General features: G+C 44.7%; 3 protein-coding genes across 23 annotated transcripts; 2 read left to right on the top strand and 1 right to left on the bottom strand.

Moving 5' to 3' along the window:
- The first annotated feature begins 34157 nt into the window (after window positions 1–34157).
- Window positions 34158–161307, top strand: GRAMD1B (GRAM domain containing 1B). Of its 19 annotated transcripts, none has more exons than XM_069876497.1 (23): window positions 34158–34295; window positions 64512–64589; window positions 121720–121930; window positions 123568–123588; window positions 126534–126557; window positions 129200–129220; window positions 130274–130297; window positions 137749–137851; window positions 138700–138803; window positions 138959–139054; window positions 139493–139573; window positions 141405–141520; window positions 141934–142147; window positions 143106–143295; window positions 143674–143817; window positions 144470–144588; window positions 145942–146084; window positions 147126–147229; window positions 147386–147589; window positions 147801–147891; window positions 150844–150951; window positions 153238–153355; window positions 154121–161307. In XM_069876497.1, exons 3-23 carry the CDS (start codon window positions 121817–121819, stop codon window positions 154208–154210), a joined length of 2229 nt encoding a protein of 742 aa, XP_069732598.1. In that variant the 5' UTR covers window positions 34158–34295; window positions 64512–64589; window positions 121720–121816; the 3' UTR covers window positions 154211–161307. The 19 variants fall into 19 exon arrangements, with proteins under 19 accessions (XP_069732598.1, XP_069732582.1, XP_069732581.1 ...); XM_069876481.1 differs by lacking the exon at window positions 34158–34295 and adding an exon at window positions 53105–54059 and having other exon boundaries at window positions 137767–137851; XM_069876480.1 differs by lacking the exon at window positions 34158–34295 and adding an exon at window positions 53105–54059.
- A 1992-nt stretch (window positions 161308–163299) lies between these two features.
- Window positions 163300–223211, bottom strand: SCN3B (sodium voltage-gated channel beta subunit 3). Of its 3 annotated transcripts, XM_069876557.1 has the most exons (7): window positions 223151–223211; window positions 177013–177173; window positions 167246–167409; window positions 166021–166246; window positions 164862–165000; window positions 164188–164280; window positions 163300–163687 (listed from the first exon to the last, which is right to left on the bottom strand). In XM_069876557.1, exons 3-6 carry the CDS (start codon window positions 167342–167344, stop codon window positions 164217–164219), a joined length of 528 nt encoding a protein of 175 aa, XP_069732658.1. In that variant the 5' UTR covers window positions 167345–167409; window positions 177013–177173; window positions 223151–223211; the 3' UTR covers window positions 163300–163687; window positions 164188–164216. The 3 variants fall into 3 exon arrangements, with proteins under 3 accessions (XP_069732658.1, XP_069732657.1, XP_069732659.1); XM_069876556.1 differs by lacking the exons at window positions 177013–177173; window positions 223151–223211 and adding an exon at window positions 176742–176778; XM_069876558.1 differs by lacking the exons at window positions 177013–177173; window positions 223151–223211 and adding an exon at window positions 168949–169261.
- Window positions 196140–218382, top strand: ATP12A (ATPase H+/K+ transporting non-gastric alpha2 subunit). Its single transcript, XM_069876469.1, has 24 exons — window positions 196140–196220; window positions 196298–196358; window positions 198336–198479; window positions 199934–199993; window positions 200877–201080; window positions 202145–202258; window positions 202415–202549; window positions 203082–203199; window positions 203798–204066; window positions 204896–205094; window positions 205554–205663; window positions 206362–206496; window positions 206976–207168; window positions 207645–207820; window positions 208796–208932; window positions 209633–209783; window positions 211740–211908; window positions 212600–212754; window positions 213349–213472; window positions 214059–214204; window positions 214856–214989; window positions 216911–217012; window positions 217661–217752; window positions 217878–218382. The coding sequence occupies exons 2-24, from the start codon at window positions 196350–196352 to the stop codon at window positions 217904–217906; spliced, it is 3105 nt and encodes a 1034-aa protein (XP_069732570.1). The 5' UTR covers window positions 196140–196220; window positions 196298–196349; the 3' UTR covers window positions 217907–218382.
- Window positions 223212–234701: the final 11490 nt, after the last annotated feature.

The raw sequence follows: 234701 nt of genomic DNA, 5'->3' as shown, positions 1-234701 counted from the left end.
CAACACCAAACTGGGTGGAAGTGGTGGTCTGTTTGAGAGAAAGAAGGTGCTACAGAGGGATCCGGACAAGCTGAGTCAACGGGCAGAGGCCAACTGTGTGGGGTTCAACAGTGCCAAGTGCTGCACTAGGGCCACCACAGCCTTGTGCAATGCTCCAGGCTTGGGGATGAACAGCTGGGAAGCTGCCCAGTGGGAAAGGACCTGGTGGTGCTGGTTAACAGCAGCTGAACATGAGCCAGCAGTGGCCCAGGGCGGCAAGGCGGCCAACAGCATCATGACTTGGATCAGTCGTGGTGTGGCCAGCAGGAGCAGGGAAGGGATCAACATTTCAGTGGGCACCGAGAGGACTGCAGCAAACCAGATGGTATAGAAAACAGATGGCTGCTTCAGCTGTTCAGATGTCACAGCAGTGTCTTAGCAGTGTTCTTTGTAAATACCTGTGTATGCTTTTATCTGTTACTGGATGTTAACAAAATCCCCTAAAGGCAAAATGAGGAGCCAGGGCTAGTGCAGTTAACAAGATTTCATGCAATAATTTGCTCTTTAGGTGAAAGTCTTTTGCGTAGGACTGGCTGGGAAAGCTTCTACTTAGCATTAGAGGAAAGCAAATTCAAGCTGGAAGGCGCTTATTAGGCGATGCTAATTGAGAGCTAGTCTGGATGTGTTGCTGGTGGGGAATGGACATCTTGCTATGGAAAGGTATTTCATGCAAGTGAATGTATGCAAATATGTCTCCCGCGTTGCTTAATATAAGAAAGATTGCAGAAGCACCTATTTTGAATGGTTGGACTCGATGATCCAGTGGGTCTCTTCCAACCTGGTTATTCTATGATTCTGTGATTTTGTCGTCTCGACCACAGGATGAGGTGGAAAAGGGCACATAAGGACTGAATCCCCCCATATGACAGAAGCACAGTTGAGAACTTAATTGGAGCAGGGATGTCTATAACGAGGGATGTGCTAGAGTCCACTGACAGTACAGGGCATTGGGGGAAGAGCGAGACAGTGCTAAAAAAGCTTTGGCAGGGGTTTTGTATGGAATAGTTCCGTCAGAATTCTCTAATCTGTCCTTGCCACCATAAGTGCAAGGATGTCACCTTCATAGTAGTGGTAGTAGAAGGCTTTACGTCACAAACAGAAGCCCTGTCTGATGGTTGCTATCATTACAATTGTCCATTTGACCTCAAGGAAGGTTTTTCAAGGGTAAATGGTTGAAAAAGGTGCTGACTGTTCAGCTGAAAGACCTCAGCTCTAACTCTCATGAGGTTCTGTGTTAATCCCCCAGGTCCGGTGTTTCAACAGTAGCATACACAAATCTGTTCCTGGTATCATTTAGCATGCAGGATCTTAAGCATGGTCAAGGCATCAGTTTTGCCAGGTGTTGCATAAACAATGAAAGTAGTTCCTGCCCTACAGACTATACTGCATGCAAATTAAGTCAATTACAGAAAGCTTAAAATAACTCCCTCAATTGCTGGCAAACAGCAGCAGAGAGTCTGGACCCTACCACATCCTGTTCACTGCAGTTTTGTGGTTGACATCTGAGGAGTTTATACAGGCTGAAAGACTCTGAAGGCTGAGGAAAAATGCTGGAGTTCATCTTTTTGAGGATAATGATTTATTTTTTTTTTCCCTCAAAGGGGGACGTTTCTGCTCTTTTACAATGGAGTAGAATCATGCTTTGCCCATAGAGCTTTTAAATCTTCCTTAAGGACCTGAGTGAAGGGTGGTCAACCTACTTCAAAACCAAGGTGTGCTGGAGTACTCCTTATCAAAGAGACTTTGCTTTCAGTGCTGGTCTTTTCTCCTCTAGGGATGGAAGCAGTGGCACGAAAGATAATGCTTTGTAAACTAAGCTGAAAGAGGGGAGATTTAGGTGAGTTCTTAAGAAGAAATGATTTTTTGTGAGGGTGGTGAGGCACTGGCACAGGTTATCCAGAGAAGTAAGCTAAGACATTGAGTAAATATTTCATGCAGAAATGTATATATGCCTGCACAATGGCGTGAGTTTGTATTTATAGCATCAGGCTCTTGTGTGAAGCGTTATGCTGCCTCTGTTCTTTAATATTCCCTTTAGCTGTTCTGCTAACTTCTGGTATTCAGTCCTGAAATCTGTCAGTGGTGTCCTGCTGGCATCCCTAGAGAGCAGATGATTTATAGCAATTGGTGCTCTCACTAGCAATTAGGCTGCCTTCAAAGTGGTTAGGAATTCAAGCTGCACTTAGAAAATGTTGATTGTACATGGAAAGCAGCATATATTCTTGATGTAAATAAGGCAGTCAAAGGCTTGCTCTGAAATTAGGTGGTTTGTATGGCTATTTTTTGTATGAAAAAGCATATGTATTTTCGCAGCCCGGGATGCGTAAGGAACCACCCTTCAGGCTGCAGAACCATAGAGTTAAGCACAAGTGATAAAGTCCAGGCACCCCTTAGAATGTGGAGTGAGGTTTGAGCTGAAGGTTTAGACTTTACAGGGAAGCTTTCTTTGACCAAATTGGAGGTCGCAGTGGAGGGATTTGTAGGTGAAGTGATGATAAACTTGGCTTTATGCTGACCTTGTCACCCGAGTGCAATCCCAAAATACTTCGTAGCACAATCTTGAAGCTTAAGCACAATGACAACCTCCTCTGGGTGGCAGCTTCTGAACGCAGCGTGGCTATGCAATCTGACAGATCATGATGGCAAAACCTTTGTGTCTTCTTGAGAAATAACACAAATGGCCTCATGTATGGTGAATCTCTATCTTCGTGGAGGTCTGCAGCTTAGTTGTAGGTTTTATGTTATCTTGGTGTGTTAAGGACCAAGGCATCCTAAACACTCTTTCATATGAAATGTCTCTCTTGCCTCCCAATTTTGCATGGTGCAATGTTGTGGCTTATATAGCAAAGCTCATGCCTTTTCTAATCCATATAAATCAAGTTAGAACAGGGATGGATTCACTAACAGAAGGGCTGAAGCCTGTGATGGAAAACTGTCCATGTAACGCACATTCTCACTTCATGTGATGTGAAAGTTCTTCCTCCACTCAGACTGGGGAATGCATCTGCCACTGCCTTATATAAAACGGGAAATTTAGCCTCTGGGAATGCCCTGGATGTGTTTGTAATGAAGACGGCAGCAGGAACGTGAGTCTGGATACCAGCAAAAAGAATTTACCCTTCTATAATGAATTTGATACAAACCCTGTAGCTATGAAAAAGATGAGTTGGCATGAAATCTCTATATGAAAATCCATAATTTGCCAGAGTACTGGAAATAATCTGGATTGTTCCAGGCTGGCAGACCTGCTGCTGCCATAACCTCTCAGCAGTCAAAATAAAGGAATACGCTGCTGGCTTTGCCTGCCATGTGTTCCGACCCTCGAGGCTCACAGTCTCCTAGTTTCCCTTCTATTTACTGGAGACCAGTTGAAGACAGTCAATTCTGAGACATTTTTAGACTTCTTGCTGTCTGACTTGTTGTCGGCCACAAAGTTATGTGTCTCTCAAAGCACAAATCCTGAAGGAAGGACGTGCTAAAAAAGTGACTCACTACAAGAAGTCTTAGGAGGATGACTCTGTCTTTCTCTCTTTCTCTAGACAGCCAATACTTGTGGCGTTTAGAGCATTTCACCTTAGGAAATGGTCTTGGTAAAAGATTAATGTGACCTAAGTGTGCTCACAAGTAGTGTTAATGGAGCCTAAAAATATGATTGAGCTATGGGGTAAGCAATAAGTTGCTTGCTTATCTTGTGCCTGTTTCTTTTTGGTTTAGGTTTTGTTTCTGCTGAATGGATTTGTTGCAGTGAAGAAGATTGGTAAATCTCTCTTTTTCATTCCTTCCCTAGGCTGTCTGCTGATGGAGAGACAGGAACTTTTACTCAACAATTCTCATTTACTGTGTTCTCCTTGTAATCCAAGGGCTGTTTTACAAACTGTATTTCTAGGGACATTCATAACTGAGGCCCCAAGGATCTGCAGTAAAATACTACTTGTTTTACCCCAGCAAGGACCCCTTACTGGAGAAGAAAGGAAGAGCAAAGCCATAAGGAAATGAGGGTCAGAAAATCCATCCTGTGTTTCAGCTTGCCTAAATTTAGCTGATAGTACCAAGAAACCAATGGGACTGGCTTGGGTTTTTATAGAGGTAACCTGAATCTGCATCTACCTGTGAAATAAGAAAGTGTCCTTGCCTAATGGAAATGGGATGTATTTTCTTCTTAATTAGAGTCTACTAGAATAATTACAAAGCTCATACTGTCACCACAACAATGTGGGGTGACAGAAGAGGTATACAGGGGAGTCTCCTGCCAGGGTAAAAAGCAGATATGCTGCATGTGGTTCTAGCTGAGTTCATTTGCAGAGCAGATACATGAGAATTTATTGCCTGTGCATTGAAATACTTGATAAGTGCCAAGTGCTTGATAAGGGCTTGGGTTCCATGACTAGAATTGCCTCTGTCTGTGCAGCCTTCTTGTTTATTCTCAATTCTTCCTGCACCAATGGAAGGAAGTCAGAGGAAGAACTTTGTCATTTTTAAGTAGGGATTTTTTCCCACCCTTATTTCAAAGGGAAAGAGAGGAACAGTGATGTATTAGCCCTGCTCTAGTCCCTGGCTGGGCACAGTTCTATTACTATTTAGATGAAATGCAAGAAGTTAAAACCTTGGAGCAACTTAATCAAGCAGTGAAAGGAAGGTATTAGGAATGCAGCTGAACTCTATTTCTGTCTCTGACAAGGCTCCCCAGGTGGAACACAGCAAGTCACTTAACTTTCATCTAACTTACAGAAACCTTTCCCTAAAAATCATTCCTCCCTCGACCCTTTCCAGGGGCAGTAGCAGCTCTGACTTAAATAAGAAATGAGTCGGTATGGATATTTTTGTTTGCTAAACTTGTAAGGCTACCAGTCTCCTCTGCAAGTGGCGCTGAGGGCGCTGGAAAGACCTTGTGGAATCTCAGGCTTGGAGGGAAATTGTTATAAAAAAAGCCTTTTCCATAGAACAGTTTGGGTTGGAAGGGACCTCAAAGCCCATCCAGCCCCACCCCTGCCATGGGACCCCTCCCCACCCTCATAGGAAAAAGTTTCTTTCTACCCTCACTCTATTTTGGGTAGGCTGGTTTGGTACTTGCTATAAGTAGTATATTTAAGGATGTGATGTGGCAGCAAAGGCAAAAAAGAGAGCTAGGAAAGGTTATTAATTTCATACATATTCATCTGCTGCAATGGGGAATTCATACAAAAGGAACCTTTCTGCTGAAAAATATCTGTGTCTGAGCAAAGGCATTGGCAGTTGCAATCAATGCACCTGGTGGAAACCCCTCCTCAGATGCTCCCCACCTGTGTCAGCAGGTTTTCCAATCAATAAGCAGAGCTGTGAGGCTGAGCCGAGGTGTGGTGAGAGCTCTGGGGTCTTGCATCCCCTCTCTTCTTGAGGAAGAAGCTGTTTGGCAGTGCCTCTTTGGCAACCAGGTAACTTCATATTGTTTTATAGGAGAAAGGCGTGGAGGGACAAGGTGAGCAGCCCTGGGGTGGGGCAGCGGGAGGCTCTGCTTGTGCAAGGTGATGACCCTCAGGGGCACCTCTTCCAAGGGCTAGGAATGATTTTCTCTGAGTTCAAGAGTAGGTAGGCAGAATGCAATACTTTTTTTTTTTTTTTTTAATCTGAGACCATGCTTGTGGTACTTAAACAGGGGCTCCAGGAAAGATGGGGAGAGGCTCTTTATCATGGAGAACAGGACAAGGGGAAATGGTTTTAAGCTGGAAGGGAGGGAGATTGAGGTGAGATGAGGCTTTCAGCACCCTGATCCTGTGGGAGGTGTCCCTGCCCATGGCAGTGGGGTTGGAACTGGATGGGCATTAAGGTCCCTTCCAACCCAAACCATTCTATGATTCTAGTGACCTCCTCATTGTCTCTTCTGCTGTAAATAGTATTTGTTACTGGTGGCTGGCTTTTTCCTGTCAACAAAAAGCAGGAGTTTGAAGTTAACCTGTAGAGGGAGATCCTTGAAAAATGAGAATTGATAAATGAGTGCCTGAGGGATCTGATATTCTGTCTCTGTTCTCTTCAGGCTTGGTAGTGAATAATTGAGAGTTTCTACACAGGGAGGAGAGACTGTAAGACAGGACTTGATTATGTGTTATGGTTAAGGATTGGTCTTGAATAAGGATAATTTTGGCCTCAACCCTGTTGTCATGTTTCAGCCAGGCTCCTCTTTTTGCCTAGGTTCCTGGGAACAGTTGAGTTGCTGAAACAAGACCTAGAGCAGATGCTGCGACTCTGGGTTTAGGTGTTCTGGTTATAAATGTTATAATCTTAGAGCCATATGCTTCATTCCAGGTTTTGAATTGTTTCAATTTGTTACAAGGCTTTTCACCTTTAAGTTCGTGGCTATTAATGCATTTAATAGTAACTTGGCTTCTTAATGTCTGGAACTTGAATTTGCTTTACAGCTGCAGGGATCCTTCTGGGCAGATAAAGGCAAGTACTTGCAGAGTGAGACTTAAACAGGTCCTCACGGAGGAAGAATGGATTAGCCTTGTAAGAAAGGGTTTTTTTTATCACATACTCTGTATGTATCTGCATGTTTAAGAAGTTATTTACAGAAACAATATGGTAGAGGGACATGGAAGTGATGAACTGTTGTTATAACATTGCAAATCCCCAAATGTTACTGGTGCTAAAGTAATCAGTCTTCTGGTGACTCCGACAGAATCTGTTATAATACCTTAGTGTGTGTTTGGTTTATAATTTGGGCAATAAAAATAGGGGTCCAAGTAAACAAAGAGCCCTTTGCTCCGTAGCTATTTTAAGGTGCAGAAATTCAAGTTACCTTTGAATCCCTATCTGGAGTAGGCGTGCTTCAATAAGCCCTGTGGCAGAGCCACAGGAGTTAGAAAATATTATAATTGGCTGTTTCTGTGACTTGATTGGGGAGGTAGGAGCAGCTGCGGCTTTATTGCTGCATTATTTCAACATCATTGTGTGAACTGGAAGTTTAGTGTCTTCTGTGCAGGGTTCAACTGCCTTGGTTTGCACAGGTATCAAAAACCCAGTTTCTAGAGCTACAGCGCTGGAGCTGCAGGCATCTGGTAGCTCTTGTTGCTGAAGCACATCTTGGAGTTTAATGTGTGATTGGTGTGATGGCTTGAGGTTTGGCAGTTCTACAGAAACCACTGACAGTCAATACTTTTCCGAGCTCCCTAGGTCAGGCTGGGGGATGTTTATTGTCGGTAGCTGCATTCCAGAAAGACTAGGAAGGTTTGAGCTTTGAAGGCAGATGCTCTCCCCATATGCTCGATGTGATTTGTTTTCCAGTATCACATTGAAAGCTTTCTCATTAGATTGTTTTGAAGAGGAACTGTTTTACTGTTTAGCAGGAATGATGCCCCTGATATAGTGGTGATTTTTCATTGGCTTTGTTGTTCTTTTTACTGCTTAAAGATCTTCCCGAAAAATCTTTTATGTGTGGAAATGTTAGAAAGAAGGGGAAATTCAAGAGCTAAAATTGAACAATGCATCTGTTTGTGTGGAGTGTTTTTGGTGTGGAGCAAACATTGTGAATATGCTAAATGACTCTAATAAACCAGGCTCTAGCCCTGTCTTCCCCTGAAGGCTGCCTTAGTGGTTGAGAGCTGTATTAATCTTCCATTTATTATTAAACATCCTGTCCTTGAAAGAAGCCTTGAGGCCACGGGTTTGCTCATGAACTTTGTCTCTGGTATTTATTGTCCTCTGCTGCCTGTCTGTCTCTAATGTAATCCATCAGCTTTATTCTTGTCTTGGCCTTGGTGGTAACAGCCGCTGGGATGGGAGGGGAAAGGATTGTAGTGAAGACGTCAACTCTCTTCTGTGCCTGCCTCCTGGCCTTTAAGAGAAAAGCCTCTAATTGTGGCCATTACTCTAGCAAGTGACTTATAATTTAGCCCCAGAGGACACAGCTCCTAACTCTGCCCTAAGGTTAGTGGCTGGAATTTATACGCTCCCTCTAATGCACAAGGAGTTCCTAAGTAGACCAAACTTTTTGCTCAGTGTTGGAGCACTAAGTTTATATCTGCACTTGCAAAAGGCTTTTATGTGTACAGAACTTGATTAGGATTTGCTTTTTTCTACAAAAAGTAAAATTCTAAGTTGCAAAGTTGGAATTGCAGCTCTTAACCTGCTGAAGGTCTGATGAGGGTTTGGGAGTGATCTTGCTAGAGGATAGGCTGTTGTCATCCACTTGGATAGCTCCAGATAGCCTAATTTTCTGGGAGAGGAGGCATTTGTCCCTGAGGTGGATTGTTCACCACTCTTTATTGCTGTGGGTGTTGCTAGGCTCTGGTTGCACTGCACGGTGTGCTTGACCTTCCAGTCCAGCATAGCCCAGTATCTCAGGAAATGGGAGAGTGAAAGGTTCCTCAAGAGTGTATGAGGTAATGCATAAACGAACTTAATCTCAGTGATAGCATTAATGTAACTGGAAAAAAAAACCACCCCCAAATCTCTTTTCAGAGTCATGTTTATGTTGATTAAAGGTATCTGGGTTGACGACTCAATGAGCTGGGACTACTCACAGGCGTATCTAAATCCATGGAATCACTGTCTCTAAATCAAACTATAAGATGCAATTCCAGGCTTCTCACAGCTCACCAATGGTATCGAAGGCTGAAAGTGGGTGAGTTGGTGACCTAATCATTTCAAAAAGGGCCATGTCAGACAGCCCATCAGGGATCTGATTGTCTTATCAGTGTTATGGATTGCAAGGGGAACAGTCTAAGTCTCCCTGTTGTGCAGTTCTGCTAAAAGTCTGCCAAATGTGAGATACAGAGTCACTTTACAGCATGTGAGACGTAGATAATACGCTTATTTCCTGAGAAAAAGAAGCTCAAAGCTATCGCATCCTTGGCTGCCAGGTCTGCTTTGCCCACCCCTGTTGTTAGGGGACTACGGTGTTTGAGACTGTACCTTTTTTCTTCCTTTTTTTTTTTTTTTTTGTGCATCCAATTACCCATCTGTGCTTTTTTATTATTTAAGTGGGAATTCTGAAGGAAACACAAATTAAGAGAAGGATGAAACGGTTCACCGAAGAAATTGAGCACCTACAGTTGAAGGTTTCTGCCAAGAGCATTGAATTGGAGAAAAGATAACTATTTTTTCAAGTGTTCTTCAAGTCTGGCCTGAGCTCTATAACTTGAGCAATGTCCAGTTCTTCTGGTGTAAATTCCTTGTAGACCAAGAAGCTTCAGGAAGTGATTCAGAGTAATGAATATTTCTACATTCAAGTTCTTCACTGCCTACATGTGCTTTGATTTCTCCTCCTCAGCTCTTAGTGGTATGAAGATAGTTTTTACCTTCTGAATTACCTGATGCCTTTAGTTGAAACTAAATTGGGTTATGTAGAGAAAAACATGGAAGGAAATTAGGTCAAACCCTAGGACCTGTTTCTACGATAGGAGCATTGTATCTCAGAAAAAGAAGTTTCCTTTTAAGTTTGCATAGTATTTATTAGCTGACAAATTGTAAATTTAACCTTGTGATCAGCTGTTGGGCATATTTTCTGGTAAGGGGATTAGAATACTTTAAGCTTTTGTAATATGGGCTAGCGAATGGTAGGGGTTTTGCTGAAACATTTTCTGAGAGAGGTGTCTGAGTGCACTTTTGTTTCCCAAGAGAGAAGATGAATCCATCGTTGGTTGTGTCATTTCACATTAGCCTCTCCTGAACGCTGGATTACGTGTTCTATCAGTCTCCAGTGGGGAGCAATCCTGCAGAACACCCCAGGGGACTGAATAGAAGTCTAGTTACCTCTTAAATCATATGATGTCACTCAAATCCCATACTCCAGCTGCCTTATGCAACACCAGAAGCTGCTCAATTTCTTCTTGAATTTCCTGTCATTAAGTAGCCTGCTTTCCTTTCTCCCTGCGCCAGTAACTGGTTTGCATTTAAATTTATGGTGCTGGGAGGGGAGAAAAAATTCCACTGCTCTATTTTCTGTTGGAATGGAAGGGCCAAACCTCACTTTCCTTCAGGTCTCCCCAGAGGACCTGCAAATGAAGGATGAAGCCTTTTTTTTTTACTTCTCTTTCTAATTGGCACCTGAAAAAGTAAAAGCTAGTCACAGCAGTTCCTACCAGGATGGAGCTGATTGGAGCTGGGAATGATTTAGGAGCTGTATTTCCAGTGCTGAGCTTCCAACTGCTCTCTGCTTGGTTCAGGACAGAAACAAGCATGTGATCCTAAACTAATGATGTCTGCAAAAAGCAAAGCAATAGGACATCTAGTAGTCCTCTAGTGTGGATGAGGGTTTGGTCCTAAATTCTAATCCCACCCCTGCCACCCTTTTTAATTTCTTTTTCTTTATGGTATCATGCACATGTGCCTTGATTTTGAAAACGGGTAAGACTACTTAAGTGTTAAGTCTAGTTCTGTGGTTTATTTCTCTAGGAAAGAGAGATGTTGTCTGCATGCTCAGAGAAAAAATGCTGTAAGTTTGTAGTAATAAAGCAGCACGTGACTGATTTTTGTGTCAGAAATGGAATGTTCGGCAAAAGCTAAATGCTGGCTTTAACTTTGAGTCAAATCTTAAGAGAAAACTTCTTATTTGGTGGGGGATAAATAGGAACCTGTTGTGCAATCAGACTTAATCCCATGTCTAGGTAGGTGATTTTAAATGTTTTAGTTCTTATTCGTAAAACTGCTTTTCTTTTGCAGCTTATCAATGTCCACGTAAACCTTTGAGGTCACATTCCATTCTCAGAAGTGGTGGATTAGCTTTGTGCTGACTCCCTGCTTGCAGAAGGGAGATTAGAACCTGTGGGAGGTAAAACAGTAGAGTTGGCTTTAGGGGCATGAGTTTTTTTTTTTCTCTTTCCAAGGGAGCAGATTTAGATCTGGAAATAGGCTGGTGGAGATGTGATGTCCGCTTCTGTAGTTACTGTAAGCACAGGAAGCACGATTTTTGGTAATATTGCCAACTTTTTTTACCAATAAAAGTCACCATCTTGGCTCCTCAGGAAGTCCCTGTGTAACTTTGTCATCCTGAGAATATTTTAAGCTGTGCACTGACAGCTCTGTCTTCAAAGATGCTTTTCTCAGCCGTCAGGTGATGCATGAAGGAGTCGGCTTCTGGAAAGGGTCGGCTCTGCTTTTTATAGATAAGTACTCAAAAACAAGAGAGGTGAAGATAACCTTAACATAACAAACTCATTTGAGTAAGGGCTATATTGGGAAAATAGCTGCATCCCTGATAAATTTTGGCTTCCAAGCACAGAATATTTTAGCTTTGAGACTGGCTAGACTAACCCAAGACACTGATAACAAACTGGAGTTTTCAGTATGTCTGGACAGACTAGTGCTCATCTTGTGCTGTCAGCTCACAGCAGACAATGAACAAGTGCTTTACTTGGGTATGTCCAGTTATCTCAAGTGGCTTTGGCTCTGGGCTTGCCTACAGGAAAGCTGGGTAAGGGCTCTTGATCAGGGAGGGCAGGGACAGGATGAGGGGGAAGGATTTTAAGCTGAAAGAGGGGAGATGGCGATGAGATCTTAGGAAGAAATGTTTTGTTGTGAGGGTGGGGAGGCCCTGGCCCAGGTTGCCCAGAGCAGTGGTGGCTGCCCCATCCCTGGAGGGGTTCAAGGCCAGGTTGGATGGGGCTTGGAGCCCCTGATCCAGTGGGAGGTGTCCCTGCCCATGGCAGGGGGTGAAACTGGATGGACTTAGAGGACCCTTTCAACCCAAGCGTTTCCATGATTCTATACTTGTATTTAGCTGGGAGTGTTGGAAAACAACTTCCTCAGTGAAAGGTCAAAGGATATATTGTGGACTGGCTGTACTTTATGGTGTGATGAGCTTAAGTGCTGCCTGTGCTCCCAAGCAGAGAAGGCAAACTTGCAGGTAAAAGGTCTCGGAGCAAATTTTCTTGCTTAACGCCTAGAGAAAAGCAGTTAATGGAAGCTGTTGGGAGGTGGCTGTGTTGCTTGTTAACTGCTACCTTGTACAGAAAACTTGCTGCAGCCCAGTGGTAATCACAGCAGTGATACATCTTGGCATGTATAGTGCTGCTGTTCTATAGTTCATAGAATCATAGAATAAACAGGTTGGAAGAGACCCACCGGACCTTCGAGTCCAACCATTCCATAAGTTGTACCCTCTGTGAAGGGGAACATTTATCCTGGGAATTAGGGGGAGACTGTATTTTCAGCTTGAAGGAGCTGGGAGACGTCAGGTTATGCTTTGATTTGCTCTAGACGTGCTATTAAACACAAGCCAAGCAGTGTGGCTTGCAGAGTGCGGGTTGCATTGAGTAGTCTACTGCACCCTGCTGCTCTGTCTCTGTTCAGATTCTCTGCTGTCCAGGATAACCTGGTATCTCTCCTGCAAGACATTTAGTCCCTGACTACAGCTCTGCCTGGTCGCTCCGGTGCTCTTTAATGCTCGGTAAATTTGCTCCCTGGAAGAAAGGTCACAATCTGTTCCCATCCTTGCAAAATGGGATTGCACCCAGTCACCTGCCCTCACAGGTATTAAAGCACAAACACTGGAGTTTGCCAACGTCTGTCTTAAACCTCAGCCTTCCGAACTTTGCTTTGAGAACAAATAGTGTAGAAGGAGCACTGAGCTAGAATGACTTAGAGGTGGGAAGCAAGGGTCTTGGATCGTTGCGTTTTGTTTTGTGGATGTTTTTGATAATGTGCTGTTCACACCCGAAGGTACATCTCATTTCTCTGACCATGTTCTGTTTGTGGGAGGTGTTTGGTTCTGAGTAAATGTCTTTGAGGAAATATGCTGCTGCTTTATTTTAATTTTTAATGTGATTAGGGCGAAGCGTGTCAAACCGCTGAAAAAGTCACCTGCTTTCTCTGACGTGCATTGTCCTAGTTGGTGTGTCACTTAAGATTTGTCAACCACAGGATGGGACTTAGTGTTTCTGTCAAAACTGGAACTCTTAAGTGCTGTGCTGAACTGTGATAAAAGAATAGGCCCAGATATCGGAGCTTCAGGCTGCACAATGGATGTTGATTTAATTATTGTTAAAGAGAACTTGGTGTCCAAATCCCTAGGGCATGTTTTTAAGGAAGGAAAATTAGGTCTGTGATCGCTGAATTAAGACAAAGTACAAAAGCAAGTCGTCACTATCAGGAAAGTCATGCTCACATCAAAGCTGTCAGCTTGTTTTGGCAGAGAGGAGCAGCGTGCTCTGCTGGGAAGTGATTTAATGCTAGAACAATCCTGATTGCCCGTTAACCTGGTCTAACTCAGTATCTGTCTTCTGTATGTCACTTTTGTCGGGTGTATATGATTCTAGTGCCATAACCTCTCTGGTTCTGGGAACAAATAAACCCTCAAACAACTGTGTTTAAGCTGCACAAAAACTCTGACTGTCTCCAAATCCTCTAAGTGGGGGATGTATAAATACTCAGGCTGCCCCACTGTAAGACTCGAGACGCTTTCTTTTCGCCTCCCTGTGTATGGTAACAATGTGGGTTTCCTTTAGTCCAGCCATCCTCATTCTACAGCAGATGCTTGTTCTGCTGATAATAGATTTTGCTTCTACCTTCCACATCTGCAGCTCTTTTTTGCGGAAGGTTTTGTTGGTTTGGCAGCCTCTTGTCATTCCTTTAAATCTCTCTCTTCTAGATCACGTTGCAAACCCCCACCTGATGTGGAAGAGAGGTTTCTCCGAGAGCAGCTCCATGAGGATGGATTGGAAATCACAGGGAGAAGAAGAACCGTTAAGACAAGAGCTGCTGCTTCCTACCCCGCAGCCAGAAGAGGGTTAAGCAGGCGCACAGCTCCTGTGCAGGCAGTGTGTGTGCACTTGGCAGCGAGAGATGCGCTACAGTGTGCGAGGAGGAGTGGAGCAGCTCTGTTCTATTCACCGCCTGTCAGCCTGACCCTGCATCTCCAGAGCTGCTGTCCCTCTTGCCTCCCAACCCTGCATCCCTCCTCTCAGGAATGGGATCTTCCCATCTTCCCCGGGGCTGGCTGATGAATGAGTGCCCCTTCTAGCAGAGCCAGGTAAGACAGCTTTACTCTTGCTCCCATTCCAGCCGGGAATTGCTGGCGGTGCTGCAGGTGCTGGGTTTGGATGGTCTGTGGGTTGGTGGGCAGGTCTGTGAGGGTGCTGGTCTCTTAGCATGGAACAAAAAGTCTTTATGGACACTGATATTGTCTCCTTTGGAAGTGCCTGGCATTGCCTTATCAGCTCTGCTCCCTGTTTTGGAGCATTAAAGTTACTGCAAGTCAATAGTAAAGCTATTAACATGGACTGTTGAAAAGGCTGTGATGATGGGAAAGATCAGCTTGTGTTTCTCGAGGGATAAGAAACTCGATTACTTCTCACTTGTTTTGTTTCACAAGATTTAAATGCTTTTCAGACAGGTCCTTGAGAGTCATCATATATATCATACCTCATGTCAGAATAGAAGGCGTATGTCTTTTCACACAGGAAGGGTGGCATTTTCAAACAAGTATATACTTAATAATGTAATATTTTATGGACGTCCTCAATATTGCTAAAAACTTGTACAGATATTGCTTCAGTTTTAAAGAGAAGCTTTATGCTCTGTTTGTCTATCTCTTAATTCTGTGGGTGTTTTTTCCTAATTTCACTTTTTTTTTTTTCCTGAAAAGAGACTTTTAGCACTATCAGCACCTTCCTAGCTTGCACATTGAAGTGATTGCCTTGCAAACAGCATGCTAAATGTGAGCTAGCAAGCTATGGAATGCAGCAGGTTAGTGTAGCCTTTTTGTTTGAGTTATCAGATAATCAACCAGTATCAGTCTGACCATACTTTTCACTGCTAGTTCCCTCTGGGTTAGAATGAACTTAAACAAGGCTTCTGAATATCTTATATAATTGATACATATACACCTATGGCAGGAGGCGTCACTCATCACAATAAGTGAAAAGAGTTGCCAGAAGTCCTTGGCTGGAGCGTGGACTGAGCTAGGCAAGGGGTTTGACCATGTTGATTATTCTGTGAATACACTTGGCTCATAGTAAGATTAGGCGTGTGCATGTTTTAAGTGATGCTTCTCAGAACCAGGCTTTAACTAAAAGATGAGACTGTTCTTCTCTGTTAGCTGGTTACGATTTTCTGAATGTTTGATGAAGGCAGAACGCTTGTAAGATATCAGCCTTGTACGTCTGCCTATATAGAGTGAATGCAGAAACTGCAAACTTCATAAATCACTGGAATTCTGATAGAAATGTCAAACTCTGAAAGAAAAATACCAGATAAAAGCCTCACTTGAGGTCTAGGAAGCATTCTCTGTTTTTTTGAGCCTATCTTACAGCTACTTAATGGCCTGTTGCTTATAGCAATTGCAAGCATGTAAAGCGGAATGGAAGAATATTGTGGTGTGTGACCAGACCTAATCTGCTTGCGTTTCATTTATCTACTAACAAAATGCTGCATTGTGTGATACGTAACCCATCGTGCCTGTGTGCATATTGCATAAAAATGTGCTGAAGCATGAACAAATTGAAGGTCAATGTGGAGCGATCAAGTGCTGTTAACATCCTCTGCTTTTGGCCTTTCCCGTAAGAAGTCTGAAACAAGTGGATAATTTTTTTAAAGAACAGATTTGTTATAGAATTATATGATTATTTTATGAATTAAATCATAGAGTACCAGGTTGGAGAGGACCTCAAGGATCATCTGGTCCAGCCGTTCCTGGTAAAAGTACAGTCTAGAGATGATGGTCCAGCACCCTGTCCAGCCAAATCTTAAGTGTCCAGTGTTGATGAATCCACCCCTTCCCTGGGGAGATGATTCCAAGGCTGAAGGTTCTCATTGTGAAACCTTTTCCTCATGTCCAATTGGAACCTTCTCAGGCATAAGCTGTACCCATTATCCCTGTTTTGCATGCAACTTGTAAAAAGGAGTCTCGATCTTTTTTTATAGCCACTCTTTAAACACTGGAACGTGGTGAAAAGGTCTCCCCTGAGCCTTCTTTTCTCAAAGGTGGACAAACCCATTGACCTAAGAGGAAATTGGAGGACTGCAAAGGCGTAAATATGTATTTGTGTGGCAGCAGTGGGGAGAAAAACCTTTGAGAGTGTGAAAGCACTAAATTTTTTGGGAATGTATGGACTTTAAGTGACTCTGCCTTCCACCCCCTTCCAAGATGTTGGCTTAAAGTGCCTTTTTTTTTTTTTTTTTCGTTTAAATTTCACAAAGGAAAAAATGTTCTGCTTACTCAGTTGAGAAGCAGGAGTGTATTTTGACCTCAGTGATGAGTGCAAGCTGGAATATGTACCGTGTATAACAAGCGATTTTTAGAATGAGGAGATATTTATGGAAAGGATGTGCATGCTGCCAAAGGGCGTAATAGGCAGGATTCTGATTACCTTGCATGCTGAAAATATACTGAGTGGAGGAGACTGTCATCTCCAGGAAGAAAATGGAGCAAGTGAAGTGCAACACCTGACAGAGAACAGTCTTACTGTATGCTTGGATGAAGTCTCTGTGAAGGTTCCATTCGTAAAAGACAAAGAAGTCGTAGTTGACTGTTGCCTGGGAAATGCTGTGCTCGTAGATAGGCTGTAGTGTGCCTGTATCAGAGGTGGATTTAAGCAGTGGCTTCAAGAACTTAGAGCCATGGAATCATTAAGGTCAGAAAAGACCTCTAAGCTCATCCAGTCCAATTATTAGCCCAACACCACCATGTCCCAAAGTGCCATGCGCTTTTTGAACCTCTCCAGGGATGGAGACTCCACCACTGCCCTGGGCAGCCTCTGCCAGGGCTTCACCACTCTGTCAGTAAAGGAATTGTTCTTAACATCCATGCTAAACCTCCCCTGGCACAACCTGAGGGCATTTCCTCTCATCCTATTGCTTGTTACTTGCGAGAAGATTTAAGCAATTCTACATAGAGCTACTGTTTAGTTTCTAAACTATATGTTGCTTTTAAAGTATATGAATGACTTAGACATGTCCATTTAACATAACTGTGACTATTAATACTGTATTGGGCTATTTTTTCCTAACAGAGTTCTAAAGCCAAGCTTTTCTCTTGAACCAAGTTTGATTTTATCCGTAAAGGATGAGGGGCTGGATTTCTGGGTTCCTGGTTAAGGAAGAATCTTAAATACATTTGGGGATGAGCAGTAGCAATAGCAAAAGATGCTGTGGGAGAAGAGGAAGGACAAAGCATAACTTTACCTGACCTAGGGGATACAATCATATTTTCATGACCTTTCATTGTGTGCTTAATTTTTTGGATCCAAACCAATAAAACTGCTGGTTATAGCATCATATCTTTGGCAACGTGTGTTTGTGTGGCGTGCCTGTGGTTAGCGTGTTCTTTTAAGAGTATCGTGCTTAATAAATGCTTCTATACGTATTGCTTTTAATGAATGCTTCTATATGTATTGCTTGTGTGTTGCAGAGCAAGGTGCCACCCCACTTTTAGCTTTGTCATGCTGCAGTCACATGAACCTCATGACCCGTGTGTGTATTTTCCTGACAACGTACCTTGATGCTCACTTGCCTCATGCACTTCATGTCTACCCCAAGCTGTTTAATGCAAAGGGTTGTGCTACACGAGTTTGTTAGTAATCTACTCTAGAAACTCAGATCTCCAGTCTCAGAAGAGTTGTATACAGCAATAAGTTTCTATGGTAATGAAATGCAAATCAGTAACTCCCCTGTGCTTCTGTGCTCTGTCAAGTCTTTACTGGGGAGGCAGGTGCAGGGTGAAGTTAGACAGACGCTGCTTCAGTCCCGTAGTATCTGAAATAAATTACTTTTATCTCCTATGAAGTCAAACAATATGCAAGCTCAACTGGATCAGGTGTGCAGTCAGCAACTTAGTGGGTACAGATGGGGAGTCTCATTGCATTTCATATGCACAAATTAGCAACTGTGAAACTAATTACTGTCCTTGAAGGCCTTGGGTTTGCCTACAGGCTAGCTATTCATGAAAGGCAGGATCCAGCCTGCTGTTCTTGGATGGCAGATGAACTGTATGAGCTATATTTTGAACTTCTATTTAAAAATATAATGACAGGTTGGTTGGAGAGCTAGTATAGGACACTTGGAGGCTTGAGTTTTGTCCTTGCTCCCTTGTAGGCTTCTGGAGGGACAGTTAGTCATTCATGGTCAGCCTTTTAGCAGGTTTGTGGTTGTTGATTTTGATGGTTTCTGAGTGTCTAAGTACTGTTGAATAAATGTGAGCTGTGCTGGCCCTCCTTGTCTGGCAAGGAGGGTACTAGCATCCTCCTAGAAGGTGTTATAATGATAAACACAGGACAAACACAAGTGTCCTGTAATTGTGATGGGAACCAGATGATCTTAACTGATAGACTTATTACTTCTAGACTAGCAATGTAGTTTTCCCCTTTCTTCTGCTCTTATCCAGGATCCTTAGATTTGCTTTTTTTCAGGGACAATCTCTTCTCTAGCTTGTGGCAGCTGTATCGATGATGTCCTACAAGTTCTCATGTGTCCTGGACCCTTTTACTTAGCTTTGAATACTCTGAGACTGCTTGCTATGCTACTTCTACTTCTGGTTATGGTGTTTGGCTTGAGAGCTTGCTGTGAAACAAAACAATAGCCCTGTTGCCTGTGGTGGAATGGTGCCTGCTGATGCGTTGTTCTATTTCAGAGAGTTATTCTGTTCTTGTTTGTTGCTTTTCAGCCTGGGATAGCGATGCAAGACTTGTAATATTTCTCTGCTTCTGTGGAATCCTACCCTAATGTTGCTGTGGGGTCCCTTGAGCCACTGAATCTACATGCCCTATAATCAAAATGTGATGTTCTACCACTACAAGAATGGGTGTTGTGCTTTTCAGCTGTACTGTTCTGCAGCCTATCGAGTTCCTGTTGGTCCTCAGTTTTATTTCTTTTATCAGCTTTATGCTATTTCCAGCACTTCTCACACACCCACATCTTTCTGCATCATTTTTCCACCCTCCTCTCCTCCTTTGGTTGTTTGGCAAGATGGACACAAAAGCACTGGGCTTTTGTAAGGGTGATGATGCTTTGCTTTCTAAAATAGTTTAAAATGAAGTGGATTTTGTAAGAGGCAGAAAACGTCATGCTTCTGGTGATGTGTCTGTTAATGACAAGGAAAAATGGGGGGGTGGAGGTGTTTTGGAACTGGCTGTAGAATGTCTTGCCCTCTTTGCAGATGAGGCAAGGGATAATGAGAGTGACCAAGCTGTGTTCTAGTCTTGTAGCTGCCACATTTTGTGCTGTGGTTTGTTAGGCTTTTCTGACACACACCTAAGTTCTGAATGGTTGACTTGTATTTCTTCCACCCCCTTTGCTTTGTGACGAAAGGATCACAAAGTGCTGCTTGTGTACTATGCGTACTACACTGCAAGGAAGAGGGATTGGAAATGCTTTTTGGAGATAATTATGATAATCTTCAGCCCTTCTATCTTCTAAAAGAAGCTAATGTAAAAGAACAAGCTGTTTTCTCCCCCTGTGGTGTGACACTCATCATTGTGACATATGACGCGGGAGAAAGGGCAGAGACCCGCAAGCTGCTGCCCTCCTGCCCCCTTGAGCAAGGAGGGAACCCATCCAAAAAGGAACAGTTTACCTCATCTGACAGTCTTGGTTTTCAAGTTAATTGTATAGAACGTGGCATAGAGCATCCGTAGGGAAGGAAGATGCGTCTTCCCCCATGTCTTTCTTGCCTCATGCCAAACTAACCAGGTGGTGGCTCAGAATGCGAAACGGCTTGTGCCATTGGGAGGGATCTTTGCTTTTGGTAGAACAGAGCACAGCTGGGTAGGGGAATGAAGCTAAAAGCTCAGTGTGCTGGTGTAGGCTGTAGTGCTGATTGAGTGTGAGATTTCTGCAGTGTTCTCACACATTTCCATTTCTAACTAGGTCATTTACAGTAACCATGCCTAGCTGGCAGGCCTGATAACTGCAGTAGAACCACATGTTTTCTCTATTCCAGTTCTTAATTAATGAATAAAGTATTCATTTTAAGTAGCTCTCATGTGAAAATCTGCAGTGGGGCATCAGGAAGAACAGAATCAGCACACTTGGAAGTCCCAAAGTGTGTATTAAGTTATTTGATGATAACACCGGAAAACCTCACTCCTGGAACTGTTACTCATGTTAATTTTTAATTAACTCTACGGCAGAGAAGGAGGACAAATAACCTCAAATGTTAACAGATAATCTGTGTTTAAATAAAAGATTAATCAAGGAGCAGCTCTGGTGCGCTGCGACATTGAGGTGAAACTGCAGAGTCCAGCTAATGAGTTACTGGTTGGCTGAGACCTGAGTCCCAGGAGAGACCATGGTTGAGTTAATATTCTTTTTTTTTTTTTTATCCAAATGATTCATTTTTCAGCTTGCAGTATTTGCTAGTGGAGTATTTCTAAGTACTAGAAAGGAAGGTAGATGGGCAAAGTATACTTGTTTTATCTTTAAGTTCCTTGGAGCAGTAATTTTTATATGGACAATTATAGAATCATAGCATCATTAAGGTTGGAAAAGACTTTTAAGATTGTCCAGTTCACCTGTCAGCCCAAAACCACTGTGCCTGCTAAACCATGTCCCAAATTGTTACGTCTACATGGTTTTCAAGGACTTCCAGGGATGGAAACTCCACCACTTCACTGGGCAGCCTCTTTCAATGTTTGACAGCCCTTTTGGTAAAGAATTTTTTTCCTAATATCCAATCTAATCCTCCCCTGGTGCCACTTGAGGCCAGTTTCTCTCATCCTATCAGTTCTTACCTGGGAGACGAGACCAGTACCCACCTCACTCCAACCTCCTTTCAGATCCTGCGCGGCACCCGATTGCAGCCTTGGGTTGTACTTTCTAGAAGCTATGACAGTGCTGCTAAAAATTGCAAGGGAGAGTGCAATTTCAAATAAATTACCTTGCAGAAAGGTGGATTCTTCTAGACTGTGAATGAAACGCTCCACTAACAGCATGGAGCATGACAAAGGCCTAGGAAGCCAACCTTTAAAGCATCATGAGGTGCATCAAGAGGTGGTTGAGTCACCTTCCCTGGAGGTGTTTAAGGGACATGTGGATGAGGCACTGAGGGACATGGTTTAGTGTTTGATAGGAATGCTTGGACTTGATGATCCAGTGGGTCTTTTCCAACCTGGTGATTCTATAATTCTATGATTCTATGATCATGTGCTAATAAGGGTGTGTTTGTCAGAAGTGGCTTAAAGTATAGGGTGATGTATTGTGTTCTGAAAACGGTTCCTGTTTGAAACATCTGCTAACTACTGTTACATTTATTGTAGACAGGTTAGTAGGTTGAGTGTTTTCAAGCTGTAAAAGAGGATTTGCATTTCAAGGTGTACAAATGGAATACTGCTCCTATGGCATCTGTGGATGCACCACCCAGTAAACTATCTGGCTCTGAAAAGAGCTTGATCACGTCGGGAATCCTCGCATACTCATCAAAGAGGCCAATCCACTTTTTCACCTGCAGTGATACCAGTAAGGATGTTCTTCAGTGCATTCTTTGGTACTAGTGCCTTGCACCCCAACTTTGTATGGTGCAAGTCTGGGGAAGCTGCACAGAGATATAGCAGTAGAACGTGTAGTATTTGGACTATAAGTAATGATGATGGGCTTCAAGAATTGTGCCATTAGAACAGCAATGGGGAGGCTTAAAAGCTTATTGGTGTGCTTTTGATAGAGCCTAAGCAGGCAAAGGTCTGGAGCGGTGTGATAAGATGCAAGGGGAATCTGATGCGAAAAATAGGAGTTCTGTGCCCAGTAAATACTGCAAGCAGAGAAACAATCAGGTTTGAGTCCAACCTTGCTCTGAAAACTTTGAACGTCAGTCTAAAAGGATATGAAATACTGACACATTCATCCAAGGAAGACAGGCCTTGTGCAGGTTTCCTTCTCTTGTGCTGAGAGACTGAAGTAATGTATTTATGACAAACCCAATGAGAAACTAGCCAAAGCTATTTTTATCACCCAGCCCCTGTCTGTTCCCAGCCTGTTCCCTTCCTTTGCTCAATTCTAGCTTTTGTCTCTTCTGCTGTCCTTTCTTTGAAGCCAAGCACACCTTTTCTCACATTTTAAATGGATTGATCTGCATTTGCTTGCTAGATGCAAACCCATTTTGTGTTTTAGTCTTGCAAACCTTAATTCCAGAGAGAGAAATGAAAGGTGTTAGGCTTGGTCTGGATTAGCTGTTGCCTTACCGCGATGATGATTTGCCCTAGCACTTCTTCTGTCTTACGGCCTTAATGTTTTTGTGCTTTCCCTCTACTACAGGTGAGGAAACTGGTGGAGAGGGAGTGAGCGTATCATTTGTGTAACATTTAAAGGTCAAGTTATGAAAACAACTTGGGGATTCTCCTCTAGTTGATAGGGCTTTGTAGCCACTGCTTGTAAATGATTTGTACTCGTTGTAGCTTCACGTTAAGGTGTCCAGAGCTAAGCTGTTCTTGCAGTTTGTGCACCTTTGTGGACTCTTTTGCATCACTTCCCTTGTAGTGTTCTTAAGATGCATTTAAAACCCAAAAACCACCCATAGGCATTTTCAGTAGCCTTGCTGTGACATCTTCCCAAACAGTTTAGTAATTCTTACTTGTTGTCTTGTGAATTCTGAAATATTGGTGGAGTGGGAACGGGACTTGAACTTGCTGTAACCCCATCCTGAGTCTTCAGAGCTCAGGTGCTGGAAGGACCCAACCACTTGACTAAAGAGCAAGAGGTTAACTGGATCACTAGAGATCAGAATGCATAGCTTGGTGACAGTAGCTTACTCAAAACCCCAAGCCAACCTTGGCAGGTTTACCAGTAATCTTGCTGTAGAGGTTTAAGGCTCCCTGACAATGCCAGGTGAGTGATCCTGCTTAGGATCTAAAGACCGTGTACTAGAAAATGCTCTTGGAACAGGACACCTGGAGAAATCATTAGCGGGATGGAGAAAATGGACAGCTTGTTTGTTATGCCTACGTGATTGTTTGCTGTGATGTTTTCCATGGCTGTGACTACTTAAGCCCTAATGAAAGGCTTGGGAAAAACATTTTTTTTTTCCACAATCAGTTCCACCCTTTGTGCTGGGAAATGGTTACAGGATAATCTGTTTCTGATCACCAGGCTGGAAATTGCAAACTGTATCTGGTTGAGTTTTACAGAACAGTTTTAGTCCTTATTTGTGCCTCAACCCATACCCCTTGCGCACCTTCTCACCCTCAAGTTCAGCTGTGTTATGACTGAAACATCCACATAATTATCTTAGCTCATTTTTATCCTATTATTCCTTACCTTCACACTCTGGAGACCTCTTTAAATAACTCTGTTGGCAGTGTGATGTTTTATCGTATGAGTCACTGCCGCTGTTATCCAGCCAAGATGTACACATACAAAACTTATAGTTTAGCCTAATCTATAATTTTCTCCTCTCCTCTTCCCAATCTATCCTTCTACCAGTTTGCTTTTCCCTTCTAATATTTAGGTTTTCCTGGCTCTGTGTTACCAAATAATTAACCAGTATTTAACACTTTGTTTTTTAAGTGTTTATGAGTGGTTGGCGAGACAAAACGAGTAGACTGGAAACAAAGTTCCTTCGGGCCAAGTAATTTAACCAAATTACTTGATTCTGCCACATTTTCCATTTGGTGGCTAAATTGTTTGTTTTTAAACTGCAGAATGGGATATCAAATCTGTGAGATCTTTTTCCTTGGCTTTCATTTTAATCTCCATTCTTTCTTTTACAGGGTAGGAAAACCAATATGTAACATTTGTCTTTAATCTCATCTGAACTGAACATCTGCTCTTCTTTGCCTTTGCCAGAGAAAGCTTTGGGGATCTAGGCTGGATAGAGGGGGTGGGGAAAATCTAATTATTTAGTATTAGAGCAGTCTAACCGTCGAATGACTGTCTTCCTCCTTGTGTCACAGGGGAGAGGAAAGGAAAAAATCTGACTAGCGGGTACAAAGGTTTTGGCCAGACTTGGCAGTCTGGGAGAAGCTAATCATTTTAATGAGACCTTGGGGTACGAAGACAACTGTATGTAATCTGTCACTTGGCAAAGCTGGCAGAGAGCAAAATGGGGCAGTGTCCCTAAAGCTTTTATTGTTTGACTTCTGCGAGACAGTCTGCTCTTCTGGAGTGGGAATGTTTTAGCATCTGCCCTCCTAGGACACCATTTGGTAGTCGTGGTTTTTAGCTACTTTTGAGCTGCAATGATATCTGGGTGTTTCAGACCTGGAAATCTCCTCCATCTGCACCAGGTGCTGCCCCTAAGCTAACAAGCCTTTAGCCAAACTCAGATCTTTGTGCTTCTTTTCCAAGTCCTTGCAATCTTAAAGCTGGAGTAAGCAGATCAGGCCAGCTCTATGTTTACTATTTGTGTACATAACCCTTTTATCTCTTAGGCTCTTCCTCAAAGATACGTTATTTTTCATGGTTAGTTAAAATTTGAAGACATGGTCCCCTACAGTCTACAGGAGCTCCTTGGCTGTGCAAATAATAGTATAGGTCTTATGTAGATATTATCCCTCTAAATGTGATGGGGAGATGAACATGAGGAATTTTCAGGGAAACAGGAAATTTAAGTAGAGTAGGACATAAAACCAAGCTTTTTAAATCTCAAAAGTGGTTTATATGCTAAACTGTTGTCATCTTCCAGTGGAGTATAGTTGGTGCCAGAGCAGAGGTGATGTGGATTGCAGCTGGGGGACACAAAGCTGAACTCCCCAGTGCTCAACAGGAGCTGATGCAACTATTTAATTCGATGAAGCTGCTCCACTTTATACCAGCTAGGAACTTTTGCCATGAGTGATTTGCTTTTGAATGAGCTCCTGCAGGGCTGTCCATGTTACTGCAAGTCTGTGCTTTTATGTGGCCACATCCGCTCATTCATTTTCTCCTTTGGTACCTGCAGAAACTGAGACTGACCAGAGCAGGCTGTTGGCATTACTGACAGTATTTCATTGGGTGTGAAGGATAAAATGTCTGCAAGAGCCTTCCAGAGGAGGAGGTGCTTTCATTTTGTACTCTGCAGGCGTTGTTGTTGAAGGCAAAATTCATTTTTAAACAGGCCTAGTGCTGTTCCCTAGTTGGCTATCTCCTTTGATTCGATTTGTTGAAATGTCAATTAAGACCAAACAAAGCTGCTTACAATTAGATGTGAGAAGGGAGATGGCTCGATCTCTCTATTTAAACACTGTGGTGTAAAAGGATTGATCGTGGCTGTGGATCTCTGCACTACATGGGCAATAAAAGAAAGCTTTTAATGGGTTTTAAACCTTTTAAAAGACTTTTAAGATCGTAGAGTCCAACCATAAATCTAATACTGCCAAGTTCACCACTAAACTATGTCCCTAGGTGCCACCAGGGCTGGTGACTCTACCATGACCCTGGGCATCCTCTTCCAGTGCTTGACAAGCCTTTTGGTGAAGGTATTTTTCCTAACACCTAGTCTAGATCTCCCCTGGTGCAACTTAGGGCCATCTCCTCTTGTTCTATTGCTTGTTAATTGGGAGAAGAGACCAGCATCTGCCTCACTACTCCTTTCTGGTAGTTGTAGAGGTTGATTGTGTTTAAAACATTTTGTGAACACCCTTTTGCTAAAGCTGATGTCATTAAGCACCATGGCTCAAATTCCAGGCCCTTGAAAACCAGTTCTGAAACAAACAGGGCTCAGTGACTGCTGCTCTGTTGATTTCTAAATAAAGCTTAGTTTTCACACATTTATTATGGGATCCCGCAGTGCCCGCTGTACTCTTCTGATTTTAAGAGGCAATTGAGTTTGGCAAGCTCGGGGTTTAGGGTTTAGATGAGATTTTAGTGAGAAATGTTTCCCTGTGAGGGTGGGGAGGCCCTGGCCCAGGTTGCCCAGAGCAGTGGTGGCTGCCCCATCCTGGAGGGGTTCAAGGCCAGGTTGGATGGGGCTTGGAGCCCCTGATCCAGTGGGAGGTGTCCCTTCATAGGGAGATAGAACTGGATGGGCTTTAAGGTCCCTTGCAACCCAAACAATTTCACGATTCTATGCTTCTTCCCATTTGTGAGGTCTTTCATAAAGCACAGGAATCTAAAGAGAGTTTAATGTTGCTCTCGTGTCAGCCTGTCCTTCTTCTGTGATGCTTCTTGATGTGTTTTTTTTCTCCTGCTAATCGTTGAGATTATTCTGGGCTATAATTTAAACGTCAACTGTAGTTATTGCTTACATGATTTGCTCCCTAGTGTCCTTCGCTCTGGAGACATCCCTTCATCCTTGAAGGGTGGACAGAGATTGAGAGGAGATCGCTTGAAGCCGAAACCTGTAAACCTTGTCTGCAAGAGCATTTTGGCTTGTTAACTCTGTGATGTGAGAAAACTTTATACAAGGGTATTTAATTTATGATTAAAAGGACTACTAGAAGTATAGAAATTACTGAATCTCTCCAATTGTTGGCATAACCTGGAAAGAGCTGAGGAAAGAGCAGTGTAGTCTCATGTTTATAGCAGCAATCTGGGAGTCAGCATCATCTGGGTTGTGCCCTTCTCAGTCTGGGCATTGGTGACTGACTGGAGGACTCTGCACAATTCCATGCTATTGGTATAGAGCAGATGATTCTGGTGTTTTTTGCTACACATGGTTGCTTGAGAAAATTCACAAACTCGTATGTCTGTGTCCTATCCCTTTCTGCTGTGGCAGCTGCGACTACCAGCTCTGTTTCCTCAGTTTTAGTAACCTGTGAAATGGCTTTTGCTTAATGTGTATTTTAGTAACCTGTGTGCAGTTCTCATGAATGTTGCGGTGTATTAGTGTGATGGAGCAGGACTCTGAAATAGTTTAGCTGACAGCAAAACCACCAGAGAGGATTTGAATCCATTTTAAAAATGGGAATTTTTCATCTTCATTCGCTGCGTAGGTTTGGAAGTACTAGAGTGGCAAAGAGCATCTCATCTCTAGCCTCTGTGGTGGAGAGAGAAAGTACAAGACTCTTGGACTTGTTTCTGTAAGAATTTTGACAAGCTGGCAGAGGCATATGAAGGTCACTTCAATGACCACTTCCATGAGCTGGGAGTGAGAATAACTTCTGCAGGAGTTGGTTCCTCTATGTATCCTTTTCATGGGTTTACATATTGCTTTTCTTTTTCCATTGGCTTCTGGCTCCCTCCAGACTCAAGAGGGAGAAGAAAACTGATCACAGCAACATAGCAAATCCATGTTAATAGTTTTACTATGAGCATACTGCAAGTTATGTGCTGCATGTGTTTAAAGATGAAAATAAATGGGGTAGAGATCTGTTGATGGCAAGTAAGCTGCTCTGAGTAACAGCTTGGCGTATTCCAATCCAAATGTGCTGCTTCCAAAATGTCATAAAATGTATGTGTAGCATTTGACTGTCTGTGTGCCATCTGTGTGTTTTCTAGTAAAGCTCTGAATAACTTGCTAATCGTTACTGTATGTTGTTCCGTTCTTTAGCAGCCTTGGATAGTACACAGAATTCCTGAGATAATCTCTCTTTTTCTTAGGGGTTTAATTCAGCTGATTATTCTGCTTTACTGGAACTCTTATCTGAGAAGGAAATGAAGTCAGGAACTCCTACACCTACTTGAGTGCTTTGGATTAAGGCGTGATCACATTATAAAAAGCAGAAAGCCCCCACTAAAAGAGGAAGAGCTCAGCTTCTCTGTGCTAAGCAAGCAGCGATGCAAACTGAGGCATCAGCATTAGACAGAAATGGAAGTAACAAAGTGTGATTTGAGGGGAAAATACAGCGTAGGCAGTCTGGAGAAGATTGCTTAGGAGTAGAGCAAATAAACACTGGGGTAGTCTGTAAGGTAGTTCCGTTCAGTGGTAGCAGTAAATCTGTTAGAAATGCACCCCTGAAGAGTAGCTGCTTTTTTTTTTGCTTTGAATTTTGATTAAGTTACTTCAAACGTGCGGACAAAGTCCCACTGCTTGTAGTTCTGAACTGCCCCCTTCGTGGTGATAATAGCACATAATTCTGCAATCAGGATGTTGGAAGCAGGTGCTAAAGTCAGGTTCTCCCACGATAGGAATACTCGAATTGCAATGCTAGCAAGGGAGGTGGGTAGCAAAATTATGAGCTTGGAAGGAAATAGGGAATTTGCTATCAGGTGCTTGGGTGGGTCTCAGCTGTCATTATTGCCTGGGAGGTGCAATTAAGGGATACAAATTCTGTGCTCTTGAGACTGAGGGGAAAGGGAATTTTGTGTATGTGTTTCTTTCCAGAGAAAATGTTGGTAGGTGTTATCTGAAGGCAGCATCTTGCCTGAGGCGCCCTCCAGCTCAGCCCCTGAGTGTTGCTATACACTAAATTTTGCATTTGTAAAGGTTTACATTTACATAGAGAAGATAAGCACTTCCTTTAATATTTTAGACTGGTTAAGGGATAAGTACTTGGGAGTGGAATAATCTAAGCAGAGGTTGGGGGCAGAGTAGGCAGAACTTTAGCTGTTGTCTCTAAATTCTTGGCTGTTTAAAGCCACTTAATGGCTTCAGTTTTGCAAGTTCTGGGAAAAATGGAAAGGAGGCGGTGATTAGAGTTCAGACAAGCTGTAGAACATTCCATCAGGGAGCTCTGCAGTGTGAATTACCCCTTGTCCTAAACAAACAGGGTTGCGTGTGGTGTTCTCAGGCATAACTGAAGCTGTGACATGTTACAAAAGAACAAACTCACCTTATTCCCTCCTTGTGAGTGAAAACAGTGCATTAACTTTATGACACTGGCTGGACAGTTGCATCCGAGGTCTTCAATATAAACTAGACTTGAAAGACAACAAAATGAAACACTCTGAGCTCTTTCTGATATTTTTAGTGATTGTTGTAATACTTAGTATTTGTCTGCATGTTCTCGGTGTAGGTGGCTTGCTTCTGAATTAATACAACCCATGGGCAGATAGCCCGATCTACTCATTGTTGGATCCCTGAGCTCCAGTAAATGAAGGCTTTTTTATGAGCATTCTAGAGAAAGACATTTAAAATTGTAGATTCCAACTGTAAAGCCATCACTTCAAAGTCCACCACCAAGCCACGTTCCTAAGCACCACAGCTACATGTTTTGGGACCTTTCCAAGAATGGTGACTCCGCTGCTTCCCTGGGCACCCTCTGCCAGTGCTTGACAACCCTTTTGGTGAAGTAGTATTTCCTAATATTCAACCTAAACCTCCCCTGGCACAACTTGAGGATATTTCCTCTTGTCCTGTTACTTGTAACTCGGGAGAAGAGACTGACCCTAACCTTCCTCCAGCCTCCCTTCCAGGAGCTGCTGGGAGTGTTGAGGACTCACCTCAACTTCCTCTTCTTCAGGCTAAACAGCTACAGGTCCCTCAGCTGCTCCTTATTTATTTTATGTTAGTAGGGATCTGAAATACTCCTCTGAATCAAAGCTTTGAGTCTGACTCAGTGTGCATCACAGAACATGCTATTTACATAGACTGAATTGCTTTCACAGGAAGCTAAATGACAAGATGTACTTCTTGCCACTGAAATGCATTCAATCCACAAGACCAGGTTAAAAAAAAAAGGCATCTGTAATGTTCTTGTGTCCTCAGTACCAACTGGTTTTAAAGCTCTTTTCACCTCTGCTCCTCGATGGTGTGGATGCAGCCAGAGAAATAACTTGTGCAATGTAATCCAAGATTTTTCTGTAGGTCTGTATCTCTTGCAGCTGTCTCACTGATTATTTAAATGTAATTTTTTTTTTACTGGTAAGTGAAACATTTTCATAGGAAACAATTTAATGTGTGATCTAAAGAGAACTTGAAGTCTTGCATAAAGCTTCCTTGGACCTGAGACAGCTTTCATTCCACGTATTACTGCAAACGTGTATTAAAACTATAAACTAACACATGTGTGCCTGTGTTCCCTGATAAAGGAATTAAAATGCTGCTGTAAAGCCAAAACTCAAAATTCTAGTGATGATAAACACTTGAAAGAATCACCTGTGAAGACTTTACCATTGCTGCAGCCTCAATGGTAGCATTTGCCTGTTCAATGCTTTCTAACCCTATAAATCCCATTCCAACCCTTTAACTTGGCTAGAACCTCATGTTCCTACTTTGTCTTTGCAAAACCAGACAAAGTTACCTTCTCTCTCCTGTTCTGCTGAGATCCTGTGATACACTCAGATTTCAGGCAGCCTGTTTATACCATACCTCACTTTCTTCTGGCTTCTCTGCTGTTCTACTTCCCCACCAGGAATATCTGTGCAAGGCAGAAGCTCTTGTTTTCCACCCCTATCTGCTTATTTTCAGATATGTGACTCTCCTGTGTTCCAGGCAGCATAACTTAAGTGCATACCCTTATAAACCAATCTGTCTTTGAAGTGCTTTCCAGCTGGTGTGGTAGCCAGTACAGTTCCCATCAGTCCCCCTTCGTTTTGTCATCTCACAGGGTGACTGTCAGCAGATTGCAGATGAGCATCTCCTCAACAGATTGAGTTGGTTCAAAGCAGGACTCCACAAACGTATTTGCATGGCACATCTTGGTAGTGATGCTGGGTGAAAATGGTGACTTCAAATACTGGTCAACCTCAGTTTCCCTGACTGTGGGTATGCGGTTGGACTAGGTGTAAGACATTTAATTTTGATTTTTTTGATGCACTTCAGTGTCTTGCTGGAAAGAAAATGGTTGGATAAACAAACTAACAAATGGCATCTGGTTTTATAGAGTTTCTGATTTTGACTTTGTAGAAGAATCACTTGATGCTGTTTCTCATCCTGGGAAAAAACAGCTCTGAGATGAATTTGGAAATTGCTCAGAACTCCTAAGTTGTAGAAAATGTTTCTTTAACTTCTGTTAATTGTGGCAAGCAGAGAAGCACAATAGCCCAAGAACTGAGACTGTTTTTCAGCTTCCATCTGAACAACAGTGATAGCTCTTACGCCTATTTATGTAAACCATGTACCTCTATGATTGGCAGCCCAAGATAAGCAGGACTTGTTTGTGCTTTTGAGATGTGGAAGAGTGGTTATTAGAGGAGTACAGGTATCTATTGAAGCTGTACACACTGGTTTTACTTGGGAGGTGTTTACTTAAAATTGATTTTCTTGCTTTCTGTATTTGTTCCTGTTCATTTCACTAACTCCTTATTAAAATTGCTTGTTTAAATGAAACTAAAAGCTGCAGAAATTAGTGACTTCAAATTGTAAACTTGTTTTGAGCCTAGTTCTTGCTGTAGTAGTGCTAACCTTTCGTCTAGAGCTCAGATTTGATTCTCTTCATAAGCACATGGTAGAAACCAGTTCTGAGCCCCAAAGCAATTCAGTTCACATAATGCTTGAGTGTTGATGGCTCTGCTCCAGTGAATTGGAATTTATCTTTAGACTTTGTAATGCCTTTTTTTTTCCCCGACAGGTTTGATTTAAAGTTCTACAGTAAAGAAAGTGGAACTTTCCAGTTGTAAATAGCAGGCCCATTCTGAGAGCCAGAGAGATAGTTCAGAAAACTGGATTTCCTGCTAGGTAGACAAGTAAGGCTATTCACAGAATCGTAGAATAGTTTGGGTTGGATGGGACCTTAAAGATCATCCAGTCCCACCCCTGCCATGGGCAGGGATACTTCCCACTGGATCAGGGTCTCCAAGCCCCATCCAACCTGGCCTTGAACCCCTCCAGGGATGGGGCAGCCACAGCTTCCCTGGGCAACCTGGGCCAGGGTCTCACCACCCACATCGTGAAGAAATTCTTCCTTATGTCTAGTCTAAATCCGCCCCTCTCCAGTTTATACCCATTGCCCCTAGTTCTGTCCCTACAAGCCTTTGTAAACATCACTCCCCAGCTTTATTGTAGCCCCTTCAGGTCTCCCTGGAGCCTTCTCCAGGTTGAACAACCCCAACTCTCTCAGCCTGTCCTTGTACAGGAGGTGCTCCAGCCCTCAGATCATCTTTATAGCCTTCTCTGAACCTGTTCCAACAGCTCTGTATCCTTCTTATGTTGAGGATTCCAGAACTATTCCTGAGCCTTGAAGCGAGGGGAATTTATAAAGGAAGTGTTATGTGAGTTAGGTTTTGGCAAGCAAGGGGGGCAGAATGTGAAAGCAAGCAGGGCAGCAGGAAGAAGTCTGAGAGTTGTAGTGTACGGTTGCAAAAACATTAAATAGCTGGGTTTGCCCTGGGGGAAGGGCAGGATATTGTGTGTCTTGGAGTTCTGGTCCTACTAGAGAAAAGTCCTGCCTCGCACTGATTTAATGAGAAATAGGAATAGATTCAGAGTGCTGTGTGTGTAGCCTGTCTAACTTTGAGCTGTGATTGTGTATGGTTTCACAGTATTTCACAAGTTGAGGGTTGTGAACCACAGCTGGGTGGGTTAATGTGAGTTTCCAAAAGAGTATTTTCATACAAAGTTCTTTTCAGGTAAATATAACCTGAGAGAATGGAGAAGGGAAAAGAATAGAATGGAAAACACTGAGAAAAAGGCTGAGACTGTAACTGTGTATCTCTGACTCTGTGCCTTTTGTAACCCTGCACAAAAGATTTCCTCTCAAACCAGTGACAAAGCAGACGGATGCTGGAAAGGATCTGTTTGCTTTTTATTTTTCTTGGAAGAATTTGTGATGCTACTGTGTGTTTGAATGATTTCTGTACCTTGTTTAACCTCATTAGTGCTTGGTGAATGAATGGGGTATCAGCTGAGATAATGTTCCTGTTTTGTAGCTGGGGAATGGAAGTGCAGATAACCAGCTGCTCAGATAGCTTCAAATAAACAGCATTAACTAATTTAAGGTTAGTGGACTAGCATGTGCTGACTGAAGATCAGATCTGACTCATTAGCTGTGGGCTTCTTATCTGTTTAAATGCTTATTTTGCCATGAGATAAGACAATATTTTACCTCTGAGTGCTACAGAGGTAGCTCAGGGTAACTGCATCAGACCTAGGTGTTTAGGGTGGCTGACTCCTGGCCTCAGTGACCAGAGCACAATCCAACAATAATACACATTGCTATGATTTAGTCTTCTGTCTTGTGAAGAAAATTGGATGTTCTTGAGGCTTTTATGCAGTTTCTCACATTAAATAGTGCATGTTCCAGAGTCTGCACTTCCAACACCACCTCAAAGAATAAATACCATCTCTTTCAAAAGGGGCTCATCTGGTGATGGTTGTAGACAAGTGGGGTGGAAATCTGAAATCTCTCCGTGTTTTTCTTTCAGAGCAGGGCTGCAGGTCTGTAGGGTTGAGAAGTTGTGTATGTGTGAGTTTACAGACCTTCCCTGACTTTGCTTAGTTTGGATCATATGTGGTTATGCCAGGTTGCACTGGACTGGCTCCTAGGTTTAGTAGCTGCGTGGTGTATTATAACCATATAGACTGATGATTGTTCACTCCTAGTGCCCATGGGCACTGGAATCACTGGCCAACACCTGATCTCCCAAGTATTCCAGGAGTTCTTAGACCATTAGGTCATTAGTCATGAAACAGGAAGATACTTGAATGACAGCTTGCCTGGTTTGCATGGCTCTTGTTTCCCATATTTAGATGATCACCTTGGTGTCTTCCAACACAGCCCCCCTCCCTTCATCTCCTCCGACAGTCGGGGCTCGTTTCCATGGAGCTATTTCATCCATACCTTAGGAAACCTTATTTCTGTTCCCCTATAGACATAATATGCGGTTTCTATAGCAACACTGGAGAAGGGAAGGCCCATGATATCTTTAGCAAGTAAGAACTGATTCTTGGTAAGCCCCGCGTGCGATCGTATGCTCATAACACACATGACAGCGGTGTTCACTGGCCTATTAGTTATTCTAGCTTGTGTCAAACATGGTGGAAAAAAGCCTGAGGGACTGCCTGACTTAATAAAGCTCAAGCTCTGGAAGCTGCGGTTGAAAAAAAGGAATTTCAAGTAGTTCAATGTGTTGTGCTGTATACATCTGTAAAGGCATCTGAGATGAAAAATGAATGGTGTAATGTAACTTTGCCCTATATCAGTGACTGATAGGATAGTAATAAGTCCTTTAAAAGCATAAGCCTTTGTTTTTAATATTTAAAGAAGTTGTAGAACAACAAGTGAATAATTTAAAAATAATTAAACTGATTTTATATCTAGAGAGTAAATGGTTTTTCTTTTGAACTCCAATATTTACTCGAGGGAGGAAGGAAGTAAAATATTCACTGTAAATTACGCAAGGGCCAACACCAACAGCATTATGTAATTTCAGGAGAGTTGGGAAGTGGAGTTCATTTGTGTTGGAAGCGGAGCAGGGATCAGGAAATGACTGTAGCTGCAAAAGCGGAGTGGTCTGAGGCTCTGTGTGTGCTGAGGTTGATGGAAAAACGTCCAGACTCCAGACATTCTGGGGGAAAACATGAAGGCAGGTCTTAAGCTACATGAAACAGAGTTTTGTCATGTGCTCTCCTACAACATCCCTGCTCCCCAGCCAGCTCTTTGAACTTCAATTTGAACTGATTTAAGGTAAGAAGAATACATTATGTTTAACAATAACTTACTTGCGTCACTTAAATACTCAAGAATAGGCATGTCTGTCTTATACCTGCGCTTCTAGAGGTATTTTACTAGGTCTGATAGAGTTGAGAGGTTTTATTGCCTGTAGCAACATCTGGATCACATCCACTGGCTTTAAACTTGAAAGATGCTTTGAAGAATCCTACAGAGGGGAAAAAATGGCAAAAATTCTCTTAAGAAACGTAGCCCTGGGTCTGTATGTCAGTTCAGTGACTTGGAGGTTTTTTTCGGGGGTATCAGCTGGGAGGAGGATGGGGAGGTGCTGCTAGTGACTCATAGAGGGGAGGCTGGGGAGAGTTTTGTGAGCTGGGCTCAAGTGCTATGAGTGGAGGTGGATTATTAACTATTGCAGAGAGGAGATGCCTGAAGAAATGATGTGAACCTTGGAAAATGTGGGCCTAGAGTCTTTTGTTAGAAAACTATAGCTCTTTGTGTTCTTGTCGCTCGCCTTCTCTTGAGTTGGAAGTGACTAACAGAGTGTGTCCTGGTAAGGGATCAGTTTGACGCTCACGTGCGTCTTTGCAGCTTGGATGGCTGACAGCTGCTGTTTCATTTTGTGGGCTTCTGCTTACTTTTTGCTCCTGGGTTGTGTTTTTCTATAAGCAGAACCTGAGGGTGAGGAAAGTCAGTGGCTTGTAAACCCAATTTCTGCTGCAGTCCAACTGGTGATTCTTGGGAAGAAGAAGCCCTTTCAGGCATATCCCAGTTTTACGCATCCAGTCAAACTGCTGACCCTTTCTAGAGTGAAAAAGGTTGTGTGAAATTGTTTCTGAGACGTTATCTCTTACAGTCTCTCTGTAAAACCATCTCCTTTCACATCTCTTGCTGCCGTCTGTCCTGACAACAGATGCTGCAGAAAAGTTGCTTCCTAGAGGAAGCAGCATGTGTGGAACAATCTCTCCATCTGTGCGTGCCCACAGGTCCAGCTGCTGGGTTTCCTGGTCCCTGGGGCAGCTGCTGCAGTAGCAGTTGCTGCTCGCAGTTGCTTTCTGCGCTTGCTGAGATGCCGGAGCGAGCTGTTAATTTGCTGCGGTTTCAGACAGATTAGGGACAGTGTTATAAAGGTGAACTTTTAGTTGAAGTCCTCTTTGCCTCCGGCTTTGGAACAGCTCTTAGGGCAGTGGTGGGAAGGGAGGGGAGGAGACCCACGGAAGATCCTGTTGGATTCTCATACTTCTATTCAGCAGGATTTCCTATGATCCGGTGATCCTCCCTACTTTGCTTCCCTTGCCTCTTCGCTGTCCACACACAGTGTGCCTTCCCTCCAGCACCACTGCAGCTTTCAGAGGCGAGGAAATGAATCCAGTGCTGTGTTTTAGAAGTTTCCCTGATGAAGACAGCCACAGAAGACTGCCTATGCTCTCTGCTGTTTATTTAACCCCGTAAGTCCTGCGCTACCGTATACATTTCGTACCAGCGATTTGAAATGTGTATTCTACTGAGCATTTAGCTATTTACTTAATTTTAGTTCAAAAAAGTATAAACTACCAAAAAGCGTGAGCTGGATGTGCAACAGTGGGTGTTACACAGGCTTGTTGATTGTAGTTTAGAGCTTCTTTCGTGTGAGGCTGTACAGAACAATAGCAGCTTCCTTGATGTGTTTGTGAAGGAAGCTGCAGTAAATGTGGAGGAGTTTGCTAGTGGAACTGGAGGCTCACAGTCCTGTTATACAGAAAAAGTATCGCACTATTATGTAGGTCAGTTGTGTAAAGCTGTGATTCTTGACCAATGATGTACAGGCAAAATGACTTAAATACCATTGTGCTTTACTATAAATATTAGTCTGTAGTAGAACTGCATTTATATGAGTGTTAGATGTTCCATTATCCTAAAAAATAAGGCAAGTGGTGAGCACTTTTTGAAACAGATGGAATTCGTCAGAGAGGTGTGAAGACATCTCAATAATATGAGTTCACACAGGCATTTCATTGTTACTTTAATTGATATTCCTGTTTTTCAGCTCATGAGTGGCCTATTTGGGTGAAATAATGCATCTTAGTCTCCTTTCTAGTATGTCTACCTTTGGTTTGGTTTTGTTCTAGATCCTTAAACTTATTTACCTGGGGAGTAACTGTCATTTTTATGTTGTGTAGAGACCTATGGCAAAGGTTTGACCAAGAATATACTGTAAGCAGAGACAGAGCTCTACATGAAATCTAATAATCAGATTGATATATGCATCCTCTTACAATCATCAAATATCAGACGTGGTGGTCAGATTTTCCTTATTGAACAGATCAGCCTTGCTGGAATCTGCCAGGTATGCAAAGGACAAACACTACTGAATGTTTCCTTGTATTTGTCAAACTGCAGTGTAAATGGGAGAGTTGTCTGCTAGTCAAGTTGGAATGTCAAGGTGCTACACAGAATAACTGGTATCAAGTTAATCTAGAGATCCATTCTGCCTTCAGCTTTTGGCACCTACCCTTATGCAAGCAGAATTATAGAATTATAGAACCATAGAATAACCAGGTTGGAAGAGACCCACCGGATCATGAGTCCAACCATTCCTATCAATCACTAAACCATTCCCCTTAGCACCTCGTCCACCCGTGCCTTAAACACCTCCAGGGAAGGTGACTCAACCACCTCCCTGAACTGGGCTTCTCTGCTTAGTATCTGAATCTAAGCTGTATTGGCTGGAACTGCTTAAATTGAAGGGTTGAAAAGACTCATTGCAAGTGTGTGGCCCAAATACTAAGTTTAGAATAAGTTTTATACGAAAACTCCTTGATGTTTTCATAGAAGATGATGATAATGAGAAGATTTATATTTGGGAGCAACTTCAAAACAAAGGGTCAATTTGATAGTGGCTACGTATTTTGTTTAGTACTACTCATTGGAAAGCTTCACTGGGCAAATATTGGATGATGGGGTAATTAGAAAGGGAGAAACTTGAGGGCAGGAATATCCTGTTATTAAAATATGAGCTGTGTTAGAATACAGTACAACAGAATCAAAAAATTTTTTTGTGGAAGAGTAGAGTAAGGTACAGCATATCTAGGTGAGCAGAAGGTAATGACTATGCTGACGTGTTTACTGCTACCAAGAAGTGTGAAAAGCCCAAACCATGAATCGCCAAGCACAAGCTTAGTCTTGCATCTCCTACTTTTAGCTTGAGCAAGAAAAACGATGAAGCATTTGCTGCTCCAGCTGTGCTAAAGCCAAATGGAGCCTTGCTTTAAGGTTTGAGATGAGGTGTGAAATAGTGCTTTGAACACAAACATCTGCAGGCAGCACAGAGCCTTAAGCACATGTTGCAAGGCTTGTGCTTAGTGACTCAGAAGGAAGAAGGCCACGTACTGAGTCCTCATTGTCATTTCTTGCAGAGGCATGGTTTTTCTTTGGCTCTGATAATTTTTTGGATTAAAAAACCCACCCCCAATCCAGCTTCTTTACGAAGCTGAGACTATAGGAGAGGCATTGAAGTAGAAATGAAATCTTTAAGAACAGCAGCTCGCAGATTTCAAGGTATTGTATGGGTGTTAATCTGGCACCAAAGAAGTAGCTGCTGTGGTGTAAATGAAAGATGAAGTAACTGCTGAAGAAAGAAAATGCTGGTGTGTTTTATAAAATCTAACCCTGGACAAAGTTTTCGGGTAATATGCTACTAATAATTCTTAACAGTTTAGGATGCTGTGTCAAAATACTTGCATGCAACTTTGAGAGGAAATAATCAAATCCTTCCTGGAGTGCAGGAAAAGACACTCAAGACACTTTTTGCTCAGAGGTTTTACTGCTGATCCCTCTGCTGCAGACAGTGCTGAACCTCCACAGCCTTCCTGCAATTTGTATTGGCAGCCCTGAGCGTCACACTTAAATAACAAAGTCAAATTTGTGGCATCCAAATTCTGCGCAGTAAATGAGACAGATTAGTGTCACATCCACTGCTGTCACAGTTAAGAACAACTCTGTCTGAAATGGAGCCTGTGCTGATTCCAGGCCCCTTGACAACCCTGAGGTCAGCTGTGGCAGTGGGAAGGAGACTGAGATATATGGAGTCAGCTTGTGTCAACCCATAAAGAGCTGCAGTGCTTTGTTCCTGGCTGAAAGGGAACACTGCAACATTATGTTGTAATTTTACATCTTCATTTGCTTCATCTTTCTTTTGATCCTCTGCCTAGAAGAGTGGTTGTTTGGTTTGATTGTTAGTTTTTAAATCATAGAATAGTTTGGTTTGGAAGGGAACTTAAAGATCATCCAGTTCCACCCCTGCCATGGGCAGGGACACCTCCCACTGGATCAGGGGCTCCAAGCCCCATCCAACCTGCTCCTGAACACCTCCAGGGATGGGGCAGCCACAGCTTCCCTGGGCAACCTGTTTCAGCGTCTCACCACCCTCGTTGTGAAGAAATTCTTATGTCTAGTCTAAATCTGCCCCTCTCCAGTCTATAGCCATTGCACCTAGTCTTATCACTATCATTAGTCCACTGAGAAGTAATTTGTGGTTTTCCTTTGGCTTATTCTTAATTTTTTGGATTAAGTTCATTTGAGAAGATGGCTTGTGTAAGTAGCTGCTGAGAAAGTGTGTTCCTACCATGTGCATTTCAATAAAAATCTAATTCCTTTAGTTCCCTTAAAGTTTTACATGAGAAACACCAGGCGGCAGTGACATGAGATGTAGGTTGCCTACTCCCTGGGTGGTGCTCACTTGTATGTTCCCGAGTTTGGTGCCCGTCCTCTAGAGAAGGACTGGTATTCCTGGTGCTGAGATTCTCAATTTTGGATGCACGTGAGGTTGCTGAAGTGATTTGAGACTTGACAGATGATTTTTGTTATTTGTGTGACAGACACCTTCTGGATGTCTTGAGCAGGTTCTGTTGAATCCTTGCTTCTTGTGGGGGAGAGACTCAGCCTGCTCATCCATCTGTCTGGGCTTCTGCCTCCTTATTAAGCTCGCTGTATTTTACACTAAGTGGACAGATAGTTTTTATCTGAGCTGTGTTTTCATGTGTCAGGCATACAGCTCTTTACATCCTATATATACCTGACTTGTCTGTCCATCTAAATTTGGAAAAATGCAATAATAACTTTTGCACAGCCCTTCATCCCACTATGCGCAAGTACCTCGTAAAAGGTGCATTAGTAATTATTCTTAACCCAAAAACCTTCTAGGTGGGTGCAGGAGTACAAATTTTGCTGAAAAATGGTGAAAGCTGGTTCTGTAACATTGAAGGATTATCTGAAAAGCACGTTGAACCGTGACTGTGGAGAAACGGAGTAGATGAGTACAGACAAATCGCTTTCCCCATGTGCCTTAGTTTTTTTTTTAGGTAAAAGCTGATAGAAATATTAATAATCTGTGTTGTTAAAGATGAAAGCTTAATTCACAAACTTCCATGGGGATTCTGATGGTAATCCTTTATTTTGAGCAAATACTTGAGGCTCACAAGCTGCTTCCCAACCTGCTTAAACCACGGGGTAATTTAAAAACACACTCAAGTGACTTCAGAGACAATATCGCATCTTTCATCTATACTTAAAGTTGCAGCAGGTTGAACCTCTTCGATCCAGGGTGAAAATATGAATGCCCTGAGAAGGGGTGGCTGCCTCCTCCCTGGAGGTGTTCGAAGCCAGGTTGGATGGGGCTTGGAGCTCCTGATCCAGTGGGAGGTGTCCCTGCCCATGGCAGGGGGTGGAACTAGATGATCCTTAAGGTCCCTTCCAACCCAAACCATCCTATCATTCTGTAAAACCTAGGATCATTCTCTTTGGAGGCAGACTGAGTTGTAGTGGAAGAGAAGGATGATCAACAGGTCCCCAGCCTCTCTCCCAAAAGATGGAAAGAAGTTTGCTTCTTTTTAGTATTTAATTAACTATTTAATTTAAATTAACTTAGTTTAATTAAGAAATTAGTTTAACTTAGTATTTAATTAAAAAACTTTACTCTGAGAACTCCTTAGGAATTGCTTGGGCAGTTGGCAATCATCCTACTGCTATTGGTCCCTTTTAAACTATGTCTAATTGTAAAGCCCATTGGTTATTTTAGATCCAAATCAACCACTTAAATAAGCTTTGTGCTTTACATTTAATTACTAATGTTATTCACATCAGGGACACTGATTCATCCAAAGTAGGTAATTGCTAGATTCCAGTGTATTAAAGACATTCATATATCTCATGCCTCACTGAGCTTCCGCTTACCAGGGCTTTTTCTTTTCTGTTTAAGCTGAGCTTTTTTTATTATAACTTTATAAAGGTGTCATTGTGCAGTTTAGCCCTGGGCAAACTGATGAGAGGCTCAGGAATATAATTTAAGAAGTAAAAAAAAAAAATCAATTAAGTGTTATTGCTTGTGTCTAATAGTAGTTGGCTGGGAAGAAGTGGGAGTAAAATAGCAAGAATGAATGGCAGATATGGTTATAACTAATGAAAAGATTCTATGAGGAACCAAGTATTAATTCCTCCATAGGTTATTGACTCAGATGCTGAGTCTGGGCTGAATAATCTTGTAACTAAGAGTCAGAACTTTGGGAGCTGAAGTCACGATTCAAAGATTTTTGTCTCTGCCTGCTTTCAATTATCTTCCAAATGTAGTGACGTAGTTTGCTGCAACTGGCTTTCCCTCCCACCTCTCACTACAGCTGGAATTCAGCCCTAAGAAGATGTTGATGTTCTGCTTGTAAATTATTAGTTCATTCTTTAAAATGTGCTCATAACCTCAGGGAGAAATTATAATAACACCCACCAAACCAAAACCAAACAAAAAGCTCGTAATTTGAACTAGTTGTGCTTAAAAATGTCTCTGAATAACACTATTTCCATGGGTACATCCACATCATGATCTTTGAGGTCCTTTCCAACCCGAACTATTCTGTGATTCTATGATTAGCAGTGGTTAATATTGTAAGATAGACGGGAACAGCCTGGTCTGAGAAAGGAGCCCTTGGATTATAAATTCAATAGACTGAGCAAATGGGAGATGTAGACACTGAATGCTCTGATTCAGTTGCAGTGATTAACCAGAGATTATTTAGCTACCCTGTAGCAGACACTGAAGTTAAAGGTGTATTCCTATGTTGTAGTCATTGTTTTCACATTTTGCAACATACTTATCTTCTCCTATTTGCTCAGCAGAGCCATGAATAGAAGGGACAACTTCACCTCTGAAATTTTTTTGACCTCCCCCCTTTTTGGGTTAAATATGATATATTTTTTGTTTTTTTCTTTTTTTTGAAATGACGAGAGGGGGAAGCATAATCAAGCCTACCGTGCAACCTCTGTAGAACTTGATTTTTAGGGGAAAAAGAAGAAACAGTTTTTACTCTGTAAAAGAGAAGAGGGTAAAACATGGAACTGAATCTTTCTCTGACTTCCTTGAGTTACACCAAGTTTAATTTGTTTCTCAGCAAGCGCTGTGTTCTGTCTTGCACACCTGGGTAGCAAAACCCTTCATCTGGGTCCTTCAGCTGTTGAGAATTTCTGCTGAGGAAAAGGCTTTTTTTCTACATATTTTCTCAGAATAACCGTCTGAACCAGAAAGAAAATAAAAGGTCACAGCTTGAGCTGGGGTGCCTGGCTGATGGTATCTCCTCTTCCCATGTGAGTTAGGACCTTGATCTACTGGGACCACCTTTTTTTTTCTGTTGTAAGTACATCTGACATCACTCAAGAACATCTTGTGCTCTGAAGAGACAACCACGTGAAAACCTTGAGTTTTGTATGAGCCTTGAGACCACTGATGGGCAAGAACATAAGATGAGCAACTGGAATGTTGGAAGGAAAACTTTTTAGCTTACGAAGAAACTTCAGTGCTGAGGAGCACAAATGCAGTTCTCCAAGTGGGGTGAATAGTGTTAATAGGTCATCAGAGTTCCAAGCTCTTGGAGAAACAGATTTCCTGTGGCTTATGAGTTGCGTGTCCGACTTTCTGCTCTTGTCCAGTGAGCTGGTTGACCAGATTTCTTGGGGTTAAAGAAAAGTTATTTCTGGATTGCTTATGAATGTATGGGCTCTTCACCGAATAACAGCGCTACTGGGTGTCAAAGTGTCTGGCAATGATTAGTGGCAGCTAATGATTTCAAACACTTACAATGTTGTGTTGAAAGTAATTCCTGTGTATCTGTATTTAATAGCATCTTACAGGCAAGGAACAGCTTTAAAAGCAAACTGAGGCCGACTGGGTAGTATGAACTGGGCTGTGGGGTGCCTGCAGCTTCTCAGCCACTGGAGAGCAGTAGGGTCCTATTGGTAAAGGGTCCCTGGCAGCTGTTCTGTTCTTGCTGTGGTTGGACTGCAGAGAATCTGTGGGGCTGTGGGCTTCGGCATGCATGAATAAAAACCCAGACCAAATGTAAAATGCGTCTCATTGTAGGGATTCATGACATGTTCAACCCAAAGTTTCTTGGACAAGCGATCCCTTGTGGATATTCTACTTAAATCACAGTTCAGGTGGGTGTAGACTTGTAATGTGAATTTAAGGTCCTATTAAAATGTAATTAGGTGACAAATAAAATCCCCGTGTGGTCAGATGGAGAAGAAAATAGGCTTGTATACATAGTAGCTTGTATGTCTTGGTCCTGTTATGGGTTTGATTAACTTTTCATGGGTTTCTTTGCTTCATGTGGACAATATTGACACAGCAGTAACCCTTTGCAGTCATCTCAGCCCTTGGTTTAAAAAGGACTTTGAACACAAATTTGTGTCGTTGTATTTTGAACCTCACCCAGAGAGGATAGTAAGTGTGGTTATGAAACTTGGTGGGAGCTGTAAACAATAAGTCAAGACAAACAGCAGAGGGTGCATTATTGAAGTAATGAGCATTAAGTTTGAATTGAGACTATTTTCCTGTTATTAACAACTTTTGAGTTATAGCTCAGACATGATAGGAGAGAAATCAGCATCTTGCTTAACACAGCTGGAGTTGCTGACTGAGAATTAAAGCTCGGCAAACAGGAGTGGCAGCCCCCCTGCCCAAATTTAATAAAGAAAAAGTAATTTGACAGTAAGATGGTCGTACTTATGAATTATTAATTTTCAGCAAAACAGATCTTCTAGTTCAAAAGCAGTTGGAATCCAGTGTATGCCTTAGCTCCGATCAGAAAGGAGAAATAACTACTTATTTTCCTATTCACCATCTTGCAATGGATGCTTGGTTTGTATTGCAGTTCTTGTTGCTGACAGGACATGGTATTTTCAGCTCAGATTAACTCTTCCAGTCTCCTGGACTGTAGACTTTAGCTGTCTTTTCAAGGCTGCCATGTGACTTATGTACTCCTTTAAACTCAACTTGCATCATTTTACCACATCAGGTAGGTATCCATCCCAATGTTATCTGCAACTAAATGGTTATAAAACTTGAAATGACTTTCTCTGGAGGAAAGAAGTGAAGTATGCTTATATTCCAGAAACCCTCACATCTAGTCTCAGCAACAATCTAACTAGCTCATGCTTCATCTTGGCTTTAAGCAAAAATAAAGTCTTATCAGGCAGTTCTACTTACTTGTTGCACTGGCTGCAGTCCTCCGAGAATTGCTGAGAGACTATTCCGTGGGTGGAAAAGGTGAGGTGTGGTGCAAACCCTTCCCTCTGTGATCAGATAAAACCCCTCAGTGCCACTGAAACCTAACATGCTTGCTGGGTGAAAATCTCTGTATATAAAGATAGGAATTATGCTTTTTCAACACTACTTAAAAAAACAAACAGCTGAAGAACTGCCACCCGTTTGCTTCTGTTGCTATTTTTATATTAAAAAGCAAACAAAGGAAAGAACATCTTATGTCATGGGCATTGCTGGTGTTTGTATCTCTGGGGAGAGATGAAATGGAGCACAGTCTGGGCTTTGTTGGTGTAAGCTTACCCCAAAGCACTTGGCTCTGACTGTCTCTGCAGTGTCTGACCTTGCTTTCCTCAAATTCTCACAAGAGCTTAATAATAATTCAGAGGGGAAGCCGAGTGCTGACAATTGTGATGTAGCATGACAGCTCTGAGCTGTTTCAGTAAGAGATGACCATTAGACTGATGATCCTCAGCAACAGTTTGGAACCAGGTCAGTGGGGGACTCTGTGGCACTCAGAATTTGTGTATATTCAGCTTATTTACAGCCTTCGTTATCAGTGCCCTCTACTCTGTTACAGCAGAGGCATCACTAACCTTAAATGACAAAGTAGGAACAGGTTGCTGCTGGGAAGATGTAGCTGGGAGGGTGGTGTCTGTCATGTTTGGGCAGTAAAGACTGTTTAAGATATACAGGATCTGCTACATTCCTTAGTGCATTGCACTTTAACAGTTGTTTCACACCTACACATGCATACTAGGGTGAAACATCTGCCTGAGGGGCATACTCAATGCGTTCTGCTTACCCACGATAAACGAGGCATCCACTTTGTGACCTTGCATGTGGCAGCGCTTTGTGGTCTCCAGATCTTCACCCTCATTCAGCCTTTATGACTGGCTGGGTGAGTAAGGGGAGAGCCATTGAGTTGTCTCACTTGACTTCATCAAAGCTTTCGACATCTCCCACAACGTCCTTTTAGGTAACCTTAGGAAGTGTGGGTTAGATGAGTGGACAGTGAGGTGGATTGAGAACTGGATGGATGGCAGAGCCCAGAAGGTTTTCATTGGTGGTGCAGAACCTCGCTGGAAGCCTGTGGCCAGCGATGTTCCTCAGGGGTGGGTAGTCAGACCAGTCTTGTTCAACATACTCATCAATGATCTGGATGTGGGAACAGAGTGCACCCTCAGCAAGTTTGCTGATGGTGCAAACTTGCGGAGAAGCCGCTCTTATGCCAGAAGGCTGTGCTGCCATTTAGCAAGACCTGGATGGGCTGGAGAGTTTGGTGGTGAGGAAGAACCTAATGAACTCTGACAAAGACAAGTGTAGGGCTCTCCACCTGGGGAGGAACAACCCCCCTGCACCAGTACAGCTCTGCAGAGAAGGAGCTGGGAGTCCTGGTGAATAAGTTAATGATGAGCCAGCAATGGAGGCCATGGAGTCTGATGCTATGCTGGGGTATTTGGAGGAGAGTATGGCCAGCAGGGTGAGGAAGGTTCTCCTCTCCCTCTGCCATGTCTATGTGTGGCTGCCAATGGAGTCCTTGGTCCTGTTCTGGGCTCTCCATCTCAAAAAGAGAAGAAACAAATGGAGAGAGTCCAGTAGAGGCCATGAATATGAAGGGACTGGAGCATCTCTCTCTTAGGAGGAGAGGCTGAGTGAGCTCAGTCTGTTTAGTCTGGAAAAGGGAAGGCTGAGAGGGGACCTTATGAATATTTAAAGGTAGGGGTCAAGAAGATGGAGCCAGACTCTTCTCAGCGGTGCCCAGTGACAGGACAAGGGGAAATGGGCACAAACTGGATCACAGGAAATTCCACCTCAACATGAGTAAAAACCTCTTTACTATGTGGGTGATGAAGCACTGGAAGCAGCTGCCTGGGGAGGGAATGGAATCTCCTGTGGAGATACTCACACCTGCCTGGGCGTGTTCTTGTGCAACCTGATGGAGGTGACCCTGATTTAGCTGGGGAGTTGGACTAGATGAGCTCCAGAGGTCTCCTCCAACCCAGACCATTCTGTGATTTACTGTAATCCTAACCTACTGATGCTGCAGATCCAGCAGGTGCGTTGTCTTATACATGCTCTGTTTTGCAAACAAGAAATATAGGGATGAATTTTGTGCCTACTTCGTGCATCAAGTATGTTTATGGCATGTAACAAACATCAATGGAGATACTTGTGTCTATCATATGATGTGTGTACGCTGAAAATGTGCTGAGGGTGGGGTAGGAGGAAGAAATGCATTTGGCTGGTTTTGTTTTCAGAATGGCAAGTGTGGGATTGTAAGCGTAAATGGCAAAGCCAGCTGGAGGAGATGCTTTTCAGCTGTTTACGAAGTATTGTGCAAATAGCCCTCTTTTGGAGATCAGGATGAAAAATGGCATTTGTCCTCAGGCATTTGCTAATTGAAGGAATGAGCTCTATCAGTTACGTTGCTGCTGGTGGTGTAGTTACTTGAGGTGGTGGACAATAAGACTATTTATAAAGCAATTACTACGTGCTTATTAAAAAATGAATTTACCCACCATAGGCAAGAATCTCTTTTGTCCTGTCATTTTAGTAGCTTCCAGGAGTTCAGAGTTAGTTTTGGTGGTTTTCATTTGGCCTTGTGCAGAATAAAAGTCGAAAAATCATTTTCTGGCAGGCATTTCTTCTCTCAGTGTTTTTTGTAGGACAGAGAAATGTTCTGTCTCTTGCTATTCTGTAAAGAAAAGAAGAGGGAGATGACAGTTCTTTCAGGATTTGTTTTAGTTGTCCTAAATATGTAACAGAAAGCAGAAATACTTAAGACTATTCCACTTCCAGCCATGCTGCTGGTACAAAATAACGAGCTATGGGTAACATAATTTATTCTCTTTAGGCACAGGAAATATAGGAGCTCAAAATTGAATCCGTCCCAAAGAGCAGGCAAGTCATGAGCTGGGAACCACTGCTTTTAGCCAGACGAATTTTAATTGGAGTCAGGCCATCCTAGAAAGGACAATACAGCACTTGCTAAAGCATTTGAACAAAGGCCCAGGTGGGAAGCCAATCCACATAACCCATGCTCACAGAAAGGGCACTGCACGTATTTTAGGAGTTTGAGACTCAAGCCTGAGCGCTTCTGATTAGGTAAAGCTGTCCTTTCCCAGACTGACTCCTTTTTTGTGCAGTAATTTGCTGCATCCTCCTTGAATGAAATGAAAAATGACTACTATTGAGAGTCTCAATGACTGGACTGTAGGGTTTCCTGTAACAAAATGTGGTTCCTTCTGTTAATTTTGTTTGCAATTCTTTATTTTGTCTGGGTGCAGAATGGAAGCAAATACCAACACCTTGATGTTCGCGTACTTCAACTTGTCCTGTTCCTTGTGAATGTGGATTTTTTTTTTTTCCTTTCAACTATTAACACCTTGTGCTTCGAGGACTATGCTTGCTCAATGAGAAAAGCTTTTTGTTTGTGGAAGTTCCTTCATATTTTCATGGAGATACAGGTCTGTTCTTCAGAACTGTCCGCTGAGACCTGATTTTCAGTGCTGGAGGAAAGGGGCTCTTTCAGTCATTTGTACAAATCTAAAAATTCCAAGAGCATTGTGCAGGACTGCATGCTGCAAGGCATGATTACTGCTGTGCTTATCACTTGTCAAGGGGTGATCTGGAATCCAGCTCTTTGGTGCTATTTGCATGTGGTTTAGCAGCGGGAAGCAAGGATTTGTTGTAATCTTAATTTTTTTGCTCTTGGGTCAAATAAAAGTTAGGCATAATCAGATTTTCTATGAGAACCATGAGAGGTTGTTACACTTGTGTAGGCGGTGGGTTTTCTCTTCCCAAAGAGTGAAGTTTTCTCTTCACTTGAGTGAAATTTTGCACCGTGGTTGGATTCCTTGAGCTGGTGTGCAGGCTTCTGTGTGCAGATCTGCTTAAACACAGCAAGCTTGACTGACCCGAGCTACTGAGGCAGAGATTGCAGCTGGCTGGGGAAGAATGTGCTGTTCAGAGACCTTTTGTACTTTGACTTGTTCTCCTGTGGTTAATGGTGTGTGCTGTGAGCTGTGACCCATTAGGTGAGTGCTGTACAGGTAGAGAAATTCCAAGGGATTTGGCCAGAATCCCTTAGCTCCCTTCACACACAATGTATTTAGTGCAAACCCAATATCAAACTCCTATGGAAATTCATTCTAATGGGCTGCTCTATGTTTTGTGAGGACTGAATTTAATTATCTGTCTTAGATGCCCTCCTTTTGATTGAGGAAAAAAGGAGCTTCCTTTTCAGACGCTCAAGCGGAGAGGTCTTGAACAGTGTAAATAAGCAGAGCAAATAATTCACTCAGTTCTAAACTCCAGCTGAGGAAAAAGGTCCTGAACTTCTGCCTTTTTGCCATTTTCTGATGAATTATTTATTATTGCGGAGCCCTGATGCTGATTTCATTTGTTTTGCTCACTGTCTTTTGGTTCAACTGTCCTCTTTAGTTTGGAGGAAGAGCAACACCTGAAGAAGTTAACTGTGAAAGTATTGTCCTAATGCTGAAAAAATACTTAATGTGCTGCGCTATTTGAATAATGTCTGACAATAACTGGAATTCTGGATAGTTTCTGGAGAATCTGTGTTTTGCTTCTGTGTACGAGGCCAAAACTTAAATGCCCAGTTACGTGTGTTACTCTGTTAGTGAGAATTCGCAGGTAGAAGCCTTTCATGGTTATTGCTAACATAAAAATTATTTCTTTTAGAAAGAAAGGCACAGACAGAGATAGGTTAACATCTAAGCAGAAAGCCCTGTCAGAATCAACCTTCTTTTCAGCCTCTTTAAATGACTGGCAACTGGGGTGTAACGTAATGTATTTTACATGTTGTGCTCAGCTCTGGTACAAGAGGCTGGTTACAACATGGCTAAAACCTATTGTAACTTCATTCTGTCCCTTGTTGTTACCCACGTTGATGACAATGATGTGATTCCAGTAGGAGCTGAGAGTCCCTCCTCTGAGTATTTGGATCAAGTCACCTTCTGTAACGCACTTAGCCTGTGTAGTGCTTTGCGGTGTAAGTACATTTACACCTAAATCTTAATTTAGAGGATGATTATCTCTGACTAAAATGACAGACGTGTTAGTCTTATCCCAGAGGCTGGTCCAGTTCATGTAAGTTAATCAAAAGTTAATTTCTTGGTGACTTGACGCTTGAAATAAAGCACTTGTGTTATTTTTGGTCAGATTATAATGAAAACTGTTCTGTTCAATGGTCAGGTGGCGTGGAAATGACATGCTGAGCCCTCTGGGGTAAAAACGCATTGATGTTCCTTTGCAGCATGTCTTTTGGGAGATGGGGGAAGAGGTACTGAGACAGTCATCAGGATCTGTGGTCATTAAATGATGTGCCCAACTGCTTTCTGAATTGGGCTGCCACAAGAGATTGTGGCAAGTCCCGCATAAACGTACTGAGCAGGGAAGAACTGGGGAAAGCACGGGCTATCGGAGCGTCTCCGTCTTGCTTTGTAATATATAAGGTATCAGCCTGTTGCTGGTATTTCTCACCCCACAGCCTGTGAGATTCTTGTCTGTCTTGTAACATAGTCCTTGGGTTTCGGAGAACAACACATGCAGGTCGGATCATGTATCCAAAATAAAAATTGTGTATGTTCAGATGTTAGCAACTGCTGCTTGGTAGTGAACGACTTAAAGGGGCAGAGCTGTAGGTCAGTAAAGTAAGGATGATGAGACAGTAGATGTTCCTTGCGTGTATCCACTAGTCATCAAACATCAAATTGTAATAGACCTTATTTGAATTTAATATGCAAAGACCAAAGGTGGCTAAAGTCCTAGTGTAAGGAAGTGTTGCAATTTCAAAGATAACACTGCTGCTCTCACAGAAAACCATTGGAAAACCATGGAGAAATATATTTGTTTTTAAATTAAATTCTCTAAATCATTCTAGAGCTTTCACAGAACCCCCCCATACCAGTTCTGGAATTTGAAAATTGCAGTTTTGACCCAGCAGGGGCTGTGCTGCTGTGGGCACGGCAGGTTTCTCACACAGAAGCTGCAACTTTCAGCTGTGTGCACGGAGAAGAAAGCAAGTTAAACCTGCTGTTGAGCTGGTGGAAAAGGGGATTTTGGATGGGAAGATACGGCTTGAATTTTTCCAAATCTGTAGGCACAGTAGTCTCCCTGCCTGATCTGGCAGAGCTTCTGCAGCGAGATACTGTGCATCTGAATGACTTCGTTAGCATTCTGAAGAAGCCATATACATTTCCTGTGTTTAAAAAGTATTAGTTTTAATTAAGACACTGTTTTCTTACAGTGTGCTCTCTGTACCTTCTCCTACTTGGTTTCCTTTTACCAGGGATGACATTTAGCTGTCCCTTAAACATAGGGGAGTACCATTATGGTGATGACTGGCAAAGAATCTGGGCTGGCATTTGTTTACATTTTTCATTCAGCGAAGGGATTTCTATTTTTTCAGAGGATTTTTCTTTCTTTTTTGCTTAATTCATAAATCCTCTTCTGAGGATACTGGGAAACCTGGAATGCAGGAGCAGGAGGAAAGTAGAGACTGTTGATCAACCTGAAGTATTGACAACTATTTGCTGCTTTAATGAATCTGTCATTAGATGGATCATTGAGCTATAGGAGCAGTCATTGAAGAAGGATCTGGGCTCTCAAGGAAGCAATCAAATTGTGCTGTGTGTACAGAAATAGTGCTCTATCAGGGTTGGTATTTTCACCTTCTGGATCAGGTGTTTGAGGAGTTTCTCTTATTACATAGCTTCTCTTCTTTCTAAGAGCATCAGACAGGTGGCCAGCATCCTTTCTCTAAACTAAAAATGCACTAAAGAATGCTGGAGTGCAAATAAGTGTTGCTTACTAATCACAAAAGTACTTGGAATTAAAGTGATAGTCCCTGTGCATGTGAACCCGCTTCTAAGTGGAAAGATTCTCATGGCACAGCCTTGGAGAATTATTTTCCATTTCATGTGGAGTGGGAAAAGATCCTCTGTCTTACTAAAATGAATTCCACTAGTGTTCCATGAATCTGAGGGTGAAGAAATTGTACTGGCATGGCCATGGCAACAAAAAGCAAAATGGTGAAAGGGCCAGTTTTTCTTTGTCAAAGAAAGAGATTACTAAAAGCTACTATTGCCCAAAGCAACGTACTACAAGTCTCTTGTTGATTAATTAGACAACATCTGTGGGGCTTTTGAGGGTTTGCAGTGTCCACGGTGCTATTTATTACAAAAGAAAGCATGCAAAAAGTGCCAACTTTCACCCTTCTTATTTGCATTTATTTTTGTCATTAAATGAGAATCTTGTGTAGTTGATAAAAGATTCCACAGGACATCAAGCTCATTAATATATGGAGCAAAACTTCTTTATGATAGCCTTCAAAGAGCTACTAATCCTTTCCACCACAGATGCACATACTCATGCTTGGTTAAAATGTAGGATTGATATTGTGGGGTTTTGGTTGCCACATGCCACGAGAAGATGGTGGAAGTTCAATTTTCTGCATTAATAGGTAGCCAGTGAGGTTATGTACAGGTGGCTCCTGAATGTGTGGTGACACAATAGGCTCTTGATCAGGGACTGCAGGGAGAGGATGAGGGGGGGCGGTTTAGAGCTGAAAGAGGGGAAATTCAGATGAGATCTTAGGAAGAAATGTTTTGCTGAGAGGATGAGGAGGCCCTGGCCCAGGTTGCCCAGAGCACTGGTGGCTGCCCCATCCCTGGAGGGGTTCAAGGCCAGGCTGGATGGGGCTTGGAGCCCCTGATCCAGTGGGAGGTGTTCCTGCCCATGGCAGGGGGTGGGACTGGATGGGCTTTGAGGTCCCTTCCAATCCAAACCATTCCATGATTCTATGAAATCACGGCAACAATGGCTGAAACATTCGTGTTCAGGTTTCTCTGTATCGCAGAGGAGGAAGAAAAGGTATCAGCCATTGAGAGGCAGAGAAGATGCACAGCTGCTCAAGCAAGCCTTCAAATATGGAATATAAAACATTTGTATTATGTTTAATCTGGTGATTTCTGTTTCTTAGACTTGAAGAAACTGCTTTATTTACTTTTCAGTGGTGTTTGCAGTAGGCATTCTGATTGTCTGTGTGCACCTGATGCATTGATACCGAGGCGAGAGGAGCTCCAGATATTGATTTGAAGATTTGCTGAAGCTGTTAACTCACAGGATGAGTGGAGTAGAAAGGACAGCACAAAGCTGTAGAATATGGCAGTTGTGTTTTGTTTTGTTTTAAATGCTCACATTATTGAAACGTTTCCTTCCCCCTTGTTTCTGCTGTCAAAGCTTCCCTTGCGACGTGTTTAGTTATCTGTGGTGTTGATGGCAGTTTTTGATATTCTAAGTTCTTGTGAAGCTTATTTTCAAACAAAACTGAGGAAGTCAAGGCAAGAATAATTATTTTGATGTGGATTGACAAATGAGTATTTTCTAACCTGAAACTAATATTTGTAAGGGTTCAGGCTCTCGAATAATGAAAACAAAAGCTGTGTCAGGTTGATTTAGAGATGTGTGGGGTTTTTTTCTGCACTCTTAAAATTCACATAACTTAATTCTGGTCATTCCCTTAGAGAATTAAGTTCTCTGTCACCTTTCCACCTGAAAATACAGCTTCAGTCAGGAGCATTTAATTAAGCTCGGGGGATCTTGATGGAGATTCTGTCATGCTGTTTTCTCAGATTTGGTTTTATTACCAGAATTTTGCAAACCTTTTCCTGTTGCTGCTCTTCCTCCCAGTGCTTGGCCCTTGGTAGAGCTTCTGTATTAAATGCCTGGGAATCTTCCATGTGTCTTTCACCTGGTCTGAAATTTGTTTTGCATGTCTAATTGTCTTTATGTGGTGTCTTTGTTTCTGGACCTGAGACCATCCATCACCTACTGTCATTTTGGAAGCAGCGTTGCCCTCCAAGAATTATTTTATCGGCTTTCACTCACCTGAATCTGAGCTAAGAAAACCAACCAGCCTCGCAGTTCTGCTGCCACTTGTTGCTGCTGCCTTTTTAGCTATCCCACAGCCCCTCTTCTTCTCTGAGAGCAGTCGATGGGGCCATAAAAAACCGAGTTGTGAAAGAAGGCTGAAGTCCAAGTTTGCTCGCTCGCTCCCTGCACGGGGTGGGCTGTCCGAGCAGGAAGGTGGGATGAGGAGATAGCCTATCCTATTGGCTTCAACCGAAGGCTGTTTTGCCTCTGACCCTTTTTCATGCCATTGATTTGTGGCAGCAGCATATTTGGTAATATAAACCCTGTCTCGTGGGATTAAGAGTGCAGCTACCCTTGCAACAGCTGCCTGCGTATGTCTTGCCCGCTACAGAAAAAGAACATGCTGCTCCTCCTACTCTTTCTCCTGATATTATCTAGTATTGTTCCTTCCCTCCCTCTCTTTGTTTCTCTTTCTGACCTCCTCACAGCTCCACGCCGCTCCACACTCCATGCTTGCTTCGTCTCTTGAGAAGACCACAGCTGAGTTTCCTAGCGCAGCCCCAGGAGATTTTCTTTCCCGAGCAAAGAGGACAGAAGGCAAAGAGGGGGGGAAGCTGAAAGCGAGCCAAGTGGTTGCTGGCAGCCCTGGTCTTGCTGCTAAACCTACTGCTTTCAGAGAGACAAGGCAGGGGAAGGACCTTGATAGAGACGAGAAGGAGAAAAGAAACTTGAAACTGGCTTCCCTTGTGGCATGTTTGTGTCCTGAGCATCCCCTCCCCACCCTGCTGTTGGTTAAATGAGAGCACGTGAAGACCATGAGGTTTCCTGCTTGAGAAGGAGGGCAGGACTGGGCTGGGTGAGGGAGGAGGAAGGCAAGTTGTGGTTTTGTGGTGTGGTTTACACTGAGATCAGGGCTAGTTTGCCTGGGGGTGGGAGCAGAAAGAGAAAGGGCATCTGATGCCAGCTGCCAATATGACCGAAACCCTGCAGCTCCCAGCACTGCAAGTCCCCGAGCAGCAGGTGGTGGAGGGTGGCTGTGCCTGGTCCAGTTCGTCCACCCCAACCCTGCGCAGGAAGCGCTTCAAGATGAGGCGGATGAAGAATGTGCAGGAGCAGAGCCTGGAGGCCAGCAGGTATCAGGATTCTCCTTCCTCCAGCAAGGAATACCTGCAGCTCCCATCCATTGAAATCACCCCCTCCAGTGATGAGGACACTCCCTGGTCCAACTGCTCCACACCCAGTGCCTCCCCGCGGCGCAAGCGCTTCCTTCTTCGGAAGTGGCTGCGTGTGAGAGAGAAGAAGGAATACAGTGAGAGCAGGTATGTTTTTGGCCACTTTTCCTTCCGTGCTTCCAAGAAGAGCCTTCCCACCATAGGTAGGTAGGGTCTATGGTTCCCCTAGAAATCCTGGCGTGACTCCACTGGGACGTTGTCCTCACCAGTTGGCTGGAATGGGTAATGTACTTGGTTGGACTTAATGCCAGACCAAATGGCCTAATCCTAATGTGCCAACAGTATGTGTGTTGGATCCTAGCACTGATGCTTCTGGACTTGTTCATGGGCCTCTGCCTACCTTCTGTAGGTAATACGGAGCCCGTGAAAAGAACTCGGTTCTGAATGAGGGAGACTGTCCTGAGAGAATGGGTGATAAAGTGTGATTTGGTTAAGGTCTCCTGAAGAGACCCTTGAAGGAGAGAGGAGGTGACCTCCCTGCTGGGATAACCAGGGCAGGGAGTGATGATGCCAAACCTATGTCAGTGTTGGTTTTGGTGATGCTTGTTCTTACTGCTCAGACCTCTAAAATCCTTCCTTCAGATGGGAGAATGTGAGGATGAGAGAGAAATCAAGTAGCCTTGTGGCTAGCAGGGAGGTCTACGTGTCGAGATGTCTGGATTCAGTTCTTGGATGTTTTCCAGACTTGAAAGTTACCTGGTAATTTGGCTCATGGAACCCTCCAAGAGCTTGTCATCGCAGGACAATTACTGCTCAGGGAGTTACCGTGTGGCCACATGAAGAAAAAAGCTGCACTTTGTGTAACCCTCTGAGGGTGCAGTCAGGGTCTACAGCATGCAGCGTAGTTTACCTTTAGTGGCAGAGTGGAATAATTGACTTTTCTGAAGGCCCCAAACCCACAAAACACTTCTAAAGGTTTCTCTGAGAAATGAGTGCATTATAAATGGTTGTACCAGCTTGGCGTAGACCAGTTTTTCTTTTATTGCTTTGCAGCTACCATAAAGCCTATTTATGCTTGAAAATACGTCCTGTACTGTGATAAAAAAGCAACTTCATTATTATCCTTTCTGCACCCAACAGACTGGGGTGACTCCCTTACTGCTGTGTTGATGTAGTCTTTATAGGACAAAGGTTTTTTTTCTTTTACTAATGCCCAGTCTAATTATGCGGAAAGTCTTCATGCTTGAGATCCTTTTAGCAAAGTCAAGCTGTCATTTTATTAAGCTTTGGGGAAGCTTTGTCAATAAATGCATGTCATCAAGGATTTGGTAATGCCTCTTTTGGAAAGTTAACATCGCACACTATAGCTTGATTAAATATTACTGATTTTCACTGAGCTGTGGTGGTGTAAGTGGTGGTTCAGTTGTAGCATAGAAAGCAGAGTAAGGGTAACGCAAAGGGCGTTTTCTGTAGGGTCAGAATCCCAATGTTCAGATCTGAGGTACAATAGAGGGGATGACTTTACAGCTGAAGGGTTTAATTTGGACTTAGTGGTGGTGAATGTGTTTTGAGACAGAGGCCAAGACACGTTTCTTTCAGTGTGAATACATAAGAACACTTAGTTCATTTGTGTGCACGTGATATCTCCACGGCTATGCTGACAGCTTTCTGCTTATTCATCATTAAGACATTTCTGCTTTAATCCTGGTTATGTTTTTGAAGCAGTGACTGGAAAAAGGCTGAAGTGGTTGATAGATTAGGTGGCATTAGCATACCAAAGCCAGCATGGCACCTTCTTCATCTGTAGCAGGCTACCGAATCCATCCTTTTTGCAATGGGAAACATGACTTTTTCATGTGGAACTTTTTCCTTTTTTAGTCCAGAAGGGAAAAAAAAGACCCACAAAGTTTGCTGGTTGCTTTGTGCTGAGCCTCTGGCTTTGCAGAATGCAAAGATCGTCATTGAGCTTTCAAAACTCAGCAGGCACGGAAACAACACAGAGAAAGCAGAATCTGTGGGGAATTAGTCACAGAGCGATGAACCCTAAAGGATTTTGTGGCATTAATTTGAAAGAGACTCACAGCTAAAGCTGTGTGGCAAACCTTACCGTGCCCTGGCACTGTTGCATGTGAGCCCCCTGCTCTAGCAGGGAGGAGGCTGGTGTAGGGGAAGGCAGACAGGCTGTGCCTGCTTCAGACATCATCTGGAGCACTGGCTCTTTCTTGCTGCTCTTCTATGTCCTTGCTGTTTGTGACAGATGCTAGTAATGTCATTAACTGTACTATTAACTCGTTTAAGGACAACAGGGACTACTCTATGGCAGTGGAGGCTGAGGCGGTTAAATCGTAGCATAGAATCACAGAGTAGTTAGGGTTGGAAGGGACCTTGAAGATCATCTAGTTCCAAGCCCTCTGTGATGGGCAGGGACACGCCCCACTGGATCAGGCTGCATCATTAAGGTTGGAAAAAACCTCTAAGATCATCTAGTCTAACTATCAACCCAACACCCCTGTGCCTGCTGAACCGTGTCCCAAATTGCCACATCTACATACCAGCCAGGTTTTTCTCCAAGAATTCATCTCAGGGCTGAGCTACACCAATTCTGTTTGAACTGTCCAGCTGGATAATTGCAAGATGATTGTGTCTAGTATTGCCGAGGTGGTCGATGTGCCACATATCTGGGAGCACAGGCACGCAATTAAGTGCTAAGGTTCCCAGATTTTACCTGGAAAAGGGTCAGCCATCAGTGTGCTGTTACTGCCAGAGAAATGAACACAGTCACCCTCTCTTTTGAGTTAAAGTGTTAAGCAGTTCTAAAGTTTTTTTGGAGTCAGGTAACCTTTAGCCCCATTACACAGCCAGCCATCTGCCTGTTTTTGTGGCAGAGCTTTCCCAGGAAAGCTGGTAGTTGGGAATAAACTGCACCAGCTGACTTGTTCCAGTGATGCATGTGTTGCTTACATGCCCCTGAGCAAGAGCAATAGCTCTGTGACCATTAGCATACAGTAAGCATCCAAGTGAATAAATAAATGCTTTTAGGACTTGAAAGGCTGTCTGTAATGCTCCAGGTCTAATGAAGGCTGGCTGCTTTGTTTCATCCGGAACCTCCAGCCTACAAAATGTGCTATATAGCTAGTTAGCTTTTAACAGCCTGGATTATTTTAAGTTTTATTTACCTGCTGGTTCTCTAAAAGCTATTAGGTGGTTAATAGTGAGAGCAGAAGAGAGGCTGTTTGTTTATTTTTGTTAAACAGCAGGATGGCATGCAAGTGCCTTGGTTGCCTATGACACAGTTGTTCAAGGTGAGAGAGCAGTTATGAAGCTATTTCTCAGGGGTAGGAGTTTCCCTGTAACTTGTTCTTGTATAAGACTATCATAGAGCCACAGAATGTCCTGAGTTGGAAGGGACCCACAAGGACCATCGAGTCCAGCCCCGTCCCTGTCCAGGACACCCCAACATTCACACTGTGGGGCTGAGGGTGTTGGCCAAATGCTTCTGGAATATTGTCAGGCTCGGTGCTGCGACTGCTTCTCTAGAAGCTGTTCCAGTGCTCCACCACCCTCTGGGGGAAGAACCTTCTCTTAATGTCCAACCTAACCCGCCTCCCCTACCATTCCCTTGGGTCCTATTATTGGTGACCAGAGAGAAGAGCTCAGCAGCTGCTTCTCCTCCTCCTCCCCTTGTGAGGAAGCTGCAGACTGTGATGAGGTCTCCCCTCTCCTCTTCTCCAGGCTGAACAGACCAAGTGACTTTACCTGCTATGATGATCTATGAACTGTGATGATGCAAACTACAAATTTGGTGCTCTGGGAGGACTCTACAGATGATAAACAGGATTATTTACATAAGGGATGCAGGCAGCTTCTTGCCTATATTCCTCATCCATAATTTGCTGCCCAGGTAATGATAGGAGTTATCTACCTGCGTGCAGCTTTATAAAGTATGAATTCTGCACGCAAGTGCACAATTATTTTAAGGCATGATGGTGTTTCTTTCCTCCGAGGCTGGTAGATGCAATCTGTTAGCATTTTGCTATGCGTGCAGTGAACATGCATTATTGATGTGGGGAGTATCTGCTTGAATTTATTTACTTTTTAAAGCCACCCTTTCTAGTACTGTCTGGAACTGGTCATGACTCTTTAGATCACCTTTGCCTGAAGGACTGTCTGCTAAGATCAGTATTGGAATGAGATCCTGTGCTTCCATCCTTCCTTGCAGAAGCTGAGAGTAAATGAGTGGGCCTTGCACTATCATTGGGCTCCTATGTGGATGTTCAACAACTGTATATATATAGACAGTAGCTGAAATATGGTAAATCCTTCATTCTTGAACAGTTCTGCTTGAGGCATTTATGCTGGGCAAAGGTTGTGTGAGTGTTAATCTGAACATGCTCCCCTACTGGGGGATGAAACAAGCCAGAATGCCAAGGATTGGTGAATAGTTTGAATCATTTTTGTTATTCCTTGCTGAGTTTGTTCTTGCAGGAGGTCCTCTAAGCTGTTGTGTCTACATGCCCACAGTCCTTTCCCAGAACTTCCTTTCCCAGGAGCTTTCCAAGATCACCTGCTTTGTCTTTTATTAGTGCTTGTCCAAAACATAAATCTGTGTGGTCAATCACAGCATCCAGACCAGTTTAGTTAATAATGAAACAGAATGTTGGTGATGTAAGGAGTGTAAAACTTCAGTGGATTTTGCGGATCAGTGGAGAACAGGTTGCACTGTAGCTTTTTGCCGTTCCTAAAGATGAATGTACTTAGTTTGGCCTTCTGCTGGATTCAGGAATGCATGAATCTGGGATCAGGGGCAAAAAGACGAGGTCCTCGCTGGACCCTTTCTCGTCCTTTTGACTTATGTGGCTCTTATCTCGAGAACGGCCTTGGTTTCTATCAGAATAAGTATGAGCAATTGCCTTTCTGCATACCAATGCCCTGTGTTATCACTTCTAGAGAAAAACACTGAAAAACTTGCAGTTACCTTTCAGAAAATGAAGTTACTTAGACAGGACTTGGCTGAAGTCAGAAAACTGATTCTATCTGAGCTCAAACCAGAACAGTCTATCGAAGGACAGCACTTCTTGATGAAGGAGGCTGTTATCCCTTGAAACTTAGGTCAGTGACTCCCAATTCATGTCCCTTATCCTCCTTTCTCCTTCCCCTCCACCTGAGAGTCCCTTGACATTTGTACAGCCACAGCCATTTACGTACCCATGCAACCGTAGTAACATGGTGCTTTTTATGTCAGGAATTTAATTTCCCAAGAACGATGTGGTGCTGCTAGACAGCTGGGATTGGGATGTCTCTTTTTGCTCTTTCGTGAGAAATATGAGGGATGCCATGCTCTGGGCAGAACAAAGAGGGCAGGAGGGGGTAATTGAAACGTGAAGTTGTTGGTTTGTCTTCAACAAGTTCCTAAAGCCCATTATGGGAAAACAGACCTTTTCTTCTGACACACCTGAGGCTTGAAGTTCAATCTAGTTTTATTATCCTGTGTTCATGTTACCAAGGGATTATGGGCAAGAACACGTATTGGGAAGTCTGTTTGCACATCATGGAATTCAGTGTTTAAACTATTCCATTATCGTTATGAATCTTTTAGACTTAATTAAAAGAGTTTTGGCTTAAAATAATACATATTTTGACAATTGAAAAGTACCATTTGAAAGTGATTATGTATTAAATATCTTAACTCACACCAGTAATTGGTACAGCTGTACTTTTTCTGGTGGTAGGTCCTCAGGCAACCTAATTATCTTGTCATATATTTTAAGGCACATAGGTTCAAGTCTTTGTTCTTGCAGCTGTGAGGATGAAAAGAAACCTTTAGTTGTTCAAATGGCCAAAAAGCTTTGTAAATTTTAACAAAAACTGTAATGCAAGTTCACTGTTCTATTGAGTATAACCTGTGTTGATGAAAATACTCACGCATCATGAGATTTCACTAATAGCAGCTTTGAGTTCCAAAACCTGTAGCTGAAGCAGTTGTAGCCTTATATGTGCCTGATTGTCAGTTGTCTCTTATTCTTCTTTAGAGATGCTTAATGTTGAACTCAAAGTCTTCTGAATGCTAGGGTTAATTAGCAAAATGAATACAAAATATTCATCTGGCTTCAGACCTGCAAAATTTCCTAATAGATGTGGGTAACAACGGCCTTCTGAAAGCCACAGACTTTTATGAATAGTTCTGCAAACTCATTAACTGATTAGATCTTCCATGATGAAACCACTTCTTTCCCATTTCTTTGCTCGCCCCATTCATCCATCGCTGTTGAAAAACTTTCCTCCAAATAAAAATCTGCCAAACACACCTGCAGATATAAAAGTATGATGGGCATCACCCACATCTGGAGGGGATAGAAGTCCCAAAAGGCTCCTAGTGTGCAAACATAGATCTGAGAACTTTGTGAAAATTGGACAACTATCTTGTACTAGGTGACCTGCTTAACATTAAAAGCCTATTCATGCATAAAATGATAAGAGATCTTGGCTCTACCTTATCCAGACACTGAAATCTCAGAATAAAATGAGACATAAAAAAAAAGGCAGGAGGACAAGAATAGTACAAAATCTAGCTCGTAACTTTTCCAAGACCAAGAGAAATCATTAAGTATTTAAGATGCAAAAGCAAGTTTTGGAATATTTTTATTTTTGCTGTCTGTTCATGTTCACTTCTGGCAAGATTTGGAAAAGAGGATTCTTTTATGTAGCTGTCTTGTGAGAGTTCATCTATGTATATGTGTATATGGATTATGAAGATAGTAAAAACTGTTTAAAACTTGTAGCAAATTAGAGATGGTAGAAAAACAAGGTAACGAGCATTCTTAGGAATGTGTTTCTTCTGTAGAACAGTAGAGGTTGGGTCATCTGTGGTGGAAATATAGAGCAGATTATTATTCTTCTATTAGAAAGAAATGTTTTGCTGTGAGGGTGGGGAGGCCCTGGCCCAGGTTGCCCAGAGCAGTGGTGGCTGCCCCATCCCTGGAGGGGTTCAAGGCCAGGTTGGATGGGGCTTGGAGCCCCTGATGCAGTGGGAGGTGTCCCTGCCCATGGCTCTACATTTCAACCACTTTGTATGTTGTAGGGAATTAAACATCCACACTGCCTAGTTTTCTGAAGGCTGGAATGGTTTTTCGTTTGTGTGAAAAGCTCACAAACCTTTTCAGAGCTTCCATGCAAAACACTTATAGTGAAACATAGCTCGTGTTGGACACCATCAGTTCAACAAGTGGGTAAAAACTAATTTCTTTTTCCAAGTCTGAGCATGTCTCACTGCTTGTAATTTTGTGTTCACTAGTGTCAAGGGGGTGAGGTGGTGTATTGCCCTGTGTTGCAATATCTTTATTCCGCTAAATTTTAAACCTTGATCGGGAGGGCTTTCTGAATGAGAAATTTAATGATGGGTGGAAGAGCATGAGAAGGTCTAAGGTTCATCTTGTATAGCTCTCCAAAAGTGAACTTTTGCATGGGATTACTGGCATTGTGGGTGCTGCTGCTGGGCTGTGCTATATCCCGAATTCTCCTTTGGTAAGTTTTGTATCTACTTCATCTGTATTGAAGCAGCCAAGTTTGATAGGAGGGATTTTTATGAAGAAACACGCAGCTATAGAATATCTCCTGCAGTGCTTTCTTTTATCCCAAGGGTGATAATTCCTTTGAATAAGGAGGGAAAGCGTGGTTCCTGTTGTGTTTTTTCCGAGTAAGTTCGCTGGGTCATAATTAAGCTCAGAGGCAGAGGAAAGATATTTTTTTGCCTTTTGGGGGCATATTGTTCCAGCTGTTGATTTATAGCTTGAAGCCAATATAGAGTTCCTTTTCTCTGATTATCCTTTCTACAGTGCGACACTTCAGAAAAAAATGACAAAGTATGTGGGTATGGGAGCAGAAAATTAAATCTGTCCCCTCGCTGAGATGTTTACCTGCCTTGGCTCTGATGCTAAAGCTGTGGACTGTGCAGTGGGGGAAGAGTGGTGTGTGCTCTGTGGGACTGTGCATATGTGCCCACACAAGATGCATACCTGTGACTTTTATGCAGTGCAAAGGCTTGAAATCTCTAGCTGCAAGTCCTAAAAATTGCATGGGTTTTGTGGTTTTGTATGTCCAACCTCAAAGGCTAATTTCTGTCTTGTTTGGGGGTTTTATAAATAATAATCTTTAATTACTTTTGAATGCTTCAGCCTGCTCTCCTTTCAATCTTAGCAGCAAGGAACAGTTTTCTGGCTCGTATTCCCAACAGGGAACAAAAATAGTGCCAGTTGTGTTAGGTCTGAAATGCTAAGGGGTCCCCCAAGACAGGTGTTGTGGTGTTCAGAAAGATCATGTGATGTGATGGAGTCCTTGATCTCGGAGAAGCAGCTGGTCGAAATCAGAGTGTTTGAAACTAATAAATGAAAATAAGAATTATTGGCTATTTTCTTTTCAGATGAAACTGCAAACTTCTTCGGCAAAAACTCTGATCTTGAGGGGGAAGAGAGAAGCTCTTGCCTTCTATCCCTTTTTATTTAGAATGAAAGAGAAAAATGGTCTTGTTAAAGGATTGATGTTCTCACCTTATCAACAGTCTTCCAAGTAAACAAACTAAATGGAAGAATGCTTTGTGGGGGGGATGACAGGAATTTTAGGGGTTCAGGTCCCTTAAAAGAGAATATGGGGGTTTCTTACAGCCATTTATTTATACAGAATTGCATAAGAAATGCTGTTTAGTACTAGAATGTGTGGTTCTCATCTGTCAATGAGGTACTTGCTGGTTCTGGTTCCTTCCCTGCTTGGTTGGAGTACAACTAGAGAAGAAAAAAAACTTCCTGTTAATACTTCTTTGAGAAACTAATTTAAACAGAGGGTATTCTTGAAATGGATAAGAGAAGTTAGAGAATGCTTCTTGTGCAACATAAGCAAGTATGTTTTTCCAAGAGATGCGATCCTCCTTGTAGTGGTTAGAACGGTGAAGACCACGTGAAAAAATCAAACCAAACAAGTAGACTTCATTGAAAAATTCTACTGCAGTCCTTTGGTATTATATTTCCCCACAAAAATACAGGTTACTGATTGAGAATTGTTGCTTTTTAGAATGAAAAGTTGTGATTTGGTTCTTTTTGATCCTGTATTCATACTTCTGTGCTTCTGGGATGTGTGATGTGTGGATCTGCATGCGATGCAGTGGAAGCTGTGAATGCAAGCATGCATATATGTAGAATCATAGAATCATAAAATAGTTTGGATTGGAAGGGACCTTAAAGCCAGTTCCAACCCCCTGCCATGGGCAGGGACACCTCCCACTGGCTCAGGGGCTCCAAGCCCCATCCAACCTGGCCTGGATCTCCTCCAGGGATGGGGCAGCCACCCCTGCTCTGGGCAACCTGGGCCAGGGCCTCCCCACTGTCATCGTGGAAGAATTCTTCCTTATGTCTAGTCTAAATCTGCCCCTCTGCAGTTTGTACCCATTGCCCCTAGTCCTGTCACTACAAGCCCTTGTAGACAGCCCATCCCCAGCTTTCTTGTAGCCCCTCCAGGTACTGGAAGGTCTCCCAGGAGCCTTCTCTTCTCCCTGCTGAAGAACCCCAACTGTCTCAGCCTGTCCTCATATGGGAGGTGCTCCAGCCACAACTATATAGCAGAACTAGGTTTATTTGAACAGTTTAGGTCCTACCAACAGTGAAGGCACAGTGTTTTTAGCACAGCCTGTGTGCTCAGTCCCCAGTTTCCCTGGTGGCACCATGCAGCCTGTGCTGGAGCTGGGTTGCCATGGCTCCATAGCCAGTGCTACCCAGGCAAAGTGGATTAAAAATACCCCAGGAACATCTGCTCTGTGCTCTGCGGTGTCTTACCTGAAGGCAGTATCAGATCTGCCACCCAGAAGGAAAGCTCTTGCAAAGAAACGAAGCTGTAGAAATGAGAAGCAAAGAACCCTGATGAGTCCCTGGAGCAGGTGGAGGCTGCTAGAAGGGAAGGAGGCTAACTTTGTAAAATAGATGTGCAGAAAAATCGCCCCTCCTCACCCCTAACAGACATTTGAAGGAGGAGAGTGACATCGTGTGGGCTCAGCATGCAACTCTCCACCAGAAAGTTAGAAGGCTGCTTCTTCCTTAGTGAAAGTTCATTTTACCTGCTGTTGTGTCCTGCTGCCTAGAAGTGGGGGTATATAAACATGCAGCAGTTTGGTGTTTGAATGTTCTTACTTGTAAGATACTGTTCTTGGGTGGCACAATGGAACACTATAAACACTGAGCAAGGGCACTTTGGTGTTTCTGAAAGTGTCACTAAGTGAGGTTAAGAGGCTTCAAACCAGTCATGCTTGTTATAGATCAAGTATGAGCTCATTGTCTTCTATTGCTTTCTCTTTGCACCCTGAAATATGAAGTATGAACCTTGTGTTTTTCTTGTTCTGGCTTTAAATGAGAGCATTTCATAGGGACTTAGGCAAATAGGTGACTTGAGTCACCTTCCCTGGAGGGGTTTAAGGGACGGGTGGACGAGGTGCTAAGGGACATGGTTTAGTGTTTGATAGGAATGGTTGGACTCGATGATCCGGTGGGTCTCTTCCAACCTGGTTATTCTATGATTCTATGAAATATGTCTCATTGTTCTGTTTTCTCTCTTGCATTGCAGCAGTCAGCAGAGCAGTCAGCAAAGCAGCCACGACGATGACTCGTCCCGATTCCTGAGCCCTCATACGCGTGAGGACAGGTAAGTCTGTTCACGGCCACATTACAGGAATGCCTGGAACCACTCAGTGAAATCACATGGGTTGGGCTGCTTGAGGTCCTCATTTTCCCTATATTTTTTCAGTTGTTTGTCAACAAATGTGGTTTACGTTGGTCTTATTAATGTCTAAATGGATGCATTTTTCATCTACTTAAAAGTAGACGTTCTGGGACAAATGCATCCAAATCATGAAGCAGCTTGCATTTTCTTATGGACTCATTCTCCAAAGCTGTAGCTGATGTAGACAGCTTCATCAGACTCTCTGTGTATTGATGATTAGCTGCTCTGATCCTTAAAAATACCCAAGTGAAGATTCAGATGTGGTTCTTGTCCTCAGTCAAGACAATATTGTGCTTGGCCGTTGTATTTCACTTACGATGTGTTGTGACAGTCTTGAGGTATCTACAGCTCATGTGTAACAGCTAAGGGAGAACTGCTGTGAAGTTCTGGGAGGAACTTAAATTCCTTGCACTTTGGGTTGATTAATGACCATTTCAAATTGCAGCATTGGCACAAAAGCCGTTGAAAAACGAATGCTTATTTTAGTGCATGATTTATTATTGTTGCTTTGATCAGAACCATATGATTAAAAATTTTGCTGTATCTTGTAGTTCGTCTTTTCAGCCTGAATCTGCTTTGTTTTCTTTGCTGTGCGTGAACGATGAGCCCTGAGCTACTACCAACGTTCCATCCCTGGCTGGGTTCCACAGGCCTGTTTACTTACTAACATCCTTGGGTCCAGCATTACATCTGGACTTGGGTTTCTGAAGTTCCCATTATTTTGTTACTGCATTGCATGGTGGAGTTCTGTTGTGTTTTACTTAAGTGAACTTGTGACTTGGGGTTATGGTTGAGCCCTTAGAAGGGCATATGCTGAGATTTGGCAACTATTTCCTTTGTGCTGCTGGGTGGTGGATTTAAAAAAACAACTGAATGTGGTGTCATAAAAATCATTAAAGCTGGCAAAGACCTCTAAGCTCATCCAGTCCAACCATCAGGTCATCACCATCATGCCTACTAAACCATGTCCCAAAGTGCTACATCTCCATGCTTTTTTTTAACCCCTCCAGGGCTGGAGTCTCCACCACTGCCCTGGGCAGCCTCTTCCAATGCTTCACCAGTCTTGCAGTAAAGAAATATTTCCTAATATCCAGTCTAAACCTCCCTGGCAAACTTGAGGTCATTTTATCTTGTCCTATACATTCCTACTTGGGAGAAGAGACCAGCTGACCAGCTTGCATGCTTGTATCTGGGCATAGAAGAGTGTTGTTTCAGGTCTGTTAGTCAGTTATTCCACATAACCTCTCTCTGAGGTCAGAGGTCTTTCCCTCTAACTGCATAGTGGGGCACATGTTTACTGAACTTGGATTCCCCTCCTCGATGTCAAAGGCTTGGGGAAGAATTGAGCAGCAGCTGAGGAGGCACCTGAGGAACCGGCTCACTTGAGAGAACTGCCTGACCCTGAAGAGCTAATTAATATCCCAGGAGTTTGGCTCAGAATTAGGACTTCCTAGTTGTAGCTAATGTTTTCCTCCATATGTTTCACTCCAATTATCAGTCTCTCTGGTGCTGCAGAGCGTGGTGTAATTGGCCAGTGAGGAGCAGTGTTTGCGACTGGGAAATAAAGAATCTGACAGCAAAGCAGATGGGTGCTTAGGTCATACCAGGGCTTCATCTGTGTAATGCCTAATGCCTGTTATACCATTGAATCGGAGACTTCATAGGTTTAACACATTTAGGCTGCATTAATACTCAGATGGGGGAGATTTCTGGACAGAGCAAGAAGGGAATCATTTGGAAGCGCTGCCTATTTCAGATATAAGCTAAGCTGGAGCCTTCAGACTGCTCAGAATATCTTCTTGGCCTGAAGGGGCATGTTTTAGGTGCAGCACAATTGGATCTCAGGCTTGTTTTGGCAGAGCCAGGGTGATGTTAAGCCTGCTGAGCTCTCTTAATGGGGACCTGCAACATTCCTGCTGCCTGGATTTAATGCGAAGTAAGTTTTGTTTTCACTGATCCTAAAATGCCCTGTTCTGAGGGCTGCTAAATTTCCTTTGCCACTTTGTTTTTTAACTCCTTTACTAATATAATTGTCTCAGGCTCCCCTGGTGTAGCATCCCTTTAAGCACCAGTGACCTCTGCTCACCAAACTTAATCAAAACATAATTCCAACACATTTTGACTTTCATACAAGACGGGAAGCTGGATGTGAATTAGTGAGAACGTTAACATAGCCTTGGAGAGCTTGCTAGTTCTTATTCCTGCCAGCAAATTTCAAGGTTGTTTCTGAGACACCTTGAACACGCTAATCTTGAAAACTGAATGTGGACAACGTCTCTTGCTGCTCTTGTGGTATTTCATAGAATCATAGAATAACCAGGTTGGAAGAGACTCACCAGATCATTGAGTCCAATCATTCCTGTCGAGCACTAAACCATGTCCCTTAGCACCTCGTCCACCTGTGCCTTAAACACCTCCAGGGAAGGTGCCTTAAACACCTCCAGGGAAGGTGACTCAACCACCTCCCTGGGCAGCCTGTTCCAGTGTCCAACTATTTCTTGAACCACCAACAAAAGGTCCTCCACCCACTGGTTTGGAGCTCTCTGCTTCTGTTGCAGGCAGTTCTGGTCACTTGATCAACTGACTGTTGTACCGACGCTCTTAAAAACCCCCAAATCCAAACAAAACCACAACCACCCAGGATTTCAGCAATTGCGAAAGTTGTGATAAGCTGAACAAAGGAGAGCAGAGGAAGGGAGAGCAAGAAACCATGCGGTATGAATGGAGAGGTGCACCTTCTCTTGGCGTGCTGCCTCTGATAGCACAGGCAGAAGGAGCCTGTGCTGCACTTGAAAGGATTTGAGCAGGGAGCAAGGATCTGCACCAACCTTAGAACATCTGGGAAAGTGCTGAAAGAAGCTATCCCAGCCAAAAGTAAAGGGATGCTGAGTTGCGAAGTTGTCTTTGGGGAAAAAAAAAAAATGGAGAGGAATATGAAACCTAGACTAGGCAGAGGCAAGGTCTCAGCTGCCTGCCTGCTCTTACTGTAAAAGATGGCTCTGGTCGTGCTGCTAGTGGAGTTAACTTCTCAGTGATGGATTTTCGAGGACCAAGCTCCAACTCTCAGGCCTCTTCAATTAAGACTGAGGATTTTGTCCTGCTGCTGGTAGATGCATTCAGTGCTCTCTAGCAATTCTTTTTCTGGAGGTGTGAGTGCTGCTGTTGGCTTGTGTGTTGTGAAGTCCTGCCATGGTCCAGAACCCACACCTTGAAAAGGTGTCCTGCAGCGCAGCAGTGAAACAGGTCTGCCATCTCTGTGTATCTTCTCTGAGGAAAAAGCTTTCCTTCCGTAAAGTCATGTAAGTTGTGTCTATCATGCCTGGTTCCTTATGCTGAGAGGGCGCTTCTACAGGTTTTATTTTGTCTTGAGGTAACTGTGTGCTTTGTGGGTATTTTTAAAGTCACAGAGGGGCAAGTGAGTGGGACAGGCTGGAAAGAGTCAGGTTTTGTATGAACTTTGGTGATTAAGTAGAAGCCGGCTCTCTTTCCAGCACTCTAGTTGCCTGAGTGAGTTTGGGTGAGTTGTTTTGTGTTGCTATTTATGAAATAAGGAGATTCCATTTTTGACCTCACAGGAAAATAGAGGTGGTGAATTAAGTCTGAGTGGCTCAGGTGCTGGAACACCCCAACTGTGTAAGTACAAAGGCACAGCTGAGTTACGTAGTGTCCGAAGAATTGCGTTCGTAATAGAAGCTTGACTTAAAGTCATTCCAGGAGTGGGTAAGGTTGGGGTGGAGATAGCCAGAGATTTAGGTGAGATGCATGCATACAACAGACTCTAATCACTGTAACGAGACAAGAGTTAATTACCTTGAGCTTTCATCTATAATAAGTCCAAGATCATGCGCCTGTTTCTACTTGGTCCTAGGACTTCTTTGTCACGACACTGAAGCACCCATCAGGTTTAGGATGCCAAGTATCTTTTAATCAAGAGTAAAAGTTAAGCTACTGAACTGGAGGAAAAATCCGTAGACTAGTGTTCAGTTTGAGGAGGAGATGGACTAGTGAAGAGAAGTGCATGGAAAGCACAAGGATGGAAAGCAAGAGGCTGGAGGGAAATGGAGGGGAGAGAAGTGGCTGGCAGTTTACAAGAGATCATATCACAATGATTTATATTAGAGATAATATTGAAATGGTGAAGAGCACTTAGGTTTAAAATATCAGAGTTTGATATGTAGTACTTCTTGCCTGCAGCTCAATTAGCCTCTTAATCTGATAGTTCCAGGGCTGCAAGGCTTGTTTTTCCTTTGCGTAAGCTAATAAGCATTTCTCAAATAATGGATCAACATTCACGAAAGAGCTTGCAAGGAGATTGGGGAGCAGCTTAAGGCATAGGCAAGTTTAAGAAATTCTGGCCACTGCTTGGATTCTTAGGAAGTTGTATAAAGAACAGAAAGGATGTCAAGCTCTGAAAATGTGCCCGAATGACATCCTTGGGGTGTGTGTAAGAGGTCAGGATAAATTCCTTATTTTATTTATGTACCCAGGGCTTGCTTATGCTGCATCTTCCTAGGCGGTGTCCCTTTCCCCTTGATAGAAAGAAGCTGGCACTAAAGTACTGTGCCCCTGTTTGCCTGCAAGTGGAGGCACAGCAAAGATTGCAATCTCTGCAGCTTCGGGGAAAGCGGAAGGTTTTTTTCCATTGCTTGGGGCAGCTGAAAAACGGACAGGTGAGAACTGAGAGCAAAATATGGTCACGTGTGCTGGATCTGTTTTTGAAAGGGGGAGGGTTGGGGCTAAGAGAGCCCAGGGACCTTTGTTTGTGTGTCTGGATGTGATGATTTTGCAAGGAGCAGAGTGCAGTAGCTGTCACCTGAGCTATGCCAAGCCATGGTGCAGGCCTCCTGCATTATTAAGGAGAAAAGCTTACTGGAGTAAAAGGGAATAGATGCTCTTTTAGAGGTGATGATTAAGTAGAATCCAGCTGCTGCTTTGTAGTATGAGCGTAAAATTTGGGGAGACCAGCTCACTGCTCTTTGTGTGGTGTAAGAGCAGTGCTAGGTGTAAAGAATTCCTGAATTCAGAGTCCTTGGTAGGAAGTGTCCTAACATTTGTCAAGTCCCTGAGTAGCTCTTATCCATCATATATGAATGTCTGATGCATCATTTTTATGCAGGTTTTCAAAAGTAACGCTAAATACTTCGTTGTAGAGAAGATTTGGAGGCTAATGAGCTCTCCGAGTGTCCCAGATAACAACACTGATGTTCTCACTATAGATTTAGGATGAGTTTGGGTTTGGATCCAGCTCTGAATTGGTCAGACTTCATGTTAAATAGAAAATCTACCCGGAGTGGCATATCTCTCCTTTCTCACATAGGAGAGATGGTTAATATTTAGGTTCAGAGCTAGTATTATTTTTTTTTTTCTGTCTCACCACCTGGTTGCTGCTGCTGCCTGAGCCCTAGCATTGATTCTCTGCTGTATGAGACAAGAACATCTTAAGATCAGCTCTCTTCCACCTGGATTGCCGGATTGGCTACTGTCAACATAGTTAATGTGAATGGAAATATTGCTTACTCTCCATTCCTCATACGCCAACATTGCTTTTTTTTCTTTTTGAAGATGAGCTGTTGTTAATGGCAGAGCATGCCTGTGTCCTGCTGTCAGTGGAGGTAAGGCTGCTCTTTCTGTACAAATTCAGTATTGGATTTCATTTGTCAAATTGTACCCCACTTGCAACCTCTTCCATTCTTGTTCCCCTTCAATCGTAAGGAAGACTGAATTGAGAGCACTTGATTTGAAGCAAGGCAGATAGTTCATGTTATTCCCTCCTTTTTGAGGGTTATGGAAGGACAGACACCTCTCCCGTTTGCCATGCTGGGACCAGAGACAAGGAGGAGACCTTGCAGGATTAACTGATTTCCTTGTGCCTTTTCCTGTACTTTGTGGTGATGGTTGCTCAGTGCATGGGAGTCTGGAGCTTTGAAGAGTTCGGAGTGAACTTGAGAGCAGGATAATGCCAGCTAATGCAGTCAAATATCATACCCCTGGGCATTAGCTGGTTACAACTTCATCACTGTCGTGGACAGGTTTTGTGCAGACATGAAGTAAAACAGATTAGTGATGGTGGGTACTGAGACAAAAAGAAGTAATACTTAGAATTTTCCCCTCTGTTCCAAGCTGACATGGTAAAATACCTGTCCGCTTCCTTTCGAAGAAGCTAGCTGTGAGACAGAGCTTGTAGAGCGAGAACTTCCATGCAGATCAGTAATATAAATACAAAAGAGAAGTCTTGCACTAGCTGTGACAGCAGGACAAACCAGGATTTGGATCTTGTTTCTCCATTTCCTGATCAATTCTGCCTTGACTGGAGTAGTGTTAATTAAGATTCGATATACCCTAATGTGCCTTGCATATCACTGAATGCAGAGGAGGTCTGACAGACCTCACATGGCTGTGTCAGTAGCTCGTGATGCTCGGGAACATGAGGAGGTGGTGAAGAGGCGTTTTAATGTCCCTTTTTCTTTATCTGAGACACTGGGCAGACTCCGCACTCTTCCTTCCTGTTCCTAAGAGCAGAAGTTTCAGTTGTGTAACTTCACTTCACTTGCAGAGCTTAATAATGGTCACCCCATCAGCTCTGTATCCTATGGAGCACTGATTCCCAAAATATTATGGCAGCTGTCTCGAAGCATGTGGAAAAGTGGCAGAGAAGGGTGTAGGAGGCTGGGATGCATTATAATCAACCATCTCCTTTCATAGGTCTCCAGTTCTCTCTGCAATCCTCCTTGGCCCTTACCAGCAGTCTTTTTTGTGCAGTACGTTGTCACCTGCTGAGAAGTCTGCATGTTTTCACCTTGCAACAAAGCATTGTCTGTGCCTTGAAGCCTTCCCTGGGTTGATAAAAGCAGGTCTGAGCGTGAGGCTGTCACTGGATGCTGAGGAGCCTGTTGGTACCTATAAGCTTCATGTGAGCTAACTGGAGATCATAGAATCGTAGAATGGTTTGGGTCAGAAAGGACCTTAAAGCCCATTCAGTTCTGACCTCCCTGCCATGGGCAGGGACACCTTCTACTGGGGCTGAAAACCCCATCCTACCTGGCCTTGAACCCCTCCAGGGATGGGGCAGCCACATTTTTTTCTGGGCAACCTGGGCCAGGGCCTCCCAAACCTCACAGGAAAACATTTCTTCCTAAGATCTCATCTGAATTTCCCCTCTTTCAGTTTAAACCCATTCCTCTTCATTCTATTCCTGCACCTTCTGAGACAAAGATCCCTTCCCCAGCATTCCTGTAGACATATTTTCCTGTGCTCCTCGGGCAGGGTTTCCTGCTGTAAGCAACCTGCTGAGAAGCACCCAGGTTTGTTAACTCACCTCTACCAACGAGCACTGCAGGCGAGGAGTGGCTTTCGTGCAGAATATATGGTGCTTCCAGCTTCTCGCTCACATGTTTTACCCAAGACTGTTTTCAAGCAGTCGTTGCAAGATGCCAACTGGCTGTGGAGAGCGAGGCTGGGTGTTCAGAAGACTTAATTTAGATTGGTTCTGCCTGCACCTCCTTCTGTTTCATGCTAATTGAGGACATTCTGCGATGAAAAATGTTGGTATTAAACCTGTTTTAGGCCCTCTTGAGATTGTCTGAAAATGATCCAATTGTTGACTAAACAAAGGGCAAGGTCAACAAAGATGGACAAGGGCATTGTGGGCTTCTGTTGCAGCACTAAACCTTCAATCCTGCTATAAAATTAGTCATTAGAGAGTTTCCGAGAACTTAACTGATTACAGCTTCTCACAGTCAGAGCCAGGGGGTTTCAAAGATGCAGAGAAGTGAGAGTTATCCCATGGATTGTGATGCTGAATTCCATAAGTGTGTGACCAACTTTATGCAGCAATGCGGTAAAAGAGGGCTAAAGAACCTGTATTGCAAATTTGTACTTAAAATCCCTTGGCCAGAGTTTCCCAAGGTGTCGAACATTTTCTTTTTGATGGGAATTCCTTTTTAAGCTGGGATGTTGCCTGGCACACAGGACAACCGCCCTTCCAATTTAATTGCACGTGCCCATAACTTTGAAGGGTCTGATAACTTTAATTGTACGAGCGATCTTTCCTTGATAACACAGGAGCAAACCGATGCTAGAAATTAGTGCAGCAATTTCTCAAAAAGAGCAGTGTGTAGGCAATGCCTCTTTGTCTCCCTGTCAGAGAAGCCCACCTTTCCTCATACTGGGAACATTTTAACTGAGATGTCATCAGAAACTGAGATGTACTTATGAGTCATGTTGCGAATGCGCCTGGCAGAGCTGCTGTAAAGAAGAGCTCTGAAAGCACATTGTTTCTCGCTTCCCTCTTATGTGCTGTTACTGATGAACACAGTGCAGTAAAACACAGGTAGTGCTAAAATAAAATGGGATGGTGTACAGCTCTTTCAGGTCCTCTTTCTAATCTTTTCCTCGTGAAGGGAAGGGAGTTTTTTCAGGAAACACCAAGAAAGTACATGCTAAAAAAAAATCTTTTTGGAGTTTTGTGGTAGTTTTTCAGTCTTTAACCAAGTCTTCCTCTTTTTCCCCACCAGATATAATAGCTGCAAATCTAGTTTGTCATACATTACTCAATGATAAAAGATTGAAATGTGAAATGAAACAGATAGCACAGCCGAAGAGGGGACTATGCGGTGCCTCAGCTAGTCCTGCTGTTGGCGACTCAAGTTATCAGATTGAGTTCTGTGCCATGCTCTGGCTTCCTTCAGAGCTAAACCCCCATACTCTTCACCAAGAAGAAAACTGGTAGTGATATTGATGCTCAAACCATTTTTCCTCAACCAGTTTTAGGAGACTTTGGAAAAACTGTTAGCTTCCACCTGGTAATGGACAGTCTAATTGAAGAGAAATGGTAGTTGGTTAATTCTGGCCTTGAGAATTTAATCCTGGTAATTCTTAACCTCAAATTCTTGTTGTTTCAATTGAGAATTCATAATTCTCCCAGGGTTTTGCATTGCAGCAGCATATCTGGCAGAGACTTAAAGGCAGCTGTGCCTTTAAAATTGAATTGCCTGTGATGGAAGAAATCTGAGAGCAGAGGAAGGAGACCAGTGCCTCTTGTGCAGCTCAGGCTCTTTGGCGATCTCTCCATAGCTCTGCCTTCTCATCAGCCTAGTCACTGCTCCTTCCCTTTGGGACCAGACTGCAGTGACTACAATAGCAGTAAAAGCTGTCCAGAACTCCCTTAGTGGTGGCATCACATTTTTCTCAACTGGATTCTGAGGTCACCGCTCTGTGCTGCTTTTCCCCTGAAAACTACTGCGCGTGTATAAACAAGCTGGGATTCCATCCTCTTCCAAGTCAAGTGTTTTGCTCCCATGCTGCTGAAGTGACGCGTCCTCAGATTGCTGGGGAGCACATTGGCACTTGGACAGACATCCCCATTTCTGCAGATGACTGTAACCGTGTGAGTGCTCACTGACCTCTGCGTTTCTTCTTTCTTTTCCTCTTTCCTCCTTTTTCCCTCCATCCATTTCTTTCTTGGCCTTTGCAGGGTATTTGCTGTGCATTTGTGTGGTGGCAGCATGTATTTTCCCACTGCACGACGCACCGTAACAAGGTCAGGCATTGTGATGGTACAAGCCAAGGTCTGTCCTTGAGCCCTTCTGCTTGTTTCCCTGTTCTCCTGCAAGTTTGACCTAATATTTTTCCTTAAGCTGCTTGTTTTCTCTTGCTGAAGTACCCTGTCCCGAATTTTGGGTCTCAGTATGCTCTGCTGTCTCTCCCCAACCCCTTACCCTTGTTTCAATGGCAGGGCCATATACCATATGGGTCTGCTTGAGGGATATGGGTCTAATGAAGCTTCTCATACCTTATGATTGTTATTTCTCTGCTCTTTGCTTTGGGCTTAGGCGCTTAAGTGCTCAGACTTCTTTATGTGAGCTTGAACAGGCTGCTGCTTTGTGCAGCACCTTCTGTGCATCAATCCCCTCAGAAATTAGGTTCCACAAGCAAGTGCAGCTTTGTGGTATGTGATGAGGTGGGAAAACGGGCACGGCCCGTACTGTATCCCTATTTGCAGCCTGCCAGCCTTTGTTCTGCCCTGTTGAAGATGTCGCTGCTATTGGAAGAGCTCTCAGACATGCGAGGTGTAGTGAGTGACTTGGGCTTTGGGAGACTTTCACGGCGGATCTGAAAAGCCTCCCTTTCTGCCAACTGGGAACTTGTGTTCAAGACCTGGCTCTCAAGCCCCTGCTTTAGCTACTTCTTTCTGTCTCAGGCTTCAGAAATGAAGAATCCAGGACCTTTTCCTTCCTTTCAGGAATTTGTAGTTGTTCTTCAAGGTTTTTTATTCTTAAAGCAAAAATATTGTGGTGTTTGTTCTTGCTACAAGGTTTTTACCCATTTATCTGACATGTACAAGGTTAGTTTATGCCTGGGATAGGGTATGGTACTAGACACCCCACAGATAAGTACAAGGCTTTGTTTCTCTCGTGTGCTACGGATGTGTGTCTGCAGACTACTTTTTAAGCAGAGCCAGCCCAAAAACTGAAGGTTGCTCTACTCAATGTAAAGATTTAGCTTAACGTAGTTGAAAGACTTAAGTTACAAAGGATCCCAAGCATCTCAGCTTTTAGGCTCATTTAGGTGCTCTGATTTTGAGAGACCAGCTCTTTGGCGTTACCATGGGGGAAAATATTGTTCAGTTAAGGTATTGGGCTGTGGTGGAGTGTGACTTATTTCATGCCATGAGTCATTTCAGAATATCTTGACCTACATGACGAGGGGGATGATCAGGCCATGATGTTTCTGAATGAAGTTGTGCTGCTTCTTCACTGGTGGCTGCAAGTTATTTGTAAAGGAAGGTAAAAATTAGAAGGTGGCTTTTCATTTCCTGATTAATTCAGATTGAGGAGGATTTTTCTCTATGAAACACCCCATGAGAGATGAAGTTTTCTGCTGTTAGCCTGCCTCTTTGCACAGCAAATGAGTCTTTTCCAGGGTGGGAGAGGTTATTGCACCACCTCAAGCAAATGGAAGGTTAAGAGTTAAAATACGAAAGACAAAGAGGGGGAAAGGCCAAGAGACTCTGTGTGAAGGCAGCAGCTCTCTTTTGTCATACTATTGCTCAAGAAAGAAGCAGGAGCAATCTGAATCATCCCAATTTTTCCACCCTCTTGATAATGACGCTCTTTCTCCTTATGCAATGCTACTCTTCCTCCTCCAAAGTCTCTCTAGAGAATTGTTGGATGGAGGGGGAGCTTCTTTGTATCCTCTTCCCCCAGGATAGTTGGAGGTACCACTTTGCTGCTGTTCTACCTTCCTTTTCCTTCCAAGACCCTAAGTTCTGACTTGCGTTCCATGACACACCCTGCATTCACTTACAGGCTCTGTGCACGGTGTGACTACAGCTCCCATGATGCCAAGAGTGTGAAATGCTTATTTTCTTTCTGGAAATGAGCTCTCGCGTGAGTTCCCAGCTGCTGCAGCAGAGTCACTTCTGAGATTGATTTTTATTTTTATTTTTTTTTCCCCCCTGGGAAATGGAGGTGTGCCCTCGCTCACAGATGCTGCGGTTGCGTGGCGTTTCCTCTGACACCAGAGGCTGCAGAGCTGCAGGACACTGCTGACTTCAGCCAGGATTCAGGAGTTTATCCATCTGGCACATTTTCCCGAGGATCAGTACACCTGAGGTGCATAACAGTTAAACCCCCTTACATTCTGGCAGTTCTCTCTGCTATAACAGCTCCTAATTTGCTTTCTCTCTCCTCCCAGTAGGTCTGTTACTAATGGGTTTTGTTTCGCATGTGTTTCACAGAGGTGCTGGGGTTTTCTGCTGCTCACCCAACGCGTGCAGACTTTCCTTTCTTCCCATATGGGAGGATTGAGCTGTGGCTGAAGTGGTGCCTCGCAGGCAGCACGTTGCTTTTTGTGCCTGCAAGTCACACCTTTTCTGGTGAACTTACCTGCCCAGGCTTTCTAAACCCCTTGTTTCCACTGCGTGGGGACTTGAATAAGTAAACTTTTCAGTTACTATGACCCTTTCAGAGGCCAGCCAGCTCTGGTCAGAGGGGAGCCAGAGCTGTAATGATAGGCAGTAGTAAAACCACAATGATGAATACAGAGGATGCTTTGATGGCTGTGGGTGGTGACAGTGTATGACTGTTGGAAGGGAGGGGCAGTGACACTTGCAGCTGGTGCTTAATAACAATCAATATTTTCAAATTTGTAAGATATCATTTTGGAGGCGATTATAAGCCCAAACCCTGGGCTAACACGACTCTTGTTGTAGCTATTTATAGAGCATTGAATTCTTACCCAGACTTTGTGTCATAGTGGGTTGTTCCTTTCTGGAAAATGGACTTCCTTAGGAGATGTTTCCTGTTTGCTTTTCGTTCGTGAGCTGCATCCCCTGCTCGAGCTACAGCCAGCCTCTGCTGTGAGGAGACTGTAAGGTGGAAATGCAACTTAGTCTGAGTTGCAAAGTTGGGCTTTACTGCTTCTCTAGCTGAGGATTAGCTGAGGGTCCTTTATGAGGCTGTTGATGTGGTTGGTTTGTTTGGTTTTTTCCCTTTTCACATTCCCTGTCAATACTTTTATCAAAATACAGACTAAGGAGTGTGCTGCCAGTAAGGGACTTCAGTAGCTCTGTAAAAGAGGAGTTGGGGAGTAGATTGTCCACAGTGTGTGTTTGCTGTTTGTGTTATCTCTGCACTGGATGTCTTACGATTTCTTTTCAGACATTATAACACATTTAGTAGTCCATTTAGTATGCAACAAGGACATCAATCCTTATCCCAGTGAGGGTAACTCAGGTGGTATGGTGATATTTTTCCTTTGTGGTGTTGGATCATGTGTGTAAAAGCTACATTATAACCACAGCTTGGTTATCCCAGTGCTTGGGTGGAGATTGAAAAGCAGATGTGTGTTCACAAGATAGGTTTTATGTCCCTGAAAAGCTTGAAGTGGTGTATTTGAGTATATAAAGTAACAAAAAAACGGAGTGTGAGCGCCTTGATTTGTAGCCACAAATAAGCAAATGACTGCACGAATGCATCACAACAGAGAAAGATAGAAATACGCTTCTTGTAGTCCAAGACAGGACTTGTCTGGAGTATTTTCTGTGTATTCTGTATACTGATGGTCCTTTTTAAAGGTGGTTTGTGTGCTAAGTGTTGTTTCTGTGGGCTGCTGGCTCTCTTTTACTGTTTACATTGCGTATCAGCATATCAGTGGCATACGTTATATATACATATATTTATTCTAGTGCATACTAATAGCAGGACTGCAAAATACTTAATATCATAAAACCCTGTGGGTCTGCCCCATGGTCGTGTGTGCCTGCGCACGAGGAAACAGTAGTGGTTTGGTTTCGCAGAGACCACGTAGCTGCCCTTCAAGGTGTGTAAAGCATTTAGTGTGTCGTAAACTGTTTGCAGAGCCCCTGGTCTTTGTGTACAGTGCTGCGGCGCCTGCTGTGTGCCTGAGCACAGCGTGCTGCGCTGTTGTATGAATAAGCACTTTCAAGCAGTGATGTTTCTAGCCCTCAGAGGCTCTTAATTTGACTGAGCCCTGCAGTGTTTTTCCTGCCTCCCTCCCCGCCAGGATTGCTCACGTCTGTCTGGTTTGCCAGTGCCGGAGAGCTCGGAGAGGCTGCGTGTGAGGGTTCCTGGGCTTGGCTAATAAGCTCCAGAGTGATTTACTGTAGCAAAACAGGCCAGGAGGAGCCTGCAGGACCCAGGAGGGAGAAGCCGGGTGATGAATGGGGTGGTATGAAGTCACGCTGCGTCGCCAATCAGGGCTGGCCTCAGCCAGGCAGGGCTGCTGCGACTACGGATGCCTCTTGATGCTGGGACAAGTTTGACCTTAGGTGATGATTTGATATTTTCAGCCTGAGCTGACAGTGTGCGCCAAAGAGTTCCTAGTTTAGACCCAATCATTTCTGAGTGTTGCTCTGAGGTGAGTGTTCTCAGTAGGGTGCAGACGACTAGCCTCCACTTTTACATTTTTCTCTGCACGTGTAAATCGCTGTCTTTAAATGGTTTGTCTCTATGCTTGATTTGAAGTGTTGCCTCCCTGCCTGTCTGGCTGACCCCTTTCACTCTTTCCTTTCAGAAGCTGCCTCTTCCTTCCCTACTTCCATCCTCCTTATGTCTGATCCCTCCTCCTTTACCTGTGCACGGCCCAGAATCCAGTTGTTTTCCTCCTTTCTCCTGATTCCTGTTAACCATTTGGCTGGGTTGGTTGTGTCACTCTCCCTACCCTGTAGAGCGAGAGGGAGAAGGAGCGAGCAGCACAGCCGCAAGAAGAGCTGCTTGCCTGCTCCCTGCAGAAGCTCAGACCCAAAAAGGAAGCTGGGAGGAGGGTCCTCTGTTCCTCAGCATCCTGCTGGACCTTGGGGGGTGGCAGTGACTCAGGTCTTGTGCCAGATTCTGGCCCTAAATTGGGACCACCTGACTGAGATGCTTTTTCTGCCCATTTCTGGAGGCAGGAGGGAAACCTTGGGAATAGCTTTAAAGTGACTCTCTCGTTGTTCTCATCCTCCTGTCAAGTTGATTGTCTTGTCTTCTTCATCCTCTTTTGACTTTCCCTTTCTCTCCCCTCCCTTTTCCTTCAATGCTGTTGTCTACCGATAGGCCAAGCAGAAAACATGGAGACGTCTGATATGGCGACAGCAAAGGTAGGATGGAAATGCTGCCGGCCTCACTGTGCGTAAGTGGTTTCGCTTGGCAACTTCTTACTTTGCGTCTCACCCTTTTTACTTTCTCGTGACCCTTTTCCCTGATGCTGGTAATTGGTACTAGGGGAGGGATGATGTTGGGATGGAGGCTCTGGGAGGGAGTTATATTGTGCCATATATATTGCTTTTCTTATAAGGAATGAGAAAACTTTTAAAAAGGTTGATGCTCTAGGCAAAGTTTGGTGGAGGGTGGGGGAGAAACAAAGGAGCCTGCACCACAGGGAGCCAGCAGTGTGCCCAGGTGGCACATGAGGTTTAACAAGGCCAAGTGATGGGTCCTGCACTTGGGGCACAACAACCCTGAGCAGCTCCAGACTAGGAGAAGTCTGTCTAGAAAGCTGCCTGGAGGAGAAGGACCTGGGGGTGTTGGTTGACAGCGACTGAACATGAGCCAGCAGTGTGCCCAGGTGGCCAAGAAGGTCAATGGCATCTTGGCTTGGATCAGAAACGGCGTGACCAGCAGGGCCAGGGAGGCTCCGCCAGGGGAGGTTTAGGCTGGACATTAGGAAGAAATTCTTTACAGAAAGGGTCATTGGGCACCGGAGCAGGCTGCCCAGGGAGGTGGTTGAGTCACCTTCCCTGGAGTTGTTTAAGGCACGGGTGGACAAGGTGCTAAGGGACATGGTTTAGTGTTTGATGGGAGTGGTTGGACTCAATGATCCGGTGGGTCTCTTCCAACCTGGTTGTTCTATGATTCTATGATTCTTCTCCCTCTGGAATCAGCACTGGTGAGACCGCTCCTCGAATCCTGGGGTCAGTTCTGGGCCCTCACCACAAGAAGGATGTTGAGGCTCTGGAGCGAGTCCAGAGAAGAGCAACAAAGCTGGTGAGGGGGCTGGAGAACAAGAGGAGCGGCTGAGAGAGCTGGGGGTGTTTAGCCTGGAGAAGAGGAGGCTGAAGGGAGACCTCATTGCTCTCTCCAACTACCTGAAAGGAGGTTGTGGAGAGGAGGGAGCTGGGCTCTTCTCCCAAGTGACAGAGGACAGGACAAGAGGGAATGGCCTCAAGCTCCACCAGGGGAGGTTTAGGCTGGACATCAGGAAAGAATTTTTCACAGAAAGGGTCATTGGGCACTGGCAGAGGCTGCCCAGGGAGGGGGTTGAGTCCCCTTCCCTGGAGGGGTTTAAGGGACGGGTGGACGAGGTGCTGAGGGACATGGGTTAGTGTTTGATGGGAATGGTTGGACTCGATGATCCTGGGGGTCTTTTCCAACCTGGAGACTCTGTGATGCCGGGAGGAGCCGCCTGGCTGCCGTGCGGCCGCTGGGGGGAGCCCGAGGGCAGGCTCAGTCCCTCCCCGCCGGGGGAAAGCCTCCTGGCAGCTGCCCGGCTCCTTCTTTTTATTGGAAAACATCTCTGGGAGTGCCCAGAGTAATTCGAGCTTGTAGATGCACCCGCCCTGCTCCATGAAGCTTCTGTCTCCTCGCTGCTTGCTTCTGCAGGCAGGCTGCAGGCTCTGATTTTGTGTGGGCTGGCGGGCTGGGAACCCGTGGGAATGGGACTGGATGGATGGATGGAGATGCGGTTGCGAGGTGGAGGTGGGAGATGTACACCCCGCATGGGTTCAGCATGGTTGAGTGAGACCTAGGAAGCACGAGACCATCTCACTATGTAGTGGTTGTGTCTCATGGCAGTGACCCCTGGTTGTGTCTTCGCAGCCTTGTTTTCTAGGGTGAGCCTGCTGCCAATGTGGCTTTCCAGGCTTCACAAGTTGAAAGTGTGGGCAATGGGTCTGCAAAAACTTTCATAGAATCACCAGGTTGGAAGAGACCCACCAGATCATCGAGTCTAACCATTCCCATCAATCACTAACCCATGTCCCTCAGCACCTCATCCACCTGTCCCTTAAACCCCTCCAGGGAAGGTGACTCAACCCCCTCCCTGGGCAGCCTCTGCCAGTGCCCAATGAGCCTTTCCATGAAAAATTTTTTCCTTATGTTCAGCCTGAACCTTCCCTGATGGAGCTTGAGGCCTTTCCCTGGCTTCACAACAAGCTGGAAGTGCAGGCAATGTGTCTGCGAAACTTCCCTTGTGCTGTAAGCTCAGCTGGGTTGGAAATTAAGCATGATTGACAAGAGATGTAGCTTGGAAAGAGTGAGAAATGCCATCAGTAGTTCTAAACTTCAGCTTTTGAGCTTGCACTGATCTGGATGCTCTAGTACAATGATATGGCATGCTGTGTTCCAGGGGGAAATGATCCTACCTATGGGGAGAATTTCATGGTTAGTTTTAACAAGAACCTAGTCTAGTTGAAGATGTCCCTGCTCCCCCAGGAGAGTTGGACTAGATAACCTGTAAAGGTCCCTTCCAACCCAAACTCGAGACTATTTTCTCTTGTCCTATCACTTAAGAGACCAGCACCCATGTTGCTACAACCTCCTTTGGGTCAGTCACCCCTGTTACAGTTGGTTTGAAGCCTTCAAAAGATGCTGTTCATTTGGCTGAATTTCTGCTGGGGTTAAGTCTAGGCTAGTGGAAAAACTTCTGAGAAGGTTTAACAGAGCTGTTTTCTCAGCCTGAGTTGATGCCAAAAGTGTCCATGGGATGTAATGTCAGGATGTTACTTCCATGGCTGCTCTCCATTGTGTTGCACCATCGCTTCCTTTTCTTCTGGGGCACCTTTCAGGGTATCTCAAGAGCTGGCATTTCCTCACATGCCAAAGAACAATCCCGTATTTAACACATTAAAAAGCATGGGGTCTGGTCTGTACAATTTCCTAGCTTGTGGGTTTAGACCCAGGGTAATCATTCATCTTCATCTTGAGTTTTTTCAGAGCTGTTAGTGGAATCGGAGAACTCTTTGTCGCTTGAATGCCCTGGGACACCTTGCTTTGGGATCATGACCTGATGCTGTGTCACCTCTCAGCTTGGCTTACGTGGTGCCCTGCTAAAAGTAGGAACCCTTTTATACCCCTGCTCCTTGCAGAGGGGAAAAGCAGTGAATGCTTTAGAGCAAAAAAAAAAAAAAAATTTAAAAAAAAACCCCAAAAAACAGGCCAATGTAAGTCAGAATGCTTCCTGGGAAAGCATGAATCACTTTCTAGGTAATCAGCTGGTGGAAATGAGGAACATAAATCAGAGAGTTTCCTCTCATTGCCCTGACACTGAGAGATTCTTGTTCTCTGCACTGCAAGTGTACGTGTGCAAAGCCCTTGGATTTCTCAGGGTGGAGGGGGAGATATTTAAGCACCTGATTTACTTGTTCCATCTTGATGGGAATGCGTTCGTCTTATGAGCTGTAATGGGAATGATGAGCAAAGCCAGAAAAGATGCCTGTTTACAGCAATGCAGAGCTCTTGGGTAGAGATTATTTCCTTGGTTTTTATTAGATAGCAGGCTGGAATTGCTTGGAGAAGTATGTGTAAGGGGAGAAGGACAATGAGACAACACAAAATAGTTGGTACGTGAATAGTGCTAAAAATTAAATACTGTCAGATGACTTTTAAGGTCTGTACTTCCACCTTTCATCCAGGCCCTGAGAAGGGAGATGGCAAAATGTTTTAATTGCCTGTTTCTTGCCATCTGACCAGAAAGTGAGAGAACACCAAGACCTAATTCTCTACTGTCCATCACTTTGTACAGATGTTCTTGCCTGTGCAGAGGGCATGTAATGCACTGTCCCATCTGGACGAGTAGCATTTAGCAGCACTTTCATCTAAGCTGGAGGTCAGGGAAAAGAAAAAACCCTCTGGTTTTGTGTATTGCAGCCCTAGCCTTTTTTAATTCACGGGGCCTCGACAGTTTATAGTTACTGGTCAGGAAAACATCCGGTCTTTTTTTCTAACTCCTTTTTTTTTTTTTTTCTGCTGCTCACAACCTCCAAGTATTTATTTCTTCAGTTTGAGCGAGTTCTGCATGGTTTTCACTTGGCTGTTTTTAGTGTTTATGCGTGCCGTTTGACTTCCTCGTCCTGACTGGTGGTGGGAGCCTCCCACAAGGGAGGCTGTATTCATGGTACGCTTGCTCTGGACCAGAAGTACTCAAAATGTTACTGGAAGTCAGCCAGGATCCAAATTATCTTAGTTAATCCCTGCTGAAATTTATGAGAACTTTGCCTGGGTGGGGGGGTGAAAGGGTCAGGGGACAAAGCAGGACAACAGATACCTTATAAACTCGCCTTATTGTTATTTATTGGTTATGCTAGGAAATGATATACTTAATATTTTGTAATTAAAAGGACAGACCTTTCCCAAACAAGCCAAATTCTATTGCAATAAGCAAATAATTTAACTTAGATTTTATGGCTCAAAGGGACAGTTAGGGCCATCTGATCTAAAACTCTGTGTGAAGGGTAATTGTTGGTGAAAATATATATATATGGCTTTGTAAACAGGTCAAATACAAATGAGCATAAAGAAAAGTGGTATGGGGAGAAAGAACGAAAAAAAAAACTGGGTTGAGAGGAAAAAAGGTGCTCTGACAACTGAGATATGAAAGGGAGCCGAGCACAGAAGACAACACTGAAAGCTGTGAAGGCAGTTAACAAAAAGGTTATGAAATAGCTGATGGAGGAGGGATATAAAATCAATAAGGAGAAGAGAGTGTAGCTGGAGCAAGTGGAGAGAGTAGTGTGGTGTTTAGGAGGAGGCAGAAGGTGCAGATTGGGTAAAGGGACAGAGGTGCAGTCAGCACCTGCTCTCAGATTTCTTTCTCTCTTTTCAACTATTTATTTTCATGAAACATAAAAACAAACTGAAAGGAAAACCAATGTTTATGCTTTTATTACTATTTTTTTGCCTTTTTTTTTTTTTGCTATTTGTATGGAAAAATAAACTTTTTACCAAAATAACCATGGCTTGGGAAAGTGCTTTTACACGCAAAACGCTATCATCAAAGATAATTTGTTGCTTGTCTTGACATTTATGCAATCCAAAGCAGTCTATCATTGATGCTTAGTACTACAGTGTAATGAATGTGTCCTTACAACATCCCCAGGTGAATGAAAAACCATGAATTTTAGGGTCTACCCACTTTCAAAGCAGAGCTCTGTAGCAGAGCCAAAAATGGGATTGGATCTCTCAAGCCACAGCTCTGACTGTGCTTTTTTCTGATTTCCCATTTTCCCACTTTGTGGGATGGATGCTCTGGATGGAGTAGGTAGATAATTTATCTGGAATTCAACTTGCGTATGACTTCTAAGTATTCTTAGCACTGCGGAGGTGGACAGGGTGGCTGTGCGTAGCCTGTCTCTCTTGATAGCTACATATGCTCTTTTGTTACTGTATTTAAATGTTAATCTTTTTTCCTCTTCCCTGGAGTGGTTATGTGCAGAGGATGGAGAAAAAGGGAAGGGCTTGCCCATACAGCATTAGCTGCCACAGCCCAGTCGATTGGAGGTGGAATTGAGACTGTAAATAGTGGGGTCACTTAAGAGTGGGGGTGACCCACAGTGTCTCCTGGGGGACCAAGCCTTGGGGACTACAAGGATTTCAGAGAGCAGATCTCAGCTGGCTTGTGGCAGAGGTGGCCGCACCTGCCAGACGGATGTTTAAACAGACTTTTTTTCTGCTAAGTTCTCTATCTTCTTTCATAATTTCCAAACCATCACGTTATCTTTTTTTTTTTTAAAAAAAAAGTACATGACTGCTTATCTTTTAATACCTTTCTTGCCTGAGCTTTGATTTCTAAACATGTGACTCTGCAGCATTAGTCTGTCCTAGATTTGCCAAGCTCGCAGGTCTCCTGACCCATTTTACAGCTTTGTGATTTGCTTCCCTCCTTGACAACCTGCAGGCCACGGATGCAAAACATCTCCTGGAGAAAAGCTGAGTCCAAGCCAGGCACCTTATATAGGTTGGACCTGAACCTGGGATTAAGCAGAGCGAGGTTTGAATGCATTTCCCACACCGTTTGTCCTGTGGAAATGCACGTAGCCAGCTTTAGGGTTAATGGTTTTTGCTTAGAAATAAGGAGAAAGGCATGTTGCAAAGTTAATGCTGGAAACAATTCTCAAAGCTGGTGTTTCAAATCTCTCTGCCTGGCGTGGGGCTCTCCTGCAGGGCATTGTCCATCACTTTTCTTCCCAAACAGAGTGGAAGGCAGCACTACGCAGGATCCGGTTTTATACTCTCTGCTTCCTTCTGCAGCAGGCACCCAGGCATGATGGTATTTAATAACAAAGCAAAGAATGCAACATGTCACAGGCATTTGGGGAAGGTATTTGGAAGGAGTTAACACTAAGCTGAGTTTTTTTTTTTCCCTGGAGACTCAACTCCCTAGAAAGCCATTTCAGTTTTACTTGTACAGCTTCTGAAACTCAGCCCCACTGCTGCCATCCTGCTTGCTTTCACCTGCCCTGGAATGACCAAAGCCCTGCAAACATGACTCCCTGCTGAATTCAGAATGGGAACTTTGCTTCTGTCCATCTGTTCAGGGTTTGGAAGAATCAGAAAAAAAAAAGAAAAAAGATGTGGTGCTTTTATTAAACAAAACTATGGAAGTGGAGAAACACACGCCTTGTTGCTTCCCAAAGAGAGGATGTGGGTTACAGCTTCAATGTTTCTTCAGGCAAGGAGGGCAAATTTCACAGAGCTTTGTAAACCAGAAGAGAAGCTTTAAATCTGGTACCCCCAGCACCCTCCTGTCCACTGAACAGCGAATAGAACCGATGTGATGGTTTTACACGCCAAGGTTTTCTGTATGATTCCACTCAGAGACATCAACTGCAGTCATCAGGATGAAAGGGGGAGTATGTGTCTGTATGTGTGGACCTTGAGTTTGGATGCAGAAGACACCTTTAGAGATAATAGAATCTTTCTATTTTCACTTACTTTACAGCTGTCTTTACCACCCTTTAACAGCTGAATTCCTGTAGGGTTCATAAGTGAGACAGTTTCTGTCCCAAGCCCAAAGATGTTGAGAGCTCTCTCTACGCAGCGAGTGTGTTTACCCTTGGCCACTCTCAAGTTTCACTTTTTCAAGTACTTCAGAGGAAATAGTTGAGCTCTGTTATTTGAACCATACTGCCCTATTCTCCAACCATTTGAGTGCCTGCACACTGGCGTAGGAGGCTGTGTTTACCTCCTGCAAGACAAATAGAAAAATTCCCAGAAGAAGCGTACGGTAGAGCAGGAAACAAGGGTGGAGATGCAATAACTGGCATTTCTTCCTTTTTGGTGAGGCTGTGGCTCAGCCAGGAAGAGATGCAGAAGATATTTATTACATGGTGTGGGACAAAGAGGTCTTGACTCTGATATCAGTTATGCTACAAAACTGTCTGAAACTGTTGATTTATGGAAATCACAGAATGGTTTGGGTTGGAAGGGACCTCAAATCCCATCCTGTTCCAACCCCCTGCCATGGGCAGGCACACCTCACACTGGATTAGGGTGCCCAAGACCCCATTGAACCTGGCCTTGAACACCTCCTGGGATGGGGCAGCCACAACTTCCCTTGGCAACAGGTTCCAGTGCCTCAAAACTCTCATCGTGAGGAAATTCTTCCTTGTATCAAGCCTAAATCTGCCCCTCTCCAGTTTATACCCATTCCTCCTCATCCAATCACCACAAGCCTTTGTAAACAGTCCCTCTCCAGCTTTCTTGTAGGCCCCTTTCAGGTACTGGAAGGTCGTTATGTAATCTCCTCAGAGCCTTCTCTTCTCAGTTGTAGAGAGCCATAAGGTCTTCCTTTAGCCTTGTCTTGTCAAGGCTAAACAACCTCAGTTCCCTCAGCCCTGCTCCCTGTAAAACCTGTTCTCCAGCATCATTCCCCCTGCTTGGGCTTCATTCACCCCCTACCCAACGGGAGACATCTCTGAGCCTTTTGCCTACCCTGGTATGTACCAGCTGGGGATGCTCCAGGCTGCAGGGGCAGTGGGAAGCCTGGGCTTTGCTGAGCTGAACTGTGCTGGCCTAAGCTTTGCTGGGCTAGGCTGTGCTGGTCTGGTCTGTGCTGTGCTGAGTTGGGCTGGGCTGGGCTGAGCTTTGCTGAGCTGAACTGTGCTGTGCTGAGCTATGCTGGTCTGGGCCGTGCTGTGCTGAGTTGGGCTGAGCTTTGTTGAGCTGGGCTGAGCTGAGTTGGGCTGGGCTAAGATTTGCTGGGTTGGGCTGAGTGCAGCTGGGCTTGGCTGAGCTATGCTGGTCTGGTCTGGGCTGAGCTTTGTTGACCTTTACTGGGCTGTGCTGAGCTGAGTTGGGCTGGGCTAAGCTTTGCTGGGCTGGTCTGGGTTGAGCTGTGCTGAGCTTTGTTGGGCTGTGCTGGGCTAGTCTTTTCTGGTCTGTGCTGAGCTGAGCTATGCTGTGCTGGTCTGGTCTGTGATGTGCTGAGCTGAGCTAAGCTTTGCTGGGTTGGGCTGGGTTGAGCTGCTCTGTGCTGAGCTTTGTTGGTCTGGGCTGTGCTGAGCTGAGTTGGGCTGAGCTATGCTGAGCTTTGCCGAGCTATGCTGTGCTGGTCTGGGCTGTGCTGAGCTGGGCTAAGCTTTGCTGGACTGGTCTGGGTTGAACTGAGTTAGGCTAGGCTGGGCTGGGCTGAGCTGGGCTGGGCTAAGCTTTACTGCTCTGGTCTGGATTGAGCTGTGCTGGTCTGTGCTGTGCTGAGCTATGCTGTGCTGAGCTATGCTGTGCTGGTCTGGACTGGGCTGTGCTGAGCTGGGCTAAGCTTGGCTGGGCTGGGCTGTGTTGAACTGAGCTGTGCTGGGCTGGGCTGTGCTGAGCTGGGCTGGGCTGGGCTAAGCTTTGCTGGGCTGGTCTGGGTTAAGCTGTGCTGAGCTGGGCTGGGCTGGACTGGTCTGTCCTGTGCTGAGCTGAGCTGTGCTGGGCTGGACTGGTCTGTCCTGTGCTGAGCTGAGCTGTGCTGTGCTGGGCTAGTCTGGTCTGTGTGTGCTGAGCTGAGCTATGCTGTGCTGGTCTGGGCTGTGATGTGCTGAGCTGGGCTAAGCTTTGCTGGACTGGTCTGGGTTGAGCTGAGTTAGGCTAGGCTAGGCTGGGCTGGGCTGGTCTGTGCTGAGCTGAGTTGGACTGGGCTAAACTTTGCTGGTCTGGTCTGGGTTGAGCTGTGCTGAGCTGTCCTGGGCTGGACAGGTCTGTGCTGTGTTGTGCTGAGCTAGTCTGGTCTGTGATGTGCTGAGCTGAGCTATGCTGGTCTGGTCTGGGCTATGCTGAGCTGAGCTTTGCTGGTCTGGGTTGAGCTGAGTTAGGCTGTGCTGTGCTGGGCTGTGCTGGGCTAAGCTTTGCTGGGCTGATCCGTGCTGGGCTGAGCTGTGCTGTCCTGCCGCTGCTGCACATGCTCAGCAGAGAGCCGGGCGGCTGGGCTGCCGGAGCGGGGAGCCCTCTGCGCCTCGGAGCGGGGCTGCGGGGGGCTCTGCGCATGGGGCTGGCAGCTCCCCGCGGGACGCCGGCCGCCGGGGGCTCCTCCAATATGTCCTGGGACCTCTGGAGCTGGCAGCGGGCAGACAAGGGCACGGGCATCGCATTAGCGCCGCTGTACTAATGAAAGGGTTCAAGCTCGCCTGGTAAGCGGAGCCGTGGGCAAGGGGGGCGATGCGATCATCCTCCTTCCCCCAAATATTCCTCCTTACCGAGAAAAACCCCCTTTTGCTGCAAAGATTTCTTCCTTCCCCGAAAATTTCTTCCTTCCCCGAAAATTTCTTCCTTCCCCGAAAATTTCTTCCCTCCCCGAAAATTTGCTCCTTTCCCGAAAATTTGCTCCTCCCCCAAAATTTTCCTCCTTCCCCCAAAATTTCCTTTTCTCCTGAAAAATTTCCACCTTTCTGAAAAATTCCTCCTTCCCGAAAAATTCCTCCTTCCCCCCCCCATCCCTTTTCCCAGCCCTGCGGAGCTCCGCAGCGGCGGGGGGCAGGGAGGGATGCGCTCGGCTAAGTTGCGCTGCAAAGCCGGGAGCATCCGTGTGCGGCTGCGGCTGGGAGGGAGCAGCCGGCAAGTCGCTGGGAATTGATGCAACGACGGGCCGTTCCTGGCCGGGCATCTCTGCATCAGGACTGCGATGCCGTGAGCCTCCATCTGGTCCGGCTGCATCTTCCTCCCTCTTGTCTGGTTGTATCTTTCTCTCTCTGGTTTGGCTGCATCTTCCTTTCTCTTGTTTGACTGCATCTTTTCTTCCTCCTGCCTGCCTGCACCTCCCTCCCTCTGGTCCAGCTGCATCTTTCTCCCTTTGGTCTGGCTGCATCTTCCTCCCTCTCGTCTGGCCACATCTTTATCCCTTTGGTCTGGTTGCATCTTCCCTCCCTCTGGTCCAGCTGCATCTTGCCTCCCTCTGGTCCAGCTGCATCTTCCTCCCTTTAGTCTGGTTGCATCTTTTCTCCCTCTGGTCCAGCTACATCTTTTCTCCCATGGGTCCAGCTACATCTTTTCTCCCATGGGTCCAGCTACATCTTTTCTCCCTCTGGTCCAGCCGCATCTTCCTCCCTCTGGTCCAGCTTCATCTTCCTCCCTCTGGTCCAGCTGCATCTTTCTCCCTGCTGCTGCCACCCCTCCTTCCTCTCTCCTCAGCTTTTGCTATGGTTGTGCATGAATTTGCATCTGTGGATGCACACATGTAACACCTGCACACCTGAGCATCTTGACTCGGTAGCTACGTGCATACAGAGAAAATAAGCACGTGCAGGTTTTCTGGAAGGTGGAAAAAATGTTTTGAATCCTGCGTGTGTGGAATGGCTTCTGCCCTGCTTGTCCTTTAAACAGGAGATTTTGGGGATGCACCTCATTGGCAGCATGTTTCTGTAATAATCTATTAGAGTTCGGGACCCGAGGGAACCAACGGCATCCTGGAAGGTACCAAAGTGCTCATTAATGCTTTGATTATTCCTGGGTGGTTTGGGAGAAAACTCTTCAGGTTTGGACAAGTGAAAAGTGAAAGAAAATGATGTGTTGGGTGAAAGTCAATCAACAGAGCTGCGTGCGTCTCTAATATATTTGCATGTAAATATTTTTGTTGGTCAAGTTGATATTTTCTATGGGTAGGTAAATATATAGGTATGTAATACATGTGAATGCAGTTATACATATCTAATACAAACTTGGCTAACAATGATTGATATGAAACCTTGGGTAAGTCAAAACTACTTTAAATCTCTAATATGTCAAAACTTCTTAGTTGGAATAAATAGTCTTTGGATTATTTTGATGAAATTGATTTACTCAGAACTTTATCAGATGTTAGCAGTTCCACAGTTAATAGTGGAATGTGACTTTGTAATTTGGATTGATATCGCAAAGCAGATGACGAGCAATGGGAAGGCCTGTTTCTTTTATCTTTAATCCTTTTTCTCTGTAATGAAAATGTAAGTAATCATAAAAATAACAGCCTCCTTCTCAAGTGAGCTGTTTTGTCTCAGTATGAATTTAGTGCTTTGGGATCCTTGCCTGTAAAGTATGCGAAAGCAGTGAAGTTATTTTTCATTTGCTGTTTTATTTATTGATGCTTTGTTTATCTTTTTCTCTGTGTAAAAAATAAAAGCAGTAGAGCACGGCACTAGGAAGCATCTTGTACTGGGCCCCAGGGGATGGACCAGAGCCAGAGATGACTCAATAGGTCATCTCTTTTTCTAATTTCTCTAATTTATCTTTTATTTAATTACATTAAAAACCCTTTGAATTTTTCCTATGTATACGTGGCCATGCGTAACACAGACTGTACAAACGATATAGCCGTTAGCACTAGAAAATCTTGCACAGATTATTATTATTGTTATTTAATTAAAAATCTGCCCTCTCTCGCACTGATTTGAGGCTTTACAGGGTATGCAGTTGGGCTGATGAGTTGCATAATAGCTTAGCGTACTACCAGGAGAGCAAAGCATGTGTTATAAATGTCGTGGCCATGTGTATCTGCAAGAACATGGCACCTCCCTGCATTCCCATCTGTACCCAGCCGAGAGCAACACTGGATGTTTTTGTTAATCGTGTAATTGGAGGATGTTTGCATTCCTAGTTCTATCACAGCATTTATAACTAGGAAGGCTGAAGCCAGCCTGTTAATTTTGTCAGATTTCATCGCTAAGCGAGCGAGGCGGGTAAATTCAGGAGCTGGATGGGGACATAAGAAGATTACTCATGTGCTGGATGAAATCCTAGCAGCGTTTCAGCAGGTGACGCTCTTCTCTCTGGGTTTCCTCCATCTCTTGGCAAGGTCCAGGGGGACAGGGGAGGGCACTGTGCTGTCCTGGGTGTGTGTGTCCTGGTAGGGAGTGCCAAAAAGGTCGCGATGGGTTCCCCTGGCTCTCCTGGAAGCACTTGAGGAGTGCTAACCAACCTCTGCTTGGGCTACATCTTCAGCATCGCCCCTTCATCTTCCTTTGAACCCTAAAGTCAAATATTCCAATTGCTTGCATTATTTAATAAAATATATATGTCATTTTTAATCTTTACAGTAGTTGCTCTGTTCTCTCTATAGGATGTTTACAGGCAGTTTTACTTATTTAATGGTGCTGCAATATCCAGGCACAGAAGGGTGAGTTTAGGATGCTCTTTCAAGTCCAGTTTTGCCCAAGTAGATGTGTTTGTCGCTATTGGACTGATAGACAATGTTCTAGAGGAGCACAGGTCTGAGTATAGAACACAGAGTTTCCATGCACTCTGCTGTTCATCAGCCTTGGTGCATTAATGTGGGTTGTACGGCCTCTAATATCGTCAGTGAAATGGCTTTACAGGGTTAGCTTTTGTCTAAAGAAAGAGACAAGACAAATCCTTTGGTCCTCGCTGTAGAAGCGGCAATTCCAGTTCTGGATGGCACTGCTGGGGTTAATGCCGATTTCCTTATGGAGCCACTCTGAGAAAGACACATGATTTTGTTCTGTACCAGGAAGGGCAGTAGCACAGGGACAGAACGCTGTCAGCAGGAGCAGCCTCCTCTCACCGTTAGGAAGAGGACTCAGGTTTTAGACCACCCATTCATCTCGTGCTGTTAGATTGCACACAAGAACATAGGGCATTTTCTAGGGGAACCTCTGGCCACCTCTGAGCGTCAGTGCAAGCCTGTTTTGGCACAGGGCACTCTGCTGATCTCTAATATGATGTCATGCATTTTTGCTGTAACGCCACCTAATTGTGCCCAAAATGATCTCATCACCATCTGGTGTCATATCGCAGCATAACTACACGCTGTGGAGTCATGAGGTGGTCACGGCACGCTGCGGCACAGCAGAATCCCCATGGGCAACCACCGTAGCGCTAGGACATCAAAATGTGACTGTACTGTACCATGATGCCAGGTCCTGATGTACCAGCCCAGCATCACGCCGTTAGGGTACAACATCCCAGCATCAGAAATGAGTCTGCAGTCCCTAGGATGTTGTTAATATCGTATGGCAACATGCAGTTCATAGAATCATACAATAACTAGGTTGGAGAAGACCTATGAGATCATTGAGTCCAACCATACCTGTCTCATCAGGGCCCAGTATCTTGGTTTAACAGCTCATCTTCACGTCACAGTGTAATATTTTAATACCGTTGTGTACCTCTTTATGTTGTGACGTGGCGTTATGCCAAAGAACTTTTGCTTCCAGTCTTAGATCACCGTTATCTCCTAGACCCTTAGGGATTACAATGAGCCAGGCCTGGAGCTTTAAATTTCAGAAAGCCAGAAACCATGACTGCAGGGCAGGTAGTCAGGCTTCTCCTCTCCTCAAATCTCAGCAGTGTTGCTTGCCGTTAGCATTCTGCCTTGTTAGGAGTTTTGGGGAGCTTAGGATTCAGCACAGATGGGTACTAAATTGGATCTTTAATATAAAAAATGAGACTCAAATGACTGACGAGCCTTGCGGGGACAGAAGCAAGCTGGTAGCTCAACTTGATGTCCCATAAATGGGATCCTGAACAAAACTCTGCTCATCTGTTTTTCCTTCTTTTGTGGTTCCTTCTGCATTGCTTGTGCTGCTTTGTTGACTGGAATATTTCTGAGCCGCAGAACCTGCTATGTGGAACCTACAGAGAAAATAAGGGCCAAAGGCTCTACTAAAAATAAATCTGCAATTCATTTTTCTGCTAGTGCCTGTGGGTGAGAAAAAAAAAAAAATCTCAATGTTCCAACACCCTACTTATCTGAAGGAAGGATCTATTATGTAGTTGTGGGGGTGGGATGGGAACTAGGTAGGGTTACAGAACAGCAGAGCTAAAATTAGAAGTTGTTTGATGTCAGGGAGCAGTGCAGATTAACATGAGGCAGATTCAGCTATGTGCGCTGTAAGGCTGCAACTCAAGGAGTTCTGTGTATCTGGATCAGGGCCCTTTCCATTGGTTCGTCAGCATCTCAGGGCCACGAGTACATAAGAAGGGAGGGAGGGGGTTCATGAGCTACCACCTTAGTCCTACGTGGCTCTGTGCTTCCAGTCTAGACTGGCGACCTCTTTGAAGTCCAAAATAACAGGCTAGTGAAAAAGGGACAGGAGGAATGCGTTCTGCCCTCAGTTGTGGAGAATTAGTACTTGCTGTAATGCAGAAAGGTGACAAATGTGGGTGTTTGGACCTCTTGCCTCCTTAATTACATAGTGAAATGATGAAGTCGTTCAGATCGCTTTCGATTTCATATCAATACTGCCGAGACTTAAGGAGGTACTGCGTGCTGTGAAAATGAACTTTGCTCTATTGCATTGCAAGTGAAAGATGAATTTCCAAATCGATCCTTCCCCAATTTTTTTGGAGTGGGCTAGCAGAATAGTCCCATTGCACTTATATAATTGTGCTGTTGTGCATGTTGTGCTGTTCGACCTTCACGTTCCAGGTTGCAATGTGATGTTTCAATGTTCTTTCTTCCTTCCTCTGTCTTCATTGATTCTTCTGTATCTACATCTTTCTTCTTTGTGCTTTTTATTCTAAAGAAAGAAATAGGTGCTCATAATCTGCCGCTAAAAACCATCAAAGCTGACCCATATACATATAAATACGGTTCTAGCCTTTTGAGGAGAAGAGGCTTTCACTCCATATAAGTTCTGCAAATGGATCTTAGCAATCAGAACGTTCCCATTTGCTGTCGATGTGGTAGGAAGAGGAAACCATATCGATTGGTCACTCATCCCTCACTGCATTCAGAATCATGGTGTGGGTTGGAAGGGACCTTAAAGATCATCCAGTCCCAACCCCCCTGCCATATTCTGAACGTATTGAGTGAACCTCTGGCCATAAAGTGTAGGTTTTGTCCTCTCTCTCTCCACAGGAAGAAATGCTGTGATATTGTGTAAGGTGGCCAGAAGAACAGCTTTGAGAGCACTATTGGTAGATGTATTTTGCAAGTGGTTTCATAGTACAATGATGTGGTTAGTAGCAGGTTATGTCCTAATTTATTTGGGCTTTTCAGTAGTGGGAAGAGATAGTAAACAGGAGCCCAGTCCAAGTGCGCTAATGTCATGGGAAAATCTGGCATACAATTCTGTACTTACAGAATCATAGAATGTGCTGAGTTGGAAGGGACCCACAAGGATCATCGAGTCCAGCTCCTGTCCCTGCCCAGGACACCCCAGCATTCACACTGCGGGGCTGAGGCATTGGCCAAACACTTCTGGAATATTGTCAGGCTTGGTGCCTTGACTGCTTCCCTGGGAGCTGTTCCAGGGCTTCACCACCCTCTGGGTGAAGAACCTTTTCCTAATGTCCAACCTGACCCTCCTCTGGTGCATCTTCCTGCCATTCCCACCCATCCTGTCACTGGTTGCCAGAAAAGAACTCAGCACCTGCTCCTCCTCCTCCCCTTGTGAGGAAGCTGCAGACCGTGATGAGATCTCCCCTCAGTCTCCTCTTCTTCTGGCTGAACAGTCCAAGTGACTTCAGCTGCTCCTCATACAGCTTCCCCTCTAAACCCTTCACCAACTCTGTGCCCTCCTCTGGACGCTCTCCAGCAGCTTTAGAACCTTTTTCTACTGTGGTGCCCAAAACTGCACCCAGAGCTGAAGGTGAGGCCACACCAGCCAAGCCAGAGACAGAACTAAGATTGGCTCATTACCAGATTTTGTCCTGGACCACGCGCTGCCACGCTGAATGAATCCCTTCAGCAGTAATGTGGTACAAAGTACAAATAAAAAAAAAAAAAAGAAAATTATAGTGGAAGAAGACTATATGAAAAACAGAGTCATTATGAAGCCCTTGAGCTGAGATTTGGTTTGCTGTAACTTTGTGTGATGACAGACTGGTGAAAGTACCCTTTCAGTGCTTTTTTGTTTGTTATGTGGTATGCTTTTGGCATCAATTTTTGGTTTAAAACCAGATAAACATCCATCATTTTGTTCTTTAATATATTTGTGCTTACTGCAACCTCTCTGAGGGCAGCTAGTCAGAATCTGAGTTCTTGACTTACGCCATGAAGATGCTGCACTTTGCAGAGCTGGCTGCACAATCTCTCCTTTGGATCTCTCCTTGGGCTGCAGATTATTTTGGCTAATTGAATCCTAATCATTTGTTTTGCTCTGAAATTGCCTTTTCTGCTTATCAGATGGTAAAATCACTTTGCTCTCTCTTTAGTCCTTCTTCAGCCTCACAAATGTCAAGTGAAGGGCACGGCTTGGAACCCTTCTGGAATTCTGCTGCCATCGTTTGCTCAGGGCCTAAAGTTGAGATGAATGAGGCTGCAGTGAGGCTTCTCCAGAGATTCTTGTCATGTATGCAGGAGGAGAAAGCATGGGAAGAGGCAAATTTAGTCAAGAAGAAGCTATAGATAAAATTTAGCAGGTATATTTTTCTCTCTCAAAGCTTAAGAGTTGGAACTGAGAATGTCGTGTGCTGTTTAACTGCTTAGTCCCTTCAAATAGCAAGGAGCTATAGGAGCTGGAATTCACGAGAGGCAAGTTTTATGCCTGTATCTCTCATGGACCAGTTGTATCATCATCTTGCCTTGCCCCAGTTTCCCTGACTGCAAAATGGGGCACACCATTCCGCTCTTCTTTCTTCTCTCATGCTTCTTCTCACTGAAGTGGTTTGATATTTGCATGTGATGAGATCTGGAAGGGCTACGCTGACCAGTGTAACACAGTCTGTCAGCACATGATTCACCCTGCATGCATTAATAGTTCTATTGAGCTGAATGGAAACACTCACATACTTAAAATTTCTGCTTCATCAGGGTTATTCTCCTTGGCAAGTGGGCATGGTCGAGGTCTGAAAGAGCCAAATGTTGCCGTGTGAGCTTTTGTGGGACATTATGCAAGAGTAGTCGTGTCCTGGTCAAGATCTCTCTTGCTTAATCACATTTGCCAACTGAAATTCCCCTTGGGAACGGGACTCTTCTTCGCTTTCTGTTCTAAACTAGTTAGCGGTATTTCTTTAGTTGATTAAGCAGCTGCTGTGTTTATGCTTGAGTCTCCCCTTGCACGCCTCTGATTTCAGTCCTCATAGAATCACGTAACAGTTTGGGTTGGAAGGGAGCTTAAAGCCCATCCAGTCCCACCCAGACACCCATCCAGACACCTCCCTCTGGATCAGGGGCTCCAAGCCCCATCCAACCTGGCCTTGAACCCCTCCAGGGATGGGGCAGCCACCCCTGCTCTGGGCAACCTGGGCCAGGGCCTCCCCACCCTCACAGCAAAACATTTCTCCCTAAGATCTCATCTCAATCTCCCCTCTTTCAGCTCTAAACCGTTCCCCCTCATCCTATCCTTGCAGTCCCTGATCAAGAGCCCCTCCCCAGCTTTTCCGGAGCCCCTTTCAGTACTGGGAGGCTGCCTTATAATAATAGTCCTAGTTAAAAAGTGCATTTTAATGGCAAACTGCTATTATTATTATTATAATTGGTATTTATTATGAATGGTAACTGTTAATTTCAGGTTTTTGAGTCTAGTGAAAGTTGTATAAATTGAGATTTAATAGTATCCAAGTATAAAATAAGTTCAGGAAATGGAGAGACCAAAATAAACGCTGTACAAAAATCAGTAGCTTTGCTTTTCCTTCCTTCTGCTCTTGCAGAGCCACATGCTGACTCCAAGGTGGGGGAATGTTCTCTGAGCTTTTCCTTTGCTAAAGTTTTCTGTTTGGCCAGCTTTCGGTCTGTGTTGTTGATTATACTTTAAATTTTCCAATGGTTTATTCTCTGTAACCATTTTTTTCCTGGACAGAATGCTTTCTTGTGGTCACAGCCAAGTGTCCTTGGGGGAGATGCTCTGCCTTTTTTTACCTAATACGAGACGTAAAATGCTGCCATTCTCATTTGATGAATGTCATAGCTGCTCTACGCATGTGGCAAAGGAGGAGAGAAGGAGGGATTTGGGGTTATTTTTGATCAGAGGCGGGATATGCGTTTGGGGTATATATTTTGAATCATTTTCAAACCAGATGGAATACCAAGTTTGGAAGAATGTGGCTTGACCACACCTAATTTCAGACCTTGGAATTGAAAGGAGGAAAATGGAGGAGAAAAGGAGTCGAATGAAAAAGGCTTGGGGGGAAGAAGGAATTATATGTTCAGGAGTAGCCAAGGATTAGCAACAGAAAAAAAAAATGCATATATGCATGTAATATAAGGTACTAAATTAGCTATGGGGAGAAGAGAAAGGACAACTTGTTCATCTTTAGTGTAAGAACAGTTCTCTCTAACCAGAATCATGCCTATAATAAAATGGTAAACAAACAAGCCCATGTTTAAATGACAGGAGGAAGAGATGCCAAAGTCTGAGGATTCCAAAGAAATCGTTTGTGAGGTCTCACCCCCTGTATGTGTGGTGATGACATGTGAAGTGCTGTGAATTAAAAGGTTGGCACTGGAGGCAGAGACATTTTAGAAAGCTGGTGGAAAGCTAGAACTGTAATTTTGGTGTATTTTTGACCCTGGAGTGATAGAAATAAAGTAGCCATAGGGGTCTGAAAGAAGTGCCCTCTGCTCATGAGGAGAATGGGTTGTGGTTGTGCAGACCTCAGAACTGGAGTTCATATGTGGTAGCCTTCAATCTGATGTACATTTTAGGAATGAGGTTTGGGAGGTGAATTGTTGCTTAGCTGTAGGCCATGAAAGAAAGTTGGTGTCTGGAGTTGGAGCTGAGAGAATCTGAGCAGTATTCAGTGCTTGGTTTGGGGCAATAAAACTACATCATCGCTTCAAATGGCTGTTATTTTTCCAACCTTTCCAACAGGAAGAATAGGTTCCCCATTGATTCTTCCCAGTTTCTTTCAAAGATAGGTAATAGAATCATAGAATGGTTTGGGTTGGATAGGACCTTAAAGATCATCCAGTTCCAAACCCCTGGCATGAGTAGGGTTACCTTCCACTGGATCAGGTTCCTCCAAGCCCCACTCAACCTGACCTTGACCACCTCCAGGGATGGGTGTGCATGACTCCTCTGGGCAACCTGGGCCAGCGCAGACAGCTGTGACACCAACCCAATGCAAACCTTCAAAGAGTCTTGCATCTCTAGCAAATGGCAGTGGCCAAGAAGGTGTTGGGCTGGGCTGCTGCCTATTATGGAAAGCTAAACTAGAGACGGAAAAAAACTTGATGGAATTGAGATAGTGATCCACGCTCCTACTGACGTGCAACAGTTCCCTGTTTTGTCTTGATTAATGGTTACCTAATGCTGTTTATAAACATGACAAGTGAATGGGTTTTTACCACTTCTCTCATGCTTTTGACTGCAAAGATTTGACTTAAGACTAGTTTTTTCCCCTCAGTTTAATACAGTCACATTGCTCATTGTTATAAAACTTTTAATATGGCTTCTGTTTCTCTTTGGCATTTACATTCTTCAAATATTTGTTGGCTGCTTCACTTTGTTGACCCTTCAAGTTTCTTTCCATAAACGAGCCTCATGAATCTTGTGATGTTTTTCTTGCTTTGAACTTACTGCAGTATAAGAATATCTTTCTGGTTATATGGCACTTTATAATGAAGTTCCTAGTAGAGATCTACTGATCATACAGGGCAAATATTTCATCAGCTTCCATGAGATATGATTGATCAGACTATGCAGCTCTGCATCAATTAGATGATCTTTAAGGTCCCTTCTGACCCAAGCCGTTCTATGATTCTGTGATTAGTGTTTTCTGCTACTACATCAAGCGGTAAGAACATGTTCAATTTGCATTACACACTCACCCTGTATATTGTTGAGCTGCTTTCTTGCTTCCTCAATTCTTTAGGGTTCTGGACATGCAGAGTTGGGGTTTTTCAGCCTGGAGAAGGCTCTGAGGAGACCTTATAGTGACCTTCCAGTACCTGAAGGGGCTACAAGAAGGCTGGGAAGCGGCTGTTTACAAAGGCTTGTAGCAATAGGACTCGGGGCAATAGGTATAAACTGGAGAGGGGCAGATTTAGACTAGACATAAGGAGGAATTTCTTCACTATGATAGTGGGGATGCTCTGAAGCAGGTTGCCCAGAGGAGCTGTAGCTGCCCCATCCCTGGAGGTGTTCGAGGCCAGGTTGACGGGGGTCTTGGACAGCCTGAGGTGTCTCTGCCCATGGCAGGGGCGTTGGAACTGGGTGGGATTTGAGGTCCCTTCCAACCCAAACTATTCTATGATTCTATGCCTTTCTGTTTCCTCTGTTATGCCTGTTTGGAGTAGGTACAAAATCAAGGAGAGTGGTACGGCAGCGTTCTTCATGCTTTCCCCAGAAGAGAATCTGTCACGGTCTCTGTTTGAGCCAGGTTTTTGTATGTGTGTTTATACACACTTTCGATATGAGTCACATTGTTACCTTCTGCGTTTTATAACCTCTCTGTAGCGGCTGGCCTTTCGAAGGGTTTATATTTGAAAATACCCGTGTGTGGAGGACAAATATTTGTGTTGTTGCTGGCTGTGCTGCCTGCTGCTGTGGCAGGGAAGGAGATGGTTTGTCTTGTGTCGGATGAGGTTCGGAGAGGACGCACAGTCCCTCTGGCTCAGCAAGATGAAGAGTCAGGATGCCTGTAGAAACGACTGGGTAGTCAGAGAAGAGCTCTTTGTGGGAATAAGGAAGCTGAATTTAGAGGTAGCTGGGGGTGCTTAGGTCTGTTCTGCTCCTTTGTCATCACTGAAATATTCCCTGGTGGTTTGCACAGTGAGGAGTACAAAGATGAGAGGGAATGGCCTCAAGCTCCGCCAGGGGAGGTTTAGGCTGAACATTAGGAAAAAATTTTTCATGGAAAGGGTCACTGGGCACTGGCAGAGGCTGCCCAGGGAGGGGGTTGAGTCACCTTCCCTGCAGGGGTTTAGGGGATGGGTGGACGAGGTGCTGAGGGACATGGTTTAGTGATTGATGGGAATGGTTGGACTCGATGATCCGGTGGGTCTTTTCCAACCTGATGATTCTATGATTCTATGATATTTAATAAAGCTTTATTCAAGTGCCCCTGGAAAACGTTTGGGATGCTAGGGATGTGCAACAACACAGAGAAGCTGTACCGGGGCAGTAGAATGGGTAGATACAGATAGGAGAAAAGAAGAAATCCTGAAATCCCATAGCGAATGGAGTGAGGAGCAGCCAGGGTTAACAGAGCTTCAGTGATGTGGGCTACAGGGCATTCTTAAAGAGACAGTGGGTGCTTTTCTTTCCAGTGGGCAGCAGCCAGTTCAGATGCCAGAGCTGCAAAGAAGGCTTTGTTTCAGCCATGCCAAGCTGCTATCAGAGCGGGGAATCTTTTTGTCTGCTACTTCTGAGAGCATAAAATGCATCGGAGCAGTAAGATTCTTGCCTGGTTTAATAATCTCTTCCCTAGCAGAATTGCTTCTGTCTGCAGTTTAAATGGTGGTTTCGGAATCGGAGAGCAGAGGAGCAGGGAGGACACGCAGCTGCACCCTGGGAAATGCGATGTGGTAACAAGTGGCGATGCCATCACTGAGCTCTTCATTTTTCATCTCCCAGGCAGGCAGGAGGACTCCATCCTGTGGATGCAGGTTCTTTGCGTTTGTGTGTGTGTTGTGAGGTCAGGCAGCTCCTCCGGGCAAAGGATGCCCTGACGCAGTGCAGGGCTGGGATGGAGAGACAGAGGTTTTAACCGAGAAAGCAAAGTGGGGTTAGCAGGGATGAGGATGCGCGAGGAGATGATGAGCAATGTTCTGGCTGCATGGGAGTAGGGACTGGACTGAGTTATTAGTGAGTTTCTGGGTGAGCCCAGCAGAAGATTACAGAATCTATCCTGGGAAAAAGGGTCAGGCAAGGTTAAGAAAGTCAATCAGTGAGAGTGGGGATGAATCGAGTGTCTGTGAACGGGGATTGGGATTGAAAATCATAGATGGTTTAGGAAGAGCCTGAAGGTAGAGACTGGGGTAGTGCTTTGGGGGGAGGCTTTAGAAGTCTGATTTTGGGTGGGATAAACAGATTGGAACAGTCCAGAAGAATCTGGCATGGCTGTAACTTTTATTATGTGACATAGAAGTGCACGCTGCCCCGGGCAGTGCTAAAGAAGAGATCAGACCCTTTTAGTGCCCTTTATCCCCTTTCGTCTCCTCATAAATCTACTCAGGGGTCTGAGCTATTCCAGTGTGCAGCGTGGAATAGGGAGCGGAGAGGTGGTGGTGGTGGAGGGGAGCGAAGGAGCAGGGCATGTCTGTACCAGGAGATGGAGTGTAGCCCAGCCCCTGGCACAGAACAGCCGATGTGCATTTTACTCCCTCCAATGGCAGCTATTGAAGGTTTATCCAGATGCCAGGAATTCTCCCTTTGCACTGAGCTTGCCTAGGAACAGCATATAGGGGGCTGCTGCCTCATTGCTGGGAGGAGAAGGGGATGTGGCTTTCTCATATTTGGTGGGGTGTCCAGAGAACATTGTTTGTGTTGGGTTGGAGGTGAAATACTGTTGCTGCTCGTCCTCTGGCGGCTGCCATCACAATATAACTGGAAGTACAATGGCATGTGAACTGTGTCCTGAGGGGATAAGAAAAGAAGGATACATAGATAATGGAGGCAGCAGTGCAATGATTCACAGGGTCTGTAATTAATGGCTGATCCGTTTCTGTTGTTAATTTATCTTGTGTGTATGACTGTCTTAGAATCATAGAATCATAGAATAACCAGGTTGGAAGAGACCCACTGGATCATCAAGTCCAACCCTTCAACCTCTTGTTTTGCTTTTCTCTTCATCCTCTCTCAAAGTAAGCACGAGTCTTGCAGCTGGGATGCACTCAGACCCTGCTAGTTGAAGGTGGCTCCCTTCATTGCAGCAGGGTTTGAAATCAGTGCAGCCTCTTGTTTTTGTGCCTTTCGCTGCCTGGTGGAACTCTCGCACTGTGAGCTGCTCAGGGCAAGGGCTCTGTCTGCAAGGTGCCCTCAGCACGGTTCTGTAAAAGAAATCAACACAGGAGTTCCTTTTATTAGTGTTCAATCCCAGAGTTGTCCGTTAGCATTATTGGTGTGCTTGTTAATCACAGAATCATAAGACAGTTTGGGTTGGAAGGGACCTTAAAGATCATCCAGTTCCAACCCCTCTGCCTGGGCAGGGACACCTCCCACTAATAATAATCTTATTTTCAGACACGCTGACTGCTGTATGTGTTATCTGTCAGTGCAGCAGAAATGCTCCTGGGGTAAAATACACACCAGCTTATCACCAGTGCATTAGAACAGTACATATAATGGTTTCAGAGGAAAAAAGAGGTGGGTTTAGTATCAAGTGGAATTTGGCAGGGGGCTTAAGGATATGTAAATGTCTTTGTAATATGTGATTAGAAATTCAAGACAGTGAATCTGTGGGAGGTTAACTCAGGCAGCCTTTTCTGCTGCATCATTCCAAACGGATGGTTTCCAGGCCAGGAGCTTTTACCTATCCACGATGCATTTGCTTTGTTTATTTATTCTGACCAGCATGCAATGCCTGCCCGTGTTGGGATGCAATTCTGTTGGTCTCAACATACAGAGTTGGTCCTACAGAGCAAAACTGAGTGGTTCCCCTTGTGCTATCCTTCCTCCTCATTTTCAAAGATCACGTTGAATTAAAGAGGGCTCAAACTGCATTAAATGTCCTCATGGATAATACTGTTTATGCAAGTGGCGTCCGTAGTTATTGTAGGGATCTTGGTTAGTTCCTCATGTGGTGCAGTTGTTGCTGAAGAGACTGTCTAGAAAGATACAGGACGTATTAAAAATGCTTGTTCTATGTGATGCAGGGTGCAGGTCTCGCTCAAACACACCACTTGTTGATGCTGAGCCTAACTCCTTGCAGCCTCCTCCCTAACATCCTTTCACCTTGCCTGCTTTTGCCTTTCCACGTGCTGAGCGTGGTGTTGAAGACAACAGGTAGGGCTCTGTTTCCTAGGTGAGGTGGGATCTGCGACTTGTGAATGTCTTTAATTCTGTGGGGTTTCCTTTGTGCAATTAACGAGAGCTAATTAGCTCCTTTTAGTGCAGTCTCCTTGCAGAGGTAGCTGACCTCTTGTTAATCCTGGATTAAGTTCTTACTAAGAACTGGCTCTTTGTGTGTCCCAGTTAAGATGTTGACACTTTGTTCTCTCTCTCTCTCTCTCCTTGTTCTCCTCCCCCTCTTCCTCCCTGTGCCTTTGAGCACATGATTGCCTGCCTCCTCCATCCCCCTCTACTGTAGGAATCCATGTGCTCTTAGCAGCCACTGTATCTTGCTCCATGAGAATGCCACTGGTGTTCAGAGTACTGTATAAAGATTTTTGCTTGACCTGGTACCTGTCTAAGAGCCCATTTTCTGCAAGGGAGAAGGAAAAGTTCAGGCAATTTTCCTTAATATTGTGACAATACTGTGGGGTTTGAAGAATAGCATCCATTTGGTATGCTGGAGGCTGCAAGGGTGTTCCATGGTCTGAGCAGGAGATAGTGAACAGGAGCACATGTTCCAGTTGGAGGACTCAGCCTGTACAATGCTGTATTTTCAAACGCAGAGCCCATGCATTCATACTTAAAGGGAGCGTCCAGGAAAATAGCAGCTTCTGTGCTGCAACAGTGGTATGAGCAGAAAAATTTAACAGAGGGTGCCCGGAGAAGTCCCATCCCTGGAGGTGTTCAAGGCCAGGGTGGATGGGACTTCGAGCAACCTGCTCCAGTGGGAGGTGGCCCTGCCCATGACAGGAGTTGGAACTGGATGAGTTTTAAGGTCCCTTCCAACCCAAACCATTCCATGATTCTATTTATTACCATCCAAATGTGTTAGTTACGACTACTGCTAATCCTGCTTGTGGGTCTTGAGGTTGTAGCACTACACTGAGTTTTCCTTGAGGACACAGTTTCTTGATATTTTGCATATGTCTGTTTGAAGAGAAAGCCAGAAGGACTCTGCAAGTGCAAGTGTCCCCTGGTTCTGTTCTGAAGTCAACTGAAAAGCAGAGAAGTTGGGGAATAACTGTCTCCATGGCTTTAAGTTTTCGAAACAGATCGTATTGAAAATGGGCAAAGAATTTTTGGGGAAGGGGAAATAAGAAACCTTAATGTGTTTTCAAATCCAGGCTCTCATTATTGCCAGACATTTGCTGACAGAGAAAGGCTGCTGTTTGTTTCTTTGTCACTGACATGGCTTACAGGGAGGGTAGGATTGCTCTAACTGGATATAGAGTTTATTGCAAACCCACTTGTTGCTCTGTAGGCCTGGATGTTAAGGTACTGGACTGTCTTGCATTTGTCTGTCATCAGGCCTGGGCTTCAATTAATTGGACAGCGCATCATTTCCTCTCACCTGAGAGATGCAATATGTATGAGTGTGCTTGTGTTACGGCTGGGTCTGAGATAGCAGAGCAAGAACTTGCCATTCGGTCCAGCAGGCAGTGAAAGTGTGGCTCGTGCTGTGTGCATGAGCACTGGAGAGCCTGCTACAGAGAGGCGTGCTCAGAATTAGAGCATCCTTGGAGGAGAATGCTCCTGATGTGTTACTCCTCACCTTTCTGTAGGGCTTGGTTCTACTGCGGCATGCAGGATGTGGTGTGTGACCATGTCATGCTGTGAATAACTCGACAGTTGAGCCCTCCTAAAGCTGTCCTTCACACGTGAAATAATGCCCTGGTGTTTGATTCTTTAACACCAGTACCAGGGCTGAGAGATATAAGTGCAAGCAAACCCAGCCAACATAAAACACATTTGCAGCTCTTGAACAAAACAGGAACCGGTAGCTTCACATTCAGAAGAACTTCCTTAAAGGCCCCTAATGGTCCTCTTCTCAATGTGGCATTATCAAAGTATTCTCACCATGAAACAAGCTGTCTTCATAGTGACAGGAATGGTGCTGCAAAGACCCACAAATGTAACAAGAATATTTGTTCCTCCTAGAGTTCTGGCAGGAGTTCTGCAGATCTGATGAAGTTTGTAAAGCATTTGAGGTGTTGCGTGATTTTTCAAATTACCCATAAGCTTCCCTTTTGCAACCCATCCTAGATAAGCCTGAGAAGCTTTTCTTTAAGTCTTGCATTTTTACTACTGCTCTTACGGTGCTTTTGAAAGCAGAACTTTTGTTTGATTCACCTTCTCTCCTGACAGTCTGAACGAAGAGTGGGTAGGTCTTAAACTCCTGTGTTAGGTCTATCCTAACACTTCAAGACCTGCTTTGAGCCTTTGTGTTTTCTCCATGGCTCCACATTCATTAAAGTGAATTTCATTAGAGCCTTTGGGTCAGTGAAGCTCTCTGACTACTGAAAAGTAGTGTCTCGATCAAACCTTAATAGTCATTCAGACAAAACATACCAGAAGTTGTAGAGGCTGAGAATCACACTTGCAACTGTTTTCATCTATCTCTAAATGCCATAAAGAAAAAACACCGAAAGATTCAGAGACTGGAAAACGAAATTGGATCATTCAGATCTCTCTTATAAGTCCTGTTGAATGCAAGGTATATGTTCTGGTTTTGGCTGGGATAGAGTTAATTTTGTAGGTTCTAGAGTGCTCTGTTTTGAATTTAGTATGAGACTAATGTTGATAATGCGTTGATGTTTTAGTCACTGCTGAGCGGTGCTTGCAGAGAGTCAAGGTCTTTTCTGCTTCTCACACCACCCCACCAGCGGGCAGGCTGGGGGTACAGAAGCTGGGAGGGGACACAGCTCAACAACTGACTCCAACTGACCAAAGGGATATTCCACACTATATGATGTTGTGCTGAGTATAAAACCAGAGGGATTTAGCTGGGGAGCTCATTGACAGGCTGGGCATTGGTCAGTGGCTGATGAACAACTGCATGGTGCATCATTTGCTTTATGAATTATGTTATGATGATGATGATGATGATTATTCCTTTTCTGACCCATTAAACTGTCTTTATCTCAACCCCGGAGTTTTACTTAAAAAAATTCTCTCCCTCATCCCACAGCCAGGTAGGCAGATGGCTGCGTGGTCTTTAATAGCCTGCCAGGTTAAACCACAGCAGTTTAAGGCTTGACCAAATGGATTCTGGTTGAGGAACAGAACAGTAATTAGGAAAATAAAAAAAACTTGGCATATTGTTTGTCACAGATGGACAGTCTAGCCTTGAATTTGTTGCAGGGGTTAGTTTTGTTTACATCCAAAAATATGTGTCTCTTGCCTAGTCAGAATTCATCTATCTTCAGCCTTCAGCACTCGCTACCGTCTCACTTTCATCTGTCACCTGCTCTTATCAGACTTGTCTTCCAGGTGATCATTTAAAGCTTGTCATTCCTTGGCCTTCAGTCTGCGTGGAATGGATTTGTCTTTTATCATTTGTTGCTCTTATCTGAACTCTGTCCAGTTTATCCACATTGTTCGTGTGTTGGGACTAGATACAGTCCTAGATGTAGCATTTCAGTGGAATTCACACCATCCCTGGATATGGAGGTACCAGTGCATTAGACACAAGGAAGAGGAAGTTTTATGTTACATCTCATTTTCTTTAAATACGTTTATAAATTCACCGATTCATGAACATTTGTGAGCATTTGAAGCTTATAATGGTCAGATATATAAAGTCAAGGTGCATGATATAGGGGCTCTGATGAACCTCTTGATTCTCCCGAGTGGACAATGAGGTTTTCCTGTGTTCCTTTTTGTGCTTTAGGTTTGTATTAGAGAAGTACTTAAGTGTTTTTGGTGAGGACCACCAGTTGCAAAACACATCAGGTTTATCCATAAACATTGGGACATATTCATTGAATTGAAGATTAAAGTCTTGAGAAGAAGGCTTTGGAAAATTGATATAGTTCTGTGTTGGCAGAAGGTCAATGTGAGGACAAGATGGTGTAGGATTTGGCCCTAACTCTTCATTGCTGGTGATTACTTAGCTTTACAGCTTCTCCTGATAGAGATGGTTTGTCTCCACACAGGTAGAAAGCTCCATCCTTATCGAGACTTGCAGATTTAAGGTAGATGTTGCTGGGTGAAGTGATAAATATTGTTTTCAGCTCTTGTGCATGGGTTAGGGATTCATTTGGTTTGGTACTCTTTGTTAATCTCCAACACTTTCTCATTTTAACAGAAGTTTCTCCAATGACTGCAGAGAAAATGTTGAGAAGATGGGAAGGGCAGGGTTTTGGAACTGGATGATCTCTACGGTCCCTTCCAACCCAAACCATTTGATGATTCTAATACAACCTGAACAAGTGTGTGCTAATGAAATTAGAGGAATAAAAAACACGTTTGTTTTTATGGAATGAGATTTTATACACCAAGTTTGTGTTTGGGGTAAAAGCTGCTCTATTTTAGATGGCTGTGATTGGCATCACTGTAAAGAGAGAAGGTGAAGAAAGAAGTGTGGCCACAAGAGGGATGTCACAAAATTGACATCAAGCTGATGGTTCTTTCAGTTGTGCAATGTGTTAATTAAAATAGTGGCAGTTATACAGTGAACTCATACATCTCTATGTATTCTCTGAGTAACATGAAAAAGTTGATGATACTATTGTGCTACCCTGATAAAGGTTAAGATGGTGATAGTGGTTTCAATTTAAAATCATGTGCAAAATTTAAATTGCACAGTGGTGTGAGTCTGCTGGCACAGAGCATTCATTCTTAGGAGCAGAGCACCTTCCACTCCCACTGATTTTGATTATAGCAAAATGATGGATAATCATCCTTTTGGAAAGATGCTTTTTTTGGGGACATTAGCACTGAAGGCTGTGATTGATGCTAAAGAGAAGAGAAAATGGTCAGGCCAGTGTATGGAAGGGATGAGGAATATTTACATCAGCTAAGGCACAGCTCCTTCTGTTACCAGTGTGGAGCAGTAAGTCCTTGAGGGGTTATTCACAGCAGCCAAGTGTGGCTCTAGCAGATGCCTGGCTTGGGTACCCTGGATCATACTCTGGAGTTGCCTGCCTGGCTCAGTTGGCACCACGGGGAACTTTGAAATGAAACATCTAGGGTGGGCGATGTGACTGGAGACTGCTGAGGAGTAGAAGTGATACGAGGTGATAATTTTTAAACTACTGGAGCCACACTAGTACGTAAACTTCTCTGGATGCTCTTTAAGACCTGTCGACACTGGAAAGTTATGTCAGGTTTAAAGCCCTGAACACCATCCTGGTGTTATTCTCGCTCCCCATCCCTGGAGGTGTTCAAGGCCAGGTTGGATGGGGCTTGGAGCCCCTGATCCACTGGGAGGTGTCCCTGCTGGTGGCAGGAGGGTGGAACTGGATGGGTTTTAAGGTCCCTTCCAACCCAAACCATTCTGTGATTTTATAATCCGGAGTACGTCCACATGTGGACACTGTTGGTGCAGGAAGCTGTTCCACATCAGTTCTATGCTGTTTCCTTGCACAGAAAAGGTCTCAGTTCATATCCTGGAAGGAAAAGCACGAACAACTCAATTGTTTTATTTTTCTTTTTTCATCCTTTAGCCTGTGTCATTTATATTGTACCATGAGAGCCCTTGAAAGGGACTGACACCCTTATTGTGGCATGAAGATGTGCGTGAGGGGGTGTGTAGGGATACAAAGGAGTGTGTGTCCCAAAGAAACCCCACGTCCTGATACAGCTGTAGAGTTGTAAACTTTGCTGATAACATTTCTTTAAAAATCCCAGGCCTGTTTACACATGGATAAGCATGAAAAATGAAGCCAAACTAGCTCCCTGGATGAAGCAAGCTAACTCGAGTTGAGGTCACCTTAATTCTGAATGAGTGTGTCCTCACCGCATTTAATTCGGTTTGGATAATCCACTTCACCGGTTAATTACGGTTTAATTTTCCGGACTGTTCCTGTGTTGACACGCTTGCAGGTTTCGAAACTTTCTCCCACGTGTGCACCCAGGGAGAATGGACAGGGATTTTTCCTGCCTGAGGGATCCGGTTAGCCCAAACTTTAGGAACAACACCTTAAAGTGGCAGGTAGAAGCGGGGGGACCTTGGCAAAGCAGGTGAAAGCTCCCCCCACATCCCTTTCCCTCTGGCAGGAGCAAGGCTGGCATTCGGGGGGTGTATTATACAAAGGGGAGGGATGCAGGGAGCATGTGTGTGTGTGCATGTCCTGGGAACATGGGAGCACATGTGTGTGAGTGCATGTGCCAGGAGCGTGTGTGTGGGAGCATGAGCGTGCGTGCATTTCAAGGCCAGCTTGGAGGAGGCCTTGGGCAGCCTGACCTAGTGGGAGGTGTCCCTGCCCATGCCAGGGTTGGAACTGGAAGGGCTTTAAGGTCCCTTCCAACCCAAATTATTCTGCGATTCAATGATTCTGTGTGCTGGGACTGCGTGTGCATGCATGTGCCAGGAACACGTGTGCATGTGTGAATACATGTGCCAGGAACATGTGTGCGTGTGCAGGAGCAAGGTGGGAATGTGTGTGCTGGCGATGTGTGTGTATGTGTGAGTGTGCTGGGAACGCGGCACCACCTGTGCGTGAGTGTGTGTGTCAGGAACATGTGTGTGGGAGCGTGTGTGTGCATGCATGTGCCAGAAATGCATGTGCAGGAGCAAGGTGCGAGCATGTGTGTGTGCTGGGAATGTGGGAGCACACACGTGTGAGTGCACGTGCCAGGAATGTGTGTGTCAGCACATGTGTGCATGCGTGTGCCAGGAACCAGTGTGCATATGTAAACGTGTGTGCTAGGAGCACGTGTGCAGGAGCAAGGTGTGAATGAGTGTGCTGGGAATGTGTGAGTGTGTGTGTGCGCGTGCATATGCTGGGACTGCGTGCGCGTGTGCCAGGAGCGCGTGTGCAGGAGCAAGGTAGGAGTGTGTGTGTGAGTGCGTGTGCTGGGAATGTGGGAGGATGCACGTGTGAGTGCCAGGAGTGTGTGTGTGTGAGCACCTGTGTGCACACATGTGCCAGGGACACGTGTGCATATGCAAATGCATGTGCTAGGAACACGTGTGCAGGAGCAAGGTGTGAATGTTTGTGTGTGAGTGTGTGTGTGTGCATGCATGTGCTGGGACTGCATGTTCACGCGTGTGCAGGAGCGAGATGGGAGCGTGTGCGTAAGTGCATGTGCTGGGAATGTGGGAGCACACATGTGATTGCATGTGCCAGGAATGCGTGTGTGTGAGCTCATATGTGCATGCGTGTGCTAGGAACACATGCATGTCCCAGGGATGTGCACATGCAAATGCATGTTAGGCACGTGTGTGCAGGAGCGAGGTGTGAATGTGTGTGCCAGAACATGTGTGCGGGAGTGTGTGCATGAGTACGTGTGCTGGGAATACGGGTGCAGGAGCATGTGTGTTCCAGGAGCGCGTGTGCATGCGGGAACAGGCGTGTGCATGCATGTGCCAGGAATGTGTGTGGGTGCAAGGTGGGAGCGTGTGCGTGAGTGCATGTGCTGGGAAGACGGGAGCACACACGTGTGATTGCATGTGCCAGGAATGTGTGTGTGCATGCGTGTGCCAGGAACACATATGCATATGTGAATACATGTGCCAGGAACGTGTGTGCAGGTGCAAGGTGGGAGCATGTGCGTGAGTGTGTGTTCTGGAAATGCAGGAGCGTGCACATGTGAGTGCATGTGCCAGGAATATATGTGTGTGAGCATGTGTGTGAATGCGTGTGCCAGGAACACATTGCACGCATGTACTGGGGACACGTGTATATGCAAATCCATGTCCTAGGAATGCGTGTGCCGGAACATGTGTGCAGGAGTTTGTATGTGAGTGAATTTACTGGGAATACGGGTGCGGGAGCGTGCGTGTGCCAGGAGCGCGTGTGCGTGCGGGAGCAGGCGTGTGCGTGCATGTGCCGGGGATGTGTGCGGGAGCGCGCCTGTGCGTGCATGAGCCAGGAGCGCGTGTGCGTGCGGCGGGGGGAGCGACGGCAGCCCCAGCAGCATGCCTGGCAGCTGAGATAGAGCGGGGCTGCGGGTGCCCGTGAAGCAGCCCCACGCGTCCTCGCTGCGGAAGGGGCTCTGGGATGGTGCAGGAGGTGAGTATCCTCCCATCGCACCGCTGGCCCACCCGTGCTGTCCCCTCCGCCACGCACGAGTGCATGAATGAATGAATCCGTAGCCTCTCCGCGCTGCACGACGGTCCCTAATGGCTACCAGGTTAGTGCCGCTCTCCTGTTCCTCTTGCTGATGCCTCTTCCTCCGGCCTCTGGCTGTGGGTGCCCTCCCGCAGGCTCCGCACGCGTGTGCGTGGATGCACGCGTGGACGAGACAGAGCCAGAGGGCTGGACACGCCGTGCTCGAGCGGATCGACCATCCGAGACGTACGCTCGCAGGGCAGATTAAATCTGGAGTCCATGTTGGTTGCTGCTGCTGCTGCTCCTTTCTCTTTGGGGGACTTGCGAGCAGACAGCGTGACATCATGTTGCAGAGATGCTTCGCTTCTCTCCCCTTCTACAAGCTGATTCCTTTTTTTTCCCCTCGTTTTCCCCCATCCACGCACTCTCTCTCCTGCGTCGGAATCGCTAGAGCAGCCTTTTCGATTGTTTGAACCAACCGATGAGCAAACCCGGTTGTTATTTTTCAGCTTTCGTTTCTCTCATCCCTCCTCTTTTTTTTTTTTCCCCTTTACGCCTACTGCCTCTCCCATCCCCCATTCCCAGAGGGGCAGTTATTGCTCTGGGAACATCTGGGAATACGGGGAGAGGCAGGAGGGGGTTGGAGTTGGATGAAGTGGCGGCGCGTTATGGGAGCCGCGGCAGAAATAGGGTGTTATTTGTTTGCCCATGTGCTCCCTCGCTCTTCAAAGGGCTTGGAGAGCATGCACGCTGCTGTCCTGCTTCTGTTTTGCGTTCCTCTCTGTGTTTATATATTTGCAGTGATGGGGAGAGATGGAATTTGTTTTGCGATGCTTTTTCAGGCTGTTCTCCACTGTCTATACAGGTGGCTTTTTTTTTTATTTTTTCCTTCTGGCAGCGAAGAGCAGTAGGAAATGGGGACTCATTGCACTGTGTGTGTTTATAGGCAGAGTCTGATGAATCCTCTAGCAAATTGCTTTTTCTTAGATTACCATTGACTGGCATTGTCCTGTCTGTCATGGAAATCACTGGCTCAGTAAAGAGGACACATCCCTGTTTCTTTTTCATTGTCACATGCATCTTGAGGGGAATTCCTTTTGAGGGTTCTAGATTTAGGATGGAGCTTGCGATTTGGGGTCGGTAGGATGGGAGGAAACTTCAAGCTGGATCTCAGAGGTATATTTTACAGCAGTACAAGAACTTTGGCTGTCCAGTGTTCTGCCAAGGGCAGCCCCCAGCCACCCGTGCTGCTGAAAGCCAGAAAGCTGGATAAAGCATGAGGGATGTGTCAGGGGGGTGGGGGACAAGCCTGAACCAGGTCCTCAGGACAAAGGGCTGTGTGTGACTCTTGTACAGAGGGTGTCTGACTCTTCCCAGTATCGGCTGCAGCCCTTGGCCCTCTCTATTTTTAACTTCCAGCTGGACAGTGCTGCTGCGTGTTAGAGAAAAAGGGAGAGATTGCTTAGGGGGTGTCAGGGTTAGGGGACGTGAAATTGTTGGGTTGTTGTTTTCAGAGTGGTAAAGGGATGAAACGTCAAGGGATGAACAAAAGAAATCAATTTGATCCCAGCTTTGAATATCGCCCTGTCTTCCATTGACTTGTGAAAGCTGAAGAGCTGATGAGCAGCAGGAGTGAGTGGGAAGATGTAAAGCTCTAGCTTTGTCTTCTCCTCCTGAGATAGACAATATCCCTGTCCGCCCCCGCTCTGTCATTGGTAAGACGCGGCGTGAGGCTTTATTAGGCGTTTAATCTGCAGTTCATAAAATCCCTGCCACAAGGTTGGAATGTGCTCAGGGGGACGCTACCTGCGCTGGGCGTTAAGTCCTGGGATGCTCAGAGCCTTGCTGAAGTTAGAGCAGGAGATGGGCAGAAAGGAAGAGTGTTTGTGCTCTTCTGGAGGTAGCCTAGGAGTTGTACCACACCTATGTCCTCATCCATGGATCTTTATCACAAGCTGTTTAATGCTATATTGCATTTTTCTCACTCTTCCTTGAATGATGCACATGGATTGATGTATGACAACATTGACTCTCCAAACCACTAAAAGATTTTGATGTTAGGCTGGAAATAATGAGGTTTAAAAGAAACGTGCCTGGATTTATTTTAATTTTATTTGTTTTTCTTTGAGCTGTCAGGTTTTTAAACTCCACATCAGAGGTGGCTTAAGAGTGTCCTTCATTATTTATTTATTTTTTAAACAAGTCTTGCAAGTTCTTTTCTGTCCCAGGTTCTGGGCTGTGAGATTTTGAAGACAGCATCAGACATCGCGATTTGTGTTGTTAATTATGAGAGCCGTTGACATTGTGGTGGGGAGGAGAGGAAATAAAGCCTGCGTCGGTTCCTCCTTTGGAAGGGCAACCTTAGGCTGAGGGACCTGCAGGTGACTGTGTTGGGGCTATGTCTGTATCAGATGTGCTGTCAGCTTCAGAGGGATGTGAAAGTCTTATTTTCCACTATTCCCCCTTAGTTGCTTCCCAGATTTCATTGTATTATCCATCGTACTTTGATCCATATGGTTTGTCTTCCTTCTGAGCGAATGGAATGATAATAATTTATGCGTGATCAAGGGGTTTAGTGTACGATTTATAACACGTGTTTGTTTTCTGTAGATTAATGGTTCTTGCTAAATTACGGCTGGTGCAATATTGGACGCTATTATTAAGATCTGTCTTCAAAGCATTTTCCAACTTGTTCTTGGGAATATTACAATAACTCCAAGTAGGAAGGGAGTGGCGGAGGGATTGTTTCAAAGGCAGCGCAGTAGGAGTTTCCATTGGCTCTCAGACCATTTGTCCATCAGAGTTGATAGTCTGTCTCTAGTGGTAACCAGGATCAGATGATTCAGAGAAAGACAATGGCATTGTTAATAATACATTTCACCAACCTTGCCTTGCTACGTATGGGCAGAAGGCAAATTCCTTCCTAGCACTTGCAGTGATTTGCGGATCCCCTGAAGCATAGTAATTGCATTAATTTTATCTCATGAATATGTAAACATGCTATTGAATGTCATAGGAGGAGGACACCATTCTGTGAAACGTCAAAATAATCAGAGTAAATTTTTGACAAGGGTGGACTTTTCTGTTAAAAACTAGTTGTTTGAAGAAAAATATGCAAAAAGCATACTGTTCTTGCTGTTCTTTTTAAAGCAAATGTCATGAAACACAGCTGAGTTTCTGCATGGCCTTATAGCCGTCATCACTTTTGATTTATTTAATTAATGGTTTCTTTTTTGTCTTTGTTACTGGGAGATGCGTAAGTATAGCATTTTGTTATTGCTCACAGAGCATCAGCAAGCCCAGGGAATTGCTCGAGGGATATACGGCGGTTTTCATTCTTGGATTATCAATTTGGAGTGAATGTAGGTTGGTGATGACCAAAAGTTGTTACCATCTGCTTGCTGTGTGGTAGACTGCATAATGAGCTTCTGAATCTCATCTTGTTCCAGTGATGTCAGACTGTATCACAGAAAAGTGTCTTCGCAGGCGTCTCGTTAACCCCTTACTGGCTGTTTCTGAGGAGAATTAACTCTTTTTGTCCTACAGCCAGGCTTGAGGTGCCTTCTTCACCCTGCAGCTTTTTCTGCTCCTCTCAAGACTTTGTCAGTAGAGCTCAGGTTTATCATAGAATCATAGAATCACCAGGTTGGTAGAGACCCACTGGATCATCGAGTCCAACCATTCCTATCAAACACTAAACCATGCCCCTCAGCGCTTGAGCATCTCCTTCATTCTTGCTTAGGAAAGCACGTAAGCACAGGCCTGACTTTGCACAACCCATAGGCTTCAGCGGGTCTACAAACACAGTTAAACACGCGCCAGACAAGACGTAGTGCTCAATGCTTAGCAGTGTCAAGCCCGACATTTGCAATGCCCTGGGCCCTACAGAGCTTGCTGTGGGCTTGCTTTGAGCTGCTCGGAGATGTAAGCCCCTCCAGCAAGTTCTTTTTAGAACTGTGGCAGACTTGGAGGCTGCAGATTAGCTTTCCAGATCAGGACTTTCTTCAGCTACTCCAAGGTTTTTAGTAATATACTGCAGGAAACGGTGTCATTGATCTTTCTCAGCCACCTGAGAAGCTGGTGATCACAAGGAAGGTAGCAGCATCGTGTGCCTGAAGCTGCCACTGGCTTAGGTGAACTGCTGTCCTTGTTACAAATCCTTGGGTACTCTTTATATTACTCCTGGCTAAATTCTAATTCACATCCTGCTACTGGTGGATACATATGGATTTGCTGCGCATCTTCTTAGTCTGTGTGTTATCGCTACCCGCGAGGAGACCAACAAGCCCCTGTTGTGCTGTGTAGCCACAGGTGCTGTGACCCTGCTCTTGCTACAGGCTGTTGTGTCTGGAGGATGCCTGCTGGCTGTCAGGGCACGTGTGATTTGGGAAAGAACCGTGCCAGAGTGCTTGTCTTACGCCCAGGGATGACTGTGTTTTAGCAGCAAGGCAGAGTGATTATTTCAGATCTGATGGGATGGACAGACTTCCATGTCAGTTCAGGACCACTTGAACGTCATTCAAGCAGAATTTATTTAACGGGCTTGAAGAAAGTCGGGTTTCTTGTTGAGTTCTCTGTTAGAACATTTCAAAGAGTCCTCAGGGTAGCAGTAAGGATCCTGAGCTGAGCTTGTGGCGTACAGACTCGCCTTTGCCAAAAGGTACTGCTTGCTTTATCTCTGTTCACCAGAGAATCTGTATAGGAGATACTCTCTTGGAAGAAACGGTTTGGCCTTTTTGCATCTTGCCTTGCGTCCTTGCTTCATGGAGTGTCCAGGGTAGGGGGTGACCAGGTAGCTTGTCCATGCATCGCCAAATATTCCTTGTTTTCCCAGCACCTAAAGAAAAGTTCAGCTCTTCACCGATACCGAGGCTTCTCCTCCATGTTTCTGAGCAGAGTCTGGCCTCTTCCTAGCCCATCACACTGGATCACACTGTTTTTACTGCTGCTGCGATCATAAGACGAGGTGTTTCTCATAGGCACAGTATGGACATAAATGAAGAAGGTGTATTCTGCCTTCTGTGCTTTCCTTATGCTCCATGCAGGGGTTTCACCCAGGAGCAAGGGGCTGCTGCTTAGGTGGGCTTGTTTGTGTTCTGTCCTTGACTTAATGTGTTGCATCTACTAAAGGCCACGCTGCAGGGGTGTGCGAGGTCCTGAATACGCCTCGGTCAATTAGGTCTGTAAAGCATTATTTATTACTATTATTTTTTTTCAAAGTGGGTCAAGCCGTTTTGGCATTTCAGGCGTTGATTCCCGGTTCAATTGCAGGCCTAGGTCACTATGGCAACTGCAGAAAGCGTTCGTCATGGCTCTGCCTTGGGTTGGATTCAAACTTCAGGGACTGAGCCGGAGCAGCGAGAGTCGTGAGGGGCTCAGGGCAGGGGGAGGCGAGTGGGATGGGACTGCAGGCTTGTGGGGTTTGTGCCTGTCTTCTCTGGGTTGTGGATGAAGGGCTGAATTAACCATTTCTGTTTGTTCTTCATTGTGCACACACCCGTGGAGTCCTTCATGTGAGAGATATTCAGCGTGGTCCAGTCATCAGAGAACGTGGGGTGTATTCAGACCAATGGAGTTTGATCAACTCGCTGCCACAGCCTTAGAGGAGAGCCTGAGAAAGCACCCTTGAAGCTATCTTTTTTCCCTAGCTAGCATAATACGTATTTGCGGATTTAAGAGCTGCCCAGCAGAGAAAGTCTTGGGGGTGCTGGTCAATGAGAAGCTTGACATGAGCCAGCAATGTGCGCTCGCAGCCCAGAAGGCCAACCGTGTCCTGGGCTACGTCAAAAGAAATGTGGCCAGCAGATGGAGGGAGGTGATTCTACCCCTCTATTCCTCTCTTACGAGACCTCATCTGGAGTATTGTGTCCAATTCTGGACTCTTCAATGTAAGAATGAGATGGAGCTGTTGGAATGGGTCCAGAGTAGGCTACAAAGGTGATCCGAGGGCTGGAGCAACTCCTATACGAGGACAGGCTGTGAGAGTTGGGGTTGTTCAGCCTGGAGAAGAGACAGCTCTGAGGAGACCTTAGAGCAGCTTCCAGTACCTGAAAGGGGCTCCAGGAAAGCTGGAGAGGGGCTGTTTACAAAGGCTTGTGATGATAGGAGGAGGGGGAATGGGTATAAACCGGAGAGGGGCAGATTTAGGTTAGACATGAGGAGGAATTTCTTCACTATGAGGGTGGTAAAGCACTGGAACAGGTTTCCAGGGGAAGTTGTGGCTGCCGCATCCCTGGAGGTGTTCAGGGTCAGGTTGGATGGGGCTTGGAGCCCCTGATCCAGTGGAAGGTGTCCCTGCCCATGGCAGGGGTTGGAACTGGATGGGCTTTGAGGTCCCTTCCAACCAAAACTATTCTATGATTTCATTTTTAAAGTATACCAGAGTTGCTAAGTGCCTAGAAAACTAACCTGGAAGCCAGAGTCTGCCTAAGGTTGTGCTTGGCAGAGCTGGCACCAAGAGCTGGCTGCGGTAGCATGAACTGAGCCTGCGCAATGTACGTGTGCCAGCCTTAAGCCAGTCAGTGCTGATGCTGCTCCTGTGGAGCTGCAGCAGTGTGGGTTATTCAGTTGTGACCAAAAAACCCACCTGAGGAGCTTTGCAAGACCTCGGATGATTAGCTTGGATCGGCCTCCATGGCTCACACTGCTTAGCGGTGCCTGTGCAAGGTGCATAAAGCCAATTTGGGAGCATGCGTGTGCTCCAAGTGAAAACTGAGAATGTGCCCTCTGTGCCTGTGTGTGTGATGTATATTTCAGCTAGTGTTAATCTATTTATTGCAGTCTGCAAAAAGCAGAATTTGTGTCATTTCTCATTTAATTGCAATTCGAGTAAAAGAATATCAAACTTAGCAGGTTTCATCTTAAGTTTCATGACGCATGGTGCAGCTGTACCCTGGTTTTGAGTGGTTATTTTGTGCTTTACTTAAGAAGCAGTAAAAACTCAGTGCTCTGTCATAACTGTAACCTGAAAGCCAGCAGAACCTTGACTGAATTTGACTTGGTCTTTATAGAGTTGCTTGAAGCCGAAACTCAAAGTGAAACTCGTATGAACTCATATGAATGGAAAATGAGAAGGACGTTGTGCACGATAAACTCAGGTTTCGTAGAGCTGTTGGAGAAAAATTAGTACGTCTGTTCAAGCAGATTTAGTGCTGTCATATGTGACTTGGGAACATTCACTTAAAGTTCTCGCCTTGAATTTCTGGGGACCTCTCAAACAAACTGGTTTATGCCAAATCAAGTGTGGTGGGGGTAAGATTTAGGAGATGTGATGTAATGTGATTTAGTGTAATGTAATGCCTGATGAACAGTAGCGCAGTGTGAGCAGGCACAACACAGCCTCAGAGTTTAGAGTTCTTAACCGTACAAATGGCAGTGCAAAATCCTTTCCATCTCTGGAAGCATTGCTGATGAACTTCAGGTCTTAGTACCATTTGCACAGCACCTTCTGCCCGTGCCTGTAGTTGCTGATTGCAGCTGGTACGCTGGATGTCACCGTGCTGGGTTGTGCATCTTGAGTTTAGCCAGGAGAAGAAGCAGCAGGAGGACAGAAAAGGTGAAAAACCCATTTTAACTGGATCAGTGGAAAGTCTGTGAAGAAACCTGATAGTTTTGTACGCATCAATAATCTATAAAAGCGCTGATAATTTTACTTAATTATATACTTAAGCTGTTGCACTCAGTGCTGCTGGGACAATGGTCCAGAGCATCTTTTGCTCAGTCTTTTGTTTGGTTTCAAATATGATGTGGAGTGATTAAAGCTTGAATGTTGCTGTAGTTGTGCTGTATGTGTGGTTAGTGTTCAGTGTAACTGTGTCTTGCCCACAGGGAAAGGGAGGATGCAGGATGCTGGGGCATCTCTCACTCATGAGATGGGTTATTGTTAGGTGTGAACTGTGAAAAAACAAGCTGAGCGGTGCTAATTACTCTACCAGTACTAGAGCCAGCTTGGGGTTTTGGTGGCATTTGAACAAGCAGCTTTTTATTATTCTGTTTCTATAAGATTTTTCAGTCTATTTAGGAACATATAACAGAATGGAGCCTGTAATTTAATCCATCTTCCTTCCTGCTTGCAGAACATTTTGCAAACCCATTTTCTCTTGCTTGTTCAATATCTGTATGGATTTCCATTCTTTATATTCTTGAAAATATCTTCCAAGGGTTTTCTGCGAAGCACAGCACTCCTGTTCTTGCCAACTGCAAGGTCGTTGCCTGCATAAGTATGAAATTTGATTCTGTTAATGTTTGCAGAAGCAACTTTTTTTTGTATGCTTTCTGCAAGTTGTTTAGGGAGAATTTCATCACTTGTGCGTTAATACAAGCAGCGAGCAAATAGAGGATAATTTACGAGACCAGTTCATCTAGTTCTAAACCAAACCAAACTAAACCTGGTAACTCCTGGAGGTGCATTTTACATTATCTGCCCATATCTGCTAACTAACCTTTGTAAAATGTTTTCAGCATCTTCAGAGGCAGATAAGATTTTTAGCTGAGAAATTATGAAACCTCAGGCATGTATTCATCTTTTCCGGTCTTCCAAAACCAAAATGATCCATTTTAACTCTGTCTAGTTCTGGAGTCCTCAGCACAGGAAGGACACGGATCTGTTGGAACGAGTCCAGAGGAGGTCACAAAGATGATCTGAGGGCTGGAGCATCTCCCGTACGAGGACAGGCTGAGAGAGTTGGGGTTGTTCAGCCTGGAGGAGAGAAAGCTCCTAGGAGACCTTAGAGCAGCTTCCAGTGCTGAAAGGGGCTTCATGAAAGCTGGGGAGGGGCTCTTGGTCAGGGAGTGCAGGGATGGGATGAGGGGGAAGTGCTGAAAGAGGGGAGATTGAGGTGAGATCTTGGGGAGAGATGTTCTGCTGTGGGGGTGAGGAGGCCCTGGAACATGTTGCCCAGGGAAGCTGTGGCTGCCCCATCCCTGGAGGAGTTCAAAGCCAGGTTGGATGGGGCTTGGAGCCCCTGATCCAGTGGGAGGTGTCCCTGCCCATGGCAGGGTGTTGGAACTGGATGGGCTTTGGGGTCCCTCCTAACCGAAACCTTTCTATGATTCTGTAACTACGTGACTGTACATCCCATTGCGAGAAGCAAACTTCAGTTTGCTGTAGCCCTTAAGAGTTTGATTGTGCAAGCTTCTTCAATTCAATCCCTTACAGCTGTAATACCTTCAGTGTTTTTATGCTGTCTGCTCTTCCATCTCTCAGATGTGTTCTGCTTTCTACTGCTCAGAAGATAACAGGTTACCGTAGCCATTCAGTGTGGCAGAATCAGCACAGAGTCCATCCTTGGATCAGCCCAGGTTCCACGGTACCTGCAGGCTGCAGAGTTCAGCAGATCCAGCTGGAGAGACCTCAAAGATGTTTGGGCCAGTCATAAATAGATTTAACTCCTGAAGAAAATGAATTACATAGGGAAAAATGGATGTAGTGTGTGGTGTTTTGAAGAGTCTGTCAGGAAGAAGAGGTAGCAAAAGATAAATACCAGTGAGGAAATACGAGTTTTCCTGTTCTATATAAATACGTGTGTAACTGGCTTGCTGATTTAGGTGTTTGGACATTTGCTGAAGGTATGGGATGAGAAGTTCCATTCCCATAGAGGTTTCATAACTTCTGTTAAGCTCTGAAAGGACTTGCTTTTCCCCTTGCAAAAGGGGATTTTTTTTTTTATATAGATCATAAAAGCTTTAATGTTATAGCAAAACATTTTTGTGCCCAGCTCTAGCTGGTATGGGAAAGGATGATTTGACACAGGAAATCATGACCGTGTTATCCGTCATCGCAACTCCCCTCCCAGCGCCCCGTCGCGTTTGATGCTCTTTAATGGAGTGTTTCCATTTTTGTGTATCCTGTTGCAAGCGGTTGCACTCGCTGACATAAAATAAAGGCGGGATGGAGCGGGGCTGTATCAGGAACACACTGGCAGGTCCCTCGTTCTTGAGGGCAAGTTTGGGTTTTCTAAGCTCAGTTCATCATTTTAAACGCTTGGAGCCGAGGGGAGAGAATGAGTTCATTCTGTGGTCAGATGAACTGAAGAGTAGGTGGAGAAAGGCACTGGCAGGCGTTGTAGTTCCCTCTGCTGTGGATAATGATATCTGGCTACCAAGACGTAAGTCACACACGTGGCATTGGGTACCTTGCTTCGGAAAGACAGATTTGTCCGCTCTGCTAGTGAAGGAATCTGCAGGTGATGCTCCCATCTCGAGGCACGGGTGCGGTTGCTTTCTGTGTGTGCTGAAGGTTATTAACCCTTCTCTTTCTTTCTTTCTGCAGTACTGCCAGTAACTCAAACCGCAGCACGCCTGCCTGCTCCCCGATCCTGCGCAAACGCTCCCGCTCCCCGACACCGCAGGACTCCCAAGGAGACGCCATGGTGGAAAAAGGCTCCGACCACTCATCAGACAAATCCCCTTCCACGCCGGAGCAGGGTGTACAGCGTAGCTGTTCCTCTCAGTCAGGCCGCAGTGGGGCCAAGAACTCCAAGGTGAGGAGCGAGCAAATGACTTTGGCCATGACGTGCATGTGTCCTCGGTTCTAAACTCTAATGCACTATGCTGGCTTTGTCCTGTGCCGCCTTCTCTCTGGATAACTTTCCTCCTCCTTCCCTCATCATACTCCTGACAAGTCTCCTAACAGGGAGCTGTTTGCATAGGTCAGACGTGAGCACAGCTCTCATCCTTCCAGCGACCCGGGTCCATGAGTTGCTGATGGCTGGTACTGCAGTTCTATAATGGCTTATGCAGGCTAACCTTTGTGCAGTCAAGACCCTGTTTCCTTGGGAGGCTCTTTGGTTTTGAGATAGACTTTGAAAATCAGCTGTTGCCAGTATGTTTTATCATCTGGATCATGAAGTGTCATGGAACAAATGAAGGTTCCTTTGTGCAGGCAGCCTGCAGAGGCCCCATGCCATTTTCCCATCCTAATCCCTGTTCTGAGATGAGGTTCAGGCTGCACAGAATCACTTTGCCAGTTCTCTGCACATTGCCTCCCATCGGTGCCGTATTGTGCCTGTCTTGGCCATGGTAGATATATCCCCAAAAAGGTATTGTGTGTTTTGACCATATTAGAAACAGCTTTGTCTTTGCTGTACTGAAGAAGAGGGTTTCAGGTTTGGCGACTTGGTTTTCTGTGGGACCTAGTGAAATACACACAAAGGCTTTGGAAGCCAAATATAACCTTTGATTATAACCCTAATGTCAATGGTGTATTAGAAGATCATAGAATTATAGAATCACCAGGTTGGAAGAGACCCATCGGCTCATCGAGTCCTGTCAGGAGCACTAGTGTTCTTCCAGATTTTTTAAGTGAAATATTTCAACCTGAATAACTTGACGGTGGTGTTACAGGCATAGCTGATGGCTTGTGTGAAATGCGTTGTTAGGTCTTTGCCTGATTTATTATAGAATCATGGTTTGGGTTGGGAGGGACCTTAAAGCCCATCCAGTTCCAACCCCCTGCCATGGTCAAGGACACTTTCCACTGGATCAGGGTGCTCAAAACCTCGTCGCTGGATTGTGTCACACACACGAGATGTCTTCATCTGCTCCACTTTGTGATCATTGTCAGCAGAGGGAACAGAATTCACTGGCCCACATCCTCTGGGGTGAATTGGTCGCTCACTACTGAGGAGGGGGGGAAGGGTTTTTCAAGATGAATCATTTGAGAGCAGTCAGTTTGGCAGTTGCCCTTGAGGTCAGCTGTGTTTCCTGTGCACACAGTAACCTACAAACAGTGGCAGAACCGGATGACGCCCTCGTGCGTTGTGGTGCCAGCAGTCTGTTCCCAAAAGAGAGCCCTGCAGATGGGAGGGAGGCTGGATGCAGGGCACGCTGTGGGATGCTCTGTCAGGAAAATGGTGTTCTTGGGAAGGGAGAATTTCAGAGATGAGTTGCATTGCCCTAGCACATAAAATGCTGTGATTTAAGGCCATGGGAATGAGATTTTTGTCAAGATGGTGACCACTAAAGCTTGATTGTAATTCACGGTGCTTTTCACAAGGAAGGTGGGATATGATGCATTCTGTTGGGTTTGTGGGTTTTCCTTCTCCTGGTTTGCGAGGTAATTTTTCTTCTTTCCTTAATTTCTCTCTTTTCATTCCTGCATGCTTTCTCTCCGATTAAGTCACACAAGCGCCTCTCCAAAGTAAGCCTTCTTTTTTCTCTCCTGTCCCCCACTCAGACACCCTCCCTGTGGTGCTGAGCGGTCACCCCCGTCAGGCATTCTCCTGATGCGGCTGTGAGAATGTCCGCAAGAGCTCAGCCCAATGCCTGTAGCCGAGAAGCTGGTTTCACTTATATCACTGGGATCTCATTAATATTTGCTCACACGGTGTGAGAACTGGCCTGTTCATCACACTCCTTCAATTACTGATTTTAGCCCTTGTTTTAAGGTTTGCTTTCCCTCTCCCTTGAAGTGAGCTGCTGGCTTTGCCAGGCAGAAACCTTCTGGCTTTGCTAGGCTGAACAGTACCAAAATCCCTTCTCTCTCCTCTCTTTATTTTATGCCTTTGAGAAGCAAGAGTTGAGCTCTGTAATTTCTTGCCTGCTTATGATGAATAGTAGTTTCGTGGCCAGTGATCTCAGCTTGCTGCCCTTGCGCGCTTTCCCGTGTGATGTAAATATTAAAGATCAGTGATTTCAAATGAACCCAGCTTAAACCTGTTAGAACAGGCCTGTCCCAAATGAATTGTGAGAATTCATGGGCTCGCTCTGAAAGGTAGTGAGTAGAAGGTTGGTTGGATTGGAGATAAGTTGATCTCACATCTCTGTGCTGCCCTCAGAAACACAGATGGGATGCTTATTGGACAAAGTGCCAGGCTGTTGGCATTTCCACATGGATTCCACAAGGAAAGTTAAAACCAGAATGACTTGGATGGCTTCATAATCCACAAAATCAATGCCTTGGCCTTTCCCTGGTTGATGCTTTAGATTTAATTGTAGATAAGTTCTCAGCAGTGAAGTCTACAGTGCTGGCTTACTGTTTTTTCTTGGCCGTAATGCCTTTTATAACCAGCCTGACCTTGCATGGTTGCTGCTGTCTGCTGGAAGCTTCTTTTTATAGACAGGTTGTCTTTTGCCTGGTACCTGTAGCTTGTATAACTATACAGGAGGTCTGTGGGACCAACGTCTCAAGTGAGATGTGAGAGAAGTTCTATGGAAGATGCAGGTCTGGAGTAGGAGAGTCTTGAAAGGATTGCTGGTGAGGAGAGGTGTGTGGGTCAGGACAGGTCATGGCTAGACTGTAGTAGAGTGAGGCGCTTTGGCTAAGTTCTAGAGAGGTTTGTGAGGAGAGGGACTGGTGGGAAAAACCAGCAGTTTCTGCTCGTTCAAGTGAGGAATCACAGGTGTAATAAGCCCCCTCCTTCTCCTCTCACAGATGACGATGGGATCTGTTCGAGACAGGGAGAGGTCAGGAACAAAGAACTTAAGGATAAACATTTTAAAATCTCCTTTCTCAGCCTTTTCTCCTCTTCCCACCCCTCTTCTGACTGAAGGATGATCTGATTTTTCCGACCTGTCTCGCTAATGAAACGAAACAGCTTGAGCCCATGAGTTTGATGCTGTGTTTATACAATTGCTGACAGATCTGCTTGAAGTCCCTTGCCCTCTTTTGTTTGTTGTGTTCATTGTCGTGCTGCAGTGTTGCCGTCAGAGGGAGTGCGTCACCAGGAGTTGTTAAGCACTGGATTACATCTGTAGGAAATCCTTCCTGGAGCTTGCTTTTCCATGCTGTCCACCTGCATGGCATGGACCAAACCATGTATAGCAAACAAACCATGTATAGCTGGAACAGCTTTCTGAGGTCAGCAAAAAAACCCTTTTTGCGAGCAGACAACAATCATAGAATCATAGAATAACCAGGTTGGAAGAGACCCACCGGATCAAATGAATGCGTATATTTTTAACTCTTTTGCCCAAGGATGAAAGCGATTTCCTCTCGATTGCAAAACCTTCGGATTCTTCCCACTGTCTATAGCTATTAATGAACGCTGAGCTGAGAATAAATGTCAGGTTAGGGGAACACACGAGTTTTGATGTAGACCCTGGTGATTGTAGAACTGTTTAGGTAGGAAGGGATCTCGGAAGGTCTCTCTAGTCCAAGCCCTTGCTCAAAGCAGGGTTGATGTGTTTAGATCAGACTGGTCTCAAGTCTTGGCCAGGCATGTTTTGCAGACCTCTAAGACTGTGCATCCCACAGCCTTGTCTGGACCCCTGCTCCAGTGCTTAACCACTCTTGATGTGAACTGGCTTTTTCCTTCTATCCGAATAGAATTTCCCTTACTGCAGCTTATGACTGTTGCACCTTGTCCCTTCGGTGTGCAATTATGAGAAGAGTTTGGCCGTGTCTTCTCATGTACCCTTCCCACTGGGTGATGTGAACCCCCTTTAGGCAGTAGGTCATGAAATCCTGGTTGTTTTGTGGGGTGAGGGATTTGGGAATACATTTTGTCAGTTTGCTTGAGTTATTTGGCCATGGGCATTTAGAAGCCAGGTGAGATTTTGGGAGTAAATAGGTCAGGAGAAAGAGCTTGGAATACATTTTGAGCTCTCCCTCACCCTGGTTCTGTACCTCTGTTTCCCTCGCTGTAAGATGGACTTAGGGGTACATCCAGAGCTCCATGGCATGTCATTCACTTGGTGAAAGGTTTCTGTTCCTCTGGAAGCAGCAGCATGTAGCAGTGAGTTGTCACCCTGCTCCCACTAATGCTAAAAGGTGGAAACTTCTGTTGGCATCAAATTAGCAGGCTGAACTTCGTCTGTGCAATCCACTGCTTCCCATCTGCACTGTAAAGCTATAATCTTCCATAGCAGTATATGCAAATAGGAGATCTTTAACTCATGAAGATTTAGAGGCAACGCTACATTAATTAGAGGCTCAGAGAAGATACCTTATTTTTCACCTTCCTCACATTCTCGTAAGTTCATCCTGGTTACAGCCACCCTGTAACTATGAACTCTGGTAGCTGCTCCTGTAGCATCGTCTCCGCAAATCAGTGCCATCTTTTCCACTTCTGTGTGCAACTCCATCCCTCTGTTATTTTTTTATTTTCTCTTTTCAGTTCTAACACTTATGGTTTCTTTTTCCAGTATGACAGACTTAACCTGCTCAAAGTAAGAATATGTTTTTTTCCTTTTTCTTTCTTTCCCCCCCACCCCGTTATACTGTCTCTTGATTTTCACAGTTTGCACCTCCCTACATTCTGACTCTCAGAGAGTTTAAAAAAAGAGGGTAAATGAAACTGAAGATAGCTTTAAGGCCTCAGATAGTCTCCCTTCTCTTTCTTGTCGTCAGTTCTACCTGCAAAGCGTAGGGGCCAGAGGGAAGGATCTCCTTGGGTTTAAAACACTTGGTGGAGGCAAAAGATGAGGCTTGGTTGTCAGTATAATTGCATGGAAGAGCTTAAGAAAGGAGGTGCAGAGCTGCTCTACAGAGAAACTGCTATTTGGAGAAATTCAAATGTGAAGGGGAAAAAAGAATTACAGCAATTAATGTAGCAGAGGGGAGTGAAATCCCATTGCAGCATGCTGACACCACACCACGTGCACCCTGGTTTGGAAGACACAGTGACAGCAGGGTCTCTGTTTTCTCTATGCCAATTAGAGTTTGATTATGATTTTATTTTCCCTAGAAATTTCCGAGTTATGCCTTTTGCTCATTAAGGCAGGCAGATGGCAAAACAAATCTGCAGGAAAATCGCTCCATCTTGAAGCCTGTGCTCCTCAGGACAAGGTGGTGTGTATGTGGATTAAGATTAATTCCCCTGATTTTTTTTTTTTTTTTTTTAGTAGAGCTGAATTGCATAAGGTTTTTTTTTCCATGTCCTACTTGCAGAGAAGGATGACTTCAACCAGATCCTTTATGTATGAAAGGTATGGCCAAGTATGGAAAAGTGTAGGAAGTAAGAGGAAATCACTCCAAGAAAGACCTTGAGGAGCTGAAGAACGTCTGGAGAAGGGAACAGAGCTGGGGAGGAGGCTGGAGAACAAGGGTTATGAGGAGCAGCTGAGGGACTTGGGGCTGTTTAGTCTGGAGAAGAGGAGGCTGAGGGGAGACCTCATTGCTCTCTACAACTACCTGAAAGGAGGTTGTGGTGAGGTGGGTGCTCGGCTCTTCTCCCAAGGAACAAGGGAGAACAGGGTTTGGGGAAAGGCCTTACGAGTGTTCTTTTTAACATCAAACTATTGTATTTCAGCCTATGGCATGTACTGTACCACTGTGGGGTTTTTCAGCAGAGACCCGTGCAGTGACTGTGGGAAAAATGCCCAAGGTTGCAAGGGATCCTGCAGAAATGTTGGCTGCATGAGTGAGATGCAGATTCCAACGGGGTTGTCTACTGGAGTGGCATATAGGGAGCACAAGAAGCTGAAAGCAAGGAGGTGTGGGGGAAGAACAGTGCAAGCAACCCCATGTCTTCATAGAATTCTCTGGTCTGACCTGTTCTCATGAACACTTGGCGCTTACTTTCCTATGATAGACATCCTGGACATTGCTGGTCCTGTTGTGGGCTATCCTAGTGCAGATAGCTCCTGTGTTTTTGTGAATATGAATTTAACATTCCGAGAGAAGCTCCCGCAGGCTGGAGAACGGTTTGTTTTCCTTCATATTCCAGCATAGAGCTGTGAAAAATACTCTCAGTCCAAGGTCAGAAGCAAGATGACTTCAAAGCAAGGAACGCGGTGGAATATTGCTTCTGTCCTTGCCTGTTAGACTCAACCCCCTCAAGTGTCTGGGAGAGGGGACAGGCACGGCTCTGTGGCTGCTGACACACAGCCTGCCTGGCGGTGTGCAGGGAAGCTGAGGAAAGGCTACTGTGCTCCTCAGCTTGGTTGCCCTCAGGTCAATCCACCCGATGGGGGATGCCTGTGCTTTCCATCGGTGGTTCCTGATGCTGGAAAGCCACTCTGGCTGGAGTGGGAGTGCGAAGCTTAATGCTTCCTCTCTCTGTGCAGATAAATCTCACCTCCAGCAGAAAATCACCAAGTGTGACTTTTCAAGCTGAGCTAGCTTTTTTTGTTAACTCCAGTGTGAAACATGGCCCGTCCTCTCAAACCATCTGAAACGCCACGATGTGGATAAAAAAAATATCACATATGCAGATGATGGAGAACACTGCGCACCAAAATGCTGAAAGAAAAAACAGCTTTTTTTCTTTTCTTTTGCTTAGCTCTTCTAGTGATTTTCATCAGTTTTGCTGCCTCTGTATGTGTCTCCCTTTTAAAATTGAAAGTTTTGTGAGTAAAATTGTGTCCCTGCCTCCTGGTAGTTCTTCGAGGGTTTATTTGTGCAGGATCTGTTCGACGCAATGTGATTTTTGCAGCCTGGCCAGCTGACGTGGAAGACCAAAGCCTCAGAGAGAGCTGGCTGGTGATGGTTATGGGTAGCTCCTCCGATGCTTGTGGGCACTGCTGATGTGCAAGAGCCATCACAGCATGCGCGCGGGGGTTCGTCTGTGTGTGCGTGCATGGGGACATGCACACATTAGCCTGACTTGTTTCCTATTATAGACTCGTGCTTCTGGTTTTGTTCTTTGTTCCTGGAAGTAGAAATAACTGTGTTAGATTACTGTGTGAAATCCATTAAAATCTACTGTTAAACGGAGCGAATACTTCTATTTAATCCCACTTTCACTTAACTAATTATACAAACCAGATTGGACCTAGTTTCTCTGTCCATCTTTCTTTCTCTGTCCATCTTTCTTTGATCGCAAGATCTCTGTGCTAACTAATGCTTCTCTTTTATTTTGTCCTTACAGAAAAGCCAGAGTTGGTATAATGTAAGTACTCCAGTTTCTCTTGTCCCTGGGTGAATCTGGGCTGGGTGCTGGGGTGGGGGGAAGGTGCAAAGGGGCTTTGCAAGCGGCGCTGGGGAGGACTGACCGTTTCCATAGAGAGGACATGGAAATGGCTCAGAACTGGCAAAGGAGAATTGTCATCCTGAGGGAAAGGATGCCAGAGAGAGAGAGAGAGCAAAAGCTTTGGCTTTTCAGTTGCTCTTCTGATGCTCTCCACATCCTGCACCTTCCAGTTTCCCAGCAGAGCTGGTCTTGATGTGGTGACAGAGCTACTGCCGCACAAACCCTTTGCATCTCTTCAGGTGCTGTGGGGCAAGAAAAGAATTGTTCTCTATTGACCTCATGGAAACACAAACCTTTTTTTTTTGCTTCTGCCTTGGTTTTATTTCTGTTCTGCAAGCACGAGTGGCAGCGTTTGGCGTACAAAGCTGGCAGTGTGCGTATTCCCAGCGTCGGTGTCACCCTTGCACGGTTGAACCCCCACCCCTCGAGTGCCCTGCAGTAGATGCCAGCAGTGCTGTGAGTTTGTAGGCAAGTGCAGCAGCCAGTCCATGTTCAGCAACAGTTTCTACCTTCCCGCAGCCCGAGACATTAGAACCAGTGATTTTGGTGGATGCGGCGTGGTCAGATGTTACAGAGGTGCTAGGAGCCGACTTATTTACTGTATCTAATCAGCACCAGGCCAGAAGGAAGGGCAGCTAAAGCCATGATCTCAGAAGCAGAAAGAAGCGTAGAGGCAGTGGCATTGAGAATGAAGTATAAACCAAGTGGAGAAGTGGGAGATAAAGGAACATGGGATGAGGCAGTTGGGGCAGATGCGCGTGCCCAACCAGGCTGCTGCAACAACGGGAATCTGCGGCCACGGCTAAAGGTGGCATTTGCTATTAAACAAGAGCTGCTTCTGACTGTAGCTGCTGACATCCATACCCTGCTGCATGATGCTTCGCTGTGGTCTGCTTCTGTGGGTCTCGTGTGTGTTCATGTCCTCTCTATCTTATCTTTCTGTTCTCTTGTTTTTCCTCCCTGTATTTTCAGCATGAGAGACAGTACATCCGGAGAGTAAGCACTGGCTGCATTTTTTTGTGGTTCCCCCTCAATTATTTTCCTTTAGAAAACAAAATGAAACTGTATTCTAGTTAGTAGAGACATTCTGGCCAGATAAAAGCAGCAATGTGGAGGTACGGATGGGCTGCAAATGCCAGGAAGGGGGTCAATCCTACTTGGCAGCGTTATTGCCATTAAATATTTGCTATCACATCTCCTTGATATCGATTCTTTTCTTTGCCAACTCCTCCAGGCAGGATTTTCTGGCATTTGGACCATTCTGATTCTTCTGTTGCTTTCCCCACCAAGAGCAGCTGTAGAAATAAAGCTGTGGAGGCTACCCCTTCATGAAACCTTACAATTACCTTCACTTACGTTCCTCTGCTTTCATTTCACGAGAACTTCACTATGCTTGGAGGAAACACCCTCACATTGTTTTTTGTGCCAGTTCAGCAGCCCTGGGTGCCAGGCACTGTACAAACACAAATCGAAGATATAGTCCTTGCCTCAAAGAGCACGTGGTCCTCTAAGACCCCAGAGCATCAGTGGTCACGATGCCAGTTTTCTAAGAGGACTTCAGTTTTTGCTGCTTTTATCTGGTTGTTTTGTCACTGTAGCACTATATCCCTCTTTGCCAGTTGGAACCCTTCCTTTTCCCTCTCCTGGATTCCTTTCTCTCTACTTTTTCCTTATGATGCTACCAACTTCTCTTGCCTTGTGTGTTTTCCTTTTGACCCTACCAGTGCTTTCTGGGTTTGGCATCCCTATCAGATTGAGAAGAGGGAGAAAAGGGGTGAACCAAGGTCATGGACTGGTTGGCAGGAGACCTGCCCTTTCTTGGTCTTGGTGTGCTTTCTCTGCTTTGCTTTCCAAAGGATGAATGCAAACTGGTCCCAGGTGCACTGTGAGATGTAGAAAAGAGCACCGGTTTGAGAATAAATATACTCAACCTTACGGGGCTTGCTTTGTGTTCACATCTTCATGGTGGAAGAGCAGATCATCATTGGGCTGGCTGAGTTTGCTAGCAGCAGAAAGAAGATGTCCCTGAAGTGTTTCTTGTGTCTTTAGTGAGGAACCACAGACGTGGAGACTCTGGTTTAGAAGAACTGTTGTTCTTATGGAGTGAAACTCAGTGTGTTGGTCAGCTGTGGTTTAGCCCCCACCCATCTCTGTTCCATCAGGATGCAGTTTGTGTGTGTTTGCTTTGGACTTGTGTGCCTGCATATGGAATTACTGCTAATTGATTAATTATTTTGCTGCCAAGGGTAAAATCTACCTCCTTTGTTCTTCTCCTTTTTTCTGGGCTTTGTGTGAAGGGCCCCATTTCCAGGCATGGAAGAGAATTCAGTTTTTGTGTCTTGAGTTCAGGGTATAGAGGAGGCACTGTGCCTAGCAAGTCTGCCATGGTTTTTTTTCTGCCTTTTTCTTTCTCAACTGGACCACTGATCCTTCTGCTTCCCTGGCTGTTCCTAAATCAGACTGTATATCTCCAATTTTCTGCAGCATTTCTAGCTGCTGCTCTCTAGCAAGTCTTGCATCTGTAAATTGCCTCCTGTAGTCCCTGTGCTGGCAGACACCTGGCAGCTGCAGAGCATACTCTGGAAAAGAAAATAAGGTTATCTGAAAAGTTAGAGCAAATGCAGTTGGCATGAGGGAAGAGGTGAGATTTATATCCACCCAAGAGGTTTTCAGTTTACTCTTTAGATCCCAAGGTCTGCCCTGCTCTGTACTCCTTTCCTTTGTGTTCATCAACACATGTTCCTTTCACCTGCCTTCTCTTTTGCAACCATGCTTGACTCTTTTTTCTTACAGTCATAGAATCATTGAGTTGGAAAAGACCTCTAAGGGTTGTCCAGTCAATCAGCTCAGTATCACTGTGCCTACTAAGCCACGTCCTGAAGTGCCACATCTACATGCTTTTTAGTAAAGAAATTTTTCCTGATACCCAATCTAAACCTCCACTGGTGTAACTTGAGGCCATTTCCTCTTGTTCTATCACTTATTACCTGGGAGAAGAGATCAGCTCCCACCTTGCTGAAACCTCCTTTCCAGGAGCTAGAAAGCAGTGAGATCCCCCCTCACTCTCCTTTACTGGCTATACAACCCCAGGTCCCTCAGCCACTCCTTATAAGATTTGTTCTGCAGACTCTTCACCAGCTTTGTTGCCCTTCTCCAGACATGCTCCAGCAGCAAAATGTCTTTCTTGTTCTGAGGGAACCCAAAACTGAATGTAATGTTTGTCTTGTGGCTTCTCCCTATGACTGACCTGAGCCACCCCCTTCCACCTATGTGCAAGATAGCCTCGGAGCCGTTAGTGGGGCTCCAAAAATACAGTGAAAAGACATTAACTGTATCTTTTAGGTGTTCTTAAATACTAATAAGTCTGAAAAGATCGACAAGGATTCAGTTCTACCCACCTGTCTGTGGGAGAGCAAAGCCTCTGCTGAGGATTGCACAGGGTGGCACAGGAGCCCCACGCCTGCGGATCTGCCAGCAAACACTGTGCACACAGAACGGCTTCCAGCCTGGCTTGCAAGAGGTTAAAGTCTCAAAAATAAATCCAGTCAAATGCAAGTGTGTGGCCATGTAAAGGAAAGAGCCTGCGGCAAAAGCCTGTGTGCTAGGAGATGGGAGGTGGCTGAGTATCCACGGTTGACTGCGATGCTGTGGAGACCTTTGAGCAGCACTTGCAGCTTCCGAAGAACAACATCAAGCAATCACGCGACTGAACATCATAAGAAATCAGCCCTCGCTGCACTCCATATGCTGCCTTCTTTCCTTGCAGTACCCTCTTGGAGACCTCGTAGATACCAGAGTGGAGGGGGAAACTCAGCTGTTGGAAAGAGTAGAACGTTCTGTTTAAAGACAATGAGAGAGAAATTATGCATCATTTTAGGGAAAACATCAGAAACAACTTTGCAGTGGGTGGCAGCCTGAGTCTGACTCAGCAACAGCAGGCATGTAAATGGAGTTTATTGCAAATACTCAAGCTGGATGATGAATTAGCAAGATGTCAAACAAACAGCCTTCAATCTCTGTAAATCAGTGCAGTCACCTTTTAAGTTCCAGTAACCATTTTGTCAAACAATTTAGGGAGCAATGTTAACTCATTGTCTTTCAGGTGTTTTTTTCAGGCAAGTCCCTTCAGATTCTCCATTATTTTAGGTGCGTGGAGTATTAGACCTGGTGCTATTACTGTTGTGTAGAGGCACTAAATAAAAAATGACCTTTTGGTGCAAGCTCATGTGAACAGAATCATAGAATGGTTTGGAAGGGACCTCAAAGCCCATCCAGTCGCACCCCTGCCATGGGCAGGGGCACCTCCCACTGGATCAGGGGCTCCAAGCCCCATCCAACCTGGCCTTAAACACCTCCAGGGATGGGGCAGCCACCCCTGCTCTGGGCATCCTGGGCCAGGGCCCCCCCACCCTCATTGTGAAGAATTTCTTCCTAATATCTAATCTAAATCTTCCCCCTGCATCACAGTCCTGTTGTCAGTGGGCTCTAAACTCTCCCACATGAGCAGGGACAGTATTTTGTTCTTTTCCAGTACTTTTCTGTTCTGTCCACAAGCAATGTAAATCTTCCCTAAGGAGTTAAGAGCAAGTCTGTTGGTCAGGTAGACTGGATAAGATTTTCCTCCCTACTTTTCTCCCTGCCTCCATCATCTCTCCTCCTCACCTTTTTCTGTACCATGTGCTGTACGAGGCTATTCCTTTCTCAGTGCTTGTGTTTTCAGACTCCCCTGTCCTGTCTGATCCCCAGCAACAATTGCTTTACACTCCCTGTTAGAGGATTTGTTTGTGTATCGAGAGGGAGACCTTAACCTTAGGGAGTCACCCTTTTCTCCCTGTTGCCCCCACCGAGCCTCTGCTCTCCACCCTTCGTGGTGCCATCCCGTCCTGTCTCTCTCTGTTTGCAGTAGGGTTAATGTTTGCTGTCTCTGCCTCCAGGTTAGCTCTTCTGATCACATCTATGCAAAGAGAGGTGGGTGGATGTGTAGATAGAAGCATCCTGGTGGGGTTGTTTTGGAAGTGATCCCATAAGCAGTTTCTAGCAAAGAGGACGGTTCAGTAAAGCAACACAGGTACCTCGCCGATGTCCGAAATTGTAATTCTTTGTCCTCGCCAGGCTATAGAAATGTTGTTTATTGTCCCCTCATCTTGTGATGGCAGGTGAGCATACCGCATCCTTCTAGCAGGGCTAAATCGTAGAATCATAGAATCACCAGGTTGGAAAAGACCCACTGGATCATCGAGTCCAACCATTCCTATCAAACACTAAACCATGTCCCTCAGTGCCTTGTCCACCTGTCTCTTAAACACCTCCAGGGAAGGTGACTCAACCAAATGGAGGGTCCTGCATGTTCTCTGACCCCAGCAAAGCTTCTGTGGTGCATCTGAACAGACAAGGCACTCACCAGTTCCCCCTGTCAGTGAGCTAACTGTGGGAACTGGCCCTGGAATGGAACAGGGACTTTGCAGAGGGTCGGTTGGTCGCTTTGTTGGGTTTTTTTTTTTGCTTTTGCTTTTTTGCGTGCCCAGTTTGTTGAGAAGAATGAGGGTTTTCCTTCAGTATTCTCATTTCTCCAGGCTAAGCATCACGGCTGAGCAGCACTGGTGTCGTAGCGTTGGTGCTTCTCTGTGCAGTTCTGCACTTGAGCAGGGAGATAGTGTTCGATAGGAACGGTTGGACTCGATGATCCGGTGGGTCTCTTCCAACCTGGTTATTCTATGATTCTGTGAGATGGAGAGCCTGGGGAGTAAGGACAGAGGGATACAGGGAGTTGCAGTGCTCCAAGAAATCTTCCAGAAACCTGCAGAGAATTTGTTTGCTGGAGCCTGAAGGGAAATCCTTGCCCCAAGTGACCTGACTAAGGAATGAAACCTAGAAAGACGTAGGGTTTTTTTGGGAGGCTCAGATAAATAGAAAAATAGTGGACCCTGAAGATTTCTGTCTGTGTGGGTCTCACACGGCTGATTTCTCACCACCCTATTCTTTAGGTTGGTCTCTCCTTGCTCCCCTTGTGCCTCCCCCAACACACTTTGTCCAGCAACTTTCCATTACAGGAAACATCTGCTGGGAGGCAGGGCTGAGCCTGGGTTACTGCCGGGCATTGGCCGACAGAATTACCCAGCTCCAGTAACTTAAAGCATGTGCGAGTCATTTTGGTATCTTCCCCACCCGCTCCGTCCATGAGAAACATTAACTGGAGCTGCCTTTCAGAGCAGAGAGGGACAGGAGAGGAGAGCCCGAGGCAGGCACTGGAGGAATAAGAATAACTGCTTTTATGGTTTTCTAGAGGGAAAAAAAAAAAAGCAGCTAAAGTCTCTGAGCTGTTTACCATCCTGTTCAGTACTGGAAACGACGATGGATCTGTGAATTACAGCTGGTCTGGTGGGTGCTGGTGGTCGGGGCTCTTTCAGTCGTTAGCTCTGGCGGCGCTGGGCATCGCGCTCGGTCGGGACCTGCCTGGGGCTTGCCCACGGCAAGAAGCTGGTGAGACTGAGTAGAGGAGGACAAAGGTCGCTTACCCTAATGAGCTGCTTTTTCCAAGTCCTCTGGAGGGCATATCCTCTCTTAGACCTACAGAGGCTGCTAGGGCAGATGACCTGAATGGGACTAGGAAAGTAGGGGAAGGCACAGAAACTCCTGCCAAGCTGCTGTATCTCTTTCGACTTTGAATCTAAACAAGAAGCGGTGACAGCAGGAACAGGAAAAGCAGAGTTTGACTGAGAACACGGGGACGTGTGCAAGTGCAGAGGGAACACTATGGATTCCTTGCTGGAGTGTGGGGCTCTCTGGGATCTTATGCTGGGTCAAGAACTACCGTGTCTGCTGTGGGACCTGGAGGGGCTGGTCGACTTATCACAAGAAAATGCCAGCTACGGATCAGATGAAATTCCAGCTGTGAGTGTCTCTAAACTGAACTGTTTGTCTGTCAAGGCCAGGTGGGATGGGGCCTTGGGCACCCTGATCTAGTGGGATGTCCCTGCCCATGGCAGGAACATTGGAACTAGTTGATTTTTAAAGTCCTTTGCAACCCAGACTATTCTATGATTCTACGATTCCCTCAGGAGGTCTGGTACTAAGGAGAAATGTCTAAGCAGTACCGGTTTTAGACAGGTCAGAACATCCCTTACTGCAGGAAGGGACGTTCCATATGGAAACTCTACTGCTGTGTTGGGTTGCTGTAATGCATTGAACCCAAAGCTCAGAGGTGATGATAATATCTATTCCCACCTCCTTCCCCATCCTGTCTGCTTGTCAGGAAAGCTTGGGCTTGGGCTCTTGCTGGAGCTCATCTCTAACCAAGGTCTTTTCCAGATGTTCGGGCTAGAAGTTTGGTAAGTAAAATTCGCATTTCTGTCATCTGCTGTTGAGCAGATGTTATTCAGGAGTAAGATAATAGAATCATAGAATGATTTGGGTTGGAAGGGATCTTAAATATCATCCAGTTTCGACCATGAACGGGGACACTTTTTACTGGATCAGGGTGCTTATAGTCTTCTCCACCCTGGTCTGGTGGAGATGGGGCATCCGACTTCTGTGGGCAACCTGTTGAGATGCATTCCTTTGGGTCCACGGGACTGAAGAAAACGTGTGAAGTGTTGAGCTGATATTAAGAAATATTGTTTCTAGTTCTTTGAATTGGTATGAGGAAGAGGCAATGTTTTTGGGAGTCCGCGTTTCCTTCTTTAATTTGACAGTGTTTGACAGTTTTGTTAGGGTGATGTTAAATAACCTTCACATTCCTCCTGCGACCCTACCAAAACCACTTCTCAAACAGAAGCTACGTCCTGTAATCACTTTGATTATGGAGGCACTTGCTGGAAGACTCTAAGGTTTTCCTACTTTCTGCTTTGGAAGATTTGTATTGTGCGGTTGGAGGAGTTAGGAGAGGATAGGTGAGAAGAGGTAGAGATAGAGATACCAGTGGATAGTTGTGCATTCACTGCCAGGTGGAGCGCTTGATGGGGAGAGGAACGGAGGTGACTGCATAATTCTTGAGCTCTTGGTGACTGTGATCATTGAAGTTCTCTGGTGGCAGGGCTGCAGCTTTACTGAAGCGCCTGTTTTCTGGCGTTGCTGCACTGTTACTGGGAGAGCTGGGGATGGACAGCTGACTGATGCAGTGCAATCAGAGAATGTCTCATACCTTGTACAGTCTAAGGTTGCAAGAAAAGAGATTTCTCCTGCAGCCACAGCTTTCATGCAAATTTATTTTGCCACCTAGCAGGTGTGGGTACAGCCCTTCTACTCTGTACTTGCTCTTCCAAGTCAGGTTCTCCTCCTCTTCTCGCTTAATGCACTAAACGCCCAATCCTCCCATCTGTGTGTTTGCTGTGATGGGAGCTCCTAGCCTCATGCTTTGTGCGTGCATCTGATCCCCCTTTTCCTTACCAAGGTGTTCCTGTTTTCCCACTCCACTTCTCTGTACTCATGCCTACCCCTCTCTTTAACAGGCACTCTGTTATTTACAGGTTTTGAGTCCAACATACAAACAACGGAATGAAGATTTCAGGAAACTCTTCAAACAGCTTCCTGACACGGAGCGCCTCATTGTAGGTACGGTCAGCCCCTTGGTGTGCTGCTGTGTTGAGCTGGCCCGTGGTTTGAGGAGGAAATCCAGAACGTGTGCATGCAGCTTTTTCTTCATCAGAGAGATTGCCACCAAGGAATAAACCCTTTCTGTCTGTCTTGTGCACAAATGGAACCCTTTCTCATCATTTCTGGTGGGTTTCATTTGTTTTCCTTCAAAGGGAGCAACACAGAACAGAGCTATGACTGTGTGGTAGTGTTTGAGCTCTTTCCTCGTTTGGTCAGGGTTGCACGTCTCAACATGCAAAACCTGAGCTTCCGTTTTTTCTAACAACCCCCACGCTCCCCGTTCACACGTGACTGCCGTTCCCATATCCTTTTGGGCTTTGGCCTTGCAGCTGAGTAGCGACTCCTTGGTACATTGCATCTGTTCTTTTATGTAACTGGTGATCTCATAGCATGTCTCATACTGCTGAAAGATGCGCAGAGGAACAGAATGATGCAGAATAGAAAGATGCAGAGGAAGAGAAGTTGTTTAGGATGCTCAGACTGGGAGAGAAATGAACAATGGCACTAGGAGGTGTAAATGGAAAAGACAGATCAAAGTTTGGAAATACTACATAGGATGCTAGAAAATGACCAGCTAATAAGGCAGGTTCATCAGTCAGTAAGAGAGATTGTCTGTGGTGTGCCCTTGGGAGGGATTGGAACCTAGTGGACACGGCAGCAGCTGTGGTTCAGTTCCCTCTGGCTTTCTCTTTCCCTTTTGCAGGATTGTGTCAAGTAGCTTCTTTTGATGCTGCTGCTTATCCTCACCTTTAGGCTGTCCTTCTGGTTTTGGTGCTCCTAAATTATCCTCTGTTATCCACCCACAGATTACTCATGCGCGCTACAGAGAGACATTCTCCTGCAGGGCCGCCTCTACCTCTCTGAAAACTGGATCTGCTTTTACAGCAACATCTTCCGTTGGGAGACACTGGTAAGGCTGTCAGAATGCTGCTCTGAGCATGTGTTTTATGTCAGCACATATGCTGACATTACTTTAAAAGCACTCTCTCCATTGTCTTTCTCATCAGTGTCTCTCTACCTGTGTTCTTTTTCTGCCTTCACCTTTCTGCATGGCTCTGACTGTAGCTGACAGTTCGCTTGAAGGATATCTGCTCGATGACCAAGGAAAAAACAGCACGGCTCATTCCTAATGCCATTCAAGTTTGCACTGACACTGAAAAGGTACAATTTTGAAGCCTCTGCCTCTGGAGCCGCCCCTTACAGCTCTCAGGGCAGGGCAACATAAATGCACTGGGGCATTGTTCTAAACTGCTTGTGCTGCCTGCAGCCTGGGCTGGCTGCAGGGCTTCTGCAGACCTTGGGTCTGAGCTGGCTCTGGAGCACCTGTAGCTCGGGTGTGGGACCAGGTAGAACATCTGGGTGGTCTGGTAGCACATCTCTAACAGAACTGGTTCTGTGCTCAGACTTGCTCCTGTGGGTGAGCGGTACTTATCCTGTCGTTAATGCCTCCATGAGCTTTGGTCTGTGCCCAAGAACTGAGCTATGTGGTTTGCTCAGTCCGTCTGTAACTGGAAAGTGATACAAATGGGCTTATCTCCTTTTCTTCCCTTTTTACGGCTTTTTCTGAGCTGATTTTTCTCCCCATCTTTTCCCATTCAGCACTTTTTTACTTCCTTTGGGGCTCGAGACAGGACGTACATGATGATGTTCAGACTCTGGCAGAATGCTCTCCTCGACAAGGTACAGAGACCAGCACCGGAGGGTTGGGGTGGGATGAAAGGGAGATAATGCTGAAGCATATTAGCTGTGACTACTGCATGTGCTTTAAAAGGTGTAAGGACAGTAAGCAAGTGTGTTTGGGCAGAGCAGGAACATAACTGCAGGTGCAATTCTCCGTTATCACATGGAATTCTATGTACAGACATGTCTTGCACTTTGCTTCTGCTGCATGCATCTCAGGAAGGAGTTTTTTTGAGGTCTGTAGTTCAAATGAAACAGCGCAGAAGCCAGCAGTTCAAAATGCAACAGAAATAGCTCACTACATAGGTGAAGCTCTTAGTATGTCTGTGCTTCAGAAGTGTAGAGTTCGAGATAGGACAGCAAAAAAGCACGTGTTCAGGGCATCCCATACCCAGACGAGAACAGTGGTGGGTGTGGGTGTGCTGGGTAAGGGTTCAAAGGGTTGGGTTTTAAAATAAAGCAGGGATGTGTGCCTGCTATGCCAAAGGCCCAATATATCCTCTATTTGATCTGAGTGTCTGTCCCATTCAGTATTTCTGGCCTCACTACGGGAGTAAGAACTGATCTCACGGTGCTACGAGCACACCAAGATGTTCTGGCTTAAGTTCATACCATACTGGAAGACTTAAGTAATCAACATAGTATTCAGTATGCAGAAGGATCGCTTTGCATTGGGCACCTTGTGTTGCTACCATATGCAGTAATTTGAGCCGCCTTTTGAAGTTCCTACTAGAATTCAGTGCCCTTGGTTTCAAGGTCAAAGCAAACGGGAGCTGAGATGTGGAGGAGACACATCCAGAGCTCTTTTTCCAAATGTAGGATCCATGCTTGGAACGAGAGAGGGAGAAAGAGCCTAGCTCGTTTTCCCTGATAAGACACGAATTCGAGTGCATGTGGGAAGGTGAAACAGAGTTTGACTTTTTCCTGGATAAAAGCATCTTACTAGAGTTTTTTTTTTCCCCCCGTGCTTTCAGTTGCTGCTATGGGGAGCTAGATTAAAAATTTCCTGCCTTATCCCATGCAGTAACTATGGGAAGAGGTTCAAGCCAGCAATTCAGAAACTAAGTTCACTAGATTTGTTTTCCCTCGTTACCAACAAATCGTTGTTGTTGGTCATAAAGTTCTCATGGGTAAAAACCCATCCCCTTTCATCACTGAATGGCATATTCCAATCACAAGTTGTCCTGTCCCACTTCTTCAGAACCTCAGAACGCAGTCATATGGTGATCAACTGACCTGCATCCCTAAATAAATGAGCTTTTGTTAGTGGTTTTGATAATTCATTTTCTCTTTTTAACTGGAATTACAGACAAGCTTTTCATGATAGCTTCTGGTGAAAGAAACACTCTTTGATTTTATACTGCAATAGAAAATGTTTTACTTTGTTCCTATTTTAGATCTTTTCCCCTGCAGCTGTAATTCTTTAGGCAGCTTTAATTGAAACAAACTTGGGAAGGAAAAAAACCTCATAAACTGTTGAGGTTGTGTATAGTAGGAGACGTTAAATGGAGGCACAACAGAAGAGACGGAGAAAACACGTGTAGAAAGTTTACTGCTTACATTATTACATGCACAGCATTGTAATATTTTATAGTGGGAGGTCTCGTTCCATGTGCTACCAGTAACACCCAATCCACCTTGTAGCATCACTGGAATTCAGAATTGGGTCCATCAGAAGGCTTTCACCTCCCATCTGGGGCTGTGTCAGAATTGCTCACTTCTACTTTAAGGAGGAGGATTGTGATACTTCTGATAAGGGTTGTTCCAAAAATCCATTGTATTTCAGTATTCTCGGGTTAAAATGTATACTCTTATGTGTTCCTTCTTCTAGCCCCTCTGTCCAAAGGAGCTCTGGCACTTTGTCCACCAGTGTTACGGGAACGAGCTGGGTCTGACTAGTGATGATGAAGACTACGTGCCTCCTGATGATGACTTCAACACAATGGGGTGAGTTAGGAGGAGTAAAATCTGCCTGTGCAGCAGAAAAGGTGGCGTCAGGAGAGCAGGAGTCCTGATATATTGCGTACCTCAAGCTGCTGTCTGTCCCTGGTGAGAGGTTCTGGCCCTTTAATGTGTAATGTCTCAAAAGCTGAAAGCATTGCATTTCCTCATGGAAGCTGGGAGGGAGTGAAATGCCAGCCTCTCTGCTTGCTGAGCTAGATGAGCAATTCTGTAATTGCCAAAGCATCCCTGTCACCAGGCCAGTCAGCATGCTACATGTTCAGAAAGTGCTGATGCTTGTCAGTCTCTGCGTATAAACTTGAAAAGTCTGAGCTTTATCTTGCCTGCACTGAGCCATTTCTGCTTCCAGTCTGACTGGAAATTCCATAGAAGTATTCATACTTGCTCTGTGTGTCCAGTTGTAGCTGTACTGAGAGGGGTAAACATAAAAACCTGTGTTCTCTGTGGCGTCTCAGCTACTGTGAAGAAATCCCTGTGGAGGAGAATGAAGTCAATGACAGCTCCTCAAAAAGCAGCATGGAGGCCAAGCCAGAAGCTAGCCCTCAGCTGCCAAAGAAATCTGTCACTGCCAGCACTTTGACATCTACGGGAAGCAGTGAAGCACCAGCCTCGGTAAGTTCTGCTTTCGTTGCAGTGGGAGCAGTAAAGCTTATTCTCTGAGATCCAGCTGGCAGTCCACGTACCCTGGAGGTGTTTAAGGCACGGGTGGATGAGGTGCTAAGGGACATGGTTTGGTGTTTGATAGGAATGGTTGGACTCGATGATCCAGTGGGTCTCTTCCAACCTGGTGATTATATGATTCTATGATTCCATGACGTGTTCCTGTGCAATCTGCTGTAGGTAAACCTGCTATAGTAGGGGACTGGACTGGAAGAGCTCCAGAGATCCCTTCCAGCCCCGACCATTCTGTGATTCTGTGACTCTTAACAGCAAGGGCATTTTCCTTTCTATACTTTTTGATGGAAAGAAGTGGAGTACTGGAAATGAAAGGTTTCTAATTTCTCTTCTGCCTTCAGTCCATCCCTAGGAAGCAGTGTGTGCCCTCACAGTGTTGCAGCAGAGCAGACCTTGTCTAAATGTACCCTCAGATTTTCCTAGCTGTACAGGGCTTGTTTGGGGGCAAATGGAGTATTGCTTGTGTGCTTGTCTGAACAAACGAAAAGCCTCAAGTACGTCCCAAGCTTGAACTGTGATTCTTTGAGAGGAGGTGATCTAATGTACCCGTGTGTTTTACAAACACTGTATGGTAACCTTCCTCCTCTTTATGCTATTTAGTTTCCAGACACCTCATAAAATCATAGAATTATAGAACAGTTTGGGTTGGAAGGGACCTTAAGGCTCATCCAGCTCCACCCCCCTGCCAGGGGCAGGGACACGTTCCGTTGGGTTGGGTTGCTCAAAGCTTTATCCAGCCTGGTCTTGAACACCTCCAGGGATGGAACGTCCATGACCATGTTGAGGGTAAATGTTCAAAGATATGAAAACTGGCCCACAGATGTAAAGTTTTCAGAAATAATTCCCAGTTTCCAGGTGCTGATCTCATCCTTGGTATTCTTTCTCCTTTCTGCAGTTTGATGGAGTGTTACCAGAAGAGGAGGAGGCAGTGGCGGAGAGTCCTGTAGAAAAAGACCTTGGCATTGCAAATATCATGGGAGAGAAGTTAGAGATCATTGGCCCTGTGAATTCCCCTTCCCTAGACTTCAATGACAACGAAGACATTCCCACTGAGCTCAGTGACTCATCAGAGACCCATGATGAAGGTAAGCAGGGAAGGGCCGTTCCATCGGTGGCGTTTTCAGCCTTGTGCTGTCCTTTCCAGTGAGGGACTGGGGGGCAAATACTGAATTCCTTTTCAGGACCCTAAGAGTTCAGAGGATGCAAAGAATTCCCATCCTGGGCTGCAGAAGGTGAATGTGTGAATGTATTTGGAAGGATGTCCTGAAAATTACTTATGTAGTTAATTACCCTTTCTGATGTTTCAACTATTGTCCTGGGATCAATGGAGGAAAAAGGTCTAAAAGGTCTTTGGGTTCCTTCTTCACAAAGTATAATACTAGGGTCCCGGTACTGTGAAAGCACAGCCTCTGATATTGGCACGAAGGATCACAGCCAGTGCTTGTGGTCCTGTTTCCCCACAGGGGAAGTCCAAGCCTTTTACGAGGATCTGAATGGCCGTCAGTATGTGAATGAAGTGTTCAACTTCAGTGTGGACAAACTGTATGACTTGCTTTTCACGGACTCCCAGTTCCAGAGGGACTTCATGGAACAGCGCCGGTTCTCAGGTAAGCTGCTGCTGGCAAAGCCCAGCCACTGTACCTGCGAGGTCCAGAGGGCTGGACAGAAGGAAGGTCTTGACACATCTTGGAGGTGTAACTCTACCCAGTCCCTTTGTCCTCAGGCAATATCCTGAGCGGATCTTGGGACGGCTGTAGCCTGTACTGAGAATAATCAAAAGCAAGTAGGTGGAACCAGCCTTGTTTGGCTCTCGTTTTATTTTCTGAGACACGGATCTACATTTATGGAAGAAGCAGACCATTTTATTTTTTAACTAAGGCCTGATCCTGTGTTCAAAGCTCAACAGTGTGAAGAAACAGTTCCTCTGGGTCCACACCACGCACTGGCATGGACAGTTGAAAGTGCAAAAAGAGTGTCCCTCAGCCTGCTATAGTCCTTTTCCTGTAACTGTGGGTTTGCTAAAGGAGATACATTCCCAGCCTCTCCCTCTTTCCCTGCACTTGAAAGAGTGAAAAGCATTCACATTTAGTACAGGAGACCTTTCTTTTGCACTCCATTGAGCTCTAGTGCTTCTACAGCCGAGCTCTCCAAGGGGAAGGAAATGCTGTCCAGAGCTTTATATGGCTGGGCCTTTCCCTAGGGAAGTGGCCCGAGATCCCTCTCCAATCACTTGAATGGAATATTGTTTTGTCCTCTCAGATATTATCTTTCATCCCTGGAAGAAGGAAGAAAACGGCAATCAGACCAGAGTGATCTTGTACACCATTACCCTCACCAACCCCCTGGCCCCCAAAACTGCCACTGTCACTGAGACACAGGTATGTGAAAGGGGAGCAGGGCTGGGGAAAGCTTTGTAGAATCGCATCTGTGATTTATTTTCTGCTTTGCTTGTTCTCATTCTCCCTACCTATTTTCCTTTACACGTTTTCCCTCTAATAACTTCCTACTCGGTATCACCGCAAACGTGAATAGCTGATCTTGCACTCGCACTGGATCACATTGCAAGGAAAAGACCATAAATTTTCCAGCAAATAGTTGAGTTTGTGCATGAGCCAGCACATTCTGACAACTGTGTTTGTCACCCATACCGGTAGTTTTTGAGCTGTAATCAGTCCTGTAGTTATTCCTGCGCAGGGCACAAGAAAGTCATGTACTGTCTAGCTGGTCCTTCTCACAGCTCTACATAACTGGTGGGGACAATTAGATGACTTGTTTAAAAAAGTAAAAAAAGGGAGCATATGCAATGCACTGGGAAGAGCCAAGCTGGCTGCTTCTGCAGCTACAGAGGGAGAAAATCCTCCTGTGTCCAGAGATATGTTCGAGTGGCCAAGGGTAAATACTGAGATTTTGAGGGAATACAGAGAGGCAGAAGAAAAGATGGGATGCCTGAGCATTGCATTCCAGGGAGAGGAGAATCCCAGTAGCAATATATTCCTTGTAAGCACGGGGTGAAATGTGCTGCTCAGAAGCAAAGACTGTGTGCGGGAAGATAGGAGAAAAGGGGAGAGTGAAGTGATAGGCAAAGGAACAGTACACTTTCAGGCAAGTATATGTCATTGCCTATATTACTCTTGAGTTTGAGGTCAACCACCAAGGCACAATTTGCTGTGTCCTCGCTGCAGAGATAAGTGGGAATAGTCTGTAAGAAAAGCCATAATTTTGTGTATGGCTCTGTAGTTCAGTGTCCCCTTTGTGAGGCTTGTTCTGGGGCAGAGAGAGAATCAGATCAGAAGTGCTTAAAAGAAGCAATCGATGCGTTTTTACTGTGTTTAGAACAGAATAATTCACTCTGAAAGGGACCTCTGCTCAAATCAGGGCCATCTCTGATCTTGGATCGCATTGCTCCCTGACAAGTTTAATGAGAAGAGGTAATGGTTGCAAAGGTCCCAGAGAACTGGTCCTCACGTGGCAGCGTTGTAGTTATATCTCTGATACTAAATGCTGGAAGCTGAGCTGCTGGAATGGAATGCCCCTTTTCAAATATGCCCAAACACTTGGTTTTCTCGAGCAGGTGTTCCCTTAAAGGTGTGCTGTTCACAGAAGAACTGCAGGGATGGGCTTGGGAGTGGGTGAGGTCTATGATCTGTAGAGCTGTTTCTGTAAAGTGGCAGTATATCAAAGCCATGTTCTAATCAGACTAAGAGCTGCCTTGCATGCTGTCTTTTATGCAGACAATGTACAAAGCCAGCCAAGAAAGCGAGTGCTATGTCATAGATGCAGAGGTGCTAACTCACGATGTCCCCTACCATGATTATTTCTACACCATTAACCGCTACACATTGACTCGTGTCGCCAGAAACAAAAGCCGACTCAGGTATACTTCTTATGGGATAAAGAGATTCATTTATGATCGAAAGTTACCTTTGGGTGGGAGTTCTACTGTTTGGTGTGTTAGAAGGGGTTGGGAAAAGCTTAGCTGCATTTCTTATTTCTTGCTGAGAGAATTTGGATTATGCTGAGAGAGCTGGGCTTGTTCAGCCTGGAGAAGAGGAGGCTGAGGGGAGACCTTATTGCTCTCTCCAATTACCTGAAAGGAGGTTATAGTGAAGCAAGTGCTGGTCTCTTCTCCCAAGTGATAGGTGATGGAGCAAGAGGAAATGGCCTCAAGTTGCGCCAGGGGAGGCTTAGATTGAATACTATGAAAAGTTTCTTTACAAAAAGAGTGTTGAAGTACTGGCAGAGGCTGCCCAGGACAGTGGTGAAGTCTCCATCACTGGAAGGGTTCAAAAAATGTGTAGACGTGGCACTTGGGGACACTGTTTAGTAGGCACAGTGGTCTTGAGCTGATGGTTGGACTGGATGGGCTTAAAGGTCTTTTCCAACCTCAGTGATTTTATGATTCTATGATTCTTTGTCCTGTTGCTGGAACCCTCCTATCATGAAGTTACCACTGGGGCAGCTGCCTGTCACGGCGATGTTGAGCAAGCAAGAGACCTGAAACAATGGAGTTAGAGGGTCAGGAAAAGGATTCACAGCCTTTTCTTGCTGCTTTCTTGGAAGCAGTGGTTTTTAGGGGCAGTTGTCACACACAGTGAGCTGCATGTGATAAACAACAGGAGATATTTCCAGGGACTGTGCCTCTGAGCTGTATCCGGGGGGAACAAGCGGAGGAATTTAGTACCAAGCAAAGCTATACGCTTCTGTGTTTGACTTCAATAAGTAATCTGTAAGTCTGCCCACCTCATGGCCAAAGGTCTCTCAGGGCAGGCTCTTTTGGGGTCTTCTGCCACTGAAGGACTTTCCATGCAATGCTTCTGGAGAAAACACAAAGGGCTGAGACCATTGCAGAAATAAAAGTGTGCACGTTGTATCTAGGAAGCAAAACCAGGAGAATGACTTTCCTTTCTTCGCACAGGGTTTCCACAGAGTTACGTTACAGGAAACAGCCTTGGGGGCTGGTGAAATCCTTCATTGAGAAGAATTTTTGGAGTGGCCTAGAAGATTATTTCCGTCATTTGGGTAAGAATTCTATGATTCTATGATGTATAGTGTGTCCTAGGCATGGGTCTCTGCCAACTTGTTTGGCCCAGCAGCTTTGCCATTTAGAACGCTTAAGTCTATATCCCTGCAAGGCCAGTGCCACTTCTATTAAATGCTTTCCCTTGCTGTCTGCAGAAAGTGAACTAACCAAAACGGAGAGCACGTACCTGGCTGAGGTCCACAGACAATCCCCCAAAGAGAAAGTGAGCAAGCAATCGACTGTGCGCCGTAGGAAACGGGCTCATACCCATCTGCGCGTGCCACATCTGGAGGAGGTGCTGAGCCCCGTCACCACCCCCACAGATGAGGAGGTTGCACATAGAATCAAGCATGTGGCAGGTAAGGAACTGCAAACCCCTCATGCGTAGTGAGGGAGAGCTGGTTACATCTGGAGGAAAAACTGGGTTAATGGGAAGAGGGACCAGTGCTTTCCAGGACATGGAGGATCCATTATGATTGTTTTGAGTGAGATGGAGGAGTGGGTAGAAGGACAAGGGTTGCCCTCCCCATCAGATAGCATTTCCTAGCCTAAACACATCCATCTCCTCAGGTTCCACTCAGACACGGCACATCCCCGAGGAGAGCCCCAGCGGCTTCCACCTGCAGAGTGTCTCCAAGCTGCTCCTTGTCATCAGTTTTGTGTGAGTGATTTTTTGGCTTTTCTTCACAGTCAGTCTTTAACAACTTTGATCTTTTTGTGTTTCTGGCATTCTGTGCTCCCCTGTGCAAGTTTTTCCTCTTTCGTATTCCTCGGTTAAACTTTGTGCAGCACAGAGGAGAAAAAGCAATGACAGGTGGAAAAGAATGAGTTAAAATTCCCTCAAATGCCCCATCAGCTGTTTTGTCTGGCTTGATCCCGGCTTTTGCCACTGCTTAGCTTGCCACTGATCAAGCTCTATAGGTTCTGGATCTTACTTTATCAAAGTCCTTCCTTCCTCACTTTTGACCTTGTTTTAACCCAACACGGGCTTTGCAGACTTGTGTGTTTCTGGGAGTCCTGAATGCAGGTCAGCTTGACCGTACAGGACACAAACAATGCTGATAGTGGCAAGGAGGGTGAGGAGCTGCTGTGCAATGAGTGGGGAGTCAAAAGAGAAGAAATCCATCAAGTAGGCTTTTTTTACTTCAGAGACTCAATAACATCTAGAAACTGGTGGGGGTTTTTAATTTAAAATAAGTCATTTAATGCAATCTGCCATCAAACTAGCTGTTATCATGAGGGACAACCGTGCCAGGCTCCCATGGGAGTTACTGTGCTGTCACAGCAGGGCTCTGTGTATGTGAGGAGTCTGTCTGCTGCTTTGTTCCTCTGGTCTGGCAAAATCTATTTGGATCTGGTCCTGGGCAACGATTTTGACATGAGATACCATCTCAGAAAGATGCTGGACTGTTTGGAGATGATTTCTGTGAAATAAGAGTAGCAAGAGTAACAAGCTGCCCAGGGAGGGGGTTGAGTCACCTTCCCTGGAGGGGTTTAAGGGACGAGTGGACGAGGTGCTGAGGGACATGGGTTAGTGTTTGATAGGAATGGTTGGACTTGATGATCCGGCGGGTCTCTTCCAGCCTGGTGATTCTACGATTCTAAGAGATACTGGCGTGATTTCTAGTTCAGCAACAAAAGAACTGTGTTTGGTTTGGGTCACTTTTCTGCCACCACCTTTTGCAGTTGCTAGTCTTGGACTTGGCTGGATGTGCACTCCAAGTGGGCTGGGTATGAGCCCCACATATCCCTACGGCTCAGTCTTTATGGCTGAATGCAGGTGTGTTTACTGTTTGTCAGCCTCTAGGGCTGGCGGCAGCTTTCGTGGCTGCAGCGGTTGCTGGGCAGGCGCTGTGAAGCAGCGCAGTCTAAGGAGTAATCCAGATCTGGTGTGGGTTTTTCCATCATTTAGGGAAGTGGAGGCACACCATTAACCTCGGAGGAACAGCAGAACTTGAGCTCGTTCTTAAGCTCCATCCACCTTTCAGTGAGATGGGAAGAAGCTGAGATTTGTAGACTGAGGTTACTTTTCAAACTGAGCTCCCTTCTCTATTTCCTTTTCCCAGTGGGGATAGAGACTGCAGAGGTTTGCAGCAGCAGCCCAGCTGGTGGCTGTAATGATAATTAAGGTAATGCAAACTAATGTGATGATGAGAAGATAGCCTTGTGCTATCATCTTCTGCATCTAGATGGGCGAGATGCAATTAAGATGCATATGATCTGAGTGAGGGGACTGAGTGCTTCCTCAATAAATTTGCGGATGACACCAAATTGGGCAGGAAGTCTCTGCAAAGGGACCTGGACAAACTGGATCGATGGGCTGAGGCCAACTGTGTGACATTCAACAAAGCTCAGTGTCAGGTCCTGCACTTGGGCTGCAAGTAATCCCATGCAACACCCCAGCCTTGGGGTAGAGCAGCTGGAAAACTGCCTAGCAGAGAAGGACCTGGGGGTGGTGCTGGTTGACAGCTGCTGAACATGAGCCAGCAGTGGACTTGGAAGCTAAGAAGACCAAGAGCAGCTTGGCTTGGATCACCCATGGTGTGGCCAGAAGCAGGAAAGGATAGTGGGCCATTCTTCCAGCAAAATAGCTGCACTAAAACTTTTCATGGAAAGGGTCATTGGGCACTGGCAGGGGCTACCCAGGGTGGGGGTTGAGTCACCTTCCCTGGAGGGGTTTAAGGGACGGGTGGACGAGGTGCTGAGGGACATGGGTTAGTGTTTGATAGGAATGGTTGGACTCGGATGATCCAGTGGGTCTTTTCCAACCTGGTGATTCTATGATTCTATCCAGAGACAGGCATGAGCATGTTATTTTGGAATCTGTTCCATGCATGTGGCTGGTGGGAGGAGCAGAAATGCCCCTGCGCGGCAGCAGGGTGGTGAGAGGAGCAGTACAGTGTCTGGTCTAAGCACGGGTTTGCAGGGCAGCCTGTGGTCCCGTTCCCATCTCCGTGTGCACTAGGAGCGAGTCAGGCTGGATACACGCAGGCTGTAAGGTGCATTTATGTGTCAGATGGTGCCCTGCATGGGCACGCTTTGGGTTGTCCGTAAGAGCCACACACAGCTCTCCTTTTGCTGAGGGAATTCCACCATTAATTGCAGGCACACGGTTATTTGCCTGTCCTTCTTGCCTCTCTTCCCACTCTTCCTTTCTTCCCTCCTTCCTGCCACTGTATCTTCTGCACTATGAGCCTTCTCTGCTCAGCCCAGTTTCTCCTGTTCTGTGTCAGTCTGTTTCTAACCTGCAGCTACTCCGTCTTTTCTCTTCCCTGCTCCCATTAGGATCTGTTTCAGGTACTGTCTCTCTCTTTTTTTACCTTTTCACTCTCCTGTTTCCCTCCCTTTCTCTGCATTCGGCGCGTCCACTCATGCAGCCTGTTCTGTCTGATCCATCATCCCTGTCTTTCTGTCTGTTCATCCTCCTTGCTCACGCATTTCTCCCATCAGGTGAAGTTTTGGGTTCTGATCACCTGGCCCTTACTCAGATTAAATTCCTGCTCGCATACAGCATGGACCTGGGCCCCAGACGCCTTCTTAAAGCCCAGGTGTGATTGGCAGGCGGTGGGCTATGAGGTGCTCCTGGTAAACTGGCTGTTTTCTTTCTTTCCAGTCTGGTGCTGCTGGTCATTCTCAATATGATGCTGTTCTACAAACTCTGGATGTTGGAATATACCACGCAGACGCTCACGGCATGGCAGGGCTTGCGGCTACAGGAAAGGTACTGTCACCCCTGCATTATCTTTGCTGCCTCTTGCATGTTTCCTATGGATGTTAGAGGCTTTCCCAGAATGCCAAAGCCCTGGGCTGGCTTGTAGATTGCTGCCTTTCTGTGTAAAACACACGATGCAGGTAGGTAGGTGAATTGTGGGGCCATCAGCATTCCCACATCTGAAACTGCTGAGCAGTTGCAGCAGAAGAGAGTGAATTTTTAATAATTGGTAGCGCAGAAATTTTCCCAAGGCTTTTTGGACATCCTGTTTCAATATAGTGTCTGCTCTGGTGTGTGCTGAGATGTGTAGAGCTCTAGGCTTTATGGCAGCGTTTCCTTTTGCAGGAAGCTCACCGACAGCCTCCAACCAGACAGAATTTATTATTGGGATCAATTTGTCTTTATTATATAGATTTTCTTATCTTGTCTAGGGTCAAAGGGAGGCCCGCCAGTCTGAATTTCCACAGATGCACTCCAGAGCACCTTTTGTAGATGGTTTTTACAGTGGTGATCTGATGCCCTGTAGTTATTATAATGATAGCCAGAAAGTTTGTGGTTCCTTCTGGCATTTTTAGATAAAAGCTTTTTTTATGTACGTGCTAAATATCCTGCCTGAATAGTCTCTGTTCTCAGAGGTTGAGAACATCCCAAATCCACTTTGCTAGGTTGGTTTTGTCCTCTTATTGTCCCCCTCGTGGCTGTACTTTTGTGCTGTCACAGTTATACCCTTGCTAAGCTGGGTTTGGCTTTCAGCATCCATAACCACGGATACCGTCATGACGATGTTTTTACATCATTTATCTCATGTTACAGGCTTTCTGGTTTCTCCTCATTAGGGAAGGGGATAATTATTTCTCCATAATAGCCCTGCTGCTCTCCCATAGACAGATACATTAAGAGATTTTGCCTGCTTGATCTTCCTCTGGCACTCTTTTTATTTATTTGGATCGCTACAATATAGTATTAAAGTACAGGACTTATATGGAGTTTGTCTGCTTCTTATAATGTGCATGTAGTAGAATTAATTATATGGATAGCTCTATCTTGGGCAGGAGGTGGAGCTTGGCTGGGTCATGGTGAGTCTAAATTTCAGTCAATTGGAGCAATTCAAAGAGAATAGCAGGGTCAAGGAGGTTTGAGGGTACAGCAGTGGCATCCCGCTCTGCCCATTTGCTAAGGTAAAAGGTGAACAAGTTAGACTATTACATTCCATTGCCAGGGAGAAAGGAGGAACTCGCCTGAGAAAAATGAGTCCTAGCTGCAGCTGAGCTCTCACTAACATGGGGACTTCCATAAAGGAGGCTTGAAAATCTCTACTGTAGTCTGAGGAGGGACTCAACTATCTTAGAAAGTAAACAGAGCCCAAAGACATAAGCAGATGAAAAAATAGGAAAGACTTTTAGCTATGTTAGAAGTAGCACAACCTAACTGGGAGTGTGCGAAAGTAAAGAGCTATTCCTTTCTGGAGAAATGGGCAGATGCTGCTGCACCTTCCTGCCAACACCAACTGCCTTGACTCTGCTCCTCATTGCAATGCTCCTTGCATTGCTCTGCTCGACTGAGATTCATCCTCGCAGCAGCCCAGCCGAGGTTCACCTCCTCGCTGGACTCACCACGGGCACCTGCCTGAAGCTGTCATGGCAGCTTTGGGCAGCCAGTCCTGGCGATCCCCCCATCAGCACCTTGAGTGCATCCATCTGTCCCAAATCTGCTCCTCTCAGCAGCCTCCAGCCCTGTTCCAGAGGATTAATTGGGCCTGAAGGGCCACTCATACTTGCCCCTAAAAAGAGAGCCAGTGTTGCTATTACTCAAGAGAAAGCCTTGTATTAAATAAAGACTAACGCAGCATGCCTAGACAAAAAAACAAAAGACAGAAACTGTACAGGGCTACCTGTCCCACAGGATTGTGTTGCATTATTCCCCATCACCACCCACAGTGCTGTTTTCCAGTGTACACATCTGGTTTTTAGTGTACACATCTGGTTTTCAGCGCACACCCTGCCTTCTGTCTTCCATCCCCTCTGGCAAACGGGCTTTCGGTTCTACCCAAGCTACAACGTCTGCAAAAGGCACATCTTTGCTATTTATTAATTACCATGCGTAGGACAGAATAACATTGGTATCCAATTTAGGAGAATACTAAGCACATTTAAATGCGCTTTTGCTCAAGAAAACCTTCCCCTTTACGGTGAATTATTAGATAGAATTGTTACCATCTACACGTACCCCAATCCGCTTTGCTCCCCTTGACTTCAGCTTCCCTCGGTTCACTCTCACTCGTGTTCTGCCTGACAGGTTACCCCAGTCTCAGACAGAATGGGCCCAGTTACTGGAATCTCAGCAGAAGTATCATGACTCAGAGCTACAGAAATGGCGTGAGATCATCAAATCCTCAGTGATGCTTCTAGACCAGGTGAGACCACGTGGCCGGTTGTGACTAGAGGGTCACCGTGTCCTCCCAGCCACCCACGCTCAATCCTTCAGCTTTACCTGGTTCCACTTTAGTCTGTCACACATCAGGCACGTCATCTCCACTACCATCTCCCTGTCTAATGATGTGGCAGCAGGTCTCAAGGGATACTGCAGCTTCTCTATCACCTCGTAGGGGTCTACGCATGTCAAGGAGAGAACTCTACAGGGCCAAACGCCTTCTGTTAACACAGCTTCTCTCTGGTATCCCAGTTTGGAAAGCAAATTGATTTTTACCTCAAGCCTGATTCATGCAGAGCTTGTGTGGGTGAAAGGGATGTGCTCTGCGTGCACCCTTAATCATAGAATCACTAGGTTGGAAGAGACCCACCGGATCATTGAGTCCAACCATAATTAATAATTAATGGCACAAAGCCCAGGGTTTGTTTTGGTATCTGCTGTGTATCTAAAGTGCTGGTTGTACACCAGGCTGCTTAGAACAGAGTTCATAAATGAAAGCCACTCTCCACTACGGAGCGAGCTGCTCACCCCGTACCTCATTCTGCTCGGCCCTTCTCTGTCCTCCTGGAGAACGGCCTCTCACAGGCTCCAATCTTCCCAGCCCCAGTTTGTACATCCCATCCCAAAACCCAGAGGATTAAGGTATCGATACTTTACATGGAAAAAGGAGGCACTGATAGGAAAGGAAATCCCAACATGCTTTCATTTCTAGGGTGGCATCACAGTGGAGGAATTTCTTGTCTTGCAGATGAAGGATTCACTAATAAATCTTCAGAATGGCATCGGGTCCCGGGACTTCGGGTCAGATCCAGAGGAGAAACGGAAACGTTTCCACTGACAGGCAGGAATGCAGGAGGCCAGAGGACGGTGTGCAATATGTGTAAATAGGATATATAAATATATATATATAAATATATATATATACAGAATATAAATATATATATATTATATACAGATTTTAAGAGAAAAAAAAAAGCCTACGTATTGAGAGGAAGGATTGACCTCCAACACTGGCTGAAATGGAGCGTCTCGGGGGTAGCGTGGTGTGTGCGTGTGTGGGAGGGCTGTGCTCTCCTGGCACTGAGGTGCGCTTAGGGTTGTGCCGAAGGGCGCTCCCCTGGGCCCGTGCACCACTCTTCTGTAATATTCCTGGCTGTCTGTCTGTCTGTTTTGTTTTTGTTGTTTCAAAGGGAAGCATCAGAGTGAGTGCCCCCCCCGACCCCATCCCACCCTGCGCATGAAGGTCCCTGATTGACCATATTTATCTATACAAAGGGGACACTGTCAAATTCCTTACCTTGCTGGCTTCAGGGCAGAGAGGTTTTGGCAATCGCCGTCAATCCCTTACGAAACTGTTTTGCATTTGGAGAGGAGGCCCCTGGATAAATTGCCGTAGGTGTGTAGAGAGCAGATCTCGGCGGCAATCACCTTCTATCCTTGGAGGAGAAATGCAATTTGCTGTTGTGCTGGCTGGCCCTGCTCACAGAGCAAAGCACAGAATGTAAATGAGCTGAAATGCATTCCCCAAACATGAGTTTGCTGCCTCCTGTTATGGATACTGCATTAATAATAACCAAGGGGATGGTAGAATGGGAAGTATCTGCCTACAAGGTGCGTGGATGGAGGAGAGCACACTTCCATCCCCTTTGACAGTGTCCCCTTTACATTTCCTGTAGTTTCTGCTTTCTATGTGCTTGAGCCCCTGCCATTAAGCCATCCCTGTGCTGAAGATCTACATCAGTGTTGAAAGGGCTACTATCTGTGTGACTTCCCATGATAGGGGAAGTACCCCACCTTGAAAAGAAAACCAAAATCAGTATTTATTTGCAAACACTCCCACTACCCTGCTCAGCAAATTTCCCTCCTGCCCCTGGAGGAGAGACTGTTTTGCTCACCCCACCCAGCCCCTACCTTGTCTCTGTGGGAAAACAGTAGGGAGAAAAAGAACTTCCTTTCCTTCACTGGGATGTTGGTATGACTGCATCTACAGAGCAGCGAGGCCTCAGAAGGTCCAGGAGAAGGTTAGGAAGGGTCACAGGGACCAAAAAGAAAAGCAAATAGGGACCATCAGTGGGTGGCAGGATAGATCTGGAGGAGCGTCCACAGTGCGAGGCATCTGAGTAGTTTCCCTCATAAGCTGGAATGTGAAGCATTTGCTCTGTGAGCAAGTCAAGTGGTAGAGCTCCATGAAGAAGACAATGTGCATTTACACTTGTTTTAGGGGATAATTCCAGACTCCTGTTAGCAGCTGAATGAGGAAGAGGAGCAGCAAGGCTGCTCGCTGCGTGTACCAGCCACCACTGTGACTAGTTGGGATGCAGGGTGCTTGTTTGAATGTTTAATCAATGCTTTTTTCATCTTACCCAGTCGAGTAGATTAGGTGATATGCAAGTCCCTCGGTCTCCACCTTGTTCAACACCAGGACTTTTCCATATTCCAAATGGCAGGAGGGAATCAGCTGCATCTTCTTTGTAGGCAAACAAGGAATTGTAGCTCATCTGTTGTCTCTAGCTCTAATGGATGCTCATGCATGCCAGTTAGGGAAAGGTATCGTATGTGAAGTAACCATACAATTTTTGTGTCCAAGTACTAAAAACACAATCCCACAGATGAAGACTCACACTTGAAGGAGCATGGATGAAGATGTGTTATCAAAAAGACGTGTAAGAGTGTGAAAGCAAGGTACAATTGGGGAAACCATGCCTCAGCAACTAGAGAGTACATGTATTTATGACTATTTATTTAATTTAATGCTGCTGACTACTGTACTGCTCCCTGGCTTTTTTCCAGGGAGGCTGCTGAAATGGCTACTGTACAATGAAACTGAGGTGCTAGAGCCTGGGAAGGGCATTCTGGGGCTTGTCTGAGGACAGGAGGGCTCCGACTCCCCGCTGGGACTTGCCACATGAGCCAAGTCTCATTTCCCATTAGTTACTCCCACAATTACTATGCACAGAAACATCCCCCCTTCTCCCTTTTTTGGAATTTAATTTTAAGGACCAAGAATGAAGGAGGAAAGGAGGCCTCGTGCCTGCCACCTCACCCATGCCAGAAAAGAAGGTGGCTGCATCTTGAGAGCAAAACCTGGAATGCGGGGTCTCTGCTACCTGGCCAGGAGGATTTTGTGCATAGATGGATGTAACCCACCTGTCCAAGAGGGCTGAAAATAAACACTAGTGATCAGAATTGGTTTCTTACAGATTTCATGTTCTCTTGCTAGTTACAGAGGCAAGAAATTAATTCGCTCATCTGTGCATCCTTCTTCCTTTGCAGCATTCTTCTGTTTTGCTGTTGCGTTAGGTTTGGGGCTTAGTCCTAGAGACAGAATTGCACAAGCTCTGTTAAATGAACACAAGACCACGCAGAGGTAGCTAGAACAATCTTGAGCACTAATATTCATTCCGCCTGAAGGTGACTTTAGAAGGGGTTTAACATCTTTACCATCTTTCTTGGCACACAGCTATGTTAAATCCTTCAGTAAAGAGCATAAGGCTGGTGGTCATGAAACAGAACCTTGCACATGCAGTGCCCTTCAGACCAAGGAAGATCTCTCTTCAAGGCCTTAGGTTTCTTTTACTTGGATTCCCAGTTATTTATGTCTTTTTGCCACTTGGCAGCGAGTCTGGCTTGGAGGTGAATAAGGTTCACAATCTTTTATTGACTCTTAATTTATCCCAGTAGTAATAAAAGAGAAAAAAGCAAAGTCTTTTTCTTAAGGCAAAACCCACAATGGCACTAAAGGTGAGGAATTGAAGAAAACCTCAGCATGTTTTGGCCTGGATGCCTTCCTCTAGAGAGCTGTTAGGAATCACTTGCTACTGCAGCTGAGTCCCAGTCAACATATTAATTCCTTTTGCAGCCATACACAATTTAGACCTGTCAGTTTATAATTACATTTCCTGGAGGAATTAGCAAAGCTTTCTAGGATCAAGGTCGAGCAACCTGAAAGATGTTACAGGGGGTGGCACAACTACCTTCCCTGGGCGGCCACAACAAGGTAGTAGCTTGGCTTCTATTGTCAGGGTTTCGCTTCTTGACTTGCTTTGCTGACCTGTGCCGGAAATCTTACATCAATGGTAGTTTTTATAGCACCTTGCAGATGTATTTTTCCACCAGGTCCTCCCTCTGACCCTTCTGCCACCCAGCTGGGGCGTGATTTGCAGAATCTGAACTACTACTAGAAAAAAAAAAAAAAATAAAGATCGTAAGAAAAGCATTTCTCCAGCAAAATGTGCAAACTAATGCCAACAGCAGTAGCCTAATTCTTGCCAAGAAAGATGCTGCCTGCTGGAAAGAGGGAGAAGAAGGGAAAGGCTCTGATTTGGCAGTTTGTGTCTCACCTATTTATATAGGAGAATAATATATACTCCCTAATCCTGACTTGATACAATCTCATTTCTGATAAATATGCGCCCTCTAGTGCTTACTTTAAAAGAGGCGTTTGTTTTATGGGATCTGGGATGAGCTCAAAGTGAATTTGAGACCTGGGTAACTGCTAAGCAATCATGCATTCGTAAAGTAGGTACCAAATGTATCTAAGGCAGCTCCTGAGCATAAAGTCTACGAAGGAGCAAAAGAGACCAGTTATTCCAGGTGAAGGGTCAGAAGAATGGGCCCAAGACAGGGGCATTATTGGGTTTGCACATTCCATTTAAAAAGAAAAAGGAACCTACAATAGTAAGAGTAGGAGTTAGCTATGAGTTAACTGGATAACTATGGTTTTTGGGTGTGGAACCATTATCTGATAATACAAGGCTGCAGTTGGAAATCTTTGATATTAATTGATGCTAACTAGCTTCTGCATAAATGTTTTCTTGCTCCCTTAAGTCCTTTGAGAGAGGAGAAAAAAGCCACCCAAGTTTGATTGGCCCCCAACACATTTCAGTGATGCTGCTGGCATAGAGAATCCATTTACACCCAGTTTATAGACTGTTGTACTGCTCTGGGGCAGCACTCGGCTGCTTGAACACCTAACCCCACTCCTCTACTTACCTCAGTGCTAATAAAGGGAAGTTTAAGAGATACACAACATGCTTTTCTTATAAAGGTGACCCTGTGTAGAAAAAAGCAAGGTTTCACAGCATGATGCTTTCTGGATTTAAAGGCCCAGCACAAACCCACCTCTGAAATAGCGGTGCCTGCATCACACTATCCCTTCTCAGAAAGCTTGGCAGGCTTAATCTGTGTTCTTATCAGCCCCCATTGGTTTCAGCTCACCTGGGTGTAGATAGGGACAGACCTTTTAGCCTACTTTTCCCTTCAGCACTAAACCATGTAGTCTACACATATCCTTTTTCCTACCTTTAAATAAGAAGGTAGAAATTCATTTTGTAAATGGTGGCTGGAGACACTTGTAGTCTGGGCACTTGAAAAGAGCCCTTTAGGACGTGCTCCACAGTCATTTCTGTGCAGATATAAAGGTGAGGGGAGGGCGCCACGATGCACCAAGACTGAGCGAAAGATGCGTTTGCAAACCTCACGCTTTTGCTTGCAGCATGTCAGAAGTGCTAACTAAAAAGTTGTGCTTACATGTAGGTTCTGGTGGATACAGAACTTGTGTGCCACATGGCCTTGGTCCTTCTCTCTTTCCTGGTAGCTTTGCCTTCTTACATGGGTATTTCCATCATTTCTCAGTGGTCCTAAGGCACATTAAATAGAGGAGACAGAGGGCAGCCTGCAGCTTCCACACCAGAAAGGTAATCTCCAATCCTAAGAAGACCAGCCATGCTCGCATAGAGTAGAGGGTAGTGGCAGAGGTTTTGGGGACTGAATTGCTTCTGGCTAGTTAGAAGGATCTTTCTGTGCCACTTGGAGTAGGAAACCATTTGGAACTCCTCTTCCTCTTGGGTTCATTCACCTGAGTACAGTTAGCCAGCTTGTGAGTTGATGTCTATGAACAACAGACCCAAGAAGGCTGGTACCCGGGTGTTTATGGTCTGTAGCCCAGTGCAGTGATCCGGGAAGAGGTCAGTGTGTATGGCAAGCGTGTTGCGTACTCCTTTACCATCAGTGTAGAGATTCTGCCCTCCTGAGAGGACTTCTTAACCGAATGACCTTACAGTGTTTCCACACTGTGTACTGAACCAGCCACTTCAACCAGGGACTCTCATTCAAGTTCTGCTTTTCCCAACAAGGATAGGAGTGAACCGCTTCCTACTTTATAGGTGGGAATTCCTGGTTCCACAGGATGCAGAAAAGCTGAGTTGGTAAGAAACACTGAAGCAACAGTGCCTGGCTCGGAGGAGGCAATGCCGTCATGTTTGTCAAGGCAGCTGCTACTGTCCCTCAGCTCTTAACAGAGCAGAGCTTTCTGTGCTACCTGCTGAACCTCCATGGAGATCTTCCCAAGGGGATCTCTGCCAGGCTTGCTGCCACCAATACATTTCATAGCGCAGTCATGTGGACTCTGGCTTAGTCTTTTCAGTCTTGGCACTGGTTAAAATACCTGGCAGGGACATGCTTAGAAAAATATTCGAAACAGAGACTTTTAAACCAAAGCGTGAGGTGAGTGGCTCATGAGACGTTTGTGTCGGTGTAGTTTCCAAGATACAACTGTGCTGACTTTCTGGCCCGTTCCCCCTGCCTGGCATGCTCCGATCTCTCTGTGCTTCACAGTCGCTACAGCACGAGTCTCTCTGTGCCATAATACCTTCCTTTTTCTAGATGTGCACACCGGCCAAATAATCTCGTGTCTTGATCAACTGCCGATTGAGATTATTTCCAGATCTAACCAGACAGCATGGGCTTCTCTCTTAGCATGGCTACGTGGCGCGCCATGCCCTCCTCTCCCACACGTTTTGCAGTGCTTGCTATGGCTTTTCCCTCTCCCCTCACACCTTTGCTGCTGGACAATCGTTCCCCATGTCATAGATGGACTGACCTGGTGCTGTCCCTGCTTGCCTTTCCTTGCTGCCGTCTGTATGCTCTTTAAGTGAATGTGTTCTATTTTTTTTTTTTTTCTTTTTTTAGTAGGGAAAAGGACTTCCTTCTGCTGAAGGAATTATATTTGCACATGGCTCAGGGAGGTACCTCCTCTGGCCGTTTCTGTTACCTCACTCATTTAGGCCAATTCCATTGCTAACATTAAATGGCCACCTTCCCCAACCCAAATTCCAAGAGTAGTTAGGGAATGAAACCAACGTGCAGCTCAGGTTCTAGAGCCATTTGGTCGTGTCTCAGTTTTGCCCCAGCGGCACTAGGATTTGGGAGATTGGCTGTTAGGAAAAGGCAACTTTATCCAGCAAAGAGGTGGAGCCTGTGCCACACGCACGTGTTTCCCCATCTCCGCAAGCCCACCTCCCTTGCAATAGCACTTAGCAGATATGGAAGCACTAACCTGGCTCTTGGCCTGATGATGTGATCAGAGGGAAGGGAGGAGCAGCAGGACCGTTCCAGCGTTACAACCGCCCAGGACTAGCATCGTGTGGCTGTGGCACCTCTGGGACATTCTCACAGCAGTTCCATCTCCCATCACGTGCTCCAGGGCTGGATAAAGCTGCTAAAAACCTGGAATGTGTTCTTCCCACCCAAGGCCCTGGACCCTGCGACCCCAATCGCTGTGCGTAACTGCAGAATTAATGAGAATCGTCTCGTGTCAGCAAGGAATGGGAGTGGGTTGTGCAATCACCCGTAGGTGTGCGGCTCCCTTCGGATGTCACCACCGGCGCCTAGGAGGCAGGACGGGGCTGTTGGCCATGGCCAACGTGCCCGCAGCGCTAACCTGAACTCTAGGGTGGGCTGGGGGAGGAATGTGGTTTTGTTTTAGGAGTTGTCTAACTGTCACAAACTTTGCGCTGTGCGCAAAAACGCGATAAAATGATAATGAAACTTACCTGCTAGAACCTAGGAATTGTAAAGGCTATGCAGCCAAAACTTAATGTAAAGTAGCTAGAACAATGGAAGTACGGTATAAATTAAAAAGACCTATCAAACAAACAGCGCGACTCGTGAGTGCTTTGTTCTTTTTATTATCCTGCCTACTCTAAAATCTCTTCTGTCATTTCCAAATACAGAGAGGGTCTTTTCAGAGACCAACCAGGACCATCTCTTCCAGGACACAGCCTGCCTTTAACATCACCTTTGAAAAGTTCCAAAGTTTTGTGTTTGCTGTGAGAACCTTGAGCACAATTTAGACACCCATTTTTTTTCCTGCCTAGGACAACACAGGGCAATAGTCTTATCTGTCTGCAGGAACTGGAGAAGAGAAAGATGTGTCAAAAATAGCATCTCAAGAAGATGCAGGTAAGATACCAGGAGGGGCAGGACTAGGGGATGCCCTTTTTTTACCACCTGAGGTAGCTCTCCAGAAGTTCTCTGTTTACTCCCGTTTCGATTAACGTTATGATACCAGAGGGTTATTGATGCCTCATGGGGACTGAGGAGCAGAGTTGAAGTGGGAGAGAGAGTCTTTACCTAAAAATCAGCATCGGTGTCAATGCCATCGTCAGTGACAGCAACGTTTGAGTTCTAATCCAGTCCCTCCTCTGTTGCTGTGGGTTTAGAGTTAGGATTATGCCCAACATCATTGCCCTGCGGCCAGGCAAGTTGGCCTAGGGAAAATGAAGACATTCAGCTAAATTGAAGAGAAGCTGCTTTTTCCCTTTCTGAATAATCAGTTTTAAGGAAACGGTGCCCAGACCAAGTGTGCTTCATCTGGAAAATTGACTCCGGTTGCCAGACTCTGCTCTGGACTTGGGAGCAATCCTACTGCGAAGACTGCGTTGTAGTAGTTACTGAAGTTGACACCCACTATAAAAAAAGGAATTTTTGAACAACTGCCAGTTAGAAATCTGGCCTGGGCCTGGCTTAGGAATGAAGTAATTTCTGTGATTGCAGCAACACATAAAAAGCAGCAGAACAAAGCAGAAGAAATTCCATAGGTGGGAAGCATGCCTTGGCTCACAAGCACTTTGTAACTATTTAGAAGCAGTCAGTGTAGCAAAATTGGTCAACTCTTGCAAGCAGTTGAGGCTCCATCACAGCAGGGATGTAACAGCATCTGCTATATGTAAAAACAAACCTTTCCCCCTTTTGTCTTAAGGTGCAGTTCCACCCTAGCCAACATTTCTGCCTTTTTTTCTCCTTGTAATCCTAACTCTCGAGAGCTGATCTACATTAGAGGCCAGAAATTGTGCTCTGTTTAATCCACTACAATTGAGAAGGAAAGTTTGGCTAGGAAACATTGACTTAAGAGTGGGATTCCTGTGCAGCAGCGCATCATTTATGATGAATGCTGACTACTCAAAGCAATGACAAATTACGACGAGAAAGAATTATGATTAACTAGGAAAAAATAAGTGTTTACCATCTATTCCTCTAGGCGGTGCTCGACTGTAGTACGAGAAGACTGATAGCACAGTTACAAAAATACTAGCACCTTATAGTGCTGCCTGGTCTTTTCCTGTGAGGGTTAAGCCTCCTATTTGCGTTGCGTGCCTGTTTGCACCAGGCTGTCATCCTTTCGGGGTTTTCCCCAGAAACAGGTTGATTGCATACCTGGTCCTACTGGCACGCCTGTTGCAGAAAGTGGCTCCTGCAGGTTGTTCTTAGCCCTGCGTCTCTGCGTGCTGGAGGAATAAACCTGCCACACGAGGCAAATGGAAGGAATTAAGACTTTTGACACTTGCTAAATGAAAAGGGGGGTACAAGAGGCTCTTATACTTACATAATAGCGCCCCCCAAAGCAGGGGTACTGTGGGGTTTGTAGTCTCAGCTCCCTCCTCCAGAAGCAAGTGTGAACATGGCACAGGGACTTATCCTTCCTACTACACATGCTTTACAGTCCTCATCCTACTCTGCCTGTGCACAGGCAGCCCGGAGTCCAGAGCAACTTACCAAGCAACAACTAATTAATTAAGTTCATCTTTTTTTAACACTGATAAAACTGCCCAGGCTGTAACATACGGGGGAACATCACCCTAACATTCCCAGTCCTGCAGGTCAGAGTAACATGATGTACATACCCTATACCTCTGCAATGGAGAACTAGCATATTTAGCAAATAAAGGTGGTGATGACAGCAGCTAAGAAATGACATTTAACATTTACAGAGCGATTAATGTGATGATGTGACTGAAACTTGGGAAGGAGCCGCGCTGCCCACACCCCTGTGCCCTTTGCTCCGCATGCTTCCAAAGAGGAGTCCTTCAGCAAATGGGCTGGCAGCTCAGAATGCGGTCACGGGGCCAAAGTCAAGGCTGTACAGAGTCCAAGGCAAATGGAAGAGAATTTACACTTCCCCATATTTCCTCCCGATGGCGCAGAGCTCCCCCTCAAACCTGGCTGGCATGACATGGTCCTTCTGTCTTCAGAGCCCCTGCAAGGGAGAGAATTCCTCTTGGTCCACGAGTCATTTGACATTACTGAAGTGAAGACTGTGTTAGAATTAGCAGGGTAACTGATGGGACATGAACAAGACTTAAAAAGATCTAGATTTTGGTCTTTTGCACACAAAATCCTTCCTAGCAGACACTTCTTCTAGGAGACAGTTCCCTAATACTCCTCCTGACCAGAAGTCCCCACCCACAGGGGACAGGGACTGTTCCCAGCTCCACTGGAATGGGCAAAGGAGGAGTAAAGACATCGTGAAAGTGAATGAGTGTGTTGGTTAGGGAGTTAAATTAATAGTACATCCACCATCCAAAGATGCCTATATTGTTTGGCTGTGCTCCTTCTCTGGAGCTCCCCCTGTGACCTTACAGACTCCAGGAGTCTCCTGTCCACCTTTTCTCTGCCCTCACGCACATCTAACCCACCGTAGTGAGGCGAAAGTGCTCACTGATACAAGCAGTGATCGAGTGTTTTCTCGTTACCTACCTTGGTGCCATTCTGCTGACTCCTCTCCGCTATTCCTCCACAGGCACCGCACAGTTTTCCTTGTTTTCTGATGGAATTGCAAGATAGTCTGTCCTGTAGTTGGAAGGAAGGAGGAAAGCAAGTGCTAGAGTGCAAAAAGCAGTTTGGGTCCCCTCACAGTTACAGAGATACTGAATGCTGATCTGTATTTCTAAGGTAACAAATGTCAACTGTAGAAGATGCTTGCAGTAGGAAACTCCTCAGCATTGTCAGGAGCAGACACCAAACCTTCCCTACTGAAAATCCTATGCATGCAGCCTTCCTACCATGTGCAAAGAGTACCCTTATCCAAGCCAAGTAAGCAGAAAGGTGGGAATGGGCTACTGTAAGAATTGGAGCATCTCTGCTGTGTCAACTGCATCCATCAGTCAGACCTCTGGAAGGAGGCATTCCAGGAAATCAACTCTGCATGGTTCAAACTGGGTCACTTTGGAAAATAACACACTGTGGTCACTCTCCCTATATAGTGCACGGTGCAAGTGCTCAGTCTCCTTTGGTCATCCTGAACACAGCAATGATTTCAGGCACAGCAATTGTGCAGTAGCAAAATTTGGTCTTCTTACAGCCTGATATGGAGTGAGGCATCTGAAGAACCCTCACAGAACATCTCGCGTCTGGAGAGATTTCACACTTACGCATTTTCCTGTGCAGCCTCCTCTGCCTTAGAGACTTTCCTGTAGCAATAGACCATTTCAATCAGTAGCCACAAGGTGAGGAAGACCAGCAGAATGTACATCATAATTTCAGAGATGACTGAGGTGAAGTCTTCTCCAGCTGTTAGGGAAACAAAACAAATCTCTGGTCCTTTACACGCAGCTATTGGAGCACAGCAGCTCAACTGACACTTTCTGCCCTCATGCCATCCTTCCTAACCCACCTTGCCAGAGATACCCATGTGCCACTACACCGTGAGAGGAAAAAAGACAGGGAGAAGGTGAGTTTGCCAAGAGGATATGCTAGCAGCAACCCCACTGCTTGTTTCCAGTGGAATCAAACATGCACGGGCTTGCATGCATGTGCCTTGCATTCTCTGCCGCCCACACATTCAAAGAATTGCTCACCATTAGCCTATTTCATCCTCACAATCTGCTTGTGCGTCCTACTTGCTGCTGTTACCTGACTTTATTGTGCCGCCAGTGATTTGAAAGAGATCAAAACACAGGGATGCTCGTGGGGAAAAAAAGGGAAGACAGAGCAGAAAAAGACGAGGGCTAAAAGCTGTTGGACCTTTTTGAAGAGAATGGCAGAATTCCCACTGCTTTCTAAGAAGCCAGGATTTCAGCTTTGAACTGAGCAAAAGCAAGAGGAATAGAGGGACTTGGGAGCACTGAAGGAGGGATTAGGAGAGGGTGGAAGCGAGAAGCTGCTATCAAAATGGAGAAGGAGCCATTCCAAGAGGGAGGGGATGGACGTGAGGAAGCAGATGCTGTGGGTGCCCTGGCAAAAGTTGTGTTGTGGCACCCAAGAGCAGCCAGGGGGAAACCAGGGTTGCGAGTGGAGAAACTGGAAACTTCTGCTTGCTTCTTGTGCCTGCCCAGCTGTTCCCCCAGCCTGCCAAGCTCATTACGCCTTTCCACATCCACACAACCCCTCTGAGCCTAAAGAGGATGCAGCCAGCAAACAAAATGCAAGTCTTTCCTCCTGAACCCATAGAGTTTGTTGCCGGCAAAGACAGACACAATCATCAGGCAGTTCATTCTCCCCTGTCCTGCAACACCATGAAAAACTATTTCCCTGGATGACAACAACCACAGTGAGTTAAAGCACAACACACTTTCTGCTGGTCCTTCATACCCTCCTCCACCACGGTGAGGTGGATCAGTCTGGAGCTTGTGAAGAGAGGTCGGTGAATCTCGAACTCAAACTCCCGGGTGATGTTACAGGTGTAGATGCCCGAATCATTCAAGGTCACATTTAGCACAGTGATGGATACATCCTGCATGTCTTTACTTCCATTCCACTGTAACCGACCACTGAAGCGGCCTGGAAATTCATGGTTCGTTTTCCTGTACTCATAGATCTGTCAGGAAATGTGAAGGGATTTTCTGATTAATCACTGACTCGTATCTCGAACAACACCACAACATATGCAAGGAACAACATCACCCTCTAGCAACACATGTTCTGGGCTACGGCTTCCTTATTAACAGCAGCTATTCATAGTGACCTAGTGGTTTGTGTTTAGATAAAATGGCTAGAAAGAAACATGGATGCTCAGCCTTAATCTTATTCTATGTTTTACTGCTCATTCTCAAATTCCAGTTGCTCCTCATGCGTGTGATTCCCATTTTAATTCACCTGGAAAACAAATCTTACCTTTTCCTGACAGGAATCTAGAACAACTCACAAGGAAGCTCTCATACTCAGGAGATCACTGGTTTCTCTGAGGTAAAAAGAAGTAAGTCTTGTCCTGCAGATTTATTAGAGCCTGATTTAATGTCCAAAGAACAGCTTTGGGTTCAGGAGTGTCCTAGGAAGGGAGACTTGGCCAAGAGTACCAGATGTCACTCTATACTTCTGTTTCCCTTTTTGATGTCCTTGCCTGCTAGAAGTAACATATTCAAGGAATGGAACTGGAAGTTCACATTCATGTATGTACAATCCCAAATGTTTGAACTCAATAAAATGTTCTAGCTTTTCCTACCCAAGTGTGGAAATAAGCTAAGCGAGGAAAGGAGACATCAGTTACAGCCCAGAATTGATGCTATGGAACCGCTGGGTGAAAATGCTCCAGAAATTGTTATGATGTGCAGCTTGAAGCTGAACTCAAAGATAAACTTGTATCTCTGCCATAATACAAAAACAGCCTGCTTGGCATTGCTGTAGACTTCGAATAAGAATGTAGCAGAAAGCTTTTGTTCATGTTTGGGTCTTTCCCTTATAGAGTCCTCCTTGGGCACCCTGCCACTGGACATTCTTACATTCTCATAAATATCTTTTGGCTCCCCCACAAGTTCACTGGGTTGTGTTTCACAGTAAGACATGTGAAAACAAAGGCTCAGCTACCAAACATACATACAGGTTCATCTTTTCCACCCTCTGGCCTGTAGAACCATTCCACCACCGTGGTGGCTGTGACCTCTTCCCTCTTCATGCAGGAGATGCAGAGTAGCTTCATGTGTGTTCCTTGGACAGCCTCTGTCTCTGATGGAACTTCAACACATACTGCAGAACAAAAGCCAGCTAGGGAAAAGGAGCAGCAGAGAAGCATTAAGACAGAATTGGAGAAACATCAGTTATCCACATCTCAGCATCACATCATCCCCAATGGAAAACCACTTGATTCATTACTATCACCCTCTGACAACAGATAAGTCTCCAATGTCAAATTTTACCAACCTTCCTGCTCTGAGATATGAATAATTCAGAATAATTAACAGAGGGTGGTCACCTCATGCAGATTCACCCCCTCCAATATCTGCTCTGCCACAACTTTAATTTTTCCTATAGTAATTGGTGCCACTTTAGAGTCACTGTTCATTCTTTCCCATGCTTACTGAACATGCCTCTTACAGTAGCAATTACAGTCTGATATGAGACAAAACCCAGAATTCACATGTGGAGGAACAGCACATTCTTTGTGCTAAGGTAAAAGGTTTGGACGCTTTAAGCTGGCAACGTGTTCAAAACAAACTGGTAGGATTTACCACCCTTCCTGTTTCTAGGTTTCATAAGCAGAGTACTGGAAACCAAGGGGTTTGGACTCGAGTAAATTTGGCAGCAGGAGGAGTTATTGATTTTACATGCATTCCTGTTCAAAACGCTTCCAGTCAGATCTGTGCTAACACTGGCAACTATAAAATGCTCTCCCAAACCAGACAAAAATCACTGTCTGTGGAGCTAAACACTTCCTAAGAAAAAGGGTGCTTCAGCATGACATCTCAGACTAAATCCCTACTGACATTTGTCCTCTGGGCTAAACAATACTGAGTTCTGTCTGTCCAAACCTGTCTCCAAAGCCTAGAGTTTAGCTCACTGAAGATGCTGACTCTGCTGACTGCTCCATTCTCCTCAGCCTCTGAGATACCATTAACCCACTCTTTCAAGCACTGTGTTATGCTGGCACCTATCCAGGGAATAGCCAGATTCCAGTTCTCCCGTACTACCCGCTCTGTGGGTAGCACCAGCTTAGTGGGAGAAATAAGAAAGAAGCTACTGGATCGTGCTTTACAGTGGTTAAATTAGATACACGCACTCAGTCATGCACCCACACAGAACTGTAGGTATATGTGCACATCAAGTATAGCTGTACTGGTAAAACTAACCATCTTTTCTTGATTGCAGAAGAAAAATGGTCATTACATTAAAACAATTCAGTTTATATAGGCTGCGTGGAAAATTAGCACTAACAGACACTGCTTAACGGTTTACACATCCTCCCTGAGACAATTAAATGTTAAATTACATTGCAAATTTCAAAACAACAGCGAACAGGAAACAGTAAAGAACTTGCACGAATATTAATGCACATGCTTTGTGCCATAAGTCTGCTGAGCAGTAATGTATTTTCTCTTCTCATTCTAAGTCCATTACATTCATACCAGCTCTGCATGAATATAATTGCATTCTCTCTCTCATAACCACTTTGAAGGGTGGTCTTCACGACAGCGTTAGCACACGGAACATTGCTAGGAAGCTTTGAAGAAGCATCGTGCAAGAGGCAAGCACCAGATTTGGTGGAGAACCTGGTTCTGAAAACAACATGGAATGGAAGGCACCTACCCCAGACCACCAACACGACCGAAGATGCACAAACCAGCCTTGGCAGCGCAGCCATTGTTCCGAGCCACGAGCGAATCTCAACCTGGACGAGGGAGAAGGCTGTTTCTTCTCCTTCTCGGTGCAACAGGATGCCTGGGGCTGCGAGCCGCTCCGGTTGGTTGGGAGCAGGGGGTGGGAGGCAGCGGCGGGGGCTGCGCGCAGGGGCTGGGGCGGGTTCAGCACCACGGACAGATCCCCCGGGCGCTGCGCGGGGCGCGGCCGCCTCCGCTCGGCTGCGCGCTGGGGCGGGTTCAGCACCACGGACAGCGCCCCGGGGAGAGGAGCAGCAGGTGGGGATGACGATGATGGAGAAGATGAAGATGATGGTGGAGATGATGATGGAGGTGATGCAGAGCCCACCCACCCTTTGTTCTCCGGGGGGCAGAGCACATCGCCCCTCACTGGCGACGGCTGCGCTCTGCCCAGCCCAGCCCGGGCAGGGGGCACGGCAGGCATGCGCGGCAGCCTCCCTCCCTCCCCCAGCCCCAAGGAGGAGCAGGAGCTTGGGGATCGGCAGACCCCACTGGGCTCTGGCAGTCCCCACCGGGCTCCTCAGCCCCTCCAGGCATCCTCCATCCTGGCCGCACGGACGTGGCGGCTCAGCTAAAGGAGATAGTAGGAGAGGGGGAAGCAGTGTTGCTTGCCCAGACTCCAAAATAAAGCCAAGGGGGGAGAGTGGGGAGAGTTATCCACGCGGGGTCACAGAAAGGCCTCCGCCTGTAATGAGTTTAATACTAACATTTGTACAGCTCTGAAGGTCACAGCTGGAAATACTGGGAAATCCTCTCTCCTCATGTTCCGGTCTGATTCCCAGGAGTTTAATGCCAGCAGCAGGCTGGGCTTTCTCATCTTGGACTGGGGCCACCGTGCCCTAAAGGGCTTCTCCAACTTTCAAGGTCAGAGTGGACAGAAAGGGAAAAATGAAGTGCTTGTTAAATGTGCTCCCTCTTTTTAAAGCATCTACTCCCTGTCTGCTCAACAAACGGCACAATCTATTGAATTAAACCTGCCCAGCCCCATCAGAGAAGGACACGTGAGCAACCCGCAGAGCCAAAACACAGAGTGCAGACAGTGAGACCCACCCAAACAAGGACATTTGTGGCCACCAGAAAGCATCAGCTTCCAGCCCTTCAGCTGCACACAGACTCTCAGCTGGGCACAGCTCTGCTGGAGGTGGTCACCACCACAGCTCTCTGGCCTCCCGACACAAGTGCAGTCTGGTCCCTTCACTGCTAAAAAGAAGCAGACACAGAACAAAGACAGCCAACACTTTTTTTTCCTAGACATCATCTAATCATGTTTATATCAGCAAGCTGCATTCATCATCTGCCAATAACCACAGAGAGGAACTGCCTCCACATCACCCTTTATAGGCAACTCCAAGTAATTATGAGCTAAGGAATCCTCCTAAAACCTTCTTCTGCTTCATTTTACTAACTGGACAGCTTACTCTGCCCTGTTCCAGTCCACGTCAACCTGCAACCACTGAAACCGTTGCAGCCTTGAGGTATTACAGCAGGGACTGTACAAAACCACAACAATCCCTACATGATGGCAGACAAGTTTCACTCACTGCCCCCTCTGATCCAAGGTTTATTTTGCTTACTGTGCACTCCTACTGGCAAAATAATCAAAGAAACCACCTACTTAATGTATCTCTAGGAGCCATGTGTGACTATGGAGATCAACACCTTGCAAATCAGTGGCTGCAGATGTCAAAAACACACTTCCATCCATCGTGAATATCCAAATCATAAAATCTGACCTTGCTCTGCAGGAAGACAAAATGGCAACCACGATATCCAGAGAAGATGGAAGGGTGTAGCCTCCTACGTTAAAGCCATTTGCTTTCCTCTCATTTCCCCTCACTATATTCACAACTTAACAAAGGAAAGGGCAGGCTAAACCACTGGATTTGCTCCTAGCTCTTCTGGAACAATGCAGCCCATGTGTGGCGGCTGGGTGCAGTTTGTGGGTTTTTATAGACACAGGAACTGCTGAACCATGTCCCCTCTATCTCATTTGACAACCACCTGTTTCACGAAGCACAATGGAAATCACATCTGTCCTCAGGAAGCCAGGTACTCTGCCAGGAAGCACAGACCATGGATCAGCAGAGCTGTACTGTTTGTGGTACGGCTGCTTTAATTACATCTATCACGGAGAATCCTGCCAGCGAGGAGAGAGAGGGTCTGAGAGGATTAAGAGGAAGCAGTAGCTCTACTGTGCTGATTCAGCCAGCAGCCACTGACTGACTCTTCAACCCTTTCTACTCCTGCCTTAGCACAGCCCTGCCATCGGGTGCCTCCGTGCTCCCCCAGGTAGAAAAGGTGCTCCTCCTCTTTCTCCTCTAATGCCAGGCACTCCAGAACTGACCTGCTAACTATTTTAAATTACAGTGACAAAACCCCCTATCCTAAAAATTAATAAATTGCCCCTTAGAATCACTCAGGTACAGACCTCAAGCAGTTCATGCCAGACCAGTGTTCTAGCTGCTATTTAAAGAAGCGAAATTTGGCCCTGAGGTGAAAAAAGTCTCTGGCAAACCCAAGTTTGGATTTGGGTGGACTGTAATGCAAAAAGCCACAGGTCAGGGAAGCAAACGGAGACCACATCCTTGCCTCCTCAGCTCTTGTTCTTCACCTGGAGCGTGCTTCATGTCCTACAGACAAGCCCAAAGTCGATTTGAAATAAATACTCATTGTCAGTCTGGTTCATTAAACTGCTAGAATTTGCACTGTTTTTTAAACAGCAAATAGACACAGAGAAAAACTTCCCTGGGATAATTCAGGGATACTATATGTTTTTAGAATGAAAGGATGAGATGCTTTCATTCTTGCTGGGCTCTGGGCTCAGCTGGGAACTGCTCCAACATCTCTGTGTGCCTGTTTGGAACAGGCAACAAGCACTGCCAAGCCCTCTTGAGGAAAACTTGTAAATAAACACGGTGCCACATTAGAAACCTGATTCGATTTTCAGCCTTGGTGTGCTGCAAAAGAGTTGGAGAGCATGTATTCTTCAACCCCCACCCAAATCAAGGACATGAAGCTGCTCCTTCTTCCCCTAACACAGCTCCAATACCTCAAGTGAACAAGTTGGAAGACAAGGAAAACCCTTCGTGTGCAGGATGCCTGGCACCACAAAGCTCTCAGCCATTTTGGTGAAGGGAACTGAATGTTGAGAGAGAGAGAAATCTTGAATGCTGCAAGAAGCAGCCCAACTTATCATGTGGGGGTTGCTATGGCAACCCACCCAGTTAATGCTTCACAGGGGAAAAAAAAAAATAAAGGCTGGCACTTTTGCACAGGCACATCAAGACGAGGAGATAAAAATAATGTCAGCTCCCTGCCCCCACTAATCCCTCACTTGGATGGTCCCTGAGCTATGGGAGAGGGAACACGAAACGTTCATGTCTGGCCTCGCTGTGACAGGCATCTCAGCATTACCCTCCGCCATCCGCAACCACATCAGCTCGCTTCAGTGCAAACCTCCTCTTTATTGTGCAAAGCTTGTTCGTTGCAGAGCCCCTCCTGACTGCCAGGAGCTAACACCCCCCACCGCTGGGGTCACCAGTCATCCCAGCCTCGAGGGCACCAGAGCTGTGCAAAAGCCAAACAGCAACAGTGCTGCTGGAAGATAAAGCATGAAAAGGAAGGGAGCACCCTTTACGTGTGCTCACCGCTGCTCCTACAGAGCAGCCTCTAGCTGGTACAAAACCAGTAACAGTTTGCAGAAAAGCCATACAGGATAATACATACCAATTTAAAATGTTGAATTTAATAGATGTAGGCATCCTTCCCACGCACTTTAAAAACCATTCCGAGGAAATCTACAGCAAGGGAAGACTTCTCTGGTTGTGTTTACAGGGTGCCTGGAGGGTTATAAAAGCTCATTCAGTTTTCACACTCAAGTTTTGAAATGCCCTCTCCACATACTTGCTGACATCCAGATCCCTGTCGTATACAGTACAGACAACCCCAGCTATACTTTTCACACATCTTTCCACCTGCAGAGTTACAGTTGCAGCTGATGTGCTGTTCCCAATGCTGAGGACTATGTCTGCAGTCATCAGGTGTGCACAAGCCCCAGTTGCGTGCCCTTCTTCCCCCCAACAGAATGGTTTGGGTTGGAAAGAACCTCAAAGCCCATCCAGTTCCACCCCCTGCCATGGGCAGGGACACCTCCCACTGGCTCAGGTTGCTCAAAATCCCATCCAACCTGGCCTTGAACACATTCAAGGATGGGGCAGGCACCACTTCCCTGGGCAACCTGGGCCAGGGCCTCCCCACCCTCATTGTGAAGAATTTCTTCCTAATGTCTAATCTAAATCTTCCCGCTTCCAATTTAAAGCCATTCCTCCTCATCCTATCACTCCATGCTCCTGTAAAAAGTCACTCCCCAGCTTTCCTGTAGCCCCCCTTGAGTGACTGTGCTATCTTAGATGCTCCCTCTATACAAATACCTGCCTACATCATCACACATACACCCACGACTCCTGAAGACCATGCTCCACACTAGCCAAGCACTCTGTTTTCTGTCACATAGATGCTGCAGGATTTTTTTCCACTGTATACAGATTGTGCACCGCAAATCAGATTGTTCTTGATTTCCTATTGCTGCCTGAGCTTGGCTTAGCTCCCTTCATGCCTGCAGAAGAGGCTGACTGATTTCCAAGGTCTCTGCTCTGGATAGACAACATTTTGACCCTTTAAGACTGGCTGCTCTCACCAAGGAGCCACAAGGTGCAGCCCCTTTGCCATCCTGTCTCTCAGAGAAAACTCAAGCCATTCATCATTCCAATATTTATGCTCAGCCCTGAAAATTGTTTTCCTTTCTGGACTGAGAATGAGAAGGAGTAGATATTGGACAGACCTCCCCTCTGTGAACAAGAAGTAACTGCCCTGGCGAGCAGACTGCTTGTTTATGAGCCTTTAATGCTTTTCCTAGCAGTGTCCCCGGCAGGGAAACACCACCTCAAATTCAGAACAGGCTTGCATAAGCCAAAACCTGCACATGCACAGGGGACTGGGCGGGGTCTGGGACTTGGATCCCTTTGGGCAGCAGGTACACTCTGAAAACTGCATGGAAAACTCTCCCTTGCATCCAAGAAACACACTGAGCTACATTCCTGCACGTTACTAACACTAAATAAACACCTTTATTTTTTTTTTCCAGCCCTTTAATACAGGCTGTATTTAGAGGTATGTTACTGTATACATCCTGGAAATTCTAAGCCCTGGTGTTTGTCCAGGTACTTTTTGGGTATTGTTTTCCAGAACTCAATGCCAATAAAATCAAGCAGCACATACGCACATAGACAAGCCTTTGTGTGCTGTAACTGAAGTGCTGCTTAACCACGCTGGAGTCCAATGAGGTGGCAATTTTACAGATATGCCTTTAGGCATCTCCTCAGCTCATTCACTTCAGCGGTGGCTGAAAACCCATTAGTGTGTCAGATTACCACACAATTCATTCACATTTGCTCATTTAATTTCTGAATTCTCACTGCTAGTAGAATACACCGACGCATCAATTATTTTAGCACCGTGCAACGACTGCGTTTTTGCAAAGAGAAGCTTGTTCAGCAAGTGTTACTGCGTTACCTTGGCTGGGCTGAAGTGCTAGCAGCTGCTTTGTTTAAGTGGTGAACAAGGCTGAATCTCCTCCCAGCTGACAAATAAGCATGGACACACACATTGAAGTTCATTTCCAAGTCTCCTAGAAGACAGCTCTGGGCTTCTTTTCACAGGAGTCCAGGAAATACAAGTGATTCCAAGAAACTTTTTTTTGTACTGAGAGGCTTGGTCAGATATACTTACCTTCCAGAATCAAGTCTCCCATCATGGGAAAGAAGTGGTTTTGGTCTTTGGCTATGATTCTGCATCTTCTATCTTTGAATGTTCACCTTTCTCCTCCTAGGACCACAACTGCTGCCATCTTTCATATAAAAAAACAAGCAGATATGTTATACATTAGACATCACACAAGACAAAGCAGGAACAGCTTTTCCAGCTCCAGTACTAGAGACCTGAAAGGTCTTTTGTCTTTAGCAGTCAGGAAAATCTCCAGGGGCAAATTCAAAGATGCTGCGTAAAATAGCAGAAGTTACACAGAGCTTTGCATCTGTAAAATGTCACTTTGTCCTTCAAAACCACCGTTATTCAAAGGGAATTCCTTGCTTGCACTTCACCACCTAATCAGGCACCTTCTCCTGGCTGGGTGTTCCACTATAGTTTGCTTACTTTAGTAGCTGTTTTATTAAATTTAAACAAAGAAACAACCAGAAAAAAAACCAAATTCAGAGCAATTGTAGGTTTCTATCCAGAGGCAAAATACTGTACAGGAAAGCAGAGATTACATGGAGAAATCCCAAGCGGTGGAATGGGAGAGAGAGAACACGTATGCAAGGATGTGTGACTACATATGTGTGAGCTATGGGGAGGGGGTAAAATATGCCTGGTGCTGTGGCACCAGCGTCATTCCGCAGATCCGGCAGATAGCGCTGTCTGCTCCGCACCCTCCTCTCCTCCGAGAGATTTCTCAGGCAACGCAGATCGTAGAGCTAGGGAAACTATGTCACTGTTTCTGTGTACTGGCCATCTTTCTACCTGCATCTGCTTGTCATCTGATGTTATTACTGTTAATTATAACCTCAGGGAGTTCCCGTCACAGACAATGTGCTTTATGAACACTGGACTAAGAGCTCAGTGTAGCCTTTTGTCCCACAATTTTATGACTGAGTTCTTCATTGTCCCAGCTGGTGACTGACTGAAGTACTTTCTCTATGAAAACATCCTTTAATTTATCTACAACTAGATGACGTGTCTGCATCACTTATATCTTTTCCTCGGGTACTGTGAAACCCTACAGAAGAACATAAATTCCCATAGAACAGGGGTGCAAACCTACTTTAAAGTCACACATGGTTAATCAGCTGCAATACTTCACAGTTTGCATGCAAGTGCAAATACTCCCCTTCCAACCCAAAGATCTGAAGATCTTGACCTAGCAAACCCATGAAATCCCTGCAACTCAATAGTTCTGCTGTTGGTGTCTAAAAGCATTTGGCCATAAAGGACTTAAGCGATGCATAGTCTCGATATCAGCTTAAGACTAAGATTTCTGTGACCTGATAAAAGCAAGAGGGATGCAGAAGTTCCTCCCCAGACTAAACCCTGGAATACAGGACCAACTCTGCCAACTCTGCTTGCCTTGCCTTCCCCTCTCCCTCAGTTCCCCTGCTTCACCTCTTTGCCCTGCTCGACTCCTGCCCCTCCCTCTGGAACCCTTACTTTCTCTGTCAATCCACTTTGCCCGTGCCTCACCAACTCACCTGTAAGCCTTACCTGCCCTCTTCTCCTCTCACTGCCCAGGTGATGGGTGCTCACTCTTTGCTCCACGGTGCCTCTAAAGATCAGGTGTTTTCCACTGAGCAGCGAGGACACTACACAAAACCAGACTGCATGCACTAAGCTAGTACAGTGAGTCACTACTTTTTACAAGAAGCTACAGACTATATGCAACACTGTTTTGTCTATAATTAAAGACCTCAATGCTCTGAGAAAGATGAATCCATAACTGTTGCTATCAGGTACAGATCTCACTGTGTTCCTGCCAGGTCTCAGCTCGTTCTCCAAGATAAATAAAATAAAAAGGAATCAAAAAAAATCTGAGATCGGAGAAGCTGGAAGGCTCAGGGTATAATTTAGTTCCACTAGCAGCCCTTGAACTGAGCATAACAAAAGCACCTTTACCTCCACAGCCAGGTGATAGCATAGCCAGCTACCTGAGTCATGTAATTACTCACAAGTCACACGGGTTACTTATTTCAAGGTCAGTTGAAACTAGGTCATCAGCTCAAGGCTGTGTTTTGGCAAGGACTAAAAACTAGTGCTAACTGCCAGCAGTGTATAGAGGATGAATCCAGTTCAAGAGTGTTCTTGGTCCTGGTGGTCAAGTGCCTTTATTACCTGCCCACCCTCACTACTAAACAAACCCAAGCCCAACTTTTTGGATGGTACTTACTTCAGAAACAGAAACAATTTCAGTCCAGCAAGGGTGGTGGAGTTGTCCAACTCCAGAAGAAGGGACGCTGTGATGTACACTCCTCGATCACTCTCACACGTGCAGAAATACAGAACATTAGCACCATACTTCCAGAAGGCTGTTATTATGGGTACTACTTCCTACTGATAAAAAAAGAGAGGGAATTTATTATTATTCATACTTGAAAGAAGCTTGCTGTTCTGAAGAGAATTAAGTTTTATCTGCAACTTACATAACATTTCCTTTATTGTTATTCTCATGCATAGATTTGAATAAGAACAGGAAACCACTTATACCATTATCTCTTTTTCTTTCCTATTTGTATAGATTCACACAGGATCCTTGTCCAGGTACAATTATCCAGTGATAACAACTGATTTTTGATAAGGAATCATGCTGATTGTACCAGAGATAGAATGAAAGAACAGTACGCACACATATTCCACTTAAAAGATACACATAGATCCCTCTATACAAAAGTGGCTTTGTTGGAAGCCATCCACATGGCCACAAATGCCCAGTAAGAATGAGGTGAAAGGCTACTTACGTGACCCACTAAGCAGTGGCAAGCTCGTTTCCATTCCAATGGCACGACTCACGGCCACCAGCCCCTAACAGTCCATGAGTTATTAAATTCTGATCATTCATGCACTCAAGCACTCACGGTGCATCCAATGTAAACAACCCTTGATTAAACATGGTTTTGGTAGTACAGTTTTCACACTAAAACCCCAAGACATTTTATATTATCAAGACTCTCTATGGGCAGGATCAGCAGAACAATAGCTGGGAGCCTGAGGGAAGCAGAGATCATGCTGAACCCTTATATGTTGTGAGCAAATGGGGTGTCCACTTTTGTGGTTGAACAAAGCCCTTGGGGGAGAGAGAAAATTAATCTTTTCAATAAAATACACAAGCTTGATACTGGAATTTTCATCAAAACCCAAGCTATGCATTAAAAACCACAGCCCTGACAAATGTCCTCAGTCAACTGCACTTAAATGTACTCCAAGTGCCTGGCAAGGATTATGTTCTCGTCTCCTGCACATAACTGTTCTCCCTACCAGCTGCTCCACGTTCCCAGACGGCCATGGTGCAAGGTGCTCAATAGGGTTCAGATTGCTCACCAGAGGGCAACTCCCCACGCTTTGACAGTAATCTTTCCTCCTCCTACACCCATCCTGATGTAAACCACACAAGGAACAACACTTCCTAACAAAGGAGCTGTTGGTTCTACAAATAGCCTTTTTCTCACATACCACAGACATTACCACCCTTTCCCAACATCTAAAAGCAACAACACACAAAGAAGCATCAACACTGGTTGTATCTCTAAGAAATGAAGCACATCAGAGCAGCACACCAAAGGCACAAGCATGAAGCTGTTTCTGAGGCAGAAATAGCCTTTCACACATCCTCAACAACAGCTGGAAGCTGATTCCGATTTAGAAAAAAATGTGTTTCCTCTAAGATGCCAGAGTGCTCCTAAACTGTAACAGAGTATTGAGCATGATTTTCTTTTCCCAACTACTGCGGGGTCCATAAACGTAGAATTTGAATGATGATATAGACAAGAGGGTCAAGTTTGCACCTCCCTCTACTTTTAGAGGGTGCTACCTAGCTATTCATCTGTGAACTAACAAAGTTTTTTAACAGCTGAACCCATGGGGTGTCAAATCCTCCCTCCCACGAGGAAGAGAGGAAGCAGAGGTAGATCGAGGTGAAGGGATTTGCTCAAGGCCACAGATTAAATCTGGGGTTGAGGTGAGTGCCCGTAACAACCTGTTTCCTGTTCTAATGACCAGGTTACGGAGCATCCGCCCCGTCACTGACCCCCATACCTTCATTGCTGTCCCATGATCACACACGGGCATGTTTAGCAATATATCAATCTTTCTCCTTCCCTCACGCATCTTGCTCAGCAAAACCTTCTCACCTCATTTCCCTTTCTAGGCAAAGCTTTACAGTCCCTTCTCTTCCCCATCGCTCTCTTGAAAAATACAGGTGCCAACACGCAAACAGGAAGCACTTTGGTATTTTAGAGCACTGAAAGCCTTTGCCTGTTGACGATAGCAGCATCCTCTTAACCTAGATAACTTCACAAGCAGCTGTAGGGCAGACACCGCAGCAGCACAGCACAAGGTCCTCTTCCCTGATAGTTCTTCAGAAGAAGTAGGAAACGCCAGGCAAGGCAGGCACAGAAGAGGGCAGTGCACAAAAGGCTTCTCTTTTGACAGGGGAGGTTGGCGACATCAGTATCTTCATCTGCAAGAAACAACCAATCACTGCAGAGGACGGGGGAGCAAAACAAGCCCTAAAATGGTAAATTGGAACTAAACCAAATTTTTCCATTTTAACTTCAGAATCCTTGACTGACTGAAATCCAGCAAAAGAAAAAAATCCCTTTCTCTCTTGGTAATATCCTAGTACAAAATGTTTCATGTCTTTTTCCTCCTCCTCCACTTTTTTTTCCTTCTTGGGGCATTAAGTAATTTGCATTTAATGATATGCAAATTAGTAAATATGCAAATAGCCACACAGGTCTCTACAAACTGACTGCATGTTCCACTAATTTACTGTTTTCAGATGAAAATAATCAGCAGCCAGCTTGGTAGCTATTCCATGCCTCACACTCAAAACTAGCATGAAACAGAGCAACACTGAACACAAGCACAGGAACCCAGGGCACAATTCCAGCTGCAGGCTTAGATTGATAAGGAAGATCTAATGCAGTTAGAAGCATTTCCAGCAGCATATATAGATTTTCCTGTGTGTTATTTTAGTCTCAAAGCCAAAATGCTGGCTTACGAGGTTCAAGTCTTCTGATTTAATCTGGAAAACACAACACAGACAAAAGCTCCACTGCAAGAAGGAGGACTCTCCTTGACTTGTTCTAGTTTTGATCTGGTATTGGCATTGTCAGGAAAAGGATGTCCTTATGCTAAGGGTGGCAGCATTTCACAGTCACATGGAAACACAGAAAAACATAGAAAATAAAAGAGCTTACACTTCAAAAAGCCCATATAAACAGCGCTCAGACTGCAACCTGCTCTGTCCCAGTCTAATCAAGCAGAACTTGAGCTTAGCAATGGAAAGGAGCCATTTATCACAGCAGGCAGGAAAGCTCATCAGCTGCACATTGAGACTATCAGCCACTAATTTTTTTTTAGATTTATGTCTCTACGTTTCTGAAAAACCTTCCTGACCAAACTGCAAATTCTTTTGCATTTAGAATGGAATAGAATGATAATATCTTCAGATATGGATGTACTAAATGGCATCAAAGTGCTGAGCAGCAGCTGAGAGAAAACTTCAGAGAGAAAAAAATCAAGAAGAGAGTACAAGGCATCCCCGAAGCAGGTTGTAGAAGAGGCTAGAACAACTACTAGATCACAAAAAGTAGCTGGATGCATTAAATAGCAGACCTCAATGCTCACCTCAGCAACAAGAAAGGAATCTTGGAAAAGGTGATATTTTACCACCTTGTGTCCTAAAGAGGCTAACCCAGTCTTTGTTTCAACTGGAATTTCCTATGGCAACCAGAAAAAAGCTTCACAGCCATCACCTGAAGTGGCCCAAGAGTGCAGTTCACATGTGATAGAGGTTCTTGGGTTTTGATGCAGTTCTTGGAAGTAGGAAGGAAGCAGCATTCCTGCAATCCTTACTTCCATTGCCAGCTGGTTGCTATTAGGCATTTTATCACCCACCTATCTCACGTGGCTTAGAATACTTCCCGCAGGGAGACTGGCAAGCCCAAACTGGCAAACAATACTAATATAGGGCACGCAGTCCTGATGAGCATTAAGATAGAGATAGCAAAAAACTCGCTGTCAGTTAGGACTTGAGATGTATAAACTACAGATGTTCTGGGTCAGTAGAAACGTTTACCTTTTTCATATCTTCATTTCTGCGGGGAAATTAATAATCTGCTTTTTCTCCCAACAGATTCTCAAGAAGCATCCCCCTGACTCCACTATTTGATTGTCTTTTCCTCCAAAGTTCTTCCAAACCACTCTTGCCATTCCTGTGTAGCCACTCAATTTTCCCATTCCCCAAAGCAATGTTCTCTCATACTGCTTGCAGGCAGGTTTATCCATGTCCTGAATTCCCAACAAAACTGTTCACCCTTGGGGTGTAACAACCTGATCAACTCATCATTTTCTTCAGAATCAGTAGGAGACAAATTAGCGGTATGAGAACTACATACATAAGTATGACAACATTTATGGCACTGAGCAACCAGAGCACGTACCCACAGGATCTCAAGAGATGTCTGTGAGGTAGAAGAATATCCATAGGGAAGCAAACACGTCAGAACTAGGATGGGTTTCTGGGAGCGATGGAGACAAGATGCTGAGGAGCACATGTCAAAGAATCAGGCAGGGAGTTAGAAAATGATGAGGTAGCATGACGGTTTGGGACGTGCTCCAAGGCAGCGTCCTAACATGCCCTGTATTACAAAAACCTCTACTGGAATCAATGCCTAAATCCCATCTCCTCTCACTCATCAGGAAATAGCCTCAGTAAAAAATATAGAGCGCTAGAGTATTGAATAAAGATTGCTGCCATTGCCCTGAGCTTAGTCTGAACCTCAATTCAGGTGCTGAGTCCCGAGGAGACTCAGGGAAGGAATTATGCCATTTGTTCTTCCAGGAGACACACAGACTAGGAGGCCAAGCTTTGCTGTTTATCAGCTTGTAATGCAAGAATAGAAATTAGTTCAGTAAGCACGATATCTCAAAAGGGGAGATAATGATCTTCAAAAGCCCCTTCTTCCAGGATGGTTCTAACCCATGTGCGTAGGCAGAATTTGAGAATAAAAGTGCAGAAGAATTGCTTGATCTCAAGGCTGCACTGGTCTCCCTAAGACAAGCAGCAGTGCAAGTAATTCAGTGCTCACGAAAGAAGAGGAAGATGCTCATGCTGAAGTTCCCAGGGCACCCAGGCAGAAGCACGTTCCCAGCCCTGGGTGCTGTAACTGCGTCAAAAATCAACCCAACGTACAGCAAAGCAGTGATTATAACATCAGATTTAGCCCAGGCGCACACAGCTTTAAGCTATTCTTCCTGAGCGTCCTACATAACAAACCCAAACAAATTAAGGAATGAGTAATGAAAAGGTAGGAGGTGCCAAGGCTTGTTTTGGTTCAAGAAAGGATTCCCATCCCTTGCTTGGAATCTAAATTAGATTCAATTTAGATTAGAGTGAGGCAAGGCCAAATTCTCTGGATGAATGAGTTGCTGCAGTACATCACTTGTATTTTGCAGCCATTCTTTAATAAATGTATTTTTCATCTCCTGCTTCTGCTTTTGTTTCTGATTTTGTTGGCTTCGTGCCATGCCCTCCCCTGTTCCTCTGGGTGAGGAGATCCCTTATTATCTTTCTCATTAAAGAAAGAACTAATTTGTTGTCTAGTAGAGAGAGAATGTGCTCTTGGCCAGATAAAAAGATTATCTCCATAAATATGACTTCTAATGCAACACGTTCTCACAAAACCAAAGGAATTAATCATAACCAATGATGTCACATCCAAAAGTGAAGGCTCTCCCTCCTGCCCAGCTATACAGCCAGGGCTTTTGCTGAAGGAAAAATCCAGGGAAAAGGGATTTCATGCTTACCATGACTGCAAAAGAGTCTCTGTCTGCCTGCCAAACTTTGCATAGTCACAGCGCTGACATGTTCAAGGCAGATACACAATTGCAGTGACATGTTTGACTCAGGCAGCATTTCCAGAGGTTTGACAAGGAAATCACACGATGGGCAGATTTGCAAAGCTTCATAACCTACCTTCAGGTTGTACATTACTACTGATGGACTAACACATATTGCATTGCATCAACAGAGCGCTTCACAAAGCAAAACCTCTGGCTAAAGAGTGTTGAATGGGTTAGAAATATAAAATGAGACATCAGGAAGTGCCATACAGACAACACCAAAGGGATGGGAGCAGTGCCAGCTGTGGGGGAAGCTGAGTCTGTCTACCCCCAGCCACTGGGAAATGCTCAGCCATTACCTGGTGAGCTCATTGCAGCCTAGGCTTGTGATTTCTACTCTTGATCCCACAGATATCATTTGAGATATCAGTGATATCAGCCAAGATGTTCAGTCGGTGCTATCTCCCACTCAGCAGAAATCAAGAATACGCAGCAACTTAAAATAGATCCTCACTTCCTTACTGGACCGAAACTCTTTAGCCTCTGACTCACCTCCATAAGGAAGTCAAGCATACATAAATTATATGTTGATCCAGAACGGTGTGCCTGATAGACTTTTATGTGCCAACTACTTCAACACAAAAAGGGAATAATTCCTTTAAACATCTCAAATACTCATTTAGAGCTTGTTCTTCCTGGATAGTACGGCTTGGGTCAATCAAAAGGTCATCACTGACATGTCCTGCAGGATGCTGGAAAGCATCTGTGAGGCTTAAAAACCCCACCTACGGCAAAGCTAATGGGAATTGGGTTGATTCACCTAGAAATTCCACACGCGTGCCTGGCTTTCCTCTCTCTTACACTGAACATTTAGCAGTGCTGCTCCAATATATGCCAAAGGGGAACTGGCCTTCAGAGTTTGTAACTGGCAAAGAATAAATCGAAATATTGGGTAGGATAAATGATTTCCAGCCGATAAACTAGGTGTTATACTAGATCAAAACTTGTTTTCAACAGGCACAATCATATGGCGTGTTATCAGGAAAGCATGTGCTGCCTAGCTGATAACAAGCAGGGATGCATCCAAAGACAGGCAGTACTTGTGGCAGAAGAAATGGGTACAGACCAGCAGCACCTTCAAGCCACCAAGAGTGATAAACTTATTCTGATGCTACACAAGATTTCATAGAGCCCATGGAGAAAGATAAATGGGGTGATAGAGAGGGGGAGACTAAATCCCATAGGTCAAATCTCTCCTTGGAGGGAAAACCTGCAGTGGCTCCTGATTCTAATTTCACAGTCAAGTGACTAAGGTAGCTGAGATGATTTTGAAAGAGAAGGCAAAAGCAAGGAACCTATCTGGGGATAATATATCTTTCTGATGTGCTCCCACTTTCCTAATTAAACTTTTTCATTTCATTGGTCCAACTTCCTTTGCAAGTACTCCAAATTTTTATCTCCCCCTTAGAGAACCCGATTCCACCACGGGCAGCTGCAAAAATACTAAGCTTTCATTTTTAGTGCTTATGTTTTGCTTAAATGTGCTACCTTTGGCAGAACCAGCCCATTAATCACTCTGGTGAGAAGGAAAACACAGAACTGCTTTTCAGAGCACCAGACAATTCCCACAGAAGTGGTAATTTATTAAGACTGATTTTCTTTATGATGCTGTTTTCCCTTTCCGAATTTTGGTAGCCTTTAAAAAATTGTTTCACTATTATGTTTTAGTCTTTGTTTCCTACTAGCATAGCATATAATTATTCCTTTCTGGTGTTTGGTTTCCAGTGCATTAACTTTGTGATAAAATGATACTCATATTGTAGCATCATTTCAGCAGCTAATGACACACTTTAGGATGATAATGCAAGACAAAAATATTTGAATGCATTGCTGATTTTGTGCAATAACCCGATAAATATAGACATTGTTTTTTAAGGAGCTGCTCTCTTGAACAGATGCTCAGAAACTTCTGAAATTATTAATCTTAAAATACACTATGCTAGAGAGTAATCTATTTCCGAATGATACAGTAGCCTGAACCTTTACATGCTTTGAATACAAAGCCTCATTTTGCCAAGTAGTTTAAACATTCAGACTTCTGAAATAGCTAAAAATAAAGTATTTTTATGTACATGAATTATCAAAGTATCCAACTTGGCTTCCAATGAAGAAAGTACTGAGTCATATTTTAATTTGCCATAATTACAGTTTCCATAGGATAGAGAAATAATACATGTTTTGCATCTTTTCTAATCATCCTAAATGCACAGTGTATACAACGATGCCTGCCCAAATTACACTACAATTTAGAATCGTAGAATCAGGGAATGGTTTGGGTTGTAAGGGACATTAAATATCATCCAGTTCCACCACCCTGCCCTGGGCAGGGACACCTCCCACTGGATCGGGGGCTCCAAGCCCCATCCAACCTGGCCTTGAACACCTCCAGGGATGGGGCAGCCACCCCTGCTCTGGGCAACCTGTTCCAGGGCCTCCCAACCCTCATAGTGAAGAAATCCCTCCTTATGTCCAGTCTAAATCTGCCCCTCTCCCATTTATACCCATTGCCCCTTGTCCTATCACTACAAGCCTTTGTAAAACAATTAAACAAATTTAAAACAACTACATGAGAAGACAGAGATGGAGTTTACCATTGCTAAAAAGGATATGGCTGGTGTCCCATAAACCCCCCAGTAACTAAGCTCTGCACGCCCAAAATTTAAACTCACATTGACACCAAGAAGGATGAAAATTTCTCAAGCACAGTCAGCGTTACAGCTCTAAGCCCTGTAAATCTCATCACACAATGGTTTGCATTAAGTAAACCAGAGCACAGCTGTTTCCACAGCTTTTAGGGCACCTCATGGAATCAGGATCCCAAAATGCTGCCTATGCCTTTACTAACAGTTCTCCAAGCTCAAATTGTTTCACGGTCCATCTACAAGTTTGAAGAATTAAACTGTAAAAAAGATATTTGATTCAACCCTTCATTTTACATTCATATCAAATGCCAAAGTGCCTAATTAGCTGAGAGGGCAAGCTATACAGACAGTTTGGAAGCCAACCTATTTATCATTTGCATTTAAGCAATGCTTTCAGATTTGTAAAGTGCTATGCAAATACCAATTAACACCGTGATGCAGCAGAGCTTATTAACACGAGCACAGCGCTGATGTGATTATGCTGCTTCCAGCTCTGGAGCTGGCTCATTCACCAGCCCAGCGGTCTCTGCTCTGCCTGCTTTCCACCGTGCGATGGCATCACCATCTCCCTTTGCACTGTCCTGGAAAAAGCCTGGAATAAGGGTATCATAGAATCACCAGGTTGGAAGAGACCCACCGGATCATTGAGCCCAACCATTCCTATCAAACACTAAACCATGTCCCTTAGCACCTCGTCCAGCTGTCCCTTAAACCCCTCCAGGGAAGGGGACTCAACCACCTCCCTGGGCAGCCTCTGCCACTGCCCAATCACCCTTTCTGTGAAATATTTTTTCCTGATATTCAGCCTGAACCTCCCCTGGCGGAGCTTGAGGCCATTCCCTGTCATCCTGTACCCTGTCACTTGGGAGAAGAGCCCAGCACCCTCCTCTCCACAACCTCCTTTCAGGCAGTTGTAGAGAGCAATGAGGTCTCCCCTCAGCCTCCTCTTCTCCAGGATAAACACCCCCAGCTCTCTCAGCCGTTCCTCATAAGGCCTGTTCTCCAGCCCCTTCACCAGCTTCGTTGCTCTTCTCTGGAGTCACTTGAGAGCCTCAACATCCTTCTTGTGGTAAGGGGCCCAGAACCGAACACAGTACATCAAAGTGGATTTCCAAAGCACAAAGCTCAGGTTTGACACTCGGCGTGCTGATGATACTTGTGCTGCAAGGACAGCTCTGCAGACGGGCTATGCACCTTCAAGGAAGAAGCAATAAAGCTCATTTAATGGGATGTCCCAGTTATCCTCTGTTTTGTCCATCTTTTCACAGGGTTGTCACGAGCATGAACGTATGTAGCACTTAGTCCTTTGCCTTTTTTATGGCCTCAAGCTCTGCCAGGGAAGGTTCAGGCTGAACGTCAGGAAAAAATTCTTCACAGAAAGGGTCATTGGGCACTGGCAGAGGCTGCCCAGGGAGGGGGTTGAGTCACCTTCCCTGGAGGGGTTTAAGGGACGGGTGGACGAGGTGCTGAGGGACATGGGTTAGTGATTGATGGGAATGGTTGGACCTGATGATCTGGTGGGTCTCTTCCAACCTGGTGATTCTATGATTTTCAAATTCAGATCATCTCCTATAACAGTGTCCTCTTCCACTTCCAGGCACAGAGCACATGGCTTTTGGCCTAGGAGAGGAACAACCTCCAGCATCCTGGAAACCTCTTGGGTCAGACCCAATACCAAAATGACTCAGTTTGTTTTCCTTCTAAAAGTACAGGTTATTGCCCAGCTATTTTGGCTCATCTGCTTGCTTATGCTAATATTGTGCTCACCCACACGTAACTCACGATAGACCTCAGTCACTACCTACTTACTCATCACAAAAATCTGTATATTGAGCCGTGACACCATACTAAGATAACACAGTACTAAGCTAGGACCCCACATTTACTACTTGATCTTGCACAAGTCACTGCCTCTCTGTGACTCAGTTTCTCCATCAGTAATGGAGATGACGGTCCTTTGCTCATTATTATTAGATCTATTGATGAAAAAAAACAAGCCTAAGACATTGGTGTTTCTGCTCACTAAGTAGGGGCATTTTACAAATGCCTTTAAGTACGATACTAAAAACGTCCAGTCTGCAACCTTCCTCAAGCTGAGTACAGTAAAAAGAGATACCACAGATACAAAGAAAGAAAAGAAGAAGGAAAGAGCAAAGTCTAAACTCAGCTAACATCTTCTATTTATGATAACATTTCAGAACTGTTAAATATAAACCACTAAAAGAAGATGACAAAACATTTAAGCGCATCTTGGATCTAACAAAACTTTGCATTCTTTTTGGATAGAATAAATATTCAAAACATTAATTATGCTATCCCGAGCCACTTCCAAAGTCAAACAGAAGGTGATAACAAGTGAATTTGTTACTAGTCGAGCTCCAATCCTACAACTTTATATTTCTTACTTAACTGACTTTGCTGTAATTTACAATGAACGAGCGGTTGGACTGGTTCTCAGCAGCAGTCAAGCAGTATCCAATGCAAATCAAAGTCAAGGGCATTTCCCCAAGAGGAAAGTAGGTGAAAGGTGAGGTTGGATTTCCCTACAGCATTTACTGCCCCAAGTCTGCGAGAGGAAGGTGAAACTCTGCCCACGGCCAGAGCCACGCTCAGCGTTGGCGTACAGGGAGGCGATGGCAGCGGAGCAGGTAGAGCGCCTCACTCATGCTGGCTTTGTGGGAGACTGAAGAGAGCACAAAGGCTCCTTCTTTTCCTTAGGGCTATTGTTTCAAGGCTACCACGCCACGCGTACAGATCTACGATATGTAAAGCTTTCTTTGAACAGAGCTAAGTGGCTGGGAAGTATTTTCATTGTGATTTTCTTTATCATGGCAAAAGCACAAGTAACTAGCGGTGCACAACCAGAATCATAGAATCACCAGGTTGGAAAAGACCCACCGGATCATCAAGTCCAACCGTTCCCATCAATCACTAAACCATGTCCTTCAGTGCCTCATGCACCCATCCCTTCAACACCTCCAGGGAAGGTGACTCAATCGCCTCCCTGGGCAGCCTCTGCCAGTGCCCAATGACCCTTTCTGTGAAAAATTTTTTCCTAATGTTCAGCCTGAACCTCCCCTGGTGGAGCTTGAGGCCATTCCCTCTCGTCCTGTCCCCTGTCCCTTGGGAGAAGAGCCCAGCTCCCTCCTCTCCACAACCTCCTTTCAGGTAGTTGTAGAGAGCAATGAGGTTTCCCCTCAGCCTCCTCTTCTCCAGGCCTTTTAGAAACTGGTGAGAACCAGCACCGTGCTCATTCTTATGCTCATTGTGCAAAGACCCCGACACTTTCCTAGATCTGCATTTTACCCTTCAAATTGCTCATCTCCTACCTGCGCCGTCTCAGATTTCCAGCCTGACTCTGCAGTGAGACACTGGGTTATGAGTACGAAGGATGCTGTGGGGCCAAAGCAGAGGAACTGGTGGCAAGGGCACAGAGACCCGGCCAAGTACCTGCACGTGGCTTTGGCAAATATGGAACAAGTTTTTCTTGACCCTAAGCATTTTCTGGATGAGGCTGAGTACAAGGTCTGTGCGGGTGAGATTTCACACTGCTCTGGGCTGCATGCAGACCCATGTGATTTTCAAATTCCACAGGTAAAATGCTGCTTGCAACTTCATATCAGGGCTCAAACATCCCAGTTGTGTAATACCTTGAACTGTTTCAAGACTATTTTCTCTCACCTCAAAAGCCTTCTCTGAATACTACTCAAGGACACAAATGTGACCATTATTGCAAGAGCACAGAGTTTCAGAAGGAAATACAAATGGGAAAAAAAAATGCATCTAGATTCTCTGAAATATCGCTAGAAGTACAACAAACTGAGCAGAGAAAGCTCTCCTTCCCCACCTTTTTAAGTGGCCAACAGAATTCCACTACAATGATAGCACATGTAGCTGGAAAAAAAAAGAAAATAAAAGAATAGGGGGGCACGGCATTCCCTGTTAAATGCTTCAGCGACTGCCTTGCCTGCTCTGGTAGCAGCTCTGTACCCACTCACTTTTCTGGGAATGCAAAAATGCAAAGACAAAATGAAGAAATAGCTTAAACAGTCTTTTTGAGACATGCTTTATTCTCTTCTCCCACTAGGCACTGAAGCCCACTTCTTGCAATACCCTTGTCAACTATTGGACACCTAAACTTTGCTTCGTGCCTGCAAACCAGTCACTGTGGTTGCAGATGGAAACACCAAACAGGGGTCAATCTGTACGAGAGCCATGGTCGCTGGCTGTCAGCTCGTGTAAACCATGAGCCATCACTTTGTCAGTCTCAGCCTTTGGCTTTGCAAGCTATGACTAAAGATCCTGACTTGCTCTGCGAGCAGCTGTTGCAAGCTGTGAGCCAGCATCTTGGCATTCTCAGCTGAAACGCTCACTGCTGCTGCGCTCACAGACTGTCATGTTCAGTTAGCAGAACTCTCGGGTGACACTCAGCGATGCAAGGACATCACCAGGTAAAGAAAAGATCATCTGTTTGAACGACCCACATTCAAGCAAGTGACTCATTTTTAATCACTTTCCAATAGAGGTCACCCAGTCAGTAAACATCTGGCTGTGGCACCTCAGCCATCTTCTGATGAGGATTATCTTGCTAGCCAACATCTAGACCCACTGTTTTAGTTCTCAATTACTTGTGCAGTCACATCAGTGCATTGACCTGCTTTCTATCAGGAAAGAAACCTCCAAAAGCCACAGAACCAAAGTTTTCCAAGAGTGTCTTTGCCAAATAACCCTTCCTTTGTTTCCACGCGGAATTAGGAAACACTGCTTGCCCATTCAGAGTGATAAATAATGGACAACACCCTCCCAGAGGCTGCATATGGAAAACTTTGCTGCCCAGACTGCTGTTTCTAGGCAGCGTTACTTAAACCATGCAACTCACATACCATGTGTTTTACAAGCAAGACTACCCCAAAGCTTCCTTGCCTACATTTGCATAGGTGCTTTGGGGTAAACATACCTCTGCTTTCCAGCCCATTTTCTCTTCCCGTGTGTCCAGCTCCAGCTGCAGCTATGCCCGTACTCACATCCTTCTTCTAAGTGCCCCTTTTTCATCCTGTCCTCATCCTTAGCTTGCCTCTGCCCCCCAGCAGGCTGTGATGCCTGTCAGCAATGAGGCTGGGCGTGCTGCTCTAGAGAATAGATTCAGCCTGCAAATCACAGGCTGGCCCTCCAAGTTCTCCAGGCGCTGGTTTGGCACAAGAACCAGCACGTCAGGTAACACACAAAAAGGGAAATACCTGATTTGCCTAAGAATGATGAAAGCATCGAGACAGCTGAGAAAGATTAGAATTTGCAAATCCCTAGAAATCATTTATGATTGCAAATGAAATGTTGGAAATACCACCCCATTTAAAGAACATTACACTGGGTTTCCACGCCGGCTTCCAGGTGTGACTGTACCTTTGCACAGCCCCAGGAAGTTGCAAAGAGGAAGAAGAAAAGTTTTCCATAATGCTTTCAATCCCCGTTCGATCCGAATACAGCAATGGCTCATATCAATAACACTAGGAAGCAGGAAGATAAAATAGCAAGAAGAATAAGAAATCCCTAGATACCATGACTCGTTTGTGTCTTCTGTTTTCTTCCTGGGCGACAGAAAATGTCAATAGAAGATTACCTCCAAGTAATATTCCCAGTGTCCCTTCAGAACAAAAGTGCAAGCTTTCTACTTATCTTCCTGAGTTGTTTTTAGGCAGGGAGCAGCCAGCTCAGCAGTTAATGTTGTGCCTGGACAGACACACCTTCTTAGCTCACTCTGTCAGGTAAGCCAGGATTACTTTAGAGACATTAGAGACAGGCACGGCTTCTTGGTGACCTACATGAAACTGTTTGGACTGAGCACTTCTCCACATCAGAAAGCGACAGAGTACAAATGACAGTATTGTTGTAGGAATTTGAGCAGTAGCTCTGTAAACAAGGGCTAGAGGTGAAAAAATAGTCACTTCCCCCACGCCTAGCTCGCTCTTCCTCAGATGTTGTGAAGAAACAAACAATATATTGATATATATATATATGAAAGGATACGTTTAACCAGTGTTATCTCTTTGTGGGTATAAAAAACCTCATCTCAGCAGTATATTAGCTTCAAAAGAGTGAGGGTCAGCCAAATGCTTTTGTAAAATAGAGATGAAACTTTTCCCTAAACAGAACCAAGCTGTGGTGAGTCTGTGCCAAGTGCCTAGGGATATCAAGTCAGTGTGGTATTTATAGACAGGCACAATATAGTTCACCATTTTAAATGCCATCTTAGAAGCTAGGAATTAAGCCTATTGTTCCTCGCAATTTCCTACTCCTCTTTGATAATTAAGAAAATTAGAAAAAAACGCCACTGAAATACACCTTTCCACAAATTCCATACCGCACTGTGTAAAACCAGAATGTGCGATTCCCCTGTCACAGAGAGATGAGTGCTGCAGGCTCTCAGACAAGGAGTGGTTTATAACTAATGCCCAAATTACAGTGTCAAAATACTGCCTAAGCTTTTGTTTTCATTTGGCTCCTGAAAGCTCTATACAGGCTCTTGGTTCATCCCTTGTGGCTTGTGAATTATGCTTTAACGTCTTTGGGTTAAAATCATTCAAATAGAAAAGGTAAGATTTAGCAGTAGTTTTTCCCTCTGCTGAGAGGGGAGTTTTATTTCTCCCCTGAGTAGGGAAACAAGGAATCCTCAAAGCTTCCCACCTTTGCTAAGAGATAGACCCAAAATACACACTAGGTCCTTTCTAGTTGGTTTCACTAACAGGTTGCCTGCTACTGGATGTGAAATATCTAGCTGCAAAGCCCTGGTTTAAAGGCTACTTAAAGCACAAGGAAATGACACAGCTCCTGTACATACCTGCCAGAATGTGCCTAGCTCGCCTACAGCTCTATCTCACCTTTGAAAAATGACTTTAGAGAATCACAGAATTGTTTAGGTTGGAAAAGACCTTTAGGATCATCGAGTCCAATTGCAAACCCAACACTGCCTACTCCACCACTGAACCATGTCTCTAAGCAATACACCTGCACTTCTTCCAGGAATGGTGACTCCACCACTTCCCTGGGTACTCTCTTCCAGTGTCTGACAACCCTTCCAGTGAAGTAATATTCTCAAATATCCAATCTCCCCGGGCACAACTTGAGAACATTTCCTCTCATCCTATCACTTGTTACACACGACTGTCACCTGAAGTTCAGATTTTGTTTTACACTTGGCCTCAAAGGAAGAAAAAGCCAAACCACTGGAGATAAGCCTGTGCTAGGGCACCAAGACTGACACACACTGTTCTCTGAAATCGGATTTTCGATGGTGTGAAAGCTTTGAATGCTCCAGGTGAGCCCTGTATGCAGAGACAGCTCTGCTCCCTCTGCTGGCTCTCCCCCAGGAAAGGCAGCAAGTCTGCACCTCGCCTCGTGAAAGCAAATTGAAGCACAAATCTACCATCCGCTCTTGCATCTTCAGGTACTTCTAAAGGTGCACACTGCCGGTTCTCCTAATGCAGCCCCACGTCATACAAGATAGAGGGCATACAAATCACACAGCAAAGGTCAACAGGGAAATTGCAGGCAAATGCATTACATTCTCCTTACTCCAAAAGCTCTTACAAATATTTACACCTTTCCTTCACAACCAGAATGAGTCTGAGAATCTGAGCACACGTATCAGCAGGCTGCAGCCTTCACACGCTACACTGGAAAAAATGTGGTCTTGGTGTGTTAAATAACAGCAAAACATTCTTCTGGCTCTCTTCTTACAGGTCTTGCATGAAGATGTAGGAACTTAGAACAGAATTAAAGTTTGTCTTAATTCTAGTGAATAAGTGTGAGATGTAATAGTTCTGAAGAAACACGTTATTTTTCTAGCAATCAGAACAACACATTCAATTTTGTCTTCTAAACAGGGCTCAGCGATGAACGTTGAGACACGCTAGAAGCACACGTGATGATTACAGCTCTCTGGCGTTGACCCAAGCATATTCGTCTCTACACAAGCCACGTCTTGCCAAACCAAGGCACTAGTGCTCCATGGGCAGAGCTCTGATGTGTACAAGCACTTGTGCAGAACTGCAGCCCAGGTTCTATTTCTGGTACCTTTCCAGCAAGGCCAGATGACAAAACCCAGAACATCAGGGGAAAGTGACTACCATTAACAAGGATAATTCTGCTCCGAGGAGGCCTTATAGCACCCTTCCAGTACCTGAAGGGGCTCCAAGAAAGCTGAGGAGGGGCTGTTCACAAAGGCTTGTAGTGATAGGATGAGGGGCAATAGGTATAAACTTGAAAGGGGCAGATTTAGACTAGACATTAGGAGGAATTTCTTCACTATGAGAGTGGGGACACACTGGCCCAGGTTGCCCAGAGCAGTGGTGGCTGCCCCATCCCTGGAGGGGTTCAAGGCCAGGCTGGATGGGGCTTGGAGCCCCTGATCCAGTGGGAGGTGTCCCTGCCCATGGCAGGAGGTGGAACTGGATGATCTTTAAGGTCCCCTCCAACCCAAACTATTCTACGATTCTATGACATTACACTGGTCAATCACCGTATCTTGATTCACAGGGAAGACGACATTAATCTTCTTACAGTGCTTCTCCTCTGCGCTTTGTAATTCACACAAACCCAATCCCTTCAGTGGGTAAAATTAATGGAATTTCTCCCACAGAACTCTTTAACCATCATTTTCACACTTTGACCTTGGCAGCTCAATGCAGATCATTTGTCACCAGCAAACGTAGCTCAATACTTTGTAAATATTGTTAAGCTATACTACTGTCTATGGGGCTTTCCCCAGTTAATTTATTTGCTGCTAAATATACACTTAAGGCGACAGATGTTAATATCGCGTGTAGACCAGAGTGCATGGTACTTTGTTGCCAAATGCTTTTCTAATTTGCATTTCTAACATTTGTCCCCAGGCAAAAGTAGCCATGATTTATAGAAGACAAAAGCAAAAACTCACAAAAACTGACCCGGATAACGCTCTGAATCACAAACCACTACCAAAGAATTATAGAATAGTTGTTTTTACAATCTGTGAGCAGCAGGATATTATGATACACATTCGTGTTTTCTGTCTACCAGATTAGAAATACCAGTTTCCAGTTGAAACCTGTAAATGAGAAGGATAAACTCTGCCAGCCCTCTTTTCGTACTTCACAGAATCACAGAATCACAGAATAACCAGGTTGGAAGAGACCCACCGGATCACCGAGTCCAACCGTTCCTACCAAACACTAAACTTCCTATCCTACTGTCCTTACCAACAGGTCTGATGGACAACCCAACTGTATTCCTGGAAGGCATTTCCCCATTTCCAAGTTTCCTTTCACATATCCTCCTATTTCCCGCCTCAGCAGTCTAGTTTGATGTCAAATACACTCATCACACTCTTGATCATCCTGCTCAAGTATCTTTTCCAGCCACAGAGACACAATCTCAGTAACACAGGCAGATTCACTGGATGCAGTCAATATATCACTGCTTTTGCATAAAGCACACATTGTGAAATCTCCAATACCTATATACATATGAAAAGGTTTATATTCAAGCCCTTGTACATGATCCAGTTCTTGATACAATGAACAGCAGAAACTGAACGAGAAACCTCTCCAGATACACTTCTGTACCTTGTTTAACAGTCTCAGATTAAAGAACGCCGTGGAAAAAGACCTACATGCACCAACTGAGAAGTGAAAGAGCTTCATTTTTTTAATATTAATGTCATTTAAGGAGGTGCAATACTTCAGTTGCTGGAAAACTGTCCATAATTTGAACATGAATTTACTCATGCTCCTATTGAAGAAGTAAAAGAATGTCTCTTGGCTGTATTCCCTACATTAACAGCTTATACGTATGGCTTGAAATGGTCAACGTTAGTTATCTCCATTAATGTGTTATATCTCTTGCCACAATCTGAGTCATCCGCTAGTGACTGTGGTACCTCGCAGCATCTCAAATGATGCAATTTGAAGCTGAGGAATTATATAATGTAAAAGATCAACTGTTGAAGTGCTACATTGCCCAGCGAGGCCAGTTCTGTCAGACAATCTTCCCTCAGATAACGTTAGAGTACAGAAAACCTGTCACCATATTTGGCTTCGTTAAATTTCAGAGGTGAAGAGGTTAACTTTACTTCTAAGATATAGCGGGAGGGATCAAAAGTGTCATGAATCTCATTATCACTCCCATAAAGGAGCTGGAAATTGCTGCAAGACAAACAATTTAAATAAGCTGTTTAGGTAAATGCTCTTGCTGAAAATAGGAAGTGCTTTTGTCAACTAGGCATAAAGGTTAAAAACACAACAAATACAATGCAAGAATTAAAACTGAAGTCCAAGTTACAAGGCTTGAAGTAGCAGTAAATCCCTACTAGTATCTAAACAGGGCAGGGATCTGACTGTTAGGGACCCTAGGCAAGCAAAGAGAACTTCATGTAAACAGAGAAGACAAAATAGACACAGACTTCCTTTATCCTGCTATACCAGCTGGAAATCATATGGGGAGTCCGGTGCTGGAAAGCCTCTGGAGGAAACTCTTTGCTTCTAGCAAGATGAATAATACACCTGTTCCCCAGTTGTGAGCAAACACTACAAAGGAATAATTAGAAACTATCTGACCTGAAACCCACATGCCCATTACTGTGGTATTTTTCCACCTACTACAGGTGAAACAGAAGATGGGCTGGACCTGGAAGGGGAGGGGTGGAGTGGCAGCACAAGATGCTGATTTATAAAGCACTAGCAAACAGTGCTCTTTCTCCACAGGCTTTGGACAACGAACCCGTCCTGCCTGAAGGATGCTAAAGTGCAAGCTTTCCAGCTAACATCGTCTTGCCAGCTGAGAGGGAACTACAACCTCTGCAAGCTTTTGAACTCCAACAGCCAAAACTGCCCTCAGCCACTTCATTCTTCAGTTGGGCTTTTGCTTTTCATCCAGAGACTTTGGCTTGGCTGTTTCACTCCAGCAGGAAAGGAATAAACTCATCAAGATGGTAAAGGTGAGTACACTGTTCATAGAATTGCTGCTGCTGCATATGTATTTCTTCTTAAGAACAGGCATCAATTTATGTTTTAATATATGCAGATGTATTATAAGTAAGAGATGAGTGAAAAATGGAGCTTATTATCTAGTGCAATGACTAAAGTTTCACTGTAGGTGGGTACGCACCTCTAATCCTAAAAAGTAAAGAGATAAGATTGGATAGGGAAGAATTCTAGTTTTGTACATAATCAAGAATTTCATTAACACTATCTCTTCTGTAAACACCAAAATCTGAGATTTTATGAAAATTAACAGTTTAGAGGTTAAACATAGACCATGCACAGAGGTGATCAACGGATTTTTACTAGCTTCAGTAATTTTCTTCATCATTCTCCTCCATCTCCAAAGATCTCACAATAGATAGCTGTTTTCTTTCTCTTATGGTCTCTATACTCCATGAGGATTTGAAAAGCTGAACAGATTTTTGGGTGGCACAGTTAAAGAGAGGAGGAGAAGGAGGGAGACAGTGAAGGAAAAATCCCAACAGATAAACCAGATAGTGAATCTTTGACAAGGTAGAAAAAAATAGAACTTCCTGCATTAGGTATGTCCTTTATCTGGGATCTGTATCACCAAGCAAACCCAAATGCTTTAGGAAAAGGATTTTGAATTTTTCATTCTCCAAACTATTTACTAGCTCTTAGCTTTTCCCTTCCTTAAGATACAATGTCAACACTTCAATGTTCCTCTAACTAAAAGGCATCTGGGGATAAGATGCCACTTCTGAGTTCAGAATAGTATTAGGTAATAAGATGCCCCAGTCCCTTTTTTCCCTTTTTATTTCCATTACTTCAGCTCTCTCATTTAGAATGCATGTAATTAAGATGTCTACTCTCAACTCATCTGAAATACTATCTCTGCAGCACTCCAAACACTGACAAATGCCCTGCAGAGTCTGTCTGTCCTCATTAGACAGACAGCAGCAGCACCAGCCTCCCAGCCAATCCATCCCACTAGCAAATAGCATCATCAGATAAGAGCCAGGACAACTCCCACAAAGCTCTGGTGGTTGATCCGTAAGGAAGCCTATGAAACGGGGTCAGCCAGGAAGGCACGGCATGTAGTTTACAAGATAATTAGAATCTGGAATGTTATGATTACAGAATCTGGTAAATTTGCAATACAGGAAGTTTGCCCTTCAGAATACAGAATTAACTTCAAGTTGGGGAACGGCACCCGCCCCCGAGTTATCAATAAACCCCCGCAGTGTCAGGGGTTTGGAAGCTTCTCTACATTAATAGTTTCCTGTACCTGGTACTAGACTGGCAAAGTTGAGTGAAGAGTTTGCTAAGTTCTGAGCTGTAGGTGAAAAGATGTAGATTTGTTTCTCCTTGGCTACCAGTAACGTGTTTGGCTCCATGTCTCGTTACGTGATTGAGTGTAAATATAAATATGTAAATCTTAAGTTGAATTAAAAAAGTAAAGTAGATCTTGAAGTCATGTATCTAAAATGCTCTGGGAACAGGCAAGTTCTCAATAAACTTTACCATCACTTTCCTTTTCAAAATCTTTTGGTTTTACACCAATCTCCTCCTTGGAGCTGATAAGTGACCCAATGATTTTCACTGGCCATGCTGAGATCCTGGGGCAATATTCCTTTTTCTAACACTTTCTGTTGGACCACGAATCACTACAAGTGTTGCACATCTCAAAGGAATCACTCTAGTTTACATCTGCTGAAGACCTGACCATGGTTATGTCTTTTCTAACCTAATGATTATATGATTCCATAATAGCTGTAACATATGCTGGAAAGATCTTGGGATAAGACTGGAACTGGCACTCTAAGTTGTAGGAGAAAGACAGTAGAAGTTTGTAGTTTGTCTAAAACCAGTAGATTTGTCAAAGTTTGACTTGTTTGTGGCACTTTTAAATGCTTCCTTCAAGACCCAGCAGCTGTCCATGATGATGACAAAACTTATTTCTTTTACAGAAAAAGTCTGATGTTTACTCGGTTGAGATCTATGGGACAAAAGATCTACAAAAAAAAGAGCTGGGAGATGAAGAAATGTACAAAGATTTGAAAGGCAACAAGAAAAAAAAGAAGACAGAAGACCTTAAGAAAGAACTGGAGCTGGTGAGTGTTCTCAAGCTCCCATTACCCCTGGCAGGACCCCTTTACCTGCTGTCTGCGTGCAGTCTGGTGAAGTGGGATGAGATGCCAACGTGCTGTCATTTTAACGGAAGATGCGCTGCTCTGGAAGTCCTAACAAGGGAAGGAATCACTTCCTGATGCTCTGGAGGTGTGCCAGAAAACAGTTGTGCGGGATTAATGCCTATAATGAAAGAATGATTCTAGCTTAATTAAGCCACCAATACTACAGAACATCAACTCCCACAAAGAGAAGTTATGCTCAGATGGAATAATTATAATCTCTATCCTTCACAGGATAAAGAGAGAGAAAGTAAGAAGCACAACATTTTGCTCCAGACATTTATAGTAGATCTAAAAGCATGTCTCAGCTTTAAGCATAGGGTTTTTCCCCAGATTAACTGCACTGGATTTCAAGGACAGTGCACTGAGCTCAAGAATCCTGTGTTTTACTTCTGGCTTGCTCCTGACTCACTGGCCGATCTTGGAAAAGTTCCTTCCTCTCTATAAGTTTCAGTTTCCCAATTTGAAAATGTAGGTAATTATACTGACCTCCTTTCTGAATTGTTGTGAGAGCAACTAAAAGGAGAGGCTCCTTACAGGCTAGATAGTATTTCAAAGGTAAGGAAACCCCCAAATGAGCCATCAGTTTACCCATCATGTTCCCAAATCTACCCAGTACTGGCTAAATAAATCTCAGCGTATCTTATCTTTGCCACCAGGGGATGTAACATTACTCTCATGTTTCTAAGGAGAAACCAAAGCACAGGCAGGTTAATTGACTCATCCAAGTACCCATGAATCATTCTGTGAAAACAATTGAGAGATCGCTCGAATTCTTGGCTTCTAAATCTCAGTTTGGCACCAGATAAAATTAGGTCAATGACACCACAGAGATGTCACTGCAGAGAAAGGAGAACAGCCTTGAGATTTCTCTTTCCCACACCCTTTTAAACTGTGGTTAGAACCTGCTGCTTCTCTCCACATGATAATTTCACGTACCCTGCCGTGTCAGTCAAGCGTAGATTGTTGTCACACATTTTCTGACACCACAACTTCTCTACTGTCAACATGCTACCTATGGTACCAAGTACCTGACTCTCATAGCATGTAAAGAGGAAATATTTATCTAAAAGAAGCACAGATGAGCAGTGTTAACATGAAAATACCATTGTGTTCCTGTGACAGAGTTGATGGAGGAGGGAGCTATTTACAAAAGTACACTAAAAATCAAAATATAACACCATCTTCCAGTGGAAAGTATTTGGTTATCAATAGGCAAAGTACATATTGCCTGTTAGTGAAGTGGGACATCATGCTAGTAACTGGATCCATGGTTCCAGATCCAGGCAGTCTGAACATTCTCCAGATCCTAAAACTAGAATTTCAACAGCCTGACATTCTGCTCACTATCATTTTCTCTTTCTTTTGGAATCCAGGATGACCACAAACTCAGTGCCTCAGAACTGGAGGAGAAGTATGGTACGAGCATCGACAAAGTAAGTCCGTAGGGCATTGTTAAGAAACTGCCTGAATCAGTTGCCTTATTTTGCCTCTGGCTTCCCTAAAGCTTCCTAGAAGTAGTAGGAACACTTCCAAATCAACAGACTCATCCATAGATGCGTATGTGGATGCCTGAATATGATGCGCTAACTCCCCCAAAAAGCCTAAACCAGCAAGTTAAAGCACAGCTCTAACGTGGATTTAAACTCTCAAGTCTGAAGAAGCCTGATCTACTGCATTGAGATCAACATCCCTGCACAAAATGTGACCTCAGACTTTGCACAAGAAACTCAGCTTTTCTACAGTTTTCCTCTGATATTTCGGTTTCACTACAATTCATTCTTCACCATCAGTGCCTGTAACAATCTTTTATAAGAGAGTGCATTGGAAAAGTTTTTTATCTTTAAGGAAGCACTAGATTTGAGAAAGTATACACCTGAGCCCCTTTGACATCTAACAGTCCCGTTTTAAAGCGTTGCAACGTGACCAGAGTACAGACAAGAATTTCAAGGAACCCATCATCTACAAACCTCTTGGTGGAGATGCAGGAAGAGCAGCAAAAGAACTGATGTCCATTTTTCCACAGCTTTCCAAATGCTTAGGACAAGTATATTTAGTGGATAACCTGCAAAATGAAAACTCCTAACGGATATGGTCCCAAATTCAATGCTCCAGTAAGGAAATATCTGTTTCTAGATAGCAGATAACTGATAGCAGTGACCCTGACATCACAAAGTTTGGAAATCAGGTTACTGCAGCTGATCTATGACACAAACAATGTTTAAGGAAAAAAAAAACCAGCATGCAAACTTAGTTCTGGGTTGAGATGAGAACCTGTTTTCTGTAACTTCATTCTAAATGTGCCATTTACTTTTGCAGGGTCTTTCTAGTGCAAGAGCAGCAGAGATTTTGGCTCGAGATGGTCCCAACGCACTCAGTCCTCCCAAAGCCACTCCAGAAATTGTGAAGTTCCTCAAGCAGCTGGTGGGAGGGTTTTCCATCCTTTTATGGATTGGAGCTGTCTTCTCCTGGATTTCATTTGGCATTCAGTTTGCTCAGGGAGCTGAATCACCGTTTGACAATGTAAGTATTTGAATAACCACAAAGTGTGTATTTGACCCCTTGACAATCTAAGGGATTTAAATACTACTTCACAGTTATTCAGTAGCTACAAAGAGGCCTTTTGTTCTTTCAGGATCCTCCCTCTACTATCGAACATTCTGATAAATACCATTTATGTCCAAGAGAGCCTAGCCAAAATTTTATAACCACTACCCATAATCATAACACTTGAATACTCGTAAGAGCAATACTGAAGTCCGCAAAGGACTCAAGTCTTTACCACTAATTCCATTACGAGTTACACTCTGCTGAGAATATAATTTGTCCAGGTTTGCATCAGTATTGTGGTTTAACTCTGGCCAGCAGCTCAGCCCCATCTAGCCACTTGCTCACCACTCCTGGTAGGATGGGGAAGAGAATCGGAAGGGTAAAAGTGAGAAAACTCATGGGTTGAGACAAAGACAGTTTAACAGGTGAAGCAAATGTAATGGTTACTTGGGAAGACAAAACACCATAACTCTGAATACACACACACACATCCTTATTTTTCACAGCTTTTCTCACTGAGCACAACATTATATAGTCTGGAAGATCCCTTTGGTCCGTTGGGGTCGGGTATCCTGACTGTGTCTCCTCCCAATTTCTTCTGCACCCTAAGCCTGCTCACTAGTGAGCCAGTGCAAGAAGCAGAAAAGGTCTTGATACTGTGTAAGCACTGCTCGGTGGAGACGGAAACTTTCCCGTGTTATCAATGCTGTTTTCAGGATATATCCAAAACAAAACCTCATACTAGCTACTACAAAGAAAATCAACTCTATGCTGGCCAATACCAAAATTAGGTTTAGTTTAGACAAGGCTTCTAGAAAGAAGGAAAGCTTGCTATTAAAAGCCTTTTTCATACTTGGAAATCTTTACTTGATCATTAGCAGGGCAGAACGTAAAAGTTCCTTTCCTATACTGTCTTTTAACCTGCCAAATACCTTGCCTTAAGCCTCCTGAAAAAGTGTAGAAATATGATTTATTGTAGTAGAAGAATTGCTAAACTCTTGTCTGAAGTTAACTGCATTATGTCTTTTATTGATCAGCTCTACCTTGGTGTAGTCCTGGCGCTGGTTGTCATCCTCACTGGTATCTTTGCTTACTATCAAGAAGCTAAAAGCACAAACATCATGGCCAGCTTCAGTAAAATGATTCCACAGGTGAGAATAACCAACACATTTCATTTGAGCTCAAAAAACATTCTAATAATCCGCCTTGAAATGATGAATGCACAATAAGTCCAACTTGGATTTATCTCTTGATGGGATGTTTAGAGAATGGCACAATGCTAATTTTACAACATTTCTGTGTTTCAGCAAGCTCTTGTCATCAGAGATGCAGAAAAGAAGGAACTGCCAGCAGATCAGCTGGTGGTTGGAGACATCGTGGAAATAAAGGGTGGAGACAGGATTCCAGCAGACATTCGTCTGATCTTTACTCAGGGTTGTAAGGTAAACAGGCTTCGTGGAGTACGGGGAAAAAGGAAAAAAAAATAGTTTAGAGACTTTTATTACATGTAAAAAAGTTCTGTGCACCCACTATGAGTTATTAGAGCTTCAACTAGACCTAATCTATCCAAACAGTTAAGTGCAGAAGTTATACTGTGATGCTGAGTTGATCTAGGACTAACATCTCTCCCCCTAGAACATCAGAAGGAGCAATTAGGTCCATACCATGTTCTAGCAATGCTTGTTGCCAGGACAAAGGAAGAAAGACCAAAACAGTCCTCAGTTTTCACAGAGATAGAGGCAAACCATGTTTTCTTTCAGGCTGCTGCTGAAAATCCCACCAAGAGAGACACATTGACTGAAGTGACTTCCCACAGAAACAGATCCTCTAAGTGACAAGAGCAGCACTCTCAGAAAAGGCACAGAGAGATTATGGCCCTGCATGGATTATTAAATGTGCTCCCACCTTGCCTTCTGGGCTAGACATAACTGCATGTTACTGACTTTAATGTGGTCATTCTCCGTTTCATTAAAGGTGGACAATTCTTCACTCACAGGGGAATCAGAACCACAGTCTCGTTCCTGTGACTTCACCCACGACAACCCCTTGGAGACCAAGAACATCGCGTTCTACTCCACAACCTGCGTGGAAGGTGAGTACGGACAGAGAGAAGGGCCTCCAGAAATGGCATCCGTACAGGACAAATGGACTTGAGCTGGAATTCTGCTTGCACTTTGGCATCCTTCATCTTAAACAATTCTGCTTCAAGGAATTCCAGAAAGGTTTAGTTGCTCACAAGCAACGATTTTCCCAAGCACACCAAAAGAAACCCTTTAGAACTGGGCTGGTCCTGATAATAAATCAGCCACAACAATCAATTAATTACAGTTTCCTTGAGGTCCTTCCATCACTATCTTTAGGAATGTCCTGTTGCAGATGCCTCTAATACTTGTGGATGCTTCTGTGAAAAGGCTCTGCACACCTAAAGGTGCTGTACCTCCCGATTGCCTGCTATGAGACAGTGCAGTGCCCATTATAGCAAACATTCCTACTTTAATGCAATAAAAAAAGACTAATTCATGAAAATAGAATCATCATTTATCTTTCTCTTCACTAATATAAGGTTAGGGGAAAAATGTAATTCCGAGCGAAGTCTCAATCACATTAAGGCTGAGAAGGGTCTTTGTCAATCGGTACTGGGTATAGAAGAAGGTCTCTCCTAGAGCTGACAGTCTTTTATTCCTTTGCAGGCACTGCTACTGGCATCGTAATCAACACTGGGGATCGCACAATCATCGGGCGGATCGCCTCTCTCGCATCGGGAGTAGGAAATGAGAAAACACCCATTGCGATTGAGATAGAACATTTTGTTTACCTGGTGGCAGGAGTGGCCATTACAGTTGGTGTTATCTTCTTCATCATCTCTATTTCCTTGCGATACAAGATTCTGGATTCCATCATCTTTCTCATTGGCATCATTGTGGCAAATGTGCCAGAGGGACTGCTAGCCACAGTAACGGTAGGTCTATGTTTGAATTCACTGCTTGCCACTGTAGTTCTCCAGCCACTACCCCAGTTCATCACTTCTACATTAATTACAGTGAAGAACAGATTATCTAAGTGACTTGGACAAATTGAGTTTGAAATAGGGGTGTTTTTTTTCGCGAAACTGAAAGGACAAACATTTCATTTGGTAATTCTAGCATAACTGAGCCAGTAATCTTAAAAGGTTGAGCACAACAATCCAGTTTGAAATAAGGCTCTTCAAGTACCCTTCTCCCTCAGTTGCTAACCAGTAGAATGATGTGACTCATTTCTCCACAACTTGTTCCTGTTTGGAAATGAGGATATTGCACCCTGAAAGTCACATGAAAATTCCACTTACTAACACATCCAAAGCATCACTAAAGTCCCTGGCTGAGAAGCAGCACACCTGCTAAGCACTGTTAGCTCTAAAGTACACCAACAATGAACAACCAGCAGTACTGCAATAAAGAAGAGGATAATTTTGGGATTCATTAAGCTGGTGATTAGGAACTCCCCCACAATTGTAAGTTCTTCCATGTACAGCAGCCTCTTAACTGATATGAGACTCTTGTTCCTATCAGCAGGAAAGCAGGTTCCTCTCAGCAGCAAATGTACTTTTCCCTGTTATGGCCAAACCTCTGACCTTAATAATGCTGTTAAAAAGGGGAAAAAATGCACTGCAGTTGAGCAAGAGATAATTTCTTAAAATGTTCTCTTCCTAAAAAAAAGCAACACAAAATATCTAGCAGAAATCTGTAACCTCATTGCATCATTCTGTAACTGTCCCTCACTAACAGTCAGACGAACTTTACTTCTACCAGGTGAGTCTGTCCCTGACAGCCAAGAGGATGGCAAAGAAGAACTGTTTGGTGAAGAACTTGGAAGCTGTTGAAACCCTTGGTTCTACCTCCATCATCTGTTCCGACAAGACAGGGACCCTCACGCAAAACAGGATGACTGTTGCTCACCTCTGGTTTGATAATCAGATTTACTCAGCGGACACCAGTGAAGATCAAACAAGTAAATGGGGCAAGGGATGATGTGGGAAGGGGCAACTGATTGGATCAGACCTGCGGTGTTTCATATGTAGTGACTGCCAAAATGATGTCGATGAGGATATCTTTTAATAGCTAAAATTGATATGTCACCCTTTCACACAGAAGTGTAGTGTGCAACAGGAAAGTTCCTTCTTAACCATGTAGAGATGTGAAAAAATGAATAAACCTGGAGGAGGTTCTAATCCAAATCCCTTTCCAACAGTAAACTTAATAAGGAAATAATTGGAGAAATATATCTAAGCGATTTTGGCAGAAGTACTAATTGATTGATATCACGGTTTAAGTCACATTTTCTGGAACAGAACCTTCAAAAGAACAATTTCCTTCTGCAAATAATTCAGTCCTATTATTTCAAACTTAAACTTCTATTTCCGTCGTGCAACATGTTAGGGGACGCAACATTTATTTTGCTTCTTCTCAGCCCAGCCTTTTGATCAAAGTTCTTCGACCTGGACAGAATTATCAAAAATTGTAACTCTCTGCAATCGGGCGGAATTCAGACCAGGACAGGAGAATCTTCCCATAATGAAGGTACCAGCTGCTTTTTATAAGCTTATTCCTCTTCCTCTGAAAGAACAATACCTAGGAGTTGTTCTGTTTGCCTTTGGTAATCTCCTCCACTTTACCTTACCAGTTTTCTAAGTTACTATTTATAGTAGTCTTACTGGTATACAACATAGGGGAAAAAACCCACAAAGCCAAGAGCAACTGCCCTTGTAGGAAAAAGACAATTCAGGCCCCAAGAATTTCTACACTAGCAATTACTGCAGTATAAACATAATATAATAGGCCAGAAAAGGTAAAAATGCCTTAATTATTGGCTTTGCACATCACTTGAATTAGTAAAATGCTGGTGACTAGAACACCAGGAAAAAAAAATCACTACTCCATCAACACCTCCCTCAAAGTCATTTGTATTTCGGTTTACTCACCCGTACAAGCCTAATGCTACCCAAGGACACAAAGCCTCCAGACAAAGCTGAAAGTGGTCACAAACATCACTTTTTCACAGATTCAAGCACTAGTTCCATCTTTGCTCCAGCTTAGTTCCAGCAGCAAGAGCAAAACACAAGTCCCAGCGTTTTACTGAAATAATTTTCCAGGAGAGTCTGGAGGTAGCAGCATCGATTCACTGCTGCTTAACCATAAAGTGTGTTACAGAAGCATGCAAGCTCTCCTGATGGAAATGCAGATGTATATGTGCCATAAACGGTTTCTTCTCTTCACAGAGAGTTGTGGTAGGCGATGCCTCTGAAACTGCTCTGCTGAAATTTGCCGAAGTCATTTTGGGTGATGTCATGAATATTAGAGCACGGAACAAGAAAGTGGCTGAAATTCCTTTCAACTCTACCAACAAATTCCAGGTGTGTTTCACTTGTGGAAATGATGATAGACTGTTTCAAGTTTAAAACGTACCTATCGCTGGGTCCAGTACAACTATTTGTGACCTGGATGTCTTAATGGGGTGGTTCATTAACAGAAGAAATCTAAGCTAAAATAAATACAGTTCATTCCATTTGATGAAATACATGATAACCTCACAGAAAAGAAAGAAGAAATAGTTCTGTGTACAGTAACCAAAACTAAAAATAACAGGAAGAAACGTTTTCTGTGAGGGTGGGGAGCTTGGCCCAGGTTGCCCAGAGCAGTGGTGGTTGCCCCATCCCTGGAGAGGTTCAAGGCCAGGTTGGATGGGGCTTGGAGCCCCTGATCCAGTGGGAGGTGTCCCTGCCCATGGCAAGGGGTGGAACTGGATGGGCTCTGAGGTTCCTTCCAACTCAAACCATTCTGATTCTACGATCACGTACGCTCTTTTAAATCACTTCATATTTGTGGTACACAGCTTTCCATTCATGAGACTGAAGATCCCAATGACAAACGCTTTCTGCTGGTGATGAAAGGTGCCCCGGAGAGGATTTTAGAGAGATGCAGCACCATCATGATCAATGGCAAAGAAGAACCACTGGACAGTGAAAAGGCAGAAGCTTTCCAAACAGCATACATGGAGCTGGGGGGAATGGGAGAGAGAGTGCTGGGTGAGTCCAACTAGAAGGATTATATGGTGGGAAATGGGGTTGGTACAATACAGCGTATCTGGACTTCATTCTTCTTGCAGTGGAGGGGGAAAAGGGAAGCGTAAAGCCTCCTAATCAGTCATAAAACCAGACTGACATGCTCTCTTCTGCAGCATGAATGCTCTTCCTGCTCTATACTAATGTTGATCTGCCATGTTGTACAGCCAAAAAACCCCCATGTGTATTCCACAAAGGAAAACACTCTTCCCTGCTGGCAGCATTGCTGGCTTTGCTTTATGTGAGCAAACTCTGTCACTGACTCTATGGGAGCTTTGATGTTAAGGTTTCAATGGCAGGTTAAAAAGACCTCCATGAAAAGCTAATAGTTAAATGCACTGAAATCCTATGGACAAGAGCAAAGCCTGGTACTATATAGCAAGCTCTCCTCTTTCTCTTGCTGTTTCCTGTGCGTTACATAAACTTGAGTTTCTTTTCAGGTTTCTGTCATTTGTACTTGCCTGAAAGTGAGTTTCCAGACTCCTACCCATTTGACACAGATTCCATGAACTTCCCAACCTCCAACCTGTGCTTTGTTGGGCTCCTATCGATGATCGACCCACCTCGATCCACAGTGCCAGATGCTGTCTCAAAATGCCGCAGTGCTGGGATCAAGGTAGGGAATTTACAATGAAAAATACAGAACAACCCATACAATTTAACTTTTAAGATCTTATGCCACGTTGCCATTAAATATCTTCCCAGGAACAACTACCAAACCCATAAACATTCCTTAATACTATTCCACGACTGTAATTTAAAGAATCTACTTGAAGACACTGAGATACAAAACAGATTAATTTGTGTAGAAATCAAACTATAGAAAGTGGACAGAACTCTAAAACTGAAAATCGAAATTTGGAAAATGTCAGATACTGTCTCATCAGATCCATTTCTAGAATACAAAAACCCCACCAGCTAAAATTACTTGCTTGTGGACAGCATAAGGTAACAGAAATAATTCTTGAGAAGGCATTAGGACACAGGGCTACACTTGCTATGAATGTCTATGCGTAGGAATCACTAATCTCAGAACTGTTCAAGCTGAACCAGAAGCAGTAATCCTCTTAATTTCACTCCCAGGGGACTCACAAGTAAAGTTTCAGCTCCAGGCGTAGAAGAAAGGAAAAGCAGTATTTGGAATTACCAATCTCAGATGAGACCTATCCCAAACCTCAACTCTGACGGCAACTTTTCTTTAAGAAAAACAAGATAAAACTGCGTCTTATCTATCAGAATATCTCAGTCACAAGGATCCATTTTAAGATGCAATACTGTAACGAACTCTCAGCTTTGAGAATACCTAACAGAATTCTTACATAAAGGCTTCATTCTTCAGCATTGTTCTAACCTCGCTTGTGACAAGTTCTTCCTTGACAGCCCTGATGAAGTAGCGCCAATAACAAGAGGTAGAGACTAGATGTAAATATGAAGCTAATTAAGTGATAGTCATAACCTGTCATTGTTATGTATACAGCACAGCTTTCCATGATCAGATTCTGAACTGCTTCCTGGTCGACCACCATCCACGTTTCACTACCTCCCACTCCAGCCACTGCGCATTTGTCACTCACGCTTGTCCCTTCCTCAGGTTATCATGGTCACTGGCGATCACCCCATCACAGCTAAAGCCATTGCCAAGAGCGTAGGCATCATTTCAGCCACCAGCGAGACAGTGGAAGATATTGCTAAGCGCCTCAATGTTCCTGTTGAGCAAGTCAACAGAGGGTGAGAGCAAACAGAGCGTAGGGGGTACCTAAGGGTTCGTTTTCTGAATGCTATCCCTTCTCCCTTCATGATGCTTTTACAGCTAACCACGGCTGCTTTTTGCTCTTCTGTTTCTTGATGCGTTCCCAGCCACTGAGTCCATCTGATGTGTCACCTCTATCTAAGCAACTGTGAGTCCAGGTCACTAGTTCTCATTTTCACTGGTTCTTGAAAAAAAAAACTAGGAAACTACACCTTGCAGATCACGTTGGACTTTGCTGACCACACACGTATGAAAAGCAAAATTCAGAATCGCACAGCCTAAGGACCATCAGTCCAAATTCCTCTTTCACCCATTAAGCATGAAAAAAACCCCACCAATATTGTAAGAGAAAGATGAAAGCTACTTACAGAGAAGATGCCTCCCTCCTCCACTGTCCCACCCTCCCACTCAGAGCCCTCTTTAAAACGCATTTTCTGCTGTTACGTCTGCTCAGGAGGAAGCTTCAATTACTGCCTTGTGCATCTAGGTAGCTGTAATTCACTCTGGATTTTTACAGTGCTTTTCATTCAACACCTGCTGATTAACAACTAATGCTTCTGAAATTAACTCAATTTGCTGCTTCCCTTACTATCAAGCCTCATCTATTCCATGAGTGCACTATTTTTATCAAAGCCTTTTGATTCAAAAATTTACCCAGCTTTCCCATGGTTCTTACAGAGAAGCTACGGCAGCCGTGGTTAATGGGATGGAGCTGAAGGATATGAGTTTGGAACAGCTGGATGAAATCTTGTGTAACCACTCGGAGATAGTCTTTGCTCGGACATCACCCCAACAGAAGCTGATTATAGTCGAAGGCTGCCAGAGGCAGGTAAGAGGTGTGAAAGGTTACACATAGATAGGGCTATAGGACAGCAGATATCATAGAATCATAGAGGTTCAAGGGTGGAAGCCAATTTCAATGCTCCCTAAGCTCTGTTGATACTCTTTTCACTCTGCTAGAACATTATCTAACAGATTGCCACGAACGCTGGCTGGACAGAATCCAAGCTTCTCAAATTCCTGTTACAGACTCCGAACTATTGACAAAATGAGCTTGTCCTAGGTTTGATTGGCTTGGAGCTGTACCAAGGGTCTGCCTTTTGCACGCAATTCAGCGAAGCCGCTGCTGGGCTCCACATAAAGCCTGGGCAGAGCCCGAGCACTGGTGGGGAAGGAGCATTCCCTCAAGAATTCTTTAAACCCAGATAAAAGAAACATGTTACCACATCCTCTTATCTTATCTCTTGCGGCCATTTAGAGCTGTGCACTTCTCACCCACAGGAATGTTTAGAAGCAAAATAAGGCATGAATACCACAAAACGTCACGGCATGATTTATCTAGGACCAAGCCTTATCTGTAGTACTTTCAGAGACTGTAAAATAACCCGCAGAAAGCAGGTTTTAAAGAGGGTTTGTCCCATCCATGGGCAATATTACATGAAGGAGCATGGAGTGCAGCCAGAACAAGGGGCAGAAGGGAAAGAATTGACATATCCTGACCTCTGAAAAAGATGCAAACTGTTATGAAAATATTATCCCCTCCAATATCGCATCTTCCAAGTAGATGCTTCAAGCTGAAAGCCACATCACTGCTGAGCCTGAAATTTGCAGGGAATGAGATGTGGCACAGGACAGCATTTTTGTAGTTTCATCAAGGCTAAGTTTTCCAATCAACGCTACCAGCAGTTTGGGCTTAGGCCTGAACTGATTTCAGGAGGGGAAAAAAAAGGATAAAATCTTTCATTTCCATCTCCTTTTTTAATTTTATTTTTGAATAGCCTTTGGCAGACAGAGGGTAAATGCGTCCTGCACTGCTCAGACACCCACACTCCTAGTAGATTTGGCTCTTTAAAAGATGAATAGGAACACCCTCCCTCCCCCCAGCTCTGTCTACACACTATGTTTAGTACTCGGAGCTTATAAGCCCTTCTGTACATAGAATTATTTATAGGTAGTGATACTGTGCTAAATCCCCGCAGGCACAGGACATTCAGTATTTGTATTAATCAGTTTGTCAGGCTTTTTCCCACTCGGAACACTCTGCATTGCTATCAAGCCATGAACTTTCACATCAACAGGATCAGAATCTTTAGCTGCAGTAGACGGTTTCATGGGAAGATAACAAAGAAGCTGACTTGAATAATCAGTTTTACATCTTTTGGATTACCAGTGCAATGCTAGCATAGATTTGTTCACTGACCAGATGTTGCTGAGACAGGATGAGAACGGTCTCTAACTGCACAGCTAGGTAATTTAAAATTAAGATGAAACCTAACTGATTCTATAAACACTTCACAAAATAAGAGACAAGGACAGAACATGCTGTGTCAACTCAATCTCCCACAGATGCCAGAGACAAGCCTGGGTCTGCTCAGACAAGTATAGACCATATACAGATAGATACACATCTAAATTTTTAGGCTCCCTTACGGTCCACAGAAAGAAATGATCAGATTAATCTCATTTTAAGTGCATCTAATTTAGATGCCTACTTTAGGATGTAATAAGTCACGTCCTCAAATTTCTCATTTCTCTCTACTATGACCAGAGCCTAAATAACAAGCTCATATACAGACGTGTATGACAAAAAAATCTGAGGCTGTATTAATCCTATCCAGCATCTTCCTTTTCACTAGCTATGTTATGAAGGTATGAAGAGGATAGAGAGGATATCAGTATCTTTCTTCTAGGGATGTCAGTGAACATGCCAAAAGGAGACTTTCTTTAGAGGAAGATAGGACCATGTTCTCAAAAAATCCACCTCTGGATCCTTTTCTCTTTCCAGGGAGCAGTTGTTGCCGTGACTGGAGATGGAGTCAATGACTCCCCTGCTCTTAAAAAAGCAGATATTGGAATTGCTATGGGTATTGCTGGATCTGATGCAGCTAAAAATGCAGCTGATATGGTTCTGCTGGATGATAACTTTGCTTCTATTGTCACTGGAGTGGAGGAAGGTAAAAATAACATTGCTACCCACTTTCTTAGGTAAAAGCTGCTGGCAGCTACACAGCACGGGCGGATCCTCCTGGTCCTTCCCTCCTGTGCTCACCTCCCCTTTTCTTCATGGATTTGTAAATGTGATTTTGATATCTGGAAAAACTTGGAATTAATTCCATTTATAAGCAGAAGACAAATGGACAATAAAGGAATCGCCCCCTCTCTCACACGTAGCTGTTAGGTAGAACATCGATCTGCTATCACTGCATCTTCAACCCAGGCAAAGGCACTTGCATCTTGCTCCTTTGCCCTTCTGAGCCTCAAAAAGATATAAGCTGTTTTCTCTACATTTGCACTATTACTTGCTCACAGATCACCTCCACCATGGTCCACCTGTGATAGTAACACGTGCCAGTCAATCACCATAATGAACTAGCAGTTTCCATAAAAACTACAGCAGATTGTGGAATGGGACTTTCCCCCCAATATTTCCCATTGAAAGAGATTTTTATTTTTACTTAAATTTTCAGAAAGGCAGGTATGTTAGTAGCTTTAAAAACAAACAAACAAAAAGACAAAATGAATGAGGAAACACATGGAAAGTGGACACATGCAGTGAATGTTTTCACTTCATCTAGTTAAAAATCAAACTTTTTGCTGGGGAACACTGTTGATGAACAGTTTTTACTGTTTTCCCTTTTCCTCCAGGCCGCCTGATCTTCGACAATCTAAAGAAAACAATTGCTTACACCCTGACTAAGAATATTGCTGAGCTGTGTCCCTTTCTCATCTACATCATTGCCAGCATCCCAATGCCCATCGGCACCATCACCATCCTATTCATTGACCTGGGCACCGACATTGTAAGTTGGTGTTTTTTAAGTTATTTTCTGCTGAAATATCATGATAAGTGAGAGGGGTTGGGTGCAAAGGGACAGACAGAACACTGGAAGATTTAGTTCCCTTACCCTGAAGCTGAAGAACAAGCTAGCGAAAGTGTAGAGGGGTGGTTTAAAAGAAGCCGGGTATAAAACAGAGCAGAATAAAAGGAGCTGCAGAAGGGGAGTGGAAAGAAAAGAGTTCTGATTCACACTGACAAGCAAAACTCAACAGCATGCAAAATAACAGCATGCTTCAACTGAGATCATACACATTGCTGCAGTTACTGCAGAGATGTATAGCAGACATTTCATTAGAGCCCCGTCCAAGGGACCTGCAGATCCCCTAATGTTTTCAGCATCCTCCAGCCTTTCAGAACTATGAAGCACTTTCAGACTTGCCTAAAATCCTTTATACATGTCAGAATGCTAAATGGATCCTTCTTTCATCTGTTCTGCGTGTGCTGAAAAGGCAGAGTATGTCAGCAAAACCACCTGAGAACTGAAACTTTTCTGACTAGTGTCTGAGAAGCAGACAGATGATGTCATCGAGACTCTGATCATTTACTTCTGTTGTAGATCCCCTCGGTGGCATTAGCCTACGAAAAAGCTGAGAGCGATATTATGAACAGGAGACCTCGTAACAAAAGGAAAGACAGGCTAGTGAACGAGCAGCTTGCTGTGTACTCCTATCTGCAGATCGGTAGGTTGGCTTGTTCTCTGAAACACGATTTCCTATCAGCAAACCAAGACAGAGCCAAGTGGATTCATTTTTTAGAAAAGAGGGAGCTGAAACTAAACTCCTTCTACTGCTTTCCACGGCAAACTTGTTAACTCCCTTCTGTGGCTCATTACTCAATAGAATCATAGAATGTTTTTGGTTGGAAAGGACCTCAAAGCCCATCCAGTCCCACCCCTGCCATGGGCAGGGACACCTTCCACTGGATCAGGGGCTCCAAGCCCCATCCAGCCTGGCCTTGAACACCTCCAGGGATGGGGCAGCCACCACTGCTCTGGGCAACCTGGGCCAGGGCCTCCCCACCCGCACAAGGAAACATTTCTTCCTAAGATCTCAACTAAATCTCCCCTCTTTCAGCTTAAAACTATTGAAAAAACCAGCAGATTTTTATCTGCAGAAGTCAAGAACCTTAGAGCACTAATAGCTCTCAAACTACCTTTACGCTCATAGCATGTTTCATGCCATGGGAGGCAGATCAATGCTGATATCCAGCACATTAACCAGTGCTCCTAAATTTTGCTCCTTCCTCATTCTCTCTTTGATTTTCTAGGTATTATTCAGTCAGTGGGAGCCTTCGTAACCTATTTTACCGTGTACGCTCAACAAGGTTTCCTCCCTTCCACGCTGCTTGGTGTGCGAGTCAACTGGGAAAGCAATGCCATTAATGACTTTGAGGATTCATACGGACAGCAATGGGTAAAGAAGCACTAAAACATCCTTGCTCTGCCTCTCGCTCAACAGTTTCTTAAAAATTCTACACTTTCCTCCAACATAAAGGAGTAGGGAAAGAGAAAAATGTTTAAATGCAAAATTAACCAGTTTTTGCCTAATGGTCCCTCAGGACAGACTCTTTTTAAAGCCTCCTGGGCACCCATTTCATTCATTCAGACTCCATTTTTCATTCATTCTATTGCAATTTGCCTTCCTCTGATTCAAAGCCCATGGAGATGCACCTTCTTCTCTGCACTCCACATTTAGACTCATCATAATCTGTCAGCCCAGCTTCTGAAGAGCTCTACTGTAAAGTACTTTGCAAACTCTCCCTCCCCCTTTCCCTCATCACTCCCCCTCACTCAATCTGCAGGAATCACAAGATACAGAAACCATTAACAAATCAATATAAATACCTTCTTAGACCAAGCTCGTGCTTCAGCTTCGTGACTCAGCCACAGTAACCAGGGGACTAGAACAACTGGCCAAAATCTGATCAGGATTTGTCCATATCTGGAATAAGTCTGCACTTACACCTCAGTAATGCTCAGAAATGCTGCTATCAAGAGTTGCAGTCACTTGCGCAAGATATGAGTATTTACTATAACACTATTTGCTTTTCCCCTTGCTTTGCAGACCAAGTACCAGAGGTTGTACCTACAGTGGACTGGCTACACTGCCTTTTTTGTCAGCATCACAATTCAGCAAGTCGCTGATTTGATCATCAGGAAAACACGAAGGAATTCCATTTTCCAGCAGGGTCTTTTCAGGTAAATTTTGCAGCTTCTTTACCTGACACATGAGAGGTTAAGTTAACCTGGTGCTAATTTTAGAAGGTCTAGTCTTTGAACAAAAGCTCAAAGTGATCACAAATCCCAGACAAACACTTTCGTACATCTTCCCTACCTTGTAATAAGGGTCTTCTTTAGAGAAAAATTTGTACTGGTTACTCTGAGAATGCTTCAGTGTAAAATTAACTCTCCATTTAGTAAAATGTTCACTGCAAAAAAGGGGACTTTCCCCTCCCGTGAGCTGGCATAGGCAGGATATGGGAACAACTGCAAGACCATGGATGAATTGCAAAGACTAAACTCCTTTTTACTACCTCTCCAAGCAGGGGATCCCCAAAGCAGCCACTGGGTAGAAGCACACAGGCAGGGATGCAGGCACCGCGGAGCTTGGTCCATGCTGGAGGATCCCTGAACCTGCTGGTTTCTCCTGTGTTTTAGGGGTTCGTGCAGGCGTAGTTTACCACCACGCTTTGATCTTCCCCAAAGCAGGGCAGGAATCTCAAGCACATTCTAAATCAGGCCTGTGTTATCTGGACACAGATGTTCTACTTCTCAAGCACAGAAGGCTAAACAACAATTAGTATGATATGTGGTTTTCTACACGTCAGCTGCAGGTCACTAGACCATGTTTATAATCCTCCTTGTTAATCTCCCATTATTTTCCCACACCTCTCCAGATTATTTTCTCAACCTCTTTACATATATATCAATAGATAGCATATTTAGACTTACTGGTGATAACTTTAGCCTCTGAGGAGAGGAGATCCCAGCAGGTCAAACTCCCTAAGATTGTGCTGCCCTTTGCACTCTTTAATTCCATGGAAGCTGGGGAGTTAACATTATCTGTTGGGCAGAGGCCACACATAAAAGCTGGCATTTAGTTGGAGTATTTCTGATATGAAAGCAAATAGTTTTCCTTTCTTTATCTGCAAGTACAGAGCCTACACCTATGTGTGTGTGTGTGTATATATATTTCGTTCTTACATTTACATCTGAGTCACAAAGCGCACATTCACAGTGCAGCTGGAAGACATGATTAATGCAAACTGCGTGTCTACCTAAAGCTTGCTTTAGTCTAGGTAGGTCAGGAATGCTGCCAGGAAAGAAAGACACGGGCGTATGCAATGTAAGAGAGCGCTAGGGTCTACTAATTGTCTCCTGCTACTGTGTCTGCAGTGCTCATCGTAAAATCATAGAATAGGTCAGGTTGGAGGGGACCTCAAAGCCCATCCAGTCCCACCCCTTGCCATGGGCAGGGACACCTCCCACTGGATCAGGGGCTTCAAGCCCCATCCAACTTGGCCTTGAACACCTCCAGGGATGGGGCAGCCACAGCTTCCCTGGACAATCTGTTCCAGTGCCTCCCCACTCCTGTAGTGAAGAAATTCCTCCTTATGTCTAGTCTAAATCTGCCCCTCTCCAGTTTAAACCCATTGCCCCTTGTCCTATCACCACAAGTCTTTGTGAACTATCCCTCCCCAGAATCTTGTAGCTTTCTTGTAGCCCCTCCTGGTACTGGAAGGCCACTCAAAGGTCTCCTTGGAGCCTTCTTTTCTCCAGGCTGAACAAGCCTGGCTCTCTGAGCCTGTCCTCGTGTGGAAGGTGCTTTAGCCCTCTGATCATCTTTGTAGCCTCCTCTGGACCCTTTCCAACAGCTCTATATTGTTCTTATGTTGAGGATTGCAGAACTGGAGACAGGACTCCAGATGAGGTCTCACAAGAGAGGAATAGAGGGGCAGAATCATCTCCCTTGACCTGCTGGCCATGCTTCTTTTGATCATCTGGCACTGATCATTCAAGCCAGAGCATAAACCCAACTCCCAAAACAGCTCAGCCTTTGCATGATGCTGTGACATCGGTTTTTCACGCATGTAATCCTTCCTCTCTGGTTTTCTTGTAGGAACAAAGTCATCTGGGTGGGTATATTTTCCCAGATTGGAATTGCTCTGATTCTTAGCTATGGCCTTGGACATGTTACAGCCCTGAACTTCACACCGCTGAGGTAAGTTTGGATGCTATCCTGCTTCCCTTGCCCTCCACACAGCAACAGCCATGGACTTACCATTCTGCCAGAAACAGGCAAATGGGAGCAGGATGCCCATGCAGCACAATTCAAGGATGAATATTTCGGAATATTCATTATGAAGAACAGGGTGGACAATTTCTTGAACAAAAAGGGCATTACATTCATAGTTTCTACAAAAAGACACTACTTCTTCTACTGCGTTTACTACTGAGGATCCAGAAATCTGTGTTTACAACAAATATTTGAATATTTTTTCCAGGATACTCAAATATTTCGGTGTGACCAGGTAGTTTGACTTAATTTTACACAAGCAACTTATAATTTAAATACATCACTGTCAGAAACTTTCCTTTTCTGCCATCTTCAGAGGCTGTAATACCACCAGGGAGCATTTCCTTCTGAATTGTATATGGAATAAATTAATTAGGTAACTACTTAAGACCAGGAGGCTTACACACGCATGTAATCTTATTTTTAACAGCTTGAGTGCTTAAATTTGCAGAAAAAGAAACTTGCCAAGAAGGCCAGATTCACTTTAATGACATCAAATAGCATAGAGAGACCCCAGAATATAAGCAGGGTGGTTCGATGTTGTTAAATGAGAATGTTTTCTCCTGCTGCCAGGTTTCAATATTGGTTTGTGGCTGTACCATTTGCCATCTTGATATGGGTTTATGATGAAGTCCGCAAGCTGTTGATCAGGAGATACCCAGGAAGTAAGTAGATTTTTCTAGTTTAGTATTTTAATATAAGGTATCCTTTCCTATTTGTTCCTTATAATTATTTTTCCTTGCTGAATAAAAATTAACTGATTCCCCCCTCCTCCCTTCTCCTCCTGCAGGCTGGTGGGACAAGAATATGTATTACTGAAACGGTTGCTCATCACTGGTCATCCTCCTCCTTGTGAAGAGCTTCTTCCCCACCCGACAGCCTCTGCTGCTTTGATGTCCTGCCTGTGCAATATCAAGCATGGGTTCACCCCATGAAAGGGTGAAGAAATTTCATGATTTCATGAAGAAATAAGGACTTTAGAGGTTGATGAATTACCTCCCACTGTACTGTAAAGCTGACACTTGTTTAGAAATTGAAATGCTACCTATTTTTGTAACAAGCACAATTTTCCCTCATTCAAATATGAACTTGGAGAGCACTCAGAGAGGAAAACTTACCTCAAGAGGAGGAAAAAACCCAGAAAATCCATATAATGTAAGGCATTAATTTGCACTAAAGGTGTTGTTTGCTGATTTTCTTTTTTTGGTGGAACTGAATTCCAAGCGAGTGCATACATAGACCCGTGTTACCTTCCCAAGGGTAAAAATGCTGTATAGGAATAATTTGATAATAAAAGTTTTTTCCAGAAAACAGTTCTACATCTTGTTTCCCTATAAAGACTAAGAGAAACTGAGTGGGAAGGACCTGAACTCTGCCAGCTCAAAGAGGAAAGAAGTTCATACCTGGTTTTTTTGCCCCTGTTAACAGACTAAAGTATTTTAAGTACCTGTTGAGTTATGATAAATGCACCTTGAAAGCCAAGGCACAATCAGTGGATCTGAGCACTTTGAGATACCAAATTCAATACTTGCTTTCCAAAGGAACGATCCTTATGGCAAAATAGACCTTACAATGCATTTGGTGGGTACTGTTTAAGTCCTGTTTCATAGAATCACAGAATGGTTTGGGTTGGAAGGGACCCTAAAGCCCATCCAGTTCCACCTCCTGCTATGGGCAGGGACATCTCCCACTGGATCAGGGGCTCCAAGCCCCATCCAACCTGGTCTTGAACCCCTCCAGAGATGGAGCAGCCACCACTGCTCTGGGCAATCTGGGCCAGGGCCTCCCCACCCTCATGGGAAAATATTTCTTAGGGAAATTTGAAACCAGGTCTTTAATATGATCATTTTAGCAAGAATGAGTAGGTATCGCATGTTGTTTAGACAAGGGCTTTCCCAATTTTAAAGCAAATGATAAATAATGAACGTTGTTATTTCACATTTAAGTACAAGCCTGAATGAGCTTTAGAGAAGAAACAGGGTCAGAAAGGGAATTCCTGTGGCAGCAAATGGTTGGACTCAATGATCCAGTGGGTCTCTTCCAACCTGGTTATTCTATGATTCTATAAATGGTGAGAGGGAATAGCCACAAGAAAGAAATCAAGAGAAGAACTAAGAGAGGGGAAAAAAGAAGAGTATTTTCCGGCTTAAAGCCTGCCTGTTCCCAGAAGTCCACACCCTTATTTTGCATTATGTGAGCCTCCCTCCTCAAAATTCCTCTCCTTAATACCTGGCTGGGTATTACACTATCAATTATACTGGATTATCAGTGTCTATCACATATAGACATGTAGAAGAGAAATTACAATGGAAGAAGGAAGAACAACAATAAATAAGCATATAAACAATGACTGAGTCCAAGTTCCAGATATATGCGCTATTTATCACTCAGTAATGCATACACATTAACCCTGTTAACACACAAACAAGAAGTATGTGATGTGCCAAGATGACTCATTTCAACATGTTGTCATTTGCCAGGAGTCAGGACTGACATGTTTCATCTTCTGCTTTAAAGACGGGAAAAGTAAGAGGAGAAGTGATACAGGCAAGCAACATAACCTGCTTTTCCCCATCTATAGGTTTGCAGTACTTAGTCAAAGCAATGTGTTCAAACATAAACAGAAGCAGGAAAGAGAAGAGAGTTTTTGCACTGTCCTTATATGAGAGATGATCCAGCCCTCTGATCATCTTTGAAGCCTCCTCTGGACCCGTTCCAACAGCTCTGTATCCTTCTTATGATGAGGATTCCAGAACTGGACACAGGACTCCAGATGAGGTCTCACAGAAGAGGAATAGAGGGGCAGAATCACCTCCCTTGACCTGCTGGCCACACTTCTTTTGATGCAGCCTGGGATATAGTTGGCCTTCTGGGCTGCGAAGGAGTAAATTTTGAGAGGAAAATTTATAAAAAATGGATGTAGCATCAACATGTGCTCTTGAGAGAAGAGCAAAAGAATTCTGTCGCTTATAATACCCGGAAAACATATGTCTCCATGTCCCCTTTGTGCAAAAGTCAGTAGGGAGGAATTGAGCATCACATTTCCCACATGTATGATCATTTTAGGAAAAAAAACATAATCTTCATCTAGAAGATCAATAACAGGAAAAAAAAGGCAACCAAACCCACAATAACTGATAGACTGGAGCAAAAACCTCAAACACAGCAAATGATTCTGACACAGTCTGCTGTGGGGTCAGTTTTGCTTTTAAGAAGGGTTGCCAACAAATGCTCCTTTGCATTTCGGATGTTGCTGTAATTCAAAGTGCTCTTCAGAGGCTGAGCCTTGCATGCAGCCTAACAGCTCTGTAGTTCAGCTGCCTTAGACCTATAAAGCCAACATTTTCTTCTAGAGGACCAGATGTACTTTACAATCTATCTCACTGTATCGAGGCCAGAGCAGAAAGTCCAACTCAGAGGTTTGCAAAGCAACTGAAAACACCAGTTAAGAAATCGGAAGATTAACATCATTGCCAAGAAGGGTAAAGCCCGCAGACACCTAGGAACAGATTCAGTGTTTCTAAATCTTAGAGAATTTCCAACATTGCAAAATATCTAAAACCAGCTAAGGCAAAATGGACAAACAAGCCATAGGCATGGAAAGAATGAATCCTACATTTGCTCAATGGCATGAATAATGTTTGTTAGAACTGGGAAGTCTGGGAATTACATAGGTCATTGCATAACAGCGCATGCAGGAAATAGCAGGTAGGACCTCCCAGTCCAGTATAACCATCCTCCACTAAGATCTAACTAAGGCATGAGGATCTGATGCAAGCGAATGTGGAACTGTCCTCAAAACCAGGCCTCATTTAACCCGATAAGTGCAGAGAACATTCCTGCACTCAAACAACATAAAGGCTATTCACAAGGAGAATTGCAAAGAAGGTGCTACAATGCAGTTCCAAGCCGAAGCAACTCAAATGCATGCACAGGCATCCTCTTCCCTCAAACCTCATAATGGGAGAAAGTGGCAATATCATTCTTAAACTTACTGCTGCATCATTTATTTCATTTAATCTCTTTTGTATCCCATTTGTAAGCAGGTTAAGAATATTCACCATAGCATGGCAAAGCATCTTCATGTTCCAGTACCTCCCAAATAAAATATGTTGTCGTCATTCAGTTAAACTCTGAAGGGAGATAGTTTACTTCCCTGGACAGACCTATGCATTGCTTTTTCAGTTGTGGAATTACAGAATCGTTAAGGCTGGGAAAGACCTGTAAGATCATCAAGTCTAACAGTGAGCCCAACACCACCGTGCCTACTAAACCATGTGCTGAAGTGTCACATCTAAACTGTTTTTGAACCCCTCGGGGATGGCGACTCCAACACTGCCCTGGGCAGCCTTTGTCAGTGCAAACTCTTTCAGTAAAGAATGTTTTCCTAATATCCAATCTAAACCTCCCCTGGCCTGACCTGAGGCCCTTTCCTCTTGCCCTACCGCTTCCTACTTGGGAGAAGAGACTGACCCCCACCTCGCTACAACCTCCTTCCAGGAGCTGCAGAGAATGATGTCTCCCCTCAGCGTCCTCTTCTCCAGGCTAAGAAGCCCCAGGTCCCTCAGCTGATCCTCATAAGACTTGTTGTTCAGACCCTTCACCAACTGCAATTAGCCTTGCATCGTCTGTATCACAAGAAGCCTCCAACCTTGCTTAGGCTCCTTACTGCCATGCACATACCATCATTACTATCATCATTTGAGGGGTGAAAAAACATGTAGGAAGCAGAGCCGTGGACCATGAGAAATATTCCTGTAATAAACACTGAAAAAGAAAATGCAATCCCTCCACTCAGTTCTTACTTGTAGATTCCTTCAGTCAGTTCTCCAGCCTCAGCAGGAACAAACGCTGCTCTCCCTCAGTTAAGTACATGTCCATAAATCAAAGATATGCAAAAGAAAGAAGCAGATTTTGAACTATAAGTTAATATACCTTCAAGCAGGCTGTTTCTTTTCTGCCTGCAACTATGTCAACAAGCATGCCAAGGGTTAATTCCCTAGCTCATAAACCAAGAAATCTTTCTTTAACACAGATCTGTGCTTTCTTGCTCCAGCCTCAGCCAGACTAGACAGGTCAGATGGCCCTGCTGATTGTGCTGAACTTCACAGGTTTCTTTTACCTCCTTTTTCTTCTTTTAACTACAGCCTCTTTGCACAGTTTTCTCTAGTTCAAACTAGCTTTCACCACCTCCCCCCCCCCAACACGTTTCCCCTTTCACCTGCTGTGTTACCAGGTAATTCCTGCATTCTGGTCAAGAGGAGAATAAGATGAAAAGGGAGAGTTGGCTTAAGGCAAAGCACTACTCTTCAGCAAAGGAGAATGGGAGAAGATAAGGATGGTGAAAACTATTGTGCAATACAGCATGTAAAAAGCTATATAGAAAGGCAAATTGTACTCATTTCTCTGCCACGAGGTTTGTCTCTTGGCCCTGTTAGCATGTTGCTCAGAGATCTATTCATAAGAAGACTTCATACTAGAGTTTAACGGTAATTTTTTTTTATATCATGCTCCTTAACACATATTTTGAACAAGTCAGAGGTGCTAGCAATTTATCTTGGGGGTAGTCAGGCTTCAGGATGGTAACAAATAACAACACCTTCATTCCACCTTAGCTCTGTAAGAGCTGAAGTTCTTACGTGCAGCCAGTCTGAATTTTTTTTATACTTAAACACAAAACTGATTTTAGCAGTAGCGGAAGAATCGCATGTAATATCTAAGTGTTGCGTGCAGGCTTTTCAGCGATGATTATAGGTAGAGCATATTGCCTTCCTTGTAAATAAGTTTAGTAGAACTCTTCTAGGATACTCATCCACTCTCAAACGATTAACAACTCGAAATTCTCAGTATTACAGTTTTAACCACATAATATGATGCAAGAGCTGAGGAATTGTTGGAGAGCAATAAGATTGTTGAGATTTCAGTGAAGTTTAGAGGGACACAGTGAATACTTGTGCTGCTATGAAGTGGAAGGTGCCTTCGCTGTCATCAACTCATAGTCAGGGTTCGCATTTTGAAACAAAAACCGTAGCCAAGTTATACAGCGAAAACTGTGCTTATTACCTTTCCTGAGAGCACCACTTCTAGTGCGAGGAGCCTCCTTCAGCAGACACCACAACACTGCCGGCCCACGTTTATCTCCACTAGACGAGGAAGGAAAACACAGAAATCAATCTTTTCCTGCAAACATTTGTAGACAACTGCTGTTCTCACTACAGCGTCAACACTCGCTGATTATAGAAATGATCGCAGCGATGACAGAAAGACACACCCAACTCTCAGCCCATTTATTCTTGTAATTCAAGAGATTATTGCTGGCACAGCACCACATGAAAAGCCCTGGGCTGGCCGCTCTTGGTGGCAACAAGTTCTCAAGGGCCTTGCTGCAGATCTGTAATGTAGCAAAATAAATTCACATAAACGTGTATGTAAGCCAGAAGGAGAGAGACGATGCTGCAGTCACAGAGTGTGATTGTGGTGCCACTCTTGGGCCTCGACATGGAGATCTCAGGAATTTCTTGGGCAACCTGGTTTACAGAGACCCCAATGATTTGTTCCAGCCCCATCCTCTGACAAAAAGTCTCAGACATTGTTGAGCTGGCTGCACTAATTTCTTCCATTAGTAGAGTTTTTCACAGAGGACACCCACCCTCCCCTCAGTCATGCCTTATTACACTTGCTTTAACTAGGTCAGTTCATGACCTTTTTCCAAAAACACATTTAGCAATGGTTGAAAAACAAGTCCAGACCCACCAGTGGGAAAGACCTCCTGGGAGCAGATCTCTTCTGGCAGCACTGCACACCCCATAATCACACCATCCATCAAATTCCAGGTAACAGCAGCAGAAAGCACGATGCAGTTTGCATTCATAATGATGCTCAATTTCTTGCTTGGACTGTAATCAAGTTTCCTTCCATTCCATATTATGAAGTTTATTTTTAAGCTGAAAGAAAAGTTTTAATATGAAGGTGCAAAACGTGAAGCTTAAATGAAACCTTAAATGAACCACAGAAATACTAGATGTGAATGTATTTCCCCCCAGCACTTGTCTACCCAGCAGATTCTCTGGATTAACCACAATCTCCACAGCAGCATGAGCTCCCGTTTGCTACCTGTGAGATGCTATCTTCAAAGCTCATTTGGCATCATTTAAATGCTCACATGCTATTTAGAAAACAAACCACAAGTGGAATCAACCTTTGGTGCTGCTAAATCCTTGTAGAGTTCTGCTAGGAATTTCAAGTAGAATCCAGCAGCCCAGCCAGAGCAACACAGTAGGTTGGATTTAAAGCCAAACATGACTTTTCAAGCAGACCTGTACAGCAAAGCAACAGAACCCTCAGTTTAGAACAACGTCTATTATTTTTTTTTTCTACTCTGAAATACTAGCTCATATTTCAACAAACACCACTTCAACTGGAAAATGAATTGCAACAGGGAACGATTGTTTTTGAAAAGACTAGAAGACTAATTCCTTCTCTCCTGTGTTTAATAAAGAGTTCAAGCAGAAATCCAAAACACGTAAGAGAAAACACTGTGCTTTTTCTTGAAAAGCAGAATGATAGCAAGACCTCCAACAAGATCCCTGTGAATCATGGAACGATTTGGGTTCTAAAGGACCTCAAAGCCCACCCAGTTCCACCCCTGCCATGAGCAGGGACACCTCCCACTGGATCAGGGGCTCCAAGCCCCATCCAACCTGGCCTTGAACACCTCCAGGGATGGGGCAGCCACCCCTACTCTGGGCAAACTGGTCAGGGTTTCCTCACCCTTGCAGGAAAACTTTTCTTCTTAAGATTTCATGAAGAAAGGCAGGCTTTTCTATACAAGCAAGCAGGAGGGAGCAGGATGCCAAAGCCCTTTCCAGTCATCAGGAGGGAGGCAGCAAGATGTGCAAACGCTGCAGAGGTGGGAAATAGGCAAATGCAGCCTCCAGTTCTGTGGGGGATGTGTTTAACTCCAGCAGGCAGCCCTGCTGAAGCTGCCTGCAAACACAGAACCAGAGTACGTGCAGCTGCAAGACTTACAGACATAAAGTAGAAGCTTTCTTTTGTTCCCAAGATCATCTCAGATGAACGTGACAAGTATTCTTCAGGATAAGGAACATGTGCTTAAGTGTAAAATAGATAGAAAAGATAAGAAATAGTAAAAATGGTAAGAGACTTCTATGCCCAGTGAAGTGAATCTGACAGCTATGAAATCTCATCCCTTCAAGTTAACAAACCCACATGCTGTCTGGGTGCCTGAGCTCTGTTCAACTTCACCAGCTGTTCTTTAAACACAAATTAAAAAGTGATTTTATAACAATCATGGTAGGAATAGCGTAGCCTTGAAGCTTCACACTCAACTCAACTGTTGTCAAGCCTCTGTTCTGCCAGATTTCACTCCAAGGAAGAGCATGTAACTGGCCCTTTTGTGCACAGTAGTGGAACCCACTTTAGATTACTAACCTTTTGGCTTAATCTCATTCCAGTCTCAGTGGGAAAAGCAAAGGGTTCTTTATCAGCCACCTGCTAGGCAAGAAATACCCTAACTTGAAACAATCTCAACAATAAATATATTGGAAGTGATTACATTATTTATTTTCCCAACCCATGAATTCCTCAGTCTTTCAGCACTTCTATTCTGTCCCACTGCTCCAGCCCTACATAGTCTCCATACTTCTTCAGCCACGATTCTCGTAAAACTGGAAAACAGACAACTTTTGGGGCTGTGCAACTGAGAAACTACAAGAAAAACCACATTGTTGTGTCCAAGCTTTGCCTCTAAAGCAGAAATCCCTATGCTGTCAGTTTGCCAGGGCTGAAGCCCCATCAGACTGCTTCAACATCTTAGACCAGGCTTTCCAACGGAGAAGTGATGCTACACACCCTGCTTCCTACACTGCTGCAATAATCTGAGCTGTTGGCCTTATTTAGGCCAGAACATCAGTTCATGTGCTCAGAATCTACTCCAATTTTCTTCTGTGGGTAGCAGTAATGCTTTCAGAGTCCCTCTGGAATCTCTGCTCAGCCTCACATGAAGCACCACTGTATGATGTTTTGTGAGTTCAAGAAGATACTAGAAAACTGCCAAGGTCTGCTGCAGATCTGCAGCTGGGTGGCAAAAAATTTCCACAGCAGAGCTTTGAAAATCTTGCACGAGGTGTCTGTCCTGAACAAAGGATTTGCAGGATCAGGCTGCTACAGGAGTGATTGAATAGGAAGAAAACACACAATAGCTATCTCTGTGAAAAGTTCTGAACATGTAGAAGAATCCCTAGCTGAAAGTAAAATACACTTCTAAATAAGAATGAATTTTCTAGATAAGAAACTTGTCTCTTTTCCTCCAGACTCTCTCACTTAGCTCCTCTTTTTCCTAGGCACTTTGGACTTGTGTTAAGGCTGCATCATGTGAGAGCACATCACGTGGTCCCAGTGGTCAATAAACATCCCTGCAACTCTCTTCTGGCCTTCCTGTGACAGGGACAGAGTGGGGACACAGCTCAAAGAAGACTTTGAGAAGGCTCCCACTAATAGGTGCCCCTCAGCTGCAAGACCTTTGTTTTAACTATGTAGAAAAGGAAATAACTTGGTGCAAAACCAGAAGAAAAAGTGGTGGCACCAGCCTGAACCTGAATAAGGAGAATGCGCTGGTAGCAGCAGGGACAGAGGAGGGACTGCAAGCAGGGGTAGATTGTGCTCTCTCCTCTCTGTTGGTACCAGCAGATACTCTCACCTCCACAGGCTGTTGCTACTGCCCCAGGCTCTGATGTGTCTCTGCTCCCTCCCTGTCACGCAGGTGAAGTTCCAGCAGCACAGAAGAACCCATCACCAGTGCAACTGGTAGATGTGAAGGTTCTGTGCACTAATCATGGAAGTAAACGAGACAAAACAGCTCAAACACTTCACTGTCTGCCTCCTGTACAGTGAGAGGTTTAGAAAGGGAGTGCAGAACATCAGTTTTATCACACCAAACTGATGCTACTGCTTCAGAGATTTCAAACACCAGAAAGGATCACTCAGCAACTAAGGTAACTACAATAAAAAGCTGAAAAGTAGAACTGAATTAGGGAAACACAGAACAAAGGAGGGAGAGGGAAACACATAGCAAGTGATGTGAACTGCGGGGAGATGGAAGAAAATGCAAGAAAGTAAGGAGACAATCAAGTTATCCTTCTGTAACTTCTCTGAATGGGTCACTACTGATGAAAATCCCACAAACAGGAGCATTTGTCATGTGAGTAAACTTACTTCTGGTACAATTCCCAGCAGATCTCATCGGGTCTCTAGGCATGTTTTCCAGTCATTAAGTCAAAACCACAACTTCTCTGGTAGCCTGAGTGGTCCACAAATCAAAGAGAGTGCACTTAAAAAGGAACACTTCTGACCTGCAAATTCCAAACAGAGTGAAGAAATGAATTTAGCAGAGGACTAGTAGCGATAAGGATGCGCAGAAATACAGACAGAGGGAGGAAAGTAAAACAGACAGACTATGTGAAACAGCTCAGCAAGGCATCAGAAGTTCTGCACAAATTAAAAAAAAAAAGACTATGTTGAGTAAGAGAGTAGCAGATAAGATCCACAAGAAAAAGTGTAGGCAATTCTCCCAAGGCAGACAGCCCAGCAGCCTCAAGGAGCTTCTTTTACTTCTCCTGGGGGCAAAAGTGGTGCCAGAGAGACGGGAAAGGAGAGAGTTGATGTTCAGGTTCCCCTCGCAGCAGTGCTTTGCATCTAATTGATTCTGAGCTTGGTTCTGCTACCTGCCTGCAGGGAGGGCTGGGGGAAAAAAGCAGCTGTGCAGAAGCACTGTGGTTACATGACAGACAGAGGAAGAGAAACATCTATACAGCTATTTTTAAAGATGCCTACAGCACTGGTTCCCTGTGTCTTTCTCCTTCCCTAGAAGAAAAAAAAAAGCCCAGGCTAGTTTGTGAAAGGAGAATTTCAGTTTGCGAGTACTGCCATATTAAGACAAAAAACATTAGGCATGACCATGCAGACCTGAACAAGGGCAAGAGCCAAAGCAATGGCAAATTAGGCCACGAGGTACAAAGATCACGGTAAAACCTTGCAGAAAAAAACTTGGACTTCCACCAAGGTCCAACAGACTCCCGAGGCACAAACGTGAACAGATTCACCCCGGGTCATTTACCAACAGAAATGGAGAAAGCAGCTACTTGCAGCAACTTCCCTATTTACACATTCAAGTCCTCAGGTGAGGCCAGAAGCACTTAACTGCTGCATTTTGATTTCATTTCATGGGTCCAGGTCAATCATCCTGGGAAATGTGAAAGGCTTTTTCTGTCTTACCCCCCTCCAGCCCTTTGCCATGCTGTGAGCAGCCCAGACCTGGCTGGAACCGGTCTCTTCTTTTCATTGCAGACAAAATTAATTTTGCTTTAAATTGCCAGAGGAATTAGGTCAGCTCTGCTAGATTAGCCTTGACTAAACCTGGCCTCAAGTTGCGCCAGGGGATGTTTAAATTGGATGTTTGGAAAAATTTGTTTATTGACAGAGTGGTGAAGCCCTGGCAGAGGCTCCCCAGGGCAGTGGTGGCGTCTCCATCACTAAAGGTGTTCAGAAAACATGTAGATGTGGCACTTCAGGACATGGTATTGTGCTGATGGTTGGACTTGATGTTCTTAGAGGTCTTTTCCAACCTTAATGATTCTATGATTGGCTTTATATTTCTGCCTGGAATAGCCAGGTACGAGCTACCTGGGAGGAAAGTTCATTATGCCCTGAACAGACAGAAAGTTATCAAGACAAATCTCTTCCTAGTTCCCAGCTGGCCACCTGTAACCAAGGTTTCTTTACAGGGTGCACACCAGGTCAGGTCAACTGGGGTGCAGGAAAACTGTGCCCCACTCTCCCTCGGCACCACTCAGTGAAGTATGAACAGTAACTGGAAGAGGAAGGAGCCGCTTGGCTGCACTGCCTCCTGTTCAGAGCGCAGCTGGATCCAGCTTGCTTGTTGCTGAGGTTAAACTCTTCCACAAGGTGAGTTTCTCCTTGAGTCCAGGATCTACACAGCCCAGTCTCAACCTTCCTCCCGGTCCAGAAGGTGGGAAGAAAACATAAAAGAATAAAACCCAAGGGGTGCAATCCTGCTGCACAAATACATCTTTTCTGAGCTTAGCTAAGACTTTTAGAGCTGCAGTTTGCTAAGAGAGGGTGGAGAAGCCAAGGTAAGCAAAGGATTTATACCAATACAAAGTATTCCTCGTTCTTAGTTACTGCTGACCTACAAAGCACAGATTGTGCTGCAGGAAAACTCCTTAGGGTGGTAAATCATTGATGGGGGACATTTACTGATGGACTTACTATAGATCAAATAACACTTACGTATTAAATTTAAAATTATATCTCCAGGAGAGAGTTCAAGGACTGTTTACCTAGTGTACACCACACTTTTGCTAGAAAAGAATAAAAATTCTCTGACAAGACAAAAAACCAAAAACAAGTCCTGACCTCATCTATAGCAAAATATATCCAAATTTCATGTAAATGGAGTAAATCCAACTCCAACAAAGGACTGTGTCTTTTTATAGTCCTAATTTCTAACTTCTGCAGCAGTGTTGTAACGTGGACCCAAACCACAAACACTCATTTTCCCTCTGATCTCTCCTCTCCTGCCCTTTGCGAGCATACTCATTGCCTGGCCCTTTTCCCACAAGCTCTTAGCCCAGAATCTACATGCAGAACTGTGGTAATTCACCCTTCCTGCCTCCTAACGCTGTGGTATAGCTCAGTCTGCGGATCCTAAAGAGCTCGGTGCTTCAGGCAAGCTGCTTTCGAAAACACCATTTCTTACATCTGCCAAAGGAGTGACTGACCTCAACCTCCAGCATTACAAGAGGCCTTTAACCTGTAGAGCGCGTTGACTTCTTTGTTGACCGCAACCCAGTTATCAGCTAGTACCTCCCCCGGCACCGTTTACAAAGGCCAACCTGTCAGACCTACGCACAACAGCTCTTCAGTAGGATTTAGCAAGACCTGCACAGCTGGAAACCACCAGCTTTTCTAATGCTACATCCTTCACTTTATCTGTGTTTGGCTTGGCAAGTCTGCTTCAAGAAAAAGAGTTATTAGTGGCTTTTTCTCCCAGGAAGAATACCACAGGTATACACTCGGTATGATTTTGGAACTACGAAATACTGAGTTTCTTGCCATGTTGCTCAAAGGTGTAGGAGTGATGGGCTGCAGCAGATTTCTTACTGAGAACAGTGCATATTTTCTGCTATTTTGGGCTTTGATTTGTCAGAACTTCCACTGGCTGACAGATGGGCAAGAGAAGACTGGGAATCGATGTCTGTTGCTTTTTGTGGATAGAAGAGGTTTTCCAGGTCTCTCTTTTTTTCAGGGTTTAATAATGCCAGTCAGTAAAAGGTAACAAGGAAAAACATACTTTCCTTTCCTCAGTTCAAGTTCCTTCCAATTCTTCTAAAGGACTGAGTGTGAAAACCTGCAAAGGATCAGACAGAAAAACAGGGTCCTCAGCACATTTCATTGCATTGACACAGTAATGAAATCCTCATCGGGTATTTTCGTTATAACTTTTCTTCTACCAACATTCAAAGTACTCTATCTAGCTGCGTATGTATAAGAGGTGAGGATTAACTAGATAATGAGCACAGCCAAGGGCAGCCTCAGTAACTGCAAACACTACCATCAGAAACATTATCTGGCTTTGTTAACACACTGGGAGGAAGACAGAATCAATAGAAACCACCCAGTTCATTTCATAACTCGAAGCCGCACGCATAAACCAAAGAGGTTCCTTTTCAAGGAACTCAACCATACCTTCCTTCTTCCCAGCCACAGCAGCACTTGATGCTCTCCAAAAGAAGCTGAAATTTATACTGGATGTTGAAAAAGGCCTTTTCCCCTTCTGTTAAGACAAGCATAAGTCAAAGAAACTACAGAAAAGCCAAGAGCCCTCTGACCCTTCTCCAAATTAAATGACCCTGCACTCGATGGCTCCTACCAGCAGTCTCAGGGAAACAACAAAATGTGAGGCAACTTCCCAGCTACTCCAGACAGTGCCATACTTCCAGAAGATTCCATAGACCACTAGAAAAAGAGCTATCAATAGTAAATATTTCATAAGTAGAATGAAAACAATGGTTGCACCACTCCTTTTTTTATTTGTTCTTTCCTTCTCAAGGAACTATTAACAGAGCACAAAAAGAAATGCTGTGTGAAACCCTGGTCTTTTAATTGATATTCTTCGGGTTTGTGAGGGGGAAAAAGGACCCAAATCATTTTGAAACATAACAGTGTTTACTCATAAGTGAAGGATACTCATTAAGAAAACCACAGTGAGAAAGAAAAGAAAACTTCTAGCAAAATTCCATATGCGTATCTTTGTTTTGATATAAAACAAAGAATTGTTTGCATTGGAAAACTGTTACAATGAAAAAATTGACAGGTTTTATTTACTACTGCCTTCCACCCTGCCTTTTGCAAATATAACCTGGAACCACAAGGCACAGAGATATCCTCCTACTTTCTTGGAGTCCCTTCAAAGTGTCACTAAGTACTTAAATTCTCTCCAGGTGAAGTTGCAAAGGGATCAAACCAAAGCTTTCATTTCTGGGAGCAAGCTCAGAAAACATGGAACCACCAAAATAAGTAGATCATAGAATGGTTTGGGTTGGAAGGAACCTCAAAGCCCATCCAGCTCCAACCCCCCTGCCATGGGCAGGGACACCTCCCACTGGATCAGGGGCTCCAAGCCCCATCCAACCTGGCCTTGAACCCCTCCAGGGATGGGGCAGCCACCCTGCTCTGGGCAACCTCGGCCAGGGCCTCCCCACCCTCATGGGAAAACATTTCTTCCTAAACTCTCATCCCAATCTCCTCTCCTCCAGCTTAAAACCGTTCCCCCTCATCCTATCACTGCACTAATAAGGATGAGGGCTGAAGACCTTGCAGTTCTCTGGATCCACGTCAGTCAGTGGAAGCAAAACTGAGAGTTTCTGTCTTGGTTTCTGGGCATTGAAGTCTCATCCTCTTAATATCCACTATGGTCATGCAAAGGCAGAAGGAGTAGGGTTGTGTCTGGGAAGCAGGAAGGAGTGCATTCACAAACCTCTTCACACATAAGCAATTCAGTGAATACTGCGACGAGAAGAAAGTAGGTTTTGCTGTTAGAAATAATTGGCTGAAGCCTACCTATGGGTGCTGCCAAGGTACTGTGCTGGCTCGCAGTCAAGAAATGTTATGTTGCTGCTCTTCACCTGGAGCTAAGGAACATTGCACAGGAAGAGATGGAGCAGCTGTTCTTATTCCACTTCCACTCCATCACAGCAAAGTCTACATCACAGCCAGGCTCTCTTGGCATCATACAGACAGGTCAAAAGAAGAACAGGGGTAGGAAGGATATTTTCAGTTTAAAGATCATGTTCCCAGAGGATCAGACACCAGCAGCTGTGTCAAACCCTGCAGTCACCACCACAGAGAATAGTTTAAGTGTACTTTGCTAAAAAACCACGTCTTTAGAGTCCTTCCAAGTCTCTACCAGTAGACCTTACCGAGATCAACATGAGCATATAAAAGCCACACACACAGACAATGTAGAGATGGTGGGCAAGGCTTAGAAGCATGTCTCTAAACTGTACTTGAAAAAAAACAATAAATATCCCTCCTGTCAGACATCACAAAGGCTCTACAGAACACATTGATAAGTAGGGATGCTGACGCCATACGTGGCCTTGCAGGTTTCTGCTTTAACTATAACTAACTGAAAACTATAAAATCAGTAAACAATGTCAAGAACCCCAGCTTCCTTCTCAAGTCTACAAATTATTGATAATCCAAGGCAAGCCTGAAAGTTTTACAACGAGGTTAAGCAAACAGTATACAGATTATTCAGTACATATCAGACCAAGTATATCTCTAACTAAATATACATATATCCTGATATTTCAGGTACCGCAGCTCTGTTCACGGACACACACACACTCTCCTGTAATGCACATCAAGCCATTGTGAAGGATAATCTGGGTTCTTCAAGGAAAGGAGCTGGTGCCTATTTTGCACTGCAGAAGATGAAACAACACTGCTTCTGTCTCTCCAATCCTCTGAGCAGCACAACTCCTCTTTATTTCCAGCAGTGGAGCTTCATCCCTCTTTGTGGCCCAAGAATCCAGCAGCTCAGAAGAGGGCTGAGCTCCCTGTGGTTGTTTGATGTTTGCAGCCTGTTACAGAAATTCAGAGAGAAAGCAGAGTACAAATTGAGTGGACAGCATGGAGGGATGGCACCTCTAGGGCAGCCTGGTCCATCAGGCAAGGAACCAGGACGGGATCTCCTGCCAGCACCACACTGACTCTGACCCTAGAGCCCATGGCAAGCAGCACAGCGTGCCCTGAGAGCACCTTTGCAAAGCTCCCTGTATCTCAATTTCAAAATAATGCAAATGAACCACCCCTGATTACACCCAAACCACACCATTAATTATTTCAAACTCTAAGCACCACAGTTTAAAAATTCAGCAACTGCTTGAGGAAAACATTCAGTTCAGAAAGCATCCTGCTTATTTTAGCTCTTTATCAGAGAATCATAGAATAGTTTGGGTTGGAAGGGACCTTAAAGATCATCCAGTTCCAACCACCTGCCATGGGCAGGGGCACCTCCCACTGGATCAGGCTGCTCAAAACCCCATCCAACCTGGCCTTGAACACCTCCAAGGACAGGGCAGCCACCACCTTGGGCAACCTGGGCCAGTGCCTCACCACTCTCGCAGTGAAGAAATTCCTCCTTATGTCTAGTCTAAATCTGCCCCTTTCCAGTTTGTACCCACTGCCCCCTGTCCTATCACCACAAGCCTTTGTGAGCAGTCCCTCCCCAGCTTTCTTGTAGCCCCTTCAGGTACTGGAGGGTCACTTTTATTTACTTCTACAAACCAGTATACACAAAAAGAAACAGCCGCCTCTTTCTCTTGCTGGTTCATCGCTCCCCAAGATTGCAGATCTTGGCTGTACCACAACAATTCCCCCAGAAAGCTTCTGTGGTCAACAGAAAGCTCTAACAAGTGAATTCGCAAGGCACCAAAATCCTGTTTGCGTAAGTACTTTCTGAGAGAAAGAAGGAAGCAAGTCTACATATGTGGATTTATCAAGCACTTTGGTCAGCTTATTGACCTTCTGATGACTTCTTTTTAATGACCTGCAGCTCAAAAGCAGACATTTGTCTGTGTGTTTTAGCAAGGCACCAAGGATGAGAGACAGCTCCTCTCCTCCTGTTTAGTAATCTTATATATTTTCCACCGAAGGGAAACAGGAACTGTAATACAGACTAGGATTTGTTACCTGGATTAACAAGTTCTTAAGGTCGCTGCAGGTTATTCAAAGCTTGCTTGATCTCCCACAGAGTCTTGGCAAGGGGAGAAGCTGCTATCAGGCTCTCCACCTCCAACTCAGTCAGATAAGCCAATTGGAGATCCAAACCTGATGGAAACAGGGGGGAACTTTTGATGTTAACAGAAGCAGCAGCCCTTCATGACTGGATGACTGCAATGTATGTGCTGCCACAAGGAAATACTATATTGAGCAGTGACAATGCTCACCCAGAGGCTGGGAGATCACAGAACTCACAGTACAGAATTTTTCTGAACTTCCCACATTAGCA

This window comes from Phaenicophaeus curvirostris, chromosome 25 (genome assembly GCF_032191515.1).
Source record: "Phaenicophaeus curvirostris isolate KB17595 chromosome 25, BPBGC_Pcur_1.0, whole genome shotgun sequence".
In the NCBI taxonomy this organism is placed as follows: Eukaryota; Metazoa; Chordata; class Aves; order Cuculiformes; family Cuculidae; genus Phaenicophaeus; species Phaenicophaeus curvirostris.
The sequence above is the reverse complement of the archived record's forward strand: the minus strand, read 5'-3'. Positions and strand labels throughout refer to the sequence as shown.

What these genes read in the sequence shown, in the direction of transcription:
- GRAMD1B (XM_069876480.1), top strand. Translation starts at nt 53,698, where the DNA reads ATGCCAGCTGCCAATATGACCGAAACCCTGCAGCTCCCAGCACTGCAA. An exon ending in AGAAACAAAAGCCGACTCAG is followed by an intron (nt 146,085 to 147,125) that starts GTATACTTCTTA and finishes TTCTTCGCACAG; the next exon opens with GGTTTCCACAGAGTTACGTT. An exon ending in TAGAATCAAGCATGTGGCAG is followed by an intron (nt 147,590 to 147,800) that starts GTAAGGAACTGC and finishes CCATCTCCTCAG; the next exon opens with GTTCCACTCAGACACGGCAC.
- ATP12A (XM_069876469.1), top strand. An exon ending in TCGAAGGCTGCCAGAGGCAG is followed by an intron (nt 209,784 to 211,739) that starts GTAAGAGGTGTG and finishes TTCTCTTTCCAG; the next exon opens with GGAGCAGTTGTTGCCGTGAC. An exon ending in TGTCACTGGAGTGGAGGAAG is followed by an intron (nt 211,909 to 212,599) that starts GTAAAAATAACA and finishes CTTTTCCTCCAG; the next exon opens with GCCGCCTGATCTTCGACAAT.
- SCN3B (XM_069876558.1), bottom strand. Translation starts at nt 169,003, where the DNA reads ATGGCTGCGCTGCCAAGGCTGGTTTGTGCATCTTCGGTCGTGTTGGTG. An exon ending in GGTCGTGTTGGTGGTCTGGG is followed by an intron (nt 167,410 to 168,948) that starts GTAGGTGCCTTC and finishes CCTTTTCCCTAG; the next exon opens with CTGGCTTTTGTTCTGCAGTA. An exon ending in CCTCACCGTGGTGGAGGAGG is followed by an intron (nt 165,001 to 166,020) that starts GTATGAAGGACC and finishes TTTCCCTAACAG; the next exon opens with CTGGAGAAGACTTCACCTCA.